The following is a 283525-nucleotide window of genomic DNA, read 5'->3' on the forward strand; positions in this document are numbered from 1 at the left end:
TCGCTTCTCCGTGCCTGAGAGGCGAAGGAGTCCCGAGGAGGACGGCTTTCCCAGTAGGCGGGCCCAGGTAAGCTGTATTCCTCCTGAGACCTCAGCCACCTCCTGGGAAGGAGCCCGAGCCCCTAAGGTTCGCGCCGCTCCCGAGCACGGGGGCCTGGGAACGGCGCACCAGCTGCGCACGGAGCCCGCGAGCCTCCAGGACAGACGGAGCCAGCGCCCAATCGCGGGGCGGGGCCGAGGGGGCCTGCAGGCGGCGGCCAATGAGAGGTGGCGGCGCGGGCGGGGGGCGGAGCCTCCGGGCCGGCGGGCGGCGGCGTCCGGAGCCGGCGCAGCAGACCCGGAGCCCGGGAAGAGTCGGCGGAGCTCGAGGAGGACACGGACGGCGGCGGCGGAGGAGGAGCTGCGCCGCGCGCCCTCCGCGGCCGGCCGCCCGCCCGAGCGCAGGCCGACAGCTCCAGCGTAGCCGGCGGGTCCGGCCGCCTTCGCCCGGAGCCCGGCGCGGGCAGGGTCCGAGCCGATGGGCAGAGCGGGGCGGCGGGCGGCCAGGCTGCGGCCCCGGTAGTCGCCGCGCGCTCGCGGGCTGTAGCCGGTCCCGGCGGACCGCGTCTCCGAGGTGCGTGTGGGGCGAGCAGACGGGCCCCTGCGGGTGGTGTCTGGGGACCCGCTCGGCCGGGATTGTCCCTCGGTGAAGGGGCTGCCCCGGGGGGGGGGGCTGACGGCGGGGCTGCTTGGGGAGTGCGGGGGGCTCAGGCGCCGGGGTCCAGCCCGCTGACGCGCCCGCGCTCCCCAGCCCGGTGGAAGCGGAGCCGCCGCGGTTCGTTCTCTCAAAGTTGTGGATCGGCTGAAAGGTTATTTCCGTCTTGGTGACACGCACACTAATGAGGACCCCCTCTGGGTGTCGGCGACTCCTCTGCGACTGACCTCCGGGAAAAGATGAAAGGTTGCCCGAGGCGGTGAAGTGGCGCGCCGGGCGGGGCTGTTGCGGAACTTGCCGCGGGTGGCTCCCGGGGAGGTGGTGCCCAAGCCCCCGCCGCGCCGGAGCCCCCTTTGTAGGAGGACTCGGAGCGGCCGGCGACCCTCCGGCTCGGAGCGACCTTCCTTCGGAGTTAGATTCTCTGCCGCCGCCCCGGCGCGGAGGTTCGCAGCGTCCTCCGCTCTCGGTCCCGTTCGGTTCCCCGCGCTATCGGAGCTAGTTTGGCCGTGTCCCGGGAGGATCCCCAGGGGCACCTACCAAGAATTTTCTACCGTGCGGCAAACCCGGGGAATCAATTCCGGTTCGTCCTCTCGGAGCGCGAGCCGAGGCTCCTCGGGAAGGAAAACAAGTTGGCATTGCCCCTCTGGGAGGGATTTGTCATCATTAACCTGCTTCGGTTAAATTAATTCAGCCCGAGATGACTCCAGCTTGCGCACGGAAAACGTCAAGTGCACTGGGCACAGGATTGTGGCCACCGAGCAGGACTGGGGTTTAAAATAAAAATGCAGAGATTTTGGATTTTGCTCAGACTGAGACTTGGTTTGGATAAGGGTGGCTTTTTTCTTTCTTTCTTTCTTTCTTTTTTTTTTTTTAAACAAAGAACCTGGGCGATTCTCATAGGTTTGCTCAGTAAGTTCAAAATAGTCACTCAAATAATCTCTTTTTCTTTGCCTCTTTTGTCTGCAGTTTTCACTTCTAAATGTTAACACTAGATGGCTTTCTTATGACAGACATTTAGTGAACTGGGCTTCGCAGTCGCCTATTCTCAACCAGGTCTTAATGTTTTCAGTTTTCCAATTAGTAACGAGAGGGGCAAAAGTCCAGCACTCACTTTCCTTGACACATGTTACTTCCCTATAAATCAGTATTTACTTAGTTATCAAAAGGTGGCCCATTATTTCTGCTCTCCTAAAGATGAATTTTAAGAGACAACTTGGTTACTGTTGCTAGTCACAAATTTAAGATGTCTGTTTCATGTTTTGATTTATTTGAAGAATTCAAAGTTGTCTGGTGAGATTTGCAAGTCTCTTCAGACAGCATTTCCGCCTACCACGTTCATTCACCACTTGATTTTGTAGTTCACGGCATGATTGGCAGGGGTATGCAAGAATTTATTCATGGGAAAATACAATCTTTCTTGAGTTTTGGATGCAAACAGCATTGATTCTGGCTGAAACTTCCATTGATGCACTTGGGGAAGAGGTGTAGTTGAAGTATATACGCCCGATTAATACCAAGGATTATGTTAGGAACATCTTTCTTTTTTCCCCAGCTGGTAGTTGGTGGTTGGCTTTTCATTTTTAAGCACAACCCCTTTTAGGAGAAGCACGGTAGCCTGCAGTTGGCCGTTTCAGCAGCAGCATGTTCCCAGTTGTGTATTTCAAGTGCTTTTTTTTTCTTCAAGCAAGACCATTGCAGCCTGTCCAGATCTTGCCTAGGTAGGCAAACGTATTTATAAGCAGGAGAAATATCTTGAAATTATCTTTATAGCTGTACTTTACTGTGTGTCTCTTGCTCAGCTTAAAGTCCCGAATTTGTGTGTTCTAAATCAGAGCGTATTCATAAATAGCTGAAGAAAAAACTCTCGTAGCAAACATCTGGGAAATAGAAAATCAAATTAGGAACAGCTTTTTTATCAGTACCCACATGCCACCTATAGATGGGGTGCAGTGAACTTGGATAAGAACCAGTGTGAGCCTTCGGGCAGGAAAAGAAAGCAGGAGATACATGGTAGGAATGGAGGTGAAGCCGCTGGTTTCCTCTGGCTGGTCTAAGTGCACAGTTTCCATCAAATGCTTTTGCTTTTCTTGTCTTTAAATTGTAGCCTTTCTCGGAGGGCTTTACGGGTATGGAATGTAATGGGAGAGTTATCAGAGCATCATGATTTGGCCGTTAAAGCAGTGTAATATGGGTTAGTAAGCTCCCCCCTCGCCCCCCCTCCCAGGACTGAAATGGTATTTTGAAGAGTTTTTGATACTTGAGCTTAGTAAAACACCTGTCTACCTTGAGGGATCTTTTTACCTGAGGCAAAAGGGGTAATAGGTTACTCATTTTGAAAATCTATCTGTTCTTGAAAGTGAGGAAATACTAGTGAGCTGCCTGAAAGGGCAATTGTCTGGAAATTGACACTGGTTTAAAAGTGCTGTGTTTGGTCATCAAAAGTAGCTTAAAAGGGATTGCTCACTTACTGCAGGCTTTGCAAAGAACTGTGTGCAGGTGTGGATATAGCTCCCTATCCCCCAGCCGTAATGGTAAATGCAGGGTCGTCTTCTGTTTGCAGATTGTGGAAGACATTGAGTCTTTGAATTTATGGTCTACTCCCGGTGGTAGTTTAGCATTACAACTCCTTTCAAAGACATGTTGACTTTGTAGAAAATTTAGACTGTGAAACTGTTAACTGAAAATCAAAGGTGTTTGTTTGTTTGTTTGTTTTGAACTTGAATGAAATCTGCAGTGCAGTCCTAAACAATATAGGAACCCACATTCCAGATTTTCTACTTCTATTAGGGTAACTAATTGCTTTGCAGACTCATGGAATAGGAGTGCTGGGCAAGAAGGACCAGAAACTCCCCTTTCCCGACCCTACTACCTGTTGCAAATGAGTTTGGACGAAGTGTTTCCATGATCTTCAGCACCAAAACTTTAGGTTTCTTTAAACATTTCAAATAAATGTATTAGAGTAATGACAATGAGCAAATGATGGAGATAATGTACATTTCCTCATGAGTGTGGAAATGTCTTTCTTTGGCTTATAGTCAGCTTGTATGTGAACACTAATGAGAGTTATAGCTTACTTGACTTACCCTGAAACCATTGATTCAGAAATGGCTTTTCTGTTCCCATCACCTTTACCCGTGACTCCTTTTAAGGGAGGGATAAGAATGTGATAGGAATGTAAATGCCCCAGACTTGAGATAAATCATTTGGATCCTGTCCGAACTTGGTTCATAAACTTTGGTTCCAGAGAGTGGTTTTGGGAAGCCAGATCTGATCCGCAGTAGAGGCTCCCTTTCTGGAGAGATTTCATATGTAGCGCAACCCAATCCTTGTTCCTTTTTTTAAACACATGCACAACGTGGTATAGCTAATTCCCATGATAGGACTGATGAAAAGATACAGTTGAGAGAAGTGGAGCCTCGTCATAGCGTCCCTGTACCAGAAAGGGCTTGAGGGTTATCGTTCACGGTGTCCCTCTACTTTTTGTTTTCAGCCTTGAACTTAAAAGCGAAAACAGAAGCAAGTTTTAGTGATGGTCATGTTTGTCAGGCTGTGACGTTGCTACTTGAAAATGAACACAGCAGTCACTTTTAATTTTAGCCTGTCTCAGAGAGCTTTACATTTATGGGATGTAGTAGGACAATTAGCAGCGCGTCATGATTTGGCAGTTAGAGTTGTGTAACATGGGCTTGGAAGTCCTGCCCTGCCACCCCTGCTCCCCAAAGGAAGAAGATTCACGCTGTCGGAGTAAGAGGAAAGTTCTTCCGCTCCAGAGAGGACGTTTGTTAAAGTTACCTGCACGCATGCGCAGGCGCCCCCCCCCCGCCTGTACGCACGTACCCCCTGTACGCACGTGCACGTGTACTCCCCATACACACGTTCGTGTACCCGCCCATACAGAGATGCTTTTGCCTTTTGTTGGGCCAGTGAAAACTGCACTAAGTACCAGGGCGTGGGAGTCACGGACCGGCTCAGCTAACCCTTCTTCGATGCTCGGATCCCTTTATACTCGTACACTGGGCATAGAGGTCTCCCAGCAGCACCTGAACATCGCCAGGAAGGCGAGCCCACCTTCCTGATGCTTTTGACCACACTAAAGTGTCTTGTGTCTACAAAATTGAGTCTAATTCTACCTCCTCATTTGAATCCTGCTCCCTGGTGGTTCACAGAGCAAACCCTTCCATGGAGGTGTTTCAGTTACTCACTGAACGGTGCCTGTCACAGTTGGGCAGGGCACCGAAGTGTCCTCTCACAACCCCTGTCGAGTAGGCAGGCGGTCCTTCCTGCCCAGCGAGTCCCACCTGCACTGCAGTGCAAGTCTGCGTCTGTCTTCCGGTGGCCATGCTGCTCTCACTCGGCGAGTTTGCTCTGCACTGAACCCCGAGGCCTCACTCACGTGCTGCCCCTGAGCCCGGTCTGCCCTTCCTGTGCCAGTCTCCTTGCAGGGCCTGACACGCACCATGCCTCTTGGTGCCGCGTTCTTCCCACGGTGGTTTTTGGAGTTTTGATTCTCTCATGTAGCACCTTTGCCTGCCCTCCCACGGAAATGCTGCCTGCCCATTAGGTCAGACTGCTCTTTATAACTTCACCTTAGTTGGTGATAAATGGTTAAACTGGCTGAACCGTGAATCATGTCTCTGGAAGCTTCCTTCCAGGTTTACAAGGAGTCACATTCCTTTGGTTATAGTACAGTGTTAATGCACTTAGTATTTTATAACTAGTCTGTCTCTCCACCTGTTCCACACGGGTATGCTGCAAGACCACACCACTCCTCCTCCTTTGGTTCTACTGACCGACTTAGTCTAAGAAGGAAATGAGGTCAGATTTCGTGTGTCCCTGGTGACTGGAACCATACTGTGCGTGTGCTTGGTGATTGAGAAATATTTAATGACTGTCTGAATGCCTAGGGTCACCCTGTGATCTGTGACCTCTGGCAAGGTCTTAGACACTGAAATGATTGTGGGGAAAAAAGTCAGAATGTTGGACTCTGTTAAACTTATTTTTGCAGGATCATATGTCTTTTGAGTTGTTTGCAGATACTGGGGAAAGGAACCATAATCTTTCCTAATTTTCCTTGTGTTTTAATTAGTTGATACTCTTCTCTTCCTGATGCACAAATAAACACTTAGCTACAGGGGCCTCCGGCTCTGCCAAGTTGTTTTACTCCATCGTTTTCACTTTGCACGGCTGCTAAGTCTGCCGGAAGGAGCTCCCAGGTAGTTGAGCTGTTTGAGAAACCAAAGTAGTTAGTCCAGAACAGTGTTCAATTGCTCTTAAGTAAAGCAAGCTAGGGAAAGAGCAAGTGTTAAAGATTGTGTCCGTGGGAAGTTAGAACTCTTGGGTGAGTAAAAAATTAGGTATGCCTCAGTAGAATTATTGTGTAGACTTTTAAGATTTCTGACTATCATATGGTGTTGGCCAAAAAGTTTATTTAGTTTTTTTTTTTTCTGTACGATGGCTCTAGTAGTGCTTGCTTAGTTGTCTTTAACTGCATTAGAAACAATTTTGTTAGATTGTATTGTGACAACTGTCATATCAGTATGCATTAAAGAAAAAGCTTATCAATATATTGGTGAATTTTTGTGCAGCCATTTGAATATTGGAGGTGGAAGAAGATATGCAACATTTTTGGCATATTATGTTTTATTATTTCAAGAAAAGTAAAAATGCAACCAAAATGCAAAAAAAAAAGGATTTGTGCAGTGTATGGAGAAGATGCTGTGACTGATTGAATATGTCAAAAGTGATTTGTGAAGTTTCTTGGTACTATCAATATTTTGGCCAAATAATTCTTTGCCGTGGGGCTGTCTTATGCATTGGAAGATGTTTAGCAGCAGCCCTGGCCTCTATCCACTAGAAGCCAATAGTGGAAGATAGCCGACACACTCAAAATATCCAAATCAATAAAGTTAGTGGTAAAAATGAAAAATATGTCTTATGTTTTACAGAAAAAACTAAACGGACTTTCTGGCCAACCCAATGCTTTGGGGCACAGTAGCCTGTGTCATCCATGTAGGGGGGAGGGAGGGGCATCTGTCTGCCCTTTAAGGTTTTTTCGGCTGGTCTGATAGTTAAATATACAGGAGGCACGTTAGATTAACATGAAAAAATAAGCACATGTAATTACCTGTGTACCTACGGGAACCCCGCATACATGAGAGAGTCAGAGACACAAAGGGAAAGGGACGTGTATGTGACACTCAGCACTAAGGCTGAGGTGAGGCACTGGGGGGCTTCGGAGCGGAGGAGGGTCATCCTCAGAACGAGCAGAAGAACGGATTCTCAGTGATTAGAGGCTTGTCCTGCCCTGTAGTTGCCCATAAAAAGTTATTTCTGGTGATAACTCTTATTATGGGCAAGGCCCCTCACTTAAATTCTTTTTTTTTTAAGATTTTATTTATTTATCTTTAGAGAGGGAAGGGAGGGAGGAAGAGAGAGAGAGAAGCATCAATGTGCGGTTGCTGGGCGCTGTGGCCTGCAACCCAGGCATGTACCCTGACTGGGAATCGAACCTGCGACACTTTGGTTCACAGCCCGCGCTCAATCCACTGAGCTACGCCAGCCAGGGCTTGTTTCACGTGTTTAATGCCTTAATCTAAAGAACAATTATTTCCTCGTAGTGGGGCTTCTGAACTTCTTCACTGTGCGTCCCCTCTATCAAAATCACTGGTCTCAATACCTATATATGTATGTCTGTGTGTCTGTTCATAGTTGCACATATGTTTGTGTATAGTTACATGTTATATGTATGTGTATAACTTTCATGCTAAAAGGTGGACATTATGAGACACAAAACTATAAATTTTAAGAAGGGTGATACGAAAAATAAATAGACATTGGAATGTTTTCTTTTGCACCCTGATGGCGCATTTGTTACCCTGTGAAATGCACAGCCCGGGTCTGGAGACTGCTGCTCTTCCACCCTCTCTGGTGAGAGGTCGTGACCTTTTGGAAACAACTTCTAGGGAGCCTGCAGGAGTCTTGTGAGGGGAGCTTCAGACAGGCAGCACCCCGAATGCACCCTATACTTACTGTGGTTGTTTTCCCAAGGGTGTTTCATGTTGTCCTTAATTCCAGAGCTGGTTGTGGGTTGCTTAGTTTGAGGTTTCATATTTGCAGGCCAGGGGATAATATAACGGGGGACACCATTCTGGGAGCGTTTCTGGTGGAACTCAGCTGTTTAAGAAGTACCATCCTCTCACACAGAGCTGTCACTGACCCAGGATCGGGGTCCGAGGACACAACTAACCAATGCCAATTAATAGGGTAGTTCTACTGGTATGTTCCCAGCCGGAACTGGAGCCCACAGCAGCCCCCGGTGTGAGGGAGGCGAGGGGTCCCAGCCTCTCAGGAGAGCCTGTGGCCTGGGAGGGCCGCACCCTGCAGCCAGGGGCTGAGCTAGCACTATGGGCTGGCCCTCCCCTCCCGTGCCATGCTGGCTGTAATCTGCAGCACTTGGCCCGCCTGCCTTTATTCTCTGTTGGTTTTGTGTGTGGCCCTGTTCCCGCACTTCAGCGGAGCAGCAGCGGCCTCTGGGCAGGGACGCGTCAGGCTCTCGGCTGCAGCCCCGCACTCCTGCGTTCCTTGCCACACAGCAGGCTCTTAGCGAACAGATATTTGTTCAAGGGATGATTGAGAGCCGTCGTTTGCACAGGGCCGCACTGTGTGCCTCGGCTGTTGTTGAACTAAGCAGTGTTGCCATAAAGTTCTCTTTCTGTTGTAAACGATCTAACTGGAGGACCTCGTTTTATGTCTTTTCTGGGGTGTTTGAAATGACCCGTGACTCAACTCTGATCCTGAACCGGTCAGAATGGCGTTTCTGAAGACGGTAACCACAGCAGAGACCCCTCTGTTCCAACAGAACCTGTGGAGCCCATGAGAGGGCGTAGTTCCGGGGGACTGGGTGCCCTGGGCAGAAGCGGGGAGCCACCTGGCCTTCACGAGGTGTGCAGTGCATGACGCCTTCCGGGTTTCAAAGCCTGGTCCCAGCCGACCGCTGCACAGCCTTGTGGGAGTCAGATGGCTTCGGTTCCCCTGAAAGCCCTGGTTTGGGCTCCTTAGCAAAGATGGCTGCACACGATTTCTGGATTGTGCAACGTTACCTGCAGTCTTATCTCTCAGCCCACTAGCCATGATAATTTGCACAGGAAACAGTGATTTAAAAAACCCATCGAGTAGTGTATAGTGTACCTGTACTGACTGATCTCTTTTAGTTTAAGGATAGCAAAGGACAGTAGAATATTACTTATTTATGCCTTGGATATAGTAGGTGCTCAGGAACCATAGTTTTAATCTTACAGGTAGAACCTTTTGTCCTTGGTGTGCTGATGTACTAATTCCTACATTACGTGAATTTAGGGGGATACCACACTAGCTCCTCTTTGTTGACATCTGTGTACTGAGGTGAGCTGTGGCAGGGGGCGGGAGGCAAGGCTGAGCGGTTAGCCTGAGTAACATTAAATTCCCCTAACTGATCAAGCTAATGGTTTATCTGACGGTTATTGTCATCATTTCAATGGAATAATTGATCCGTTTCCCTATTTAAAAAGTCTTAAATGATGATAAGAGTGAGGGAGGGAAGCCGATGTTTTTGATTTAGGAGCAGAGTAAAGAACTTGGGAGAGAGTATTACTAAAGATAAATTTAAGAACAGCTATTGTGTTGCGCTTTCATTTACGTTTTTGTAAGAGAGAACCTTCATTGATGCAGAAACCGAGGTTTAATGAGAGAGAACATGTGGTTTTCGGAATCTCAGTTCTTAGGGTTTAAATCCTGTTTCTTTGCTCCAACTTTGGGCCTCTTTCTTCTTCCCCACGGCTGCCTTGTGAGGTATGGCCAGTCTCAGTGAACCACAAAAGGAATGAATGAAAGGAGAGAGGGACGGAGGGAGGGAGGAAAGAAGGTGCATGCATATGGGAATGGTGGAATTATTCAGCCAACTGCCCCTGAAAGGGGGAAACCGTGTCCCAGGGTTGGGCTAATAAGCTTATTGTTCTGGTCTAAAATGCGCCCCGTCTCTCTGCCAGTGGACTGCCCGTTATCCAGGAGAAGTTTTGTAATCGCCAGCCTGCGGGGGAATCGGGCCGTGTAGGCTTCCTTGGGAAGTGGGGGGCTCTCCGTGACCATGCAGAGAACATTTCTTTAGCTCCGGAGCCCTGGCCAGGATGAGAGGAAGTGCTCTCAAGAGGAAAACAGTTTTTGTTTTGCATTTATGCTTTGCTTGGATTTGCATGATCTTTGTTTAAGCCAGTCTGCCTGTGAGTCCCTAAATAAGTTTCAGGCATTTACATATGGGAACGGATTCATCCACGGTCCTTCACTCCCCCAGAGAAGAAGTGCTTACAACAAAGACAACGCTCCCCTGGCAGGTGGAGCCCGTGCAGACTTTGTTCACCTTGTCACTGAATGGGAAAACGGTAACAGCGAGGGAACGTTCATTGAAATGCTGAGCTGGCTCTGTTCCAGAATATTGTTTCCCTGGTCGGGAAAGCGGGCGATTTGTTTAAAGCTGGCAGCCGGCCAGTCGGAAGAGCTCTGACGCAATCGTTGCAGTAACCGCTTTGCTCCCACTGCTAATTTTAGGGCAGTTAAATCTGGGTGATGTCTGATGGCTGCTGTCGCCCTGCGTCTGGTTCTGTGCAGCTTTCTAAATCCATCCTCTGAGCCTGGCACCATCACGCTGAGCTCTCCCCGGAGCGGGCCCGGGGTGGGGGCTGGGCACGTGTGAGGGGCCGGGCCCTGGGGCAGTTCCAGGAGACTCTGCCCGTAACCTCCCAGTGTTCCTGTCATTCCGTCAACAAATGCTGGTCCCCCCTCCACGCTGCGGCACCTGGGAGGTGTCGGGGGGGACAGAGAGGAGTGCGACTCCAGGCTCCCACCTCTGTGGAGCAGCGTAAGGACGGCATTTGCTAGTTTTCTGTGCTGCGTCTGTGAGCTTCAGAGGTTTTCAAACTGAACTTCCACCTTCTCCTTTCCTGGGGAATTAAAACTAAGGAGAGAGATGATAATCTTTCAGAACTAGTTGGAGCATTGTATAGAAGAAGAGCAAAGTCGGATTCCCTTGCTATTGGAGAGGACAGAGGTGGGCTGAGGGCGTGTTGGGTGGGAAGTGATTGTAACCCGATTTAAAAACGAGGATATCTCAACTCTGGCATTCTGGGATTCCCAGGCGAGTAAGTGCGAGGCCCCTGAGGGATGGGGCCTTGTCACTTCATCCCCATCCTGTCCCCCAGCTGAGTGTCTGGCACCGTCAGCAAACTAACCAACTGATAGCATTTCAGGCCCCGGAGGGACCCGCTGGTCATCCCCAAATCAAACGTCCTCGTCCTCGTGCTGCAGATCCTGGAATGTCAGAGGTGTCTGAACAGCCAGGCCCCCTGTGGGGTGGGGCGGGGTGGGCTGCCTTCTTTGGCCATGAACTCACGACTTGCTTACTTACTGTAAGCGGCCGCGGGACGGCCAGGTGTCAGGTGTGTTAGGGAAAGACTCCTGCGTGAACGGGACCCAGGATGATGGGCCCTGATCCCTGCAGATGAGAGACTCCGTGGTCCCCGAGCGATCTGGTGGGTTTGCACAGTCAGGGAAACACCGGACGACAAGGCGGGAGCAGAGCTAGGCCTTGGAGCGCGGTCAGGACGTGAGTTTTTGTTGAGTGGCTCCTGTGCGCACTGACATTCCTGGCCGGGGGGCGGGGGGCACATACAAACCCAACACCCTGCTGTTCCTTCTGTTGGTTTGGTCGTAGTACTGCCTGCATCAGCCAGCGCTGCCCAGAGCCACGCTCACGTTCTTGCCCGGTTCAGGTTTTACAACGCCACACCTGGATTTGATTGATAAAAGCAACATTAAGGAGACACGGTGGACACTATTTTCAAAGTGGTGATGGACTTGCCCATCATCTAAGATCCTCAGTTCGATTCCTTCCCCATTGTAATTTGCTTCAAGTTACAGAATGTGTCATAGGGCTAAAGGAGAAAATGTTTTGTACTCTTCAGAGGTAGAAAGTAAGCAATTTTAAAATCGAGAAACACTTGACATGGCATTATGTTAGTTTCAGGTGTACAGCATAATGATTTGATATTTATTTATAGTGCATATTATCATAGTAAGTCTGGCTAACGTCCGTTACCATACACATAGTTACAGTTTTTTTATCGCGATGAGAACTTTGTAGATCTGTCCTCTCAATAACTTTTAAGTACACAAGAAAGTTTTGTTAACTGCAGTTAATGTTATTTTGTCCAGAGAATGTGCACACACACAGTGCTATATCTGCAATTCAGGGTCACATGTTTTAAGACTTTATATTTAGGAATTTATAGCTTTGGGTGATTGACTGACTAAAAAAGTGACTTATTTTACAATTGCTGTGAGTAATCAAAGCAAGAGTTTCATCACTTTGAGAGAATCAGCAAAGTGAGAGATCTCAACATAATTGTCGTTTCCTTCAACTCTTGATCATGCAAATTTTCAAACACACAGACAAGTTGCAAGAATATGGAGTATAGTGGACACCCATTTGCCCACCACCCAGATTCTACAACGTGTTAACATTTCACGGTGTTTGCATCATACATCTGTCCACCCATCTCTGTCCATCCATCAGTCCATCTTTCTGGGTATATTTCAAAATAAGTCACACATATCAGTCACTACATTTTACCGCCGAACACTTCAGTGTACATATCATAAACGAGTTGAAACGTTTTACATTCTTTTCAGGTGACATTTATAGACTGAAATGCATGTATTTTAAGAGTGCCGTTTTATGAGTTGAGGTGAACGTGCACACCTGTGGAACCCCTGCTTCTGTTCGGGTAAACCCAATAGCCCAGGAAGTTCTCTCAGCCCCTTCCCAGTCAGCCATGACCCCTTTTTCCCCCTCAGTAGTTTTGCCTGCTCTTGAACTTCATGTAAGTGGAACCAGGCAGCATGTGCTCTTGTGCAAGGCCGCCTTCACTCAGCACAATGTCTTTCCACTTGGTCATGCACCTGCAGAGACATTTGAATGCCAAGCTCTGCCTTCACCTGGCTGGGTCAGGTGCCCTTTTCAGAGATCGTATTGTGCAGTGATGCAAGGAGCAGTTAGTTTCTCTTAGGCATTTGTGTACTTTTATAAGTCTCATCTTCCCCTGTCCCAGCAGGGATGTGGTGGTGATACCCGATTTGGCCGCATTCTGACTGACTGGGTCTCTTCCTGCCTCTCACCTGCATATTCTGAAAACCAGGTGCTTCTGGTTAGTTTGCGAGCACGGGCCGCAGGGCTGGCTCCCGCCTGCGCGGCGTCTCCGGCCGGGCGCGCTCGCCCCGGAGAAGCTGGGTTCTGACATGTTACCAATTTACTTGTGTGTGCTGCTTGGAATACTCCAGGTAAAAGAAAATGCAGCAGTGGATTTTGCAAAGCCTTGTAAAAGAAGTTTGAAAGGGAGTAGTTTTGTAAGGCATCGCTGAAGAATAATTCACTGCAGTAAAGTTTCCTGACTTCAATTTTGTGACACTGTGTGCAGGAGATTGGCCAACTGAACCTAACACATTAGGAGATTTCAATAAAATTCTAGTTGACTTACTAAGATTCTGTACTCAGCTAACCACCCCACCTCTGTGCCCACTATTGCTGAAGTTCTGAGTTGCTGAATCATTCCAGCCATGAGTAAAACCGCAGGTTTTCATCAGCAATACTGGTTTCCTGTGTTTTTTCCTCTATTCGGTGTGCTGTTGGCATGTGAAGATCGTTCTTGAAGGCTCCATAGGTTAGGGTAGCTCTGCCCACTCTAAAAGTGACTCCAAAATGCCGTGTGTGGACAAGGGAGAAGTTGGCTTCTTCTTGTGCCCCAGGTCTAGGTAGGTGGCCGCTATCCTCCCCCTGATCCCTGGGACCTAGGCTCCTTCCCTCTTGTTTTTTACCACTGGGCCTTGGCCTTGGCCTTGGCCTCATGGCTCGGCGGAAGCCCACTGGGCATGTCTGCTGTCAGCCTGGCCGAAGAGGGAGGGAGGGAGCCCCTGGGGAGGGGTCTCTAAAGGCCCCACAGGGGCTGCACTGCTCTGCCCCTTCCTCTGGGGAACCTAATAGCCCGCCCACCCGTGCTTCAGGGGTGCGGGGACTGTCAGGTAGGTGGCTGTCCCTGACCTCTGCCCGAGTGCTGTGGAACCGGGGTTGCCTGTTAGATGGTGGGCGCTCATGCGCACACGCCCAGGTGCCCGATGCTGACTGCGTGTTCTTCTGTGCAAGGCCCCACGTGGGGAGGGACTCGGGTTACGGTGGTGAGGGGACCACAGGCACTTTCATTCTGGACATGGAGTGACTCTTCCAATAATACTTTCCTCAGCTTGTTTCTTTTTCATGGGAGGAAGTGCTGTCTTCCTAAAGTGCAGCGTAGGTCTGGGTGAAGGAAGGGAGGGTGGAGTCCGATACCAGTGAGATTGCGGGCAGGTTCTGTGACTGAAAGGACGAGGATGTAGTAAAGGGCCTCGTCAGTCCCCTGTTTAGAGTTCAGACTCATAATAGAAGGTGTGAGAGGCCCTTGGTGGATGGAGAAACGGTGACCCTTGACTCAGCGGCCAAAGCAGCGCCCCAGTTTCTGGGCCGCAGACCTCCCCAGCGGCTGCAGGGCGCTGCGGCTTGCGTGCCATTCGGAAGGCTTTTCCTTTGGAGTTGGGGCCGACTCTGGCTCCGAGAGAGGGGCAGTGACCGGTCGTGGGGCAGATCCTGCTGTGATGTCCACTCCCTTCTGATGAGCCAGCATTCTACTGCTGTCACGGAAAGCCCTTTGAACAGACTTTGCCACCACTCTGGAAGACTCATGAGGTGACAGTGGAGTGGACTGTGGGTCTCTCCGGGGTCAAGGGTCAGGGCAGTGCACTGTGGGTGCCAGCGGCGTGGGGGCGGAGAGGGGCCACGGTGCCTGGGCCCAGCTCTGGGTTCCCTAAGTCACCCTGTGGGTGTGCCGGGGTGTGCAGAGTAACCCCGGTGGCAGCACACGCGAATCTTTCGGGTTCACCTCCTCACATCCTGATGCGCGGTGATCATCGCCCCATTTCCTCCAACATGTTTGAGAGAAGAGACTTCCGCCCTGAGCCGCGGGACTGCCTCCGGCTTCGGGCTTCAGCTCTTTTCCTTGGGGGCTGGAGCGCCCCTGCTCTTGAGTGAAGCTCTGCAAGGGAATGAAACTCAGTGCTCGGCTTGCACATGCTTTCCCCCGACAAGCGCAAAGCCGGGAACAGACTCCTGGTTGCAGTAAATGACCCTGAACATTGTTTTCAAGGACGGAGAGGCTGCCCGGGGTGGTTTGATCCGGTGCGCCACGGCGTTTGGATCATCTGGAAGTTGCCCTCATTTCCTCCCCATTGCTGTTGTCTGCTCAGGATACGTTACAGATGGGTTCTGCTGACTTTGCTAATTTTGCCAATAATTTAAGCATTGAAGGATTCAGGGAACCTCCCGAGCGGTAAGAACACAGCTGCTGAGGAGAGCAGAGAAGGGGAGCGTTTCTGGAGCCTTCGTTCGGTTGGGGAGCGGGAGCTGAGCAGCTGCAGATGGGGCGCTGTCGGCTCGCACTCTGGCGCTGGGGAGTGTTTTACATCTTTTTGTTTGTTGTGAACAAAACAGCAGTGTGGAGCTTAGTCAGCGGGGTCAAGTGCGCATACGTACGTGTTGAGGACGGGGCTCTGTCTCAGCTGGAACGTTGCGCTCGCAGGGAGGAGAACCCGCCTGTGATTTATTGGTGCCTGACTCAGCCCCGCATTCCCATGCCTCCGCCGTCTGTGCGCTTGGACTTACCAGCAATGGGCGAGCACTGGCATTGGCCTTTGCCCTGGTAACGCACTGTCCCATCAGCCAAACCCTTCATCACCTCCTGCTTTCGCAGGAGCTCTCGGGGGGCCCCTGCAGGGAGCGTGGGCCTGTGTTGCACGTGACGCCAGGCCTGTTGGTCGGCGAGTCTGGAGGAGGAAGGGAGTGCTTCCAGAGGAGGGAGGTTTCTCGGGGGCCATGTCTTCATGGGAAGAGGCGGAGGAGATGCTGAAGAATTGGGAATATCCTAGTGACCTTCACGGAAGTGGTTTCACAGCACCCTCCCACCCAGCTTCTCCACTGTTGTTGGACTCAGAACAAAGACCGCGGGGGAGCCCCGGATCCTGCGGGGGAGCCCCGAATCCTGTGGGGGACGTGGACTCGGTCACCCCACACCCCGTTGGCTTCTGGTGGCTCAGGTGCGTGGGGTACGTCCTCCGGGTTAAAAAGCCCACGGCCCCCGAAAGGTCATGTTCGGTGCTCCTGGAGTGGAGGTGAACTGAGTCGACCTACATCCAGCATTGTTTGGCCATTTTATCTTCGTGGTTTCGGAATCGCCACCTGGAGGTTTCTAAAAGGCAGACCTTCCAAGTCTTGTCTTCGCAGTTGTATCTCTCCTGGGTTCAAAGTTTCTAGTTCTTGCTGCATCCTTCTGAATGTTCGGATTCCAGCTCACTTCCGGCCTTGCTGGACGGCAGCTCCGTGTCCGACACCCTTGGAGAACGTGTAGGACCCCTTGACTGCGAAGTGGGGGGCTGCTCGAGACCACCCGTGCTCTGATTTCACTGCGTGTCTGGGGTTTCTGCAGCCTTTCCCGTCAGGACAAGGGGCTCGCAAAATAAGTGTGTGAGGGACTTACAAAAATAGTATCTTCAATAATTTCTCTTCTGGAGTAGAGACATTGTTGAGTTCATCCTTTCAGTATTTTTAAATGTATTTCATTAAAAAAAACTACAAAAATAATCAAGGAGTTTGCTTCCTGGCACTTCTGTAATCCTGAGTTTGCTGTCTTCTTGGGGTGAGTACTTTCAGTGTTAAAGATAACACAAAATAAAAAAGCCCCAACTTTTATTATTAGATTTAGCACCCAAAATTACATTCCTGTGAATATAATGACAAAAAACATAACATAGCCTGGCTGGCGTAGCTCAGTGGATTGAGCTGGGGCTGTGAACCAAAGGGTCACAGGTTCAATCCCCAGTCAGGGCACGTGCCTGGGTTGTGGACCAGGTCCCCCAATGGGGGCCATGTAGAGGCAACCACACACTGATGTTTCTCTCTCTTTCTCCCTCCCTTCCCCTCTCTAAAAAAATAAATAAATAAAAATCTTAAAAAAAACATAACATAGGAAGAAAGAAAGGCATTTAAAGAATTGTGCAGTTCACAGAAATCGTGCGTGTAGATTACTATAATGAGTCACATTTACATGCATGATTTTTTATTGTTCTGCATCGTAACCGAACAAAAGTTAGGCGTGAAAGAGCAGTTCCCCATATTACATGCTAATCACACAGTTTGAACAAGGACTTTGTATGTTAGTAGTTAAAGATTTTAACATGACGAGTGATATTAGTGTACCTAGTCAGGGTCAGGTGGGGGACGTGCTATTTGCAGGGGACAATATGTATCCATTAGTTTCAATGTTTTGTTTTACTAGCTGACGGAAATGGAAGAAGACTTTAAAACACTCTGTGAGTTCAGTGTATTCATTTTAAACCTTTACCCAAAAAGTAACCAGCCGTTGGAATGCAGAGTTTATCTTCTATCTGCCCTTGGTGGCAGGACTAACAGTCTGTTCTGTGAAGTAAAGGAATCTGGGTTTTGTGTACTCTTGTGTCACAGTTGACAACTAACCATAAAACATCACAGTTGCCACACAGCCCTGAAGGGTGTGCTGGGTCCTGTGACTCACCAGACCAGTTCCGCAGCTTCCAAAGGGCTCCTGCGGTTGGACGTGGGTGGTTGTCCTGAGTTGTTAGCTGCCAGAGAAAGGAGATAAAACTTCTGGAATACAGACCATTAGAAAAGTGTTGTTTAGCGGCTGCCTCTTCTTTAAAGGGGGGTCTGGATTAGCAGTAGATGGTGTTTGACCTCAGTAAGACGGGCCTGGGGTGCGGAAGGAGCTGGAAGATGGGGAGTCCCTGGGAGATTTGCTTCTGTGCTGTGAGTTTAAGACAGAGCAGTGGGGCGCCAGGGTCCCTCTGGCCAGGCCGGCCCACCTGGCGCATGGTGGGCAGTGTGGGCACCCTGCCCCTCTCGCCTAGGGTGCGGGTCGGCTGCCTCCTGCACACAAGCCACCTCGTGTTTGTGAAGTGTGGACAGGGGCGTGGATGTGCAGCAGGTCAGGAAAATGTGTATTAAGTCGAGTCACGGAAAACTTCAAAATGTGATAATTTTTTTTTTAAATTTGAGGAGGACGGTACTGGTGGCTGATGCAGGCCCAGAGGGTGGAAGACGAGGTGATGCTGAAAACAAGGCCCTAGCCTGTGGGTTCCGACCCATCTCTTTGTTTCTGTTCTTTCAGAGTCACTTGTCCGTGTTGCAGGCGGCCTGTCCTCTGTGCAGTGGCCTCCCAGGGGACACTTGTGCTCCTGTGGGAAACTGTGCCTGGGGAGGGGGGGGTGGGAGTGGGTGCATGACCAGCTGACCCGACACCTGCAGCTGAAGACCTCAAATAGAGCGGCCATGCGGTGGCCCAGGTCAGAGGCTGAGAGGAGCAGGGGGAGGCTGTGCACCGCCCTCACTGGTCCGTTCTCGCACCCCACACCTTCCAGGCTGAGCTCTGTGTGTGGCAGTGAAGGAGAAGGTTAACAATTGTCCAGGGGTGGGGGCTGTCGGGGTGAGGCACTCACCCCCGTGAAAGAGCCACATTCAACCCATAGATGCATCCGTGAGCGTGCTCACTGCAGTAGTAATTACAACGTGAGAAACTGGAAATAGCGCAGTGAGACGTTAAATTATGATTCTTCATGTGATCAAGTAATTTAAGTCAATTAAATATCTTGTTTTATAAGGCCATTTAATGACATGGGAAAATGTTCACGGAATATTAAATGAAGGAATTTTCTTGCTGAGTAGTGTGTGTGACGATCGCAGTCTCACGGGGACGCTGAGTGTGCACGTGCGTGCACTGGCAGAGAGGGAGACCCCGAAACCTTCCCAGTGGTTACTGCCTGCGGTTGTGTGACGTGTGAAAGACGTTTTCTTGCCTTTGCATTCGTTGTACAGTTTTCCTCGAATGAACACAGTTTTGTAGTAAGAAGAAGCACGGCGTGAAAATATTTGAACTGTGTGACTCAGTTACGCGTGTCCTTTAAAAGCTGGTAGTCTGTTTCAGTGTCGCTTCCTGGCTCAGCGTCGTTCAGATTATATAGTTTATTGTAATCTTCCTTGATTTGTCCTTCTGATTGTATGTATTTAACAGAAGATTTCAAGGCAAGTAATCAGCAAATATTTACTAGGTGCCTATTATGTCTCATAAATATGTTTTTGGTACGTGTTATTTACCATAAAAGCATTTATAATCTAAGTTAGTATCATGTAGTAGAACTCCTTTGAAAATGATTTGCTTATTTTGTGTGTTAGCATCAAAACATTATATATTTTTAACCTTTTGCCTATCATCTTTCATTTAAACTTGTTACATATAAAATACATACATGTATAATTTAATTTCAGGAATTTGTTCTATTATTAATAATATAATGTATTATTAATACATTAATAATATGTAAGGCACCAATAATGTATTATTAATACATTAATAATATGTATGGCATTATTAATAATGTAAGGCACTGAATGACTTCCCTTTTATACACGTTATTTTATTTAACCTTCACAGCTACCAGTCCTTTACAATGGGGGCATCTTTCTCAGTTGGTATGAGTTAAATTATAGACTTCGGCATTTAGTTTAAAAATACCATTAATGCTCTTTTTTCAGTTTGAGAGCAGAGATCCTTTGACTTATTTTTAGCAATATAATTGCTGCACATATTTTTAGCAATATAATTGCTAGCCTTTGATATTATGCTTTTTGACATTTACATTAAAAAATAAAAATTAGCTAATTTGTAAGTTATAAGGTCTCAAAAGGACAGTTCATTCTTCTTCCACACCTGTTAATGGTTCTATTAAAATTCTGAAATGGCTTATTAAATTAAGTGCAGTGTCAAAGGCGGATTGTCTCTCTCTGAGTTAGTCTGCATGACTTATGAGAGCATGACTTAAGAATGAGGTTTGAATAGCAGCCCGAAGTCAGCTTTTAGTATCTGTCAAGTGGTAATGATTGTAGACAAGACGCATTCCGAGAGCAGGCAGGCCACTCTCCTGCTGTTACAAAAGGTGCCTCTGAAGCAGATTACGCGTTGCGTCCTTGAAACTGCTTGTGCACGTTCCCATCGCACGTTCGAGGCCCAGGTGCTCGGCCTGCACGTGCCCGCGCCCTGCGTTCTGCAGGCTGAGTCGGAAAGCGGTGACTGAGTGGCGGTAGCGGGACGGCTGTGCACGTGTGCAGTCCGTGGGAGGCATGTCGTGTGCTGTTGCGCCCCCTACAGGTGCTGGTGCCCTGCGTTTGGCCGGCTGGGTCGCAAAGTGGTGACTGAGTGGCGGCGGGAATGGTCGCGCATGCGTGCAGTCCGTGGGAGGCGTGTGCTCTTGGAGAATCAGAGTCCCGCCTTTTTCTCACAGTTTTTAACATTACGTTTCACCAGCCAGCGTCATTTCAGTGGGACGACTGTGAGTGTCAAAGTCTCTTTCCTGCAGCGTGCCTCTTGAGTGCCCACCGGGGTCAGGTGCCGTGTAACCCAGTGTTTGAATCTGAGCTCGGCGCTCCACTGGGTGCGGTGCACCTGGACATCCACACCCCTAACAGGGACCTCGGACCCGCTGCGGAAGGAGGCCGTGAGATCGCTGGGGATGCTTATCTGGGCACTTTGCCTGCTCCCTGGCACGCTGCTGGGGCTCAGTGACCCTGGTGACTGTTGCTCATGTACGTGACGAGCTCTCCTTGTGCCGACGTGAGGGCGCAGGGAAGGGAGGTGGCTGGAGATGAAATGATACCGCTGCCTGTGAAGCCCGGCAAGTTTTGAATGAACAAAGGTTTTAAACTCAAAACAGTAAGGATATCAAGTGCTTAGTCTGGAGTCACACTCTTCTCATTAATCTAATGAGAGGCAGGAGCAAAGGTGGTCTGAAGACAGTTGGCTGGGGTTCTGGTGGGAGGGCCCCCAGGCCTGAGCACCTGCTGGGGCCTCTGAAGGCTCTTCAGCTGTGACAAGGGCGAGTCCTGAGTCCCCTGCTTGTAGGGAGTCCCGCTGGTGGAATCGGGTCCGTTTGTCTGAAAGGTGCCGTTCGACGGGTTGTGGATTGCATATGTATCATGTCCATTTCTGTCAAACTTCCAGAGCTTAACTTCTGGCTGTCCAAGGTATCATTTTGCTGGATATCCTGTTTCTTGGTAGGCAAAAATAGGTAACTCACATCTTTCCGATAGTTTCTATTAGGGTTCAGAAAAGATTACCTTGTAGTGGTGTAGCTGGGGCAAGGAGGGCCCCAGGTGCATCTGAACACCAGTGGGACCCCACTTGTCACCACATGCGAGGTGAGTGCACCTCGCTGTGGCCTCATGTCCACCAGCCCTCCTCCCCCTCACCGCTGTGGTTCCTGGTTGTTTGGACCCTCTGACCTGCCCTCAGGCCCCGTCCTTCCGACTTCAGCTCCTTTTGACCCTGGTGAACCCCGCCTAGTACACCGCCTCTGTCGCCTCGGCTTCAGGGGCAGCGCTCCCTGCGGTTCTCCACCTGCCCCCGGTCATTCCTTCTCTGCCGTTGCCGGTCTCTTCGGCCCTGAGTCCCTGTGAAATGTTGGGGTGCCTTTGGTCTCTTTTCCTGTCTTCCTATAAGTGGCTCCTTTTGCTGCCTCAGTGACGGTGACCCCAAATCTTTACCTGTTCGACCTTCTCAGCCGCCCCTGGCCATCTTCCTTGGATATTCTGGACACGTTTCAAAGTAAATGGGTGTGTTTTGGGTCCCTTACCTTCCCCCACAAATATCTGTTACACTCTCCGCTGCTATTGCGAATGTGATGTCACCATCAGCCTCGTCTGACAGACAGTGCGTGTGGCCTCCTAACGCAGTCCTGGCACCGCCTCTGTCCCCTTGGTCACCAGCATCTGCTCGGGCTGCCCGAGAAAGGCCTCTCGAGTCTGTCTTTTTCGTGTCCACTATTCCTGCTTTACCTCAGGACACTTTTGCCTCCGAACTTTGAGATAACTCCCTGGCCTGGATCCGCTGTAGTAGCCACTACCCTTGTGTGCTGATTGAAATGTCAGTCAACTAAGATTAGATAAAAATACAAATTTAGCTCCGCAGCCTCACGAGCTGCATTTCAAGTGTTCAGTGGCTGGTTGCTGGTGGCCCTAATGGACAACACAGGTGGGACACCCTTGTCACTGTAGAAGGTCCTGCTGGCCCTCCTGTCCGGCGGAGCCCCCTGCCCCCAGCTCTCACCCCCTCCACCACGTCCTTCCTGTCGCCCACAGTGTTGTCTTCGCAGAAGCAGCGATGAGTTACGGCACCCCCTGCTTAGAAACCTCTGTTGGGTGCTGGGTGCCAGCTGTGCCCCTCAGCAGGGCAGCAGGCCCTCCCTGCCCTGCCCCTGTCCCCCGTCGTCTCCCTGCCCTCCATGCAGGAACTCCGGCCCTTGAGCTCCAGCCCGCAGGTGGGCTGGAGCCTGCGGCTTCTGTCCCTCTGCACAGCCCCTCTCTGCTTGGAACGCCCCCTCCGTCCGCCCTGCAGTCTGCAGGCCTCCCGCACTCCATCTGCCTGTCGTGGCTTCACGGCACGTGTTCGCTCTGCTGGCCTCTGCGATTGAGGGGTCTCCAGGGCGTGGTCTGCTGTGGTTTTGTCTTTGGCCTTCGGGGTCACTTTGTAAAACACCGTGTACTCCTTCCCATGGTGTTTCTTCTTCTTCTTCTTCTTCTCCTTCTCCTCCTTCTCCTTCTTCTTCTTCTTCATCATCATCACAGGTTCACATGATTTATTTTGGTGACTAGGAAGCAGAAAACATTTAAGGTCTTACAAGACGAAAACAAGCTGAGGGTCAGCTTAGTTGGAATAACTCTTTGACAGTGTAATTTGAGAGAATCGTTGAAAATGTGAAGACTTCGGGGAAGTTTCTTATGTGTGGGGTTTCGCTAACATGGCTTGAACGTTTTGGCATTTTTTGGGGGGAAAAAGTCTAGGTTTATTAAGAGAATTCATCATTAACCTGTGTTTCTTCCAGTGTTTTCCTGAATCCAGAACTATCCTCGAATGTGTCACCCCAAACAGAAATCTGGCTAAGACACAGAAAATCGGGAAGGCTTATGAGTTTAAGGGGTTCCAATTATTTTTTCAAGAAGACTTTTCTGATTGTTGGCATTTTGAATTATTCCTTTGTACAGTGCCCTGGCGGTTTTTGACTTGGGTGGAATACATTTTAAACTTGGGAGTGGTGTACCCTGGTAGGATTTCAGTGAGAAGGGGAGGTGGGTAGACCGGGGTGGGGGGGCATCTATTTCCAGGGAGGTGAGGATCTGGAAGCTGTTCCCTGGAACTCCCCTTCTTCACCTGTCCCCTGTCCCCTGAACTGTGCACACAGACGCCTGGGAGCGTCTCGAGGACCCTGAGCCTCGGTTGGAAGGCGGCTGTCTAGACGGGGCTGTCTTCGTCACTGTCTGTCCCAGTGCCTGGCCTGGGCTGGCCTGGTCTGGGGTGGCTGGGTCCCCGTTAACTCCCCATAGCACCCGCTGTGCGCAGCGGTTCCCCTGCTGTCCCTGGAGGTGCAGCTGGGGACTGCTTCTGAACCCTCCCCCTCCCCGTGCGTGTGTCTCTCGGGCACCACTGGTCACAGGAAGCCCGTTGCTTATGCTGTGCCTTGGGGAGGAGTGGAAGTATTTTTGTCCCGAGAAACAATGTGTTCATGGAGGCCGGCATGATTGGATCACGCGTTACGTAACCGGCTTTCTGGGACGGCGCAGAGGATGGCCCCGGCTGCGGGGCTGCGGCCTGGGTGTCCCGAGGCTCTCCTTTCTTCCCCGGCCTCCTGTGGCCGCCCGCTCTGGGACCGGGGTACTCTGCGCAGCGCTCAGGGTCAGCCCTCGGTGGGCTCCGCGGCAGGTCAGCGGTGGGCCGCACCGTGTCGTCCAGCAGGCGTCTCTTTAATTCAGGTTGTCATCTCTTACAGTAAATTACATAAGCGGACACTTTTGGGAAAAAAACCCAAAACCAACCAACCAACCAGCTTCAGACAGCAGGGGTTTGGTTCTCGGCTCCTGTAACCCTTCTGTCTCATGTGGCCACACCCGGCTGCCGGTCCAGGGACCAAACCTTGGCCCAGAGGAGGCAGTCCTGCCCCCTATACGTGCGGGGTCACCAGAATAAGCTGGAAACGCTTGATTGAAAATAACAGGTAGTGCTGCCCTGGCTGGCGTAGCTCAGTGGATTGAGCGCGGGCTGGGAACCAAAGTGTCCCAGGTTCGATTCCCAGCCAGGGTACATGCCTGGGTTGCAGGCCAAAACCCCCAGCAACCACACATTGATGTTCCTCTCTCTCTCTCTCTCTCTATCTCCCTCCCTTCCCTCTCTAAAAAAAAATAATAAAAAAAAATAAAAATAAAAAAAAGAAAACAGGTAGTGCTTATTTTGGCCCTAACTTATTAGGGAAGAGAACTGGGGAAAAAAAAGTTGATTTCATAATTTGGCTTTCAGAATGTGCTTTCTTATTTTGCTTAATACAGCCCAGCACAGATATGCAAAGAAATGATTTTTATTTTTTTCTGGTAACTCTCGTCACCAGCACTGCCCCTTCCTTTGAAAACTCGAAGTGGGGGTTCTACATCCTCCCAGAGCTCAGCATCAGGTCCTCCGTCATCCCTGGCCAGCATCCGCTCACCCGTGGCCTTGTTTTGGGCAGGTTCCTGTCATGGCGCCCCTTGGACAGCGGTAAATGCCGGCACGGATCATTGGCCCCGGTTTCTGGCAAGGGCCCCGCATAGGCTCGAGTTTCCTCCCTAATCGCTGGTGCATCCCTTGTTACAGTTTTTCATCTGATAAGTCTGAGTCACACCCAGGTTCCAGAAGCTGCTTATCTCGGATGGGAGATGCGTAGGTAGATACGGCTTCACCTACGGGCTAGTGAGCGGTTTGTTGAGCGCCTCTGAGCGACACCCATCTGCAGAGCCTTCTCCGATCGTGTCCTGGCCTTCCTCTGGCCGTGCGATGACAGTCGCTTACTGCGGCGCGAGGCTCAGGCCTTGGCCCAGGCTGTGGGACAGTAGGAGGCTCTGCTCAGGGCTGCTGCAGGGGGTCCGGGGGGGCTGGTCTGGGGGCTTGGCTAGGCAGCTCTGCTCCAGGGTCCTCGCCTTTACACACCTCTCGGAAGCCATCACGTGCTTCCTTCCATAAGCCAACTGGGGTGAGCACCTAGGGGCACACACTGTGGATTGTGGCGTTCCTGGGATTGGTAACATGTTTGGATCTGATTGTGTAAGTAGGTGAGACAGCTTCCTGTAACGGTACAACTTTGCCATCGGCCAAAATTCTTATTGGCAGAGCTTTGCCGAGAAGCTGTCAGGGCTCCGCTGTCCTGAGTCCTCCTGCCGAGTGGGGCGTTAGTGGGCTGGCTGCCAGGTGCAGGAAGCTGCCACTGGGCTCTGTCCCCTGTGAGTGAGACTCACGGAGCCGTCACCAGCTTCAGTGTGGGCGGCTTGGCCTCAGTGGCTGTGTTTCAGGGGACCACCAGCAACTCTGTCGTCTGTTTAAATCAGAGTATGGCCCTGGCTGGTGTGGCTCAGTGGATTGAGGGCTGGCCTGCAAACCAAAGGGTCGCCAGTTTGATTCCCAATCAGGGCACATGCCTGGGTTGCTGGCCAGGTCCCAGTGTGGGCCACGTGAGAGGCAACCACACATTGATGTTTCTCTCCCTCTCTTTTTCCCTTCCTTCCCCAATTTCTCTATTAAATAAATAAAATCTTTAAAAAATAAAATAGAATATGTAATCCGAATGCAGGACCGCCAACCCCGTGTTCCGTTCTGGCTTTAAAGCACGTGAGCAGGGCCCCTCACCTGGTGGACACTCACTGTTGCTAAGTGGAATAAGGATCCTCCTGGATCGGATGGGATTCAGGTGGTCGGAAAATTGCTTGGTCAGCAGCTATTGCATTAAATTTAATAAAAAACCCCCAAAGTTTGGAAGTCTTTTATTGGGGGGATGGTGTCACACATACTTGAGATCAGCCGGTGGTCAGAGATTGAACTTGTCTCATGAAGGCGTCTCAGGGCTGCCAACTTCGCCGCACGAGGTCAGCACGTTTCCCGCTTGAGCTGCACCTGAGAACCTTGGTCCATCGCGCAGTCTGGCTGACCAGTCTCAAACCTTCCATCTGCATGACATCTCCGATGCCTGCTGGACGAACCGGAAGACAACGGGTGTCTTTGAATCGGGCACAGCTGTCTTTTAAATGGACTCTGACTGAACAGAGCGAGTTTGCCTTGGAGAAGCAGGTGACGAAATTGAGGCGCTCCTGGCCGGGCCGAAGCTGGGGTTGCTGGAAGAGGCGACGGAAGGCTCTCCCGCAGAGGACAGATACTCAGGAGGAGGAGCTTATTTACACGGCGGAGTGCCTTGTCCAGTGCCTCAGGCTCTGCCTCTCCAAAAGGAATTTGTGTTTGGGTTCTGGTTCCACCTCTGAAGTTCGCAAGTCCCTACCATCACTACACGGCCAAGAGCAGCCTCCCTGCTCGGACCATGACAGCTGTGGCCCGAGCAATTCTGCTCACTCCCAGATCGAATCTTGTCACTTCTTTGCGTGGAAGTCCAGGCCGCTGCCTGTCACCCTAAGGGCTTTGTTCCCAGGCCTGTGCTAAATCTACTGTCCCCACCTTGAGCCTTCCCATCCAGACTCTTTCATCCTGCCTCGCTTCTCCGGGGGGCTGCCTCCCCTGCCTGCACGGTCTCCTTTCCGCCTTGGGCCCTGCTTGGCCAGCTGCATCCCCCGTCCGTTCTCAGTTCAGCCCCAGTGCCGAGAACGCTTTCCAGCCTGTCCTCCTCGGTTCCGGCCTCAGCCCTGTCCTCCCTGAGCATCCCCGCTGGCCCGCCACGGCCGTGCCACCACTCTGTCCGCTTGTGGAGTCACCTCCTTCCCTCCCAGGCCACACGCTTTGGGGGACAGAGACCGAGTGACTGTCTTACTTACCATTTGAGCCTCAGTTTCCAGCACAGTGCCGAGACGTGCTGGGCAGTCAGCACGGTTTTGTGAAATGAGGGAGAGTAGGAGTATTTCTTTCAGGCTGCAAGTGTGTCTAGTGTATTAATAGCCACCTTTCAGACAAACCAATCATGGCGCAAACTCAGGTATCCCGGCAGGTGGGGGCACTGATGGGTGCCGTGGTTTAATTTCAGCTGTATCCACAAACTCAAGAGTAGGAGGTTGTTGTGTCCTTTCGGGAAGTGAAATGGGTACTGTGCCCCCTTCACAGATGTTGGGGGCTCTGGGGTGCTAGGGAGTAGCTTCTTCTTATCCTGCCCACACTCTGGCAGAGTTGGAAACTACATGCAGTGAAAGTAGAGACGAAACCCTCCTCTGCTGATAGAGACTGAGCTGGAAGGCCGCTCGTGGTGGCCGTGCTGAAATGGCCCTGCTGACAGAGTGTCAGGGTTTGGTTACGGGGGCCTGGAGGACCGTGGTCTCCCCAGTTTGGGCCCTCCCCCTTCTGGGAGTGAACGAGCCCTGGGGTTCACTAATCTAGTCCCGCCCAGCGAGAAATGGAGAAGTGCTTCTCAGGAACAGGGGTTCTTTTTTAAATAGTTTTTTTTTAAGATTTTACTTATTTACTTTTTTTAGAGAGGGTAGGGAGGGAGAAAGCGAGAGAGAAACATCAATGTGCGGTTGCTGGGGGTCATGGCCTGCAACCCAGGCATGTACCCTGACTGGGAATCGAACCTGTGACATTTGGTTTGCAGCCCAAGCTCAATCCACTGAGCTACGCCAGCCAGGGCCAGGAACAGGGGTTCTTACAGACTCTTCTTCCCTCTAGTGATGGCTTCACCATCAAAACCAGTACGCTGTTGCCTGTCCAGAGACATAAACCATGGTCTGTGTATGATTCGTTGAACTCCAGTAGTGAAGCACCCTGTGCTTTCTCCATACGAACTTGGGTATTTTAGAATGTATTGGTTGACCCAAAAAAGATTATACAGGAAATGTCTTAACAGTTTTTTTGGGGGGGAGGGGGTTCAATTCTGAATGTTTCATATTAGGGTAAATACATTCAGTGAGCAAAGGATCATGTTAGGGTCCCTCCTTGTTTGTGATTTGGGGCCCAGGGGTACTGATTTGGTTGAGCTCTGACTCTGAGTCACCTTCAGCGACAGAAGGACTGGCGGCAGAGTGAATTGGGAGTCCGTCTTGGGTACAGGAATCACGGGCGGGAGCGGATTTCCCCGTGGCCTCGAGGATGCTGGGGACTCCTTGGTGCCCTGCTCCCTGGTGCAGTGCCGGGCGGGAAGACAGTGGGAGCCAGAGGGAGAGCAGGCAGCTGGGTGTGCGTGCGGTCTTTCCCACGGCTGCCTGGAGGGAGCCCCGGTGCAGCCCGGCAGGACCCGCCCCGGGACCACCCGGCACCTGGGCTGGTTTCGAGGAAGACTTGTCTCCTCTTCTTCCTCCTCTGTCTTTGTGTCTAGCCACCACCCTCACCCCATCGCAGCTTAAAACCCGCCTTCAACTCTCCTTAGTCAGGTGTGTTCTGAGGGCCTCCTCGGTGAAGGGAGCGGCTTTGACACTGACAAGGGAGTTGCGCTTCTCTCCCAGCCGTGACCTTCTGGGGTGACTGCCAGCCATTGTGGAAGACTGCATCGCGCTGGAGCTGACTCAGCGTTTGGCGGGGGCCCATTCGATCCCCTGGACTAGTATTTGAATGGCGATTTCCATTTGTTTATAATCAAACGAGGACTTTTCCTTTGAAATTCTTAAAGGAATAAAACTCACATTTCAGATGTGTCCAGGTCAGGTTTTCCTTTTTAAAAAAGCATGCCGATGGGAAGAAGATGGTCATTCACTGCACGGACTTGAATTCTGAGGGTGCACATGTAAGTGTAAATATGCCGCCCCCCGGAAGTTAACGTACACACTTGTGGAAGTCAGGCTTCTGGACACCCCTGTTGTGCAGGGGGCGCAGCAGATGACTTCCTAGCCTCAGCCCGGTGTGGGCCGGACGGGACGAGATTAGTGTGCCGGCAGAAAGTTTCCAGACCCCCAGCTCCTCTCCTTTGGGAGGAAGGTGACAGCTGAAGAGAGTCAGGGTCGCCCAGTGGCAGACGTGACCGCTGAGCACAGAGAGTAGTGTGCCTCTGACCTTCGCCCGTCCTTGATCCCTGTCCCCCTTCCCTGGGCACGGAGCCCCGTGTGGGGGGAGGAGGGGGATTGCTTCGGGTTGGACTTTTCACTGCATCCTTAGGGACCCTGACCCGTTTGTCTTCTATGGTGTCATGTTTTTAGCCCGTTTATGGCGAGTGAGGCCTTCCTCCCTGCCCTGCGGCTTTGTGCTCTTTGCGCTGGAGATGGAATGGGAGGGGGGGGCGAGGGTTCTCTGTGTGATGAAAGGGAGCAGCGACAGGGAAGACACCGTTGAGACCCAGCTTGACCCCTCCCTCGCTCGCCGTCCACCAGGGGTCCCACCAGCAGGGCGGCTTTATGCTAAGTGGCAGGGCGGTGGGACGGCTGGCGGCAGCGAGGTGATGTGTGGGCAGGACAGGGCCCCCTGGGAACCAGGCATGGCCGACTTCGGAACGTGCGCCTTCCCCGAGGTTCCTTCCGGGTCTTCGCAGACTTGGCTGCACTTTGGAACCATAATCACGGGAGAAGGGGGGTGCATTTGAAAAGCCACAGAGGTGGGGGCCCCACCCCAGAGATTCCGGTTTAGTTGGAATGGGTGCGGCCTGCACGTCCCAAAGCCCTTCAGAGATCCCGACCTGCAGCCTGGGCTGGGGGGGGGGGGGCCCACCGGCCCAGCAGGAGCACCTGCGGGAGCTGAGCTTGCTCTCTGAGCATCTGGGTTATTGTAGTCTCCACAATTCCAGGGGCTTGAGTTTTTTAAAAAGTTCAGTGGCGTTAGTTTCAGGAGAGACTGTGACTAGTTCACAGTCTCTGGTGACTGATTCAAGAAAGAGCCTCTTAAATTTAGGTGACTCAGCCCCTGAGGGCTGTTGGGTCAGGAGCAGCTGCCGTGAGAGCGCACCTTGGGGCCTGCCCGTGATCCTGAAACCTTCCCGGGGGAGTTAGGAGGAGGCTGGGCAGGGAGCCGAACCGGCTCCCTTGGTGCTGGTCCCAGGTGTTTCTCCCAGGAAGAGAGTGGAGACGGAAGTTGCGGGAACAAAAAGTGTGTGGGCACCATCGCTGCAGACAGAGCTCTGGGAACGTGAGGTCAGGAATGGGGCTCGGGGGAGGACCGCTGCCCGGCTGCAGGCCCCTGAGTTCCTTCCTCGGTCAGCAGCGGCTGCTGGTCATATCCACTCACTCTCTCCACACCGCCCCTCCCCCACCCAGCCACTTCCTGGCCCTGGCTACATTCTTTCCCCCCTCCTTTGATTCTGTTTCACGTTCGCCTTTTATGTTATCAGCGAGTGGGAGAACTGGTTGTCACGCTCTGCTGGGATGCAGGGTGCGGTGAGTTCACTGAAAGACTGGAGGGGCCGGGGGCCTGGAGAAGCAGTGGGGGCTGGGCCAGGGAGACAGGAGGTCAGAGACCACCAGAGGATCAGAGGTCCGGCCCTCGGCCCAGCGGCCAGGGAGGCAGCTGAGCAGGGCTGCCAGTGTGGTTAGCACTGACCGACCGGTGAACGAGGCAGTGCCCGCCCCGGCGGGGTCTCTGCCCTGGACGTGTCCACAGAGAGTCAACACCCCTTCAGTCCGACGGTCCCCGTGTTTGCCTGTTCACGTCAGTTGTTCTGAAGATCACCACCCAGCTACGTGAATGTGGCTTCCGTCACGGGCGGATTTTTTAATGGGGTATTTTTGTGTTTGTTTTGGAGGATCTCTATCTTTTCATTTTATTTTCACAACCATTTGGACAAGTCTTGCCGCTCTGCTAACTTTCAAGGTGCCCAGCAGTGTTTTGCAGATGGTTTGGAACATCGCTCATCATTTTAGCGAAACCATAACAAGTCACTTATGAAAAGCGCCTGAGAGGCAGTGCATCCGTTCTAAGAGTTATTTCAAAATTCCTTATTCCACAGAGCTACATTTTTGGTGTAACATGGCCCATAGGTCAGGCCTCTAAGGGAACAGCCCTAGTGACTCTCCGGCTCACGTGTGGGAATATCTCACGAGCAGGTTGGTGTACACACCCAGTCCCGAGGCTGCGTGCATGGAGCCCTTCCCGGCCTGTCTCCCAGCCTTGACCTTGGCCCGGGCCACAGCAGCAGGGACTCACAAACACAGCCCATCCTTAGGCCTCCCATGAAGCAAATGGACGTTTCTTGACTGGAAGTCTGAGTTTGGCCAGAGAACTGAACATTTGAAAAGCCTTTTTGTGGGACAGTGGGGCATTTCACTCAGAACTTCCAGAGAAGACATCTCCATGTTGTTTTGAAAGGGCCGTGTTGTGTTTAAGCGTGTGACCTGAAATGTAGCCACGTATGCGGCCCCTGAGAGACGCCGTGCAGCTGGCGTCCGAGTTTCCTGGGGAAGCTCAGGATGCACTTCACCCGTGTGTGTCCAGCCCGGCGCTCGGGCCACCCTTGAAACCCAGACTCACTTGAGGCTAAGAACTAAAGGAACCGATTTTCAAGCCCTGGTTGGCGTAGCTCAGTGGATTGAGCGTGGGCTGTGAACCAAAGTGTCGCAGGTTCGATTCCCAGTCAGGGCACATGCCTGGGTTGCAGGCCATGGCCCCCAGCAACCACACACTGATGTTTCTCTCTCTCTTTCTCCCTTCCTTCCCTCTCTAAAAATATAAATAAAACCTTAAACAAATACAGGAACCGATTTTCATTTCTTCCAACGAGCTTGGCCCCTCGTCCATTTTTCTAGTGTAGGACCTGAGAAGGGACTTTTCATTCAAGTATTAGCTGAAGTTTGAGACATCAGTTACTCATTTTTATTTTACATTAAGAAACTGGTCTTGTTGCTAGTTTTCTGAGGTTCTTTAAGGAGAGGTTGGAAAGGTTCTGAAAAACAGTTCTTAAAAAAAATCCCAGGAACCTTATCAGTTGACCAAGTTTTGGGGTACCAATGAACATTCCTGCCTTCGATGGCTGAGAATGTGCCTCTTCTTTCTCTGATGGCTGAGACAGTCTCCTAGCGTCCCAGGGCCAGTGGTCTGTCGACAGCATGGTGCATCAGCTCTAGTTTTACTTCCACAGGTACGCCAGGGGTGGTTTTGATTCAAAACCGGCGGTCTTGATTTATCATAGGATATGCCCATTGTTCCTCAGATGCGAACATATTCGGGGCCAGGATCCTGTCCCACCACGAGGAACCTTTGCAAAAAAACAAGTGGCAGGTGGCCCCACTCCACTCCCCCGGGTGGAGATGTGTTTACCTCCGGAGATGGAGCGAAAGTAATTGTATCTGGCAGATAGCGGAGTGGCACAGGCGGGCGGCCCTGCCAGCTTTCGGAGGCTTCTATCTGTGCCGCTTCCCGTTTTAATTCAGACAGTAAGTGTCTGCAAATGTCTGCGCTAAATATTCCTCCCGCTCTCAGACGCGCGCGTGTGTTTCTAAGAACGGACGGTTCCACATTCCGCTCTGCCTCCCCTTTCTCTGGTGGTTTATTTTCAGTAGTAAATGAGTGGAAATAGAGAACTCAGCCATCTTTTTTCTCTGGGGCCTGGGAGCCACTTTTCAGCAGTGATCAGCGGGAAAGCAGAGGCAGGGCCCAGGACGCACCCGTGGGCAGTGGCCCTCAGCGGCGGGGGGGTGCCTGGAGGCCCAGGCTGTTGCCACGTAACTGTTTTTATTTCTTAACGTATTCCTAGTAAATTAAAAATTAAAACACGAGAGATGACTGCAGGCCCTGTCAGGCGAGGATCAGTTGGAACAGCTCTAACCTGTCAACTGTTTGCACAGAAAGAACCTCTGCTCACTGGAAGCCTGGTGGTGGGGGGGTGGGGGGGTGGGGGGGAGGTGTTTGGTGGGGGAGGGGTTGGCACCAGGGCCCCGAGCATTTCCCTCATTTCCATAAGGGACAGCAGCTCCTAGACTTTCTCAGCCTCTGCCCTGTTGCGGCCCCACTGGGGGGACTGGGAAGCGGAAAGAAAGCCACGTCAGGGGGCCGACTGCACCGGGGGCCTGAAAGGAGAGCAGAGCTTCGAGACAAAAGCCGGAGGCCGACGAGCCAGACAGTCACGCAGGTTACTGGTTAAGCCAGCCTCTGCCAGAGGACACAGCCAGGCGCCCCCCGTCCCTGTGCCCCGCTGGGGGCAGCTGGCTGGGGAGGGCTTTCCCGGCAGGTCCCGTGGAGCTCTGAGCCCCCCGCCCCCCGCAACAGTGCCCACCCGGCCCGGCTGCTGCTCTGCACCCGGGACCCACCCAGCCAGGGGCAGCGCGGACGGGCGAGGGGGAGTGGCGGCAGCCCTGTCCCCGTTGGTCCCACGTGACAGGACGGGTTCCAGCCCCCCGCCGACCAGTGTGGAAAATTTCTGGCCTCTTTTTTAAACCCCTTCCCAGAAATATAAACAGTTGGATTATTTTCCAGTTTAGTCAAGGAAGTAGAGAATCATATGGGAAATATTTGTGTAATAGGCAGAGCCACTCATTTTGGGTTGCTGAGTCTTTCCATACACACACACGTGACTGTTTTCTTGTGGTTCCCGTTTGGGCTGACACCTCACACAAAGCCCTCTGCACAGGGTGTTGGAGGGTCAGGCAAGGCAGGGGGGCGATGGCGAGCGCTCTGCCATCCCCCGCCCCCCGAAACCAAACCCATGCCCACACCCGCCGTGTTCTGAGTCTTGTCCTCTGAGCAGCCCTTCAGCTTCATCAGGGTGTGATGCCTTTGTTCCAACCTGTGCTGAGGAAGGTGTCACAGAGCAGTTCTCCCCGTTGGAGTTGTCCGCTCAAGCTGACGGGCTTCCATTCTCCCTCTAAAGGGTTACTTCTCTCCCAGGTTCTTTGGCTGGTGCCTGGTGATGAAGTCACCGTTTGAGGTTGTGACTTTGACCTGCTGTTAGTTGGAAGATCTCACCCTCGTCACTGCAGGGCCACTTCTTCTGTTCCGGGGCCGTGCAGGGACGGGAGGAAGGCGGGGACGTGGGCCACAACTGCTGGGGCAGGACCCAGCGCGGCGTGCGTGTCTAAGCAGGCTCCCCCGCAGGAACTGGGTAGGTCTGGGTCGGAGCGCGCACCTGGCTGCGGGTGCGCCGAGGTCTTCCAGAAGAGAGTGTGCAGGGACTGGCGCGCCTTTCTTCCCCCAGGGATCGTGCTCACATTGCCACTCTCACCGACTTCAGTGCCTCTCTCTCCCCCTCCTCCTCCTTCAGCTTTCCAACTTGGGCTGAATTGGTGTTCTGTGCCCCCCAGACTGCAGCTGGGCACAGAAGCAGCCTGAGCCTCAGTGAATCTTATCGCTCAGTGTGGTGGCGCCGTGTTTCAGAGAAACGGGAGTCATCATCAGGGGTTCTAGATGTGAATTCTTGCTTGGAACAGTCTGCCTGGTAAATACAGAGGTGGGAGCGTGTGGGGACAGGGAGACGAAGACGGTGTGCACCCCTGGTGTCCAGGGTCCTTTTCCTCAGTGGGCAAGGGGCAGGGAGAGGTGGCGGTCCCAGGCAGGGGCTGGCCAGCATCGCCGTTGCAGGGACCTCAGCCGGCCCTCCGAGGGGGCCTGTGCTGGGCAGGGACGGGCTTGGTCTGCCGTGGGGTTTTAGTCCCAGAGACGCTGGAGGTTGAGCCGCTGCGGGGTGTCTGTTTAGCTGGGCGAGCATTGTCTCAGGAGTTAGAAACCTCGCTCCCTTCTCTCAGGCTCCTGTACTTCCCCATGGGCAGTGAGGTTTTTAAAATCGTTCCTGTACCTCAGCAGGCCACGTATGAATGAGGGCGCACATGTGACTGCCCATCGGTGTTTTCTGGGTTCAGGACAGCGGATCTGTGCTGAGATCCGCAGAGTAGCGTTGTGGAATTCACAGAGCACGGAGGGAAGATAAAGCAGAAAGCATCACCGTCCGGGGTCCAGGGGCAAACAGGTCTTTGCCCGTTTGAGTGTCTGACAACTGCTTTGTTTGTAGATCGCTCCTGGGGTATTTTTAGAATTGAGCACCTCGCCTTAGGTTTCCATGCGTTGTGATCCCTCCGCAGACGTTAAAGGGGACAGGGAAGTGAGGCGGAAAAAAAAATTCTGCAGAGCTCAGCCCAGCCGAATCTCACTATGGTAATTAATTGGCAGAAAATCAATAATTCAGCGAGAAGTCTCTCAGCCAATGGTGGCAAAAGACAACACAGTGGAGTTGGGAGCCTGCACAAGTATCTGTGGGCTAATTGGGTACATTTACATACGGTGTTACTGTAGTGTCGCCCTGACACTAGTCACTTGGGAAATTCGTAGATTAACGGAGGCCCGAATGTTTAAACACTTCAGCTGTTTGTCCCGGAAGAGAAACCACCCTTCGTGTGTATTTGGTTTAATGAATTAACGTGGAGCCATTTTTTGCGTTGCCATCTGCCGATGGAGACACCTCAGCTCACACCTGCCGCCTTCGTTCCCTACCCTGGTTTCCTCGTGGGAGTCGCCTTCGGAATGTCCCCTGAAGGTCGTGATTCTCCAACGTTTCTCTCAGGACGTTGGGGCACTCTTAGGAATTGGCGAGGCCTCAAGGGCTTTTGTGCGTGTGGGTTGTACCTGTGGATATTTACCCACAGGAGAAATAAAGCCCAAGAGATTTCTACAAATCATTATTAAATTAAAAATAATATCAACCTACTACATATTAACCTAAGTACTGTCTCTGTGAAAAAGTGCCATTTTTAAAAAACCAGATGGAATCTTACTACAAGTGTGTGTTTTAATGATTACGCTGTCCTTGCTATCTGGCGTAGCAGACAGCCGGGTTCTCCCCTTTGCACCCACGCTCGCTCGGACGTGGCGTGTTGTTCCGGCTGCCGCGTGTGAAGACAGCCAGCCTCGCGCAGCTAACCTCGTGGGTGGGGGCGGGGTTCGTTTCTCTCTCGATAACTGTGCGTCTTCGTCGATACTGCACTAACAAGCAAGTGGGAGTTTCCTCAAGGCTGGTTGGAATGTAGATTCCGAAACCATGTCTAAGAACTTATTTTTTTTTTAATCCTCACCTGAGGACATTTTGTCATTGCTTTTTAGAGAGAGGAGGGGAGACAGAAACATCCATGTGAGAGAGAAGATTCGATTGGTTGCCTCTCACACACGCCTAGATGGGACCGAACTGCAACCCAGGCACGGGCCTTGACCAGGAACCGAACCTGCAGCCTTTCAGTGACGAGCTGACACTCCAGCCAACTGAGCCGCACTGGCCCGGGCCTTATCTCTGAACTTTTAAAACCCTCTTCCGTGTATGACTTTACGTGTCATGCATTGGCCATTTAAAAAAAAAATCTCCCAAATATTGATACGTTTCATTTTGCAGTGTCAAAAAATTCCTATCACCAATTAATTAGAAAAGTCTTTAAATGTAGGTTAAGTTTGGAATTCACAGTGGGTCTGATTATATGAGTTTCACAAAGTCTGATTTTTGCGTAAAGCTTGAATCTTATTTTATCAGGTGTTTTCCTTGGGAAAAAGGCCCATTTTATCCCTGTTTCTGCCCATAAAATATCTACCAAACAGCCATGTCTGCATAACCGTAGTCCGTACTTTCCAGTGGAAGCTGACGTTCCCCAAAGAGGGTGGCTCCTCCCCTCCCCGCTCCATCTCAGGTGCGTCTCCTGGCCTCACCTGCACGGTGCCTGGAGCAGCAGGGCTCCGCTGCGGGCTTCCCGTTCTGTCCCTGGACTGCTGGGGAAAAAATGTGTCCCTCAGGACAGCGACTAGATAAAGTTAATTATCCCTGTTTTTACTTCTCGTCAAAGGCATCGAGCCCATCTTTTCATCTGTTTATTTCATCTGTTTATTATTACTTGGCGGTACAGTTACAGGTAGAGGTGCCACTTCCTGGCTTTGCGGCAAGGCGCCAGGTATGGTTCCTTTTCAGTTGTGGTGAGAGTACTTTGGCCCACGGCCCACGTTTTTGAGACCCATTGCTTAGGGCCTGTGAGAAAGGTGCCGAATGAAGCAGAAGCTCAACTCTACCTGTGCTGACGGAGTAGCCGCGCGAACGGGCTGTGCACAGGGGCCGGTGGGTGGGTGTGGGGCTCGCTGGGGGGGTCGGCTGCTGCTTCCCTATCCTCCCGGTCAGTGCCTGCGCTCATATTGCACATTTAGTAGGCTTTTAAAAAACACATTTGTCAGGTGATGATTTTTCTTGTTTTATAAAAGCAATAAAAGAGGGGGGCATGGGGCGGTACTGCCCCTCCCCCCTCTGCCCCGCCATCCGGCGGTCTTCCTTAGCTACCCTGGTCCTTGTGGTCTGCCTCCCGTTCCATCAGGGTCCCTGCCGCCAGCTGGGTGGAACCTCCCCAACAGCAGTGACCGTCACCTCTGTCCATGGTGGCTCAGAAGGCTGGCCTGGGCTTTCCCCCGTCGGGAGATGTGCCCAGTGTAAGGACGGAACCGGGTTGGTTATGACCTTGGCCTGCCTGTGTGTTCCCAGCTCCTGTCTTCCCAGTGTTTTTGCACCGGGATTAGGTGGTTAGGCAGTTTCTTTGGTCTTCTGTGTGAAGTATCAAAAATGTGTTCTCCTTGCATGCTCCCGGAAGAGGAAGGTGTTCGTGCCTAAAAAAAATACCTTGTCATTTCTATCAGTGAGTTCCTCCATTCTTAAATTTACCTGGGGGCACGGAGGACTACTTGATACTTTAATGGGCTAGAACTGCTGCCTCCTTCTCGTTTGTTTGTTTGTTTGTTTGTTGTAAGTGTAAGTCACTCCGGGTGGCCGGAGCTGACGCTTTGCCCCACTGCGCATTCCCTTCCGTTCTCTGATCTGCGGGCAGCGATGATGAGCCCCCTGGAACCCCCTGGCCGAGTGCTCAGGCCGGGCAGGGTCTTCAGAGCCTTTGAGACCAGGCTGGGTCCCTTCAGCTGCTCTTTTCCTCAGAAATCCCCAGTCGTCAGGGTGTTGCGGAGACGAGGTACTTGTCTAGATAAAATGAAAATGTCTGATGAAATATTAATAAATGCGTTATTGGATGTCTGCTCCTGAAGATGGGCTGAGAGAGACCGAGACATCTATTTCATGAGCGTCTTTTTAATTGACTTCACCATGATAAAAACTCCGAAGGACCTCGGTGAAACCCGGGCCCCGCCCTGTCACCGCGCAGAGCAGATGGGGCTCCAGGAGGGCCAGGCTCTGGGCTTCGCTCTCGTGTGGGTTTCCTGGGTTCGCTGACGCGGCCACACCGAGTAAACGTGACCTTCCTTTCTGCTGGCCTTTGTTTTGAAACATGAATCCGGCCCTGCTCCCTACGTGGTTTTCTTTTACTACTGTTGTTATTTCAGAGGTGCCACCTTCTCCAGGCTTGCTCATCGTGCTTTGCTTGCTCCAAGCCTGTGAGATATTTCATTTAGCCCCAGCGTCTGCAGGCGCTTTCGGGGGCGTGGCCTTCCGCCCCTGCGCCAGGTGCTGGCGATTTGCATGCTCCGAGTCAGGCTCTCCGCACCCTCTGCTCTCTGCTTCCTCCTCCTCGGGCTGGTCAGATTCAGGGAGCCCTGTTAGGGGGGAGGAGTCTCACGGGACTCTCTTCCTCCTCCGTTCTCTGTGTGTTGTTTCATTGTCGCATTTCTTGATCTTCTCTGTGCGCGCAGAGCTTCAGGTGTCAAGTGGTTGGTTCCTTTGGAGTGGAAAGAAGTTTTGAAGGTGAGCGAAACAGGAAGGAATGGGGAGGAGGAGAGAGGATATCAGAGAAGATTATTCTTTGATCAGTTTCCACTCATGCAAAATTCCTAACCCCGGCCTGTTTCTTTCCCCGACTTAGTTAGAAACTGTACCTCTTCCTGTGTGCAGGTGTAACAAGGCCTGCGTTGTTCTTTGGTGATAGGATGACCACCTCCACAGATGAGGTCACCCTCTGGGCAGGGTAGGGGATGAAGGGTCTCAGCTAGGTAGGAAGCATCATCCTCTGGAAAAGTATACTCTGCTGCCCACGTTTGTCAAATTGTCATCTAAATAAAGGTGCGTATTGGTACTGAGGAAACTGATGGACGTTTTCCCCAATGGCAGGTAACGGGGATGGATGGTTACTTATTCTCTCTGATTACATTTCAAATAAAGATCGGCATCTCGGTGGAGGAGGCGCAGGGTCCTCTGGAACCTGAGCAGCACGAAGTGGTGGGGCTGGAGTGAAGGCACAGCCGCACGATTTACTGTGTTAGATGCACATCCGCCGGACGCTGTCCTCTTCCGTCAGAGACAACCGCGCAGTGACTGAGTAACTGCCCCGTCAGATTTATTTCTTCTCTCCTAATTGTAGTCAGGCCTGTAAGTGAGAAATCTCGACCAGTTTATTTTCCCTTTCTCACTTTTCTTCTGTCTGGTTTGCCCGGCTCATCATAGATCTTCATCCGGCGTTTTACATAAGTCATATTTAAGTGTGATTTGGGAAGTTCATCCGGTAACAGGGCCTGTCCATTTCAGTGTCAGAGCACAGACTCGGCATTAGCAGCCAGATTATCAGCTGGGGCGTTTCCACCTCCTGTGGAGACCTGTATGTAGTCCCTCGTTTGAGTTTAGACTTTCTTAGTTTGTCGTGGTTGCTGTGAGTACCTGTCCTAGTGATACCAGGGTCTGCTCAATTTCAAACACACGTTCCTCTTTCTTTACATTGATTTATCCAGTGCATTTCAGGTTTGTAACCAGATTCCCCCCATCTGAAGATGGCATTGTGGTGCCCATACGTCAGAAGACCTGTGCTGAGAGTATAGGGTGCCTGGGCTCCCTGAGAACCTGCCGTTCAATCGTGGGTGTGCCTGGGGTTGGATCTGCGTCTAGTGTAACAGATACACATCACTGAGGAAAGGGATGCGCGTTCTTACTTGTGATCCTTTGCCAGTCGACATGGAAACGGTAAAGCAGACGAGCAAATGACGGGGGGGGGGGGGAGGACATTTGTCAGCTGTGCGTGCTGTCCAGCGTCCTCTTTCTTCCTGGGCGGGCATGCTTCCGGTGACGCGCAGGAACTCACCGCAGACACCTTCCTGCCAATGAAATGGCCCTCCTTCTCACGTTAAAACTGTTTCATTACTCATCGTGTTGTACACGCTGCGCAGGGGAGACGGGTGTTACAGGCAATCCCGCGACTTCTCGCTGCTCCACCCGCTGCCTAAGCGAGTCTGAGAAACCACGCTTGGGTGTGTGAGCACCAGTGGCCGGGCAGGAGCTGGGGCGTGAGGCTGGGGAGGCTGCCGGGGCCGAAAGCTCGGGCTTTGGGGTCCCCGTGGAGCAGTCCCAGCCTTTCAGTTTCGGCGTGGCAGGGGCGTGTGGCTTCCGAGGGGTCTTCCTGATTTGTCTTGCCTGTGGGAGATGCTGAAAGGGCCCAGACCGTTTCCTAAACCACATCAAGGCCACCTCAGCAGTCAGGGCACCTTAGTTATTTGCTCCTAAAAAGTGAACGTAACAGAGAAAATTAATGTGATGGATTTAGGGAAAGGGGTAAAGACTTTGAACTAATCGCGCCATCGTCGTCAGCAAATGTTTTGGAACACGGGAAGCTGGCCTGCTGGTGATTACTCATTTCTCCAACTATTTATTGATTAAGTGTTGTGCCAGAGGCTCTGCTCATTAAGAACTCAGAATTGATGGTAGCAGGCAGCTCCCGATAAATCCCTTGTGAGTGTGAGGCTGACGGAGACACGTGAGAGCAAAAGATGCAAGTCCATCCTCTGGGAGCAGAGGAGGACAGCGGACTGTTTATCTGGGAGGCTTTTCTTAGAATGTTTTCCCCCTGGAAACGCCTGGGAAAGTTCTGTGAGAGCCAAGGCCTTTGGCCGAGGCAGTGAGGGATGGTGGACACTTTGGACGATGGGGACATCTGGAGAAAGGGACAGAGGCAGGAGACTTCAGGGCACATGCACTCGGGAACGGGCATTCGTTGTGTCCTGTGACGCAGGTAAAAGGTGCTCGGAGTCATCCTTTGGACGATCGGGGGGCTGTTTTGAGATTCAGGGTATGTACGGTGCAGTGTTGAGTGGGTGTGTTTGTCTGGAATGGTGGTTACGAGTGACCCACCCAGCATGGATGAACTGCAGCGGGAAAGGGGAGGCAGTGCCCAGGGGCCTGGGCTGTCCCGGAGCAGCACGCTTCGGTCACTGCCGGAGCCAGGGGCTCACACACCCACGGTCCTGGGGGCTCTTCCTGGCTCTGTGTCTTGGCTTTGCCTGTGCTGCGTTGCTGAGTGCGTCACTTCAGCCCATTTCCCGTGCTTCCCTGTGCTTCCCAGCAGCTGTCCCCACCCCCACTGCACTCAGTGCCCTCAGTAGAAGCCAAATTTCTCTCTCCCAGGATCCCAGGTGTGTCCTTGAGAACACGGAAGTGCCTGTTCACGTCCTTGAACTAGTCACTGAGGTGTGCCCACAGCGGCCGTGGTCGGCACCGCACTGAGGGCGGGGCGAGTCCCTCCTCTGAGCCAGAAGGCGGGGTGTGGAAAGGCGTGCTTAGCAGCTGGGGCCCAGGCAGCAGAACAAGGCAAGAGAGGAAGATCGGGGCTGTTGGCCGAGGGCGGAGGGGAGGTTTGGGTGGCAGGTGGGTCACGCACGCGGTGGCAGTTGGCTGGCTGGGCACAGAGATGGGTAAGACTAGCCTAGTACCAAAGCAAGTGATTGACGGCAGAGGTGGGCATGGATAGGTAAGCTCACTGAGGAGGGTTGTCCATTAGGTTGAATCTCATGAAATTCCTGCTTTTTCCAGGTACAAAGTTGCGGAATATGGGTAATTTCATATGGTCCAGCCTCTTCTCTGCAAATTCCCATTTAGAAATGCCTGTGTTCTGTGCTATTCTCAGCGGCCTTAAGACTCTGGAAAGCCAGTCTTCCTTTCCTTTCCTCTTCCCTCCTTTTTCCTTTCCTTCTTTCCCCTTCTCCCCCCACACCCCTTCCCTCCCTTCTTCCTCCTTTCTTCAGAGGGTATTTAGTGGGTGTTTTCTAAGTGCGGGGCACGGTGGGCGGAGCATGGCGGTCAGTCCTGGGCGTGCAGCCCTGAACGGTGCCTGGTCCCTGTCTCCTGGAGTCTCGGGCGCAGACATGAAAGACACAGCCCCCTGTGCTCCCAGACTCTCTGGGTGTGGCTGGCCATTCAAATGTGGCACCGATTCCTTATTCGGTGCTCTATATCCTGAGGAACGTCTTCTGAGGCATGCATGGTGGTACCCTTGGAGTGGCCGAGGTCTGGGGCAGGTTCCAGCTCTGCGGCCCAAGGCCTCACGCCCATGCCTAGGATGTCCCCGGGGCCCACTGTGCTGGCGAAGGAACCGTGGCTGGTTGCTGGCCCAGAGCAGGGGCAGAAGCAGGGATGGCTTGTGCAATTGCCAAGTTCACAGGTGCAGGGGCAGAAGCAGGGATGGCTTGTGCAATTGCCAAGTTCACAGGTGCAAGGGCAGAAATCAGCACTTACGACTTTGCCCCCGAAGAGATCTCAGTATTCTGAAAGGAATTTGTACTTTTAAGATAAAAAAAGAGTGACAAAAAAATGAGCCTCTCTCTGATGCTGGCTTTCCCTGAATACTAGCAAGCGCATCCTGACAGTTGACGGAGAAATGTGCTTTTGAGCTGCATAGAATATTTTATTCTTCTCAGTGGAAAGGAAATACTTGCCTGTACTTTCTCAGGGCCCCGTTGCACCGGGAAGACAGCCGACAAGCCTTCTGGGGAGAACAAGGAGCCAGACCTCTGCCTGCCTGCCTGCCCGTCTGGGTCTCGGGCAGAGCCTAGCTTCCCTTTGCAGTGTGAGGTGGCCCCTGTGAGCGGGGGGCAGGGGGCATCTTCCTCCGCTCCCCCCAATGTCATAGCCCAGGACCCCAAACTTTGCTGCTTAAGACGACTTTGGTCACTAAAAGCTCATGACATTTTTTCTCTGAAGCCAAAACTAGGCAGAAGATAATAGCCCGTTGTCTCCTGTAAACCACCTACCTGCATGGTGGGAAGTGAAGCAAATTTCTGAGGTCCCTGATGCCGCTTGGAGGATCTGTGGTTTCCTTTCCTGGCAGTACACACAGCAGCCCTGGACAAGAGGGGGCGGCTACGGTGTACAGGATGTTTGCCGCGCCGGAGGAAGGAAAAGCGCCAGCTCCCCAGTCCTGCTCATTGTGTGTGGGACTCGGCGTCATGAAAACCACCTGCCGGAGAGGAGACGCGGACCAGGGCCCGTCACGGAGCACAGGCTGTCTGACCAGTGGGCCTTTCAAAGGCTTGCTTTCTTCTGTGTTAAAGTCAGGGGTTTATATTTTATCAGCACAAAAAAGGTAGAAAACCCAAAAGCCCCTTTAGAGGAAAATGTGGGTTCTAAAACTTTGAAAACTGTTGATGCTTTAGAGGACTTGAGTGTTTAAAAAATTGTACAGGTTCATGCTGTGTTTGCCAGAGTTGTGTATCACTCACAGTGCGATGATGTGTCCTCGTGGCCGCCCCCCAGTTGCTTCCCGGTGTATCTGTCACCACGTCTGGGTCCCTGGGGGCTGTGCTCCACGGCAGAGGTGTCTGTCTCCTTCAGGTTGTCAGCTTCAAGAATCTCCAAGCCTGTAAGAATTTTTATGAGTTTATTCCAGCCAAACTGATGACAATCGCCAGGAAGCAAAACCTCAAGGATTGAGAAAATGCCCCAGAGACTGGCAGTTATGCACCTTACTTTATACAGTACAGTCAAAGGAGGGAGCATTAGAAGTTACCTGAAATTTATTGGTGATAGATTAAGGAGATGAGAGAAGGCAAAGCAGGGAAACCTCTGGGACTGGATAAAAAGGAAGAGGAATGGATGTATACTTCTTTTACGTTTGAGAACATAGCATAGTTAACAGTTAACAATTAACACGATAACTATGGCAATGAAAGGGATTACTTTGATCTTCCAAAGGCATGTTATCAGGTATGTTATTGTAGATGCAAAAAAAAAAAAAAAGACAACCTCTAGGTTCAGTTAAGGTGCAGACTGACCTTTCTTAGGGAAAAGCACTGCCCTAGACATGACTACCCACCACGACCGACCTGCTCTTAGGAAGTTCTCATTTCAGACCCTCCTCTGTGGTTCCTTTGCTCTCTGAGTTTGTGAGTCTGCACCGCAGGCCTCCCCTGAGCTCGTCAGGTTAGTATGCGGCCCCTTTTACGTGCACAGGGTCTACCAGCAGCTCCTGCAGGAGCCGATGACTAGCAGGTGGTGGGTGTTCCCTGAGTGGACGGACGCTTGGTTGGATTTAATAAGCGGATGAAAAGGACATCAGAGACCCAGTAATACATTCTTCTCTCATCATTTTGTGTTGGAAAGCCTTTTGGATACATATTTTGGAGTTTCTTATTTTCATTGTGGGAAAACATACGTTACAGATTTTCCCATCTTGACCATTTGCCGCTCGGCCGCCAGCCGGCATCCTCCTGTAGAGCTTTCTCGTCTGTCTCCGTCCAACCCTGACTCCCGCTCCCTCTCCCCGGCTGCCACCAGCCCACTGTCTGTCCCCATGAGCTCGACGGCTCTCGGGCTCCTGTAAGTGGGATCACGCCGTGTTCGCCTTGTGTCCAGCGAATTGCACTCAGCATAATGACTTCTGGGCGCATCCGTGTTGTAGCATGTGATAGAATGTCTTTCCTTTTTAAGCCTGAAAACTATTCAGTTGTTGGATGTACCACAGTTTGTTTACTCATCCAGCTGTTGATGGACACTTGGGTTGGTTACACCGTTTAGCTGTAGTGAACAATGCTGCTCTGCACATGGGCGTGCAAATATCTGTTCAAAACTGGGCTTTCAGTTCTTTTTGGTCTACTCCCCGAAGTGGAATTGCTGGAGCGTAATTCTGTGTCTCATTTTTCAAGAAGCTCGTCACACTATGTGTTACATCTTTGTGTCCAGAACTGGCTCTATTGGATGCACAGGTTATGTTGTTGAGACTCTCTTTCCCTCCCTTACCCCTGCACATAATCGTAGACTCAGATACAGCTGCGGGACCAACCATTGGCATCTTCATCAGTGTTTCGTGTTTCATAAAGATGGAGACAGATGGAAAAGGTGGGCTTTCCAAAGCCAGGCCAAGGACGGCCGCCTTGGCAGGTGACCCTGTGATTTATCCCTGGGACCCCGGGTGTAAACCGGGCTGTTGTGGGGCACCCTCTGTATGGGGTCTGCCTTCGCAGGAGGCAGAGTGCAGGGCTCTGCGAGCATTTGGGGGAGCACGCCGACAGCGTTTCTGATGCGCCGTGCACAGCTTGCGGCGGCGTGCGTGCGTGCGTGCGTCCGTACGACGTCAGGTAGGCGTGGGAGCGCCCTGCACGCCTCACTCCCCACTCCCCAGTCGTTGGCAGACATGCACGTGATTGCCGTCTTAAAAAGCGATGCCGTGGAAAGACCGTGCACTTGCGTTCACACCCACGTTGTATACCTGGCTGGGCCTCTGTGGGCGGCTGACCGGTCCCCTCTTCCAGGAGGCGGGAAGGGCGGTTCTCAGGAGTGTGTGCATTTGGAAATAACACGTGCAGAGTGTGGCTGAGCCCTGGGGTGTGGTCAGCGCTGCGTCCAGCGTGGATGCACGGGCTGCGTGCAGGGCTGCTGCAGTTTCGAAGAGGTTATTGCTGAAATCCACACCACAGTGTGTGCTCTTGGAGTTGTGGTCTTGCACCCCTTGACACTGAAAAATCACTGAGGGTCCCGAAGAGCTGTGGATTACATGGCTCATCTCTGCTGATATTTATGATACTAGAGTCAACATCGAGAAGTTTAAAACTATTCATTTATTTTAAATGGCTACAACCCCTTTACACTTTGTTTTAAAGAACATGCTTTATGAGAATCACCATCTTCCACCCCCCCCCCAAAGATGAATGCAGAGAGTGACATCTTGCATTTGCACAGATCCCTCTTCTCTTTGGTTCAAGAGAGTGCAACTCAGTCCTCACGTCTTTTGTCCTGTGACCTGTCACTCACCCCCTGGAGAGGAGAGGAATGGGTCAGTAATGTCTCGGCTTCCTTGTGGAAGTGGCTTTGCCCCCGTGGACCCCTGGAAGTGTCTCAGGAGCCCCCGGCCCCCTCCTCACACATGCACACGCTTTGAAAACTGCTGCCCACGACCTCTCTGCCGTCTGACCTGTCTCTCTCTTCTCTCGTAGGACCTGCTCCTGGTCGTGAGCGTGGGACCTGCCGTCCTCCCCAAGGTAGGCACCCTCCCCCAAGACAGCACTTGGGCTTTGGAATGTGTCCTGTTAATGGGTTTTTCTTTAAAGGTTGTTTCTGTTCCCCTTGGCTTAAGGTTTGGTTTCTTCATTCCCCATGGCAAACGTGGGTGAGCGGTGCTTTGACTCTGGGATCGCTTGATTCAGGAGCGACAGAGGGCGTTGCTAGCAGGCCCTGTGAGTGTCCCTTCCTCTGCTTAGTGGATGCAGTTTTTAAAAACTGGTTTGGACATTGATACACGAGTGCCCCCTTGATGAGAGGGCAGCGTGCGAGTGCGGTGGCGGGAGAAGGGCTGCCTGAAGCGCCCTCCTGGTGGAGGAGTGTGGCACAGTGGGTGTGCCGGCGCCGGGAGGCCACTGTGAGCGCTGGCAGGAAGACCCTTGCCTCCACCCTTCACCGTGCTTTCAGCTGGCCTAACACTCAAATCCACAGGAGGCGGGTCCACAAGAGAAAACGACCAAATTTAATTACGCATGCGCATCTGGGCGCCCAGCCTGCAGGAGGGGTCGGAGGCAGAAAGGACAAGTGGCCCGTCTGGCATCCAGAGCCCAGGCTGAGGGAGGCACCTGGGGGGCTCGGGGAGGGAGGTCGCGGCAGCGGGAAGAGCAGGTGTTCAGTAATCAGGGGTTTTCTCTGCCCTGTAGATGGGTCACGGATGTTATTTCTGGTGATAGCTCTTACTCTGGGCAAGGCTCCTTGTTTAAACTCTTCTAGGCAGTTATGGGAAGGCAGGCATTTCCCTTGAGCCCACAGGGTCTCGGTTGTCTTTGGCTTAAAAGAACCCAAATGCCACAGAGGGTGGCTCGCTCCGAACCTCACACGAGGAAGGCAGTGGACGGCGCAGGGTGGAGGTGGCCAGGGCTTCCTGGAGGAGGTTCTCCGGGCTCGGGTGGGCCCCGGGCTCACCGTGGACACCTCCCCCGGACACAGCACAACGGCACAGCCGGCTGCTGCGTTTTCTGTGCTCATATTTTAAAAGCCAAAAACAAAACTGGGGTTGTTTAATGCATACTATTTTTCGAGTTGCTTTTTCTCCCACTTGCCTATGTAGTGTAGAGATCCTTCCATCGTCAACATTTAGGTAGTTCGTACTTATTCTTTTTAATGATATATATGTATATATATATATGTTGTAAAGATTTTATTTATTCTAGAGAAAGGGAAAGGGAGGGAGAAAGAGAGGCAGAGAAACATCAATGTGTAGTTGCCTCTCGTGCGCCCCCTACTGGGGACCTGACCTGCAACCCAGGCATTTACCCTTTGGTTCTCAAGCCAGCACTCAATCCACTGAGCCACACCGGCCAGGGCTGAAATACTGTTTTTAATTGTGTGGATGTACTCTGTTCAATCCCCATTGAAGCATTTGGCTCTCATTAACCAAATGCTTGTGTGTAGACTTACATAACTTGTCAACTGAGCTTTGTCTGGAAATGAATGACAAAGATTTAGTGAAGGGTCTTGGGATTTGAAAATTGTAAGCACAAACATGAATGGAGTTTTCCGAGATGGCTGGTACCATTTGCTGCAGTGCTGTGTATTTCAGCCTTCCGGTTTCTGAGAAGAACCTTGGACTCCTTAGACATTTCCTTATTGGAAAGGTGTCTTTTTAAAGGCTGGAAGGTCTCATTTCTCCTGCTCTGCTCTCCACATGACCTTCAACCCTCTACCTTTTTGAAATCAAAATAAGTATTGGCAGGGGTGCTAGGCTTCTTACAATCCTGTCCTTTATCCTTTTTGGCCAATTTCATAAGGCTAATGGAATTCTAGCACTTGAAGGAACCTCTGGCGGGGGGTGGGGGTTGCATAATGGAACTCCATTTACTTAAAACGCTCCCAGACTGATACGTTGCTCATTGTCCTGCCCAAGTCTCTGAAGAAACAGTAGCGTTGCTGGATCTGTCTGCTGGGGCACAGCGCCGGGGTGGCAGTCCTTTGCTCACTCACGGCAGCAGGGGGCCGTCTGTTAAGACCACGTCCGAACCTGTGCTTGACCCCTAACTCGGGAGCGTGGGCACTGGGACACGCACTGGCCTGCACGGAAAACACCGGGGTGGGGGTGGGGGGATCTTGCATCGATTCTCTGAGTGCGTTCTTTTGTTGCTTATCCTCCTGGAGTTTAAAGTGGGTCAATAGAAACATTTTGCAGACCATGCTTGAAACATTTCACTTCATATCCCATTACTAGGAAGATTTAGAAAGGGTAGCTGCCTCAGGCAACTGATCTGAAAACCCGAAGACCTCAGGGGAGGGCGCCTGGGCTCTCCCGTCGGTGCGTCCTGGAGGGCGGTTGAGTTTGGTGTGTCATTACCGAGCCGTTCCGTGTGAGTGGTGCACTCTGTTAAGTGCCCAGGGAAACAGGGTGACTAAAATGTGGCCCTTCCCTGTCAAGAGTGTATGCTCTACCAGGAAGAAAGAGTGTGTACAAACAGTTCCAATAAAGATTCGATCGCCGTCACCATCGGGCATAGGGGATGTCCATGAGCCCAGCGGAGCCGACCCTGGGCCTCTGGGCTGCCAGAATGCACGTCGTAGGCCTCAGCACACACGCTTGAGTGTGCGAAGGGGCACGTGTAGACGTGCACCTTTTGGTGTCTTTTATCGGAGCAAAACTGATACTTAGAAAGGTAATCTGATGGGTTTGCATATGGTCGCAGAGGTAGGAGAATTTGGTGAGGCCTGAGGGCGCAGGGCAGGCTGAGCAAAGCCCGACCCACGAGCCCCCTTTCTCCTCCTCCTGTGCCGCGGGTTCCACGGCCTCCCCCAGCCCGGGAGAGCGCCCCACCTCCGAGGCCGTCACCTGAAGGAAGTGGACTTGGCCTTTGACTGGACAGGTCCTGCACTCTGCTTTTTGGTGGACCGATCTTTGTTGGTCCGACTCAGAAAGTTGGCTTTGCACTTGGAATTATTTTCCTGAATGGACACGGGAAGGCGCCCTTTTCTTGGTGCCTAGCAGCTCCTTCCTGTTCCCTCACTTTATTCCCACTCCTGTTCTTACCACTACGGTTCTGTCTAGTCGCGTAAGTAACACGTGCTCTAGGTTTGTTACATTACCAGTACTTGTTCCCAAACTGGAACTGATCAGCCTCATCACACTTCATGGATTGGTCTCGTTTGCAGTATTTTTGCAACCGTTCTCTCTTCCTCCTAATCATTATCATTGCACACTATGGCAGCGTTATTTGCTTGCGATTTACTATGTGGCACATGTGTTAGTGCTTCACCTGTTCACACTCGCAACAGATCTTGGAAGTAGGTATTGCTAGCCACGTTTTAAAAAGAAGGACACCGAGGCCCGGGGAGATGAAATGATTTGCTCAAGGTTACATATTTATGGAACCTAGAGAGGCGGGGCTTTCACTCACCTGTGCCTCCGGGGCAGGTGACCGCAGGAGAAGACTAGGTCATCCAGGTGGTCTTATCTAACTGAGATTTGGGGATGCGATCTTATTTTCTGCAGGCAGAGATGACAAGAACCAAAAAGAAGAGTTTGCACGATTATATTGATGTCATCATATACCCTACTGATCACTCATAAAGATACACATACTGCTATTGTACAAGACCAGACAGAACCCTAACGAAACTTTCAGAATGTGTGCAAGAATGATGTGAAACAATCCTTGTGTGTTCTGATACTCACACGAATGTTGGATGAACGCCCTCTTCGTGGCCGACGCCTCACTGGAAGCACTGAGCCCCTTGAGCACAGTCAGCCCCGAGTGTCATAGAGTCGGAATGGTTTCCTGATTAGCCAACTCTTCGGCTTAAGCAGATTCTTAGTTTAAATGCTGATGCTGCGTGACCTGGGAAGGGCGGTGAGTGTGACTGACAGGGACTGTGACCGAATGTGAAGTGACACTTCTGAAATGTCATACAAAATGTGTGAGATCCACGGCCCAACTCTGCATGCCTTCCACAGTGTTTTTATGTGAAAGACGTCACAGCAGGCGTCACAAAGATGGGACTCTGGGCATTGCCCGAGTGAGAAGCTGCCGCTAATGCCCGCCAGCTCCTGAGCCTGGAAGCCGGAAGGCTTTCCACAAAGCACATTGTAATTTTGTAACTTAAGTCTCAGCACGCCTTGCGTTCTTCCCTTTGTTTGTTTGTTTTATTAAACATTTCTCTGGAGGGGATATCAGTGGAAGATTGCATAAAGGAAGCATTCAACGAGGAACAATGGGTAGTGTAAAGATGTTGATTCTGAAGTAAAGTAACTGTTTTTCCTCGATAAAAGCACTTGGCTTGGAGGTGGAACCGTCCCATTTTGAAAGTCACTCCCAGCTCCCACAGCCCTTCTGCCATTTCTGCCATCCAGGAGGCTTGGGGATCTTGAGTCACCGGGTCCCCTTCACACCTTGAGGCACAGCAGGAATGAAGGCGTGGCAGTCACCCCTTCCAAACCGTTTATTTAGAGAGAGAAGGGAGAGACCACACGTGCAGTGCGTCGTGCTAAGTTTTACGTGTGATTATCTACGAACCAAGGGGACAGGTGTCCGAGATCAGGTTCTCTGACTCTCCTGTACTCGGTGCCGGATGAGGCTCCCCGGCGGCTGTGAGCACCTTCTGTCCCAAGGCTGTGTGTCGCCCCCGGCAGGTGCTCTGTCCTCCCTGCCCGGCAGGTGCAGGCTGTCCTGGCCGGGGCCACACCTCCGCCTGAGGAAGCCAGTTCCAGCCACATCCAGTGCCCTGCCGGCTCCCATGTATTTGTACAAACCAAACCAAACCAAACCACAACAATAAAACCATCTGGCAAATGGACTCAGTGGCGATAGTATGGTTTAGTGACAGGAACTCGGAAGAACCTTCCTTTTACAATGCTCTCCGGGCTGTGAGATTAGTAACTTGATGCAACCTTGGGCATTGACTCGGTCTTTTGAAGGGTGCCACGGTTTTGATACTGGCAAAGGAGATTTTTATCTGAATTCATCGAAGCGATGCTTATAATAACAGAGCTGGTTGTTGCCTTCTGATTTCGTCTGAAGCACCAACTAAACTCTGTAAGGCCCTGTCGTCGCGTTCCCCAGCTCAGCTCTGTCCTTGACCCCACGATAAAAATCCAAGGTAGAATTCTTTATACATATATGAGAGAAAGAAAGGCAGATGATAACTTAAAATTGGGGATTAAAGAGTATTCCAGTTCAGGTTTTAATTCTTCACGTCCTTATGATCATATCTGCCTTGAGTTGTGTTCTGTCCAGCGGTGGTTTGTAGGAGGGCAGCGCTGGTGGCCCCTTGGTGGCCTGTCCGTGGCAGGCTCCGCCCCTGACGCGCACCCCGGCCCCGCTAATTTTTGCGGCCTGCCTCTCTGCCAGCGCGGTGGACCTGACTTGGCCCGACCGCCTTGGGTGTTGTAAGCAGTGGTTCTCAGTGCCGCTACCCATCTGGGCCTTTCGAGAAGCTGTTAAAAAATAGCCGTGCCTAATACTTAGAAACCGAACTGGAAACTGAATTTCTGACATCTGTATTTTTAAACACTTCCCCAGCTGGGCGTGATAGGCAGTAAAGGCTGAGAGCTCTGCCTCGGTGTAAGGAGAGGCGAGAGGGCCACACTCAGTCATTACCGTGAGATCGTCACCTCCGTCAGTTACAGTGCGATCGTCACCTCCCCTCCGCATCTGGAAAGTGGCAGTGAGCACCGCAGACACTGTGGCTCCAGTCCCCCCCGCCCCTCCCCCCTTTCCTGTGTGGCTGTCAGGTTTGCTGAGCCTTCAGACGAGGTGAGGAAGCAGGATGAGCCCAGGGAGGGAGGTGACCGACCGCGGGGCTTGGGCCCGGCCTGGGCTTTTTGATGTCCCCTCCTATCATTCCCGTGTCTGTTGTTCGGTGACGTAGTACGCAGGAGTTACTCTCGGTGCAACCTGCCTCCCTGCCTCCCGGACTGGGCCGTGCTATTTTTAGGCACTTGCACACACAATAGGTTTATGAAAGGCTAACCTCTGGAAGCTGCTGGCTTTGTCTGAGTTACAAGTAGGCTTTCCAGCCTCACAGTTCAGGCATGGAGGGTTTTTTGTTTCTTCTTTAGAAAGCAGCTGCCCAGCTTGAAAACACAGCGGCTTGGCAGTGTGACAGGTGGTGGTGCCCCCTGTCCCCGTAGCTCTCTGCGGTGCCCGGCTCCCCAGACACGTCGCTTCACAGGTGCCTGTTGGGTTGTTAATTTTTGTTCCGTCTCCTTTTCCTTTTCCAACATGCTAAACTATGCACAGTTAGTAGTGCTGGGGGGAAAAGTGAAGCCGTGAAGCATGTTTTGGTTCTTGAATCTCTGCCCTGTGTCTAAAAAGATCTGTTTCACTTCGCTGAGGGCATCTCCAGCTCTGCTGCACGGAACAGGCCAAGCCAGTACCAATTGTTGTTTTAACTCCGTTAGAGCTTCCCAGGCTCCCGTCCGTTCTGAGAAACGAGCACCCGTCCACGGGGAGGCAGGAACAGGAGGTTCTTGTAGTTGCAACAGAAAAACAATCTCTCATCGTAAAATAACATGATACCTTAACGTGCCCACAGAACAGATTGGATGTTGTTTATGATTCTTTTCTTCCTCTACTCTATCGCCCTGCCTTAGAGTGCAGAAACAGGCAGCGTAATAGAACTACTGCCGGGTAGCTTTGCCTTTTTCCAGTCTGTATCTTCACGGAGATCACTCCCACACGGATTTCAGCTGGACAGTCAGTGAGCAAGGGTTTTCTCCAGCGGCACTCAGGGAGGGGACAGACTCTAGACCCCCCCCAGGATTCCTTTCTCTTGGCATCACAGATTGCTGCTTCTCCTTGGCCTCTGACACGTGCTGCTGGGGGCCTGTCACTCCTGGAAGACAGCCCTAACCTGGCTCGTGGGGGGTGCGTGCATTTTCCCTGTGTCCCATCTCTTCTCCTCGGTGTCTCTCTAGGGCCCCACACCCTTCTCGCCTCTTTGGGGACCTGTGGCTGACCTAGGCAGCTAATGCAGTTCCTGCCATAGTTGTTCTCTCAGAGTCTGTTAGAGAAGCTGAGCCAGAGGGGCCCTCCGGGTGGCGAGTGCCCCCCCCCACCTTTCTCTCCAGCCCTGGAGGGGCTTAGAATTTCCAAAGCTGCACAGCAAGAGCCACTCGCCTGCAGCCTTTGGAGAGGCACCCATTTCCAGGTCCACTTCACGGGCTGCCCTGGGGTCCCTTTTCCTCCTGCCCCTAATAAAGGCAGAGGCTCGTGAATGGGATTATCTTCCAGGTCCTTCTGATGCAGCTGTCTGTGTGGGCCCCTGAAGGTTTGGGAACCAGAGCTTCATGGTGTAGATGAGACTTTGAAAGCTCAGCAGTGATAAGAAACTGGCCCAGGGCCACACTTAAGACCTGTCTGTCAAGATGAAAGATGGTTCCTCCATCCACTCCTGTACTGAGTATGTAGAGGTTACAGAAGTGACCAAAAGGTTCATTGAGCTTTGAATCCTGACGCATGCATGCAGATTGCTGTTTTGTATTTTCCGTTCCTGTTCCTGGAGACTGTGTTTGTGTGCCCGTGACAGGGAGGGGCGTGGGGCGAGGACCAAACGCACAGGTGACAAAGAAGAGGCCCAGTCCACATTCTCAGGTGCGGAAAGGTGGCTGTCGAGTTCTTCCCTGGTCTTGGTCTCACGTCAGTGCCGAGTGGGTGCTCTGGGCACCTCTGCACGCTGATGGGCTCCTTAGCCAGTTTCCTTCACAAAGCAGGAATGGGACAGGGAGCTCTCAGGGCTGGCATGTGCGTACTTGTATCTGATCGATGGTGAGGTGGGGCTGGGAAGAGAGTCTAGGTGGAGGGGGCGGAGGCCCAGGAACCTGTATTAGTTGACTGACTTTATCTTATTGACACGGAGAGTGTGGTCCGTCTTGGAACGGTACGCAGAACCGACTGACCCTTTTTGTACGTGTGCACAAGCGCGGAACAGTCCCAGTATGCTTGGCGCTTGGCAGATGCTTAATATTTGATGAATGAGAGCTTAATGCTCTCAAAGCCCCCTTTTATCTCTATGAAAATACCGGCTCGGGATTCTGATCTGAAGTTGTAGCTGAAAATCACTGCACTGGTTTCCTTTACTTTTTTCCCTCCTCGTAAGTATCTGGGTTCTAGAATTCAGTAGTTTCAGCTGGGTAATTTACATATCTCATTGTCCAGGCTTTCTTTCCATTTTGTTATTTTTCCAGGAATGGTACCACTTACGATGGCTCCCTCTGAGAGGTTGCATCCACTTAGCTGGCTGCGTCGTGGGCCGCTGTCAGGGAGGCCCTGCTGTGGGGGAGGCCGCATCAGCGCGTCTCCTATGGGCTGGAGGCCTCCGGCCAGGGCCTGGGCCTTCCTCGGCCCGGGGCCGCCCCTCCTGCCCACATCTGTCAGCTCGTAGTTAGGGGAGCTCGGGGGGTTTTCCTGCAGACCAGGCTGGCCAATAAGCAGCAGCTCCCTTTCCAGGAAGACCAAGCCATTGCCAGACACCTGCCTGTCTCTCGGGAATTGCACACTTGTTAGGGGATCTGTGAGAACTCGTTGACCTGGTAGGCGGGTAACTGGAAAGAGAAGACTCTGAATTAAATATGATATTCCCAAGGGTTCTCTGAAAGACCAGTGGGACATGTGATTGACAGGGAATAGTGGCTTCTTTCAAAATTATTATTTAGTTAAATAACTTACTGATGACCCAGTTACAGATTTGCTATCAACTGCCTGGTTTGGGATATGGTTTGGGGCAGGAAGTAGTTACAGGGTTCTGTCCCGCTGGTCGGATGGACAGGGAAATGCAATCGCTGGTTACAGTGGTGCCACCATCTTCAGGGGTGGGGGAGCATTTATTTCATTTCCTTTTTCAACTCAAACTCAGTTTCTTTGCTGGGAATACAGAACTGGCCAGGGATAAATGATTCTGCTCTCAGCTAGCTCTTCTGTGGGCCGTGGAAGTCCCGCATTCCGTGTCTCCCGGAGATCCCAGGTGAGGCGGGGGAGAAAAGGTGGGAACGGGCTGGGGGAACCAAGAGGAAGGGAGTCTGTTCCAGGCAGACTTGCTGACGTGGGGATATCACCCGCCCTGGGTCCCAGAGCCGTCCTGCCGTCCCCCGGTGAGCGGACAGAGTCAACTTACATCTGCGTGGAAGTGGCCGCTTGTGGGGACTGCGGAGCTCGCTCTGTGGTAGAGCAGCTTCCTGGTATTGAGTGTGGTCCTGCCCTGGGGAGACTGCGGGGCGGGCGGGTGCTAGGCCGCGCGAGGAAGCGGGTGTCGCGGTGGAGTGAGTCGCCCGAGTTCTCGTTTCCCAGTGTGCGCGGAAGTCATGTTTATACCGTAGGCTGTAGTCTACGAAGTGTGCGGTAGTATTGTGTCCAAAATGTGCGTACCTTAATTAAAAGTCACTGTTGCTAAAAATGTTAACCATCATCTGAGCCTTCAGTGACTCGTAATCCTTTTGGTGGTGGAGCGTCTCAGCTTCGATTTGTAACAAATTGCAATATCTGCAAAGCACAATAAAACAAAGTTTGCTTCTGATATGCATACATCTTCATTTATTGATACATTGGTGGATGTTTATGTTTGTTTTCAAAGGCTTCTTTGTGTAGTGATGGGTATCCCCATTGAAGTATGTACTCCATCCATAGTAACTGGATAGAAAGAAGGAAATAAAATCACCCCAAGTGCCAAAACTCAAAGAAAACACTCAGTAACAGCTTTGGAGAATTTTCTTCATCTTTTTTCTATGAATAGGTGTGTCTGGCTGTGTTGTATAGTTGTGGACATTCTCTATGTATCTTTTAGTGTGCTTTTGTTAAAACCTTCTATTGCACAGATGTTTCGTGGTCCTTGTAAAACAGTGGTTTTGGGCTCGAACGTTGAATGCATTTATCTTACAGATGCCCACCCCAGTTCTCAGGAGCACGGACCTGGCCACAGAGGGGTCGCACTGCTAGCCAGGCCGTTCCAGGCGCGGTGCCCCAAACGCCCTGTGTGTGTTAGATAGAGCTGGAGGTGTCTGGTTGATAGTACTCGCCCATGGTGAGCGTGCCCCTTCTGTATGAAGGTGTGGGAGAAAGCGTTTGTTTAGTGAGATGCCGGTGCCCCTCAGAGAGCTCTGTGCAGGGAGAAGAGTGGACTCAGCCTGGCCGCTGTGCAGCGCTGGCCCGAGGACACTCAGAGGGCCGCTGCCTGGGTTGCTGGGTGAAGTCGGGCTCTCCCCTGCCTCACGTGCTGGAGATGGCCCACCCGCTAGTGGGGTGAGGAGTCTAGAGTGTGACAGGAACACAGCAAGTGAATTTCACATCACGGTAGCCTCAGGCTGGCTTTTGTAAATTAAATTTTGCAGAGATTTGCCTTAGCTGCACCAAGGCGTTATTAATTTAGTACCGGTGAAACTGAACTGTTTTGAGTCTTGCTCAGTAAATTGTTCTCCACTTGGCACAAACTAATGATAGTTTGGCATTCAAAAAAGATTTTTTTTTTCAGTGCACTGAGGTGGATCCATCTCTGAGACCCGTAATCGCATTAACTGAGCTCGCTAACCTGAGTGTGTAACAAGAATGTCTGCCTAGTCATGTACAGAAGTAAATACAGCCAGCATGGGAGCCCGCACGCCGGCCTCTTCTCAGCCCCACGTGCTCTGTCTGGGGGCAGTGGGGTCAGAGGGCTGCTTGTTTGCAGACGGAGCAGGGAGATGAGCGATTGGGACAGTTGCCGGATTCACAGGACGATGTCAGAGAAGACCATCCATTGGCTGAGGGTCCTTCTCCCGGGATGCCAACGTATGCGCCAGGATTCTTTTTTTCCACGTCCCCATTCCCTGACCCAAACTTTCTTCCATCACATGTTGCCATTAATGAGGACACAGTCACCTCTTGCAGACTGGGAGGCTCCTTAAAGTTTCCATCTTATTTCTGAGCTCCCTGGGGAAGACTATTAGATGAACCCTGGGCGGGTGGCCTCCTGGGGCTGGGGGTGGGGGCAGTTGTGTTTGCACAACACTGTCACCTTTTCCATTAAGGCTGCTTCTTTGTTTCGGCTTATTGTCCATACCAACAGTGCTTTGTTGATGTGAATGTAATAATTCATTTAAAAATATTCCGCCTAAATGTTTAAACGCAAGACTTACCTCCCGAGTGGCCGTGCGGCAGCCGCTGTCGGGTCAGCACGGGGTGTGGGGCCCGCTGACACCTCAGCTCCGGGCCGGCTGGCGGTGGCGTTTCACTTGGCCGACGTCACCCTTCCGAACCTTCCCTGTGCCGGGGCCTCGTGAGGCAGGGTGGGAGAAGACAAAACTGAACAGATTGCTCTGGTTTCTGGAGTCTCAGTCTAGGGAGAGAGACGGCCCTGGGCAGAAGTGGTGGTCACGATGTTGGGTGGCGTCCGCCGGAACACCGGAGGGGACAGTGCCATGGCTTCCCCGGGGCGGGAGACGGAGGGAAGATGTTCTGGGGCAGCACCACGAATCCGTAGTTCCTGGGGTTCGGTGGGCAGGGGCTCGGTGGAAGACTGTGGGACGGATGGTTGGAGCCACCCCCTGGTGGGGCCGAGTGTGCTGTGGGCTCGGGGAGTAAGGGGCAGGCGTGCGAGGGAGCACAGGGCACTTCTGTACACCCGTGGCCCCTCACTGCACATTCAACAGTGACACCAATTCCTATGTCCTGGGACGTCTTACATAACACACTGGTTGGCCAAAAAGTTCGTTCAGTTTTCCCATGGAAAAACCCCACAGTTTTTGTTTTCACCAATAACTATTCATTTGGATATTTTGAGTATGTTGCTATTTGAGTATGTTGGATAGTTTGAGTATGTCAGGCTCTCTCCTGAATGGTATAACGTTGATTGTTCTCAATGTCTCAATTTGAACACTATGAACTTCAACTGGTCTACCCTACTGTCCAGCGAGAAATCTCCAGCACAAAACTTAGCAAACCACTTTTGACACATTTGATCAGTCATAGCACCTTCTCCGTACACTGCACAAATCTTTTTTTGCAGTTCAGTTACATTTTTACCTTTCTTGAAATAATAAAGCATAATATGCCAAAAACGTTGCATATTTTCTTCCATCTTCAATATTAAACTGTCTACACAAAAACTCACCAATTTTTATAAGTGTTTTTAAATTTTATTTTTATTTATTTACTTATTTTTAGAGAGGGGGGAAGGGAAGGAGAAAGAGAGGGAGAGAAACATCAGTGTGTGGTTGCCTCTCATGCTCCCCTTCCTGGGAACTTGGCCTGCACCCCAGGCATGTGCCCTGGCTGGGAGTTTGAACCTGTAACCTTTTGGTTAGCAGGCCAGCACTTAATCCCCTGAGCCACACCAGGCAGGGCTATAAGTGCTTGTTGTTTTTTTTAAAGCATGCTGATACGGCAGCTGTCACAGTACAATCTTAACAAAATTGTTTCGAATGAAGTTGAAGACAACTAAGCGCCACTAAAGCCATCTTATGGAAAAACAACGGAGTTTTGGCCAGCCCAGTGGAATGCTTCCCGGGAGCCAGGCCCACGCAAGCATTCAGTATCACACCCTCCTGTCCGCCCTGCACGCCTCCTGTCTGTGTGACAGAAATGAGACCAGTGCAGGAAACAGCAGCAGCGCCATGGACTGGACAGGGACTGCGCCATGCCAGCCTCCCACCTGCTTCTGTGCCGGGGTCTGTGAGCTGCCCCTTTAACACGTGTCCCTCACCTGTGACTGCTGGAGGACAGGTGGGAGTCACCTGTGCTGGTGTGGGGTCTTCGCTCCATGCCTCGCTCCTGTGCCAGGGCTGTCGCCGTGCGGGCTGGGGTCTCGGTCCTTCCGATTTCCTGCATCCTGTACTTACTGGGATTTTGGTGTCTGGGTCTGAGAAACTGAGTGAGACGAAATAAACTTCTTTCAAACGTATATTTTATCTTCTTCTGGGTAAGTTTTCTTACCTGTTATTTTGCAGACTTAGCCTGCAGCCCTCCAGTTCTGATTTTGGACTGCCCGTGGCGGGGGGGGGGAGATGCCTTGTTCTACAAAGCGAAGTTCAGAGATTCTCCAGTGACATGGCAGACAGCTCCCGGTGACACATTTCTTCTGAGCGTGTCTTGTCTCTGTCTCTGTCGTTGGCTTTTCCGGGACCACAGACTTGTGGACTGGGTCTCTCCGAGCCTGAGTGAGGTCTGTGTGCCATCACTACTGCCTCCGAGTTCCAGCCTGTGAGCGTGGCGGTGGCGTTGGGCCACTTTTACAAGGTTCATCTTCACTGCTCTGCTGAACTTGTCACTCGAGGGAGGGAAGGACAGAGAACCACTGGAATTCAGTATTGCTTTTCAAAAATGTAAATGAGGTGAATTATATGGGTATCTTTGTTTAAGCAGCAGCATCTACACCAGCAGCAGCAGCAGCAGAAAACCTGGGGCTCCCACGCACGAAGTGCATGCTGGGGGAATGGGGGGCTGGAGGCTGCCAGCAGGACTCCGAGGCCAGAAGCTCAGTTTAGCTCCGTTTATTCCTGTCACTGTTCAGAACCGGCAGTGGCAGGAGCTTGAGCAGCGGTCAGCCACGTCTTTGGGCAGCCCGGGGGACCCTGAGTTCCTGGGGCAGGTGCCTCGGAGGGAGCAGCGCTCATGCGGCCGGCAGCTCTGATATCACCTCCAAGGAATCCCACGGTGGCCGTTCGGGGGCTGTCACCAAGTGTGGGTGGACTTGGAATGCTGACAGTCTTCGGGGTTAACCTCAGTGTGCCTTTCCTTCAGAATGCTGTTCAAGGGCATGGTCGCAGTGTCCAGGTAGCTAGGGAAGCAGCTTTCTAGCCAGGACCCTGTGAGTTCCCACCCGCTGACGGATGGGTCCCTCCCTCCCCCAGCATGCCTGTTTTTCTGCGATGGAGCATTCACAGAGTGTTTGGTCAGGGGTGCCTTTTGCGGTGTCCAGGACCAAGAAGGTCAACTCCTCTGCCCCCTGCTGTTCTCGCTGTCCTTTTTACCTGCCATTTGCACAGAGCGGAGTGGACAGGTTGGCTCTTTTTTGTTTTCTGGGAGGCCGATGGCCTGGCCCAGACCTTTAGCCTCACTTATGCTGATCATTGGGTTACATTTGGCAGCTGGGGGCTCTGTTGGGGCTGGAAGAGCCGGGTTACGTGCTAGCCTTCTGGTTGCCGGGATCTGGTGGTATCTCACTGAACTGAGCCAGCGTGTGGAGGGGTGGTTTTAGGTTCTGCAGCCGGTGCCGTTGGGTTCGAGTCTGCACCGTCTTTGGGGGTCCTGATGAGAGGTGAGCCTGGCCGTGCTCACCATGACGGGGTGGCAGGTCAGAGTGGGGCCTTGCGGTCCAGTCACCGGATGTTTCTCCAGGGACAGCCACTTTCCCACCCAGGCCTCACTTTGTGTGCAGGGCACATGATGGGTCCGGAGTCTTTCTGTTCAGGTTGGGCCCGGGGGTAGTCGAACCGCAGGGCAGACGTGTTTCGCTAGGTGGCTCCGTTCGTGTGGGTGGCTTGCTCGCCCAGTACTGCCGCCAGAGTGGTGGGACCGCACGCTTCCCGGGTGTTTGTGCTGCGTCCGGTGTCAAAGTAAAAGTCTCTGCCAGGATTGACTAATGACTGTCCGTAAATTTGTGAACGCAGTGTGTGGTTTGACATCGTTCGCTTTTATTCCATAGGGACTTATTGGAAGGAAGAGAAGCCAAAGGCTTCACAGAAAAAACGGGGACGTTTGATTTTGCTAATTACAGACACATCTGTGCGGGGCGAGGACGTGCGCTTGCTCAGGCTCTCCTCGTTGGAAATTATTTCCTGATTGTTATTTTAATAAAAATAGTTGAGCCTTTTTAGCCTGCTAGATGAAATTAAACCGACAGCCTCCGTGAAACGCCTGGGAGCCGCGGCCAGCTCCCCGGCGACAGCTGCGGGCCCGGCGCACAGCAGCCACGCCAGGCGCGGATCGCATTTCTAGGAAGCAGCCTCCCCACGTGTGCCGCCGTGTCGAGATCAGTGGGCCTCGGAAAACAGTGCGGGCCGCTTAAGTAAGAACTGTTTCAGTCCCATCAGAACGGCACACCCCGGGGAAGTCCCAGCGGCCTCCCGGGGAGGGAGAGAGGAAACTATTCTTAGGGCATCCTCGTGGAAAGAGTTTGCCTGTTGAAGGCCGTGGTATTTCAGAGGCTGGATTAAAGTAGGTTCCTTAAAAATAGAACTTCAAATGTAAATATTTATTCCATGACCCTCTCTCGGAGCGCAGCCGCTCGCCCAGACCTCATCCCGTGTGAGCCCCTCGTCGAGGCGGATGGCTGTGTACTGGCACCGAGGCTCAGGCGCGCTGGCCGCTGCCACCGTGCCATTTCTTGTGTCCGAGCGCTGCCCACTTCTCCGCCTTCCCTCCGGGGGCCGCACTCGAGTCATTTTAGGACCGGTTAGCATCCATCTCGAGGAGGCACAAACAGGAGATGAAGATAGGACTTTAAAATAGAATACCTGTCCGGGTCCTTAACAGTCATCCCGTGGGGAAAAAACAGATCTTACCTTAGAGGTGAAGTTGAACCCGACGCCGTGGGAGGGTCTGTGCGTGAACCGTGCCTCCCGGGGCAGACGGCAGATGGCCTGCAGTCGGGGCCCATGCGTGACGCCTTTCATCACGCACCGTGCGTGGCCGTGCCGGTTGGTGAATGTGCGACACAGCGGTTTTCAGCCGGCGTGCCGCAAGAATTTTTAAAACGTGCACCGCCTATTTTGTCAGCCCCCCGATAGTGGGGGAAGAAAAATGACAACAGCCAACGCATTAGCTGTCCGCTGTGAGCGAATCAAAATTATACCTATTTTTTTGTCAGATTGGCAGAAAACAGAACACTTTTTGGCGTACTGCCGAATCTTAGTAATTGGTTTGTGTGTGCCGTGAGACGAGAGAGATCGAAACACCTCTGGCGTAATGGATGCTCGAGTGAACGAGCGAGCACGGTCACGGAAGTTTGACTGTGTCCTCACGCAGACGAGCTTCGTCAGGGAGCCCACGGGTGGTCCCGCCAGCTCCCTGGTGACGGTGCCGCTGCGTGTCCGTCTGGGAGTTCACCCCCTGGGAGCTGAGGCAGGAAGCTTCCCGGAGCAGAGCAGAGGTTGGTTCCTAAAACGAGCTTTATAGTAGAAGAGGGTTTGAACATACACACTTTACAAGAGGAGGGAGACGCTGAGTAGACGCCCAGAGCGGAGAGAGTATAAATGTGGGGGGCTGTGGCACAGCTCCTGTCCGAACCCCGGCTCGGCTCCCCTGGGGCGGCCTGGCCAGTTCCCACACCTAGCTGGCCTGAGGCGGGGCTGGCACCGTGGTGTCTGTACCTGGTGTTACATACGGAAGTGCAGCCCTGACCCACAGGCTCAGCGGGTGGGGCGGCATCCCTGGGAAGCGAAGGGTCGCCGGTTCGATTCCCCGTCAGGGCCCATGCCTGGGCGTTGGGTTCCATCCCTAGCAGGGAGCATGGACAAGAGGCAGCCGATTGATATTTCTCTCCCTCTCTTCCCCTTCTTCTAAAAAAATTAAATAAATGAAAAAATAGGAGTGCATTCTCCCGTTCCTTTTCCCCGCCTCTGGGCTTGCTGTGATAACGCATCCACATATGCACCCTTCACTCAGCAAAGCCTTGCTGGTTGCCTGGTGTGTGTCGGACACCTTTCCCTCTGAGTCGGCGAGAGCACAAGCCCCACGGTGTCAGCTTCATGCCCCAGAGTCGAGCAGAGCATGATGCTCTGCAAATGTACAATAAGCATATCGTTGTCATTAATGTTATTAACGAATGCTCACACCAAAGCACTGCTTTCTCTTTCTTAGGCACTGGGCTTAATACTTCATATGAATTAAACCCCCTCTGACTTAAAAACCTGTTGTTTTCGAGATGTAGTTCCTTGGCCTGGCTTTCGGCTCTCGCCCTTCGGCCTAGATAACCGGTCTTTCCAGCTTCCGCTTTTGCTGTTCGCTTAACTGTGACTCACTGGCTCCAGTCCCACCCACGTGTCCCTCGTCTGCCATCAGGCTGTGCACAGCCTGCGGTGCACCACCCCTTTTCTCCCCATTCTCGGGGGCACCCCTCACATCTCACAGCGCCCCTACCCCGCTCCAGAGCTTCTCTGCTTCCTCTGGGTTCCTGCAGCCCTTGCTGTGAGCGCTGTTTGTCCACCACTGCTGTCCTGCTGCCTTTGTTAACGTTTAGTGCCTGCTCACAGCTCATCCTTAGGCAGTTACCGCCCACCCCTCCCCCCACCCTCTCCCCACAGCTTGGAGAGTCACCGGGCTGTGCCCGTGCCCAGGGCTCCTTCCAGTCTTGGGAGGTTAAATTTGTAAGGAACCTTAGATTAGGGAGTGTTTCAGATCGAGCCTTTTCATCTCAGAGATGGAGAAAGAATTGGTTCGGGTCCTAGTTAAGGGAATGAGAGGAGGAGTTAATGTTGCACTTGTTTTTGGAGTGACCGTTAGACCCCAAACCCCTGCGTGGGGTTATCTCCCTTGACCGTCCCCATCCCACCGCGCCCTTTGTTTTCCTCCAAGGGCGGGCGGGCAGCAGGCCCAGGACGCCCGGTGGTGGGGGCGTCCGCCCAGCCAGGAGGAGGAGAGGACAGGGTTCTCGCTCAGGCTTCTCTCCTCCAAATCCTTGTCCTTTTCACTGTCCCACTGTCCTCGCCCGTCTCCTAGGCTGCCGTTCTGTTTGGTGTTCTCAGCTATGCTTGCTGCGTTGCACAGGTGCCTGGAGAATTGATTTAGCAGCATCTCCTCCACATTGCCCCTTTTTATTCTACTTAAAATATCCTTGACTGTTTTAAATAACATTTTGGAAACAGAGTTCTCATGCTGGTGGAGGGATGGAGGAGAGTTTCCCAGCCCTGGGTCCTGTTGTTGGCCAGGGAGTGTGGGGGCAGGTGGTGGGTGGGGGCTGGGGCTTGGGGAGCGGGGCAGGGCTTCGGCTGCCTTGAGAGGGGCCTGGCGTGGCTGCTGCTGCTGCTGCTGCTGCTGCTGCTGCTCCCGACTTTGGCCCGAGCGTCAGGAACAGCGGCTGCAGTTACTAATGTTCAGAAAGACGTAATCAGCTGTTTTTCCAACTGTTTTCCTGATTTGTGTGATGCTGCTTAACCGCTTTTTGGGCTGAAAGGATGCCACTGTCGGGGCCGTTTGTTGCCTGGGTGCGGGTGTCGCTCAGCCCCTCGTGGTCGGCGGTCCCCTTTGCTTGAGTTAAAGCTACTCCTTCATTGTGATTCCTCCACTGGCTTGAAAATGCGGAAGGTGAAAACACCCCCACAGTGGCCTAGTAATTAAGTCTCACTTGCGGATGGCTGAATAAGAATGTTCATATTTAAAGCACAGAGAAATGTAAATATTTGACTTGATATAATGTGACCATACATTCTTCACTAGATCTCGATTATTAAACCTTCTGCTGAGCTCTTAGACAGATGGTCTTTTGAGTAATGAACACTCCTTTCAGTGCAGCAAGATGCCATTTGGTACAGTGATGAAGTGACATTATTAATCAATTTTTTATGCAACCAGAAAAAAAATCCAAAGCGAGAGAGGGGGTAGGTGCAGATCAGAGAAACCCTGAACTCCATCTTTTGGAGAGCTGGGGGCAGGGCCTGTCAGGCGTCTCAGCAGCCGCCCTCTGTCTCTGCCCAAGAGAGTTGCCGTCACAGGTGCCAGCCAGCGTCCAGGTGCGCTTGCCCTGTGTGTGTCTAGGCGTCGCCAGGACCGAGGGTCCGCCTTCTCCCTGCTGGTCACTGTCACTTAAGGCAGCAGTCCTGTGCTGAGTGAGGGACCTAGAGAAACAAAATGAAAATGACCAAGAAATACTATTGAGCATTGCTTTCGTATGTTTAACCTTGAAATGTATGTCCAATTAGCAGATTTTCAGTTAAAAAAAATAAGGCTTGGCCGTCCCTTTTGTGTTGGTGCCTCCTGCTGTTTCCTTTACGCCCCCGGGGGTTCAGACGCAGAGCAGGACCTCACTGGTTCTCTGTCGTTAGGAATGAAGTTTCCCGCTGGAGGAGTTGCCCGGAGAATGGGACCCCTCGTCAAACACCCTGTCTGCGTAGTCATATTGCGGTTTTTAAATTCTTCCTGAGACGTCTCGTACCAACCTGGCCTCTTTAGCAGTTCTCAGTAACCCCTGCTAAGTGCTTGTACTCGGATGTGGTCAGATTCTATGTTGCAGACTTTTCCCCAACTGTGAGGGTTTTCCTTTCAAATCTCTCCATTTGGGAATAATCGGGAAAAGACACTGGGAAGGGTGAAAGGTAGGTTCAGGGGATGGCAGTGTAGCACCAGAACGGCTTGCAGTGCCTCCTTCGGAGAGAGAAGGGGAGACTGAGGTGAGCTGGGGTGTGGCGTGTGCCAGGCAGCTGGAAACGGGGGTGCGACTGCCGGGGATTTTCCTGGCTGCTCTTGTCACGCCTGGTGGGGTGATCAGCCGTGTGGCTGCAGTGTTTTCCCGCTCAGGGGCTTCGGGCCCGTGGAGGGGAGGGCAGTGGTACAGCGGGCGCAGCGACGTCCAGGCCCCATGCTTCCGTCTGGTTTGCAGGCCCTGGCCAGTGAGAGCAAACGTCTTCTGTCTGTCGCTCATGTTCTTTCCTGAAGAACCCGCTTCGGTCAGTTCATTCGAGGATCTTCAGATTCTGTTCTTTGTTGCTCTGGCCTCCTGCTGGCCTCTTGGGGTCCCCGGAGGTTCCTGCTCCTTGCTGTGGTTCCCTTCTCCTCCTCCGCCTCGGGTGTTCTTCCCCAGGCCCTGCCCGGACCGGCCTGCCCTCCTCCCTGGCCTCGGCCCACGCTGCGTTTGCCTTCCGTCCTGCCCTTTCTTCTCACCGGGCCTGGGCAGCGGGATCGCCCCTCCAGGACGGGGCTGGAAGGCCAGGGGATGTGTCCCCACCGCCCTGGTCCGGGAGCTGGGACCCAGAGGGTCAGGTGCAGGCCCCGCCTCCAGACCGTGGGAGGCTGGCACGGCCATGCCCTCTGGCACTCCTGCGTGCTGCTGCCCGCCCGACGGGAGGTGCACTGGGTTTGCTGACATAATAACATGAATGAAGTATATTTACCGAGCTGAACGTTGTTCGGGGTCATAGAAGACAAACGTTTTGTCCTGGGTGAGTCTTCATAATGTAGGAGTGTAAACGCCAGCAGTGCAGATGTTCTGGGTTTCATGCTGGTTACAAACCAGGGACAGGGCGCGGGGGAGGAGGTGAGTGAGGAGGTGAACGGGGTGGTTTGTAGTCCCTGAGACCGTCCCCTGGGGAGGAGGCTGGCCCTTCCACTGTGTCTGATCCTCATTGTGAACCTTCGCCTGTCAGCTGCTCCTGCGGCTGCCGCGGAGGCCCGGGGCAAACCACCCGCTCCGTGCCCGTGGGACCGCGGGGGCTTCGGTGTGGGCAGGGTGACCGTGGTGGCGTGCGTGCCCACGCTTCCTCTCCTCCTGCACACATCATGCCTGCAGAGAGCAGTTGTGGGTCACACTCGGAGGATGTCATTACTTCTGTAGAAAACCGGCTCCCTGCTTGCTCTCGGGTGAGTGTGTCAGAGGAGTGGGGATCACTCTGGGAGTGCCAGCGTGTGCCAGCCTGGTCGGCCGCTCGGCCTGGCCTTCCCACAGGCAGGCTAAACCAGCCACTGGAGCCAGCTGCCCGGGTCTTTGTCACGGCCGCCACCGCTCCGCAGGTGCGGGTCTCCCAGACTGCACTTAGATTCGGGAGAAAACTGCGTGAAGCCCGAGGAGTTTGGAAGCAAGAAGTGAGTCGTCCCAGTAGCACTGTTGAGGGACTGGGGCGGCCGAGGCTGGTGCCGGGTCCTTCACGCCACGTCGTTCCCCTTTGGGTGTGTGTTTGTCATCACTCCGCTCCACCCTCCCGGCCACAGTAGCCAGAGCCCAGGATTCTGTCCCCAGGGACTTCCTGATTGTCACACCAGACCGCCCGACCCCAAGGGGCTTCCGGTGGCGAGGGCAGTGTTTCCATATCCTGAGGTCACCGAGCCAGGACCTGGGGAGGCCAGCCTCCTGCTCGGTGGCTCCCGATCGGTCCCGGGGACACCGATCTGTTGGTGACTTAGTCCCACTGTGTGTCCTGTATGCAGAAATCGGGTTTCTTTGCAGGGTGGGGAGGGCACGGGTTTGTTTGCGTGTGTGTTTATTTATTTAAAGTGTCCCTTGCCTGAAGAAATGAGTTCACCGTGGTCCAGAAGCACGTTTGGGGACTGTTCCCCCCTGCCCTGTGCCCGCCACCCACCTCCCTGCTCGCAGCCTCTCCTGCTTCTGTGCACCTGCTGGCAGGGTGCGGCGTGAATGCACGCAGGTGCAGACGTTCGGGGTTTGGTCCTGGAACGGGAGCATGAACGCAACACTGAGTGTCTCTAAGTGGACTGGGGAGGTTTCTGACTTCCTGACGTGAAAAGCGAGCAGATTTGGAAAAGGCGTTTGTTGACCGTTCTCCGCCGTGACTGCGCAAGGCCCGGGAGACCGGGAGCTTCTCGCCGGGCGGGTGCGTGCTCCTCCGAGGTGGGCAGTGGCACCCCAAGAAAAAACAACCAGACCCCCTCGAGTTCAGAAAAGCTTTCTCGACTAGCCTGAATTTGTATTCCCTTTTCCTTCCTTTCCTTGGAGACCGATGATCTGAAGGAAAGTTCCAGACCGCGTTTGTCTCCTGCCCCCCTGCTCCTCCCGTCCCGCGTCCTCCTGGGCTGGCTGCTCACTCACCCGGAGGGGCCAGCCTGCCACGGCCTGTTGGCTAAAACTCATCACTTAATTTAATTTAATTTAATTTATTTATTTTTAAAAATATTTTATTTATTTATTTTTTAGAGAGGGAAGGGGGAGAGAGAGAGAGAGAGAGAGAGAGAAACATCAATGTGCAGTTGCTGGGGGTCATGGCCTGCAACCCAGGCATGTGCCCTGACTGGGAATCGAACCTGCGACGCTTTGGTTCACAGCCCGCGCTCAATCCACTGAGCTACGCCAGCCAGGGCTTCATCATTTAACTTTAGATGGTCCTTCGTTGTTACCTGACTCTTTGCAACTAAACTCTCAGTTTGAGGAGAGGCACCCCATCTTCCACTTTTCTGCCCCCCCCCCCCCGAAGGCAGGGTGGTCTTAGGGTACATATCCATCCATCAGCAGGCCGTTTTTGAGGCACTGGTGTTTGAGCTCTGGTCTCGTACCTTCCCTGTCCCGGTGATGGCTCTTCCTGGGTCGCCCTCAGGACCCCCCGAGTCGAACGTCTCCAGTCCCCTCACCGCACTTGGCTTCCTCTTCCTGAATTCTGGGCGTGCCTCCCGCTGCATTCGCCCTTCACTCAGACACACACTCGTTCATTTGTTCGGTGGGCAGTGCAGACCCTTGTGATACTTTTGTGTGTCCACTTGGCCGGGCTGTAACGTGCTGTTACCGACCCAAGCACGCCAGGCTCCGTGTGGCTGAGAGACTGTGCCTCTCCCATCAGTTGACTGGGAGTGAAGCAGGTAATCTGCTGGGGCCTCGGCCAGTCAGTCAAAAGGCTTGACGCGCAGAATGGAAGCTTCTGGAAGCAGGAGTTCTGCCCGTGGATACCAGCCTCTGCTTCCGTCTGACAGTTCCCAGCCCGTCCTGTGGGTTTCAGACTTTCACTTGCCGCAGTTGTGTAAACCCAGGCTCGCCCTCCTCCTCCCTCTCCCTCAGCTCTGCCACTCCTCCCTGCTACCTGCATGTGCACTCTCTGCTGGGTCTGCTTCCCTGGTAGACCCCCGAGTGACATGCTGCCAGAGACAGCATCTCCGGTCTCACCCTTTTCCGGATGGACAGTCTCCGCCAGCCCCCCGTTGCTACCGAGGCACACAGCACCGACGCTTCAGGTCTGGGCACCGGGGCCCTGAAACATGAGGCTGATGGTTATCAGCCTCAGGTTCCCTCTGCCTCTTTGCTTCTGGGGAGAACGCTGGGCCTGCGCTGTGGCCGTCAGCCCCCGGCCCCTCCCTGGAGCCCTCAGGCCCCAGTCGTGTCCGCTGCCCTGCTACCCGTCCTGCCTCCCGCCCTTCCCCCGCCCCCCACCTGGCAAACCTGCTCTTCCTTTGGGGGTCCACGCCGGTGTCCTCCTGAAGAGCCCTCCTCTCCCAGTGATGCTTCCACAGCGCTGTGCAGTTCTGTTTTCATGATACTGACACCGACCCTGTTAACTCTCCGCACGCCTCTGTCCTCTCGTGGACGACACGCTGTTCGGGAACTGGGAGCGTGTCTTCCAGGACGTCCGGTGCCTCCCGTGGTGCCCGAACCTGAGTGGGCCTCAGCACTGTGTCCGTGGGTGCCCTGCTCTGTGCGGGTCCCCAGGGCCGAGCTCCGTTTCCCACACACAGCAGGCGAAAGCACGTCTTCCTCCCACCTGCCCTCTTTTCAGAGCCCCGAGCCGTGTCCCCTGGACCTGGGGGTTTCTGGTCCGTGTCGTTGGCTGCCGGCGGGGCAGCCTTCCCCTTAAGTCTTTTACTAGATGGAGCGGGAGGTCCATAAAGCGTGTTGACTCTTACAAAGAGGAGCGAGTCATAAAAACCCTTTCGTAAAACATATGAAAAATGATAGTCGATGAGGGTGGAAATCTCAGCGTTAACCCCGGGGTTTTAGTTCCTTCTCAGGGCAGTGACAGGGACATCTTTATAAAAGGTTATGATTTGTATCCAGCTGGCTGCCGATAGCCTGGAAATGCCAAAATGCCTTTCTCTAATCTTCAGGTCAGATGCGGTTTATGTATCTAAATCAGTCCAGCTTCCGGCAGGCTCACGGTTGACACGGGGCCCAGCGGCTCCTAGAAGCTGCAAATGGCCTTTTCGGGTTTTCGGTCAGAGCGATGCAAGCGGAGTTCACAGGGTGGCTGCCGGCTGTGCCTGCACCAGGGCAGCCGGGGAGGAAGGGACGAGACACGTCCCAGGCTGGAAGCAGGTGACCTACGGCGCCCAATGTTTGCAGTTAGTTCTTAGAGGAAGTCAGCAAGGGCTGAGGGAAAGGAGTTATACGGATCCTTATTTACCGCCGTGGAAGGAAGTCATTGATACGTTAACTTACAAAGTGGGTTGCAGAACAATATTGTGTGTGTAGTTCAGTATAACATCATATCCATTACTGTTAAATTGTAAACATTTGGATAATTATATGTGCATTAGAAAACTGGAAGGCTATTTATACACACACACACACACACAGAATGCATGCACACACATATTGAACTCTTAATAACAGTCAAGAAAAGTTTTTCCTTTTTCTTGACACTGTGGTTTTAAAAAGTTCTCATGCTTTATCAGAATAAAAGCCATGAATGACTTTTTAGTTTTTTGGTAGGGAAAATAATCCGAGGGCAAGAGGTTAGAAAAAAATAGGCAACTATCACAGCTTCTGTAAGGGTCTGATTATTTATTTTCTGTCTTTCCTCATATGTTTTTAAGATGACTTTTATAATTAAAAACAGGGCCAACCATGGTTCATCTAAGGCACTTAGCTCCCACACAGAGCCAATTTCATATTTGAGTCAATGCTTTAACATCAAATTTTGAATCACATACCGAGTGTAAATTAATGTATGTGAAAAGTGAGAAATCAGATAGTGACCAAATGTGCATGCTTTGGGGACCAAATTGAAGCCCCCCTGCAACATGCTTTTCATCCCTTCCTGTTCCTGGAGGGGGAACTTCGATCCCCGCCCCCCCCCCGTGCCCCTCCCACTCTTCTTGAAAGTTGCTGTCAAGCCTCTCGTAACACTTTTTGCAAATGGGTATACCTTGTCCCGATGTGTGGTTGGCTCCCTGGTGCTTCCGCAACCATGCAACTAACTTGGCTGCTGTCCGAAGGGGAGGTGTGGAAAGGAGTGAACGGCCTGCTCCAGGCCTGTCCTGTTCCCGTCCTGTAACGTGCGGGTGCTGATAACGCCCAGAAAAAAGCATTCCTCCGCGCTGCCGTCCGCCGTGGCTGGAGAAAGGCAGGCTGTTTCAGGGGCTGCCGCGATTGAGATAAGAGCGTATCTGAGGCTCATTCTGGCGCTCCTTCCTCTTTTCCTGTGAGAAGACTCGCACTGTGTCACTGGGCCTTGCACAGCGACCGGGGTGACTGCGGGCGGGGGGGGGGGCGGGGGGGGGAGCGGTTCCCAGCAGACTGGTTTGTTTTTATCTCCTGTGGCCCATCACGTTTCCTAACCACTTTGATCAAAACTGTGCTGTATGTCAGAGTGGAGGTCATTCTGAAGAGGTTTAGTTCATTACTGTCATTTAAGTATTTTTATATTAGAAAGGCTTTACAACCATTAAATCGTTTAAAACATTCCTTGTGCCTCAGGACATCTCAGAACATGGAGTATTTCAATGTCTAGTCAGTGTTCTAAGGGGATAAGCATTTAATTTTTATGGAAGAACAAAGGAAGATTTGGGGGGATTCTTCCATAAATGCACATGTGTGCTTTTCTGTGTACCTCTGTGTATGCCCATAGTTAAGGTGTTTGTTATGGAAATGCTAATGGCAAGGTTAGAAATTCCAGTTTTCTAAAGTATGGATGCTTTATAATAAACACATTTCAGCACTGGCCTGGTGGCTCCGTTGGTTGGGGCGTCATTCCGTACACCAGAAGGTTGCAGGTTCAATCCCTGGCCAAGGCTTATACTTAGGTTGCAGGTTCAATCCCCTGGTTGAGTGTGTAAGGCAGCCGATCAATGTTTCTCTCTCATTTTGATGTTTCTCTCGCACCCTTACTCTCTCTCTAAAATCAATGAAATGTATCTTTGGGTAAGGATTAAAATTTTTTTTAACAATCATTCAGATCATGTTTGTGCAGAGTGTTTCTCCTTCACCAGTTCCGTGGACCGGAGGGAAGCGCAGGGGTGCCGTGTGTCTCCGTTCTCCTCGCTCGGCCGCCTGTGTGACCACGGGCCTGCCCTTGACACTGCGGCCTGCTGGCTCCTGCCAGAGCCGCCACACAGGGGCGGGGCACTGCCAGTACAGAGGAACCTCCTGGAGGAGCGCAGATTTATAAGGTCACTGAAAATTGCTTGAAGACTTCTTGAAAACTCGGCTGTTTTGTTATAGCTGACAGACTTGGTAGGTGGCAAAGCCTGGGTTGTGTCCTGTGCAAACACCAGTGTGTGCACGTCACACAGTCCAGTCACAGCCCCAGGAGATTTGCACACCCTCGCAGAGGAGGATGAATGAGTACAAGTGACGGGTGCTTCCTCTGGGGCTCCGCTGCGTCCCTGGAGACGCGTGGGTGTGCTGGGCCCCCTGCTCCGCCATGCACTGGCCATGTTACCGTAGCTACAGTCTTCTCAGCAGGTGAAGGCCGGTTCCTCGTCGGTCCAAACGACGTTAATTCTCATTGCTCTGGATTGTTGGGGCAATTGAGATAGTAGGGCACGTGCAGACACCTTCCCAGTGCCCTGCCCGCAGCAGGCCTGGGGTAGCTGTATTTTCTTTTTTCATCCGTCTTTGGGGTTCGGCCTGAGTTCTTCTGGCCAAGTTCTTCTGAGCAGTCGCTGGCTGCTGTGACACAGAAGTGGGATGGGTTTGGGGTCAGGGTGTGGAGGCCCCAAGAGCTGGGCTGAGAGATTTGCGTTTTCATTCCGTGGCAGAGGGAAAGGACGGAAGGTTCTGGAGGTTCGGAAGGACGTGATCAGTGTGTGCTGGCCTTCCCCAAGGCCCTCCTGGGCCTGCATTTATACTTTGAGTTGCATGCATTGGAGAACGTGTATAAGAGGACTGTTTCAAAGGTGTCCACTGGTTTCCGTGAATCATCGGACACTCGGACCTGCCGGGCAGGATGCTTCCTGGTCGTTGAAACCCCTCCCTCCCGAGGACAGCGGAGGAGCAGCTCTGCCTGCAGGCCGGGGGGTTGGACCAGACACACACTGCGGCGTCACTGTTCAGATGGGGCATCCCTGCAGTGATCTCGTTGCCGATTACCCAACTCCTGGATGACGTGAGCCTTTTCCGAGCAGTGAGAAAATTCCTGTGGCCCAGAGAGACGGCCCCAAGGCTCCACAGGTGGTGGCAGTCCGGTGCCATTTATATTTTTCTTAATGATAATTCTCAATTGTTACATCTTTAATTACAGATGCTACCTAATCAGAGGATATTTTTGTGTATCAGGTGCAGTATGATAAAAGAAGAAATGAACATATTTTGTGTCTTCTGTTACGGGTTTGGGCAGGTATTTTTAAAAAATAAGACAGAGAGAGAGAGAGTTAGTTGTGTCAGGTTCAGCTACAGACCTGACCTTCTTCCCGCGCCCCACTTGCATTCCGTGAACCTGCAGGGTTGGGGCGCCCTTGCGCAGAGGGCACGGGGTGAACGTTTTCCTGGAGACAACCAAACTGGGCTTCGGGCAGTGTCGGTGTGATTTCACGTCACGGTTTTGTTAAAGTACCGACACGAAGCACCAGACGAGCCGATCAGGTTGATGGGAGATAAAGTTTACATCTGACTGAACACTTCTATTGTGTAAGAGTTATCACACTGTGTTGGCATTGTCTGAACTCCTAGGTGGAGATGCTGGCTAGGAAATAACCTAGGACTTGTTCGGCATCAATAACCTGGAGTTTCAGGGAGAAAAAAAATCCGTTTGATCTTATTTGTGAAAGAAAACCTTACTGGCACTTGGGTCTTGGAATGCAGGAAACCTGGAGAACTTCCTGTTCAGGGTTTTACATCTTCTTTATTTCACATGTACGTTGTTAAGTGTGTCTGGTGGACTCTTGAGCTGCTTTCTTGTTGAAAACGTGAAATTACTAAGTGGCAAACCCAGGAATAAACTTAAGAACTGGCGCTCGCACGAGTTAATGGCAGGTGGCTGGTGAGAGTGGTCCCTGTGGCCAGTACTGCTCTGGTCAGACGAACCTTTTGTCACCATGCACCGCCAGGCGCCTCCCGTCCCTCCTTCCCTGCCCTCTTCTCTCCCCCCCATTTGCCTAAGTTCTTCCTAGTTTCTCTCCGAGGTTTCTTTCCCTTTGCATTTTTGTGTTTCTCCCTCCCTGGCTTGTCCTTCCTTCCTCTTCCTGCGTCTCCTCCAGCACGTGGTAGATGGCCGGAGACACCCCCAGCTGGCTTTGTCCTCACACTTCCTTTCTGAACGCCCTTCAGAACCCGTCTGCCGTGGGTTTCTGTCCTGGGGGGAATCGGGCGCCGGGAAGCAGGCGGTGCCTGGCAAAGCCGCACAGTCCAGGGTGTGGAAAGCGGCTCCAGGGAGTTCCGACCCTCATTGGAAGATGCCATTTCGTTGCCGTAGCTTTCATAATCGGCGCTTTTGATTTGACCTTGTAGCTTGGGGAGGAAAGAGCCTGGCGTGTCCACAGTGACGGTTTGGCCTGGGGGCTGGGCCGCTTCCTCTGACAGTGGGCACCGAGCTGCCCTTGGGGACCAGCCAGTGCACGTCAGACACGGACCTGCTTCCCCTGGGCCTTCCAGTCTGAACAGAAGTGAGACTTGTATTAACGCTTCGTAAAGTAGCTCAGAAGCCGGTAGAATCAAGCTCTCAGGAACCAGTTCTGGGTGGCTAGGTCACTGGGTCCTTCTGACGCAAGAGCTAGGTCCTCAGGCTCTCGGCAGACAGGTGCTGGGCCCCGCGGTTGTCCCTGGGAACACCCAGGCTCCGCTTCCAGGAGGCGGGGGAGGGGTTTGCAGAGGGAGGAAGCTGCTTCCATTCAGTCCGGTTTCAGCAGTGCACCACGCGGAGCCGGGTCCTCCTGCGTGCCGGCAGATCAGAGTCCAGTGCAGCCACGCTGCGCACGGGGTTTCTGAGATTAGTGGTGTCAGACCTGCCCCGGGAACGCAGAGTAGGCCGAGACGCTTCTTCTGAAAGAAGCAGAGAGGGAAATCTCCTCCCAGCTCTTCACCCACCCTGGTAAACGCGGCTCTCACTGCTTGGCCTTTTGCCCCGTAGTTACAATGAGGAAGGTGAACGAAGAAGCGCCTTTGATTATTCTGGCCTGACCTTCTACTCTGGAAACCCTGGGAAGGACGCATTCCTTTGAACCCCTCCTGCCTGGGCTAAGGAGTCAGCTAGTCACCAGGAACCACAGATAAAACTCACAGATAGGACCTGGCCCCAGGTCTTCTGCTGTCCGACTAGCCTGAGGAACTCTGCTTATGAGAGTCAAGTTCACAGACACGCAGTAGGGCTGGGGCTGCAAACTCAAGGTGCACATGCTGGTTTGCCTGACAAGGAGCCGGGAAGGAGGGGCGGGCTCGGCCTGGGGCGCCCTGAAGACCTGTGCAGCGGTGCCTGCCTGGGCTGCGGAACAGTTGTAGGACACCTGGAAAATAAGGGAGATAAGAACTCCCATCCCAGGAATGTTCGTCAGCTGGTCCCAGTAGGTGATGGAAATGGGGAGAGGAACATGATATATTCTGTGTACCTGCAGGTGTAGAGGCCAAGGTCAGGCTTTGTTTTTCTCACTACTGGTGGGTCAGCCCCCCACTGTCGCCTTCTTGGCAGACTAGCGGGTGGTCCTGTGAGTCAGGGGAGAGTCCGAGCGAGCTCTGCACTTGAAATCCAGGCAGCACCCAAGCACCTCCTTATGGCCGGCAAAGTCTGGAAGCAGTTTTTCTCACTGCCTTAGGTTTGTGTGTGTGTGTATGCCTGTTCGAGGGGCGGGGTGGGGAAGGTTATGTTTAGTAACAAAACAAGAGACAGGCGATTTCGAGATTATTCAGAGTAGAAATTAAGGAAATAGAACTCTTAAAGGTGATACCATTAAGATTCTGTATGGATTCCTTGCTTGAAGAGCTCAAAACCTGCACGATTAGATCACTGAGTTTTAGGTTATGCTCTCTGCGTGCCAACAGGAGGGGGTTTTAGTGGGAAGTGGCGGTGGGTTTCCTGGAAAGGGAGCCTCTGCCTCTCGGAGAAGTGCCCTCACGGAGAGGAGAGGCGTTGGAAGAGCCGGGTGTGGTGGCGACCCCAGGCACTCTTTCCTGAGAGTCCGTCCCACGCGTGTCCCTTGAGGCGTGCCTGAGGGTCAGGTACTGCCTGCCGCCCTGGTGGAGAAGGGAAGAGGGTATGTGTAGCCTGCACCCCGGCCCTCCCGCCTGTCCCCCCTCTCCTGCCTGGCTGCCAGTCTGTCTGGCTCATGCCCTGGGCACACAGGTGTGCTGAGCCAGGGGTCGGAGGAGCCCCCATCCCTGCCTGACCTGGGATCCCAGCGCTGGAACAGTGGTGTGTGGGCGCTGTGCGGCTGCCCTTGAGGTCGCTGGGGCTTCCTCACTGTCTGTATCTGACAAACGTCAGTGGGGCTTGGAGCCCGGCATTTGGTCCCCGACAGGAGTGTCACTGGGCCACTCCCCGGATTCCTCTGGCAGACTGTCACGGATAACTTTAACAAGGGTTATACACAGAATGGTTTTGTCATTTCAGGGTGACTTTAGTGGACACGTAGTGGGTACCCTTGAACTACCTGAGGCAGAGGGAGCAGCAGTGCTCCATGGGGGCAGGTGTCAAGGTCACGGGGGCGCAGTGAGGACCGCTGAGCTCACTGCAGAGGGAGGCGCTGATGCCGTTTCCGTCTTACTCAGGAGGAAACGGGGGCCACAGAGCTCGGTTTCTCGCCTCACCCCTCACTCAGTGAGCGTGGAGCTGGGACTCCAGCCTCCGGGCCAACCCCGCGGTCACGCTGTACGCGGCAGCCATCTTTACGCCCCACCTCCTGTCGGACAGGGTGGTGGGCACGAGCTAAGACCTTGGGAAGTCTTAACTTAGGAAAGTTAAAAGGACTCCTACTTGGTGACATGTCACTTGTTGCTTCGTGTCTTGGATCTATGGAGTTTGGTGTGTGCAGATGCTCCTTGGGGTCGCATCCCCTCTCGGGAACGTGAGTGTGTTCTGAGCACTCACGGAGGGTGTTCGAGACCCACCCGTGCTGTTCGGGCGGGCAGGTGCACCACTTGCATTTTCGACTCACCGATCTTGTCATCCTGCCGTGGGGTTGTTGGGACGTCGCCCCCTTGTGAGTCGAGGAGACCTGCGTGTAGTGTGGGAGCTGGAAGGAAACAAACAGGAGGGGGTTTCCATGGAAAGTGGTGGTGGTGGTGGAAGGAAAGGGCCCTTCTGCTCTCCGCAGGGCTCCCCGGTGGTTTGCTGTACTGCCGGCCGAGGCACACACCTGCGCACATGAGACTAGTGCTTAGTTCTATTGATCAGTAGCAGGACTTGTTCCAACAAACGGGACATTGTATGATTGCGAATTGCTTCTGACCACCAAGTTAACACACAGTTAACTAAGTTACATCGCATTCTTTGACATGTAAACATTTTAAGCCATTAGACTGCCCAAATATTTGGACTCCTGAGAATTTGGTTTTTAATATTTCAATCTGTGTCACCTCAACTATTCCTCCTGTCAGTCATCTTTTTTTTTTTTTAGACATGAGAGCTTTTTAGTTGATTCTTTTATAGGAAAACCATTGCAGAAATGTTACAGTTATGAGTGAAGCAGGATCCATCCATCTGCCCAGGTAACTCTTCCCCCAGTCTGCATCCAGGTTTTTAGCGGCGGTGTCGTGGGCCGTCTTTAGTTTGGTTACATGGCTTCTTTATTTCGCAGCCCGATTCCTCTCAGGTCCGACTTGTCTTTAGTCCCTGAGCTTCCATCGCTGGGGTGAAAGTGCGGGAAGCAGAGCGAGAGGAAAGCGTCCTTCACAGGCAGTGATGGGAGAAGCAAGGAGACATTTGTTCTGGTCACTCAGACCCAGAGCATGGCCTTGAGCGTCCGTCAACTCCTGGGTGTTACGTTGGACCCCATTTCCCTTCAAGAGTCTTTTGTATATGAAACAACCCGCAGACGTAAGACATTGGTGGGGGACGTCTCAGGCAGGAGCCGGAAGGACGTGACGATTCCAGGGAACACGGCATCGCTTCCATGCCCGTCCCGCCCCCACCTCTCAGATCGCTGCCCTGTCCGTGCGGGCCGGGCCCTCTCCACCACGTTCCTCTGCGGGCAGGTCCTCCGCAGCTGCTCCAGGCAGAGCCTGTGTGTCCTTGGCCTTGGCTGCTCTCAGATGCTGGGGTGTGAGTGCCAGAGAATTCTCTCCTTCACTGACAGAACGTGTCCCCAAGGTCACTTGAGGCTCCAACATTTATAACTTGGACCGAACATTAAATCTCTTTTATGTGGAGTGTGCCTCCCTTCTTCTGTTTTAATATGCATAAAATTAGTAACCCTGATAAAAATAACTGATAACATTTTTTTATCGTTGCTTTTCAACATTTATGATGCGTACCTCACAGAGTCACCTGCTGAAAGAAATGTCACGGTGGTGTGGTGCAGAATTTCCTCCTGCTGGGTGCATGTTGGTGAGTGTAACGGGTGACATTTAACAGAGTTGGGACAGACTTGTGGTGCTGATCCACATTTGAAAGGCAAAAGTGTTATCTTCAAATGGGTAGCAATTTTTGTGAGTCATATCATAATAAAGTAACCCTAGCAGAGGATTTTATTTTAACAACCTGGGAGAAAATTTGTAACTGAAGAATATTTACAGAATTGAATTTTTTATTTTGCTTAGTAATCTTGGTTTTGCAGTAAAACCGTGTTGCCGACGAAGAGCATTGAAGTCTGGCTTCCGCCTGCGTCGTGTCCCCGACCAAAGACGGGTGAGGGTCCCCCCACGGAAAGGCACAGATGGAGATCTCCAGTGGGAGCGCTGATTCAGTCTGAGCTGCAGCCCAGCACTTACGAGGGGGGTTAGATTAAGCAGGAGATGTTTGCAGAGACTTTAAATGGTGACAGCTAAAAAAACACCCATGTGGAGGGTGTTTCCCAGCTTTGTGGGTGCTCCCTCCGCGGACTGGAGCTGGCTGCGGGATGTTGCAGCCACTTACTAACTTCCTGTCTTTGGACTCGTGGCCCCGAAACTCACTGCTTGGAGCATGGGGAGTGGGGCCTGTGTCTCACACGTTGCTGTGCGGTCACAGCCTGCCCGATGGCAGTGGAAGTCATTCTGCCCTGTCATATTTATGTCGATGAGTATAAATTGCCACTTCCGATTGTAAGGATAAAGCTGTCAGTCGCAACGGATGTATTCCATTTGTCAAAGCCTACAGATACTCTGTGCAACTGATTTATTTTCATGCTCACTTCACATCGAGGAGGGGAGTGCTGGGGTTGTGGAAAACGGGAGCCTCTGGTGTGGAGGGTGTGCACAGTAAGGGGGGGACTCATCGAGTGGCTGGAGGTACATGCTGCAATGGCTCGTCTTCGGCACGACCAGCACCGCGGGACACCCTGCCTTGCCGGGACAGGCAGGACGCGCCCGCGGCACTGACCTCCGAGCCCAGGGCGGGTGGCCCGCTCTGTGGGAACGCCCGTGTGCCGTGACAACCCCCACATCAGATACGCCATCTGCAGACCGGGAGGCAGGGAGGTTTTGGATTCGGTGGAAGCCCAGCTTCACTACCCTTGCTCCTGCTGCCTGCGCTTTGGGCGTCGTACCCCATAAATCACTGCCAAGTCCAGTGGCAGGAAGCTGTTGCCTCACGTTTTCCTCTGTGAGCTTTTCGGGTGTAGTTCTTAATGCTGAGATCTACTTGATCTGTTTTAATTTTTATATGCAGTGAGAGGTAAGGGTCCAACTTCATTCCTCCGCGTGTGAATACCCGGTGGTCCCGGTACCGTGTGTTGACAAGACCGTCCTTGCCCTCTCCGGGAGTCTTGACGCCTTTGTCGGAGGTCATGTGACCACATACGTGAGCGTTTACTTCCGGGCTCTCTAGTCTGACCTGTGGGTCTGTGTGTCTGTCTTTGTACCAGCACCACCGTCTTCTTTACTGTAGCTGCGTGGTCGCTTGTGAAATGTGAAAGGCCTCCCGGTTTGTCCTCTTTTCGAGGTTGTTTGGACTCTTTGAGGTCCCTTGAGACTTCCTGAATTTTAGGACGGATTTTTCTGTTTTCACAAAGGGCGTGCGTCGCTGGGGTTTCGGCTGGGATGGCACTGTATCTGCACATCACTTCAGGCGGAAGCCGTCTGAACAACACGAGGCCTCCCAGGCCACGGACATGGGACGTCTTTCCACCCCTGCGAGGCGAATGCTCTTTAATGTGTGTTTCTACGCGGCAGGAGCGCAGACTCGGGGGCAGCCGGGGGGGCCTGCCGTTGGCTCTCGCCGTGCCCCTCAGCACATGCTCTGCTTTCAGAGGCGTCTCCGAGGTCTCTGCCGCAGCGTCCTCTCCCGGTGCAGGTTGTGTGAGGGTTATGTATTGCGGATCAGGGTCTAGCAGAGTGTGTGACGTCGTCGTTCCCCTCCGTGCTGCCTCGGACACGCGCCTCTACGCCAGCTTTGTTCTGAGTGAGCTGACGTTTTGCCCGTTCCCTCTCCTGGGTTTGGGCTGGACTCTGCCCCCAGGACACCAGCTCCGGCTTAAAACCTGGCCTCTGCTTTCTCTCTCAGTGCCCGCACCTCACTCGCTGACCTGAGCTTCAGGCCAGCGGTCGCCGTGCTCCAGCTGTGTGGTGGCTCTTCATTCCGTGTGCCAGGGCCTGGGCCCCGGCACGTGGAGAGACGTGTCCTTTGGTGGATGTAGTCACAGGGCCGTGGCGGGGGGGGGGGGGGCGCTTTAAAGGGCAACTGCCGGCACTGCTTTGGAGTGAGTGGTGGAATCACACCATGTGCTGTGTAATGCTGTGTGTTTTCCAAAGTGCTCTCCCGCCCCGTGGACCCCAGAGGTGAATCGACACCAGAACCACCTGAGGAACTTGTTAAAAGCAGTCTGGGGGCCCCAGGCCCAACCCTAGGAACCAGAATTCCCAGTGGGGGGTAGCTAAGGAATTTGTGTTTTTAGCACACTCTCCTCGGCCAGTTTTCCAGCAGCAGCGGCCTAGCCCTGGTCCTCGGACAGGCCTCTAGGACCCCTGACGCACGCCCCTGCCGTCTGGCATCTCGTAGTCACAACCCAGCGGGCCAGCCCTGGGTGCACGCAGCTGGTGACAGAGGAGAAGGGCACCTGGGACGCAGGACTTGCCTGGACCCCGGTCTCATCTCCTTGCTTTCTCCCCCAGGGACTTGACCTCCAAAGTCCCTTCAGCAAGGGGACTTTGAGGATGGTCTTGGGAGAATGGAATTAAATTGGGAAGGGCCTTAAATGATGCATTGGTGGGGCGGGTTTGAGAAGTCTTACTTTAAATTGGGGTTAATAGTAATTCCTACCACAGAAGGTGATTGGAGTTAATGCTTGAAAAGTACTTAGAAAGTGCCGGCACATAGAAAATGCTCTCGAAATGTTGCAGTTTAAAGTATATCTTTTATTCTATTTTGTTTAAGATGTATCTTGACAGCACAGCAAACCCTGGCTACTGTCACTAGAATAGACACTTCTAGTGTTTTGGACTCAATTAAATGGCTTCTAGAGCATTCTCAAGTTCAGGCTTCACTTATTTTCTTCAAAACTAAGTAAAAGACACTGTGAGTCAATACATTGCCCGGGATCCACCTCCTAAACGGGTGTAGGAGATACGTCAGTACTTGAGAAAGGGGAGACCGGGATCTTAAATCCCTCGTTTGACTTGACCTTTCACCTGTGGGAACTGGTTTACAGCAGAAGCTCCTCGTCCTGGTTGTGGCTGGGAGTCTCCCGGGGCTCAGCCCAGGCCCTCGGGACCGGAGTCTCGGGGCAGGAATCCAGGTATAAGTATCGTTCAGGGAGTTCTGGAAACTGGGAACCACTGGTCAGCACTACCCCCAGCTTGTTCCTAGGAAGGATGACTCACCTCCCTGCCCCGACTTTGGTCCCTGAGTTGTAAGAAACCTTTTAGCTGTGCTGTGTCTTCGTGGAGGGACTCGTCCGTGCTGAAAGAAAAACCAGGGGCCAGGATATGAAGGGAACTGGAAGCGCAGGTGGAGTAAATGGAGTTTCCTCCCCCGAGGGAGGAAGAGAGTTCTGGTTTGTCAGGAGCGAATACAGGGGAAGCAGGTTGGGTCACCTCCGTGCCAGAGGGTCAGAGGGAGTTCTGCCTGAATCACAGCGGGAGACTCAGACTCGTGGGAAGCCTGGGAGCCGGTCCCCAGTCACGGGGGGGGGGGGGAGGCTTCCTGTTGCCTGTGACACAGGGCCTGCCACAGGCCCGGCCTCTGACGGCTGCTCTTTCTGGCCTTCTGTTGGCCAGAGTCGGCCCCACCTACTGTTGTTCCCATGAGAAAAAAAGGAAAATTTGCAAGCCTTTACGCCTTGCAGATGACAAAAGAGAGGGAATCGTGGTGTCTCACGTGCCCTTTGTAGTAACTTCCCCTTTGACGCTCCAGGTTTGGGGATGTGTGGGCTTTTCATTTGAGAGTGCGGAAGGAAAGGTGCGCAACTTGGAACACTGTTTTAGCTCCCATGGGCCCCGAGCAACAGCAGGAGGTCCTTGGGGGACACCCTTGCGGCCATGTTGCACTCCGGCCCCGCTGAGCCCACGCTCACCCAGTTCGCGTGACCTGGGACTCCGCTGGGTTCCGGCAAGCCAGGGCCCGTCCTTCTGTGCGCAGAAGTGGGGCACTTAGTTAGCAGGTGCCGGTCGTGTGGGCGGATGTGACACAGAGCACGGTACAGTCAAGGAACAGAAAGTACTTTCGAGGTAAAGTTTGCAGGTAAAACCAGAGTGAGGTGGAGGCAGCAGGGGTCAGAGGTGACAGATTTTGTCACTTCAGTGGAAGAGGAAAGGCTGTGTGTAAGCAAACGAGTAGAGTGGGCCTGTGTACAGGGGAGGTCGTACCGGTCTTTTCAGCCATGATGAGATGTGTGTGACCCCGAATCGGTCACTTGCATGAACACCACATTCCAGTAGAAGGGAAAAAGAACAATGACGAACAGTGATCCCTTCGGGACCTCCGTAGGAAATCCATGTTGCTCCTGGCGTCCTGAGACCGTAGGCAGCTCCCCTCACTTCCGGGCTTTATAAAGCCAGGGTGTCAGGACGGATTAATCTGTCTCCTTTCAGATCTGGTGTCATGGTTGAGAGTCCAAGTGGGGGATTAATACTCAGAACACTAGACAGTGTTCTCTGGCACAAGGAAAGAAAAAAATGGTTCTTTGAGACGAAACCAGAGGATCAGTGAAAATGCTGTTGTTAGCGGTGGTGTGGAAGTTTGGACGTTTGCAGCAGTGCTCTGGCTGGGACTGCGTCCAGCTGGCTCTGCTGGCCAGGCTCTCGAGATGCTCTCGGGATGTCTGGGTAACCAGCAGGAGCCAGCGGGGCTGCGAGCACTGGATCTGAGCTCTCCAAACCAAGTATTGGATTGTGAGCCGGGCACGTGAGGAGACCTCTCTGGTCGTGCTGGGCTGGAGGAGCTGCTGCCTTCCGCAAGGCCCGTGCCCAGATTCACTCAGTCTGGTGCTCAGACGGGCAAAGGGACAGCCGTCGCCTGTGAAGGAGGAACCTGAGAGCTCTGCGGCCTTATTCACACCAGGACCCTTAGACTGTCCGCCTCTGGAGGGCAGGGCAGGCCGAAAGTATCCATTTTTCCTTCTTCCCTTCCTTTTATCCTCCTTCCCTCCCCCGCCCCCCAGCTCCTCGCTGCCCCTCCCCCCACTCCGTGCGTGCGTGTGTGTGTGTGTGTGTGTGTGTGTGTGTGCGCGCGCGCGCGCGCGCGCGCCCTCACCTGCATTCCTCCAAAACCGGGCCTTTCCATAGGCCTAAAAACAGCGGAAACAGCTATTTTTCTTCTTGCTCGAAGTTAGCAAATTTGTATTAGGTTGGCTTCTTTTGACGAACAAAGTCAGTAATTTTGTTTCATTTTTATTCCTATTTTGTAAAGGCCACACGTAAATGTGAGAAGCTACCAGTTACAGTGGAAAGCGGGAAGCAGCCTCTGAAGAGTGGAGGGCTCCAGGCCTGTCCCTTGATTCACGGGCATTTGATTGAGGACAAATGACTTAATTGTCCTAAGATTTTTTTTTCACTTTAAATGGGGGAGCAGCCTCTCTGGTCTCTTCAGAGGTTTTCCTGGGATCCAGTGAACGTGAAAACAGTTTTGGAGACGGTAAATCCCTAAGTAAATGTAGTGCACTGCTGTGCATGTTTTGTGATAAAAAGGACACATGGTTAGTCAGACAGGTGCCTCGCGTCTGCTGGTCACTTTTTTGTGGTTGGTTTTCTGTTTATCATAACCGCAGTTTCTGCATCTCTCTCTTTTCGTTAACCTGGAAGTTAATAGCAAGGAATGATTTCCTGTAACTGTAATTTTTATAAGGAAACCAGGTTCTCACTGGTGCTTTTCTTTGCGGGTGGGGGGGCTGTTTTAATAAAACACTGATTGTGTTAGGTGGTCATTCCTTTACTTTTTTCCTTCAGGCAAAGATCTTTGGTGTTAGGAGCTTCAAAAACCAACTGGGCCAAGTTAGTGAGTGTGCATTTGCCGTGGAGAGTGGTTTCACTCCCCTCTCACACGGAGCCTCCAGCTCGCACTCCTGAGATTCCGAAGGGGGTCTGTCTGTTGAGGGAGACTTCGCACCTCGGTGCGCGGCGGCTGCCTTCTCTCCGGCCAGTGAAACAGAATTCCACACCCCTGGACGGGAACGCCTTGTTCGAGAAGCAAGCACATGTGGGCGCCATCCCCGAAGGCAGCGTTCTCCCGGCGTCCTGCACTTGATCTGCAGGACACTCTGTTTCCACAGTGCTCACCCCGGGCTGCCCCCGCGACAGGACTGGTGCCGGTAAAACCAGCCGGTGAGAGGCGCCAGGAAGCCCCTCCCAGTCTGGCTCCCTGGTCCAACTGGCCGGGTGTCTGTGCCCAAGCTCCCTGTTTTCTCCTGGGACGGCCTGTTACCAGATGGCGTGGACTCAGTGGTGGCCCTTAAATCAAGGGTTTATGACCTTTCTCTCCCCCTCAAGGTCATCGCTCTGCTTGTGTCCCTGCCTTCCAGGAAATGGGAAGCTAGGTTGTCTTCTGTCTGCGAAGGTCTCAGGAGGTGGCTGTCCCTCTGACCCCTGTCCGGGTTGGTCGGCCCCTGGAACCAGGTCTGGGAGGGAATGGAGCAGCCTCGGGGCCTGGAAGGGCCTTCACTGTCCTCACTGCAGGGGCCCGGGGCCATGCTCCTGGGGTGGGAGTTGCAGCTGCCGCCTCAGTGGAGGATGTTAATGTCCACTCGTGGCTTCTGTCTCTTAGGTGGCAGAGTGAGGCGCCTGCAGGGCCAGGTGGGACTCGCTGCCCAGCCCACCTTTTAAGAATCAGCCCAACTTCAGGGTTGTCGAGTCAGCACAGGGCAAATTTCAGACACCTGTACGTGATTCCAGAATTGGAAGAACCTTCTAGCAGTGGGTATGGGATCCCTGAGAAACGCACTCACATGAGACACCCTGTCGAGGGTGTTAGACCCCAGCAGTGCCAGGGTCCCAGGTCCCCGTGAGCATGCGGTGCAGGGACAGGCTTGGGGCCGTGTCTGCTTTCTCCTGCAGCTCAGTGGGGCTGTGGACACTTCTCCAAGGGCTTAGAAGTGCAAGGTCAGTCTAACACCCAGCCGCAACATTTTACATAGATAATAGGCAATAATGTCTGTTTTCTCAGAGTTTTGCCCACAACTTGGCCAGTTTTACATCCTGACCCACCTGCTCCCTGGGCTTCTGATTCCCCCAGTTTTCAGTTTGCTGGGGTGGAAAGAACACTAGTGGGGGGCTGCGGAGCCAGAGGGGAGCAAACCACTTAGACCATGTGGGCTTCCTCCTGCTGACTTACGGAGTGGGAGTCTGCTCATCCTTGCACCTGCATGGCGTTGGCATCTCTCGTGTGCGCCTCCTCACGGGCCCACAGCACCTGTTCTGGGGGAGCTGGGCAGACACCACCCCCGTCCTGCAGATGGGATGAGTCCCCCTGAGGAGGGCGTGCATGTCCTCAGAGGTGGACACACGTCTCCTCGTTCTGCAGTGGCGTGCTGTCCAGCACACTGCTGCCCGCAGTGCCCAGGTCACCGGATGTGCGAGGCACATGGCGGTGTGCGCTAGCGTAAAACGTGCCATTCTAGCACAAGTAATTTGCAGTGCGTGGGCATGCAGGCCCATGTTTTTGTGAAAACGTGCTATAAAAAATGTACTTTTACGGTTAACCAACAGCGGGCGTTGCTCATCCACAGTGGCATCGCTTTCGGGGGGACCTGAGCCTCAGAGGCAGGAGACGTGAAGCCAGTGGTCGTCTCAGCTCGTCCAGGTGAGGGCGATTTGCCCTGTGTCATTTACATGTGCATTGGTTTCATGGAGCACTCTTTTCAAAATTCTTTTAAATTTATTGAATGTAAAGTGTGTTTATATGTGTGTGGGTTTACGTGTTCGTCTGTAGGTGTATAATGCGGATTCTTCAGAAAGATACAAAGAAGGAAGCACAGAGCTCATGGAGGGAGGCCTACCTGTGGTGGGCGGCCACTGTTTCAGTGCGGGGGCTTTTCTCTGCCGTGCTTTTGTGCCTGTAGATCTTAGACAAACTTCTGTATTTGGCTCCTTTCACACAGTACCCCAATACTCACGCGCATCCTCCAAAGACACATTGTGTGAATATTCCCTCCTACAGTATCTACCAGACACCCCGTATTTACACCTGGTCCCAGGTTGTTAGACTCTTCCAGGTTCTCCATCCCCGTGGTCCTGGGGTGAGTGTGTTCTACGTCCGTGTCCCCCCACCACTCTTACTTCTCAGGCAGAGTTTTCAGTCACACAAGTAGTGCGTCAGGCGACTTGTGCGGTTGTCCTTATCGGTGTTCACGGGGAAAGTGGCCCCTGCGGCTCCCGGGGGCTCCATTCTGCAGACCCTCCGCGGCACAGAGCGCATGGGAGCGAGGGCACGCGGGTCGTATCCCTTTAACTTCATTTCTGAGCTGCTCGGTATGCCTGTCTCGCCCAGCTAAGCTTTGAGGATTAGGAGGCTCTGCCATTCATCCTCCATGCCCCCCCCCCCCCCCCCCCCCGCCTCCAGTACAGTGTGGAAGGGAACTGAATGCACTTATTTACCAGACCCACAAAAGCGTTTTTGTACCAGATAATAAACCTCATGAAGCTGCTCCACAAAACTCAGTCTTAAACACGAGAACAATGTGAAGATGGCTTTGAGTGTGTGTGATTAGTGAATGGGGTTTGTTATGTATCTGCTGCTAAAATGACTATTTCTGAAAGCTCAAATGCTACACTGTTGTGTAGATTGGCAGGTCTTCTTTGATGCCCTTTGTGCTCGGCGGAAAGGAGGCATCTTCGGGTTTGATGGCTGTGGGTTTACTTGTTGCGTTTTCACAAAGAGCGCGTTGCAGGTAGTTGCTGTGTGCCGCGTTCAGTTCCGTTGATCTCAGCAGCGTTGCCCGGTGCTGGTGTCCCGTGTCCCCTGTGGATTCGGCGCTCCACGGGATGAGTGAGAGGGACCGAGCGGGCTCTTCCCTTTGTGGTGAGCAGCGGGAGGGATCCCCCAGAGTGTGTTTTGCATGCTCCGCCTTATGGGTTGTTATTAAAAAACGCTCAGGTTCCAACCTTCCTTGTCCCCACACCTTTATCTCAATAACAGAACAGGTTATCTTCTGTGATTTTGAAATGAAAATAACACAAGTACCGTCCCAATCGGTTGGCACCGAATAGACATTCTTTTCTTCTTTTGCTGTGTTTTCCTAAGATGCAAACGCCTCAGCTTAAATTATTAATTGAAACGTCTGACTTCCTGCGGTGTCATCTGCAATTCCGGGGCCACACGGCCGAAGAAATGCAGTAACTAATAACCTCCTGAGGGAAAGGGGTGCGGGGCCATCCCTTTTTATCTCTCTCGGATTCAAAAGATGCCCTGGGAACACTCAATACCCACAGCTGTTCTGCCTTCTGGAAAAAAAAAAATTCCATGATCAGAATATTCCACTTAACAAAATAGCTCTTTGTTTATTCTACTTTTGACATTCAAATGGATGAATGGATGGATACCGAAAGCAGCTTACTACCAGGAATTGTTTTCTGCTTTTTATTGACGTGGAAAGTTAAAAATGCTGGAATAATCTCATTATAATACAATGAAGTTCCTAAAATAATTTAAATAGAAGTTGCAGTTGGGAAGGGAGCAGCCGACTGCTGGTGGCTTTGGGCATTTCCTTCACCTTCGGAGAGCTTCTGTCGCCTCCTACGAAATCGGCTTAACTGTTGCCAGTCGGTTATTGTTCTGCGCTCCTATTCTTCTCGGTGCGCGTGAGTCAGTTACAGTTATGAACTAGTTTGTAAACATGGTTGTGCTCCTTAGAGATAGTTATTATGTATCCTACTCATTTTAATTGCTCAATTTTTAAGTCAATTACTTTATTGGTGACTATTTACTCATATGTGAACAAATTTTATAAATTCATAAATCAAAATTTGCAGCTATTTTTTTTAGAACTTTTTATGTAGCAAACAGGGAGATAAACACTTTGCATCGAGGTCTCACTGGATCATTCGAAATAGATACAACGTTGCAATTTTATAGATAGGAGCTGAAGCTCAGAAAGAAGTAACTTTGCCACAGTCTCAGCTGGTCTGTGGCAGATACGTCTTTGCCAGGTGCCCAGGTGAAAGCTGGACGGTGATGGGGAAATAAGCAGGTATCGGACAGTGTGGGGGTTTCGCTTACACCATGTGGTCAGAGGAAAGGGGTGGGATGCTCTGGGGGCCCCAATTAAGATAACTTAGCACCAGCACTAAGGTTTGAGAAGAACCCAGTGTATGAGCTGAGGTATGTCTAGAAACACCTGTTAGCAAGGTAGGAAGGAGGAGGAGTCTTGAAGAGGGTCTGGTCCTCGGGGGCAGTGCGTGCAAGCCCCACGCATAAGAAAATGAAGGGCGGGGTGCACAGACCCCGTGTGTGGTGCTCCAGCAGCCACTTGGGCACCAAATCGTGAGTGACCTGTGTTACCCTGAGGAAAATTGGGGAACACTGAGGGTTTCCTGATCATCTTGGGAAAAACAAGGTAGTGGTTCTGGCTGTGGTGGGGGCAGCTGAGATAGCCAGGTCTGTGTGGATTTGAGAGCCTATAGGAGGTCAAGTGGACAAGCCTGGGATTGGACCTGGAGCGTGAGGCGAAGGCGAGCTCAGCCTGGGTGCTGGGCTTAGGTGGCAGGGGATGGCCATTCTCCTGAGCCGGGGAGGAGGATCGGGTGCAAAGCGGGTGGGCAGAGGGTGGAAGCAGTCCTCGCCTGGCAGCTCTGCATAGGGAGACATCTCTGGGCTCAGGTCAACTGCAGAGCCAGCCACAGAGAGGTGACATGTGAAACGAGTAGAAATACACAAGGAAATGCAGGGAATTAAAGAGCAGTGTAGCCTACAATAAGCCCCGAGGGTGATCAGCATTTACAGAAGACCAGACAAGGAGCCAGCAAGGAAACGAGAGAGAATCAGCAATCACTGTGGCCCTGGCCGGGTAGCTCAGTTAGTTGGAGCATCGTCCTGATATGCCTAGGTTGTGGGCCAGTGGTTGTACAGAGAAGTGGAGCAACGAGTAGATATTTCTCTCTTCCTTCCTCTCTCTCTCCCTCAAATCAATACAAAAAAATTTAGAGAAGGGCCTTGTTCCAGGCCCGTGTCACGATAATGTGTCGACTCAGTGCCCTGGGTCACTTTGGTTCACTTTGGTTTGCCGCCATTTCCGTTTCCATGGCTGCATGAATGCCAGTCAGTCACGAGTAGCAGCTAAGTGCCCTGTGTGGCCGCGGGGGCTTCAGCACGAGCGGTGCCCGGGACGCACCAGGACCTGCTCTCTCACGCCGCTCACACCGATCAGACTTGGGACGTGGGCCTTCTGATCACCTCGGGTTGTGCCTGCCTCACTGTGGAGTGGAGTTGCAATGGGGGTTCCAGTGGGGTCTGCCTCCTCTGGTACTTCCTGCTAGGGTTTCTGCTCTGCTCGGGTGGAAAAACCTTTAACTGCACTCAGGGGACCTGGGAAATTCTTCTAGACAGCAATGTGGAATACTTTAAGAAATTGTCTAACACCAACGTGAGTATTCACCAAGAAGAGATTTTATGTCCCTTCAGAAATGATACCTTACGTTATAAAACCCCCAAGAGGAGAGTTTTTGCTCTTTTTCATATCCTTATGCCCCAAAATATTTATCTTGCATACCATCCCAGTGTTTAATTCAAGACAAATGCCTGAGAACTCATTTTCATGTCTGAATCTACCGAGAGCTTAGAACTCAGCAATATGATTATTATTGAACATCTATATCCATTTGTGGCCACTGTCACTAGTAATAGCCAGTTGATCAACCTGTCGCAGAGCTAGCAGTCTGCTGTGATACGAATGGGAGTTAATGGATCGTTTTACAGTTATGTGGTCATAACCTCACTTAACACCAGGCTGCACGTGTGGGAACGCAGTGACTCTCTGCGAAGGGTGCTGGGGATCAGATGCCAAGAATGCGAGCCCTCAGCGCTGCCGCCCCTTCCTGGCTGGGAGACCGCGCCCGAGGGCGGCTTGCTCCCCTTTCTACCCCACCCCCCGCCCCGCCCAATCATACACACGGGCATCGGAGCTGACGGGATGCGAGGATGAAAAATAAGCATTTTTACAGTAGTTATACTTTATTATAAATCTGCCATATAATTGTAACCATTTTTTTTCCTTGAATGGGGCTCCTAATTGGTGTCTTTTGTGGTTTTCAATCCATTTGCTACAGCTGCAGTTCTGATCACTGGCTCAATTATAACTATAATATTGGTCTTAAAGGCTCGCTAATGTCTCATGGAAAACTTTGAAAACATTCTATTTAAAGACAATTATGCTTAAGTATCACATTTTCTCCATTTCTGTGCTGGCCTTTAAAAATTATTACCAGGACCATTAACACGAGAACAGATTATACTTCCAAGCTCTAAAATTCTGTAATTTTTATGTGACTTCCCGGTTGGTTGCTGGGTACTCTGGCCAGTCCTCACTCAAGGGCGCCCCGCACTACCTGTGAGGTTACAAGTTCACATGCCATTTTTTTTAAAGGTGTCCAGAGAGTGCTGGTGACAATTTTCAATTTTGACTGGGAAGCAAGAGCCATAGAATGTGACGAAATGTAAGAAAAATTAGCAAGTAGGAACTTGAAGGAAGGCAGAAAACTGTAGAAGCCCGCTGGAGATCTGTTTTAATGAGCAATCATTCTCAGATGAAGAACTTGGCATCTCCTCCGTCCGGCAAATGGTCGGTGTCCACGTTTGGGGAATTGCTTGGAGTGGGGGGCGGTGTTTGTGCTCCTGGGTGGGCGTCACTGCACATTAGTCTGTTCTCTTGCTTTTTATTTTTAGAAAGTCTTCCCAGCGAATGGAAGTTTTTGTCTTTTTTATTGCATATAAGTGACATACAACGTTATATTGGTTTTGGGTGTGCAGCCCGGTGATTCCCTGTGTGTGTGTCCTGTGGAGCGGTCCCAGTGCGTCTGATTAGTCTCTAGCACCGCACGTAGCCACACTTTTCTTGTGACGAGAACTTCGAAGGTCTCCCCAGCAACTTTCAAATACTGTGACCCGTAGTCACCCTGCTGCACGTCGCACGCCCAGAGCTGCTTACTTCATAACGGGAAGTTGATACCGTTCGACCGCCTTTGCTCATTTCTCGTCCCCCCCCAAACCTCTGACAATCCCCAGCCTGTTCTTCCTGCGCATGAATTCATTTTTTTACAAAAAGATTCCTCCTATAAGTGAGATTGCACCATATTTGAGTTTCCCTCTCTGACACATAGTGTATCACTTAGCATAATGTGGTCTATTTGCTCTCTTTATAATAAAGTCCTCAGGAAGGAATGAAATGACTCTCCCATTTTCTTTGGTGCTTAGTGTTTTAAACCACAGCGAGTTAGCAGAGAGAGTTAATTTAGCCGTGAAGTTATTAGGCAACTAGAATGTAGCCGGTGGGAGCGAGTGGTAAGGGTGGTGCCTACCTGCACAGGTGGGAGTCTGTTCCGTTATGTTTTCTTAACATCTCGTAGGACAGCGTTTTTGCTGTTTGAGGGAAATTGCCATGGCTTTTTTTTTTTTTTTGAGAAGATTGCATTTGCCAGCCTGAAACTGTCACAGCCGGTGTGTTTAACACCTGGGAGGAGGAGGATGATGAGAGGACACTGGACCGCAGAGAGGAAGAGCGGGGGCTGACCGGGGCCGGCTGTCACAGAGGTGATGTTTGGGGCTCCCGTGGCTGCATCTCCAGCTGTGACCTCAGGGGTGCCTCTCCGCCAGGCACTCTGCTGGTGTGGTTTCCACTTGTGTCCACAGCTCCAGGGAGCTGGCTGGCGCCCCTAAAGAAGAACAGGGTTCTGCAGACAGTCTGCTGCTCTGCTCGACTCCGGGGGCACAGAGACCGAAGGCAGCCGGACTGGCCATTCGGGCCCCCTTACTGCTCTCATCAGGATGGGGAACCAGCCTGACGCCTCCTCCAGGTTCCGGATTCTTCCAGGTTCACCTCTCACTTCTGGTTTTCACCCTCCGTGATCAACCTTTCTGCCATTCCCCCTCGTTAGAGCCCATGCCGTTCCTTGTTAACGCCTGCCTTTTAAAGCTACCGGTTTTGATTCTTCTCCCTGTACTGTGATGTTTTTAAATTGCATATGTTGATGTTCTGACTTATTTTACTTAAAACAAATGTTATGGTTGTTTTCAGGTGCTTTGTTTTTATCACAGTAGTGAAAGCATAAGTATTTTAGTAATATTTCTAAGTGGAAGGTGCTACCCACAGCAGTTGTAGCAATGTTAGTGTGTAGTAATATTAGGAGCACTTTTAAGAGGAAGGTGCCGCACCCCTGCAATGCTGTCATTCGCAAGGTCCCTTTGGGGAGCACTGACAGCTGGGGCACACTGACGGCGGGAGGCGGGGTGAGGCTGCACAAAGCGGTCTGCTGGGCTTCTGCTGAGGTGGCTTTGAATGCTCTGAATTGTTAGCGGCGCGCGTGTAGCAGGTTAAAGGATGTACAGGTGCGGTGTTAGGGCAGGTGTCCTGCCCGGGAGGCGCTGCTTTGGGTCCTGGATTCAGGTGCCGGAACTGTAATTCTCCACTCACTCACTCACTCAGGGGCCTGGCGGTCCGTGCAGCACCGCACAGAGGGGCTGTGCTCATTGGACCCACTGTCTCCAGTCTTCAGTTGAATACGAATGCAGTCTCTGAGCATTACTGGTCCGCACCACTCAGAAATGCACCTCGAACTGAATAAACCCAGAAAAGGTCATGAGCAGGTTCAAGCAACCAAAAAACTCTGTGGGTAGCACTGGTTCCAGGCCCAGTGGGGTCAAGAGCTCAGGATTTCCTTCCCACTCCTGTCTGTGTGTCCCAGCCATTGTCCCCGACCTGGGTCACACCCGCAGGGCGAGCCCCAGCAGCTCCATACTTACGTTCTGTCGCTTGAGCACTTCAAGGGTCATAGCCCCAGCATTGGGGTCACCCTTCCTGGAGGGCTGTCATTGGCCTGACTGGCTCCCGGGCTCACCCCTGGACCAACTGTGGCCAGAGAAGGCCGCACACTCATTGGTCAGACCTGAGTCACATGTTAGGGGTGGCGTTAGCGCTGCACGACGTAAAAACAGTTTTAGCAGTGTGGGTCCCCAGCAGAATTCAGAAGAAAGGGAACTGGATCCCAGACAGGGGACAATAAGTGGCCGTCACTAGAGCTACTGTCCTAGTCACACAGAAAAAAAATTAAAAATCATGAAGAATTCTCCGAAGGTTTCCTTGGGAAAAGATTTTGTGTGTTCTGCATTTGCTATGGCATTTGTGCTTCTTGGCAAGCCTAAAAATAAAATTCAGCATACATTCATCTATTTTTAATGACTTCTCTTATTTGTTTTTTAAAAATCATTCTTAGATAATACATTGGTGTTGTCTATTTCTGTAAGAGATCTGTGGAATAAAGGCTTTGTATTTTTATATTGTCTGTTTGAACAGTGATAAAGTTAGCAATGTCAAGGAAGGTAGAAGCTCAGAGGGTAGCTGTTCAAACAGGGGTATGAGCCCACTGACCCTGGTAACACCATGGTTGGTTTTTCCAGAATTAACTGCTCAGTGTGCATGGCGTCTTTGCCAACCCCAGTTCTATGTTTCTGTGCTTCATCCATCTACTGGCAGTGGCTTAACCCCAGGGCTTCCTGTGGGAAGTCGAGAACAGGCCGGTGCCGTGGGGACATGCTGGGTGGCTCAGCGCTGGCGGTGGAGGGTTGGGCTGCGGTGGCCAGAGTCTTGACTGTGCCCGTGCCTGGGCACCCGCCTGCTTTGCCTGGCCTGTGCTGTGCGACTGGCGGCGCTTGCAGTGGGCTCTGCGGCGCAGGAAAGGCAGGAAGGGGGCTGTGTCCTAAATGGCTTACATAGTAATTGGTCTCTCAGGTAGGAGGACAAAGGACTTTCAAAGTCATGGTTAAGGGAGCTCTCTGCCTTTCGTGTGTGTGTCTATCATTTTTTAGTTAGGTACTGACCACACGTAGTCTTTGCAGCAGTAATGTGTCTGTTTAAAATTTCTGTCCTTGGGTCAGTTGGGGATTTGTGTATTGTAGAAAATCGTTAGTTTCTCTGTGTTTTCACATGCGTTGCCCTGGAGTGGCTTGTGGTATAATTCCTTCAGACTTACACAGGTGGCCCTCGAACAGCCGGGGTGTGTATGTGTGCCCCCCCTGTGTGCAGGCAGTGCCCGGTGCACGCCGGAAGCGGTTTTGGTCTGTGGAGGAGAGTCCATGCACGTGGGGGCCGGCCGTGTGCGTTTCCTGTGCGGGACTCACACATTATGGGCTTGGGTGTCTGTCGGGGCTGGAACCAACTTAAGTTTTGGAGGAGTTAGAAGTTACAGGTGGATTTTCAACTCTTCGTGTTGTTCAAGGAATTATTTTTAAATTATTTTTAGTTAAAATATCTTAATCTCTTCTGTATAAGTGGTCATGCCTGCTTTTTTACATTTAAACTTGAATATTCTTTCTTTATTCTTATTCTTTAATATTCTTATTCTTTTTTTTATTTTCCTTTTTCAGGCTTGGAAAGGGATATATATATACATTTTTAAATGCTTTCTGAAAAAAAACTACCTTTTGGATTTGTCTGTCCTGACTTTCCTCCCCCACTGGTTCCTCCCCATTCCATTCCTTTCAGCTTTCAGCTTTATTCCTTCCTTCTCTCCTGGTTTCTTGTGCAATTTGTTGTTCCTTTCAAATTTCTTCAAGTACTTAGTTCCTGCTTGTATTTCTAGAAACTACACAGTTCAGTAGTTTGGAACTGGGTGTTGGGCAGGGCATGCATGGGTCTTCCGTCTGTAACAGGATACTTACAAATTAATAGTATGCAACTGGAAATGCATATCATGTTACTGCCCCTTGAGAATGCACATAGCTCTCTGCTAACCTGCAGGGCCATCCTTAAGCGTCCAGATGTTCCGGGTGTTCTGTTAGCAGCACCTGCCAGCAGAACTCACGGATCATGTGGGAGTCCGGTGCAGTAAGTCAAACGCCGTTTCAGCAGAGAGACACTAGGTGAGGAGTTGTATTCACATCTCAGTCATCACTTTCTCACTTTCCGGGAAGGGATCTGATAGTGACCCGAACTGCGTGGGACGTCATCACTGTGATGCAGACGCACCTGCGGCCCCTCCCAGCCCCGCCGCTCTGGGTGCAGTAGGTGCCACCTAGTCCTCTCTCCCCTCTCTGAGAGCCAGCGGCAGACTCCGGTCTGTTCTGTGCCCGGGAACTTCTGACCCCGTCCCCGCCCTGTCCGCCACGCCCCAAACTGTCATCCGGTTCCCTCAGTCGCCACGCTGCCCTGGGAACAGCATGTTGTCATCATGCCCGGCCTCGTGTATTTCCAGTGGGGGGAGCAAGCTGCCCCCAGGAGAAACCCCCTGCTCGTCTAGGACACCACCTCACATTCCTCTCAAAGCCTTTGCGGGTCCCCTGGAAAGAGTTCTCACACCGTTCAGCTGGTTGGAATTTTAATATTCTCTAACTGAGCTGCAGTTATTGTTTATGCTTTGATGAAAACTCAGGGAGATCAGCGGTATTACACCCTCATCGTTATTTTCAGAAGGAGCAGAGTTGTTCTTTCATTCTTATGCCAACAAGTAAGATTCCAGGCTCCCATGAGTTGGGGAAATACATAATGGAAAAATATTTTTGTCTCATTAAATATGAACACGTTGAAAGAGTCATTTGCAGTTAAATAGAAGAGTTGACGAGGCCGGGTTTCCACCACCCTCAGAGGCAGACTGTGGTGTCTGAACTCCGCCGTTACTGGGCCCTGCGCACTTGTCGAGGTGGGAGGGGCCCAGCGAGCTGCAGTTGTCCTCGCTCAGACACCACGTTCGCAAGGACCCCTGCTCACTGTGTGGGGACGGACCTCTGTGAGTTTACTGCAGGCGAGCATTCTGGAAACTCGGTTGTTAACACCTGGTATCGACCATTTTGCCGATAGACATTCTGAGTTTAACTGTTCAAGCAATTGCACACCCATTGCATGACTATTGAACTAGTTCAAATGTTGCTTGGCTGCCTCGCTTAAGCCAGGCCACATTAGTAGATAGCGTGACACCGAGATGGAAGGCACATAGTTCCTGGCTCAGTGGAGCGTGGAGTCAGTAGGGGAGGAGACTTCTGGGAAAACCAGAAATTTAGAGTAGGCGTGGACGCAGGGCCGTGGGACACGGGAAGCACGCTGCTCGAGGGCGGGCTGGGGGTGGCAGGCGTGCGTGCTGGGCAGGGCTCTGGGGGGCCACCTGGCCTGTGTGTCGGAACGCCCCCGGCCGAGCACAGCAGTGAGGAGAGTGTTCCTGCAGGAGGAGTGGGGGGAGCAGAGGGAGCAGCAGCGCAGAGACCCAGAACTTCACGATGTTGGGGGAACCAGAAGTGGCAGGAGGAGGGGAGGAGGACAGATCAGAAACCACACATAGAATGCGCTGAACTGGAGCTGTTCCAAATTGTTAACGACTATTTTCTGTTTTGTTTTGTTTTTAAATTCAGGTGAAGGAAGTGCTCACGGCCAGATGTCTTAAGGAATCCTTCTGAAAAGGACAGAGGTGGACAAATCGTTACAACTGAGACGCAAGCAAGCTGGTTTTGGGCGGGCCGCACTCGGAGGATGCTGTTTGCTTTTGGTTAACGAGAGAAAATACAACTCTAGAAGAAGCCTTCATATCCTCACTTAATGTTGTGTTGTGAATAACAATGTAACTGGATTCACATCCGTCTTCCTGCGGAGAGCGGGCTCCTGATAACCTGGGCAGGCATGAGCGACCCGAGGCAGTCGCAGGAGGACAAGCACAAGCTCGGCAGGGCCTCCTCCAAGTTCAAGGACCCTCCCAGAATCATGCAGTCTGACGATTATTTTGCTCGAAAATTCAAAGCCATTAATGGCGGCATGGGACCCGCCACTTCTTTAAATGCCTCCAGTTCCAACGAGGGTGGCGGCCCGGCTAATGGCACCCCAGCCGTGCCCAAGATGGGCGTGAGAGCCAGGGTGTCCGAGTGGCCGCCTAAAAAGGACTGCTCCAAGGAGCTGGCCTGCAAGGGGCTGTGGGAAAGCCGGTCCCAGACCAGCTACGACAGCGTGGCGTCCCTGTTGCAGAACGGCCAGAGCGACGGTCAGCTGGAGGAGCAGCTCGATCTGGACTTCATGGAGGCGAAGTACACGCTGGGAGACCTCTTCGTCCACTCGCCGCAGAGAGGACTTCACCCCATCAGGCAGAGGAGCAACAGCGACGTCACCATCAGCGACATCGACGCCGAAGACGTCCTAGACCAGCACGCGGTGAACCCCAACACCGGGGCTGCCCTGCACCGCGAGTACGGGAGCACGTCCTCCATCGACCGGCAGGGCCTGTCCGGTGAGAACTTCTTCGCGATGCTCAGAGGCTACCGAGTGGAGAGCTACGACCCCAAGGTGATGGCCCCCTTTGGGTTCCCGGAGTTCTTCTCCTGCGACCCCGCCATCTCACCCAGCCTGCACGCAGCGGCGCAGATTTCTCGAGGAGAGTTTGTCCGCATCTCAGGACTGGATTACGTGGACGGCGCCCTCCTCGTGGGCAGAGACCGGGACAAGCCTTTCAAGCGGAGGTTGAAGTCGGAGTCGGTGGAAACGTCCCTTTTCCGCAAGCTGCGGACTGTGAAAAGCGAACACGAGACTTTCAGGTTCACGTCCGATCTGGAAGACGGCCGCCTGGAGCGGGGCGTCCGCCCTTGGAATTGCCAGCGGTGTTTTGCACACTACGACGTCCAGAGCATTTTGTTCAACATCAACGAAGCCATGGCGACGCGGGCTAACGTGGGGAAAAGGAAAAACATGACCACGGGGGCCTCCGCCGCATCCCAGACTCAGATGCCCACGGGCCCGGCGGGCACCTGCGAGTCCCCGCTGGGGAGCAAGGAGGACCTCAACTCCAAAGAGAACCTGGACGCCGACGAGGGCGACGGGAAGAGTAACGACCTCGTCCTGAGCTGCCCTTACTTCAGAAACGAGATAGGCGGGGAAGGGGACAGGAGGATCGCACTGTCCAGGGCCAACTCGTCATCCTTCAGTGCCGGGGAGAGCTGCTCCTTCGAGTCCTCCCTCAGCTCCCACTGCACGAACGCAGGTGTGTCGGTCTTGGAGGTGCCCAGAGAGAACCAGCCGATCCACAGGGAGAAGGTGAAGCGCTACATCATCGAGCACATCGACCTGGGGGCCTACTACTACCGCAAGTTCTTCTACGGGAAAGGTGAGGGGGCCCTGCCTGCGTGCCTGCGTGCCCACGTGCCCATGAGAATTCTCTCGGGCCAGCTGTCAGGGCTGCTTGGTGACGCAGCACCTTCCTCGTCATGTCCAAGGCCAACGTCCTAGGGGCTGGTTCTCTGCGGTGGCCCCTCTGTCACTGGAGACTAACTCTTTCTTTAGAAACCCCCAGTGCCAGCTCCCTGCCTCTGCTGATCTTTCCTTCCTTCCTTCCTTCCTTCCTTCCTTCCTTCCTTCCCTGCCTCCCTCCATTCCTTCCTTCCTTATTTCCCCGGTTTCTGAGTGTCACCCAGTGTCAGCTAATGTGGGTTTACTCTGGTGAACTTGATCCCTCTCTAGTTCCTCTCCCTTACACTGTTTACAGTGGGCAAGTCTGTGGGGTTTTCCCCCTAGTCTTCCTGTACTTCTCCCTATACCGTTGCACTGTCTTTTCAATTGTATATTGAAGCTTGTATATTCAATTGTATGTACGTCTTCACAGCTCCCCCTGCTTTGTTGCACGTGTCAGAGTGTTGAATAAATCTTTGTTGAAAGGGTGTATAGTTAGCTTGACATAGTCTGTTGTCTTCCAGTTCTATTACACGTGTGCTTGAAGAGTAAGGTACAAATAAGTCTTCGGTGTGATCTGAGAATTTTTTTAATCATTTGTAAAATAAATTAGGTTTCGTTTTATTTATATTTTCAGGCTTGAAGGATGCATTTCTCAGAAGTCATGTAGTTACAGCCTCACAATGCAGCTTATGTCCTTTAAATAAGTGTCCTTGGTGACCCCAGGGTCATGGGAACACGCTGTGTTTGAGGGACCTGCAGAGACTGAGGTGCCACCCCTGCCCTCATGTCCGTGCCACTGCGAGACCACAGCACTCAGGGCAGCTTCCGTTGCCTTTGTGGGGGCGCACCTTGCTTCCTTTGCCCCTTCCTCATAGGACAGCATGCTTTTCACTGCTGCATTTTTCTGGTACCAGCCCCCCACCCTGCCCCAGTCAGCCACGGAGCACCTGAGGTGACCGATGTGAACCCCGCCTGTCCAGGGCATCCCTCCTCCTGTGTCTTCACCAGGAAGTTCCCTGGCACGAGAGTGGATACTCGCAAGCTGCCTGTAATTTGAATGTATTTAGTGCTGGTTTCCACCTTCCCACGGCCAGTGTGCAGTCTGTGACTCCAGTGGTGTCTTTTTGGGGGGTGAGTTGGGGTGTCACTCGGACCTCAGGAGGCCACGCCATCCACCTCAGTCCCTGGAGCCCTGTTCATGCCTTTCCCCGTGGACTCTAGGCTTAAAAGCATTTGTTTTCCAGGTAAATGCAGTTATTAAATTAATAGTTTTCCCTCTATTTTGCATCAACCCAGATTTAACCTGTAGTCATAATAAGGTGAAATCCCATAATTCAGTGGGATGACTATGATGCTGCATGGGCGATGTAGCTACATGAGCTGGCACTTGCATCGTGGTTTAGTTGTTTTTCTCTTCTCATACTGATGACCAAATGGCACGGAAGCAATTTTGTCAACAGGTCTCGTTCCCCAGTTGTGCGTCCCCTGCGCCCACCTCCACCCGGGCGCATCAGTGTGGCCATGCGCGTTGCGGGTCCAGCCGGTGCGCTCACAGGAACCGGGCCCTTCCTTCAGCCTGGGCTGCGCGGTAACCCATGGCTCATGGGACCGTGTCCCCCCAGGGGCCGAGTATCATGTCATAAAACACCGCTCCCGCGTGGTCTCCGGGGGAAGTCAGTTGTTTTTGGAAAGGGAGATCGTGGTGAGAATAGGCCTCCTGGTTAAGGATTGTTTTGCTTTTGTTTTTGTTTTAATTGATGAGGCCACGGCTGTCAATGCTAGTAGTAAAACCGCCTCTTGGGGTCATGATGCCCTGAAATCTCAGGCAGGGAGCCCTGCCGGCTGGCCAAGCTTGGTAGTTTGTGATTCACCCTTTAAATCTCAGGACCTAGCATATACATGCCTGTGTGCATGTGTGTGTCTCTTCACACAGATGCTCAGTGCCAGCGTCTCACTCCGCTCTCTCGCGTATGTTCCTGGGTTACGTGTGTGCACGCGGGTGCCCATGGGAGATGGAAAGTGGGGTACCTGCCGCACCCAGGCTCACACCCTGATCCTCGGCGTCCTTAGGGCCTGTCCCGTGAGATGACCTCCGATTGGTTGCGAGATTCTATTAGTTCTCTCCCTGGTTGTTTTAAAGAATTGTCTGTAAGTGGTTTGTTTATTCCCCGTTTTCTGATTTGCTGCTTAGGGTTTTCCAGGGCACAGAAGCCACGTCATCAGATGCGTGCGATTGGAATGTGAAACAGCAGAGAGCTCTGAAGAGGAGCCTGAGAGCAGACCTGCTGTGGGCGAGCTGCACTGCGATGCAGACCTGTGACCCTGCAGGGCGCTGGCTCGCTCTGTGGGCCCGTGCGTGGCTCAGGCAGCTGAACTGTAGGCTTTTCGCCAGGCCTGCACAGTGCGGGGGGGGGTGAGGCAGCGACCCCTAAGGTCACTTTGTCATCCCAGTTCTCTGACTCCTTTCCATGCTCAAGGAGGTGCTGTGGTGCCAGCTGATGGGATTGGGCAGGACGGAGCGGCCGGCAGGAGGCGAGGCTGCCAAGCCCCAGCCCTGCCCCTCTGCTCTCTCCTGCAGCCTGAGCTGTGCCCGCTGCCTCCTATGTTTAGCTCTTCCCTGTGGGCCTGTGTGACAGCGAAATGAAACCAGCTCCGCGGATTGTGGCGTCCGCCCCTGTGCCCGCTGGTGTCTCTGCAGAGCCCTGCGGACTGACGGCAGAGGCGGCCGGCCAGATCCCCGAGGTCAGGCGGCCGGGGCCGGTGGTGTGGGAGTGGAGGTGGCACCCACTTGACTGCAAACACAGCACAAGTTGCAGGAGCATCGTTGGCTTCAGAGCAGAGGCCCTGGGCAGACTGGCGTGGGTGGGACGTTTGTGTAGGTACCTTTTTCTTTCCCTGTTTCTCTTTTCCCTTTATTCCTTCGTTCTCTTTGGAAGGAGGTGTTCAGGGAATCTTCTGGAACTTCCAGAATGCCCTTTGCTTTGTGTGAGGCTCCATTTTCAAGAGTGTCCAATGGCTTCCACTTGCTGGAAAGGTGTATGTGAAGTGCAGAGCTGTGATAACCTGGTTCCCTCTTTACAGGGTAGTTAGCATGAAATGGCTGTTCTTCCTGGGAGGTGTGTTCCAGTGACACATGGGCACCAAAGGGCTTTTTACCAACTTCCGAAGGATGTGCAGGGACGTGGCTCACCACGGAAACCGCGTGGTAGGGTCACTTGCCCAGGCAGGCTCACCGGTAGCCCTCAGTGAAGTGGCCCCCTGGTAGAGGGTGGGGGCCGTGTGGGCACCGTAGGAGCACAGGTCTGCTCCCTCCGGCTGGCCATGACCCTGAGGGAAGTGGCCTCTCTGCCCCGTTGCCGTTTCCCTGATGGAGCTCCAAGTGGACCCGCGCGTCCTTCCCCTCTGAGCTTTCCATCTGGGAGCCAGGCGTGCACAGGGTCTGCCTCAGACAGGCGTTCTGGTGTGTGTGTTTGCACACCCTGTAGTGTCCGCTGTCACGCAGCGGGCCATGCCTTTCTGACCTCCTCAGCACTCAGAGCCACTGTGGGCGGTTGGCAAGCAACGGGCCGTGCCCAGCATGGCAGAGCCAGAACTACATGGGGCAGCTCAGCGATGCGTGGGTCCCGGAGTGGGGATGAAGTCTTGTGCTTTTTAGGGAATAGTGGACCTACAGTGGAGCTCAACACCGCTCTGTGCCTCAGGTCCGGCCCTGCCCACAAGAAGAGCTCTGGGAGGCGAAGTGAATGACTCTGGGTTCAGAGAGGTCAAGCCAGAGGGAGGGATCAAGGTGGGCCTTGTGGGTGGCTCGGGTGAGGTGAGCAGCGGCTCATCCACCTGGGCGTCGGGAGCATGGCTTCCCGAGACCCGTTCTGCCGGGACGGGAGCATGCCTCTCTCTGCACCGGTCAGACGTACTAAGATAGACAATCTACACCTTTTGTGCTTAGAAGTTTTAAATGGCATGTAACTATTATATGATCGTTATAGGAAACGAGGGTAAAGAAGCAAAAAAAGAAAGAAAGAAAGTCCCCCTGACCCCTGAGCTAACCAGCACGAGCAGCTCTGTCTCCATCCTCGTAGACTCTTGCTGGCGCGGACAGACGTACGTGAGCGGAACCGTGTGCCGCTCCTGCTGTGGAACGTGTCTGTCCGTGTGATCATCCTCCACATCCTGTGGGTCGCCGCATTGGTGTGTTGGGAGCCAGCGATGACCAATGGTCACGACGTGCCCGGGGACGTGCCAGGCACTCACCACCCGCGACCCGGGCAGGACAGGCAGGAACCTGCCCCCTTGATAGAAGTGCGGTGCTGGAGGGACACACGTTTCTCACCCCCTTGGATGCAGGCTACCTGAAAAACACCTCTTGTCAAATAGATGAGCGAGTGTTCATTTTAACAAGTGAATCTTTGCTTGGAAAGTAAATTGTAAAAGTATTTTAATTTCAAAGAAAATGTGAGAGATTATGAAAATGGAAGTCACAGCCTCTCCCTGCCTGCTGGAATGCGGGCCGTGCTGAGGGCTGCGCTCCCAAAGGCTGGGGTCCGGAAGGAGGGGCGGCACCCGCACAGGGCAGTCCGACTGGCACTGCCCTGGCCCGGTACTCAAGGCCAGCACCAACAGTTGCTGGGCATGTGGGCAGTTTGTCCTCTTGGTGCGAGGGAAATGGCGTTTTTGCGGTCTTCCTGTGCGAACCCATGACTCCGGTCTGATCAGGGGAGAGCCTCGGACAAACGCCAGCTGAGGGGCATTCTGCAAAGTCCCCTCTCAGCCCTCCGCAGAGCTCTCCAGGCTGTCGAAACAAGGGGGCTGAGACCCTGGCGCCCCACGGAGGCGCCTGAGGAGCTGTGAGGCCCACACGTCCTGTGCTGTCTGGGGGGTCCGGGAGAGAGAGTGGACGTTGGGGGAAGACTAAGGAATCCGAAGACCGTGTGGACTGCAGTCAGTCGACGGTGCTGCGCTGGCACTGGTGTGTCCACTGAACGGATGTGCCCAGGTGACGCAGGATACTGACAACCAGGAGACCAGGTGAGGGTGGGGAGGGACTTGGCTGTTTCTGCAGCTTTTCTGTAAACCAGCACTTTGAAAATAGTTTATTAAGAAAATTTTAATGTTAACATTGTCATGATGTGTTTACAATGACCGTCTTTAAGAAGAAAAATGAATTTATATGCAGTTTTTAAAAGCAGAGAGTAGCAGAGCTAGTTTTGTTTCTTAACAGAGCTGTCAGTGGACCCCCATGACCAGCGCCTGCCGTGTTCGTGTTCGGGGAGTGAAACTGACCCACTGTTGGCCTCTCTCTGCCCTCCCGTGCTCATCCCGAGTGGTGCTCTCACACCTTCCTTAAGGAGCAGGGGATCAGCTAAGCTTTGGCATTTACTTTGTCTCCTTCTCTTTCATGAAAATGCACAGATCCCCTTGGAATTCCCCCCAAAACCTGCAGGCTGAGGCGGGGGCCGGGGGGTGCTGCTTGGGGAGCCCTTGGTTCTCCGATTCCCCAGGGTCCGCGGACCTCTCTGAGGAAGGCCGTGATGCCCGACTCATTTTTCCTTGGGACTTTCTGTCACAGGCCCAAGGACAGAAGTGGGAACCCTTCAGAACCCGTTGCGGAGGAGCCGGACTGGTCTTGAAGGGCCGACTGGGGAGCGTGCTTGAAAAGACAGTCTCGCTCCCCAGCCCCCTGCCCGCCGCCGGCTGCCTGCCGCTTCGGGGGCCTGTGTGCCTGATTCTTCCACGCTCCCGTGATTTCCTTTCTTCTCCTCGGCTTCCTACTAACAGAGTGTGCCAGCGAGAACTTTCATTCCTCCCTCCCATCCTGTTTTCACAAGATTTCTGGGATGCAGGCAGGTTGGGATTCTAACTGATACTTCGGGGGAAGATGCAAACTTTCCAGAGAAGAATCTCTAGCTGTTGTGGGGCGTTGCTGGGTCTCGCACGGAAGCCACAGCCACTCCACGATGTGGGTGCAAGACCGGCCTTTCCACTGTGCACTTCTGTCCCCGGTGCCAGCGGGCGGGCGGGGCCCCTTCCTTTGTCTGTGCTCTGCCCGCGGGCATCTCCGGTACCTCCGGAGAGGGAGCCTCTCTGCGGGAGCCACAGCGCCTCCAGCACTTCTTTCCAGAGCCCCCTTATTTTGTAGAAATCTTCGAGTTTAGTTTTTTTGAAGTATTGTCTTACCCAGTTCCCTATGAACCGCCCTTCTGCCAGTGGTAATCTTTGTTATTAGCACTTTAACTAAAGAGGAATATTTGTGCACACATCCGCCGGGTGGACAAGCACAAAGAAAGGGGTCTTCCGGATTCAGTGCAGCAGCCCACTCGCCTTCCTTGACACCGGCTGGCCGCGCTGTGGCTGGGGACCGCCCTGCTGCCCGCGGGCAGGGGCATCGACCGCCCTGCTGCCCGCGGGCAGGGGCGTCCACCGCCCTCATGGTGTCCGAGGCCTGTGCCTGGCCGGCGAGCGAGGCGGCCTCACTTCAGGTGGCGCGCACAGAAGGCCCTGGCGTCGGCCTCCCGGGTTCACGCCCAGCTCAGTCAGGGCCGAGTCCCGGGACGTCTCCGAGCCCCAGTCAGTCCTCTACACACGGAATCGCGACAGGAACACCTCCTGTGAGGGGCTCGGGACAGCAGTGCCCGTCACAGGGCCTGCGGCCTCCGGGCCTGCGTGTGGTTCTTACGTGAACCTGTAAGACTTCACTCTCTAGAGGCACTCTTCTCCACTCCGCTGGTCCAGCATCCGAAGGGGCGCACTTTGTTCTGATGGTTAAAAGATGAAAAGAGACAGAAACAGAGGGAACCTTGTGGCAGGCGGGCCTGGGGAGAGGTGTCTGGGGAAGGGCGCCCCGTGCCGGACACGCTGCTTCGGTTTCACCGGTGGGACAGCTGGGGGCAGGCAGTGAATCCCGCTGCTGAGCGTGCCTGCCGGCGGCGCTTTCCGTTTCATGCCTGGTGGCTTCCTTTTTCTTTTTTCCTTCTGGTTTCATACCCTCACTGAAGAAAATTAACAGGGCGCTGGACACTGTTAAATTCATTCGGGTGAGCTGAGCACCGCCTGACAATAGCACTATTATTCTAAGACGCGAATTCCTCCCTGAGCGGACACAGTCGCCTCAGTCTCCACCCTCCGCCCGGCTGGTCTTGCTGCCACAGACAGAGCCTCCATTGACGTCCGGGGGGCGCTCGGCGGGCATGACAGCCAGCCCGGCGGGTTTTCGCCGTGTCCGTTCTGTGTGGCCGGTGGTGGCGGGAGACTCTCGGGTGGCTCTCTGGCCCGTCTGCCGTGATGGGAGGGTCGTGATTCCCCGCCCACTGTAGCATTTCAGCATTTCAGGAACCCGTACAGGACCACAGGCTCTGGGACCCAGGCTCTAGGACCCAGGCTCTTCCCCGGGAAGAGGCATTAACGCAGACATCCCAGGGTGGTTGGACGTGGGGGTCAGCTAACTGAGAAAACTCCCTTGCACTTGGCCGCTGGTGAGTGGGTGGGCAGTCAGCTCACTCAGGGCGCCTAGAAGCGTCAGCACCCGCCTCCCGCGTCTTGATGAGAGTCCCATGTTGAGTTCATGTCTGTCCCCCTGAAGCAGTGAGGTGGACGCTGCACGGCCGCCCCCAGCTTTTCTGCTCTGAGCCCTTTCTTGCTCTCCTCGTGTTCCCGCTCTGTCCCGCTCTGAGTCCCGCGGACTCGCTGCTGCAGCCCTGCCCGGCCCTAAGGGCAGTCCCGTCAGCTTAACCTCACCTGCTGGCTGGGGGTGGAGCCCTGAGCCACCTGCCTTTGAGGACCAGTGTCTGTTGGTGGCTCTGGATGAAGTTTGCTCTCTGGCATCCAGTGCTCTTTTCTTTCACTGAGCTCACACTGCTCTCCGTTTTCTGAGTGACGTCTCTTGTTCCTTCAGGAATTACTGTGGCAGAAATGTTCACATAACCCAACGCCTTTGGAATACCTGTGGTTTTCTTCAAGCTTATAAATGTTTGATATATGGTGTTTCTTTTTAACTAAAAACTACGAGTCAGGAAAGATCAGCCAGAACCAGTTAGGTGACATTCAGGAGGGGTAAGGGTGGTTTTGGAGATACAGTGAAAAAAAAAAATGATGTTACAGGCACGCACCTCGGAGAACTGACCTGGCGGTGGGTCGTTAAGAAATGAATGGACACCCCCCTGGGGTGTGCTTCCCGTGTCTCGGGTGGGTGGTGGGTATGACTGACCGCTGCCAACAGTGGGTCAGCTGCGTGGACACCCACGTGGGTCGTTACACCCTCTGTGTGTGGGTCACCCCACACGTCTGAGTGATTCCGTTGGGGTCCTTTCGGACGACAGCACTGAAAAAGTTTGGCCGAGTGAAGCATTTTCCCTTTGTTTAGCGAGTTCCCACCATCCGGAGTGGCTGCTCACAAAGCAGGGAGGTTCCGTCCTCGCCAGTGTCAGACTCGACCCAGAGCTCCAGCAGTGGGGTCCTTCCGGGCGGTGTCCCCGTCCAGAGACACGGGCCTGATGAATGCGCGGACGAGGGACTAGCGACCACGTCGGAGGAGGAGTGTCCTCGGGGAGGCCCGCGTGGACGGCAGGCGGGCCCCACAGGCCTGATGCTGCAGTGTGATCGTGTGACCTCAGTGAAGGTCGCATGAGAGAGAAAGTGGCTGGCAAGATGGGAAACCAGGGGACAGTGTTCTCGCGGATAAGAGTCTGGCCTCAGCAACTCCGTGACCTTTTTGTATTTTCTCTCTGTTTCTAAAATTTTGCTTTCGACTCTTGGGGGTTTTAGTGACACCCTAGTGCAAGAGGGATACTTGCCACCCACTGGTGGCCAAGATTGCTCTGGCGTGTCTGCGTGCTGGTGAGGCTGCCCCCAGTGCCCTCACCCGGTCGCAGAAGGCGACCCCCGGCTGGAGGGCGAGTTCCGTAGTGGTTCCTCGTGCAGCTCGGCTCCTCTCCGCAGTTTCCGAGATGGCAGCCCACCCACCGTTGACCGTGATGCTCTGCACGTGCTCCCCAACTCTCAGCTCCGGGGCGGGCAGTGGGCGGGGGGGGTGTCCCGCTGCTCAAGAGGTGGAGAAAAGCAGAATGAGAGGGAGGAATGGAACGGGACACGTGAAAGCCCATGGTGTGGAAACGGAAGGTGTGATCACACTCATGTGGGGGCGGGGTTTCTTCAGCTGGGATGCACGGCCGAGAGAGGCCCCCCCACCCCCCGCCCCTGTCTTTGACGCACCCCTGCTCTGTCCCCTTGCAGAGCACCAGAACTACTTTGGGATTGACGAGAACCTTGGCCCCGTGGCCGTCAGCATCCGGAGGGAGAAGGTGGAAGACGCCAAGGAGAAGGAAGGGTCGCAGTACAACTACCGGGTGGCCTTCCGGACGAGCGAGGTAACGGCTGCCTGTGGGCACGTCCTGGGCTGAGCCACGGGCGCTCCACCTCAGGCTGTTTTGGAGACGGGTCGCGTCTCTCTTTCAGTGTTCACTGCTGCGGCGCAGCAGGTTATTGAAAGGGCTGCTCCACCTTTTCATTCCAAATAAAAACCCGAAACCTGCCGTGGATGTTCAGTGGCAGAGATTTCTCTGCCCCCTGAACAGATAGAAAGGACTAGGGTGCGGGGTGTTCGGGGCTGAGAGGGTGAGCGTGAGCTCCGCAGCACGTGTCTGGGTTTAAAGACGAGTCTGAAGCCTCGCAGGGAGTGTCAGCGGTCCCGCAGCGGGCGGCAGGCTGCCGGTGTGGTGGCTCCGTCCGCCCCACCTCGCTCCCCGAGGACGCAGGTTGGTTTCTGCTTGTCTAGCGCTGAGCGACGAGTGACATTGTCGTACCAATGGCACGATGGGGACAGCCCTGTGGGTAGAGATGTTGGTTTAGAGGGAGAACTAGATCTGGCTTCACTTGGGGTTTTATTCCCCTGACTCTGTTCAGTCAGAGGGAAGTATGTCTGGCGAGCGTCCCAGAACAACCGACCAGCAGACCGGACAGAGAAGGCAGAGCCCTCTGCTCGTCCCCGGCAGTGCTCACGGGCCTGGGCCCCGCTGTGCGTCCTGCCTGGTCGAGGGCGCTCGGGAGCCCCGGGCTCTGTGCTGGACGAGTCCGAGAGACAGCCCCCGTCCTGAAGTCACATCCTTAAATCACAGACCTGTGCTGCTGTCCAGTTCATGGGCCCCTGGGCACATGTGGCTATTCCAGTTTAAAGTGACTGAGTGAAAGTAAAAACTCAGTTCCTCTGTCCTACTTACTAGTCACAGGTCTAGGGTTCAGTGGCCACACGTGGCCGTGGCCCCATAGGAGCCAGTGCAGGCTGAGAATGTCCCAGCACTGCAGGACAGTGTGTCACAGGGCACACCGCAGACGCCAGCTCCCCTGTCCCCACATCACCACAGCTTCTCGCCGCCCTCCCCGGGGTCAGAGGTGGGACTAGAATAGACAGGGAGGCCTCTGGATTCTCGGGGCTGGGGCTGCCCCTCTCCCATTGTGAGAGAGCTGAGGTGTGAGTCGCGGTGGCGTTCCCTGCTGTTGTGACGTGCTTGGAGAGAAGACATATCCCGCATCGTGAGGCATCTTCGGGGACAGTCCGCTCAGCCCCGAGTCACCTGCTGCGGGTGTCACTGGGTGTCCCCACTCAGCTCCAGGACTAGTCAGCAGAGTCAGGTAGACAGAAGGGGAGGAAGGGGCGGAAGCAGGGAAGACAATGTGGAGAAACGGGGGAAAGAAGAGGGGCGTCTGGGAGGGAAGGGGTGACGGCGAGGCCGGGCCTCACGACCTCCAGCTTCCACTCAGCGTCCTTCTCCTGCCAGTCTGGGAGTCGTGGGAGCCTCTCTGTCTCCTCCTCCTCCTCCAGGCATCGGTCTGGCTCCGCCCACCCCGCCTGGCCGCCCACTCCTGCAAGAGACTCTTCTCCTCCCTCTGTCACTAGTCACTGAACTCTCACGTCTGCCCCTGCAGCTAACCACGCTGAGAGGAGCCATCCTGGAGGACGCCATCCCCTCCACCGCGAGGCACGGCACGGCGCGGGGCCTGCCCCTCAAGGAGGTGCTGGAGTACGTCATCCCCGAGCTGAGCATCCCGTGCCTGCGGCAGGCCGCCAGCTCGCCCAAGGTCCCGGAGCAGCTGCTCAAGCTCGACGAGCAGGGGGTGCGTAGCGTGTGTGCGAGGCCCATGCCTGTGTCTCACGCCCTGTGTCTCCGTGTTCCGGGGCTGCGGTGTTTCCCCACCCGTCTTTCCCTCAGGGTCTTTCGTTCTCAGCGCCTTGAAGCGCTTTCTCTCTAGTTTTCCCCAAACATGCCTTCTTATGGGTTAAGACACGTGATGCCTTCATAGTGTACTACACCTGCTGAGCTGTGCCGGGGGTGGTTTTTCCCCAGGTGTGGCGTGTCCAAGCGAGCAAGAGCACGTCTGACCTGTGACTTGTAGGGGTCAGTGGCATTGTTTTCCCAGGGTTTAAAAAAGTCACGCCGACTGCTGTCCTGAACTAATGTTTGTTCTTGTCTGCTGTGGGCATCCGCTGGCCAGGTGGGAGTGAACAGTGTGCGGCGGGAACCGTGAGGCTGACTCAGACCTAGTCACCAGCCCACGGGGACAGGAGGGCCAAGCGCACAGTGGCCTTTGCAAGGCAGAGTGTGGTGCTGGACCCGGGAGAGCGGGAGATGCAGAGCGTGCTTTGGGAAAGCAGGCCCCTGGCAGGACACACCTCCCGACGCAGGTGACATTGTCGCTGGGCCTTGAGCCTGGGGTAGAGTTCCAGGAGGGAGGTGTGAGTGGTTGGTGGTTTTAGGGGCTGTGACTTGTTTCTGTGCAAGAATGGGCACACAGAGGGAGGTTGAGAGTTTTCAGAACAAAACGAAGTGGGTTGAGCTAGAGCTGGGAGGACCCAGAGTGCTTGGTGCTGGGGCGTGCGTGACTGCGTGGGCCGCGGGGGCGGTGGGGGCTTCCGGGATGGGACTGGCCAGAACTGGACTCAAGGAAGATGCTTCTGGCAAGGGGGAGAGGACAGACGGGCTGGCGAGCACAGATGGGCGGGGGCCTAGAGCTCAGCTGTGTGACTCTCAAGCGTCCAGGAGGGAAGTAGCAATGGGCAGGCTTGGGGTAGTGAGTGGCTCAGAAGAGGGAAAGAGGTCCCTTATGTTTCACATGCCAGAGACTTGTAGGAGGAAGGTGAGAGGTAGGTGTTTGGGTGTATACAGCCCACTTTAAATTAGTGGATTTGTTTCTGCATGCTTTAAAATATAAAGACAGTACTGATGTGTGTTTCCAGAATTTCCCGAGGAAAATTCCTTTTGCAGGTGTGTGAGGGGCTCCTCGGCACCTCTTGGTTGGCCCAGTCGTACTCCCCGTGGTGCCCTGGTGCACCGTCTGGTATGCCCTCGGCTGGAATGCTGTCGTAAAGATGATGAACTGGTCATTGGTCTAACAAGTTAACACTGCATATTGGCCAAAGGAAGTGGCTCTCTAACACTCAGAAACAACATTGCCGAGATTGCTCTATCTTAGGAGTGAGCGCTGACATACTAAAAATATCTGGACCAAACCGAAATTCTAGATAAGAGCATTGACTTCTAGAATCGTGTGACTCACAGAATAGTGTTACCAAGACCGTTGCTGGTGGCGTGTGTGGGACAGAGGAAGCGCCCGAGAAACAGCTGAGGAAACACGTTTTCATGGAGGGAGAGCACACTGGTTCAAGTAGTCAGCACTCACGCGGGTCAATGAGAAGGACACCATTCCTTGTCACACTGGTTGCAGGGGAGTCCGTGAAGACAGCCTGCCACCCACGTGGCAGTTCTGCGTCCCTTTGGGTCTCTGGTACACGCTGGTTCTCCCTTTAAGCCACAGGTGGCAAACACAAGGCCCACAGGCTGAATCTGGCCCTCTACTTTGTTTTATCTGGCCCTGCACCCTGTTTCTACCCCGGCGGCAATGCTGAGCTCTCGTGTAACTGTTAAGGAGTAGTTACATTTATGCAGTCCTCAAATTACATTCGGCCCTTCGAAGGCAGCTGTGAGGCTGATACGGCCCCTGGTGAAATGAGTTTGACGCCCCTGCTTTAAGCCATGCCCCTGTGTACTGGCCCTGGCAAGTGCCTGTGGACGAGGTGGCTGGGCCCCTCGGGCTGCTGTGGAGGAGGAGTCCAGGGGTGGCCCGTTTTCCCCCAGCCCGCCCGCATCCGGAAGTCCTCAAGGCCCCGAGAGACCGCCTCGCAGCCGCAGGTGGTCCTGGGTCTCCTCGCAGAATGGAGCAGGGCTTTGGGAAGTCTGTGTAGCAGAGCAGGACCGGAAGCTATGCCAGGCAATTTTTTGGAAAAAAAGCATTTTAGGCACTTTCAGTGAACACCTATTCCCAATATGACATCAAGGAATTCACTCTTTGAGTGCCGGGTTCTGCTTTTAAGCGAACCAGTCACTGCATCGTGTACGTCTCCTTGTAGTTTGTGTGTTCCTCCTCCAGAGATTGTGCTTGTTCTGCTTTACTTTCTTAACGGCACATGATGGGGCATTTTAACTTTCCGTAACTCTCAGTGGTATCCCGTTCCCACATTACATGAAGAAAGCACTACTTCTGTCCACCTCTAAAAGAATGGGACAGCTCTTTAAACGTCACAGATTCTAAAGGATCCTTAAAAGCCCCCACTCTCCCCTGTTACGGGGGTCGAGGGTTTATCGTGGGTGACAGTGTTTTTATTCACTTTGCTAACAGTGCATCTGTCCAGGGAGCGGTGGGCCAATCTTATGCGACTGTTGCTAATAGTTTATAACACTGATAAAATATTTAAAGGGTTTATCGTCAGTTACAGTCTCTTGGAGTTCGTATCCATTCGGGTTTGAGACAGTCACTGATAGATCCGCTCTGTACGGGACATTTTGGGAGATTTAATAGGGACTGAGATCAGTTATTTCGTTCAAGTTGGCGGGATGTTTTGAGCAGGAAGACTGTATGCTATGGGGAATTACAAGGAAAGTAATTACTTAGCGGGACTTTGAAAATTTGGTTACTTCATGTCAATTCACCTCTCAACTTATAAAACCCCATCTTTAGTGAAGACGATGCTGTTGGCTGCACTCGCTGAGATTCCCCAGGCAGCCGCCTCACTGACTGTCTGGGATTGTGTGTTTTCGTTAGGTAACTAACGCTAGGATGAGACTGCTTTTCTCAGTCTGCCACTCAGGGGAAGCGAGTATCACTGCGCCTTATTTTACTGATGGAGCCGGCTATGAATTTTGATCAGAGCCTCTACTTTACAGCCTGATAATAAAAGCAAACCACGTTACGGACTGATGCGTCGAGGGAATTGCTGATGTCTGATAATCTGTCAGTTTTGGAGGCTCAGATTGCTGCCAGTAAGATTAAGTGCTCTGATTTCACGAGTGCGAAGTGGGTCCTCTCCGGGGAAAGCCGGAGAGCTCTCCAGGCGGATCCGGTTTCCCCCTGCCCTGGGGGAAGGCTGCCCCCGCGGCTTCCAGCGCCACACGGGATGGTCCGAGATAGAGTTACAGCAGGAACTCTTCAATTGCTATTAACATTCTTTATGGGCCATTGTATATTTAGCAGATGTTTTCTTTTCGAGACAGTCAGAGATGTAGAAATGACTTTAATGGTACAGCCAAAGTCAACTTTTATGGAAACAAAACATTATTCTATTTATGTACATATATCACAGTGTTCCATAGGGATTCTTGCCTTACCAGACCTTAATTTGATTTGTTTTTTCATTGCAATGTTTCACATTTCATATTTTTATGAATGTTCAAGTAACAATAAAAAAAAGAACATTAAGAACCAGAGAGTGAAAGCTTTTAAAAGTCTGTGGCCTTTCTTCTTCCTGGCTTGGAAGACGGTGCTCATTACTCTGCGGCGGGGGCAAGATTAAGTTAAATTTCCGCAGTTGCGTTTTTAAATAGATGCGTGACCTTATCTCTTCGTTTAGAAACCTGGCAAATCCCACAGGGCCATGCTGTGCGTATGTTTCTGGGGACTCCTGCCCTTTCTCCTGCGGTGGTTGGGGGTGTCCGGGTTTGTTACGTGTTTGGAGCGTGTGTGCAAGGACAGTCGCTGCTTCTATGGCCTGTCCGCTTGTGGGAACTGTCCCGGGTGCTCTCCTGAGAACCGGATGCTAAGCTTCTCTTGTTTCTGTTTTCCTGGAAGTGAGCTCATCCGGTGCTCTATGACGCGTAACCCCGCTGCTTCCCCGTTTCAGCTGAGCTTCCAGCACAAGATCGGGATCCTGTACTGCAAAGCGGGCCAGAGCACCGAGGAGGAGATGTACAACAACGAGACGGCGGGGCCCGCGTTCGAAGAGTTCCTGGACCTCCTGGGCCAGCGCGTGCGGCTGAAGGGGTTCAGCAAATACCGGGCTCAGCTAGACAACAAAAGTAAGCTTCACATCCGTGTGTGTTCATGCTCCCCGGTTGCGCACGCGCCGAAACCTAATCAGGCGATCACAGCCCTCCTGTGCTTGACCCCAGGAGCTGCTTCGCCAGCTTGTTTGGGATCGAGTTTAGTTTCCTCAGATGAGTCTAGGGAGCTCTTTCCTCAAGAGGCATGTGTTTCACAGGAGCTCAAAGGCCAGTTCTTCCTCCTTTGTAACACCAGCGAGAGACTCCCCAGTGCAGCACGAAGGACCTTTTCATGTTTTCTTCTTTCTCTTCGCCGCGCCTCTTTCATTGCACCCCCGTTCTGGGTTGCTGAGGACGGGCACCGCGATCGCTTCTAAAAGACCGAACGTTAACACGTTCACGCGTGCCATGCTCTGGGGGGTGGGGCTTTGTTCATTCCTGGTCCCACTCTGTGAACTCAGGGGTTGGAGCTGTGATTAAAACACTGGGGCATCAGCTCTTTCAAGGACCTTGGTCAGGACGTCTGAGGTTCCAGACTGACTGGCGGGTTTAAAACCCAGGCCTTCTGCTGACCTAGTGTGCGCACTTGTCTTGCATCTCCGTTTAGATCATCCTGTTCCTCACGGCCCTTGTAAATTCAAAACGCTCTGCCTTTGTTCTCGGGCTGTCCTTCGGTCACTGTCAGCACCTGAGCCACCGGGCAGGGTGATTTTGTGTACTTTGGAAAATCCTGCTTAAGATCAAGCAGTGAATTGCTTGTTCTTTTAATGAGAGGAGCAGAAAGAGCCTGAAGCTGGAGGGTCTGGGAAGCATCCAGCCCGCGCCTAGGGGATGATGCAGTGGGAACATCAGTGCGTGGCCCAGCTGGCGTGGGAAGCAGGGTGCTCAGGCTCCCTGCCCGCAGTGTCCACTCTGCCTGGGACTGTCGTTAGTACTCGCCTACATCGGCGGTGCCAGGTCCTCGCGCCCTTGCCATCAGCGGTGGGTTGCAGAGTTACACTGAGAGGGTAGGTCTCAGGCCCAGAGGCAGTGTTAGCGCACGCGTGGGCCCCGGTGCGCCCTCCACGCTTGCCCGGGTTGGAGCTGGGCTGCATGTTGAACGCTGTTGCTCTGCCTCAGGTGGAGAAAGACACAGAAGTCATTTCTGGCGCCCACTGTGGATAGCCACATATTTTGAAAGTTCAGTGAGACTTTTTCTTATTTTTCTTCTATTTTTTTCTTGGCAAATTCCTCTTACCCACAACTCCCACCCACCCCTTGGAGGTGCCGGCGTGCCGCCCTCTGTGACGTCCTCCCTGGAAAGCTATGTCACTGCGTGCGCCTGTCAGTCGGTCTTCGGTGGGGTGGACTGAGGGCATGCTGGAAGACTGTGTCATCGGCACAGTCGGTCAAACTGCAGCATAGATCACGCAGACATTTATCCATTCATAGAACTGACATCAGCTTTGCATCTTTGTGACTTTGGAGATGTTTTCCACGCTTTAGTTATAATCACCTTAGCTGAAGGGAATTGCGATGTTCGAATGAGATTGCACCATGTTGATTTCCAATAAGGCGTTCTCTGAGATGCAAAGGAGTCTTAAGACATTCCCCTGGTGGAAAGGAGGCATCTGAGAATGATGTTTCATGGAATAGTCAAATGAAACGTGTCTTTCACAGAATGTACAGAAAGTATCTTAAATTCAACAGAGTGGTGCTCTAGTTTTACCGTCTGTCAAACATGGGCCTCCTTTTCTTCATAAGGGAAATTCAGAGTGTCTGGTGTCTGGGATGTCCCCTTGAGCTGTGGCAGGAGCCGGCTCTTCTCTCTGGCACACTGAATGGGGCGGGGCCAGAGCAGGCAGAGCTGCCGAGAGGCCCTGCTCACCTGAGTGCAGGAGGCCCCGAGCGTGGGCAGTGTCTTCCGTCTGGGTGCGGAGGACGGCAGCGTGGACTCCGCTGCCACACCCTGTGTCTCCTTGTGAATGGAAACACAAGGGTGGCCCCTGAGTAAGCTGGCCAGTCACCTCCTCCTTCACCGTGCTGCTGTTTGAGATGGGAACTTCCAGAAAGAAGTTCATCTCTTAGCCCTGCTTGTTACAGACAGATTATTACCACGTTTTTCGACGTGTTTTTTACCTCCCCAAAATGCACCTTTCTTCTTTTACTGTAATTTCCTGCAGCTAACACCCGTTGGCTAGACTGTTTAGTACCTGCCAGGATCCCACTTCCTGAATGGTAAGCATCCTAGCCACAGTGTCATGATGAGAGTCCTTGAGTGCGCTGCGTTGTCACCCTCAGACCTTCAGTGTCGCTCTGGCCAGTTGGCCCCTCACGGAGAGAGATGGCTGTCGTTTTCTCATGCGCATGCCTGCCTCACCACACACCCCGTCAGGGTCCTGAGCCAGCACAGTTACAGTGGAAGTCGCTTCCCAAGAAATTCTATGAAAAACACCATGTGCCTTTAATGAATAGCTAAAAGAAAATCCCTTTATTTTCGGACTGGTTAACATACAGCTTGTCAGATGCGTACTCTCTCTGACCAGCCGCAACGTGACTTGTCAGTATCCACCCACAAACATTTTTAAATGTTCCCTGTATTTCTGAAATTGCCTCTGTGACTGCCTTTCAGAGTGCAAAACTATATATTCCTTCTAGAGCACTTTCACAACTATTTCTGAGTCAGATACAAATGTTGGAAATACAAACTTATTACAGGATTCGGAAAGGCCTCACAAAGTTCAACTTTTTTTAAAGATTTTATTTATTTATTTTTAGAGAGATGGGGAAGGGAGAGAGTGAAACATAAATGTATGGTTGACCCTCTAGCACACCCCATACTGGAGATACGGCCTGCAACTCAGGCATGTGCCCTGACTGGGAATCGAACCTGCGATGCTTTGGCTCACAGGCCTGTGCTCAAACCACTAAGCTACACCAGCCTGGGCCACAAAGGTCAACTTTTAATGTTTTTAGGTGAAAATGCACATTTCTCGATTTTTTTTTAAAAAGGTTAATCCAAGGTGACTACTTAGAGTTTACCCAACAAATACAATGGAATAAAGTGTGTTTGAAATGATACTGAACAGTATTGTCTCTTGTTTTTTAAAAGGTAGAGAAAGAAACCTGTATATGAGTCAAGGATTGAGAAAGGCAGTCCTGAATTCCGTTTACCTCTTACTTTATATTTATCCTTTTGTCTGTATTCATCTGTATGCAAAGTGGTTCAAAACCATCTCCTGAAATCATTACTGAAGTTTTTACGGTTACCATGTTGGTTCGGGCGTCTGACACTCTCCGTCTGCGGTAGTCTGTTGGTAATACAGACGGGTTTTGAATCACAAAGAATCGTTCCGCTTTTCAAAAGCTGACTCATTGAATGATTAACAGGGTTCATATGCTATAATTTTTAACATGTGTCAGTTCATGATTTACAGTAAGAGATCACACTCAGTCTTTGTGGTCTTAATCATGTGACCCAACCATTGCGTTGCCCGCTGAAAACAGAAGAAAATGAGTTACATCACTCAGGGAAGGAGTCTTCAACGATGCTCTCGTTTCCGTGCCGCGTCGGCCCTGTTCCGTTTCTCTGGGCTCCCACTGAGAACTAGCACACGCGCACGAGGCCGGGGCAGGGATAACTGCGGGTTGGCCCCTGCCCTCCAGATAGGTGTACCCAGGGCTGCACCCGCCGCTGCTCCCGCTGCCTCCCTCCTCTGCTGACCTCACTCCCCAGGGCAGAAGCGGCTCACCCCTGAGGGTCACCTCGTGCAGCGGCAGGAGTGTGACCCTCAGCTCAGCCTGAGCTCAGGAGAAGGCGTGTGGGTGAGAGCAGGCGAGTCTGGGTTGGGGAGCGGTAGAAACAGCACGCGGTGAGAGGGCAGGGGGGACCCCGTGTAAACACGGGTTGTTTACAGTCCAGTCAGGTCGTGTGTTTTTCCAGCCGAATTACTCTTTGCAATAAGGACATTCAAAGTGTTCCTTGGCTCGTGTCGCTAACTCCTTTCTGTGGTTGTCTTTGTCGCCAGCTGACTCGACGGGAACGCACTCCCTCTACACCACCTACAAAGATTACGAGCTCATGTTCCACGTGTCCACCATGCTGCCGCACATGCCCAACAACAGACAGCAGGTACGTGCCCCACGCCGCTCTCGCTCCACGGCCCAGAGCACGGCGGGGCCGCCCGTCGGCGGGCCCGACCCCGTCGGGGGACCCGGGCAGGTAGAGTTTGCGGAGAGTCACTGGCCTTTTTCCTCCGAGAAGGGCATTCATAATCTTCGACTCTTTCATTATTAGGAAGCATTTGGGCTTTAAAAAGGGAGTAATATTGCACATCTTTTATTGCACTCTTTCCTCATCGAACTTAGAAGCTCGTTCACACTCGCTGTTATTTCGTGCTAGGCAACATCTGCAGGGAGACCAGTGTCAGCTGTGTCCGTTGTCAGAAGGCCAGCGTGCGGCCTGAGCCTCGGTTTCCACCCGCGGGTAGATGACTTACGTACAGAACACACCGTGAGAAAGGATCTCCCAAGCCACTCATGGCGTGGCTGAATTTTAGGGCTTTGGTTGTATCTGGGTTCAGTCAGGAGCTGAAACAGAGTTGTCTTCATGCTCAGGAAGCTTAGTTCTCTCCTGATGTCCCTTAACCGCACCCTTGGCTCTATGTGGGTTAAATCACCAAGGACTGCGTCAGAGTTGCTAGCTAATTACTTGTTGAATGAATGAAACTGAAGCGTTGCACAGAACTGTTTTGATGCTTATGAAATTTGACAAAGACAGTCAAACTACATGTTTTTCCAAAGAAAGGGCCACTTGCCTTGTCCCCTGTAAGCATTTATTGAATTAATTATCAAACTTTCCTTGATGGTAATTAGAATTAGACGAGTTAATACATGTAAGCACCTAAAGTTGTGCCTGGCACAGAGCATGCTCCGTAAGTTTCAGAAGTCACTGTTATTTTATCACTCACTAGATAGAAAGCATAAGTATTTTAGGTGACTTTATTTGCATTTTATTTTCCTGTTCCCAGTCCCAAAGATCTAGTAAGTAAAACTAGGGCCTGAAGAGTTAAAAAGCAAGGGACTAATTTATCAGTAATTTCATAAAATTACTTCTACTTTGACATTCAGTGTTTGGCTAATCATGAGTTGTCATCAGAATATTCTGCTCATGGATAAATGATGTCACCATCCAGTCTTGAAACGTGTACTTTCCAAATTTTCGAGGGATTCTGCTGACTCTGTCCCTCTCACCCGCCCCCCCCCCCCCGCCCCACACCCACAGGTCATGGTCACGGCAAGTGACTGGCGGGGCTCATGCCTGCATTTGGAGGCCCCGGGACTTAGCACATCTAAGTGGCCTGCACGTGAACTGTGCTTGGAGCTTTGGCCTGATTAGCACCGTGGTTTTTGGGACTATTTAACTGGCCCAGACTCGTCCACATCAGATGTAATTTCTTATGTTTGTTCTTACAATAAATCAAGCCAAAAGCTGATTCCAAGATGTATTAAAAATCTTTAGAGAATTCACCACAGCGAAAGAGTCAATCTTTGGAATCTTTGCCTCTTGCAGCGAGGACCTAGCCAGACCGGGGAGTGATAAGAAGCCCCCTCCCGGAGAGCTTCCCCTCTGCAGCATGTCCCACAGGTCCCGGGGCCCAATCAGCGGTCAGTCCCCTTTCCCCGGGCTGTCTCCCCTGGGTGTTTCCCTTCTGCTTGTCTGATAGACTGAGCGTAGCAAAGCAGTCAGGGTGCCATCTGTGGAAAGAACTCCACAGATGAGCTTCACACTTCACGTGGGCAGAGAAACCTTCCCTTCAGATGAAGGGGGCCTGGTGCCCGGCACTCGGTGACTTCCTTTTTAACACGTGCATAGAGTTAGAGATGCCCTGCCTGGGAGGGCTCCTGAGCCCACGGAGCTCCCTGAGCAGTGAGACCCAGCCTGTGGGTTGCTGAGACTCCATCTGAAGAACCCTGACCCTGCCCAGCGATGGGCTTCACATCTGCAGAGATAATGGGGCAGAGCTTGCTAGGTCTGAGCCCCTTCTCCGCGTGACTCAGACAGCTGGTCGACCCCTGCCTGGCAGGGGTTGCGTCCTGACTCCTCTCAGTCCCTCGCTGGTACAGCTAAGCTGAGGAACCCTTCAGAGAGACAGATATCTCTCTGTCCCGAGGTGCCAACGAGCAGGTCTCGGCTGCGCGTGGGTTCACCTACAACGTGGAATGTTTTGGAAGAATCAAGTGCTTCTTCAACTCCGTGATTTGCTTTATTCCCAGGCCCTAAGTAGGAATGATCAGAAGAATTCAATAGTAAGAATTTTCTTTTAGAGTAACGGCTGGTACTGCTCAGTGTCAGCAGAGAGACATTTGTAGCTTCATAATCCTGTTGTTTTCACTCAGTTATTACATCATCACAATCCGCATCTTGGTTTATTTTTACTTCTCCATTTGCAAAATATCCAGTCTTGCTTTACTGTTAGGTACACTGATTCCTGTCTTGTTAAACTATTTTGTATTTTACATAATATTTAACATTAAATATTTAAAGTAATATTTTATGTTGGTTATGTGAAAATGGCAACTCAGCGATGGGTCCTGGAAGTGGTAGTTAAGTTTGATGGGAGCTTCTGCAGGTCTGAGGTGAGGGGTTGGCCAGCGTTCGGTGTATCCGGGGAGCTGGTGGGCAGGGCTCTCCTTCTCTCCACGTCCACCTTTCCTATGTCCATGGTAACATAGGCAGGCTTCCCCGCCCTCCTTACTACTGAGAATACTGTTCTGTGTTCACTTTCTCCATGTCTTCCCACAGGAGACTAGATATCTCTTAAAAGTCAAAGCAAAATTCTAACCACCAGTGCATAGTCAGGACTAGAGTTTATGAGGGGTGTGTTGGGACTGTTACATGTGCATGGGTAAAATTAGGAAGGTCAGTGTAAAAGGGGAGAAACTTCCCAGGCACAGGGTTCACAGGCGCAGAATGGCTGTGGCAGAACCAAGTTGGCATGTTGGAGGGCGGGCAGCTGTGGAGGGCGGGCGGCGGGCAGTCAGAGAGGCGGGAGGAGCCTTGGGCAGCCCTGTTCCTCCGGACTGGACTTCAGACTCCAACCCAAGGACTAAGATCCACGACTTGGGGTTGTGTTTTTATGGAGATGCATTTAACTTTTTGCTCACTTCTGAGCTCATCTCTTTGAATCTCAGAACTTGCAATCATTAACTGATGCAGTTTCTCTTTGGAATCGTGCTCATGTTCACATATCTGCTTCTTAAGACAAGCAAGTCTCTTGCGTTCTGCCTTCTCTGGTTTCAGACTCAGCCTTCTCCTCTCTGACTCTGACTCTTAGATGCTCCTGAACTACATCCCAGCTGCTTCTTTCGTATTGTGCCGCCCGCTTCGCTCTCCCCTCCAGAGTTTGGCGCAAACTGCTTTTTTCCTTGTATCTTGCTAGGTTTTAAAAATTTAACAAATGAGTCCATTTGCATAGACGCTCTACGTCTGCCTCGTTCACCTTTAAGCCCCTCGGATCCACGTGCAGCTGCCTGAGAGCGTTTGGCTTCCGCTTGGTTTGGATGCTTGCACAGCTTCACAGCTAGTCCCGACCTTTGCGTAGGGAGTGGAGAACGAGGCCTCAATGCTTGCTATTTCTGGGGCGTCTGGATGCTTTTTGCCGTGGAATTGGGTGAAGAATCACATTTTCACTTTCCTTGTCATAACAAGAGCTTATTTCTGTTTCACAGCTTGAATCAAGTGTTGGAAATTTTGTAGAACTCACTATGTAAATCTGTCTAATACAATATTTATTAACTCACTCTTGCAGTTGAAGACAGTTGACTCTCTTGGCTCCAAGCAAGTGTTATGAGCTTCAAGTGTCTAGAAAGGAGAAGTTCACCCTAGTGGGTGTCGTTTCCTAATTCCCAAACAAGTAATGCCTGCTAATCAGGGGCCCCCCTCCTCGGTTTGCGGGGCTGCATCGGCTCCTGGGTTGACACACCTTTCCTGACCATTTCCAGACCCTGATTATACAGAATATCACTGACCAGTTAGACAAAAAGCACCACTAACCATGAAAGAAAACATGGACCTTTTATAAGACATCCAAGAAACTATTTATTTAATGCTTGATAAGATCGTAGGAAACAGTGAATATTGTTTTGGTTAACTTTCCAGATGTTACGTTTCTTTAGTCTCTAGTCAAGTTCAAGCATGCTGTTAATGGACAAGGTGTGAATTTTTCTTATTTTATTCTACAAAGAGTTTCAGATTTTATTCTTCTTGATGACTCTCCTTGCTCCCCCCCCCCCCCCCCACACACACACACACACACTTTATTTTTTCTGCAAATTGCCTTTTGTGGTCATGGTGAAACAGAAATGAGACTTCTAAAAACATTTCGGGCCCACTTGACAAAGCAAAAGAATGTGCTCAGACTGGGACAGAGCGGTTCGACGTTGTCAGCATAACCAGTCTTCCAAGTTTCCTTTAGCCCCTGTGCTTTAAATACACCTGCAGTGCAGTGTGGGAGTGGACCCGCCTTCCCTCAGGAGGAGGAGCAAATGGATGGGAAGAGCTGGCTCGTTTGCCCTTACTGTGGTCACACCAAGGAAGCCAACTAAGGGGGCCATGCCCACCCAAGGGGGCCACGCCCACCCAGCTCCTGTGATTGAGAGGGCCTGTCTCAGGGAGGCCTGGCCTAGAATTGGGAGGTCAGGGGCTGTCATGGCCACCGTGGCTTCCACCTTCTGTTCTGTTTGTTAATCTGAAAATTCTTGTGTTTCGAGGGTATCGAGTCAAGTATAGTGTAAGCTATTGTGTTCCATGTTTGCCAGATATGTTTACACACAATGTTACGTATTTTAGCTGTTTTTTAACTTGTCATTTGTTCCTGAATTTCCCTGGTCCTGTTACAATGCATATGAACCATGTGCTCCCGTCGTTGGGGAAGCGAGAGAAGAGAATCTCAGCCTGGTACAATTTTTAGCTTTTCTGTTGAGGTTTGTTCTAGATGCTTATCTTCGCTGTCATTTTCTTTCCTTTACATGAACTGTTTTTCATGGTTAACATCTGTGCCCACTGTAGTGTGGGTGAAGGGTAACACAGTGAACATGACCGAGTTTGTTATGGAATTTTTACGTGCCTCTGAAATGACACATTTTACTTAAATATCTAGCCAAATTTTAAAAAACACATATGATTCATTGGGTTTGTATTAATACAGATTAATGTATGTTTCAGAACTTCCCTGATGGTAAGATGTCCTTATGTGTTTATAGCTTTCACCATGGGGTTTTAAATGGGAACGTTCACCCTCTGACTCAGCAGTTTAATTGGCACCAGAGGACTGTGGGAGGAGGAGCGCTTGTCCCCACCGCCCCAGGCCCTTTCCTGTGCTCTGTCCCAGGTCAGGGGCCTGACAGCAAAACCCTTTTCATGCCTGCATTGAAAAGGTTTTAAACATGGAACTAGAGCTCTCTACCGTGAGTGATACGTGTTCCGTAGGTGCCAAATAAATTCAAGAGCAAGCGCACTGTCTCTTGTTGCTGGTGGAGAGAGACTCCCCACTGTGAGATCACCCCTCCCTGCTGCGACCTCAGCCCTTCCGGGAGGCTCACTGATCCGCTCGGAACCGAGGAGGAGCCCAGCTGGGAGGGCAGATGTGGCGGCTTTGCTTGCGTCAACTCCCAGAGTGCCCTGTGTGTGGCTGTGACAGTGTATTTCTGTCATTTGTTTACTCATTTAGCAAATGTGTACCGGGAGCCTGCTGTGTCCCGGCAGGCCATTAGAAACTAGGAAACCAAAAGGCTGTGAGACATGTCCCCTGCTGTCACAGAGATCGGAACCAACAGCAGAAGTAAACCGACCATTAGAATATTCTGAGCACAGCCACCAGTGCTGTAGAGTGTGTGGGTGTGTGGGCGCAGCACCAACCTGGGCTTGCTCAGGGCAGTCATGTTAGGTGAGGTGGTATCTAAGCAGAGACCTGAGTTGTCCAGGAGCAGCTTGGGGGAAGGGGCACCCTTGGTAGAAGGAACGTGGAGGTAAAGGTGCTGACTGCTCAGAGGTTACCGCTGCCGTGGGCTCCTTCTCTGCCTCCACATGGTAATTTGCAGGAGTATAGACTACTGCGTTTTCCAGCTGTTAATCTGATGGAATTGTGTGTCTCCGAATTACATTTAAAATACCAAGTTTCAGTTAATGAGTTCGAACGTATTAGCCACCACTGTAGCAGTGGTGTGTATTTTTGTTGCAGAAACGCATGGTAGGTGGGAGCACGAGACACAGGCCCCTCACGCCACAGTGCATGACTTCTCACACATCTGTGCCCCCTTGGACTCTGTCTCCTCCTTTAAGCTAAAGAACAAACTCCTAAAATTCCTTAAAGCATTTTGAGCTCTAATGTGCTGTTATTTTAGGCTCAGAAGTATAAAGTAGAGGAGAGAGTGCAAGTTGGAAGAGGTGAACTTGGGTTTAGGCTTTTCTTTCCGGAGGCCTTGAGGCAGCCCAGTTAGCTCCTCCTGGGCCACGCACAGGAGTGCTGGCTTCCTGAGAAGACTCTGCTTTTCTAAATAACTTTCTGTTGAGAAATGAGCAAATGGCATATGTTTACATACTTCGTTTTTACCGAGAGTCTTGTTGGTGACTCTGTGTCTGTGCTCACTGCCTCGCCCGCAGCTTCTGAGGAAGAGGCACATAGGAAATGACATCGTGACCATTGTCTTCCAAGAGCCTGGAGCACTTCCGTTCACCCCAAAGAGCATCCGGTCCCACTTTCAGCACGTCTTCGTCATAGTCCGCGTGCACAGCCCCTGCACCGAAAACGTGTGTTACAGGTGAGTCCGCCTCCCCAGCTCCTCGTTCCTTCCCTGCGTTTGTTTCAGCAGACCCTCTTCCCAGATGTTGCTGTTGTTCTCCAGTTATTATTTTTTAACCCCGTAATTATCTGTTTTTTTTTTCATAATTATAGTTCCCTCTGTCTTCACTCAGGTACTTTCTGTAATAAATAATTGCCTTCTTGCCATTTTTGAAAAAAACGAAGTGCCTCCCAGTTGATAATCATAAAGTACACACTTCCTCTATTGTCCCCTTAAAAACTTCCCCCAGCCCCTGCCAGAACCCTAACTTAATCGTTCCCAGGCTGGGAGGCAGATGGTGTGGCCATTTCAGCTCTTCCTGAGCCAAAGAAACCATCGCAGTGGCAAAGCTCTGCCGCCCACCCCACCTTCTGGGAACGGTCACCCTGCGGGGCTGCCGGGCCGCGGGGCTCCCTCACGCCTTGGTGACTTCCAGCTGCCACCCCCGTGCCTCAGGCCGCAGCCCCAAAGTCCCAGGGCTGCTTCCGACAAGGCCTGCTTTTCTTCTTTCCCCCCGAGAAAGAGGAAACAGCTGCCACGGGAAGGTCTTCCTTGGGGTTCCGGGAGAAGAGTGGGTCTTTGACCTGAGGCGGGGGTGCTTTGTGTGAACTGTTTTATTTTTCAGAGCCTTTGATTCTTTCTCTTAAGCGTGGGCGTAATAGTACTGACTTCAGTGTGTAGCTGTGAAGAATAAAGAGCAGAAATTATGCAGAACAATGTAGAGGCCCTGGCACTTGTCATAGGATATTTCCTTTAATATCCTAACATGGTCACGGCCAGCCGGCTGCTGGCTGCCGACGGGGCCTGGGTGGGGCACACAGGTGTGGGTGTGAGAGCATGGGGGGAAGGGGGGCTACGAAGACCAAAGAGCGTGGCTTTTTCAAGGCAGAGGAACCAGTCTGTGCATGAGAGGTTGCCAGTTGACATGCCCAGCCCGTGCCCAGCCCCTCTGAAAAGAACACGGCATGTACACCGAGAGTCCTCAGCCCGCCTGTTGCCTCACAGTCAGCTTGTTAAACTCAGCAAGTCGTTGACCCCTCTGTGCGGTGTTCTGATTGATGCTGTAGGCCTGGGCACCTGCGTGTTTTCTCCCGGGGTGATTTTCATGTGTATCCGAGTAAAATGCCACTGGCCAAATGCTCAGGTCCATGCACTAATGCCCAAAAAGAGAAAGAAGAAATACCCCGTGTGAACGCGGTGCTTACACAGACAGGGCTGGTGCCAGCACCAGGAGCTCCGTGCAGGCGCCGCGGCAGGCAGTCCGGCCGGGGAGCACCCGCGGTGCCCCTCAGTGCAGACGCGTGGTTCAGGTGGCTGGCGGGTCGCACTGCCCTCCTCTCAGGAAAACCATGCTGCCCAGCAAGGGTCACGTCTGCTCGTGTGGAAGAGAGGCTCTCACCTCGCACAGGTGGTCTCCGTGGCATCCTCCACGGATGCAGCATCCCCACCAAAGCAAAGCTGAGTCCACTTGACCCAACAGACAGATGAGCAGGCAGCGTCCCCAAAGCTCCACGTGACGTGATTTTAGCCTGAAACTGGAAAAGCAAACACAGCGAATCACCTTTTTTATATAAGATTCTCTTATTAGTTGCAGCCACTGCAGCGCTACCTCTGAGGGATGTATGTATCCATGTACTTTCCAAGATAAACTCACAGCAAAACAGATCCCTTCCCGACCGAATGGGTCAGCCCCTTGCTGCACGGGCTCGGTCGCCGTCGGCTACAGTGAAGGGATGATCTGTGCACAGTGGTGACTGCTACTTTAGACAACTCAGTGTGCGGCCCCTCCTGGCAAAAACGAGATGGTCGTGTTAGCTCGATGATGGCTGGTGACAACAATGATCACAGTAGTTTGGGTCACAGTAGCTTTGCATGCGTGGTTTTGTTCCACCCTCACAGTGGGCTGGTGGGGATGGCACTGTGTCGACCTCCCTTGTACAGATGGGGAAGCCGAAGCACTGACCGGTTAAGTAATTGTCTCGGAGTCTCTCTGAGCGGTGGAGCTGGGGGCACCGGATGCCGAATGAAAACCCCCGACTTTGCACATTAGGGAATGCACATGTCTGCGTTGCTGCTTTTAGGGGAGGGGACTTACATCGAAATCGACAGAGTCATCTAGTTCTTGGGGTTCCGTTAGTTCTGAAAACTATTCTTGTTTCCACCCATTGGGAATTACCTAAATCAAGCAAAAGAATATTACTTTTGCCCTCAACGCTGCTCGGAAGATGTAGGGATTACGTGAATTTTGTAACGGGGGACCTGTAACCGACCCCCACCCCCAGGGTGTGGCGGAAATCAGAGTAGCCGTGCGCAAGTCCCGCCACTTCTCTTGCACAGCCCTGAGCTCAGCTGCTCAGGATTGCCGAGTGTGGAGCAAGCCTGCGACGTCCTGCAGAGGGGATTCCGGGTAGATGTCAGGGTTGGTAGCTGGGAGCAAAAAGGAGCCCTGCCCTGAGAACCATCTGGGAGTGTATTTCACTATAAAATGTTTTCCCGAAGCTTTGGCTTTAAGGGCTTACAAGCCTCGGTCATCGCTGGGGTAGGAGGCCCAGTAGAGGGAGGGCAGGTTCCAGTGCACGGAGAGGCCACTGGGCGCATCGATTGGAGGAGAGGAGAAGCACCAAGGTGAGGATGGACGAATCACAGTCCCGACAGGCAGCTTGGGGTCAGCGCTCTGGGCGTTACTGTGCGAGGACACATTAATCCTGCTCTGTGTAGGACGTTTTCAGGACCTCCCTTTGAGGACACGAGTCAATCCCTCACACCACCCTCTGGCATGGTGCAGGCGCACCATCCTAGATGAGTGTGGTGTGTCTGTCCAATGGGAAACGATCCCGGCCTCCCCTTCCATCCTGACTAAGCAGCCCCCACAGCCAGGCCTCAGTGTCACTGCTCAGTTCCCAGAAAGTGACTCACTCTCTGCGGGGTGTGCAGGCCTTAGCAGACTCAGGAGCTGCCTGCAAACCAGGAGCTTTTCAGAGTCTGACCCGCCACATTCCAGAAAATGAATTCACACCTGGCAGCCAATTTGGACAGAATGTTTTCATGCCTTAATTCATCTCTTTCAGGATTTTCTGCTTGATGAAAGCAGAACCTAGATTGCTTCCTTTGTTTATCCCAGCGTAGAAAATACCGGCCTAGGCAGATGTGGCATTAGTACAAATTCTTCTTTAAAAAAAAAGAGATTTTACTTATTTATTTTTTAGAGAGGGGAAGGGACGGAGAGAGGTAGAGAAACATCAGTGTGTGGTTGCCTCTGAGTGCCCCTCACTGGGGACCCGGCCCACAACCCAGGCATGTGCCCTGACTGGGAATCGAACTGGTGACCCCCCTGGTTCGCAGGCCGGCAGGCCGGTTCGCAGGCCGGCACTCAGTCCACTGAGCTACACCAGCCAGGGTGGATTAGTATAAATTCTTGGTCTGCATTTGGGACATAGATGCTGTGGGCTTCACTTACTCATTCCAATCTTTTATTTGTTAATTTATTAATTAACTCCTTCTAGTTGACTGTGTTCCAACAAGGATTTGAGACAACGGAAATGCCTGTTTGGCGTAGTGCAGCATCATCGGTTTTGATATGTTAAGGTGGTTGGCAGTATCACTACACATTTGCTTTTTTCCAGTCCCTGGAATCTCTTAAAACTACTCCCATAAAAAAATTCATGTAGATTTTCAAAATGTGGTCAAGTGACTATTTCCTTAAAAAAGCAACCCTTCAGAATGCTGGCACTGTAAGTGTGACCCTTGTGTCCCGTGCAGTGACATCACCCCCGTCAGCCTCCGGGGCCAGCCTCACTTCTGTCGGCAGTGTCACTGTCACTCTCAGTGAGGACGAGCCACAGAGCTGGAGACCAGACTGGCGCAGGCAGGAACCACGCATCTCATCCCGCGGTGCACCCGTGCCCACCCCCTGCCCAGCCACCTTACCTGGGGCGGCCGTGACAACCGCCACAGATCTCACCCTCACGGTTCTGGAGTCTGGACTGCCCGGGTCAGGGTATTCGCAGGTCTGGTTGCTCCCAAGGCCTCTCCTTGGCTGGCCGATGGGGCCTTCTCCCTGTGTCCTCACATGGTGTGTCCCTGCTGTCTCTGAGTGTCCCAGTCTTTCATAAGGACACCAGTTAGACTGGATGAAGGCCTACCCTCGTGGATGTGTTGTATCTCTTTAAAGACCCTACCTCTAAACAGAGTCTTGTTCCCAGCCACTGGGGGTTAGGACTTCAATATACAGATTCTGAGGGGTCACAACTCAGCCCATAACATGCCTTGTCTACTAGGTTAGATACAAACCAACAAATAAAAACTTGGTGTCCACAAGTTAGGACAGCCAGTAGCTACGAAGTGTGTGTGCATGTCAGCTTTCTGAAAGCAAGTATTATGGCTGAACAGCTCATCTTGTTTCTTTTTTTCCTCCTCAGTGTTGGAGTTTCTAGGTCAAAAGATGTGCCACCGTTCGGCCCACCGATTCCCAAAGGCGTCACTTTTCCAAAGTCAGCCGTATTTCGGGACTTCCTCTTAGCCAAAGTAATCAATGCAGAAAACGCAGCCCACAAATCGGAGAAGTTCCGAGCGATGGCCACGCGGACGCGGCAAGAGTACTTGAAAGACCTGGCGGAGAACTTTGTCACGACCGCCACCGTGGACACCTCTGTGAAGTTCAGCTTCATCACGCTGGGCGCCAAGAAGAAGGAGAAAGTCAAGCCGAGGAAGGACGCGCACCTGTTCAGCGTTGGGGCGATCATGTGGCACGTGGTGGCGCTGGACTTCGGCCAGTCTGCCAACATCGAGTGCCTGCTGGGGATCTCCAATGAGTTCATCATGCTGATAGAGAAGGACTCCAGGAACGTGGTCTTCAACTGTTCCTGCCGCGACGTCATCGGGTGGACCTCGGGACTCAGGAGCCTCAAGGTCTTCTACGAGAGAGGGGAGTGCATCCTCCTGTCTTCGGTGGACGACTGTGCCGACGACATACGGGAGGTCGTCCAGCGACTGGGAGTACGTACGGGTTTTGTATTCCTGCCGTCCCCAGGGCTGCAGTCCCCACACGTGTCAGCTTCCACGGCGGAAATCCCACCGTGATTGTGCCACCGAGGGAGGGCCTTACTCTTTCTTAGGGATCTGGAGCTTGATTTCCGGCACTGTGTTGTTGCAGAATACACGAGCGGTGGAGAAGCCCCCGTTACCGATTGATTGGCAGGGAGGAGGGAAGCCAGCCTTCAGGAGGGAGTACCAGGGTAGACTTTCACAGTACGTGGAGGGAAGACAGGAACGTTGTCTAGATAGTGTGTCCGCAGAGATGCCCACCCGTGTCATTACCTTCCCAGAGGGGACTCCGGGCACAGGGTTGCTGCTGACCTTACGAACTGGTATGTGCTTTTTGCGTCTGCCACGGTGTGCGTGTTTATGCAGTAGGTGTTGTCATGTAAACTGCCAGGTTAAATACATTACTAATCTTACAGCCCCCATTTCTTAAGGAGGTTTTATAGAATCACACACACACACAAATAAGTCACAAAATATTTTTTTAATGTTTTTGTTTAGTATAAAACCCCTAAATGTGATGCCCATGGGTTTAACAGTTGTATCTCTACTCCTAATTTTAACAAAGGAAGGTACAGATTTTAGTCTGACTATATGCAATAGAGTTATAAGAATAAATCAGATGTAACGTAAGAACAAAACATTTCTTGGCAAAAGGATTAGTTGTGTAAATCATCCCCCAAGGGATGTATATTTCATTAATTAGGAAAGATTCAGTCAATTGCAGATCAGGAAGAAGGAGAAATTGTACCCATTTCTTGCCCCTGTCTTCCCACCAAGTATGAATCACTCCTTTGTTATTCAAAATTGTACACAAGAGACAATACACTCAAGCCAGTGTCTGGTAGCCCTGAAGAAGTAATGTGGTAATTTGCAGACACTGTTTCCAGGAAAAGGCCTTGGTGCGTTCAGCGGTAGTGCCGGCTGTGTGCGTGCCAACCTCGCTGTGCCTTGGAGGTGATAGAGCACGTGATTACTTCATGTGCCTGGAGAGCTGAGCTGTCCCCTGGAGTCTCAGGACTCTCTGCACTTTTGGGACTCTTGCAAGTACTTCTCTTCAGGAGATCCACCATAATCTGTGCTCCCGAAAAGACAGCACAAACAGACGCCTCTTTGCCAGCCACCAACGCACGTCCCCGTAGGCTCTTACACAGCCACTGTGCTGTGTCCCCATCCTACCACTTTCCTAGAAAGTGGCCGTATCAGTAACGTGACTCAGGTGCCCGATGTCTGGGGTATATTCGAGGAGGTACATCCTGTGTCTGGGATGACTTGCAGCGGAAGACGTGGGGAGCAAATCCCCAGGGACCTGTGGGAGCGGCACCTGAGGTTGGTGCGGGGCAGCGGCACCAAAAACGGAAAGGAAGAGGACCTGGAGGTCCTCGTGGCGATGTTGGGAGCCACAGACATGAGCTCGGCGTGCGTTCTGCGTGGTGGGGAGTGCGGTGGGAGGGGTCTGCTCCTCAGGCAAAGGCAGGAGGGGAGCAAGAACTTAGCGCAGAGGGACAGGCAGGCCAGCTCCCTGGGTGCGTGGCCTGCACCACCCAGTGGTGCCAGCACTGAGACCGCTCTCACAAGGGCCCAGGCTTGGTTCCGGCCTCTCTCTTGCTGACTGGATAGTCCGAATAATGTTTGACTCTGGGACCCGGCACTGTGCCCCAGGCCACACAGGTCATGTAGCCAGCCCTGGGTGCATGGATAGGGGGCTGCTGTTTCCGTGTGATGACCGAGTCCTGGTATGGATGTGAAGAACTCCAGCAAAATGGACAATGGGATCCTTCAGCTTTTGTGAATGTTGAGAAGCAAGAAATAGCTGCAGACAGAGGTGGGGAGGTAGTGGGTGCTTGGAGGAAACCAGGAGAGAGACCGAGCAAAATGGGCGGGACTCCAGAGAAGCTTGCCCTGGAGTCTGATAGGTGGGTGTCGAATTTCCCTGGAGTCTCATAGGTGGGTGTCGAATTTCCCTGGGGTCTGATAGGTGGGTGTCAAATTTCCACTGGAAATTGTGTTAATATTGGAAAGGAGACGGGGCACATGTCTTATGTCATCTTCGGTAGGGGAGTTAGTTGAAACAAAGCTGAAAAAAAGAGCGATGGAAAATCTAGTCAGATTGTACCTTTTACAAAGGTGCTTTTTCACCAGTTCTCAATTAGGTCATAACTTTGGAAACTTCAGTCTTTCAAAATGTCACCAGTGACTGAAACCAGTGGTCCCTTCCCCCAGACTAACAGGTGTGTCTGTGAGGTGCTGATGGTGATGTGCGCCCCCAGGGTGGTCGCCATGGAAACCTCAGGCACAGGGTGGGACCCTGAACCCACCCCAGGCCCACAACTCTATCTACAGTCAAAGGTCTTTCAGGAGTCTGGGCACTCAGAGCAGGTTTCCTGGACATGGAGCCTTGTCTTAACTGAGACTTGCTACATTACCTCTGTGCCTCAGGGATATCAGTGTGATACCTCCCAACTTTATCTCCCACAGATAAGTGATGCCGTGCGCCAGTGGTATGTAGTGAGCTTGGGTTTCTTCCTGGGCATGGAGGCTGCTCTCTCTGGAAGCACTCTGAGGGCGGCCTGGACTGGCTCCTGCTGCTGCAGTGCATTGGATGGTGGGGGGGGTACAGGCCCCTTTCTTCCTTCGAGTCCCTTTCTGGGGCCCTGCTTCGTCCTGGGCTCCCGGGAAGTAAGAGCCCGGGAGCCTCTGCCGCTCAGGGTTGCCGTGGCCCCAAGAGATGGCCAGATGGCAGAGCACCACCCTGCACACCGGCCTGGTAGCGGGTGCCAGGGAGCCTGGCCGACTGGCCACAGTGGAGCTGAATTGTCCTCAGGCCAGCAAGAGCAGTCAGTCCCCAGGAGAGGGTCCGAGGGGCCGGCCAGGGTGTCCAAGGGCCGGTGCACGGCGAGCACTTGCGCTTCCCTGGCATTCTGACGTCCACTGCTGCCCATCCCTAACAGTCTCCTGTCCCCTCAGATCGTGACCAGAGGCTGCGAGACCGTGGAGATGACCCTGAGGAGGAACGGACTGGGCCAGCTCGGCTTCCACGTGAATTTCGAAGGCATCGTTGCCGACGTGGAACCTTTCGGCTTTGCCTGGAAGGCTGGCCTGCGCCAGGGGAGCCGCCTCGTGGAGATCTGCACGGTGGCTGTGGCCACGCTGACCCACGAGCAGATGATCGACATGCTGCGGACGTCCGTGACCGTGAAGGTGGTCATCGTCCAGCCCCATGAGGACGGCTCGCCCCGGAGGTAAGGCACGGCAGGGCCTGACTGCTCCCTCCTGCACATCCTCAGAAAATGCGGTCAAGGGCATCCTCCACCGAAGCTGCTGGGATTGCACCCATGGGGTCAACTCAGAAAGAGCTCTGAAAAGTTCTTAGTGTGTAATACGTGGGAAATTGTCATTTCCTAAGTAATTAAATGGGGCGTTGACCACACGAAAGCTGCAATATTGTACACTCAATTGCAGAGCAGCTGCTTGGGTCACCTGGACCAGTGAGACTGTGTCTGAGAGGGACTGTCTTCCCCGTAGCTCAGCCTGTAGCAGATTCAGTACTTTCCTGTGCATGGCAAGAATTCCTTCCGTAACGTGAAGTCATTGATTATTGACAGGGCATTTATGAGAACAAAACCTGAATGTCTGAAGCAATACCGGAACATGAGATCACTCACCGTGGTGACCACTGCATTCCAGCTGAACTGGGGTGGGACGTTCTGATAAGCCATCATGATAAGCACATGAAAGGAAGCGGCTGGACTTGGGAAGTTCAGAGGTGGGTGGGTGAGGGTAGACACAAGGATGGAATGAGAAAGTTGGTACTGTTCCATTGTTAGTACAAGAGGCTTGTGCTCAGCATCAAGAAAACGTTAGGCCAACCAGAGGAAGAAGGCTGACTAATTGGGAACAAGCCATCCCCCTGGCTGTGGCCTGCCCATGCGCTGCACTGCCTGCTGGTGTCTGGAGCACACTCTGTGTCCGTCCCAGAAGTTCCCGCAGGCACCTGCAGAGCACTGGCTGCGGGGAGAGAGCATGCTCAGAACGCCGGCTGCCTCTGTGTGGTCTTGGGTCGTTCATGTGCTCTCTTGGCCTCACGTAATAGCTGTGCGGTGGGATCACACTGTTGCCCACCTCCTACTGTCCTTAGAAGATTCAACAAGATGCAGATTAAATAACACCTTCTAACATCATAGGCACACATTTTAGTTAAAATCACTTTAAGGTAGCCCTGACCTGTGTGGCTCAGTGGGTTGGGCATCACCCCAAAGCAAAGGTCACTGGTTTGATTCCCAGTCAAGGCATGTGCCTGGGTTGTGGGTTCACGCGCTGGTTGGGGCGCCTGTGGGAGGCAGCCGATCAATGTTTCTCTCCCTCTCTTCTCTCTCTAAAGAAATAAATATAAAAATAAGTAAATAAAAATGACTTCAAGGTATTCATTTGAATTTTTTCATGCTGTAAGGGAAATGCTTACCATTCCAAGATAACGTGATACCATTTCTACTTTCTGAACTTCTTTCTGTGGTGACTGAGGACTTTCTTTCTGCACCCCCTGCCCTCTGCCTGTACAACCAGCGCTGCCCCCTAGCACTCTCCTCGACGGTATGTCCCTCCTCTGCACCGTCTGCAGCCGTGGCCACAAGACACACGTGATTGTCGCACCCTGGAAGTGTGGCTAGAGCAACCGAGGAGATGAATTTTCCATTTCTATTAATTACTTAAGATTTAACTACCCATGTTGGGGAGGAACGAACTTTCTTCTGCCCTCAAGGTCTTCTTCCTGGTCTAATGTTCAAACAGAATTCAGATCAGCAACAGGAAATAACGAACGTTAGCACGTACATACATACAGTGACCCCGAGTGCGTGAGGTTCAGAGAGACATGCGGGTTCTTGTCCACACTCTGCCCAGTGAGTCCGTTCGCTCCCCGAGAAGCACACAGAGTGGCTGGAGTACAGAGAAGTCAGAGACAAATGCTACTTGATTTAAAATGAGACTTGGAGATAATGCAAGGCAAACCCTTTAGACCTTTGAAGCTAAAATACAGTACGTGAAAGCCTTTTAAAATAAGTTTTAATCCAGTTACGAGAAGTTGTATCATCCAGTGAGATCCCTCAGTTCCCTTGGCAGCGTTGAAGGTTTGTGCATCTCAAGGTGAAGACGAAGCCCCTTTATCCGCCGTGGCGGCTGGTGACGGCCACAGACCCAGACAGAATGTCCCCACGCTCTCCCCTGGGGCTGGAGCATTCTCCTCCGACGAGAAAACAGTTTTAAAGCTTTCAAGGGATCTGGTTAATAAAAATGTTAGAGTTAACATTACGTTTGGTATTTAAAGCCTGCGATTTTAAAAAGTAGACTTTCCTAAGAAGTACTGAATATTTTTAGCTAGAACAAATAAACAAAAACTACCATTTAAAAGTTTGGGCTGTTATTTTTCTTACCCAAGGACATGTTTAACTGTCTTGGTCTGTGCATAATTCTTTCTTTGTGTCAAATGCAAATTCCCTTACTAAAGCTATTCTAGATATTTAGCGATTTTGCGTTTGTTTCCCAGGAGTCTCATGATGTTCTTCCCCGAAGACACAGGTTTTTCTCCTGGTTACACTGGAATAAGTGTGTTCTGTGCATTAACTTTAGCCAGGACTAGAATGAGCCGTTTGCCTGGTAGCGATCCTTCCCAATTGGCATGCCCACCCACGCACATTTCCGCAAGTCCTGAAGGTTTCTAGCCTAGCACGTATCATTTAAAAGTCTTTCAATCTAGTCTTCCAAAGTTGTACAAATTGGAATTCGTGAATTTTTAAATCCACGTTTCTGTTAGTCGGGGATCCATGCCGCCTGGGCCTGCCTGGGCCTGCCTGGGCGCCCCCTCCACCCTCATGAAGTCCTCGGGCAGCGTCCAACCAGCAGTTGCCCGGCCTACAGAGCTCTGCCCCGGGCCACCCTGCAGGTGCGCAGCGCCACTGTCAACTTCACCCTGGCGGCTCGGACAGCTCGGCCTTCTGCATGTCAGATTTTGTCAGAAGTTGTGGGGGTGGGGGTGGCTTAAAGGCGAAGTGGGTGCGTTTGACTGGTTTTTAAGTTAAATACAAATCTCTTCAATGAAACATTGTTTAGCACCGTCAGTCCTATAGGAAAAGATACAAACATAAGCCTCAAGCTGAAACTGCACCTTTGACTTGTAGTGTGGAAAACCAGCCCATCTCTATTCACAGATCGGCTCTTGGTGCTTGCAGGGAGGGGCGAGAAGAAAACATTTATGTAGACGTGTGTGTGATTTTTAAAAAGTTGCCTTTAATGTAAGAGCCAGGAGGCCTACCAAAGTGGCCCAGTTCATGAACTGCAGGATATTTCCTTCTTCATAAACATTGTGAATAATGGAATGCATCCCTGCGATTCATCCCTGCCATTTATCAGCTTGATGTCTGTCCAACAGGAGATCAGGGAGAGCTGATTGGCCTCAGAGCCCATCTGCTCCCGGGCAGTGGGCGGGGCCTGTCATTTCACAGACGCCCCCCTGGTTGTCTGCGGGTCAGGTGTTCGCTTCTGACTCAGAAGCTGCTGCTTTCAATGGAGTCTTTAGTTGGGGAGGTATTTGCATTGAATCAAACGCTACCCTGCAGTTTGAAGTCTTGTTCTCAAGCGTCAGGTTGATGATCACTCAAGCTGTCCCTCAGCTTGAAAGGAAGGCAGAGTCATTTTTCGATTTCCTTGTGGAGTTCCCCAGAACCCCAAGCCAGAAGGGTCCCCTTTGGGGATGCTTATTAAGTGATTTCGTGCTGCGGTTGGATCTGGAGTGAATTCACGTGGACTGGGGATGAGTGGCAGGAAGCGGTTTGGGAATAGTGCTCTTCCCGTGGAAGCGAGGTTTACAGGGAGGAGGGCATTTCCCCAGCAGACAGTGTCGGGCCGAGATGAAGAACAGTTGCCGTAGCCCCTTAATTAACCTTGGCTTTGGGAGGGCTGGTGTGGCCCAGCCCCCCCAGCCTTCAAAGGTAACTGACATTCTATCAGTGTCATCTTAAAGAAAGCAGAGCAACTTAAAAGGCTGATAAAAGGAAGTAACCACTCATCAGAATTATGTGTGAGTTGTTACGCACTGTGAGTGATTTAGTAAATATGCCCAATAAAAATGGAAATGAAATTCCTTGCTGGGTGCATCTGTTTTGTGTGGTTTTTCATACTCTGTTGACATGACATATTTTTCTGTGTAACGCAGAACGGTGGAAATTATCTCATGTTGCCACGAATGCAAATTGTGGTTCTCTCAACATTCTGTAACATCGAAGCTTTACCTTCTTGACTGCCGTTCTCTGCCTGTCGCCTGACCATTCACCTCTAAACAGGAGGACGTGGGACTTGGAAGAGGAAGGAGAAGTCACTTTTGTTAGATTAGCAGAGTGTGTGTGTGTGTGTGTGTAGATGGGGGTGTGGAAATCTGGGCTGAAGTGAGTTTTTAGATGAGAATTACAATTTATTCGTAAGGATGAAAAAATAGTTATGTCTGGTACTGCCTTATGGGCCCTGAGCAAAATACAGAACTTAGGTTCTCGAAGTAACTGAACCACACTCACTGTCCTGAGCTCCCACAGAATAACGTGCAGATGATTCTTTCACCCCCTGGAGGAAGAACGTTGGGTTAGAGAACGAACGTCAGGTGGGTTAGCTCCCATTCACTCATTCACTCACTGACTCCTTCAGTCATGCCCAGCGTGGGCCGGAAAGCGCACTGGCTGGCGGGGGAGCTGTCACCTGGGCAGGACGGGCCTTCTCTGTGCTCTCAGGGGCTCCTGTGCCTGCCCGGCATTCCAAAATGCGGTCTTTTCCATTTACAGTTCTGCTGTTTAAAAATAGTTTTCTTGGCCCTGGCTGGCGTAGCTCAGTGGATTGAGCACGGACTGGGAACCAAAGTGTCCCAGGTTCGATTCCCAGTCAGGGCACATGCCTGGGTTGCAGGCCACGGCCCCCAGCAACCGCACATTGATGTTTCTCTCTCTCTCTATCTCCCTCCCTTCCCTCTCTAAAAATAAATAAATAAAATCTTTAAAAAAAAATAGTTTTCTCAAAGCATAGCAACAGCTTCCTACGTGATACCGTGTCTCAGAAAGCACAGCAGCCGCTCCAGTGACTACTCTGCATTTTAGAGCCCGTGCCATTTGGAATGTGGTCATGTCACTGCCGCTGTGACAGGAACGCAAGGGTGACGGGAAAGCACGAGCTCTCTGTCACTTCGGGAAAGAGACCTGTGTCATGCTTGACAAGTTACACGCCGTGTGAGTGAGTGGACAGGCAGTGATAGTCTCCTGATGGGAACGTTCTCATCAGAAACCAGGCATCACGTCGCTATTGAGAGTCTTCCATGTTTAACTTGAAGTGTGTGATACAATTTCAGATGCTATTTCTGGTCTCCGGCTTTCTAAGAAACAAAGGGAAGCAGTTGGCTTTGGGAAGAACTTCCCGAGCCATTTAGTCGAGTGCTGTTCTGGGTACGACCCCTGGGTGGACACAGTGGGGAGACACAGTCGGCCCCTGCGCTTGGTGAGGGAGGAAGGAAAGGATTGGAAGCTGATAAATAATCCAGTTCAGGTAGCCTCCCTGCCTATGGCACGTGACACACACCTTTTCAGTTCAAGTCCTTGGTCGGGCAGACTTAGGGTCTGATGTCACTGTCTGTCTGTAGTCTAGCTGTCTGTCTATCTCTGTGAATTTGCAGAAGAGTATTTCAATTAATACCTGTTTCGTGCATGGCACTGCCCTAACCCTCCCCATAAGCCATACTGTCTGGTTATCTCGCTGTTGCAAGCTTTTGATTTTCTATGCAACAAAAAGAGTTTGCGATTCAAGTGAATGAGCTTCAATTACCTCTGTCACCTTGTTGGATGATTTGGAAAGAGTCTTTAGCTCTTAGCAGGCTATTAGCATAACAGACGCTAAAATGATTAAAATATCAGTGATTGCTTTAATCCCTAGGGCTATAAAGGGTTCTTTTGCAAAGTGCATAATATAAAAGAAGCAGGTAGTACTTTTCAGGGGATCTATCTGCCTTTGTTTCCAAAGCTTTTTAGTTTCTAGTGGAAAATACGGTGTTGTGGGCCACACTAACTGTTCTTTGATGGTTTCCGAAGGAGGTGGCCAGGGGTTTTTGGAAAGAGAACTGAGCCAGGAATCAGAGGTTCCAAGTTCCAGTGTGAGCCTGGCTCTGATTAGCTGTCTCACCTCTCCAACCTCTCTGAGTCTTCCCTGAAAATTGGGCACGTCCTTGGGACTCCTCGGACGTCTCTGGGAAATGGCAGTGGCACAGCGCGTGTGGAGAACCGTCCAGTGCCCTACCAGGTGAGTGGCAGAATGGAGGAAAGGAGAGTGCTGGGGTAGGTGGTAAGGCTCTTGCTCAGATTACGGGGTTTAGGCAAAGATTCTGCACGAGGCAGCCAAGTTAAGTAAAACCAGCAGGCCGTTTCGGAGCGCAGCGCATGCAGGTTGTAATTACGTGATTACATGTGGTGTGCGGTCGCGGCTTACCCAGCCCAGCGCCAGCCGATTTGTTCAAGTGCCTTTTTAGAGTATGCCTTGTTAACTTTCTCAGCTCGCTAGGTTTTGGGTTTTATTTTGCTACTCTTCAAAAGAATCGTCACTAGTTGTTGCCCCCGGGACACAGCCCCTTGAAGCAGCAGGAGGTTGAAGTTGTGTGTCCCACCTTCATGTGAGACGGAAAGAAGGCGGGGACAGCATGACAACGTGTTGCGTAGGTGGATGTACGTGGATGGAACGTTCCAGCGTACAGTTGTCTGCGGTTCTGATTGTTGTGCACAGTCAGACTTCCCGGCTCCGTCCTTCCGTGAGTACGTGCGGTCCCCTGATGCACGGCGGTGCTGCTGGCTGCGGACCCAGGAAGTCAGTGAGAGCTGCTGTGAAAGTCCACGTGCCTTTCCCGTTTAGTACTGTGTCCTCCATCTTACAGAAGCGGAGAGTAATTCCTACTTGTCCCTAAGCTCTTTCTTGGGAAGCTGTCGCTTCAGGAAGCTCACATTTCATATAATTTAACCTTGTCACTCGCTGTGCGGTTCCTGCTTCACCCGCAGGAGGAGAAACGTGGGTCCAGCGAGACTGTCCCATTTCTGTGTATCGGCAGGTCTGGGTTTGAGCTCAGCGCCTGAACTCTCGCTTTCGTGGAGAACAGGTGGTTGATGGAATAGAGAAAACTGTGCAGCGTGGTGGGGCCCCCCCACTGCTGCCTGGTGGTCAGGCTGTGGAGGGGAGACCCCGCAGCCTCTCCTTTCAAGCACCCCTCAGCATCGGTGGTAGTAAATGGAAGGCTTTTCCAGGAAACCAGAGATGCCTTTGGGAGGGAGTGGGCCTCGGTGGGTAGATGCCATCTTGCTGGGCGTCTCTGCAGTTAAGGGTGCACGGGTACAGTGATTGGTTCACAGCGAGTGTGGGTGGCTGTCAGCTGGGAACCACAGTGGACACCACTGCCGTGCTGGCCTTGCCCAGAAGCACCAGCAGCAGCGGGCCAGGAACCAGCTGTGGGGAAACCCCGCCTGAGGCAGCAGCAGGGCACCGCTGCTTGTGGAGAGTGTCCCTTCACAGGAGCAAGCCATCCCGGGAAGCCCCCAGAGCCCAGTGCAGAGGACGCGCAGTGGGGCGCTTCAGAGTAAAGCAGTCAAACGGGAGAGCCTCTGAGGGCCCTGGCTAATGGAGCTTGTCATCCGTACAGTTTTGTCGTGTTGCATTTTAATCAGCACGTTTTCTCTGACCTTGTTGGTCAACAAGATGCTTTGCCTTCCAGGTTACACTACTAAGAGAGATTAGACTCAGAAAAGTTTCTGGCGAGACGAACCGCATTAAAAATTGTATTTATTTTTAACTCTGCAGTTGAGCTTTTTTTGATCTCTGCGTAGCATTCATGCTAATTAGAGGCATAAGTAGATGACACATTCTTTTGTTACTGGGCGGAGAGGAGCCGGGTAGGCTCCGTGTAAGTGATCCTGCAGCCTTATCTGATGTCTCACGTGTCTCCTTCTGGCAAGCAGACGGCGAAAACCGTGCCCAGAGCTAGAAATGCAGCTCCATCCGTTGCCTCGCTTGGCGAGTCGAAAGGAAGCCGAGGGCGTTTATCGTGAGACCTGATTCTTGCAATGCAGGAAGGCTAAAGGCTCCGGTCTTTAAAAATGTCTCCTTGACACACGAGACACTTTTTCCAATGTGTCTCTTGTGCTGTGTCTCTTTGCATTTATTTGGTCAGTTTGGGTTTCCATTGGCCTTGACCTATTGGTGAGGAAGTGTTTCCGGGTGAGCTGGGATGGTGCCACCCGGTATCCCGTGCCGGGGCCGCCCAGGAGGAGAGAGGCGTGTGCAAGGGCAGGTGCAGGTGCATGGCTGGTGCGCCCTGTGGCACAAGGGCCTGTGCAGGCGGATGTGTCATTCCAGTTTCACACCTTTCCCGTGTCCCTAAAACTTTGTTGAATCTTCTATTCGCATTTTGCAAGGAATGTCTCATTTGTATGGAGCAAAACTAAGGTTGCCTGGACCTGGTATGTTACAATGAGTCGTATTTCTATGGCATCTTAGTCACAGAAATGAAAAAGGAAATACTCAGTTTATGAGCGTAGTTACTATAAAAGTGTCACATTATAACAACATTAATTTTGGTTTAATAATAAAGTACCTTTTTTTTTTTTTTAGAATAGCTGATTTTTATTAGGGCTGAGGAATGCCAGTTCTTAGAATTAAAAGATCATTTACACACGACTTCGTGCAGGAAACCGGACACAGAGCGATCCCACCCTGGTGGGCACTTCACAACATAAGTGCCTTTTTGTTTTGTTGGGCACTCTGACTTTCTTATTCTGGTGTTACATATCACCGAGTTCTGGAAATTGTCTTGCATTGTTGCTTAATAGTTTCCCCCCACCACCACCACCTTTTCGGTTCTCCTGTCATTCTGGTACCACTGTTAGATGGGTGTTAGACTTTTGGAGATTGAACTTTAGTTTTCTTACGTTTGCTCTCCTGTAGCATTTTGGGAGAGTCCCTCAGTATACCTTCCAAGTCTTACTGGTGAGTGTGTTTACTTTTAAGTTTTAAACGTTTCTTACTCTCTGAGGACACTGTTGGTTGGTGCACCTCACCGTAGAGTGAGTGGGTAGCCTGCAGCTGCCTGTGCTTTTTCCAGAGGAAGACCCTCCTCTGTCTTTGTGGGGTGCTGAGGACGTCGAGGACTCTGAGGACGCCAAAGCTGGGTCTGGAGAAGTGAGGCCTGGGTCCCGTTCACGAGGGAGAATGTATTAACCTCTGCTTTCAGTTGAGCGTCCCTCTGTGCCTCCTGGTGGGGGACCCCAGTCCGCTGCTCCTGCCACCAGACGGTGGGCACTGCCAGGTGGGGCCAGCTCCCATGGACCCCAGGGGCAGACTTCTTTCTTTGTTTTTTTCTGAATGACTCCACCCTTGAGCCTCATCTTCCACCTTCTCCTTCTGCGGGGCCTGGTGCTTCCTGCCCGCATACGTGTCCAGGGAGCAGTCTTGCTGCTCCTGGTCTTCCTCTGCCCCCGAACACCCTCGGGGTGCCTTCCTCTGTGCTCTGCCAGCCCCTCACCATTCTTCCGCTTGCCTTTCATCACTGTAGGCCGGGCTTTAGGGTTTCCGGGGTCTCCAGATCTTAATGGTCCAGTTTGTTCCTGTTTATTGTTCCCCTGTGCTCTTTTGCTGTGACTCTGAGATGACACTGAAAAGCTTTACCATCTTGACTGGGAGTCTGCTGTTTGGAGAGCGGTACCGTGCACCCGGGGGTGTCTCAGCTGCTGGAGCGGTTCTGGTGCTGCCTCTGGAGTGTCCAGGGAGCGGCACTGGCTGTGGGTGCCGACCGCCTGTCGGGGCAGGGAATTGGGGTGACGTGCCCTGACCCTCGTATTCAGAGCCTCCCCAGTTACCCCTCATCCCTGCCAGACTGGACCAGTCAGTGTCACCAGCTGACTCTGGTCGAGTGAACAGCCCTGACTGCTCCGTGTCACCAGTGGGAGACCCAAGGGAGTCTAACGGGAACCCTGCTTCCAGGCTGGGGTTCCCGGCCGGCCGCTGCAGCACGTGGCAGAGCACGCCGGGGGTGGCCTGTGGGGGCTGCAGCGCCAGCTTGGAGACGGACGGTGGTGACTTTGGCAGGAGGGACACCCGGGTTTCCCCGTGATTGTGACAGCTTTCCCTGATTCTGTTTCTCACTTTGTTCAGACTCAGTAGAAAATGTGACATGTGACTCTGGCTCCTGGTGGTGCAAATGCAGTTGGAAATACCTGTTCAGATTATGCATGAGACAGTTTTCAACTGTTAAAGTTTTTTTTTTTATACTCACCCAAAGACATTTTTCATTGGTTTTAGAGAGGGTGGGGGAATGGCATCAATGTGAGAGACGGACATCAATTGGTTGCCTTCCCATATGCATCCCATCTGGGGATTGAACCTGCAACCTGGGTACATGCTCTGACTGGGATTCGAACCCATGACCCTTCAGCCCACAGGATGATGCCCCAACCAACTGAGCCACACTGGCCAGGGCTGAACTATTAAAACTTTGCATTGCCCGTGTTCACTGTGCGTGATTCCTTGTATACCGATGGGTTAAAGGTAAATCCAGGTCTGTCCAGGAAGTTTGCAGACCAGCTGGATAGAGACCGTGTGCACACGAGAGGCCCAGTGGCGATCACTGGCCCTCAGCCAGGGCCACAGCACGAGCCTACGTCCCACCGGGCCGGAGATAGACCGGGTCACCGCAAGCCAGGGAACGGCTGCCTCGGGCACGTGCTGGTTGGCGTCCCGAAGGCACGATGAGAAATCACTGAGATCCAGCCCCCCCATCCTACCCTCAGCCTGTGTCCCCCCGCAGGACACCATGCTGACCACACATGGCTTGCCGCTGGCCTTCGTGCTGCTCAGCAGAGTCTGCTAACCTTGGGGAGAAGTGGGGTGTGCGCTGAGTCTTGGGCCAGATCGGGAGACATGGTTGCCAGGTGGGGGAACACGGGGCCGGACAGTCGGGGGGAGGCAGGGTGTGCGGGGACTGTGGGTGGGCCAGCCCGCTGGCTTTTCCAGCAGCCATGTTAAAAACGTTTTATTTAACACGGGAAATTATTTCTAATCCTATATTTTGTTTAACTTAATGTCCCAAATATTATTTCAACAGCCAATAAATATTAAAAATTATTAGTGAGATTATTAGCTCATGTTACTTTTTTCATTAGGTCTTTGAAATCCAGGGTGTGTTTTACACCTACAGTCAGTCTAGATGGGAAATTTTCATCCCAAATACTTGCTGTGTTTAGGTCTCATGAAACTTTCAGCTGTGACAGTAGGTCCGCGTATGCACGCCATCTCAGCCGTACTGACACAGGAAGGGCCCGAGTCGGTGTCCGGTCTGGAGGTGACCTGTGATCTGGTCGCTGCGCTCCTCTGTCGCTCTGCCCCGTTTCAAGGCCCTGCCGCCTCACCTCACGGGGGCTGCCCTGTGGGCCACGCAGCTCTAGAGGGAGCTTGAGGCGTGTGGATGTTTCCAGAAGAGGACTCTCTGGGGTTACTTGTAAACAGGTGGGGGCGACAGACAGAGAAACTGAGTAGCCACAACCTGCCAGCCCCGTCCATGCAGGCCGTCAGCTGTGGCCCAGCTCTCGGGTCGCTGCGTGGGCTGGCCTCCCGGAAGGCCACCTTTAACCAAAGGCATCTATGAGCAGCGGCTGCAGGGTGGGAGGGAGCCTCCATCTGCTGCAGGGAGCTCTTTCTCACACCTGCACTGAGCGTCGATGCCCAGTAGGCCGCTCAGGTGCAGTGCACGCGGCTGAGTTGTGTCGCGTGTGGCATGGCCACCACAAGCAAGGTGGCCGGCATTTCCACCCTCCCTAGGAGGGACTCAGGGAGGTTGGAGCGGGTTACCTCCAGGGTCCTTGGGTGGGAACGAGGTGATGGGAGTGCAGCCAGGCTCTGCCCGGTCACTCTGCGCAGGGCGTTCCGGGTCCCTGGGCTGCCGGGCCGACTGCTCCCGTTGCTCCCCACGATGGAGCTGTGGTCTGCAGAGTGTGCTTACCTCATTTGACAGCCTGCGGGTCCTGGGGGCCTCGCTGGTGCCAGGTGGAACCCTTTGAGTTCCTCAGTGGGGGGCCGGGGCAGGAGCTCCGTGCCCCCTTATTTCACTGTTTGAGCCTTCAGCATGGTGAGGCGGAGCAGCCAGGCTGGGAGCGCAGAGCGCCGTTAATCCCCAGACGCGGCGGTTGGAGGCAGCGGAGGACCCGGATAGTCGGGGCGTGCTCTCCACCACAGGTGGAGCGCTGCTCCCTGGACGGAGCGGCCGCCTCGTGGCCTGTGGGCCCTGACAAGCGCACACGGCTGCACGGAGCCGAGCCCACAGCGCCGAGCCTCCCGTCTCACCGTCTCCCCTTGCCCCACAGAGGCTGTTCCGAGCTCTGCCGGATCCCCATGGTGGAGTACAAGCTGGACAGCGAGGGCACCCCCTGCGAGTACAAAACCCCCTTTCGGAGGAACACCACGTGGCACCGGGTGCCCACCCCGGCCCTGCAGCCGCTGCCCAGAGCCTCACCCGCGCCCGGAGCGCTCGACCGGCTGCAGGGCCAGCAGCTGCGGCAGCAGGCCCCAGCCGCCATCCCACGCAGCACCTCCTTCGACCGCAAGCTGCCTGACGGCACCAGGTACGGCCGGCCGGCACCGTGACTCCGGATGGTGGGAGGTGCTGGCTTTCGTTCGGCCTCGTGGCCTCTGAGTCAGCTCCTCCTGAGCATGGTGGCAGACAGGGCAGGGCTGGGGCAGCAGGCGCAGGGGCTTCTGGGACCGTCCTGCCCCTGGCCCAGCGATGCCCAGTCACCTTTGTGCACCTGCACCAATGTAATGCGGGGTGTCGACTCAGCTGGAAAATGAAGTTAAAGAAAGCGAGGGTCCTAACCGAGGATTCCGCCCACCATCCGTGACCCACCTGGCCCACTCACTCTCCACCCCATCCTGGGAAAGGCCCCAAGAAACCCTTGGGCACGGCCCTCCAGATACGTGTCAATGGTTTTGAGCATAAACAGAACTGCCCAGTCGATGATTAAATGCCATCACCCTAATGTGGGCAGTGTTTCAAGAGGTCCGCAATCACTAGCATTTTTTTTTTACTTTTCTCCCACTTTCAGCAGAGCAAGTTAAGTTTAAATTAATTTTTCAGTGAGAATGCACTCACTTTAAAGTTAAAGCCAACGGCATCAGACGCTGGTGAGCATTTTTTGATGCGGGATTTGCACAGGTTGTCCCAAGCGAACAAACAGCAACCTTGTCTCGGCATCGTTACTTCCCACCCCTGGTTTCAGCTGTCACGCAGCCCGCGGCCGTGGGGACGCCAGCGTGCCCTCACAGCGGCTCACGGGGCTCTGGGCTGGCAGAGCAGGCAGAGCATTGTGAGCGCAGGTGCCGGCCTGCACCCTGGCCGCGTGGTGACCCAGGGCTGCCACCTGGCCTCGTCCAGCCTCCAGTCTCTGCTCTTCCGAGGAGTAGACTCGCTAGTAACAGAGGCCTCTCTGGGGCTTTATGAGGCTCGAATCCGTCACCATGTGTAAAGTGCTTAGAGCCGTTGCTGGCCCGCAGGAGGCCTGGGCAAGTTTTCATGATGACTAGTTGATGAATAAAAAACCATGCAGTCCTCCTCTGCTTCCTCCCATCATCCTTTCTGGAGTGAGTGCAGGAAGGGGGTTGCTTTAACCTGAAGTGAAGTCAGCTCGGCTCTGGGTCCCCTCACGCAAGCGTCTGCTGAGCTTACACACGCCCCACGTTCCGAGAAGTGCACACAGGCAGCCCAGGTGAGAAGGTGATGCTGGTAGGGCAGGGCTCTGCAGGGCCTCCCCTCGTGAAGTGGAAGTTAGCAAATTATAGGGCAAAACCGGGAGGGTCCCTGCAGCCCATGGCAAGCATGTCTTCCCCAAGCGAGTTCTTGTGAGCCCTTCTCATCTGTGTGTCTGAGAGAGGCAGGAACAAACGAGACTGCGTTTGCCGGATTCAGGGCTTTCTCTCTGCACAGATTGTGCACAGAGAGTAGAAATGCACCTTGTGGTGAGAGTCACACACAAGTAGCCGTGATGTTTGCGGAATTGTGTGTTCCTGGGGGTCACAGGGCTGGTTCCCCACGCTTCCCCGGGTCGCGGTCTGCGCGGCAACCCTTCAGACGTGAAGGCTTGTTCCTGCCACGTCTTTCCTGTGACAGAGTGCCAGCCGTCAGCCACCCGAGGTCTCACAGCGTCATTAACTTTCCATCTACGTGTCCACGATTTATTCTGTTCCGCCTGGCGGTGGGTCTTCAACATGCGTTTCTCCTCGGGAGACGGAATCCGCTTGTAGAACAAGCAGGTCAGGGTGTGGGCGCCGCACGGGGAGCGCGGCGGCGCCCTGGCACTGACTCTGGTCCCCGTTGCAGAAGCTCGCCCAGCAACCAGTCATCCTCCAGCGACCCCGGACCCGGCGGCAGCGGGCCCTGGCGACCGCAAGTGGCCTACGACGGGTACGCTCACCCCCACCCTCAGGGCCCCACCCTCGGGCCGCACCAGCTGTGAGAGGCCGACTCGGCGGGGGGAAGGGGGGTGTTGGGATGGGGTGTGCAGAGTGTCAGGCGGGCTTCCCACCAGTCTGTGCAGACGGCCAGAAGGCTCGCTGTCTCCATCTAGGTAGCCAATGCTTGTTTGCCTGCACTTCCAGGTGTGTCTGCTTCTTCTCTTGGATGTGCAAAGCATGTGAAAATTAACGGTTTGGGGGCTCTCTGGGCAGTGCCCCTGGGAGAGTCCCCTCCTTGAATTGCTGACGAGGAATAAATTCAGGCTCTCCTGAATGTGCTTTTTCTCTGAAGCAGAGCCCGGCGTCAGGGAAGGCTGGTTCAGCCTTCGACGCCTCTTTCCTGCCTCCTGGCAGAGGAGGGTGGGGGGGGCCGGCCCGGGCGGTGTCCGTTCACCTGGTGTCTGGGTGCCAGCAGGTCAGGTGGAGCCCGGGGCACCTGGGAACATGGAGACGTGGAGCTGGCTGATGCTCTCACTAGGGGAAGCAGTTCCACACCTGGGGGAGGACAAACAAAGGGGGAGGCGAGGCCGTGGGCTGCCCACGTGATGGCGGCTGCTCCTCCGGCAGTGTGCCCCGGCTGCTCCGAGGTGGAGCCGAGCCTCTGCTTTGGAAGGAGCCGGTTGGGTGCGGGGATTTAGAGGCGAGAATGGCAGGTCAGATGGGGACGGCTCGGTTCCCAGAGGGAAGCGTCTTCCGAGAGCCCTCTCCCCCACCCGTCTGGGCTCGGGAGCAGGCACGTTCAGTCTGAGGTGCAGTCCCCTTTCCTTAAACAATAGATGGGATTCCTAAAAGCTGTACAGAAGGACAGTTTTCCCAGTGGAGTTGCATATTGAAAGCAGAAGGGAGTTTTCTTGTATCGATGGAGAAACCATTCCTGGCTTTTTATGCAAACCAGGATCTGTGGCCGGGATTCTGGAAATGAGAACCACTTTATAATCAAGTTTTCTGAGATTTATTTCTTTTGTAATTTTGTATTGCCCTATTTTGCATAAAATGCAGTCCACATGGAGGTAGTCCACAGCCAGTCCGTCTTATTTCCCTTCCTTACCAAGTGTCACTCACAGAAGCGTCAGTGGCATGTGTTCTGGGCACAAGAAGAACGGAAGCAGTGGTCTCCCTTCTGGCTTGCTGGGGGCGAGAGCCCTTTCACCGGCTGGTGTCAGCGGCCCTTCTCCATCTGTAAAGGACTGTCGTCCAGGTGCCCCCACTGGCCGCGTGGAGGAACTGGAGCCCAGTGCCAGACGCTCGAACCCTCTCTGACGGGGCCGGGTGGACGGGCCCTGCGCGCCTGCCACAGATCGCGTCTCGTTAGGGGTCTCCTCCCTTGGGGCGCCCGTGTAGGAGCCAGCTCCCCGGGCCACGGCGGTGGGACGGCAGCGGTGGCCGCGGTCAGCTCTGTCTTCTTCCCAGGTGCCAGTCTCCCCTGCTGCTGGAGCACCAGGGCCCGGGCCCCCTGGAGTGCGAAGGGGCCAGGGAGCGGGAGGACGCCGCCGACGGGAGCAGACACCCAGGTACCTCGGGGCCCACGGGCAGCCCCCACCCCCGCCCGCAGCCAGCCCTGCCCTCCTGCCCCCTCCCGGTCCCATCACGCATTCACGCAGTGCACGGTTGGGGCGTGCCACTGTGCCACCGAGGACGTGGGCACGCTGCTGGTGGGCCTGTGGAAACGGACCACTGTTACCTTTGGGGGGCGGGGTCCTGCCCACTCCTGCGCAGACCCACTGGTCAGACCAGAAAGTCTTGGGACCACGACCCTCTTTATTTCCACCAGAGGGCCTGTTCGCCCCCCGTGTCCCTTTGCCCTTTTGCTGCCTCTAGAGATCAGATACTCAGCTCTCCCCTCTGTGTGCGGCAGAAACCAAGTGGCACGGCCCGCCCTCCAAAGTCCTGAGTTCCTACAAGGAGAGAGGCCTGCAGAAGGACGGAGCGTGCAAAGACTCCCCCAATAAGCTTTCTCACGTAAGTCCCGTCGTCCTGAGCGGGTCGCCGTGCAGCCGTTCCGATGCCTCGTTAGCCGCATTGTCAGGGCGTGCCCTTGAACCTGGCAGGTCGCTGAGAGCTGAGGCGAAACAGTGAACAAATAGAAAGTCAAGAACTTTTCTCTCCTCGATTTATGAAGAACCTCAAAGAAAGGTCTCAGAGTAAATTACTGTAAAGCCACGAGGGCACCCTCAGCCCTTTGACCCTGAACCCAGCCCTGACAGTTACTAACCCGTGTTCCTGTTTCGGTCTGCTAAGCATCTGGTCGGAGACACTCTGCCCGGGGCAGGCCGGTTAGTGTCTCACACACACAGGTGAGTGTGCACACAGGTGAGTGTGCACACACAGCCACCAACGGGCCACGGCAGCAGCGCAGGTGACTCGCGGGTGGGCTGTGTGTGTGCTCCTCGCCACAGCCCCGAGGGTGAGTCTTGCAGGTGACCAGCTCAGGGAAACCAAAGATGCTGTTAAACGTGAAAACGTGGACTGTCAGTCGTTGCCCAGTAAGGCCAACCTTTGAAGTAGCTTATTTTTGTAAACGTGCAGGGGAGGAGATGTTGTCAGCGCCCGGGCGGAGTGCGCCTTGCCTCTCGGTGCACACGCGTGACACTGCCCACTCCGTGGCCCCGCTGGGGTCAGCTTCACAGCGTCTGCCGGATTCCATCGGCGCCGCTCTCCCAGGGCCGCGGGCTTGAGAACAGAACGCTGGGGTGTGACGAAGAGGCCGGGGGTCTGCTTCGGGACCCGACAGCTCTCTCTGGATGAGAGAAGGCTCGGGCCGGCTTGGTTCCCCGGCCTTTGCTGAGGCTCCAGGGCTCGATCGTGTCCCCAGGCTGTGGCCAGGGCCCGTGTGAGCACTGCGGTCAGGCGGGGACACGTACTCTGCCCTCCGCAGACTTTGTCTCCCAGGGACCCCGAAGCCCCCGTGCGTCCTCTGCAGAGAGCCCACCTCGGTAGCACGGGGCCGCGAGCGCCTGCTTGTGCCTCCTCGGGCGGGGGGGGGGGGGGGTCCATAGTCGGTCACGTGAGCTCCACATCCCCCTCCACCCTCGCCGAGAGGGGCTCAGGGCGACAGCACCCTCTCCCTGTGGCTCAGCCCGGCTCTCCCGCCTGACCGCGGCTGGCACTGGGATTTGTCATCGAAGCATTTTCCTGAGAAAAGGCTGCTCCCCTCCTTTTATTAATTTTCCCTGTGCGGTCCCAGTTCATTAGCCCAAGTCGGTTGTCTTCTGGTCCCTGACACCGTGGCGGTGCTCCCGGGCCTCGTGCATGGATGGCGAACAAAGGCTTGAAAAGATTCCCGTGTAACGTGAGGTGAACTGAGGGAGGAGTGGGGATCAGAGCCCAGGCTGTTTTCCTTTCTGTCCTTCGACCGTTGCCTCGCTTTGAAGCGCGAGCAGAAAGGGCTGCGGCGAGCTCGTCTGGTCTGTAGCTTTGTGAGTCTGGCGAGCACGGTCGCAGTCCTAACGGAGCAGCGCGCAGGCTCACCTCGGACACGGGGCGGCTTCGGTTCCCCTCACGGGGGTAAAGTGGGTGTCCGCACAGCGAGTCACAGGATCTGTGGTTTCCCAGGGCGTGTCGGAGTGCTGTTTGCACTGCACCGCGGTCTGGTGAGTGTGCCACCGGCATTATATCCAAAAAGAAGAAGGAAAACAAGTGTGCCCGCCCTCTTTAAATACGCTTCGTTGCCACGGACTGCTGCCCACCTCCCAGGCCCGCGGGAGGGACCGCGCTGACAGATGAGCGGGCTGGGCTCAGGTCACAGGGCCCTGCGCCTGCAGAGAACGCAGCAGCGGCCGGCTGTGCAGGGGAGCAAGGCGCGTGTGCACGGCCTGGACTGAGCCCTGCTGTCTCTCTCCCCCAGATCGGGGACAAGAGCTGCTCCAGCCACTCCAGCAGCAACACGCTGTCCAGCAACACCTCCAGCAACAGCGACGACAAGCACTTCGGGTCGGGGGACCTGATGGACCCGGAGCTGCTGGGGCTGACCTACCTGAAAGGGGCGTCCACCGACAGCGGCATCGACACAGCCCCCTGCATGCCCGCCGCGGGCCTGGGCCCCGTGCACCTGGCGGGCAGCAGATCCCTGGTCCACAGCCGTGCGGAGCAGTGGGCCGACTCCGCCGACATCTCGGGGCCCGAGGACGAGCAGGCGAAGATTTACGCGGTCCACGGCTACGCCCCCACCGGCTGCGCCAGCGGCCCTGCCGGCGGCAGCCTGGGCGACCTCAGCGAGATCTCCTCTCACTCCAGGTGAGTGCCTGCAGCTCTCACCTGCTGAGTCGCCAGGGCCCCCTGGGTTTAGTCGCCTGCGGGGTGGGGGCAGGGGCCTGAGAGAGGAACAGCGTGTGGCTGAGATACAACGTCACCTGTTTGCTCAACGGTCTGCCTGCTTGTTTGTGGTTTATTTCCCTTTCTCAAAATCTGAGAGAAAATGAAACGGAGATGTTACTTGCTCTGGTCAGGCTTCTTACCTGTCTCCCCCAATTCAACCTGTTGTCCCTAATTGTTAGGAGTCGCGGCCAGCTAAACAGAACTCAGGGTGCAGTGGGCAGTCACTGGGGAGAAGGCGGGGGTGGCCTCTGCGTGGTCTGCGCGTCGTCCCCACGAGAAAGGCCCGTGCCGGCTGGTTCTCCGCTCCCGAGGCCCCTTATGGGAGGGAAGCCTGCGGTGTTCTGTGTGATGGTGCGCGTCTGTGCGCACCCACGGTCCGACTTCTAGAAAGCAAAGACCAGCTACACGCAGAGGAATGATGCTCTGACCGCAGGTGTGTGACATGTAGTGAAGAGCAGGGTTGGACTGTTGGACAGGTGCTTGCACAGTGGTTTTAGACCTCGTCCTTGGGGATCCCAGCCTTGGAAGGCGAGGCGAAGCAGGACGGCCTCAGGCTCGGCTGTGGGCCGACCGTAGCTGCCGCCCGCCGGCCAGCACGGCGGCGCTTGCCTTCCCACCCTCGGTCTGGCCCGGTGCAGCCCCTGGCTCCTCCCCAATTCCCCAGGATGCGTCTCAGCGCTGGAGGACGGGCAGCTGGGCCGACCTGGGGGTGTCCCGCGCATCCTCCGGCCGGTGGCTGGAGCTTTTCTCCCACAGTGGACGGCGCTGCAGCAGAGTCACACACAGGCCTGTGCTCCCCAGCTCTCCCTTCCACACGGCGTCTCAGGATCGTGTGGGTCATTCAGGGGCGTTTACGTGACAAGGTGAAGAAAGCTCCACCCTGCTTGGGTCCCACAACAGAAGTAGTGTTTGGGCTCGCGTGACTGATCGGGGTCCAGCACCGTCAAGGTTCTGCTTGACCCAGAAGCCCAGACAGTGTCACCCAAAGCCGGGCCCCTCTATCCACAGGTTACCTGGGACAGCCCCTGAAATCTTGGTGCCCCCCTCTTGGTTGGAAACGGCTCTGTCACCTGCAGGCCTCCCGTGTTCGTGCGCCTCTGTCACAGGCAGACAACGTGGTTCTTCCCTAGTCTCTGCAGAACTCCCCCCCCCCACCCCCTGCCCCCAGCATCTCCTCACACATCCCTGGCTGCGCGCACTGTGGTTTGGGGCACCACCGGTTTACGGCTGGCGGGGCTCTCTGCTGTGGCCGAGGGTCAGTCCTGCCAGACCGCGCTGCTGAAGAAAGCCACTGCCCCAGAGGACAGCACGGTGGGGTTTCCCGGGGAAGGGGGCGTGGAGGCAGGGGGAGCCTAGGAGATCGAGACCGTTCTCCAAATAGACACCCCAACTCCTTCTCAGTTCTCTTTCACTATATACAATTTAACATATAACGAAGATAATACATGAGTCTTAATACTGACTCTGGCTACCCAATCTGTTTCTATCTTAATTCCAGGGACAGTAGAGTGTTGGCCATATCACAGAAACCCTCTTGGGATTTTATGACTTTCTGATGCCTTGCTCAGAGTTGAGAGGACTTACAAAGCTGCTGATTTCGTGAGACCTCGTTAAACAAATGTGATTGGGTATTAATTACCATGAAGGAAAATTTCTGTGGAGACTGCTCTCAGAGCACGTTTGTGTATAAATAGAGGCGGGGATCCTTAAAGTAGGTTCCTTTAATACCTTAACCAGTCACGCACTCCAGAGTTCAGACTGTTAGAAAGGATATAAAAGTGCTAGATAGAATGTCTGATTGATCCTGCCTCTTCCACCACTTTACGTGGACTCTCCGCACAGCCGCCGTGGGCGTGGCACGTGCCTAGTGGGTGGGTCGTCCCCCCCACCCGCCTGTATGTTCCCTGCCGTTCGTGGTTGCTGGTGATTCTGCAGCCACACTCCCACTTGCGTGCAAGGCTTCTGTATGAAATTGAATCTTTTGAATGTTTCCTTCTCTCTGTCCCCTACCTGTGCAAGAGGACTTGAGAATTTCAGATACACTTGAAACATGTAAATGTTTCTAAGTGTCAAACACATTAACATTTTCCATTTAACATCTGTGTGTTGAGAGGAAAGGGACCTGGCTCCTTGGAGAACCAGGGACCACCCTGTCAAAGGTGAGCTGAGGTTCTGAGAATTCTGAGTGCCAGGGCCGGGCTGGGGGACGTGTGTGTCCCCGAGGGTGGCCGTCGTCTGTCCCTTGTTTCCTCCGGCGTCTCCGTCCAGACTGGCGCGCGGTCCCCTCGCAGTGGAGGCCCACCCACTGCTCCGGGCCTGGGCTGTGCCTGGCGAGGTCCAGCAGCAGAAGGACAGATTCACCTCTTCCGGGGTGGACGTCAGCGCGGACACCTGCCTCGGGCGACCTCAGCCCCGAGCACCCTGTATTCCCGGCCCAGGCTTTGGTCTCCTCTCAGCACGCACGCAGCCCACCTGCAATCGTGTGAGCTTCAGGTGCTGCTGCTGCGTGGCGCGCAGCGAGTGTCCCGAGAAAGAACGGAGGAGGGAACTAGGAGAGGAGCGCCAGCGAGCTCGCGCCTGGACTGCCCAGGGCGGTGGGAGGCCGTGGGAGCAGCTGCTCCGGGTGCACAGGGTCCGGGCCCAGAGCGATGCGCTGCAGCTTCTCAGTCTTCTAACCCTGCCCCCCTCCACCTCCCCCCTCCAGCCCAGCAGCACCCACGCTCACTCCCCGCCCACTCCCTGCCTCCCCTCTCCAGCCCAGCAGCACCCATGCCCACTCCCCACCTCCCCTCTCCAGCCCAGCAGCGCCCACGCTCACTCCCCACCTCCCCCCTCCAGCCCAGCAGCACCCATGCCCACTCCCCGCCTCCCCCCTCCAGCCCAGCAGCACCCACGCCCATTCCCCACCTCCCCCCTCCAGCCCAGCAGCACCCATGCCCACTTCCCGCCTCCCCCCTCCAGCCCAGCAGCACCCATGCCCACTCCCCACCTCCCCTCTCCAGCCCAGCAGCACCCATGCCCACTCCCCACCTCCCCTCTCCAGCCCAGCAGTGCCCACGCTCACTCCCAACAGCCGTCCGGGAAGGAACAGGTCAGACGCTGTGTGTGGTGTGACCCCAGGACGGCACGGAGGAGGGGGAGGGGGACTTCAAGCCCTTCGGGACGATTTCGGGGTGGGGGTGCGGGACTCATCCATTCGGTAGGACAAGCGTGTGCCTGGCCTACTTTCTCCTACCGTTCGGTCCTTTTAATTCAGAAAATCCATTTTTTTCTTGCTGCGAGGCCAGGACACGTAGATAAGAGCTCGGGACACAAAGCAGCATTCACGTGAGCCTCACCAAGGTTTGGCAAAGCAAAATGAATCCACTGCAGGAAAAGAGAGGAAAGAAATCGTGTTCTAGGGTCTTCTGCAGATGGCCCGTGACGGTCTCCGTTTTGTCACTGTGCCTGTCATCATGCCCTTTCCCAGGTACAAATGACAGGGACTTGGCATTGAAACTCCAAAGTAAGATCTCGAGAAGGAAGAGATTCGCGGAAAGCTAGTTGCCGACATCTAGAATGTTTGCCAGCTTCAGAGACAACTTTTAGAATGAGGCTACTGCTGCTAAACAGGGATTTCTGCCCTATCACCCATCAGATAGAGTCAGTTTGTTCTCACAGTGTCACTTTAAAGTGTCACTTTTACTATCGGGGGTAAAGATTTTTAATCAGCTCCGAGTCACAACAGCATCGTCTATGAAGAACAAATGGAAAACCACGTAGGGTCAGTGACCGTGCCTTCATCACTCACAGCACGTTCTCAGCAAAGGCTGGATCCGGTCACTCCGGTGGGGACATGGGAGTAGCTTATGCAGCGTATTAACCAGACCGGACCCTGGGCCCCCCGGGCGTGCCGTGACCGTGGACCATCTCGGGGATAACAAAGCCTTTGAAAGGCGCGTGCCCGTGGTGGGTAAGGGCAGCACATGGCTCTTCGCTGGTCCAGATGGCGGGGCCAAAGCCACAAGCATTACGGGGACAGCTGAGGAGTTAGATCATGGGCCGTGTGTTAGCGACACGGCCCTGACGCCCCGTTCCTGAGGGTGCTGGTCACGCTGTCCCTGTGTGGGGGAGTGTCCTCACCAGCAGACGGGCACTGAAGCCTCGGGGCGTGATGTCATCGGGTGTGCAGCGAATCCCCACACGGTTCGCAGGGGCACGCGTAGGGACGGGGTAGTGCCGGGCAGCAAGGCAGTGGCACGGAGTGAGTCTGGAGAAAGGGAGCAGGGGTGTTACTGTGCTGTTTTGATACCTTTTCTGTAGATCTGAAGTTTTTATTCAGTAAGAAGCTCAGGGAAGAACACGTGTGCCTTCAGAGCCCACGGCCTAGACACGGAGTTCTCATGCTAGCAGTTCACCAGCGGACCACTCCGGGGCCACCCCGGAGGACCTGTTAAGATCGGTGCTCCTGTCAGCAGCGTTACCTGGCCCCAGGAGCACATGCACAGGAGTCTGTGCAGGGTGGACACTGAGGAGGGTGCTGGGTCAGGTGCTGTGCGGACGTACGCCTTCACAGGTCACGCCCAGACTGCCTTGCGACTGTCACACACTCTCCCCTCCGCCGGCGGCGGGAGGGGACCCACTGCTCCAAGCCGTGGCCGACTCCGGGCATCCTTCGTCAGACGTTCCCGTGTTTGCCCGTCTGGTGAATGCGCCGAGATCTTCTCGGCCTGCACTGGCATTTCCCCGGCGACAGCCGCGGTCCAGCACCTTCCCTTACGTTGATTCACCACGGGACTTTCTCGCTTTGGAAGCATTGTCTGAGGACCTTGCCCATTTCTCTGTTCCCTGCCCCGTGCTGCGTGTCTAACATGCTCCTGCCCCAGACACACATCTTGCCCTTGAGTGTCCTTAGCCCGTGGAGACTGAGGCGCTCGGACAGGGCGCATGTGGAGCGACCGCGTCTCCGCCTCCCGCAGCCCAGCCCTTCTCACGGGGACAGGAGCAGAGCGTGTGGCTGTGAGCGTGGTGACAGGCCAGTACCGCTGAGCTCCAGTGACGCTGCAGCCTTGTCTGTTCTCTCCGCAGCGGCTCGCACCACTCGGGAAGCCCCTCGGCCCACTGTTCCAAAGCCACCGGCTCTCTGGACACGTCCAAAGTCTACATCGTGTCCCACGGCAGCGGCCCGCCGGCCCCGGGGCCCATGGGCAAGCCCTACCACAGGCAGGGCGCCGTGAGCAAGTACGTCATCGGCTGGAAGAAGTCGGAGGGCAGCCCGCCGCCCGAGGAGCCCGAAGTGACCGAGTGCCAGGGGTAAGGTGGCTAGCATGCCCCCGGGTCCTCTCTGGGCGGCCTGGTACCTCTGGGGGACCGGATAAGCAACTGTGCCCCCACCCCGCCATCAGAATATGTTTTCTAAAGAAGAATGATTTAGAAACCTCTTTGTAAAACTCTTTAGATGTTGGCATTTATCTTTCTCTTTAAAAGTCTTCCCTGCCCTTGTTTTTGCACATAAAATTAAAGGAGACCCTGTTCTTTGTACTCACGACGGGCCTGGGAGAGAGAGAAAAATCGTGGCAGGGTCCTGCTGACGGCGTCGGCATCGAGCCTGAGAATAAACAAGTTCAAGGACGATCTGAGCTCCCACAGAGTCCGTGTGCCTTTCTTAAAGCCGATGTTTAAGCAACACCCGGAAACAGAAAGTGTCTCATCCAGCTTCACCGTGACCGATTTCCCCTTCAGTGGTGGTTAGGGTCAGTGGGGGCAGGTAGGGAGGGGTGTTTTCATCCATTTGAAAACAGAGAAGACCAAAAATACTGACAACTTAGTCATTACGTTGTGAAAACCACACTGACAACACGTATTTCAGGTTGCACAGCAAGGCTGGCGGGTCTCAGCCAGCCACTGGTTTGCGTGTTTGTGCAAGGACGGCATTGAGACGAAGCCCGTGTGCCCCAAAGGACTCGGTCCACGTGCCCTGGAGGATGCGGGCTGGGTGCCCTGCAGGGCGCGGTCCTGGGCACCCCAAAGGGTGCGGGCCGGGTGCACTGGGGCCGCCCATGCCGACGGCATGAGGGCCGGGCTGCCTGGACCTCAGAGAGCTCGTCTGGGTCTGGCGCTCGGCGAATGAACTGGCCTCCCTTTGTTTTCCCCTTTAAAAGTGGTCTACTTCACAAAATACGGCCAGCATCAATACTGCCTTTTACATTAAGAGTCATTTTAGTGGTAAAATGGAACTCGGAATCTTTTAGTAAAAAAAAAAAAAATCCATCAGGTCAATAATTGCAAATAAGTTTTTTAAGAAAGTAGTTTTCTAGTAGTAAGTACATTGTTTAAGACATAAATGCAGATGCTCTGATAATCCCGGTATTTCTGCCTGACACAGTCTTCTGCGTGCTTCCTGGACACTCACCCCAAGCCTTTGCGCTCTAGGAAGCATCTGTGAAAGCATGTCGCAGGTCCGCGTCAGCCCCGGGCTGCCCCCACCCCGCAGTCAGGCATTTCCCCTCGAGCCCCGCAGGGCGTGCGTCTGAGCCCCTGCGTTGATGACCTGGCTCCCGGTGAGAGAGGCGGCGTCAGGAAGGCCGTGAGAAGGGGGCTGCATCGCTAGGTAGCAGAGCACTAATTTCCCGGCCTCACGTGAGAGTCGTGTTGGGATTTGAACCCAGGCCTCCCAGCCTCAGGCCAGGCCCCTTCACTGCGCTGGGCTCGGCCTGGTGCCCCAGGCCTCATGCAGCCAAGGAAAGTGCCTCTAAAAGGAGAAGACACAAGAGGCGCCTGTGTAAGCCCTGCAGTCACACAGGACTGCACTGACTAGGTCTGCAATTCTGTCACAGCCCTGTTCACCGAGCCACTGGAGCAGATGCTCAGAGAAAGGTCATCCGAGTGCAGTGCGTCTGCACCTGGTGAGTGGCCGGTGGAACGCTACGGTCTCGGTGAACACGGAACAGGAAACCATTGTGCCTCCAGAAGTGTCTGTCACTCTGAAATAGCCAGTTATTTTTAAAATCATTGAGCTTTTTTTTTTTTTTTTTTAGTAATGTAACCTCCTAGTTTAAAATGCAGCTAACAAGAGCTGCACCCTGATTCAAGTAGCCCTGAGGTGTGCCTTGGCACTGTGGGGGTGTCCGCTCTTCTCCCCGTGGTTCTCCCCCCACCCCCAAAGCCCTTCAGGTCACTGAGGCAGAAACAGAGGGTTCCCAGGCGTGTCCCTGCTACAAGATCAGCGTGAGCAGCACGGGTTGGACTGCACAGACCTGTGTGTGTGTGCGTTTTTCCAGTGTATTTTCTCTTCCTCGTGTTTTTTTTAAGAGTGTTTTCTTTTTTCTAGGTTATTTTATTATAAGAATACCATATATAAAACATAACACGCAGCATATTTGATACTGGACTGCTTAAGTCAACAGCAGACTGTTAGTCAAGTTTCGGGGGTGTTCCCGGGTCGCCTGCGTAGGCAGTAGATTTTATCCGGGCAGTTACTGCGGGGACCTGGGTTTCAAACTTGGTCTCTGCCAAAGCTCGTGATGGGGGCCGCTCGTGAGCACCCCCAGCTCCACGTCTGCTCGGAAGCCCCCTGCAGCTCGCCTCCACACGGCTCCCCCCCTCTGTGGCTTTGCACACAGCTGCCGGGCCACCCGCAGGCCGGCCACGTTGTCGGTCACGTTCTGAACGTTTTCAGAAGCTGCGCCTCACAGCTGCTGTCCCTTCACGCTGGCAGTGAGCTGGTGCTGCCGCCAGGTCTCAGACGCGCAGGGAACCCCACCTGCCTCGGGAACCGAGCAGAAGCCACGGACACGTCCAGATAAATCACCGTGCGTCCTGAGCGTGTCTCTGAGTATCTCACTCCGCTGAGTTCCCAGGGAGCTGTCACTCTCGGGTCAGGGTGGCCTTGCTTCTGAACCAGCGTCCTCTCGGTGACACACAGCCGCGTCACCCAGGTCACCCTGCTGCCGGCCGCCCGGGGCCTGGATTCCCGCAGCCTGCGTCTCGGGTCGTGTGGCCGACACGCGCCTCCCCGGCCCTGTTCAGCCATGGTGTCCGCAAGCGCATTGGGCAGCTCAGACCGTGTTTGCAGAGCGCCCCTTTGAAAAGCAACTCCCCAGTTTTCTCCCTGGAAAAGAGCTGAAAACAGAAAGTCAGCTAGGCTGCCCTTTGTTGTCCATAAATACATTTTTATATGCTCATAATTAAGGGAGACAGCTGCTTTATTTATCTAAACAGCTTTGTGAAATTGCCGATAATAAAACATGCTTGGCACATGCCCGAATCGATTACTCCTAAATTCCAGGCTCCCTGGGGGGCCTTTCTGCCTGCCCTGAGATGCAGGGTGTGGCTGTCTCACGCTTCTGGGAAGCACAGGGGCTCCCTCCAGGGAGCAGGATACTGCTCCTCTGAACCTATGTTTTCTGACACAGGTTAGGAAAAGGGAAGCACAGCCTCACGTTAAAAACTGGCTGTATTTTTTCTCACCCGGGGCTCTTGAGGGGATCTGATTTGTTTCCGAATGACTCAGAAATCTAACTTTGCAGTTGGGCCCATTTCACAGACAGCCGTGGGGATGTGGAGCGAATGCCGCAGAAGAGGACGGGCTCAGCAGCCGAGAGTCGCGCAGCACCGCGTGTAGTCGAGGGGACTGGGGCGGGATGCTGGTTCTGAACGCCACGGGCACTGTCCGAGTGGGCCAGCCACTCCTCCTCACCGCCCCTCCGCTTTGCTCCCGCAGGCTGTACGGCGAGATGGAGCTCCTGTCCCCAGGGACTCAGCATCAGGCGGTGGTGGGGGGTGCGGTCTCCGAAGCTCAGCATGTGCTGTCCAAAGAAGACTTTGTGAAGTTAATGCTTCCCGACAGCCCCTTGGCGGGGGAGGGCAGGAGGAAGGTGAGTGGCTTCTGTGGGGCTTTGACGTTTCTCTGAACACTAAAGGAAACTCTGCATTAGAGACTGGAGGGTGCCCAGAGCACCTCGGCACGTGTTACCGGTCCCTGGAGATCCTACCAACAGCTGCGGGCACAGTGGGCCCTTTGTGGTGCTAGCCTGTCAGCGAGCCTGGGAGGTTGGGAAGGGCAGCTGTCTAGCGTGGACAGGAGAGGCTGGCGTCCGAGAGGCCTGGCCTCGCGTCCCAGCTCCAACACCGATCAGCCGTGGGCCTCTGCATCAGGGCCTGGGCCTCTCTCCTGGGGTCCTCCTCTATACAAAGGAGGGGGTCATCGGGGCACTGCAGAGCTGTAGGAAAGGTCAGAAATGACGTGGGCAGACCTCACCTGGTACCTGGACATAACAGGTTATCAGAAATAGTCGCTGTGAAAATTCACACCACCTGACTTTTGCTCCAAGAGCTCCTCCCTCTGCTCCAGGCTCTTAGATATAATCCTGTTCCAGGAGGGGCGGGAGTTCGATGTCTCTCCTGCCAAGCATCCTACATCAGATGGAACTCGGACCCGACCACGTCTGATAAAGTCACACGGCAGTGCCAGGGAAGGTGCGCGTGAGTCTAGTAAGCCAGCCCGTGTCCCAGGCACGCCTTCGTTCACAAGGCCACAGTCTCTGGCTGGCATTTGTTTTAGTTTCATTATCACCACAGTCTCTGCAACCGCTCTGTTAAATACTACAGCATTTTAAAAGGGACTTACAGGTCTTACAGTCCAGTCTCCTCTTTCTGCAAGTAACTGAGGCCCTGAATGGTGAAAGGCGAATTCACATAAAAGGTTTGGTGGAACCCACATCTTCTCCCTTCTCATCCAGTGTTCTCTCTTGTGCAAAGAAAAAAGAAGAAAAAATCCAGCATTACCACATCAACTGGGATTGGGGTGAACACCAAGTCCTGGGTTTCTGCCTCCCCTGTAATAAAATAATACTGCAATTAACCTAATTGTGTTTCAGAGTTACACTCTAATTAGACACCGCCTCAAAGCCGCTTTAATCTGCCAGGCCTGTAATCTTGTTCTGAGGCACCTGCTGGTCCTGTGAAGTGGGGGTCCCCCAAGAACTCAGTCCCACCCAACGAGTCTTTTCTTTTTAACTTGTACCAACTCGTGTATAAGGTCCTGGAAGTGGGGACCAGCCTCCTGTACCCGGAGTAAAAGTGGCTTTTCTTTTAATAGGAATGAACTTCTGCTTGACACGTGTGGGGTTTTTCCTTCTAAGACAAATCACCCCCTTTTCATGGCTCACGTTTAACTGTGCAGCCCGCGCACACACCAGCCCCCATCCGTCAGCGGGACAGACTCGACAGAAGGGAGGGGACACGAACAGTAGGGATCTCTGTAGCTGTCTTGCTGCCTGCACAGCTGTAAACAGCGATTTCTGTATTCGTTTGACTCGAACATGCTGGCTCTCACCGCCACCTGCGTGAAAGGAGTAGGGTCAGTGTGCGGGAGCAGTTGGAAGTTCAGACTTCATTTCATTCTTCCTGAGTTGTCGACTACTTGCTTCTTCAGTAAGAATTTCCCTCCTTACTCTACATGTGTTTTAAATGCACCATCATTTCAATGGTTCCTTTAAATCTGGTTATGATCCGTTACTATAAGTTTTTAACAATTGTAACAGACTTTTGTGAGTGATGCTTAGATAGTATATGGGGTTGGCCAAAAAGTTCTTTTGTTTTTTTTTCCCCCTAAGATGGCTCTAGTAGCACTTAGTTGTCTTTAACTTCATTGGGAACAATTTTATTAGATTGTATTGTGACAGCTGTCATATCAGCGTGCATTAAAAAAATTGGTGAATTTTTGTGTGGCCATTTTCATATGGAACATGGAAGAAAATACACATTTTCAGCATACTATGCTTTATTACTTCAAGAAAGTAAAAAAGATTTGTGCAGTGTGTGGAGAAGGTGCCGTGACTGATGGAATGTGTCAAAAGTGGTTTGCAAAGTTGCATGCTGGAGATTCCTCACTGGACGGTGCTGCTCCGTGGTCAGTAGACCTGTTGAAGTTGATAGCAACCAAATGGGGACATTAATTGAGAACATTCAGCCTTATACCGCAGGAGATAGCTGTCATGTTCAAAATAGCCAAGCAATAAAGTTATTGGTAAAAATAAAAAATAATGTCTTTTATTTTACCAAAAAAAAAACTAAATGAACTTTTTGGCCAACCCAATATTACTTCACCGATTCCATTTTTTTTTAACCTGTTTGTGTGGTCTAGGAAGCTACAGTCTTCAAAACGATTTTTATCACTATTTAGATTGGATTGTACCTCCCATGCAGTGGGCTGGCACAGACATTGCGTAATATTGAAATGGAGTCATTTCAAATTACAGTCAAGCCAGCGCTCTGCGTGGGTTTGAGGAAGGGCCGCCTGAGATGACAGCCTCCTCGCCTTCCGGGAGCTGCCAGCGCTCTGAGGTGACGGAGGTTCATTTCACATTTCAGAATTAATAGAGCCGTGTGCGCCTCATCCGTGGTGATATTTCCCAGACGGTCGCACAAGGAAACCATCCCGATCCAATAAGTGCACCGAAGGCCTTGTGCCTTCGCCTGGGTGACCCGTGCTCACAGGTCACTGTGCCGCGTGAACCCACGGGTTCAGCCACGTCAGTGCCACGCTTTCTGCTCGGTGACGTCTGCTTTCTCCCCACCCCCATGTTTCAACCCCTAGTTTTCGTTCTACGGGAACCTGTCCCCTCGACGCTCGCTGTACCGCACCCTGTCCGACGAGAGCGTCTGCAGCCACCGGAGGGGCTCCTCCTTCGGCAGCTCCCGCAGCTCGGCTCTGGACCAGGCGCTGCCCAACGACATCCTCTTCAGCAGCACCCCGCCCTACCGCAGCACCCTGCCCCCCCGGACGCAGCCCGCGCCCAGCATGGCCAGCCTGCGCAGTGAGTGTGGGCCCTCGGGCTGGCTCCTGTGTGGGTTTGGGGAGGGGGAGTTTTTGAAACTACATATACCACTTGCTGGTGTGTGTTCTTCCTTTCTTTAAAAAGGCATGATAAAAGCCCCAGAGTAGACATTTTTTTAAAAAGTTAAGCACTACCACTAATTTTGGAGAAAATTAGAAAACAGGTGTTAAACCTTTTTACCAAGTAAAACAGTGACCTTTGTGCTGTATCTCAGCTATTACCTAGAGAGTAAAATATCTAAAGCCTGACTTTATAAGGAAAAAATCAGTGGTGCTGGGGGGGCAGATTTTCTGTAGGCAGCGAGCTAGGAGGGAAGTGTGGTTTTCCCTCCCTCTGTTTCTGTCTCCTGGGCCTTCAGTGCCTGGCGGTATGGGGGGGGGGTGGCGTGGCTGGAGACCTGGGGCATGGATGTGGCTCTGCAGGCCAGCGGGGGTCTGGCCTTGTGCTCCTCACTCAGCTTCTGCATCTGCTTTACTGGGGGTCACAGGCTGACTGGATGCTTTCTGGATGATAGTCCTTAAAACCCTGAAACCTTTGATTTTTACATAATGTCAGTTACTTATTAACATGTCATTGTTGAATGGTTTTTATTACATCAACTTTATTTTCTTTTTTTCATAGTTAATTTCTATTGTACTGAAAGAATGGGGAATTCACCAGGAATGCATTCATTGTCAGGTTTTTTTTTTTAACATTTCATCATAGAAAGTATTATCTTTAAAATGAACTTGAACTTCACAGTACACATAGAGGTCTCGGGTAAATGAAATAAAAGTTCTAATAATGTTTCTGATGTTTAACATAATTGGAAATGAACCTTCTCATAAAATTCTTAATCTATTTCTTTAAGTGACTTAATATCCTGCCTATTTTAAAGGGTCCATTTGCCTAAATTAAAGAAACCTTTAATCTTCTTTTTGATAACCAGGTCAGACATGCATATTCTAATGCCCTAATATAAACGCTTTTCCTTTTCAGTAAATAGGTAACTTTAATGTCCTCTTCAAAGCCTTTGCAAAACCAGTAACACTCTATTTTCCTACAAATGTTACTGTTTTTACTTCAAATGCTTGACGTGTGATGTGAAATTTGTGGCATTTGTATTGTGTAGCTCTTGCATTCTGCCCTTCACTTGCTCGTGTGAAGGATACATATCTTTTTCAGCTTCACTTTTGTTTAATAAACTTTTCTAGAGTAGTGTCAGGGTCACAGCCAAGCTGAGCAGAAAACACAGAGTCCCCATGTACCCCGGGCACACGGGCCCAGCCTCCCCGTCCTCCACGTCCCCCACCAGAGCGGGACGTATGTCAGGATCCACACACCGACCTGAGCCGTCGTGGCTGCCCACGAGGCGCCCACGGTCCACAGCAGGGCTCCTTCTTGGTGTTCACACTCCGCGGGTCTGGGTACATGTGTAATGACCTGCGTCCGCCACTATGGCATCGCGCAGGCTGTTTCCACCGCCCTAAAACTCCTCATGTTTCCCCTCTTCACCCCTCCCTCCTCCGGGACCCCTGGCAGCCACTGATCTTTTTCGTCTCCCTAGTTTCGCTCTTTCCAGAACGTCGTATAGTTTGAGTCATGCAGCATGTAGCTCTTTCTGGTCGGCAGCTTCCTCTTAGCACTGCTCAGTCCAGGCTCCTCCTGCCGTCTCAGGGTCGACGGCTCCCTTCTCTTCAGCACGGGGCAGGGTTCCACTGTCTAGGTGGACTGGACCATGGCTGGTCAACCCAGTTACCTGCGGGAGGGCCTCGGTCTCCCTTCGTGTGTTCGCAGGGTGGAGGCGCGGCTGGGAAACCGGCAGGACACGCCGTCTGCCCTCCCCTGCCCGAGTCGAGACTGCCCACTCCCCTCCACTGTCCGCTTCTCTAGGAAACACAGTCAGCGTGGCCCTGCCCTTCGCTCTCCTCTAAAGAAACCTTCTGGTCTGGCAGCGGGACTCCCTCTGATTCCTACGTGACTTGTACTGACGACTCCGAATTCTCGCGGTTTGATGGGTCAGAGGACACAATGTCAGCCAGGGAGCCGGGGGTCGTTCCCGTGGATGTGGCTCCCCCAGGCTGCCCAGGAGCGGCTCAGCCTCAGGGGCCTGTCTGTCTGGCTGCCCTCGGGGGACCTCACCTCCCACCCACACCTGTGTGTGTGCCCGTGACTTAGCACCGGCCTCAGTCCCGCTTCGCCTCCTGTGGTTCCTGGTCATTCAGCAGCGGCCCTGCGAGAACACGTCACTCTGAGAGCCGTTGACAGCCTGAAACCGGGGCCTAGAAAGGTCCGGTGTGTGTGCCAATGCCCGGCAGGTGTCTGTGCATGAGAACGAGGGGCATCCGAGGGTGCCTAGTGGTTTCTCTCAGTCCCTCCGAGACCTGGCTGGACCTTCTAACTTCGCGCGCAGGTCAGCATCTGTTTGCACTGCGTGGTTCAGGAGCTACGCAGCTGAGCCAGGCCAAACGCTCAGAGGCACACGTATTCTTCTTTTCAACTTTGACACTCGCCCGCTCCTAAGAAGCGTCTGACCTTCGAAGAGAGGACCCTGCACCAGTACAGGCTCGCTCCGGTCTCGTTCCCAGCTCGGAGCGAGGGGAGCGCGGAGGAGAGGGGAGGGGGAGGGTCCGCCTGTCTCGGTGGGACGGGAGACCTGTCACTGCGCCTCTTCCACGGGTGACGACGGTCCCAGGTGTCTGGGTCGGGTGTTTTTAGATTTTACCTGTCCCAGATTAAATGAACCTGTCTCAGAATCTTTGTTCTCCGGAGATCGAGATCGTAATCTGACCTTGGGAGACAGATCTTAACCCACACATTCTGGCTGGGCCTCGGGTCCTGGTTTGTGCGTGTTTTCTGTGGAGTCGCGGCAACGGGCCGCGTCCTTGTGTCTTCACCTTGGAGGGGCAGGAACACGGCCTGGATGCGCGAGTGAACGCAGTTCTGATGGTCCTGCCGGGCCCTCAGGCCTTTGCCTCCGTTGGTGGTCCATTTCAGAGCAACATTTCTCCAGGGGCCCAGACAGAAAAAGAAATGGGGAGGGGCCCTTTGGACACAGGTTCACAGGCCAGATAACCAGTGACACTGAGAAGCAGTCCAAGTCCTTCCTTCCCTGACCCCTGACCCCTGGGCACCAGCTTCCTTCGGTCCCAAGTATCAGCAGGTTCCGTTCACGACCTATCCAGAGAATTCCTGACTTTTTCATGGAGTAGGGATCAGAGCTCCCTCAGAAATTGTGGGACTCTTCCTGTGAGGGTAGGCTAATGAGAGTTAAGTTTCAAAGAACAAAAACAGAGTATGAGCTTATGCACGGTCCCAAAGCTGGGGCTTAGGCCTTGGCACCTCACAGAGGAGGTCCCTTGAGGTCAAAGGCAGGTGGAGTTTTACAATAAGTAGAAGAAATTAGTGTTTTTTGTGTAACTACCGCTCACACGAGGTGCTGCAGACCCGAGTGCAGGTGCGAGAGGAGCCGCTGACCAACAGGAGTGGCCGTCGCTGTGGAAGGCCCGCGGTCTGAATGACAGCAGGAATGTGGGACTCAGTGATGCTGGTCACTGCGATGTCAGGTTTCGGATACACAGACAGGAAGCCACGGGATCGGTGTCCTGGGCCCAGGCAGTGGGGCCGGACGTTAGCCAGCTCTGAGAGCCACAAGTCACTTTCTTCTCCGAATTGGCCAGAAGCGCAGTGTGGTCTCCTGGGTGCCACCGACCCCCACCTGGGAGAGCTGGGGTTGCGGCTTCCACGGCTAAGAGCTGTGGTGCCTTCTCCTCCCACCTGTAAACTCAGGAGACAGACCATGGATGGCCGCCACGGTGAGCACCACGTGTAGGGGTGGCTCCCTGCACAGACCCGGCCCAGACACCAGCATACCCGCACCAGCAGGGCATCCTGCGTGTTGACCAGCTCCCCGAGGGCAGACCTTGTGTCCAGGGTCATTCTGTCCCTGGTGCGAGCAGCCTCCCTGGCGGTCCCTGGAAGATGGCAGGTGCTCAGTGAACATAATGCAGTGATGCCAAGGACACCGTTAGGGTTAGTTACCTAGTGTCAGTAAAAGGGATTTTCGATGGTTTGAGGTCTCAGATCAAAAAAATATAAACAAATAAAATCAGCCCTGGCTGGTGTGGCTCAGTGGATTGAGCACCAGCCTGTAAACCAAAGGGTTGCAGGTTCAATTCCCAGTCAGGCACATCCCTGGGTTGCAGACCAGGTCCCCAGTAGGGGGTACATGACAGGCAACCGCACACTGATGTTTCTCTCCCTCTTTCTCCTCCTCTTCCCTTCCCTCTAAAAATAAATAATAAAATCTTTTTTTAAAAAAGCTACACGTTTAAAAAAAACTAAAGGGAGAGAGATGGTAATTCTTTTTTTTCTAATTAAATGATTGTCCAAGCAGTTGGGGTGGGGAGGGGACATAGGTGCTGTCCATTGCGATCATTCAGAGAGGAATCCAGGCAGCTCTTCCTTCGGTCCAGGTGACTGTCACTGCTTCTGGGGGGACAGCAGGTTGAGATCTAACTCCGGGTTCTGTCGGAGCATTTCTGTGGGACTGCGCCTTTCCCCAGACAGCTCCCCGGCACTCCCGTCTCGGCGACCGTCAGCACCGGGACAGGCCTGCCCCACACCCCACGGCCCCGTCAGCCCCGTGGGCCCCGTCTGTTCTGTCTGCCGCGTCGGCCCCGTCGGCCCCGTCAGCCCGGTCTGCTTTCTTCCGGACACTCGGCCCTGTCTGTGCGTTCTTGCTCCTGTGCCGTCCTCCCTTTTCCTGGTACTGGCAGCATAAGCTCCAGGAGGGGACGGGCCTTGTCTGCGTACCCACCGCAGCCCCATCCAGCACTGGGCATACAGCAGTGGTTTAATAAATGCGTCATAGATAGATGGTGAGTGGGTGGCGCGCTCCAGAGAAACAAGAGGAAAGGCGCCACCTTGTCACCGTCACCAGTCCCGTAGCATCAAATGAACATGAAAGTCATGGTCACAGTGGCGGGGGGTGGGGGGGTGGGGAGTAAGAGTGTGTAAGGAAAAAGAAAACCCACAGACTGCAGCCCCTCCTTGTCCTCCATTAAAGCTGGAGAAGGTTAGAAGAATGCCCGGAGCTCATGAAACTTGGGCCCTGAGACCTCCGCAGGTCCCCCGGCCCTGGGGGCCACCTGGCATGTGGTCTCTGCGTGGCCTGTGTGGAGGCTGTGGGTGGGGACCCATGGAGCGGGCTGACCGGCCCTGCGGTGTGGACAGCTGGGGGTACCCGCCCAACCACTCACTCGGGGCATCAGCTTCCTGGCCCCCATCACGGGACTTCGGGATGCTCGGGAAGAGCCAGAGCCTGAAGCTGTAGCCCAGGATCGTCGTGTCCCCGCCTCCAGCGCTCCGTTGGCTGTGGGGAAGGCAGCTCCTTCAGCGCGGTGGCAGGGAGGACAAGAGGAGGGGGCAGGGGTCCAAGGGACATTGGCCTAGCACCCCGTCCTTGGAGTCAGCACAGGCCACCGAGTAGGTTGGTCCATCCCCTTCATTCTCTCTGGCCCGCTTGTCCTCTATTATCTCCCTCTAGGCCTGCCTTCCCCCTCCCACCGGGGCCCCTGGGGCACCCTGTCTGGCGCTGCGAGCGGGAAGCCAGAAGGCACGCAGAGCTCACCTCAGGATTGACTCTGAGCTTTGAGATGCCCCGAGCTCAGGCGAAGGATCGTTGCCTTTCAAAGGCAAAGAAAGCCGTCAACTTGGCGTTTTTTAGCAAAACCTGATAACAGAGTGCACTTTCTGTAGAAACATTTATTCACCTGGGTGATTTTCTCTCTCTCTCGTTTTCCTCTCCAGTGATGGCAGGAGAGGGGGCAGGCGAGGAGCGTGCACCCAGGGTTGCCCTGCCCGGTCCCTGCCCCTTCCCGGAGCTGCCACACTCTGACCCCCTCCCTGAAGAACTCTGTCGTCACAGGGGAGGGACTCAGTGGCATGAGTACTTGCCACCTCGTTATGTGATTTCTCTGGACTTAGTGCAGAGCACCTGCCGTAAGCAAAGCAGCCAGTGAGTGCGTTAGAGACGTGAAGGTCTCGGTCCTCCTTCCCTCTCTGCCTGGGGCCGAGCCTGACACTCCGGGTTAACAGCCGAGGCCTGGCGGGGGCAGGGGGCAGGCAGTCAGCGCAGCCTCTGCCCAGCACATGCCTCCCGGGGTTTCGGAGATGGAGCTACCTGCTCCCTGTCCCAGCTCCCCTCGAGCTTTGCCACGTCCATGTGCCCCTCAGCCACCCCTTGGCCACCCTTCAGCCACCCCTCGGCCAGGATGGAGCCCGCCCTGCACGGAACAGGCGGCAATGGTGGTTACTTCCAAGAAGAACTCAGCACGTGGAGGGAGTGGCAGGAGTGGTGCCGACAAAATGCCCATGACCAGTGACCGGTTCCCTGCAAAGTGGACGTTGGGACCAGGTTGGGGGGCTGTCCCCACCTTAAACGTGCAGCGTTAGCAACAGAGCGTTGGGTCGAGCTGCAGCTGCTGGAGGTGGCTCGGAGCTGCGTGTGCCAAGTGGGCTCTCAGTGCCCTTCAAGGCCAGTGCCAAGCGCGCGCTCTCAGTCCAGATGCCAGCGTTTCACAGCGACCCGAGAGGGTGTGGGACAGAAATCACAGGTGCATTTAGTTAATTATGTCCCTTACTTAATTGCGGGCTCCGGCAGCCAGGTAGTCATTATTTTGATTGTTCTAATTAGTCAGACGTGTTCCCATGCAGCTGCACGAACCTCCCCGGGCAGGCTGAGAAAAGGCGCGTTAGAGAAAGCCCAGTGAGAGCCTTTAGAAGACGCGTCCCCCGATGCACGTGCTCTCAACCAGTCCTAACACTCGAGGTGCTGCGATGAGAGCTGAGAGAGAAAGAAGCACCCTCGGCCCATTGTGCAGATACAGGAGGGCCGTGGGTCAGCGCAGGGCGGGAGGGGTGTGTGGTGCAGCCCGGGCCAGAGCCACCTCCACACGCCGCAGCAGGCAGAGTGTCCCCTCTCCCTCACCCGTTCCCAGTGGAGGCGAAGTCAGTCCTCCCGTGTGCTCACTATAAACTGACATTCCAGGCGTCTCGATTTGGGCCGATCAGCTTAGGCCCCTGTTCTTCAGGATGCCCTTCAAACTTCCTGGTTAAAGGGACATGGCATCAAACCCTCTGTACATTAAAAGCGTGCATGGCTCTTTAAAGCTGGGCAGTCAGGCTGAGGCAGTTGGGCACTGGTCCTGGCCAGTGAGATGCAGGTGGAGGTCCTTCTATGAGGTCCCCTTTCCCTCACTCCCTTGGCTGACTCTGAGTGAGTCTGCCGGTCACGACTTTGTGCAAACCCCTGATTTCCCGGCTGTCTCCTCTGGGTAACTGCAGTGTAATCTCCTCCTGGGATACGGGGGGTGGGGGGCAGAGACCTTTTGCAGGACGGTCCCCAGGCCCCTGAAGGGGCCAGCCAGCACCCCGTGCTGCACCCGACTGACTCTGGCTTTGTTTCATGCAGATGAGTTCTGGTTCTCCGACGGGTCCTTATCAGACAAGCCCAAGTGCGCAGACCCTGGCCTGATGCCCCTCCCGGACACGGGTACGGGGCTCGACTGGTCCCACCTCGTGGATGCCGCCCGGGCATTTGAAGGTAAAGACGCATGGCCTCTGGGCGGGGGCAGCAGCTTGGGGACACGTCTGCTCTCGGGTCACCCCGGTTAACGCGCTGGGTGCTCTCACCCCCGTGAGGATGGAAACGGGCAGGAAAGGCTTGAGCCGTGATGAGGACACTCCCCAGGGAGACCTGGCCACTTAGTGAGACGGGCAGCAGACCTGAACCTGCATTCCAGCTCAGGGACCCGCTGCGGCGGGGGCAGGTTCCTCTTCCTCTCTGACCCCCCCTTTTCCTACCTCGAAGGTAGTGGTGAATGTTTAGGGTGCAGATTACATCTCTCCTCCCGGTGAAGTGAGGGGACAGAGGAGGGGACGCCCTTCAGAGGTCGAAGCTCCTGCTGCAGGCGGCTGAGCAGGCGGGGGCTGGTGGCTTCATGCAGACACGGCTTCCGGCCTCTGCTGGACCCAAGCAGCCTCCGTGTCTGGGCCTCAGCCTCTGACCGAGGTCGGGAGGGTGGCTGTGCCAGCCGATCTCTAAGTCCCTTCCCACCGCCACCCTTGGCACTGTTGCCGCTGGGAGGTTAAAAGGTTGAAGCGGCTCCTTTTCCCAGCTCACAGATGCAGGCAGACGGACAGGGGGCTACTCGCTTCCTGTGTGGCCCGGGCCTCACAGGTGGGTGGAGGGGCAGCCCGGGGCCTGGGATGATGCCCTTGCCACTTGCTGCTGAATTCTCCCACGGCCACATCTTCTGCTCCTCCCGGGATGACCAGAAGGGACGGAGGAGGTGAGGGTCTCAGCAGGGGCCTGAGGGAGAGTCTGCGGTGCATCTGGGAGCCGCAGTCCCCACAGTTCGACTCCCCTTCTTCCTCTCGGGTAGCCAGCCCCCATCACAGGTGACAGCAGGGCTTCGGGAAGCGAAGTCAGATTCTTTCCCAGGACAGGCAGGTGCGCTTGGACCTCAGGCTGCCGTGGAAGGTGAAGGTTTGCAGCGTTACCTGCCCCTCGCCCTGACAAGCTTACCCCGCTGGTGCCCTGCAGTGGGTTTGCACTAAGCACCCTTGGTGCTGCTGGTATCAGCCTGGGGCACGGGGTGGGGCAGCGAAAGCTACTCTCCAGCCAACTCTTTAGATGCTGGGTACCTTCCGCTCTGCTGACAGGTACGGGGAGCTCTGTGAGGAGGACATTTCTGCAGGACGACGTGTCCTCAGGGGAAGAGGCGAGACCACTCTACAGAGCGCTTCTTTCTCCCTGTGCAGACCCAGCGGCACCCCGCCTGCCGTGGACCCGGCCTGCCTCTCTGTGTCCCAATGTCGGGCATGGACGGTACATGCCCCGGGCCCAGGGCCCCCTCCCCTGTTGCTCCAGCACTGGCTTGGGAGTGACGCAGCCCCAGTGGGCAGGGACACTGTGTCTCCCTCGGTCCAAGGAGGCCCAGGCAGGGGGTGACGGCATTTTCCCTGGCAGGTTCCTTACACACTGTGCTCCCTTACTGTCCCCAGGAGCACATGGGACATCTGTTCCATCCTGTGCAGTGCTCCCCCCCCCCATAAGGGCTTGCCACGCCAAATTCTGCTTTATCCACACGCCTGCCTCTTCCTACTAGGTGGTGAGTTCTCGAGGGAAGGCTGCGTGTTTCATTATCTTCTCGTTACTCACCAGCGCGTGGCAGGACAGCAACGAGCAGATGACAAGGCATCCACCCCGGGCGCCCGCAGCCTTGAGCGGCCCCGGCTCAGCGTCGGTTTCGACCTCTGAGGTCCTTTTGCGTCTTGCGTTCGTTTTTCAGATTTAAACAGTATTTATCAGCCGCCTGGGGATGCCCCCTCGTTGGTGGCTATGCCTGGTTCCTTCCCCTTCAGAGTAAAACCTCGGCTCTGCAGCGGGTCTTTGCAGGGAGCTGGGGGCGGGGGGATGAGTGAGAGGCTGAGGAAGCAGAACGGCCAGCGCCCCAGAGACTGAGTGATCAGCCCCGGGATTCTGACGGCCGTGGCTGCTTTCCTGCCAGATGTGGGCTTCGGACAAGTCAGGGAGTCCAGCGCCCTGACGTGCACCCTCGTGCCAGCACTGACCGTTCGGTAAGTCATCTCCCGAGGAAGCCGCTTCCTTGCGCTGGGCTTCAGCCTCCTGGTCTGTGCAGTGAAGACCTTTGCCCACAGCTCTGCAGGGCTTCCTCCCATGCTAACCCTCCAGTCCTGTTCATTGGAGTGGAGCGCACTCCTGAGCTGGGTCGGCGCCCTCCGAGAGAGGAGCAGCAAGCGCAAGGACGTGGCGCCCCCATGGCCGGTGGTGGGAGAGCTGGCCAGAGGGGCCTTGGGTCCTGTGCGCCGTGGCTCTGCCTGCCTGCCTGCCACTCCTGACATTCCCAGATGGTGTTTGTAGAAACTACAGAACGAGTTTACATCATATTTTAAAATTTCAGTAATTTTCAATGCTGTAGGGCAGCATGCCGCCTCGAGACAGGAGTCAGCTCCAGAACGTTCCGTGGAGAATCGGCAGCTGCAGACCCACAGCTCATTGGACCCTCCTGCGTCAGTGCGGCGGTGACTGGGTGTGAGCGGCCGCCTGAGCACTGTCCAGGGCAACGTCCTCCCCTCGGCGACCCCGTCGCCCTCTCGTGATGACCTGACTTTCTGTGCCAGTTCCCACAGCCGTTCCTGAGCTGGACCGCAGACCCTGCAGGACAAGGACAAGGTGGTCCGGATGGGCACCAGCCTTACGGGGAAGACCACTTTGTGAGGTGTACGAACGTCGCATTGCCACGTTGTGCACCTGAAAGTAATGTGACACTGTGTGTCAGCTGCAATTGAAAAATTTTAAAAAGGGAAAGTCCCAAACCCCCCATGAGCTCGTTAAGTTCCGACGGACTGAAAAACTCAGGAGAAGACGCCTGTTGAACCGGGACCGCCGGAAGAACGCCCTGCCCGTTCTGCGACACCACTAGTCAGCACGTCTGAAAGCGGGCTTCGCAGCCTGGACCGCGCCCGCCCGTGGACTGGCGGTGACGGCCCCGGAGTCCAGCCGTGGGATGCGGTGCATCCCCAGCAGATGTGCCTCCCCCGCCGATCGGCCTCACGTGGGCAACTCTCTTCGGCCTGTGATGTACTCGCCTTTGAGAGCTGAAAGGGACTCTGGGCCGTGAGTTTGAGCATGCGGGGCTCACTGCCCCACTGAAGCATGGAGCGAGCACCTGGTGCACACCTGCCCCCATGACGGTTGCTCAAACATGCGCCCTGTCAGTGCCGGGAGCGGGACATCTGTGGTGCTCCTGGGGGCAGGTGGCACTCCCAGGCTGCCCGTGCGCAAGCATGCCCCACAGCCCCTCGGAGTGGAGGGGCATCTCCATGCCATGCAGGGCAGTGGAAATAGGATTAAACAGGAAATACAGAATTTGGAAAACATGAGCTATGACTGTAACAATAATTGTGCCAGGAAGAATGAAGGACCGTAAGACCAATGTCTGGGTGAGTGATGATGGAAGAGACACCACCTGTGAACACCTGGGCACGGCGGCCAGGGAGCAGCCCTTACACCAGGGCTGGGCTGCCGTTTCCGAAACACGTCCCGAGGTTACCCCAACTGCACTTCAAAAAGACGGCGCAAACGCCGTGCATGAAAACAACAGAGAAACCAGTTTTTTTAAGACTGGCAAATGAAATCTTAGTGTGATTTGTAAATTAAAAAATCAGTGACCAGTTTTCTTTGTTAATAAACCAGTGTAAATCTGGTCCAAAAATGGCAAGTACAAGGGAACAGTATGAGACATGAGAAAGTAACTTAGTATGCAGTCATACATAAGAAAGATTAAAAATGAAGGAATGTCAAGCATCTTTTTAGGAATAAATCTGATCATTGGATCCTTCTGGCAAGGAAGGCGGGGTGAGCCTCGAAAAAGTCAGAGGCCAGGTGCGCGGGGCATCGAACAGGTCGCCCGAGATCATCCCTGAGTCCCCAGTACCACCTGCAACTACATCTGCAGCTCATCATTTTCAAAGTTTCAGAGGATAATGAACCCCTTGTACAAATTTTTCTTCAAATTCAGAAACAATCTTATTATAGAGTAGGATTCTTTCCTGATAACATACACACAAAAAATTGTGAGACAGTCTTCGTCGTTAATATTGATGTCAGGAAGCTTGAATGAAATTCTGCGGTACATTAAAAAGATTATTCATTGTTATTGGCAAGAGTTTAGCTCATTTAATAAAAGGAAAACTTAATTATGTTACAGTAGACGAAGTAATTAAAAGTTATCTCAGTTTCATAAGAAGACTGTATCTAATATAATTAGAACCTATTTCTAATAAAAATGAAGGTTTGAGAGATACCTTCTTTAAAGCTTAACAAAGGAAATCCACTCCATACCGAACAGTTGTATGATAATTAGTAGGAAAATGCTTGTAAGCATATCCCTAAACCCAGAAGCCAGACGGGGGTGTCATTTGAGACCACGTCTGTTCATTGTGTGCTGGAGTCCTTCTTGTTTAAGCAAGCAATGCAGAGAGAGAAGGAATACACTTCGGAGGTAAATAAACGTTATGGATATGCTTCTATAGCTAGAAAACAGGAAAGATCAAAACGAAACGATATTAGCAAACTATATTTTTCTAGTTTCTAGACACAGCAGTGGTGTCGTAAGTCCCATGGCTGGGATCAGGCAGGCTCCCCTGGAGGCTCTGCTGTGCCCTGTGCTGGCGGCCTTGCGCCCTGTGCGGGCAGCTGGGCTCACTCGTGCAGCTGCATACAGCTGGCGCTCCGCTGGGGCGAAGCCTTAAGGCACCTTCCCTCTTATACGTCAGCGTCTGGCCAGCTGGGGCCTGGCTGGACCCCCGTCTCCAGCAGGTGGTCGCACTTCTTCACATGCGGCCGTGGGGCTCAGGGGTGCAAAGGCAGAAGCTGCAGCATTTCTCCAGGTGTGACTTGAATATCGTACCCACTGCGTTTTATTGGACAAAGCAGGTCACAAGGCCAGCGGATTGCAGGGATGGCACGTGCCCACCACCGTCTCTGTGCATGGCCTCTGCCACAACAGCAACGGATCAGCAAGGTCAGAGGATGCGGACTTCGGGAAATAAGCCATCAACGGAACAAGAAAATTCCAAGGACACTGCCGCAACTGGAAAGCTTTAACGTATACAGAGATGGGAAGGGCCAGAAAGCCTGTAGCGAGGGGGGCAGCCCCTCCTGCATTCACTCATGCGTTTGCGCAGTTTCGGTTCGGATATCCTTCAATGGCATCTGCTTGGAAGGCGGACGAACAGTGTTCACAAACGAGTCTATTATAGATACATCAGTAGTTAAAGCAGCATGATAATGATTCAGAATTATCAGTGAGTCTTTAAAGAAAGATGAGGAGCCCGGACCGAAGTCTGAATGTACCTCAGAGGTCACGGGGAATGCGGGTTGTGTCCTTTCTCTGGATCTAGGAATTAGAAAAGAGAAAAAGTAAAGAAAGGAAGATGACCATGTTGGAAGCATGATGGTGCTTTAATCACGGAATAATGAGAAAACACAAAATGTTTTATGGCCAAATGTGGGGAATGTGGGGAAAGATTTGTGATAAAGGTGACGGATGAAACCAGGATATCTCGAGCCAGTAAAGGACCTTCACCAGCACGGAGCACCAAACCCCAGCAGACAAATGGCCAGGGTGTGTGGGTGCACCGTCCACAAAAGAGGAATCAACTATGAGTAAGTCCCTGAAAAACATTCACCGGCACACGTCAAGTTTAACGATAATGAGCTACCAACTCACACCTTTTGAATATGAAAAATGATTCAGCAGCTCTGGGAAGGTGGTATCATTATAAAGGTTATAAAATGATTCATCCTTTCGTTCAAGCAATATGATAATATGCAGCTAGAGCCAAAAAAATGTGCCCGCCCTCTGACCAGAAATCTGATTCCTGAAAACTTGCTTCCTGGAAATTATGCAGAAGAAGAGAAAAAAAGAGCTTCCAATAGAGAAATACTGTACAGCATTATTAAAATGTAATTAATAAGTGAACAGCTATATAACCAAACTCTACCCAGAAAACCAATGTCAGGAGGTTGAGAGCGCCTTCCAGGTCTGTGAGGGAGGGGGGAGCGAAGCGCGTGGTGCCCTCCCGCCTGGGCCGAGCCCCCTGCTCCGGGGCAGTGAGCAGGGACACCCGGTGGGCTCAGGGTCCGGGCCGCTTCAGCGCGTGCAGTCCTCTGGGTCAGCGGAGGTGAGAGGTGGCCCTTTGCAGATTGGAACTCCTAAATAAAACTGACGATCTGTGCAGGACAGTGCAGCCATCACACTGTCACCTGCGCGGAGCCCATCATTATTATTTTTATTAGGTAGACTGATGAGAGGTGTGGGTGTTCTGAGTAACACGCGTACGAGGTCCCACCCTGGAGTGCGGTGGAGGGAGCACGCGCAGCCAGAAGCACGGGCTCCGGGGCCCACCGGGATGCAGGGCAGGGGAGCGGCGCCACTTGGAGAGTTTCTGGGCTTGCCCGTAGTGTTCTGACTTAGCGATCTACTGGAAGCGGGCAGCTGGCTTGTTCTCGAGCACTCATGGAGTGGGCGGTGCTCTTCCGAGGGAACACAGGCCCCCGAGGCGAAATCACAGATGGGTGACTGGAGTTCAGGGGTCGCAGGGAGCCTGCCCTGCCCTCTGGGGCCGGCTCTTCGTCCCGGTTGTGCTGGTGCCACCTTCCGTGGGAGTGGGCGAGCGTGAACCCTCGTCAGGCACCACGACAGGACCGACACCGCCCACGTAGGCGTGTTTCCTGGAAACACGGGAGTTTGCACTTTTAACTCGCCACGTTCTACATGCCCTGGGCTCCTCAGAGTGTAGTGAGAGCATGCCTGCGTTGTGCGCACACGCACAAACACGGGGCATCGTGTGTCACTCCCGAGGGAAAATGATGAGTAGATGATGAGAAGAGAGAGAAATGGGACAGCTCCTTAGCTGAAGAATGCAGTTAATTTAATACACTGAGCTGACTTAAATTACCTCAAAAGCAGGGCGGTTGTTTCAAGCCAGGAGCAGGGGTTGGATGTTAAATGAAGAGCAAGTCCACAGCTCGTGTGCTTTCTTGCTCAGAGGCAGGTTCCAGACCGTTCCGTCTCTGTTCATCCACCGGCTGCGAGAGGCCTGCACCCAGGCGTTTCACGTCTGAAGTGCAGTGTAGCCTTTGTCTTTCTTCCCTGGTGGTCACTTCAGGCAGCTTGCCACAGTCAGAACCAGAACCTCTGGTTTCCTGAAGGCGGTTAAGGCCCCAGCGTCCCTGTAATTCGCGGGTGCGGCAGAGACCTACCAGGGCAGCTGTGTTTGTGGGCATGCGTTCAGGTTAAGGGAGCCTCGGGCTGGCCCGGTGTCCACGGCTCACGGGCCGCCCTGGGGGGACGTGACCAGTGGCCGTGGACTCTCCGCCCGCACCCCGAGGCCTGGCCGGGGTCCTGGGGATGCCTGGCAGGCTGCTGCTTTGCCATCGTGGCTCTAGATTGATACGGAATCACCTGTTGACGGTTCTCCCTCTTTTCGGTGCTCAGTGCACTCGAATGAGAAACTGATGGTAAACCAGGCCTCACAGAAACGCTGTTCGAGGGGACGGACTGTTTCCGGCCTGAGCCGTGCCTCCCGTCCTGCCCCCGCACCCCCCACACAGCCAGACGGACTCCACGGGAAGGAGTGGGGACGTGCACCTGCTCCAAGGGCGGGCGGCTGTCACCTCGCCTCGCTGTTTACATGTAGCCCGCCCACCCACGCCTCTCCCTCCTTGCCGTTTTGTCGGCGCCATTTGGTCCCCTGTCAGTAATTACCGAGTCACTGAATATTTATCACCACGGAAATCCACCGCGGGGGAATAAAGCTTCCCCAGGAAGCTGTCGGCGAGATTGGCCACTCGACAGAGCCGTTGGGTGCGTGGTCCTAATCAAACCCCATTCTGGGTGCGTCTCCACCTCCCAGGCTTTCCAGGCCCCCGAGTGGGACCCTCCCCGTGGAAACACGCTGCTGACAGGACCCCCTCTCTGGCTTCCTTGCTCCCGACCCTGGGCCTTCGGGGTTGCTCCCCGAGGGATGTTGGAGTGACGGCCGGTAGCAAGTTCCGTTCACGTCAGATGTGGGGCAGTCTGTGGAATGAGGTGGAAGCGGGTGGAGGAAGCAAGGACATTTCCACCCAGGTGTTAGTGCTGGGCCATCACACATCTCAGAGACAGGAGGAGCTCGGCGAGTCGTCACCAGGTCTCGTAAAGTGGGGACGAGGCCCTGGGACTCTGTTCACACGTGAGAAAACCATCTTGTTTTGGCATTTTCCCCCCAGTCGTTTAACTCACCGTGGAATAAAAATACAGCTGCTGCTGCTGTTGTTTTGTTTTGTTTTTTAAGCCTGAGGTGCTCCTTATTTGAAGCCATGACAGAGCAGAGGGCGACCTTGGGCGCGGTGGCAGCCCAGGCCCCGCTCAGCCCTCCCTGGAGCTGCTCGCCCCCCACCAGGACGCCCGCCTGTCATTCCTGCCCCGCTGCGCCGTCACAGCCAGTCCTGGGGGCGAGTAGGCAGCGGCCAAAGTTTGCCATTAGTCTTACTCCAGTTACAGATCATTTTGTCGTGTGCAGAACCAAACTGGGGACAGATTGTCTCGGGGCGTCTGGTTGTAGAACGTTTGTCACCTAGGAGAAGACGGGAGGTGCGGAGGGCGTCCTGAGAGCTTCACGGAAGTGTTGGCGGAAGGACAGCCGCGCACCTGTGGCAGGTGTGACGTAGGAACGCGGGGTGCGAGGCGGGAGGACGTGCTCTGCGAGCCCTAGCCCCGTGCGTGCTCCGAGCAGCTCCCGGGGGCCCGGCCCCTGCTGGGCGCTCCAGCCCCGTGCCCATGCCAGCCTCGTGCCCCCCCTGCACTCCTGCCGGCCTCCGCCACCGACGTCCTTCCCAATTAACGGGACGTGCCTGACCCTCCATAAACAGCCAGGCAGGTAGCCTCATTAGAAGGCAGATCTGACAGCCAGTGGGAGACCGTGGGATAAATTAAGAACAGAGCCCCACCCCGACGGGGACCCCTTGGAGCTTCTCAGCCATTGATCAAATCGTATGAAAAAGGTGCTGCCGTGTAAATGCACCTGCTCTGCCCCTCGGAGTCCCACTGTGGACGCAGACGCCTGCTCAGGCGCAGGGCACAGAGACACCGGGAAGTGGGGGGCGGGGGTGTGGATCACTAACTCGTCCTCGCTCTCACCTCCACTTTGTTCAGATGCAGGACGTGGTTCTGCGTGCCAGGCAGCGTCTCTGGAGGGGGTTCGGGTCCAGAGCTGGGCCGACCCCGTGCCCGTTCAGGAGAATAGTTTGTCCCCTTTCCTGCCTCGGGCCTGCGTCACTGACCGGAGTCACTGGTGCCGGGAGTAGAAGTGGCCCTGGGCTCAGACGAGACCGGTGGTCCCACTGATCACAGTCACTGCTGGGCCCCTGGGGCGCCCTCTTCGGCTTCCAGCGACATCACGGAGCTGATCTCCTGCCACCGCTGCCTGCGTTCCCGGCGTGGGTTATTTAAGCAAACCCTCAGTGGTCACGCCGTCTTCCTGTTGGATTGGCAAGCGCGTAGCACACCCCTTGTGTCTGTGTAGCCGACAGCCTTGCATCCAGCCGGGGCCACTACATGTGAAATGCACGGTCTAACCACGCTGCTTGCCATGGCACACCAATGGCTCTCTGCTACTCCTGATGTGGGAGAACACATACATGTGCAGATGTGTACACACGTGCACACACACCCATACAAGTGCACACGAGCTGGACCCACGGGACCCCATTACCTAAGCCTTACGGGGGCCTCAGGGGCTCCCAGGGGCCCAGGGACACGCCGTTCACAGGAGAATTCTAAATCTTATTCCAGGTCTTGACTCAGACGAAGAACTCGGTCTGCTCTATCAGCACATGCCCTATCTAGGTGACTGTCTGGGCTGGCCGCGGGCTTGCGGTGGTCTGTGCCCTTCTCTCTGTGTCGTGTGTCTGCACGTCTGCATGGTCACTGGTGCTCGGAGGGCTGGGTGCGCCCAGGGGAGACGTGTCCCGGCTGCTGTGTCTCTAGGGTGCTCCCCGGGTTGGGCAGCTGGCGGAGAGGTCATCTCCTGGGGCCTGTGGATCAGCCACGCCATCATCCAGCACTGTTAGTTCGGGTGCCACCGGCGCTTTGGCGTGTGTCGGGGCGCGGAGAGGAGAACACGCGGTGGCTGCAGCCCGCCCAGTGTCTGCTGATGGGCCGAGGCTGCGACGTGCATGTGCCATGCAGCCCCGGGGGCCGGCCGGTGACTGCTTCCTGACTGCCAGCAGCTTGCCTGCGTCTGTTTCTCTTTGTCTTGTGGATTGGTTTGGGGGTAAGGGGAGGTTTTACGTGACTGCCGCACTCGTTCCCGCAAAGCGCCGTTCTGTGGCCTTGGAGCCGTTCCCAACCCCCCCTTCTGTGTGTCTCCCCGCCCAGACCAGAGAGTGGCGTCCTTCTGCACCCTGACAGACATGCAGCACGCACCAGTCCTGGAGGGCGCCCAGGAGCTGCCTCTGTGTGTCGACCCAGGCAGCGACAAGGACTTCCTGGACGCAGCCGGGTACGTGAGCCCTGTGGGCCCCCTGCCTCCCGCTGCCCCGAGCCCCCGGGAGTGACAGGGATCAGCTAGCTGCAGACAGCCAGGAGACCACAATCACGGGGGCATCCCTGGTCCCTCAGAACCCAGAGAAGGGTCAGGGCGGGACTGACCCGCTCCTGCCTTGCTGGGGTGGACAGGGTGTAGCAGCACAGCCGCTCTGTCCCGTGGGCGGGTCCTGCCCACCAGGATGCACAGGCCATGCCACGGTGTGCGGCGTCCCTGCCAAGAGGGAGGGTGTGGGCCAGGGTCCGCCCCTGCCACCTAATTACCGTGACAGCACCGGACAGGGGCACCTCACCGATGAGCCTTCCGCCCGACGGGCGATCTGCCAAGGACATGTGTCCACCCTGCTCCTCGACCCAGCCTCGCACGTTCCACTGAGCGTGTCCTGTATCATTCGTTCCTGATTCCAGCCTCTGTGTGAACTTGAGTGACCGCCGACTTGCACGCTCACCTTGACGATGACAAAGGAAGGCAGATTAGGGGAACCGGGTCTATAGTGCTGGTTCCCAGCACTGCATTCGGGTCTGTGCAGTCCCCACTGCACTGAGTGAGGTGGCCCTTCTGTTGTTTCCTTACCAGCGTGTGTGCCTCAGTAGCGCTCGGGCAGGGAGGGGGTGGTTCCAGCACAGCAGCGGTGCGCCCGCTCTCCTGCCCGCTGTGGTGTTATCTATTTCCTTGCTGGGCTCCAAGCACACACAGTGACTTGAGAGTAAAACCTAATGAGCAGAAATACTGACGGAAACGTTTTGACTTCAGTGCTCTGGAATCTCTCGAATTCTGTCCCGATTTGCAGGGAGCGGTCCCCATCCACGCTGACGGGCAAAGTCAATCAGCTGGAGCTGATTCTCCGGCAGCTGCAGACCGACCTGCGGAAGGTAAGGCCATCATCCACCTGTTAGAAGCCGTAACCAGAACTCTCTCTTACACAGCCAGCGCCTCACACCTACCAGAGCTAAACACCAAGGTAGCCACCCGTCCGCCCCCAACAGTAAACAGACATGGGGACTCCTAGGTCTCTGTCCGTAGTCTGGCCTGCAGCTAGTCTGCACCATCGTGGTGGGGGGAGGCAGGAGGACTAACCGAGGGGCGCCCTCTGGGTGGCCAGACCCCCGAGCGAGGCGCGCACAAGGTGGGCTGATCGGTGCGGGCTCAGCGAGTGGCCGGTCGCACCCTCTAGAGTGAGCAGACCCCAGGGGCGTTACTTGTGGCCAGAAAGCCCAGCCTTCCGGAGCTGCCGAGTCCCACTGAGGCCCCTCACCACTTCCGCAGCCGTGCTCCGCCCCTCAGCCTGCCCATGTGTCAGCCTGCCCCTGTGTCAGCCTGCCCGTGCTGGGCCGTGGAAGCGAGAGGACCCCCACCTGTCTGCTGAGCCCGGTCTGGTGCTGCGGGTGGAGTGGCAGCTGGAGGGAGTGGCAGCTGGAGGACATGGCAGGCGGGGCGCTGTCCCAGGAAGGGGTTCTCACTGTGGTCCTGCTGTCTGTTAGGGGAAGTCACAGCGGGCATAAGTGTCAATGGCGAAGGCCTAGTGGGGAAGGAAGTCACAGCGAGGATGCAGCGAGAGGGGAGGCCTGGTCCAGGGTGAAGAGCACAGGGAGGGAGCTGGCCTGGGGTCCGAGTAGGGACAGCTCCTACGTGGTCACCCGAGCAGAGCCTGTGCATGTGTACATGTGTGTATGCATGTGTATGTGTGAACCCATGCATACACCCCCCTTAAACATGCAGTCCAGACCCAGACAGGTTGACAGGGTTCCCTGGTCATTGCTTTCTCCGTCCTAAGCTCAGTGGTGGGAAGAATGTTTCAGGATGGAGGATAAGCTGCTGACAGAGGCCAAGTGGATGGGGCGTAGTTGGCAGGTTTGCCAAGCAAAGCCAGGGGTGCATTTGAACTTGCAGCCTACGCTAATGACATCTCCTGACAGTACCGTTTTTCTCCAGGCTGGACGGACAATGGTCTCGGTTTGCCTGGAAGGAAGGGGAGGTTTCTGAGGACACAGAACTTTCAGAGCTGGTAGTGGAGCAGTCCCAGCCACCCCGTCTCCAGCTGTAGGCTACACTGGCTGGGAGTGGAAGTTAGCCAGTTTTAGCGTTCAGACAGGAAACTACAATGAGGAGCGAGAGACAAGGACCCTGGGGGAGGAGTACAGGATGTGATACAACGAGGGACCCAGGGTCAGAGCGGGAGGCATGGAGGGGGAGGAGGAACTCACGGCAGGGGTGTTGATGGGCAGTGAAAGTTAGGGCGGGTTGGCAGGTTTGAGGAGGAGGGGTTTTGGAGGAGTGAGGGGGCGGGGCTTGAAGCTAAGCAGTGGTCTGGACAGCAGGGTGCAGGTATGGCCACCGGAGAGGGGATTCCACGCAGCAGGAAGGAGGTGATGCAGAGACTGAGCTGGGTTTTGAAATCACCAGCAGACATAACACGGGGCGGGGGAGGCGGGGGGCGGGGAGGTGTTCCAGAATCTGCCATTAATGACGGGAGCACAGATGGTTGCGGTGAGTGGGTGTCACGGGTCTTACAACCTGATGTCACGCTTCTGGGAGAAGCGGGGAGTCTCGGGAGGAGCAGCCACCTGTGTGGGGCAGCCAGGGCCACGTGGTGTCCCCGTTGGACCTCCAGGCCTGGGCGCTCCGGGGCAGCCACAGGGCGGGGACTGTCCTCGGAGAACCAGGCTCGTTTACAGTGTGAAGACTCCGGGATGTTACAGGAAAGAGGCCGAGAGTTCAGAAGGTTTCAGGGACAGCGTGGGAGTCCCAGGGGTCACAGCGAAGGGGCGGGCGTCTCGGAGAGGGGGTGGGCAGCTGAGTCACGGCAGGCACGCAGGGGCGTCCTGACTCTGCTGGGAAGGGGAGGCCCCGAGATGGGGAGCAAGGGCGCGTGACCCTCTCTCTGGCAGGGACTGAGAGCGAGGGCGCGGGTGGACTGAGGTTGGTCCCCGGGGGCGGGGGGAGTCGGCTCTAAGGGAAACCTCCCCTCCTGGCGGGGGTCTTCTAGTGCAGTGGTGGGGCAGGTGGTCGTCAGCTGGGGGGGGGGGGAAGGCAGGAAACGGAGGCGAGGGCAGTGCTGGACAGCCAAGGGCGCAGAGAGTGTCCCGAAGAGGCCACTGCCGCCGGCTCCCCCACACCCCTGCCCACACGCAGGCTGCAGTGGCGCCTGCTGACGGAGCGGTCAGGTCAGATCCCCCCCAAAAGCAGCGGTTACGACCGACAGTGCCCTTCTCTCGGGCGCAAGACGTCCCTTGGAGCTTTTGGGAACTAAAGCTATCGTTGTGCATGTTTTGTCACTGTGTATTGGAAACTCCAGGTGCAATTCTTCTGAAAAATCTTGATTACTCCTAAATACTTTTCAATGGCCGCCTCTGGAGGTCATCGCTGGGAGCGCACCGGGGTGGGCAGCTCTGAGGTGTGCTGGGCGGCCCGAGTGCTCGTTCCATTACGGACACGCCCGGGACCAGCAGCTGCATCCGCACCGGTTTGGGGCGGTTAGGGAGTTCGGCCAGAGCTGTGCCTTCAGTCCAAGGACATTGCTTGTAAACTGTCATCAGCCCCCAGTTCCGGATGGAGGGCAATCTAAACCGTGATCGGAACCTTTCTACGTCACAGCCACCCTGACTCCCATCGGGAGCCACGTGGGCTGAGCTGCAGGGTTGTGCCGACTGGTTTACCCACCGCTCGGTGCGGGGGGGCGCAGACGCAGGGAGTAAGGGGGAGGACTCAGGCCGCATCCACGTGCCCAGTGACGCGCCTGTTTCTGCCCTCGCAGGAGAAGCAGGACAAGGCGGTCCTGCAGGCCGAGGTGCAGCACCTGCGACAGGACAACCGGCGGCTGCAGGAGGAGTCCCAGACGGCCGCCGCCCAGCTGCGCAAGTTCACCGAGTGGTTCTTCAACACCATCGACAAAAAGTCCTAGCCGGGCCGCCCGCCTCGAGGGGCTGTCCCCACGGAGGGGCCGCATGGGGGAAGCGGCTGGTGCTGGTGCGTGGGCGCGGCTAGTCCCGAGGTCTTGGCTGCCCCGCCCCGTCAGCACCGGCGCCCCCAGCAGGCGGGGACCGCGCGCTTTCTCGGGGGCGCCAAGTGAGCGGAGGGAGCGCCAGCGTGAAGATGAATGTAACTCCCGTGTCGAGATGAATGTAACCCCGGTGTCCGTGTAGACCTTTCCCGTAGACGCTACTAAGCAGTGCTCCAGCACGAAGGGTTTTACTTCCTGGGTATCAGGTGACCTGGTAGAGACGTTCAAGCAGCTCACCGTAGTCTGGGCTTTAGCGTTGTAAAATAAACCCGAAACCCAATAATCAGACATATACTGTAATGTAAAGGTGCTCTATTTTTCTGGATGTACAGTAGTTTTATCTCCACAGCCACATTATCCTAGCAATAAGAATGGGGCGTGGCCCAGCGTCAGAGACGCCGCGTCGCGGACCGCAGGGCACTGACGTGCTTAACTCTAGTGCGAATGCAGTTACTGTAGAGGCTTATTTATTTGCAGAAGCAAACGGTGCCTGAATATTAACAGTGTTCTCATTAAAAAAAAAAAGATACTTATGCCTTGTACATGGCTCACTCGGTAGTCACTTCAGTCTTAGCTCACGTTCGTGTGGTCAGCGCTCCTCCGGAGAGAAGGCTGCTCCCCTGCCGGGACCCTCCTGCGCGCCGGTGGCCAGCCCGCGGGTCACGTGCACCACGCCAAATGACCTTTGTACAGAGGCTCGGAGGAAGTGTCCTGTATTTAACACCCTTATTTAAGCTTATTTAACCCTAAATCGTTAACTTTATAAACGTGCTGTGACCTGCGCCACGACAGAGAGGCGTGGGAAGCCGCAAGCTGGGAGGGGCGGGGCTGGGCCGGCCGGCCCGGTGAGCCGGAGGCGCAGGGCGGGAATGCTGTCGTAACACCCAGATGCTGCTAGAGACGAGGTCTTCGTGTTGCTTTACCATTTTTAACTGTTCTTTTTGAACCGAACGTACATTTTGCTTTTTTAATAAATGTTTAAAAGAGTCCACGTAAGTAACGGTGTGGCCAAGTGAGTGTGGATTTTTGTGGTCTGACGTGTCAGCAGCCCCGGGGTGTGTGGATTCACTTCGCGTCACTTAGGGTCGTTACTGAGTGCTGCTCGGCCGCCTTGCACAGCCTCGGGCTGACTTTGAAAAGCAGCCCGTACTTACCGGCAGCTCCGACGTGCCCGACGTCACGCCCTGACCTTCCCATCCGTCTCACCTCGCCCTGGCAACATCCTCACAGAGGAGTGGTGGGCGTGCCCATTGCACAGCTCGGAAAACTGAGGCCCAGGGGAAGTGACACACTAAAAACGCCTTTTGTCATTTTAAAAATTAGAATTTTGTAAGTAGTACCCAATACAATAAAGTTGTAGGAGTTTGAAAAACCCCCAGGAAGGGGCAAGCCGCACCTTTGAATCAGATGTACGGCAGAAAGAAGACTTGGAACGCGGCCACGGGGTGGGGAGCCACACTCCGGTGCGAGGTCCTCACCCTCCTGAGGACCGGAACCCTGTCAAGAACCCTAAGGAGGCAAAGTGATTCCCGAGTTTACCCCGAGAGCGGTTCCTCCCCGGGGGGGGTTGCACAAGAGGGGGCTGACTGAAAGATACCCAGACTGTCCCCCAGGGGTCTTGGTGCAAGGCTGTGTAAGGCTGCTTCTCAGAAAGATGTAGGCGATCCCCCCCCTCAAAATGCACTCAGCAGCGGGGTCCCCAGGGAGTCGGAGACTGGGCCCGGTGGCCCTCGCCTTCCCCTGCCTTCCCTTCCTGTCCCTGCACGCCAGGCCCAGCACTCGGAGCAGAAGAGCCAACGGTGACAAAGACCAGCTGGGCCCACAGTTCCAGGTGGCGACAGAGACAGGAAGACATTGCAATATGTGACAGGCCTGAGAGGGGCTCCTTTGACTAGTGGCGTCTCCGTGACATTGCGTGGTCACTGTGGGCAGGGGCTGGTCTGAGGCTGCTGCTGTCCCAGCAGCCCAATGGGACGGTGCCTGCACTCAGTCCCCCTGTGGATGAGCAACTGCCATGGAGACGGTGCACTCGGACACCTCTGGGCATCGGAGGCCTGGCGTGGAGGAGGGGTGGGCCCCGGGGCTGGGGGAGAAGTTTCCCGGGACCAGTGCCTGGGGGTGGAGGCTGTGGAAGGACACCTGCCTGGCGATGGGGAGAGAGTTGGGAGAGATGGGTCGGGGCCAGCTCACGGGCGGCCTGCAGGTCGCGGGGCCGTCTGCGCGTCATTGTAAGGGGGAGGCAGCTGCTGGAGCGGGAGATCAGTGTGTTAGGACCTGTGTTTTAGGGGACTGTTCTAACTCTAAAGGAGAAGGTCAGTGAGGACGCGTCTGCAAGCTGCCCGGCAGACGGCACAGGGAATATTTTGGGAGTCGCACACTGTCTCTGCTGCATGTTTTTAAATTCCAAGTTTCTGCCTTTAAAGCTGGAAGAGCCATTCTTGGCTTGCAGGCCTCCCACCAGCCTCGTGGGGCAACCTCTGGGATAAAAGTGGGAAAGGAAGACCATCCAGGCTAGAGACAGCAGATGACCGTGTGGTGAAGAAGATCGGGGGAAGGGGGGTGGGTCGCCTAAACTGTTACTTGTCTCCCTGGCCGCTGTGGCCTGGTCTGGGCATCGCCCTGTATACTGAAAGGCTGCAGGTTTGATTCCTGGTCAGAGCATGTACCTAGGTTGCTGATCCAGTCCCTGCTCGGGGTCTGTACCAGAGGCAACCCATCGATGTTTCTCCATCTCTCTCTCCCTCTCTCCCCCTCCCTCCCTCTTTCCCTGAAATCAGTAAGAACATGCCCTCAGGTGAGGCTTTTTAAAAAACTTCTCTGTAGGTAGAGCCCGCAGAACCGCTGTTGGCTGAGTCACGGGTGAGCCCCGAACTCGGGGGCCATGGCCGAGCTGACTGGTCATCAGGCAGGTTTCTGGGAGCCTGTCTGGCCTTCAGTGGGAGCCTGACCACTGGCCACTCACCTCCCTGGCGAGGCTTGGGGAGCAGCTCTCGTCGGTCCGAGGCGGAGACATTTGCTTCCGGGGCAACTGAGCAGGTAGTTGGGGGTGTTGCTCAGAGAAAAGAAGGAATCCGACCACCATCTGGCTGAATGGAGAGCCCTCCGCCTTCTTCATGCAGACAGACCTGCGGATAAGACCAGGGAGTATTTTTTTCTTGAAGAAATACTTCTCCGTCTGCACAAGCCAAACCATAAATCATCTCCCCAGGCAGTCTCCAAAGGGCCATGCCAAAGAACACAGCCGGACGATTCTGGCCCGGTCAGCTTGTTCTCAGCCGGATGTTTCCGGTCACCACCAAGCCGGAGAAAAGCCCTGGCAGGCTCCCACACTGTATGTGGCGGAGCTACCTGCCGTCCCGCCGAGCCCTTGGTCACAGATGCCCTCGTCACAATGCAAGTCGCCGACTCTGTGAGGACATGGTGCCTGCAAACCAAATACTGGAATGTATCCAGTGAAAATCATTGTTTTTATTTTAGAGGGAAGCCAGGCAGCTTTGTTCTAACCATGTAGTGATCTGACAAAGTTAATTCACACACTAGAGGCTTTTATCTTGCTATTCTCTGTGTCAGAGGACACGCTTATCTCTAAAAGAAGGAGTTACGTGTAGGGGAAGGTGTGCAATCCGACCCTGCCTCCACTCATGCCACAGCTTACCTTCCGGAATGCCTGGGTCCCACTGTGCAGCCGTGTCGTTCAAAGGCACGACCTGATGCCACAGGGTGTGGCAGAAGGCAGGCCTGCTTGAGCACAGTTGGTAGGATAATAATGAGAGTGTGATAATTTAGTTTTAATTTGATCATTTCACCTAAAATGTCATAGAGTGTGCTTGAGTGTGATAATGTTATGGTACAGAATTACATGCTTACGATTTTGTAATAAAAGGTTTTATAGTAAAAAGGGGTGTTATTAGTGTCGACCCTGTATATCATTCACGAGGAGTCATCGTCAGACCTGGGAGGCTGTAAACCGTAGCTTCTCGTCTGTAGAACTGAAGATCAAAGGGATACCTGTAAAAAGACAGATTAATGCTCTTGGTGGATCCTTCACAAAGAACTAGCGCTGTGGTCGGTAATGGATTGCTTGAATGTTAAAACCACTTGCTTTTTATGTAAAATATCCACCTGAGAGACCTGGAAGTCCAGTTTAAAGAGGAAACTGACATGAAATTTAAACTGACCAACCCATGAATTCTCTCATCACCAAGAAGAAAGGTATGTATGTCGCCAACGACAAGCCACCGCCTGTGGCAAAGCCATCCCCTGCCGTCTCCGTCACCGTGGAATGTGTCTGCGCAAACCTCTCTAAGGGACAAAGGCCACCACCACTGTTGGTCCCCACTCCCAGAGGCTGCTCAGCCATCTCAGACACTCCCAAATCAAGCCAGCATTCTTCGGAATTTCCTAGTTGGAGTGGGAGGTGGTGATGGTTTTTATAGGCGCTTTGCTTTGGTTAGTAAGAAACAGGAAGTTCCAGTCATGGATTTTGTATGTACACATAAAACCATTCCCCTATGGGTCACGGTACACAGTTCGGGCTCACGACATACCAGCGGGAAAGAGAGTAGGGTTGACCGGGTTCGCTTCAGCACAAGGTTGGACGCAGGCAGGAGGCCAGGGTGCATGCATTGCCCCACCAGAGGAAGATGGAAAGGATCCTGCCGAGACCCGAGGAATGCATTAAGTTTCTGACCGGTGACCTCTGAATTAACCCAAAGACCAAGCTTCTTGACTTCGGATAATAGGGATTAGGCACAAAGAAAGTCTCCATGCATTTCATAAAAGGTTTAAATGAGCATCAACTACAAAGATGACATTCTTACATTTTCACATAGAAGATTTGGGGACTTCCAAGTTTCTATTTAAAAAGTCTTTTATACGCCCTCCCCTAATATCAGAAAATGCATCACCCCCCTAAATCCTTACAAAGCTTCGGTACCACTATTAGCATCTGCAGACTGAAAACGACTGACCTCTCTTCCCTCCCTGACACCAGACCCACCAAAGATGTGCAGAGCAGCTTGGTTTTGCGAAAGAGCAAGTGAGAAATAACCAGCCCCTTTTGACATGCAAATGTCCTCTGGGGCTGGACTAGCTGGTTATCAGAGGACACGGTTAAGGGCTGGATGGCTGTGTCCTGGCCACCCAGACCCGTCCATCAGATCAGCCCGTGGGCACTGGTGTCAGCGTGTCCGTCGCTTTAAAATGCGCTGCCCCGCCAGCCTCCTGAGGAAGGAAGGCCATGCGCAGAGGGGGCATCAGTGGGGGCATCTCAGTGAATTACCCAGTGGACTCACCCAGCCCCGGAGTCTCCTGTCTCTGTGTGCAGCATAAACTGGGCCTGGGCAGCAGGGTCCTGCCCCCTTCCCCAGGACCGTGACCACTGACAGCAAACAGAGCAGAATGCAGCTGAACACGCCTCGCATTGGAATAATTAACCATGGAGTCGCATGCCCTCCTAGGATCTGATTAAACACCTTGTAGATAGAAGTCATCACAGAGCCCCATCTGGGCTGGGGGCTTGCCAAACAGGCTAAGACCCCCAACCCCACTTCCCTGAGTACAGACCGCAGACGGCATTGCGAACACCGGCAGGCCTGCCCCGCGTCGGAGAGGTGCGTCCTGGGCACCGAAGGCGGCCCGACTCCCACCGGGCCGTTTGGTTGTTACTCTTGCACTATCCGAAGGCCCTCGTTCCGCCAACAGCACCCTCTCATGTCTGAGTGGGCGAGGGGAGCACGTGGAGGGAGGCTGGGCGGGGGCCCATTCACGGAGACTGCCGTCTGCTGGCCACCCAACTCCTTCTGGCCCCGTTGTAGAGGTGAGCTCTGAAATGGGGTGTTTCTCCCCAGAACAGATGGTTATGCACTGTCCTTTCAGAGCAAGAGCCACTCAAGTGACTGGCTCTGATTCCTAACATTGAACTGAACTTGGCTTCCCCGATTCACCCCTGGGTCACCGTTTGTGTGGTGATGACTCCCGCCAGTGACACTGATTTCCTACGGGGACATCTGTCCAAAAGTCGTCTCAGAACGCTGCCGTATATGGAAGGGTGTCTGCAAGGGTCCTGCCTTCTCTTGTCCTGTGGAACCAACTTGGCCGCAGGAACTGGGTTCCACCGCAGAAATACACTATCAGTGGGTGTGAGCTGAACGTACAGGTGCACTTTTTACTTACAAAGTATTTGCCAATGTATAGGGCTGTGTTCACTATTCTTGCTTGAACGCTTTTTCTTATCCAGCTCTCCTGCCACAAACAACTCTCGGCTCATCCCTGAGGTTGAGGTTTCACAGAAACCTCACCCCTGTAGCCTCCTCCGAGAGGTCGTCACGCTGGCCTGGTTCCCTCCTTGGCTATGCCTCGTGATGAACTGTGTCATACATTAAGAGGCATCCCCTGGCCAGTGTGGCTCAGTGGGTTGGGGGGTCATCCCGCAAAGTGAAAGGTCACTGGTTCGATTCCCAGTCAGGGCACATGCCTGGCTTGTGGATTCGGTCCCAGTCAAGATGCGTACAAGAAGCAACTAACTCATTGATGTTTCTCTCCCTCTTTCTCCCTTCCCCTCTCTCTAAAAATAAATAAACGAAATCTTTAAAAGAAAAAAAAATTGAGGAGGGACAGGTGTCGGTGAGAACACATAGAAATTGGACTCTTCTGCGCCATCGATGGGGATGTTAGGTGGAGCAGCCACTGTGGAAAACAGCATGGCGGCCCCTAAAAAATGAAATGTAGCGCTACATACGACCCCGCAGCTCCATTCCTGGTCGTTACCCCAAATGAATTGAAATCAGAGACTCAGATACTTGAGCAGCAGCGTTATCCAGAGTAGCCAAAAGCCAGGAGCAGCCCCGGTGTCCAAGGATGGATGGATAGAAGGATGGATGGATGGATGGATGGATGGGTGGGTGGATGGGTGGATGGGTGGGTGGATGGATGGATGGATGGATGGAAGGATGGATGGATGGATGGGTGGATGGATGGATGGATGGATGGGTGGGTGGATGGATGGGTGAAAGGAAGGATGGATGGAAGGATGAGTGGATGGATGGAAGGAAGGATGGATGGATGGGTGAGTGGGTGGATGGATGGGTGGATGGATGGATGGATGGATGGAAGGAAGGAAGGATGGATGGAAGGATGGATGGGTGGATGGGTGGAAGGAAGGATGGATGGAAGGATGGGTAGATGGAAGGATGGGTGGATGGATGGAAGGAAGGATGGTGGATGGATGGGTGGAAGGAAGGATGGATGGAAGGATGGGTGGATGGGTGGGTGGATGGATGGATGGAAGGATGGATGGATGGATGGGTGGGTGGGTGGATGGATGGGTGGGTGGATGGGTGGATGGGTGGGTGGATGGGTGGGTGGATGGATGGATGGAAGGAAGGATGGATGGATGGGTGGGTGGATGGGTGGATGGATGAGTGGGTAGATGGGTGGGTGGATGGGTGGATGGATGGGTGGGTGGATGGGTGGATGGATGGATGGCTAAATGGAATGGGGCCATCATATAATGGAACTTTACCCAGTCTGCAAAAGGAGGGAGGCTGGGACACGATCTACAGCGTGGATGAAACCGAAAGACGTTATGCTGAGTGAAAGCCAGTCACAAAAGGACAGCTGCTGTGTGGTTCCGTGCATACGTGGGCCCTGGAGTAGTCAGGTTCACAGAGACGGGACCGGTGGTCGCCAAGGGCCAGGGGCAGGGGATGGGCGAGGAGCGGTGGGTTAACGGGAGCGGAATTTTGGTTTGGGGAGAGGAGACAGTTCTGGGGATGGACGAGGGGCACAGGGGGCAGGGGGGATGGTCACACACGGACATTGCAGATGGACTTCATGCCACAACTGTACACGTACACATGGTTAAGATACTTTATATGTATTTCACCACAGTTGAAAATAAGTAACTCCTTTGAAAAGGACAGGGATGGGGACCTGAATGGGCTAGTGTGTGGGGACTGGAGATGGACAAGCTCAGAGAAACCAGGAAGTTTAATGTCCCCCCAAAGAGACACTGGTCGAAACGAGCACAGGAAGGTCCCAAACGCCACGGCAGGGCCCTCTGGGTCACACAGCAGCCAGCCTTGGGCCAGTCGCCGCCAATGCAGCGAGAAGGGACATCGATCACTCCGAGGGGCTTTGCTCGGAAGGCCCGCAGGAGGAGCGGTGGGGGAAGGACGCCTCTCTGGAGAGTGACTGATTAGGTAATGAATACATAGATGAGGGGGGAAGAGGGATTCTGAAATGCTCACTTCAGGCCCCAAATTTCATCAGCTGCGGCATCTGGTAGGATTGAGAGGTCGGATGAGCTGAGCAGATCAGGGGCCAGGGCAGCGGGGGAAAGGGTAAGAGACACACACCTTCTGGCGGCTGGAGGGTCAGAAGCCTGGAAAACCACGGGGCAAGGAATTGCTTCTGGAGAGAACAGGGTCATGATGAGAAGGCCCTGTGCTGACCGGGGTGGGGAGGGAGCGGGGAGAGGAACCCCCGAGTGGGGACCAGCCGACCCCTCCACCTCGCAGAAGAGAAGGCTGCATCTTTGGGGGACAGGGGCTGGGAAACTCAGGCGGACTGTTCTCAACGTGGCCGTCTCAACAGGAACTGGTGTGCTTGTGAATTCAGGGCGCTATTTGTGCTTCAGGCAAGGATATCTTAATTTACTCAGAGATTTGGTGAATCTCGGTCAAGTCAGGGCAGTCAAGGCTGAGAAGCAAAAATAAGAAAGCATTCGATCCTTTTGGGATGAGGAATTATTGGGGAAACACAAATTTTTATGTGTTCTGAAATCGTCAACTCAACCCGATTGGTCCTGCTCACACCTGGCTCCCACCGTCGTTTCCACCCGGCCTCCCAACACCTGAGCACCAGGAAGGCACAGGGGTAGGATGGGCCGGATTCGGGGCTCTCTGTCCCTCCCCCCACTGCATCAGCACATCACAGGTGCCTGCAGCACCGCCCAGTGCCCTGTGGCGTCAGTGCCTTGGGTCAGGTCCGCACTGGCCCGCAGAGCCTCCCCTGGGAATTGACATTGACTCACCACGGGTGAGGACCTTTACCTGGGAAGGTCGTGGTTAACCGGTGCCATTAGCAGTTCTCTAAAGGCTAATGAAGACATCTGCTAGCATGTTCACAGAACTCCTGTGTGGCCACACTTGCTTGCAGGAGCTGGGAACCTCCCTCTGTGTCCTTGGGCTGCAGGGGCAGAGGGCGGAGTTCAGCCTCCTGCTCCTCCAACGGCCCCTTCCTGCCCGAGGCCCAGCCTGGGCAGGGAGCGCCAGGGGATCGTGAATTCCCGTGATCTTGGCTGGTGCCCCTGCCTGGGGCGTGGCTCTCGTCTGGTGGTAAGAGGTCAATTACCTTAAACAGTTGCCGGGACAGGGTGTAAAACCTCCCCACCGCCACCAACCCCCATCCCTGCCGGGCTTCACCGCAGGCCTGTGCGTGTCGCGGTCAGGAGGGGCAGAGCCTGCCTGAGGAGGCGGGAGACGGAGAAGCCCGGCCCAGTTTCCCCCTGGGTGGCAGCTGGGCAGAGCCCAGTGGCCACAGCCTGCTCTTCCTAAGGGGGACACTGGGGCCTAGAACTACTTTCCAGGATCAGAAAACTCCAGAAGGAAAGGAATCTCGTTTCAGGGTGTTTTTCTCAGCAGAATCCAGGACACAGATAATCAACAGAGAATAGTCACAAGTACAGCTTCGTGCTCTGTCCCCAGACTGACGCGAATTGCTCCTATCCCACAGTGACATGACTCCTGACCTCCCTACTGATAACACCCGCTTCCTTCCCACCCCGTCTTCATCCCCTCCCCATTCTCAGCCCCCCACCCGGCTCCTTCCCCCCGGGACACTGTTTCAAATGCCTGTCAAGCAACAGACACCATGCAGGGTGCTGGGAATATAGCCTGGGTCAGTCTCTAAGGAGCTGGTGTTCCGTGGGCGAGACACTCTCATCAGCAGAGGACACGCGACTCAAAAGGATACACCAGGAGGAGGTGACAGCAGATACCCGGTCCTCACTCTACCATCATGGAGTTTCAGCTTCCGCCTTGTTGCTTAGAGAAGAGCAGAGACAAGACCCGCTGTCCTAGAGCGCCAGGAGAAAGATGAGAGAGCAACTGTGAGAGTGAAGAGAGTATCACTGCACTCTGCCAGTGCGGGAAGCAGACCGACAGTGCGGGTGGTCGTGTGGTGACAACTTCCGCTCTGTGCACCGAGAGGATGCGCTGACATGTCTCCCTTCCAACCACAGGTGCCTCGGCAGGGACGGGGCCTTCAAGTTGCACGGACAGCACCCGTGGGAACCACACTCCGGGGCAGACAGTTCTGAGTCAGCCCGCCCGTTGCCCCCTGGGGCTTGATGGGCATCAGCGGCAGAAACCCGAGGGCACAGGGCACCTTGTTATGTGGGAACCCCAGGCAGTAGAATGGCACAGCATCACTGCTCCTGGCCCCCACCCCTGTCACCGAGCACCCCACTGACCCCACCCTGCCTGGGCCACTCGGAGCTGGGGGGGACGAGGGGAGGCTGGGCCTGGGAGGGGGCACAGGGAGACTCTGGGCGGTGGGTGCTCCCTCCCTGTCCTCCTAGAATATCCAGTGCTTCAGTGGGGACGCAGACACAGGTGCCCTGCGAACCTCAGGGGCAGAGCGGCCTGCAGCGTCCCCGGAGCCGTGAACCTGGGCGCCGAGGAGCCCAGCATGCACTTGCCCAGCCAGGGACCAGCTCACGCTAAGGGTGCCAGCAGCCTCCCTGCCAAAGTAAACGCCTGCAGCGAGAACATTCGCTCCCCTCTCCGAGTGTGGAGTGTTGAAACCCAGCAAAACAAGAGCGATCCAGGGCCTGGGCCTGGCTCCTCCGGCAGGTGTCCAGAACCGGTTTCCAGCCGTGTCCCTCCGGAGCCCAGGGAGCCACCAGCAGGCTGCTTCCTGCTTCTGCTGCTTCAGGGACGGCCCCTCAGTGACATCCACACTGGGGGGGGGGGGGCTCGGGCTGCGGGACAGCCGGTACCCCGATGCCCCGAGCATGGCCCAGCCAGCTCCTCTGCAGGAACTTCCCGAGCTTCTCGTCTGGAGCTGCTTCTGCTGCTGGAGCCCCGAGTGGCCCTGCCTGCTCAGGTGCGCAGGGAGGGATGTCTGCAGGTTGGGAGAACCTGAGACGGAGGGTCCTCCCGGGCCAGCTCCTGGTTCTCCCTTCTCCAGGCCGGATCTCACATGCTGGCCCGGCGGCTGCTGACCACCCTTGGCTGTGGGGTGGACTCTCCAGGCTCTGGGAGGAGAGAGCGGGGCAGAGGATGGAGCCTTGCCCAACCCGGCTACCTCACAGCCTTGCAGCCAACAGCGCCACCTTCCCGAGAATGTGCTGCATGACCAGGCAAACGCCACCTGTGCGTGAGTGTGTGTGGTTCGAGGGACCTGGGTGAGCTCAGCTCTGTCAGACGGCAACCATCAGACCTCGGAGAACCCCTCATGGTGTGTCTCCTCCCCACACACACCCGAGTCTGTGGACCAGGGACTCGAGAGACAGAGCGTCGTCACGCACCTGGGACCCCGAGCCTCCCAAATGCAGCTGTCCCTCCGAGGAGTCTCTCTAATTCCCCAAACTAAGTACAGAAAGGTGGTTGGTGATGTCCTCTGTGGTCCCCTTTCCACGCGCTCATTTCCCAACTGAAAAGGCGATCGAGCCTGTTTTTCCTGCCTGTGTGAGGGGCGGGAAGGCGGGAAGGTGGGAAGAGGAGTGAGGGCCAGAGGGCAAAGGAGGCATGTGTGGGCCTTCACCTGTCTCCCCGAGGCCCACCCCCACCCACCGCAGCGGCCCAGGGCTCACCAGAGATGCGTCCCCACCCACATGGTCTCTGCTGCTCTTTGCGCCCTCTTCCTCTTCCTGCCCCCCAACCACACCCCTTTCGTCCTGCCCCTGTGCTGCTGGACATGGAGACAGGAGCTGAGTTTCACAGCCCAGAGCCCTGTGCGCTGGTCGGTGGCAGGCTCGCCCAGCTGCACCCAAGGCTGCCCCGGGCTTTCCTCTCCCCCCCAGGGTGGTTTCTGCTCAAGGTCTGGTTCATTCGCCCAAAGACAGAAAAGCACGTAGGCAGCCTCTGGGGCAGGTGCATGTGGTCACGTCTGAGTAACCGAACAACAGTTTAAAAGCAGGGCTCACAAGGGCCATTTCCTGACTCGCTGGCCCTGCGGGGTGTCAGCGGTCCCTGAGAGCCTGCTACAGTGCAGAGGCAGGCGGAGATGCTGGGAGAGGGGCCACGGGGTTCAGACAGTCCCCACGCTCCTGGACAAGCACGGTCTGCCACCAGCCCCCTCCCTGGGTGCTCAGGCCCGGGCGGCGGGCTAACGGCCAGCGGTCAGGGTCTTCCCAGAGCCCAGGGGTCATGAGAACGACACCCAGCATGCAGGGGCCGGGGACGGGCGGTGAAGCCCCATGTGGCCGACCTCTTAGCAACCAAGCCCCTAGCTCCCTCCAGCACTTGACAACGGCTGGCAGCTCCTTCCAGGACGACTGTCTGAGCTAAGACCTGGGCTCAGACGTCCTTCTCCGCCGCTGGCCCCACCGCACCAACGAGACCTGTAGCTATTTGTTCTGCGTACCGACTCCCTGGGTAAAGTTTGCAGTAATGGGAAGTGTCTGACAGAACAGCTAGGCAAACACTGTCACCCCCGGCCAGGCCCGGCCTGGAGCCCCTGGGAACAGGGCGTCTCCCAGGAGGGCTGCCCTCCAGGGAGACGACCCGCGGGGACTCTGGAGGGTTCCCACGGGGCTCTGCCCAGCCACCGAAGGCCGGTCCTCCCCCACGGCCTGGAGCCCAGCAGACGAGCCAAAGGCAGCCTGGCTGTTCCTTTGAGAAGCAAGAAGGAATCTTTTTGACCTGAGCCGCTTGGACGGTACAGCTCCCAGGCCTTGAAGGTCATACTTGACTCAGGTGCACAGGAGCAGCAGGTGCCGGCTGCGGCCTCGGGCTCCCGGGATGCCCCCTACCCGCCTCTTTGCCGGCTGCCTGTGTCCTGGGGCAGGAGGAGGGAGCTCAGGCATGTCTTCCCCCCACTCCCCCCCGCCCCCGAGCCAGCCAGCTCTGAGCAGAGCCAGCCGCCCAGACAGCTCTCCAGGGCAACCGTGCACACAGCCGAGCAGGCCCCAGCGCTGCAGCCCGAGCTCTGTCCGCACCCCCAGCCTGTGAACACGGCTCGGAGCCCTGCCGCAGGAGTGGGGACCGCCTCCCCGACGTGGGCAGGGCCGTGGGAAGTCCGCTTGCTTTTGATCGCAGAACGTGGACCCTTAGTGAAAGGGGACCTCCCCTCACCCCCGCCCCCCTGGGAGACTGTGTGTTTGATGACCCCTTCCCCAGCCTCGTAAGTTACATTGTTTCCACTCAGAGATCTTCCTTTGCTGGAATCCATGAGCGAGCTTCATTTACACGCAGGAATCAAATCTTATTAATTATTGAACCCACATCGTTAGCATATATATGCTAGACGCTCGATAAAAGTTTTGATGTGAACCGGACTAACAATGCTTCAGTTCAAAGAGGAAAAGAGGAGAGATATATGGAGTTTGCTCTGAGAACTCTGAGTCCCAGATTCTGCTGTGTGTCCCAGACGCACCAGCTGGCCTCTCTGAGCTGCGGTTTCTCCCTGGGAGAGTGCGTGGAACAGCACAAAGCCTAGGCGTGTGGTGAGGACCCGACGGCGCAAGGTCCGGCCAGCAGCAGCGTTTCCCAGCAGGCTCGTGGGTGTTTCTAGCGTCTCTCATTGCCATGGCGTTGGCCTGGCCAGGTGGGAGGGGCGTGGACGGAGCCCCTTTCCACTCGGCCACGAGGATCAGTGCAGGCCCAGAAAAGCCGGCGCCACAGAGCAGAGCTGGGGGACACTCGGCACTCGTAGCGTTACTCCTGTTGGGCACCCTGGCTGGGCTGGACCAAGGGGAGGACCCAGAGGTGAACCGGTCCCCGGACCTGCTGGGGAGGCCGGGCTCACGCGTGAGTAACTAGAGCACTGAGCGCAAAGCACAGGAAAGGGCGGGAGTCTGGCAGAGGGGGCGCTCGGGGGAGGGCCTGAGTGCTGAGAGGGGCCGCTCAAGAGGGGGCACTGGGAGAGGGGCTTCCTGCCCGACACATGTCCCGTGAGTCCCCTCCTTGCACTGGGGTTTCTGATTCGTGCCTCTGGGGAGATCCTCCGTGTGTCTGTCTGTCTGTGTGTCCATCGGGCAGGGACTGGGTAGCAGAGGTGCGGCCTTGGAGAAGGTTGACTCACACCAGTTCGCAAGGCAGCTGCTGGCTCTGAGGACTTCGTATGAATCAGGAAAGGCGCCCCTTCTAGGTGGACCATTTAGCAAAGGTCCCCCTTTCCGGCCCAGGCCCACGGCTAAGCATGAGGCCCGGGAACTTCAACTAAACCAATGAACAGGGTGAGGGGGGAGAGCGGGGATGGGGTAGGGGGGCAGGGGAGAGTCTGACAGCTCATCCAAACCTTGGCAGCCTGTCAACACCAGCATCAGCAGGAAAAACAGACAGAAGCTCGGAGAATTCTCTGTGTCAGAGCATGTTAGTCATTGTACACGCTAATTCCCGGAACCACCCCCCCCACCCCCCAAGGTGGGGATCGGCTCCTCGAGCCAGTTCCTCGGGACTCTAGGTCGCCCTGCCCTCCCTGGGGGGCTCGGAGGGAATGAGAAGAGGTGCATCAGTAAAGGTGCACGGTCTAGAACTGGGGGCTCCGAGTCCTGTCCCCTCTGTCCCCACTCTGTGTCCCCTCTGCTCCAACTCCGAAGGCCAGCTCCACCCACAGGCCTGCGGCTTCCAAGACGCCACAACTCTGAGCAGATGGCTCTTGATCAACTATTTTCAGAGATGTCACTATTAATTATCAGAGCAGCGCTCACAGGCATTATAAGTCCCAGGCTGGGTCCTAATTATAAACCCGTCCCCGTGAGGCCGCCACAGAACAGTCACCGAGTGCTGGCTCCCGGGGACAGATTACCAGGAGCACAGAGGTGAGCTCGAGTGGCCGTGCAACAGAACTGCGGCGGTGTGGTCGTGCGAGGGCTGAGCTGTGAAACACCCCCGTTTCAGAAAATGCCACAGACAAACGTGTTTGTCCTAGATGCATTGTTCGCCGACGATCGTTTGCATTGGGACTGCCGTGACGCCGTGGTCACAGGGGAGGGAGGGAGGGCACTGTCTGTCTGGGGGTCTCGGTAGGACGAAGTTAGCCTGAAAGCGGCCAGGTGAAGGCTGCCCACAAATTCCAGGGACAGGGGCCCTTGACTCAGGCGGAGGCCCCCTCTGCACGCCCCGGCACTCCTGACGTCTCTGTGTGGGCGTCTCCCAGCTCCGGCCCCACCCCGCGTCCCACACTGAGCCTGTGGCCCTGCTCACCCTGACCGTTCCCTGTCTCAGGACCGTGACGTCCCTCCTTCCCCTTCCACACAACCTTCCACGAGGTCTTCCACCTCCGCCTTCAAAGCAGATTTCAACTCCACTGACTTCTTCGACTCTTCTCCAACCCCCGACTCCAGCCCCACACTCCCAGTCCAACGGCCACCGTCTCTGTTTGGGAGTCTCCCCGGGACCTTCGCCCTGCCGCCCTCTCTTCCTTCTTTCCGGTTTACCCTTCCCAGAGCTGGGGGTGGGGGGGGTGATGTATTTTAAAAATAAAATTGTGTTCATTTCAGCTGCCCTCTGGAAGTCTGTGACTGTGTGTCCCCTGTTTTCCCTCCACCCCCAAGTGCTTTAGCCCCAGGCCCCTCCCCGCTCCTGTCACTCAGCAGCCCAGCCCGCCCACTGCCTCTGGGTCCCTGCGAGTCTGGGCCCCGCATGGGTCTGGGCTCTGCACATGCACCCTCCCCCCCACCTTGAGGTGGCCTCCCTTTCCAGTTTGACTGATTCCTGCCACTGGCCTCCAGCATCAGCCTCACTCCTAAGAACAGGTGTCCCTGGGCCCCCAGACAGGGCTGCTCCCTCCTACGCCCTCCTGGCTTCCTGTGTCAGCTTTGACGATGCTTCCGTCACAGGGAGACGCTCCTCTCCAGCCACTTCCCCATCGACCCACAGGCCCCACAAGGCCGAGATGGGACTCCTGGCCACACCATGTGCCTGGTGCCTGGTGTAGGAGAGGAGACACATCCTAAACACCTGCTGACGGAGGGATCGGTCAGTCACAGAGGAGACACATCCTAAACACCTGCTGACCGAGGGATCGGTCAGTCACAGAGGAGACACATCCTAAACACCTGCTGACCGAGGGATCCGTGAATGAGCGTGTGAGTGAATGAACCCGGCCCAGCCACTGGAGCAGCAGCCCACCAGTGGCTCGTGCAGGCGGCCCCAGAGGCAGAAGGGTTCCCTGGACAGAGGGGGGTGCTCCCTCGCTGACTTTACACCAGTTTGTGGACATACAAATCCGACAGCATGTGCCTGGGGAGTCTCCCAGGAGTGGCAGTCTCGGGTGACTCGAACAGGGAGGCTAGCCAGAGGGACTGGTGGAGGCTGAGGCCGGGTTCAGACTCAGAACCGCGAAGGGCCAGCCGGCCGTGGTCCGGTCAGAGGTGTTCGGACCACAACCGGCCACGGCAAGGACCCCTCTCCCAGCACACACCTGAGCTGGTCGTGTAGGTGAAAAGTTGCTGTTTATGTTCATGCCCACGAGTACATTTTCCAGTGTTTATTGGCCATAAGAAATACTGTATCAGTTAATTACCTGCTCGTATCTTTTCCAAAATTGTTGATTTTTTTAAAAAAGGTATTAACATATAAAAACTTCTACATGCTGTTCATTAAACATTTGTCTGTGATAGTATTTTTATGGTCTTGCTTATTTTTACATTTTATAGTCATTCATTACAAGTGGTTTTGATTTGCAGGTAATCGGAATTGCCTGCCTTTTTCTTTGGAATATTTACATGTTATTTCTTGTTTAGGAAGGTCACCTACATGCAATCATCGTTTGCTTCTTTAAAAAACATTTGTATATGATTTTGCCCATTTACATCTTAGCCCATTTGGAATTTGTGTTCATATATATTATAAGTGCAATGTGTAACTATATTATTTTCTTACAGATACGTAGTTAACTTTTGTCATAATTTATTAACTAATTCCTGAAATTTCAACCCTGATTTGGAATGACCATGTCATCACATATTGAATCAATATTATGTTTCTGGTCTCTTTTTTTTTTATTCATTGATTCATCATTTTACTTATCTAGTTTAGACGACTTATAGTCTAGGTTTTTCCAGGTTATTTCTTTTTCTTATATAATTGAAGTATAGTTCACATATTGTATAATTTACCCAATTACAGCGGGCGATCCAATAGTTGTTAGCATACTCGTGAGTGTGTGCAGTTGTTAGCACAGTCGGTTTTAGAGCATTTCCGTCACCCCCGAGAACCCCCCACCCAGTGGCTGTCACTCTTCTCCCGCAGCTCCCCGGTCCTGGGCAACAACAACTATTTTTCATCTGTACGGGTTTGCCTACTTGGGGCCTTTTGTGTGAATAGAATCACACACGGTGTGGTCTTCTAAGTCTGGCTTCTTTCACTTAGCATGGTATTTTCAAAGTTGATCCAGGCTGTGGCATGTGTAAGTGCTTTCTTTCTTTTTTTTTTTTTACTTCTTTTTTTGTCATGTAAGATCACATTGTATGCACACACCACATTTTATGTATCTGCTCATCAGCTGAAGGACTTCTGGGATTCTTTCCGGGTTTAGCCATCATGAATAATGCTGCTGTAAACACTCGTGTACAAACGGATGTGTGTTTTCCTTTCTCTCAAGTGTGTCGCTGAGAGTGCAGTTGCTGGGTCACGTGGTCACTCCACGTTGAGCCTGTCCGAGGTTTCTTGGGGCTGTGTGCCGCCTCACCACCTCCCCGCTGTGTGTGGGGGTTCCGATCTCCCTGTAGCCCAGCCAACGTGTGCTGCTGTCGTTGTGCTGTTGTAGCCACTCTGGGGTTTGCAAAGGGTGTTTCACTGCGGGTGGAAGGGGTTTTGACTTGAGCGTCTGTCTTGTCACATGCCGACGGAGTGAGACCGCATCTCTGGGTGAGAGAGCACTGCGTCTTGGATGTGGAGACAGGCAGCTCAGAAGCGTGGTTTCCCTGACGGCTTCGTGCCTGCCTGCCAGCAGTGACATTGGTGTGTCCTTGAAAAATAGTGGTGTCTATTCACAAGGCAAGACCAATTTTCAGCCTTCAAGATCACAATATATTTGTGGGCCTTTTGCAAATACCCTGTGCCCTAAGTACTTAAAAATACTGGCTTAAATCGTTTGATTCATTTTTACTTACAACTGCCCCCCTCTCAATCGATAGAAAAACACTAGGGTCTTAGTTTTGCTGGGGTGACGTGCCCATAGTTTTGGATTATCCAGGAGGAAGGACATCGCCAATGTTAGAATTTTTCTTTGTTGTCTGTGTAACATTTTTACACTTTAATGTCTTTTGGTCCCACATACGCCCATAACATCATTAAATTTGTCCCGTTCAGCAGCCTTGAGGGGGGTAGTTTCAGAGGTACGGAGCTACCTCTTTCAGATAAACACTGAAAATAGCTTAATAAGGGGAGTGGAATTTTCTAAAACTGTGTTTCAGGTATGCGCAGAAATGATGCATTTACTTTGTTAACTCTTACTCATCTGTGGCTTTTGTTTCTTTTCTGATAAAACACTGTCACAGCTATCTGAGGATGGTTGTTTCCCCCACATCTTTTAAAAAATATTTTATTTACTTATTTTTAGAGAGGGAGGGGAGGGAGAGATAGAGATAAACATCAATGTGTGGTTGCTGGGGACCGTGGCCTGCAACCCAGGCATGTGCCCTGACTGGGATCAAACCTTCGATGCTTGGTCCGCAGCCCGCACTCAATCCACTGAGCTACGCCAGCCAGGTCCCCCATATCTCTTACAAGTTCTATACCCGGGGCCAGAAACTTGGGCCGAGTTCCGAAAGAGCAGAGTGTTGGGGGCTGGGTGAGCACCCCCGCAGTTCTCACCCCAGGACTTCCACGAAGGGTATTTCTTCCTCGGCTGAAGGACAGTCCCCACCCTATGCGGCACCGAGGCACCTCGCAAGCACAGTGATGGATTTCTGCTGCTGCAAACTGCTGAGTTTGGCAAATCCCTTCGGCAGAGCAGAAAGTGCCTAAGCATCTCGCCCAGCTGTGGCCATGTTTTGCTCTTGGAGCTACACAGCGGGGCATTACTCATCCCTTAGAGAAAGGTGATTAAAATGTCCCACAAGACAGTAAATGGCATGAAGCAGGTGTCTGCGAGAGAGGCTGGGCTTTCCAAAGCCAAACAGGATGATCTAGTGCTCACCCCCGTGTCCTGGAGGCCCCGTTTATGTCTCGACTCGCGGTTACGGAAGACGTGAGGCAAAAATCACGTCTCAGTAGCTGTTCATGTTCCAAGGCAAAGGATCTTAGTCTGATTTTATCTGCTAGGAGTGTGGTTGGGACAATTTTTATTAATTAACCATCCAATTCTTTTCGAAGCCTTGACTATAGTATAGTGTTTTCACCACTGTACCTCCACGATTTGGCGTCATGGAGGCTTAGAAAGGCTAGGAGGAATTCTGAAGACAAGGAGGATGGTTTACTAACTCTGTCTGGTTGAGCCTGAAATGTTCCCTGCCTCTGTTTATCATGTTTATCTTCCAGACGGGATGATTTTAACCGAGAGGCCTGTCTGCCCTCGGCGGCCCTGGCAGACACGGCTAATTCATCACTGACTCCTCCTGCCCTAGAATTCTTCCCTCCATTCAATCACAGACAGCCACGAGAGACTGGTCAAGGTGTCACGCTAATATGCCTTTGGGGCTTACGTTTGGGCTATTTGAAACTAATATCCTTTCTGGACATGCATTTCATTAATGAAAGGGTTCTGTGTCTTTAAAAAAATGACAACCACTAATCCACTAAAGTTCCCTCATTTTAGAGATAAAAACAGAAGCTCAGCCAGAGCCAAGGTCATGCCGCAAGGCCGTGGCAGACCGAACTCCGAATTTGTCTCTGGTCGCCCAGGAGCATGGGCTCTCTGACCCCTCCTCTCGTCTCTCGCCTTGCGCCATCTTCACAACTGTCTCCTTTGGACGGTCTGACCCACGCACGAGCGCTGTCGCCTCCACACCCGCGGGCCACCCTGCGGAGCGGTGACAGGGCTGAGTCTGCTCCCGTAGCTCAGGACAGCCCTGGGCAGCACAGACCTGCACCCAGCTGGCGGGGGAGGGGGGGGGGGGCGGGGGTGGAGGAGGAAAGGGAGCAGCCTCGCTGGGCGGGCTAAGCCCCGTGCTCTACGTGTGGCGTCTCGTCGAAGTCTGACCTGAGTCCGACAGGAGCTCTGAATCAGCTCCCGAGGGAGAGCAGGGACCCAGTATGATGAGGCCGGAGGGGGCAGGCCGGAGACGTAAAGAAAGGCCTGCAGTTCCCATAACGAGTAAGAGCCTCGTCTAGATTTGCACTGAACATGGTGTTATTCCAAAGCTGGCGCTTTTGCAAATTTAAGGAATAGACAGATTTATTTTTGAGGAAAAGTAATATGAATAACTTAATAATGTAGTAAGTCTATCATTCTTGAATATACACCCATCAGTCTGTCTTCTGTGGGGTCCCATTTGAGAAGCGCCACCAGGCAGAGGGGCGGAGCAGCGAAGCGGTGAGGAGCTCCCAGCCCCGCAGCCAGACGGCCCTCTGGTCCGGCCCGGCCTCCAGCTGTGCAGAACGGGGCAGCTCACTGAACATCTCCGTGCCCACTCCCTCTGCAAGATGCAGACGACAACAGAACCCGTCTTGCAGCGCTGCCATGCAGATAAGGTGAGCGCATGCATTTGAAAACCCACAGAACGGCAGCTAGGTACCTGTACAGAGAAGGGAACACCTGTGCGGCCAGCTCCCGACTGTGGGCCAGGTGCGACCCGGAAACCAGGCCGTGTCTTCTGAGGACCCCAGAACACATGTATGTTGACTTGTTTATAGTAGAAGCAAAACGGCAACACAAATTATAAAACCAACACATTCTTAAGCATTGTGATGTCAGAAAATATGGCCTCCAGCCTAGTCTGAGAAATACCGCAAAGAACTGTAGAACATGGGGTGAACCGTGGCTCCTACTACGGGTGAAGTGAGGCCTGTGCAGTCAGCATCGTCTAGTTCACGATTGTGAAAGAATCCCAAGGGGACCCGGTCCGGCCAGGGAAACAAGCCTCAGTCTCACCCACAGCCAGCAGAAGGGCAGCGCTCTGACCGTGCACTCCTTGTGACTGGTTGCTATTTGCAGGCAGGAGCTCAAGCCCAGCATGGACATAATCCACAGCCGGAGGCGAGAGCCTGCATCCTGAGCCACTCGTACCAGCAGTGGAGCTGGGCACAGAGCTCCTCGCTCTCCTGGCCGTTCTGGGTCCCGGGTCCTCCCTAGGCAACGTCTCAAGCTTTGTCACCGAAGAGATGCGGGACATTTTCAGTCATTCCAGCTGTGCAGCCAGATCCGAAGCAGAAAGACTTTGACCCCCTTAGAACAATGAACGCTGATTCATCAAAGGAAATGATGCAAAGGGCAGGGAAACAGATGCTGAGTTATCCAGCAAACAGCACAACTTGCCTCTTCTCCACTGCTCCGGTCTTCTCTTCCTAGTTCTTGTGTCCAAGCGCGTTTGCATCCCAGAAGCGACTGGAGAGCTTTGGGCATTTTCTCAGGACCCAGCAGCTGGTTGGTGAAAGGGGTCAAGGGCGGAGAGAGTGCTAGGCAGACGCAGACGGCTGAAACTGCCGTGGTGGAATAAAGCGTCCCCATCATTGCAATCCGATCCGTCTAACCACTGAGCTAGAAGCTCCTGAAGTAGAAAGGCCTTCTGGAAACCTCACAGGCTGGTTACTCTACGATAAGAAGACGGGATCCAGAAAACTAGTGTCTCTCCCCAGGGCGAGGGCCAAACCCCTAGTTTTAACAGCTGGGGTGGAAGGACTCGGCTTTCCGCGTCTACGTTCCCAAGCCCGTGTGGTTATTCACCTTCTGTCTCTGCCCTCCAAGCACTCTTGTTAGAAATTCAGGAACGATGCCAGCTACCAAGGTAGACGGATCTGGAGGATATGACAAATAAAGTAATCTAGCACTATTATTAACAGCAGGCATGTCGCTCCTAGGCTATTTTATGGCTCCTTTTCAATGCACCATTTTTATCCAAAAAAAAGGGGGGGGGGGAATGGATTCTGATGTCTAGGGCCGTTACAGCGGCCCGAGATGAAGGGGGCGCCTCGGACAAAGCAATTGACTTTCCCGTGGTTGGCAGGTGAGTAAATTGGGTTTTGCTAGGAGTTATTAAATATGGTTTTGGGCAGATTTACTACCTGCTGGGTTTCCATGGCAGTGGCATCTATAAATACAGCAGGCCAATGGCATGAATCTTTTGTCCTTCATTCACGGCCGTCTCCGATGTGCAGACAGACGGGGATCATGCACGGGGACGACGCGGGCAGGCAGCGTGCCAGCGCTGCTCCTCTAACTTCTGTCCAGCATCGGGGTGGCAGGTGACGCCCAGCCCCTGGGGCTGCACTCCAGCCCATCCTGTCCTTCTGCGTGAGCGGCGAGTGTGGTCTGGTGCTCCTGGGCACAGCTCTTCTGGCTGGTTGTGGTACTCACCCAGATTGTCCCCACTCTTGGCCTTTGCCGCCCTGCCCCTTGAGGTGTCTCTGCTAACCCTGGAACTCAGGGTGTCCTGATAAGAACCCCCCATCCCTGCATCCAGGAGGTTTACTCTATTGACCCTGCTGCTGGGGAAGCTGCCGTACCCCCTTGCTCTCTGGACTGTCCCCCATCTCCCATTTCCCTCCCTGAGCCCTGCAGAAAGACCATGGTACATGGCACCGCTGATTCGGACCCCAGATGACCTCACTCTGGAGGCCAAGTTCACCATCATAACACTGTCAGGCCTTCCCAGTGTTACTGGGTCACAAATGTAATACACCGTGGACTTTCACAGAGGGGACCCCTGGCAGCTTCTTGTCCATGGTGGCCTCATTTGTGTCACTTCTCTCTTTTCCATGGAATGAGACTTCCTGCCAACAGGGACTTTGCTGGAGGTTTGCCGACTGTGAGACTAAGTCCTCCAGGTCCTCCCTCCCTCCCTAGCCACCACGATGCGGTGTGACACTTGCAAAGAGAGGTTCTCCCTGACCCTGGGCTACCAGGAGCCCAGCCCAGGGCACTGTGGAACACCAGCCTGGCCCGCTGTGCTGGTGTGCTCCCCAGGTGTGCTCCCCCAGGTGTGCTCCCCTCTGGGTATGTCCTCCAGAGTGGTCCCCCACGTGTGCTCCCCTAAGTGTGCCCCCTTGTGCCCTCCACCCTGGGCCTCAGAGCACCAGCAGCTGGTGGGGTCTCCTACTCCAGGCCTCTGTGAGTAGCTTGTGGGCCCATCCGGTCCTTCTGCCTGGTCACTGGTTGGAGTGGTCACCTTTGACCCACGCCCTTCGCACCTGGTCCCCACTCACAGCCAGTCCGGGAACAGACGACTCCCACCTGCACACCAGTCGGTCAGCCCAGCACAGCCTTCCTCTCCCAGACCCCGCCCCCTGGGCTGACACTGGCCCCACGGTCCCCACCGCTCAGGTCTGTGTGCCCGGGAAGCCCAGACGCTCTCCCGCTGGGGGTCTCAGCCTTGGCCGTGAATGCCTTCCCATTTGGGGCCTGAGATGTTACCATTGTCGTTATAACAACTTCCCCATATTGTTAATATTATTGAAGCTAATTCCGATAATCACGTTACATAAAGCATTTCAAATAATTTTCTCCATTACCTGGTGAGACAGCTCTACTCTCAATCCAGGTCAAGTAAATGGCCCCAGGTCACCCGAATGGCACGTAGCAGCCATACGATTCAAACCCAGACAGCGTGGCTCCAATACCACCACCCTAGTTAATATGCCTTTAATTAGGTGCTAGACGGAGGGTCCCCCAGCAGGGAAGGGTGAGTCACCCCGCTTCCCTGAGGGGTTCTCCAGAAGACTGGCCCAGCACCCGCACAAACTCTGTCTGTGCTTGTGGTTTAGCGTGGGGGCTCCCTAACCTGCCATGGGTCTGAGGCAGGGGGGGTGACAGCCTGTGTCCCCCACCACTGGAGGGGGGGGCTCTGTGGCCCCGGGCCAGCTGGGGTCCCACCTTCATTTCCTCTATAGCACCAGATGCGAGGTAGGTGCTGGATGCAGAAATGTCGTTGAGTGGGTCGTCAGCATCTTCGAGAGCGTGCCATGGGAGAGAAAGCTATTTATTATAAAACGCACTTTGGAAAGGCAGAAGACCGACCAAGTGCTGAGAGTGGGGAGAAGCGTTTGAGAGAAGTGAGGGAGAGCTGAAACAACGCTGCAAGAAGGGAGCGGGCACAAAGCAGCCCCATAAATCACACCAGCGGTGTCCGTCCCGACACGGCCCCTCCCCACGCTGTGTCCCCGGCACTCGGCCATTCATCACTCCTGCTTCGTGCAAGTGCTACAAAAATAGCGTCTGGCCCAAAATGTGAATGGGAGGCAGTTTAGAAACAATAGCGAAATGTTGACCCATCTGAGTTCCTGAATTCTCTGTGGTGTTTCCAGCTCTTCCCCAGCCTCGAGTGCCATCCCCACGGACGGACGGAACAAGAAGACAGAACAAGACGGAACAAGAGGACGGAACAAGAGTGACAGAACTGGAGGGAGCGGCGCCTTTTCCTGGTTTCCGGTGGGAAGCCCAAGGTCAGCCTCCCCCTCTGTTGTATGTGTTGGGGGTGGGGGGGAACAGCTGCTTGGGGGCAGCCTGGAGATGAGCTATAGCGTCTGCAAACTAGCACGGGCGGGGGTGGGGGTGGGGCAGTGTAGAGGAGACATGGAGACAAAGTACTTTCAGAAGAAAGTGTTTGCAGGCAGTGAACGCAGAGCACCCCTCCCTCCCACCCACGTCCTTTCTGTCCTTTCTGTCCTTTCCGGAGCTCTCTGAGTGACAGGAGTCAGCTCTGCAGTAGGAAAGAGATACCTGGAAGCTGTTCTCCAAGGAGATACTTTAAACTCTGCCTCTGGCCTCAGAACATTGTTTACACCATTAATCTGTGTTCGTTAAGGGGCTGGTTTCCCCTTTGGAAGGTAGACTTCTGGATCAGTGGTTACGGCCAGTGCACCCCTAGGGGACAAGACTCGGGCCTCCCACTGACACACTCCTGTGCTTGTGGCCACCCAGCAAGGGCTCAGCCGTGGACCCGGCCCTGTCCTCACCCCATCCTCCGTGTGGTCCTACCCATCACCAACTGTCCCATATTTATTTTTATAAATATTTTATTTGTTATTCATTTTTTTAGGGAGAGGGGAAAGGAGGGAGAAAGAGAGAGATACATCAGTGTGTGGTTGCCTCTTGTGCAACCCTGGCAGAGGACCTGGCCCACAACCCAGCCATGTGCTCTGACTGGGAATCGAACCTGCGACCCTTTGGTTTGCAGGCCGGCACTCAATCCACTGAGCCACACCAGCCAGGGCCAAGGGTCCCATATTTAACACGCCCCAGAGTTTGGGCGAAGAGACTCGCACACAGCATCCCTCTCAGAGCTCACAGCAGCCCCACGTTAGCTCCTGTTTTTCCCCTTTTCAAGGATGAGAACATTGAGGCCAGCGACTGGGCAGGAAGTCAGACTCAGGCTGATTGGACGCTGAGGTCAAGCCATCAGCAGCTGAGCCTGGGTGGAAGGCCGCGCCGATAGGATGGAAGACAGCGGGGCATCGGGCACGGCCCGCGGGCTCGGAGCACTCCGGGCGGCTCCTCCTGGCCCTGGAGCTGGTGCTAACCCTGTGCCAGCCCTTCAGCGTGTCTTCCTTGGGCCAGCGGGGCAGCTGCCACCACAGGGTGGGCTCTGACTCCCAGAGGAAGGACCGGGCGGGCCTCCTCTGAGCCCTGCCACCCCAGACCCTGCAAATGCATTTCCTGGGACACGGGAGGTCAGGCTCAAGCTTGCAGGGGCACCGCCTCCCCAGCCCCCACCCTCTACACCAGAGGGGAGAGACCGATACCTCAGAGAGGTTACCGTTTTCATCTCTTCCCGCCCAAGTGCTCTGCTCAGAAGGAAAGGTCTGCGATTTGCAGCTCCCGGGTTTTTATCTGTGAGGGATCTTGCTTCTCTCACGAAGTCCCTCGCCATGTGCTTGGCTCTGTCCCCTGCATATGAGGACAGTAGAGACTTTTCTGGAGAACGGCTGCCCAACTCGCTCCAGATTTTTGAGATCCAGCGCCCATTCTCCTTGCTGGCATGGTATTAACAAATGTGTTACCACCCCTTCACCCGTGCACCGCTGGTTGGGCAGGGAGCTCGCCTGACACGTTCCAGAGGGACTCCCGAGGGCCCTTGGTCAGTTGTGTCCCTTGCACAGGGCAGCTGTCTGTGGGGCCGAGAGGACGGCCTACCTGGACGCTCAGCACACTCCAGGTGCCCGAGTTCCGGAAGTCCCTGCTCAAAGGTCCCTGAGCCCGCTCTGGAGCCTACCAGAACTCTAGGTCGGAGAGGTGGCCGAGGGGTGGCTGCTTTGGGGGGTACGGACAGAGCTTTCAGGGGTAGGACACGTGGGTGGGGGGGATATTCCCACGGGTGCATGTGAGGAAGCCGGAGATGCAGGAGGAGCCCAGAGCGGGAAGAGAATGAGGAATTCAGGACTGGGGGTGGGGGGTCCCGGGTTACAAATTCTAAAGTAGAACACAGACTTCCAGGTCATATTTTAAATTGAGACTTAATTCACACACAGGGCAACTCACCCTTTCAAAGTGTACAAGTCAGCAGTTGTCAGTGTGTTCACAAGGTTGCACAGCCATCATCGCCACTGCCTCATTTTGGGACATTTTGGGACCCCCAAAGGAAACCCAACACACATCAGTAGCCGCCCTGCTGGTACCACCTGTCACTTTGTGTCTGAACTTCCCAGTTCTGGACACTTCACATGAGCAGAATCAAATGGTCTGTGGTCTTCTGTGACAGGCTTCTTTCACTCAGCTTAATGTTTCCACGGTTCATCCGTGTTGCAGCTCGTGCCGATACTTCCGTCTGGGCTGATACCATTGCATTGTTTTGTGCATCTGTGCGTTCACTGACGGGCGTCTGAGTTATTTCCACTTTTTAGCTAGCATGAATAATGACACAAGAACCATTATTAGTTTGTCTGTGGACATGTGTTTTAAATTCTCTCGGGTGCTTACTGAGGAGTGGAATTGCTGAGTCACAAGTTTATTTTTTAAGAATTTCCGGACTGTTTTCCCAAGTGGCCGCACCATGTCCCATTCCCGCCAGCAATGCATCGTGAGGGTTCCGATGTCTCTGCGTCCTCACCAGCGTTTGTTAGTGTCTCTCTTTTTTAACAGAACCATCCTTGTGGATACAAAGTGATTATCTCACTGTGATTTTGCTTGCATTTCCTTAACGACCACTGATGTCGAGCATCTCCTACTGTGCTGTTCCGGCCATGTGTGTGTGTTCCCTGCAGGAATATCTGTCCAGCCCTCTGCCTCTCCCTTCCTGGTGCTCCGGCGGCTCCTCAACTTCCCAGCTTTGCTTCAAGCCCCAAACTGTCTCTTCTTTTAGCCGACCCAGGGCTGCTGCTTCCTCCACGGTGTGGCTGGCTGCCCCCTCTCCCAGCTTCCCCGTTATGCACATGCCCACGTCTCTCGTATTTTCCAGGGATCCCATAAAGTCCAAGAGAGCCCCGCCTCCTGTGGACAGCTAGGTGCCCAGACGGGTGGGGCCGGAGTCCGCACAGGTGCCTGAAACTCTCGGGGCCTGCTCAGTCCGCTTCCTCCTCGCCAGCCGTCGATGCCAGCGCCCTGCCCCCCGGTGCTGATCCTGTCTCCTGTCCTCCGGAGGTGGAAAGACAGGCATCAGAAACTGGCAGAGCAGTGACAGATGTTTGGAGAAGTCCACTTCTGTCTCAGTCCTGCACGGGCTGCCTCACCAGAACTGAGGCATCGAAACCCGGGCGCTCCCCCTCCGCCAGGGTCCCCAGAAGGCACACCATCTGTGCGGGGGCTTTTCCACGTAAATACGTGCCCTGGATCCGCACAAACGGGATGTGGTTCGGCCGCCCTGGCCTTTGGGAGCAACACCTCCACTGCAGTGTCCAGGACCCCACCAGACGCCGGTGAAGACAGGGTCAGCGTCTTAAGAATTCCCCGCCGTCCCACATTCTTCAATTAGGAAGGATTTTTTACTGCTGGGAAATGCCGAGCACAGTCCAGAGGAGACAGAGGTAAAAGCACAGGCGGCCAGGTTAGTGCCCGAGATGCTGGGGTCCAGGGGCTGCCCACGCACTGGCCCGAAGCTCAGAGAAAGTCCATCCCCACCAGGTGAGAGTTAAAGGGGGGCCGAGGCGAAACCCCCTTGGCTGTGGAAGGAGTGGCCCCCCCTCCCTGAAACCTTAATTAAAGTTAGAAGACGTCCTTCCCCCGCCCTCCCACCCCTGCAGGAGGTGGCCGGCACCTTTCTTCTCCATTCATTCCACTGCAGACTAAGCTCCTGGGCATGGGGGTGGGGGCCGGGGGGCGGCAGGACCGGACCCCAAACCACCGCAGCGATGTTTCCGGGCATCCGTAATCCGACTGGGGACTCCCGTGAGCCACCCCAGCCCAGGTGGCGTCACTTCATTCATCTTCCCTTCGAGCACAAGCCTCTAGTCTTTGCTGCCTGCCGCCCAGCTCCATGTGTCGGTCCAAACATTCACTGGCCTTCCGAGTGGAGATTCCTTGCTTGTTCTTTCCTCCGGGTATTAGTAACAAACAGGTGCCGAACCGCAGCTCAGGAAGCACCACACTGCTGCTCCACGGCAGGGGTTCAAATGCACAGGAAGTGGGTTTCTTTCTGAGGAGCGAGGGATGGAGATCGGCAGGGCTGCCGGGGGGCACACGAGCTTCTCGGGGCTTCTCAGTCTGGGGGTGCCTGTCTGCGCAGCCCTGCCCCGAATTCCCATGAAGTGCCTGCCCTTCCTCACTCACAAAACCCCGGCTGCACATCTACGAACCTCGGACATCGACTAACTCTCTTCACCTGCTAACAGAAATCTATGATCTGCCCACCCACCGCCATCTGCTACCACAGTCCATCTCTGGGGGCAAGTACCCCGGAAGGGAACTCCTCCGGGACCACACCACGTGGGCCGTCTGAGAGTGTCCCCTGGCCACAGTCGATTGGGTAATAGTTGGTCACCTGACCAGTGACGGGCCAGTCAGAGACCTGCTCTGCAATTTTGGGGAGAAAAGTCAGTCCTCTGCACTGGAGAAACTGGAGAAGTCGGGAGCTGTCATCGGCTTTGGTTTCTGACACGTGAGGGAGTCCGTTTCCAGAGAAAGAGGTGAAACTTCCACGCAGAGAGGGAAGAATTAAAGAAAAAGAAAGTTCCAGCAGCATGTAGGCTCCCGGTCCTGGGAGCTCCTTCCTTCAGTTAGCTTATCTGAGATCTTTCAGCGGCCTGATGCGGAACCCCCCCTTTTCCCTGGAAGTGGGAGTCCAGGTTTTTTGAACCCCAAATAGCTCCGGTTGTTTCACACGCTTTAGCTCCTCTTCGTCTCGCAGCAGCCCTTTGGGAAGGGGTTATTGCCCGGTTTTGGAAATAATAAAAACGAGGCATAGAGAGGGTAAGTGGAGCTGACTTCAGGACTCAGTCCCACTGGCGACCTTTCAGGCCAGGGTGTCTTCCCGCTTGCTTCTCTGGGAGGGCGCCTCGACTCCCGGGTGGTGCCCTGTCCTCGGTTCCCGGCCCTGCAGGCGAGGACTGGAGTTGAGAGGCGCAGTGACGGTGGGAAGCCGGCTTGCTTCGTGCCCCGGGCGTGCAGCCCCATAGCCCTGGCCGCTACGTGATTCGCTGCTGCCGCTGAGACACCCCTTTGTCAGCTCGGCTGCAGATAGTGTCAGCCGTGGGACCTCGCAGGGGAGGCGCTTACCACCAGCCTTCCCACCTGCTCCAGCGGACTGCCTTGGGATGGGTGACACACTGTGGACCCAGTTCCGCCTCCCTGAGCCAGACCCTTCTCCAGACGCCCAGGGCCCAGCCCTTCCAGAGTCCACGATGCCGATGCCTGACCTGCAGCTTTGAACTCAGCCAGGGGTGTCTGTGTTGTCTCCTGTTCCAAAGACGCCCCGGGGTTTGCTCCAGGAGAGCCAAGGCCACAGCGGCACTCACCTGCATCACCTCCCACTTGCCCCTGCTCCTCCACACCCTCGGGGAGCAGCCAGGACGTCAGCAGCCACAGAGCATCCCAGCCCCGCAGGAACTGGACAGAAGCACCTGGGATGGGAACATGGAGACAAAGAGTCTGAATCGGCAGGCAACAGGCCGTTAGGAAGAGCCTGGGCTGGCTTTGTTCCGTCCTTCCCTTCCCTTCCCTTCCCTTCCCTTCCCTTCCCTTCCCTTCCCTTCCCTTCCCTTCCCTTCCCTTCCCTTCCCTTCCCTTCCCTTCCTTTCCCTTCCCTTCCCTTCCTTTCCCTCCCCCTCCCTTCCTGCTGGGAGCCTGGCCCCAGATGCAGGCAGGGGCTCGCCAGCCCAGTGCCTTCTGGCCCTTCCTAGTTGGCACGAGACAGGGCGGGCATGGCTCGGCTCAGGAAAATGAAAATGAGAATTTTATATGGATCTTTTTTCTTTTTTCTTTTCTTTTTCTCACTGACCTTCCGAGTAGAGATTCCTTCCTTTTTCTTTTCTTTTTCCTCCCTCCCTCCCCCCCTTCCTTCCTTCCCTCCTTCCTTCCTTCCCTCTTTCCTTCCTCCCTTCCTTCCATCCTTCCTCTTTCTTTCTTTCCTGGTGTCTATGTGGGGAAAACAAAGGCTAACCATAAACATTCAAGTAAAAGAGGATGATTTTGTGGAAAAGAAAATCCCCGCCTGTGCACAAGCTGGTGCCCAGTGTGAACTGCTCCCGCTGGTGAGCTGGTTCTCGTATGAACATCTGCTCACCGGCTGTCGATGTGGGAGCAGGGCTGGTCTTACCAATGCGCTCCGCTCTCCTGCGGCACAAACCAGCACGGCAGGGAAGGGGTAGAGGCCGGTCCTGGTGGCCACGCCCACCATGCCCACCACACCCACGGCCAGGCCAAGCGAACTCGAGCTACACAGGGAGCTCGGACCCCTGGGGGCCCTGCGCTGCAGGCTCAAAGCGAGGACATACACGCAGGCTGCGGTAAACGAGGCTTCTCCCTGTGGCGTGGGCCTGAACAAGAAGAAACCCCAGAGATACATCTGTCGTATACATTCCCAGGCCGACAACACAGGTAGCCATCACATGATAGAACTTGACGAGGCTTCTCCATAACTGTTTTTGGACTTGTTTTCTATCAAAATAAATTTGTGTCTTACATCTTTCCAAAGAGGGCTTGAGACAAGCATTTCTAGACAGAGGGTCTTAAGATGCCTCATGATAAAATATACGTCTGACTTCCACGTGACGCAGGTGAGGAGTGCCCCGCCCCTGCAGACTCTCAGACTCCGAGGCGCCGTCACTCATATTCTCCAGTGGCCTGGACGTCTGCAAACCCCTCTCAGGCTGTTAACACCTACCTGCTGGCCTCACTCACCAACAGGTTCCCCAGCTCCTTTGGGTGCCGGCTGCGGCTGTGGCTGAGGGGACACAGCGATGGCTGGGCAGGAGCCTGCCCACGGTCAGAGAGAGACAGGTGGGTCAGACAGCCCAGCTCAGTGCACGTCACAGGACCGGAGGGCCGCCGTGGGGACAGTGAGCTTGCAGGTGCAGCGCACGCATTCCAGACCCCTCCCTGCACCTGCTCCTCACACCTGCAAAAGGGGTTCGCAACCATCCTTTCCGGTGTGGTTGCTCCTGTGAGGGTTCAACGAGGTGATTCCTGGAACTGGTCTCCGAGTGTGCACTAAGCCCTCCGCCCACGAGTGTTTGGGCCAGCTGGCACGGAGGACCCAGGGCTCCATGGACAGGCAGGGCATCGGGGCTGTACAGGAAGTCCTCACCTGCTGTAGCCGAAAGGTGCTTGGAAACTACAAACTTAAGTGAAATGACATATAAGGAAACCAATGTCACCAGAAGGCAATGGATAAAAACAGAGTTAAGTTCCACGGCGTATTTCTGGTCACAAAAAGAGCGCCCAACTTCTAAGGATCCTATTATATGCTGAAATAAATGTGAACTACACACCCAATTAAGAAAGATGAGTGAAAACACGTGAGGGCATTCTTTTCCAGCTGGTTTATTCCAGTTCGGGGTCACTGGTGGGTAGAGCCGCTCCTGGCAGCTCAGGTGGCACCCAGTGTGGACAGCACACTTCCATCAGAGGGCCACACACACTCCAGGTCGCCTCGCGTGCCCAGCTTTGGGGCCTAGGAGGAAGCCCACGCGGGTGTGGGCAAACTCCACACAGACAGCGGCCCGGCCGGGAATCGGTCGTTTTACTTTCTCATCAAAACTACAAGGAGTCGACCTTGAACAAATGAGCGCATTCGAAGGCCTGCTACCGGGTCTACGTCCATGACTCTGCAGCTTTTCCCAGCTGCTGCAACCCTGCTGAACGCCGTGAATTTCACTTTCATGGAACCCCAAAACCCTTCCAACAGTTGTCCCCCAGCTGCTAAGACCAGGGTCGGTGGGGGGGAGGACGGAGGAGGAAAGGCACTTGCTCTGCTCCGTGGACCTCACTTCCTCTTTTCTGTCGCACAACATGCACGGCCTTTGTTTGCCATCACACCACCACCACCACCGCCACCAACGACAACCAAGTCCATTACAAAAATGCTTGTGAAGGGTAGACTGTGCTGAAGGTCTGGGGGGCCGGAGAGGGGTCATCTCCCAAAGTGCTCAGCTCCCGGTCACCGTGCTGGCATACTCTCTGTCTCTCCCCACTACCTCCCCCGCCATGGCGTCCCTGCAGCTCCACCTTCTTGCTGTATTACACAGCTTTTTCCTCAGAGGAATTTTGCTATTCCTCTCCCCAACCAAACAGAAGGCCCTGAAGGAAAAGAGGTGGCTTTTACGTTCCTGCTGCACAGTCCCTGGCCCCCTGCCGAGTGTGCTGAACTCACAGTGGGTGCTCAGTATCCCTCTGGTGAAACAAAGGGTCCCCTTTTATGCCACCCATGCACGAAAAGAACTTCAGCCCCATGCCTACCCTTTTAGGCCTTTACAATCTAGTGCAACACCTCTAATTAGTTCTAGAATGGTCTCGTTGTTGCTACTGACCCAAATGCCTTGTTAAATATTATTGGCAAATAGCAGAGTACAAATTGCTTTCCCCTGCTCATCTGGGAACAGCATAGGGTCAACTCAACCCCACTGGGTCAGAGTGAGGGGACCTGGAGAGGCTGTGTGCCCTGTGGAACTGAGGACGTCACAGAGGTGGTCTCTATGCACTCTGCCGCCCTCCGCTCTGGTGCAGAGTCCAGCCCTGGAAGAGCAGGGGCCCCTAGTGGATGGAGGTGTCCATCACCGCCACCCCTGGGCCTGCTGGGAGAAGGGTCCTCCCACAGCATCTGCTGGACAACTGGTCAACCGGCACAGCCAGTGGGCCCTCCCTGCTTCCATCGCGGGTTTGGCCAGGACTCTGCTCCACACTGGTGGCCAGAATGCTGCCTGGTGACAGGCAGAGGCAACCTCCTGGAAACGTGAATAAAGAACACCAGGCGAAGGAGAAGAGGGGGCCTGGCAACCGCGGAAGCAGAGCTGAGCTGTGCGGAATGAAGAGAAGCTGGGAGGGCCCGGGCGGGGCTGTGTGTGGGCATCCCTGGGGCTCCATTCAGACCAGTGCAGGAGCCCAGAGAGCCCGGCAGGGCTCAGAGGAGGAGGGAGCCCACAGGGCAGTGGGGACCTGACTCAGGAGGAAAAGGGGGCAAGATGGCCCCTAGGGGCCACTATGCGGACATATGTTCCCCCCCAGGCCCTTTGACCGTAGGTCAACAGAAACTAGTCCTCCGAGGAGTCCCCAGAAAGCAGGAGTTCAAAGGTGGTTGGGGACAGGCAGCCTGTCCACACTTTACAGGCTGGTTCCCTCACCAGACAACACCTGTGGGGGAGCGTTGTAACCCCGCCTAGCAAGGGGAGGCTGGTCCGCAGCCTGATCTCAGAACCGGAGCCAGGCCTGGGCATTCACGGCCCCTGTGGGTCCCCCGGCCCGTTCTCTACTCACTGTGGCCTCAGGCCCGGCCTCTCTCCGCCCAGAGACACAGCCCAGGACTGAGACACGCTCTCAGCGATTTTGTCAGGCCAGAGGCTGCCAGACAAGAGCAGACCTGCCTTTCCTTCCCCATCCAGGACAGGTGGGCAAAGCAGGGCAGGGTTTCGGCGGCCCTTTGTCAGGCAACCAGGGCATGTTAGTGGTGAAGGGCTTCTGCCCGGAGACGCTGGGCACCGAGTCAAGCGGAAACAAACACTCATCCTGCTGCCGCTCAGCCTCGGAGGCCTGGGGCCCTGGTTCGTGGCTTATCTTTCCCAGGCAGGCAGGCAGGTGGGCGGGCTGCAGCAAAGGCAGCAAGGAGCCGGGCAAATGTGCTCGGGGCTCCAGAGGGGAAGCTCAGGCTGCAGGCAGGGGGTGAGCCCTGCAGACAGAGGGGTGGATGGTGGACCCATGCAGAGCCAGGAAGAGGGGGAGGGGAAAGGAGGGAGAGGGGAGAGAAAAGGAAGAGAAGGGTGCTGGAGGTAGCCGAGGAAAGTCAAGGCTGGATGGAGCAGGTGTGTGACAGAGGTGCTGGACTTTGGGGACAGGCGATGGTGGTGGTGACACTGCTTGGGAACAAATGTGGAACCCCCCAGCTTCTGTCCTGCGTTGCTCCTCAATCTCTTCATCACTTTTACTTCTGTTGGAAGGGAAGACACTCTAGGAGGAGGAGACTGGGTCACACAGACCCTCCAAGGGAAGGGGGGGCACCACCCCCCGCCCACCTCAGCTTGGCCTGTGGGCGGGACACAGGCTGTGGCTGCTGTCGCCCTGCCCCGGTCAGTCGGGGGCTTTGCTCAGAGTGCCCATCCCACGGTGATTCGGTTTTTTAAAGTGTGTCGTTCTCCTGGCTGGCATAGCTCAGTGGATTGAGTGCGGGCTGTGAACCAAAGTGTTGTAGGTTCGATTCCCAGTCAGGGCACATGCCTGGGTTGCAGGCCACGGCCCCCAGCAACTGCACATTGATGTTTCTCTCTCTCTCTTTCTCCTTCCCTTCCCTCTCTAAAAATAAATAAATTAAATCTTTTTAAAAAACTCCAGATTCTTGGGTTCCACTATTGTGCACTCTCAGTGCTTTGACCACTAGGTTTCAAAGCCACACCAAGTTTAAAAAACGAAGTGTGTCGTTCTCCCTCTCACCCCCACCAACCAGATGCGGAAACCCCGCGCCTCCCATCCCCCGCTCTCCTTCCTCACCAGCGCAGGAGGGCTGGTTCTTCCCAGGACCGCTCAGGGCCGCCCCAGCCCTGTGCAGTCACACGTGTGCTGCTTCCTCTGTCATTTGCATCTTAATGTCCCAAACCAACAATCACGGGGCCTTGTGTGAAAAAATAAAGAAGGATTCAGAGGCATGTGCGCTAATTCTAAACCCTGATGATTTAGACCTAACTGTAGAAGCTTCGTGATGAGGCTTTAAAAAAAAAATAAGTGAAATCAATTTACCGCCAAGAAAGGTGCCAGATGGGAATGGAACCAAATACCGACATTTTCTGTAGCCACGGTTTAAAAACGAGAGGGAAAAGAAGGCTGCCTCACACCGGAACCTGCGTTCCAGCGCCGGCTGCGGTTGGGTTTTTGTGCTTGGGGCATGGATACCACTGCAGTCTCACATTCTTCCACCGCTTTGAGCTCCCACTGTGTGCACAAAGTCCAGTCCGGCCAGGTGTTAAGTCCGCTCTCCGGGTCTTCCCCACTGCCGGCACCCCCCCTGTCTGACGTGTCCCTCCCTCCGTGAGAACTGGCCCTTTTCGCCCTTCCAAGCTCATGATGTCTGGCTTCCTCTCCTCTTCAAATGAGCTATTTCGCCTGTAGGTGGACAAAGAACAGGCCTGTCCCTCTGCTCACTAGTTCAGTAAGTTCAAGGTTTGCCTGATGACAAGAGCTTCTCGGAAATCCCCTGCCCCTTCCCCCAACTATAGGGGCGGTGGGCTGTTCTGAGAGGCATGGCAGGCTCCTTAGCCAAGAGGTACCTACGATCAGTCAGTACGTTGGGATCGCCGTGCGTTCATCTACCCTCCCTCCAAAAACGGGTGTCTCTGGGCTTACGCCTCCTGTGTAATGGCTGATTTGTTTTGAACGGCCTTGAAAACAAATCCCGGACAGGTCTACGCCCATGGCCACCTGCCATGCTCTGTTCCATTGCTCCGATGAACGAATGGAAGCACAGCAGGGCGGAGGGACGTGTGAGCAGCAGCCACCGTGGCCGGGGGCGGGCTCCGGGCAGGGCGGCTCCCGCATGCTCACTGCAGGCTGTCTCCACGCACAGCTGCCAGATCTAGCAAGGAGAAAAACAACCAGGATGCCCAGGGAAACTCGGATTTCAGAGCAACAACAAATACTTCCAGCGCAAGCGTGTCCCGAATGCTGCCTGGGACACACCGACACTCACATGGAAAACGTTATTTGTTGTTTACCTTTAATTTGAATGTAACTGGGCATCCTGGATGTTGTCTGGTGAAAGTCCTGCCACGGGCAAGCCTGAGTCTGCCCGCACTCAATGAGGCCGCAGTCTTCCGTGGAGTCTTACTTCTATTGGTTACAAAGCCAGTGAAATTCAGGGAAATGATGTTGACCTTTAACACGGAAGAAAGAGAAGCCACAGTTTTTACACTGACATCCTAGGCTTCCCCTTCGACATTTTTTTAAGCCCCTGAGTGTATATTTTGACCCATCTTCCACCCCCATCTCTCCTGGGCTTAGCAGCAGAGCCAGCGCCCAGCGGGAAACTTGCTGCTTCCCCACCCAGAGGGATTGAAGAAGTGAAACGTGAACTTCGGCAAGAACGAAGCTTCACCGCCTGAGGTGCATATACCCGGCTCTGCTGAAGTGTGTCCACGGGTTCCCCGTGCTGTGTCAGTTCCGTCCAGCACCGGAAGCTTGGGCCGGGGGCACGTGGAACTGCTATCCTCCGGTCTCACTTCCCTGGAGCCGGATTTGCCGGTGCGCGTCTGCCAAGGACTGCAACCAGTCTCTTGGGACTAGAGACGAGATCGATCTAGGGGAGGCCACATCGGGCCGAACCGTCGATCATGCCCCATTATGGGATGCAAAGGCTGAGCAAGGGCCCATCCCTCCTGTACATGAGCTCGCCGGCCCGAGGGGCGCCGGCTGTTTACCTGGAAACAGGAGCCACAGAGGGAGACAGCCAGCCCGAGTATCCGTCCCCACGCCCTGTGTTCACTCCCCGGCTCGGGCACGAGCCGCCCAGGGCAGGCCTGGGGACAGGACAGAGGGAGGGCTGTCTCTGCAGCTTCATGTGTCGGTGAAGGAGTGGTGTCTGGAGGGCCACCAGATAGCCAGGCCACTGGAGTCACTCTGCCTGCCCTGTCTCACCTGGGATCCCTGAGGGAGTGGCCCTCTCTCCTGGGTGTGTGGAGCAGTCCTGGCTGAGGTCAGTTCCTGGGAAAACGGAGCAGTTTGCAGGAGGAGCTAGCTTCCCTGCCGGAACCCCTGGAAGGCCGGGAATGGCCGAGGGAGGCACGAGGCCGCGCCCTGACGCTCCGCTCTTGCCCGTTCCCACACGGCGTCTATGGTGGCCCTGAGCTCCCGGGAAAGTGGCAGGTGACTGACATCTGACAAATTCCTCAACACCCAGCAGAGGCAGTTAATCCAACACAGAGACTCCTTCTGGGCTATTCTTCAACTTGACTTACACCACGTGCTTGCTTCCTCTTTTAGCATCTACTAAGTGGGCCAGTATCCTCTTTTAGGGCTTTCTGGAATGGCCGCGGCCTTGGCCACAGAAGGCTACAGACGGAGCCCTTTGAGCCTGCCGTCCTGGGATTTTCCGTCTGGCCGACGACGCGGAGCCTTGGCGCTGTGCTGCGGCTTGGGGCATCTGTCCCAAGCCAGGCGGTCTCCGACCTAATAATGTCATACATAGCCTCATGTCTGTCTGTGGCCACAGGGAGGGCGAGAAGGTCATGTCCCCAGCCTGGGGGTGGCGTCTGTGAGAAGCCTGCTAATCCAGGCGCCGCTGTGTTCCACACAGTCTGGGGGTGTTTTCTGCATTTGACGGACTCGCTGACCTTTGCATGCCAAAAAGTGACCTTCCACCATATCTCTCTGGGCATCTGATGACTCAGAAAAACCTGCCTAGAAGCCCCACTGTGTACTTTCAGGAGTGAGTGTAATGAAGAAACCGGAGAAAACGCCTTGACATTTGCCCCGCTTGCTGGGATGTGGGTTCGGGCAGCTCCCCTCCTGTTACCTGTGGGAGGTCTTTGACGTGGCGACATTTAGGCGGGGTGGGGGTGGAAGTTACTAACTGAACCATTTCTGCAAGCGGCCCCTAGAGACACGGCTCACCGCCGAGGAGCACACGTCCCACAGGAGGACCCCGTGGGCCGGCCCTGGGCCGGCCGGGCGAGCCTGTGGGCAGAGCAGGCAGCTCCTGTCACTCACAGCCCCCGAGGGTGTCTCTCGGCGTGCCCGGTGACACGTACTTGCTACATGCTCCCATACTGTGCAACAAGCAGAGAGGCAGGGAGGGGACCTGGTGAGAGGTCCCTGGGGCACACTTTTGTAGGTCACTGCGCTTCCACTGCGCCCCGAATGTGGATTGGCCCCTGAAGGACTCAGGGCAACATGTGAAGATCCAGAGAGCGACTGGTGTGATTGGAGCCGCCACTCACGAGCATTCCATTTCTGCTGTTGTTGTTTCAGGGTGTTTATTTATTATTTTATTTTTTCATCACCATTCATCCTCCTGTACCCTCTTCCACCTCCACCACCCCCACCCAGAATCACCACAACAAACATTCCTGATTTTGTATATTTTTTGCAGTGTGTATTACTGGGGTTCTGGAGACTTCTCCCATAGGCGGTGAGTCTGGGCACTTGGCGTGGCTCGCTCGTGAGCGTGAGAACTGTCGCTGAGCAGACGTCGGGGCACAATGCAGGGGCACAAGGTGGGTGGGGGAAGCGCACATGATTTCCATTTATTTTCTCTCTTCATGATAAATGTGTGCTTTTGTATAGTCAAAAAAACCAAGGGCAAATAGACCTCTGCTCTACTGGTCACGGTTCACAGCACTGAGTCCCTGTACTGGGAGGGGTTCTGTCATTTGTCTGGTAGTTCAAATGTCCTGTCCTTGGAAATTTGGGAGGGCAGGTGCCCCTTCCCTGGTGACATTTGCCTAGCAATACCTGGACTCCCCCAGCATAATCGGGTGGGGAGGCCACACGTCTCCCTGAGCTTGGGTTGATGGGTGGGGCGGGGCCTTTTGTGCCCTGCCAGACCGTGTGGCTCCAGAGCTGGGGAGACCACCCCTCCCCCCAAAGGTTTCCTGCAGTATTTAGTGAATGCAGCCCCCCTTCCAGCATCACTAACGCCTTCCTGCGTGCCCACCGTCGTCTCCTGTGCGGGCATCCTCTCTCACACGCACGTACTTCCGAGAGGCAGGATCCGCATGTGCATTTGGGGTGAACGGTTCTGTCCGAATCACCGTCTTCAGATCCTTCTTCCTTAGGGGCAGCTGGAGAATAAAACTGGAAGACGGTGACCGTCCCCGGAATTCCTTAAGCTCGCGGCAGTTGTTGGAGTTGGGCGGGTCATCATCACCCGTGGCCCTGGTTCCCTGTGCTGCACAGCGGCACCCGGGCACCCCCGCACTCCCAAACACCTGCTCCGGAGAAGCCGTCCCAGTGCACCCTCATTCTGTGTGTGCACACGACCCGGGGTGAAAACAGAACGTCAGGGGCCCCAGCCCGGACTCCTCCGCGCCCATTCTACGGTGACGTCGAGGATGACTTCTGCTTTGGGTTGAGCTGTGTCTCCTAAAAAAGACCTGTTGAATTCCTAACCCAGCTCATTTGGAAATAGGATTGTCAAAGCTATAATTAGTGAACATGAACTCGTGCTGGGCCAGGGTGGGCCCCTAATCTCGTGACTGGTGTCTGAAGGAGTGATAAAAGTGACTGGTGTTTATCATGGCTGATGCAGAAGGAGAAATCTGGACACAGAGGCGCCCACAGTGCAAATGCCATGGGCTCGTGGAGCTGGCCACGGGTGAGCCGAGGAGAGAGGCCTTGGCAGCAGGAAGCCACGCTGCCAACACCTTGCCTCTGGACTTCTGGCCTCTGGAGCTGTGAGACCATACATGTTGGTCATTCGAGCCACCGGTCTGTGATCTTGGTTACAACTGCCCCAGCAAATGACCACAATGCTAATCCTTCGTCATGGCGTGGGATCTGTGGCCCCTGTCTTTCTCTGAAAACCGAGAGCTGTGGAACGCGGCCGAAGACTGTCAGGAGGAGCGCCGCCAGGACAGCAGAGAAGGAGGGAAACAGCGGATCCAGAGCGCAGACTGTCTGGAGTGAAGGAGACGGGCCCTGATGCAGAAGACTCAGGGTTGAGACTCCCTTCTGTCCCTCACTGCTGAGGTGACTTTGAGAGAGGGACTTGGGGCTTCTAAACTTTGATTTTGTTTTATTTTGTAAAGCAGAGCTAAGATAGCCCAAAATCCAGACGTGTGTAACTTCAACGTTTTATAAATGGCCAAATGCTAACTAAGTATGCGTAAAGAGTTACTCTCCCCACCTGACTGTAACCAGCGGCGGGTGCTCAGCTTGATGGCTTGGGCGGGTCATGTCCCTTCCCTGTGAGTTGTCAGAGGGATCGTCTGAGTAAGAGGGTCAGCCACCCACTAACTTCAGTTAGTGTCCCACCGCCCACCGCCGGGCAAGACTGCAGGCCTCCGGGTTCTCAGTTCCTTCCCAGACCACCCACCATCTTTCCCATCGCTGGTGCGAGGCTGTTCCCTGCAGTCCCCAGGTGGGACGACAATACTCAGATTCTCTACACTGTTGTCACCCGGGCCCCCTCTGCTCCTTCCGAGTCCCCAGGTCACCATCTTATTTGCCTTCAGTTTATTCACTCAAGCTCAGTCTTCTCACACCAGTGGACCGTGAGTTTGAGTGGGCCTCGCAGTCCCGTGGAGGCTTGCTAAAACCCCAGGAAGCTGGCCCATCCTCAGAGTTTCTGACTCAGAGCATGTTGGCGATCGCCCAAGAGTTCGCATTTCTAACAGGTTCCCGGAAGACACTAATGCTGCCGGTCTCGGCACCGGAGTCTGACAACCCCTCACATATGTCACTTGCATTTTGGGGAAAGTCCTTCTGAGAATTAGTTTCCCGGCAATCCTACTATTACTTATTGTTAGCTTCTCCGGAGTCTACCTGCTGGGGCGGCTATTAAATGTCAGCATGCAGTTCAGCTTCCTAACCCATTGTCCCTGCCTCACCGTCGGGCCGGTCCTCAGCGTGGACGTGCCATTATCTCTGGCAGCCCAGCACAGCCCTGCTTTGTCCTGCTGCAAAGGTCCAGCTTCCTGGGGGAGCCGCTGGTGGGTTCCGGCTCCCGGGACGGCTCGGGCTGTCTTCAAGGAAGAGCAGATTAATTTCATCTCTGGCTCAGTAGGCGTCCGCTTGTGAAGGTCTCATCTTTCTCCAAACGTTATCTGCTACGCTGACTCCAGAGGCATTGTTTGGTAAAAGTATAATGATTTCGAGGTTCCACCTCAACGTTCTGTAAACAGGGAGTCAAGTAAAGTGCATCCAATAGGAAGAGGCGGTTTCTCTTGAGGAAGGTGGTGGGCTGAGCGGGCTGCTGCCAGCTCTCTGCCGCGGTCTTTACCCCCAGGGATGGCAGTGGGCGCTCACATGCCTGGGAGCAGCTAGGGGGGGGAAGATGCATTTAAGTTGTAACAGAAAGAATGATCGCACTGGGTGAGTACATCCAAGGAGAGCTGGGCCAATGGGGCTTGACAAATGTACTCTTCTGAGACGCTGTTCGCCTTACTGGATTTCACTGTATCTAACTCCAGTTAAATGTGTCCCTCTGGCCCTGGACGGGTGGCTCAGTTGGTTGGAGCATCATTCCTGTGCACCAAGAGGTTGCAGGCTCGATTCCAGGTCAGAGCACGTACCCAGGTTGTGGGTTCCATCCCCCGTCAGGGTACCTGCGGGAGGCAACTGGTCAATGTTTCTCTCTTTCTCTTCCTATTCCTCTCTCTCTACAATCAATAAACATGCATAAAAAATATGTCCTCCCGATGTCTGGCTAGTTCTGTCCCTGTGTCCCTCACCCAACTGACAAAGTCCACCTGGCAAAGTGGCCGGACTTCCAGGACAGGGAGAGGAATATGGCTCGCACAGACTCAGAAGCGGTCTCTCTTACCTTCAGGCACAGAGTTGTGGGGTCTTCGGGCTTCCAGAGACCTGAAAGAGCCCCCTCTTTCCATTCTTAGTAGAAACAAAAATGCCATCCACACCTTCCCCTGCCCACAGTTTCCGTGTCTCTCCTTAAAGACTCCTGCGTGTGATGTACTTACTGCTCAACGACTTTTGTTCAGTGTTCAGGCGTTTTTGTTGTCGTTAGCAGGCTGCATTTATATACGAGAAATCTGTGCCTAGTTTCTCCCTTCAGAGGCTATAAAGAAAAGAACAATCCCAGCTCACCCTGAGGGCTCGTCATGGATTGGAACGTGGCCTTCGTGTCCTGTCCCGTCTCCCCCAGGAGGAACTTCTCTGCTCCTTCCGATCCTTCTTTCTGCGCCGGCCTCGGGAGCATTTCCCACCTCTCAGCACTATTTTCTGCTCAGACATTCACAGCACGCGAACCTGGTGGCTGCCCCATGAGCCCAGCGGGGCCTCTCTTCCAGCCCTAAGTGCTCTGTGTCAGGACTTCCTAGGTGAGACAGAGAGGCCGGGGCGGGGTGTGCGGCATGCACCCCGACTCTGCCAGGTCTGGCTGCCCACGGACGGGAAGGCTATCTGTCCTGCCCCTGGTGTGCAAAAAGGCCTGGCTTCCCTGGGCTGGGAGCCTCTGCAGCACGTTGGTCACCAAATTGCTTTGGAGCTCATGGGTATAGGGTTGGCATGAGAAGCCAGAGGCCGCACTAGAACAATGGGGAAAGTTCCTGCTTATTCCAGGCAAGAAGCAGACCCTGCCAGTGGCCATCCAGACAAGTATAGAAGAAAAGGAACGTAGGGTTCTCAAGGGTAGTGGAGGTGGAGATTCGGTGTCTGGAATTAATTTCCCTTTACATACACCGTGTCGGATGCTCAGCATCATTAGGAAGCCTGAACTATTTCACTGTACTTTTCCAGGTGTCTTCTTGCTCTTGCTCCTTGCCCTTACCCTACCCCAGTTCAGCAAAGATCAGTTCAATAAAGATCTTTTATAAAGATAAACTTGCTGACTTCCGGCCCAGATGGAGGCTTAGGTAGACACACTGTGCCTCCTTGCACAACCAAAAGAAGGACAACAACGCATTAAAAAAAAAAAAAAAACAACTAGAACTGCCAGAAAATCGAACTATATGGATGTCTGACCACCAAGGAGTTAAAGAAGAAATATTCATCCAGATCGGTAGGAGGGGCGGAGACAGGCAGCCAGGTGGAGAGGACTGGCGGCAAGGTGGCGGTTGGCAGGCCCAGTGGCCCCACATTTGCATGCGAATAAACGGGGAAGATAAACTGGGAAGCCAGACAGACCTTGCAACCCGGGGTTTCAGCGCGGTGAAATAAAGCCTCAAGACCTCTGACTGAAAACATCTGTGGGAGTTGGGGAGGCAGGAGAAACAGCCTCACAGGGGAGTTCGCTGGAGGGACCCACAGGGGCCTAGAGTGTACACAAACCTACCCACTCGGGAATCAGCACCAGGAGGGCCCGATTTGCTTGTGGGTGGTGGGGGGAGTGGCTGAAAGCCAGCAGAGCAATTGCTTCAAAAAATTTTTTTCCTATTTTCCTCCTCTAAAACCTAGGTGCATCTATTTTTCAGACCATAGATACACTTAGATTTTAGAGGAGGAAAATAGGAAAAAAATTTGAAGCAAAAAATGTGGTAACAACGTGTGTCTTATAGTCTGAAAATACTGTCTATGAAATGTTAAAGAGACTTGCTTAAGAAAAAGAAAGAGATAAAAAATATGAACCGTAAAATGACAACAAACTCACAACTCTCAGCAACCGAACCTAAAGAAACCAAAACAAACTAAGCAGGAGCAGAATCACAGAGAAGGAGATCACGTGGAGGGTTATCAGCAGGGAGAGGAAGGAGGAAGAATGGGGGAAAAGGTACAGGGAGTAAGTAGCATAAATGGTAGGTACAAAATAGACAGGGGGAGGTTAAGAATAGTATGGGAAATGGAGAAACCAAAGAACTTCTATGTACAACCCAAGGACATGAACAAAGGGGGAAGAATGTGGGCAGGGGTGGGGGTGTACAAGATGAAGGGGAATAAATGGGAGAAAAAGTGGGACAACTGTAATAGCATAATCAATAAAATATAATTTTTTTCAATAAAATATATTTTAAAAAAGAAAGACGAACTTGCTTATCTGTATCCTTTGGGTGAAAATGCAACTCAACAACTAATCTCAACCAGTTGTGTAATTAATTAATTAGTTCACTTTGTACAAATCATTTCATTTTTAGTAGGCCAGTTTACTCATTCATAAGGTAAAATAGTTAAACTAAATCATTTCTTAGCTTCCTTAAAGCTCTTACATTCTATGACTCGTGGTTTGAATTTTTGAATATTTTTTTATTTTTTAATTACAGTTGACATACAACGTATGAGTTTTAGGGGTACAGCACAGTGATTAGACATCTACACAGCCTGCAGAGTGATCACCCCAATAAGTCTAGTACCCACGTGACACCACACATAGTTATTTCAATATTATTGACTGTATTCCCTATGCTGTACTTTACATCCCTACGACTGTTTTTATGACTGGTAATTTGATCTTAATCCCTTCCCCTTTTTCATTCAATCGCCCAGTCCCCCTCCCATCTGGCAACCATCCTAATGTTCTCTGTGTCTATGAGCTTGTTTCTGTTTTATTTGTTCATTTATTTTATGTTTAGGTTCCATATACAAATGAAATCATATGTTATTGGTTTTTCTCTGCCTGACATATTTCAGTTACCATAATACCCTCGAGGTCCATCCGTGTTGTTGCAGATGGTAAGATTTCATTCTTTATTATGGCTGAGTCATAGTCCATTGTGTATATATATATATGCACACTTCTTTATCCGTTCATCTATTGATGGACACGTAGCTGGTTTCCATATTTTGGCTATTGTACGTAATGCTGTAATGAACATATAGATACATTTGTCTTTTCAATTTAGTGTTTTTGGTTTCTCCAGATAAATATCCGAGTGGAGTTTTCGGGTCTTTCTTTGTCTCTTGGTATAGCCTTTGTTTTAGAGTATGTTTTGTCTGATATGAGTATTGCTTCCCTGACTTTGTTTTTTTTATTTTCATTTGCCTGAAATAGCTTTTTCCATCCCTTCTTTAGATCTGAAATGGGTCTCTTGTAGGCAGCCTATGTGTGGTTCCTGTATTCTTATCCATTCCCCATCCTTTATCTTGATTGGAGCATGTAATTCACTTACATTTAGGGTAATTGTTGATAGGTATGTTGGTATTGCCACTTTATTATTAATATTTTTAATCTTTTTTTCTTCTAAAGAAGTCCCTTTAACATTTCTCTTAATCCTGGACTTCTATGTCTATTTCCTTTGCCACATCAGCGGAGGTTTCCACCATTATTTCATCAAACAGGTTTTCAATCCCTTGCTCTCTCTCTTCTCCTTCTGGTACCCCTATGTTATTGCACATAAGGTTATACCAGAAAGCCCTTCAACTATTCTAGTTTTTTAATTCTTTTTTCTTTCTGTTGTTCCGATTGGGTGTTTTCTGCTACCTTGTCTTCCAAATTGCTGATTCGATCCTCTGATTCACCTAATCTGCTCTTGTGCTTCAAAAGTATTCTTTATTTCAGTTATTATATTCTTCACTTCTGACTGATTCTTTCTTATGGTTTCTATGTCCTTTCTTATGCTTATTATCACTTTGGTGAAGTTTTCACTAAGTTTATCTACCCCTCCCTAAGTTCATTGAGTATCCTCATAACCAGTGTATTGAACCTCGTATTTGATAGATTGCTTGCCTCCATTTTGTTTATTTTTTTTTTCTGGAGTTTTGTTGTGTTCTTTCATTTGAGAGATGTTTCCTTCTCTCCTCATTTTGGCGGCTCCCCTCTGTTTGTTTCTATGCATTAGGTGGAGGTTCTATGTCTCTTGGTCTTGGGACAGACTCCCAAGTGGTGCAGCCTCCCTGGTCACCTTAGCTGAGTGCTCCAGGTGTGTCTATTGTGTGGGTTGTGTGTGCCCTCCTATTGTCGTTGAGCCTTGCTTGCTGTTGGCGTGTCCGTGGGAGGGACCAATACTCGGGCTGATTGTGAGGACTTGCCAAGACTACAAGTGGAGGAACTTCCGTGTAGGTCCGACCCTGCAAAACAGGATTCACTGTAGTGAGGCTCTGGTGCCTGCTGGGTCTGCCCTGTGGGTGTGTCATTTATGAGGGTGGTTGGGTAGTGCTCTGGGTGGTCTGAACTGGCACTGGTTGTGTTGGTTCTGGGGCCTCTTGGAAGGAACTCTGGTATAGGTCAAGGTCAGTTGCTGCTGGTGCCCCTGCCAGGGTCACCTGAAGGGAGCTACAAAGTGATCTGCAGGTGGTTTCCACTTGTACTGGGCTTGGGGGTGCCTGGGAGGGGCTAAGCTGAGAACTGAGGCTGGCGTCCACTAGTGCCAGGCCTGGGGCCATGTAGCAAGAGGCATGAGGCATGCTAAGGCCAGATGCTGCTTGTGTGGGGTTGGTGAAGCTTTTAGAGATTTTAGGAAAGTTGGAGGCAGGAGCCAAGATAGCCAGTTTCTATGGAAAAGCCACCGGAAGTGACCTGGGTAGGTCCAAAAGGAGGGTGGGGCGGGATCTCAGGGAATCACCAGGGCAAGGTGAACAGTGTTAGCCAGACTGATGGAGACTCATGAGGAGGGCTCAAAAAGGAACAATGGCTTCTGTTAGCACTTCTGTCTGGGAGAAAGCTGCCCCTCCAGCCCTCACCCCAAAGCCAGACAATCCAGTCCCTCCCACTGTGTCCCTGGTGCTTTCTCAGCTATTGCCCCAGTGCTGGAGCTCCGAGGGAGTGAGTCCACCTAAGTCTGTGCACTGGCCCTTTAAGAGAAACACTGGGATTCTAGAAGCCTCCCACCCACAATGCCCTTTTCACAGCCAGAATTTACGGGGACTTACCTTCTTGGCCCTGGAACCCTGGGCTATGGGGCCTGGTGTGGGGCTGGGACCCCTTGCTCCTCAGACAGGACCACCACACTGAGTTACCCCTCCTGGTTTCTAACTGCCACGCGTGGGTGTGGGGCCTGTTTGTTCTGCATCTCTGCATTCCTACCAGCCTTGACATGGCTTCCTCTAGAAATCCTTAGTTCTAGGACTCCTGTTCAGCCAGACTTCAGTGGGTTGTCAGGGATGGTTGATCTGTAGTTTAGTTGTAATCCCACTAGTTCAGCCAAGGGGAGAACAGCGTTTATTTACCCCATCATCTTGGCCAGAGGTCCTGGTTTGTGTTTCTGAGGAGCGAACTCACAAAAACTTCAAAAGCCTCTCTCCCGTGGAACCCTCGTCGATGTGGGGAGGACGCTGTCCTCCCTGTCACCAGCCAGAATGATCTCAAGTGGGGGCATTGATGACACCACCACCTGCATGTCCTCAGCATCGAGGTGCTATCTTCTGGTGACAGTGGCCTGCGGAGGGGACCGGAAATGAACGTCTGCCTTACACAGTCACTGCTGCTGCTCCTTCCGTGGTCACAGACCCTGAAACAGACAGGAGGAGCGGAAATGGGCATGTTTTCTCCTCCGACTGGCTGTGGCCAGGGTGTTCCCGGCGGAGCCTGAGGTTCCAACACGGCTTCTTCGTGTTTGTTTTCAGATGAGCGCAGACTTTTAGCACAGTGTTTGCCACAGAGGGACTCTGCCAAAGAGTGACGGAATGCAACTCCCACTCATTTGCAGAACATTAAGTGAGCAGTGAACCAACTCGATCAAACACTGGCTTCCTCTGTTTCTGCATGGCCCGCCAGTCCTGCTCATAGCGTTTGTCTAGGTCAACGAAGATTCTGCAAACATTCATTCTGTAATGCACCCGCCTGGTTGCTCCAGTCATTTCTTTAAGAGCCAACGGCTGTCTGTAAGCGAGGGCGGGGTGGGGGGGGGGACAAGGCTGTGGGGCAGGTGCGCTGAGTGGCCTCGTGGGCTGAGCGGCGAGCCCCGCAGCTGGCCCAGTGGCTGGCACTGCACTGGGCTCATCCCTGGGGACTTCCGCCTGCCTCCCTCGGGGCCTTCCGTGTGACGGCCCACAGAAAGCAGGCACTGGGCATTTCGTACTGTGGAAATCACAAAGCTGTTGGCATTTTATTTTATTTTATTTTATTTCATTTCATTTCATTTCATTTCATTTTATTTTATATTATTTCAGGAGAAGCAGGACGGAACAGCATGCTCAAAGGGCTGACCTGAAAGCCATTTTAAATTATGCTTCTATTAGGTTTTCTGCCATGGATCCACATTTAAAACATTATAATTCTGTGAAAATGAGTTTACTGCATATGGTAAGCTATTCAGTAAAATAGTGTCCCTCAGACCACCTACATCGGAGTCTCCTGGGGTGTTTGTAAAACAGCAGGTTTCGGCACCCAGTCCCAGACCTGTGGGATCTGAATGTGAAGGTCGGCAGAGCAATCTGCATGGGGGAGCTCCCCGGTGGTTCTTACACCAGGCGGCCTTTGAGAATCATTAGAGAAGTGTTCTGACCCCATCTCCCGACCTTTCTACATAATAAAAGGGTTTAGTGTGCCTCGCATGCAATGAGCTTATCAAATTAAAAGAGCTTTTATACAGAAAAACAAGAAAAACTGTCTTCAAGGAATCCCCAGATGGAGAATAACAGGCCTAGTGAAAACATTTAGTACATGGACTTCTTTTTTTTTTTCCTTTGGTGAGGGAATCAAGAGATTCCATTCTTTTTTTTTTTTTAAGATCTTATTTATTTATTTTTAGAGAGGGAAGGGAGGGAGAAAGAGAGAGAGAGGGAGAAACATCAATGTGCGGTTGCTGGGGGCCGTGGCCTGCAACCCAGGCGTGTGCCCTGACTGGGAATCGAACTTGCGATGCTTTGGTTCGCAGCCCATTGCTCAATCCACTGAGCTACGCCAGCCAGGACTTAGTACATGGATTTCTTTAAAACTAATTACTGGTTGAGAAGGACTTCATCCATCCTTCTCCTTATGTCCCCAGAGCCAGTCCAACCCACATCCTACAGCTGAAGTCTGCAGCAGCTTGGGGTCTCGGGTGCAGGTGGGGGTGAGGGGTCTGCGGTTGGGAAGTGGGGTGGGTGCGCACGTGTGTAAAAAGGCAGCTGGCCGCTCGCTAGCCCAGAGCGAGAGGGCTGCAGAGGGGGAGTCCTCGTCTAGAAGCTGAAGCTACTCCCCCCGCCCCCCCGCCCGGAGAGACTGAGGCGGCCGACGCGGTGGGGAAGGGGGCCGGTCAGCCTGGGAGCCGGGGGTCGCTCCACGGCTACTGCTCATTTGCTGAGCAGCCAGATGCCGGAGTTGGCCAGGTCAGCGATCTGACAGGAACTTGAGCTTTATGAAGTCAGAGATTATTTCTATCAGATGGCTCTCTCAAGGGGAAACAAAAACCCCCAAGAACAACGGCTTAATCTTGCGTGTCATTGGTTTGACCACTCAGTCACAATGGAATATGACGTTTGTCGAAGGATTTTATCTTCTTACAGTTGATAGACAGCGGCTCCGGCCAAGGCCCCAGGCACGTGATGGTAATTCAACAACCCATTAAATTTATTATGGGACTGGGAGGTGACAAATTTCCCTCTAGGGCCAAAGTCTGCGAAGAAGACCAGGGCTGAGTTTCAGGTCTGAAGCCTGCAGTGGCAGCCGGCTGACAGAGGCCAGAGGTGAGGAGGTGGCTGGGAAATCGGACCTGCTGGGTAAATCAGCCTGTCCCTGCCTTTCTCTCTTCTGAGCCGGGTTCCGAACCGTTCCCGTGGGTGGGTCAGGATTATAAAGGGGTCAGACTGTGCTCTGTGTGTGTGTGTATTTGTTCCTGTGTGCGCATGTGGGTATGCGTATGTCTGTGTGAGTGTGCACTTGTGTGTATCTGTGGGTGTGTGGGTGTGTATGTGTGCTTCCGGTATGTGCCTTTGAGTGTATGTGTGTGTGGTTGTGTTTTGTGTATGCACGTGTGTGTTGTGTGTCCATGCAGGCACATGTGTGTGTGCATGCCAATGCATGTGTGTGTGCATGCTGGCATGGTGCATATATGTGTGGGGGTGCAGGTGTGAGTTCACGTGTGTGCATGCCGGTTTCTGTCTCTGCCCCTCCCAGCACCTCCGTTCAGCACCCACTGTCCTTGGAGGGAAAGAGTGGGGAGTGGGGCACTGTCCGCGGCTGTGCCCAGAGAGGCCTTCGGAATAGGAGGGAGACGTCAGAAAAGCTGGGAAAAGAATGTTGGGTTTAACCGGTTTGGGGGCCAAGTCTAGTCCCCAAACCCCTCGGTGTCTAAGCCAGTGTGTCCCCGGGGTCTGAGCCATAGCCACACCTCTCTCCCATCATGCGTCATTTTCCAGAGACAGGTGTAGGAGGGTGGGAGCGGAGGGAGCTTTCCCTGTGCAGGACAGGCCCCTCCGCAGGGCCGAATGAGGTCCTCAGCGGTACGAAGAAGGCCTTTCTCCCCCACCCGCCCCGGAGTCCCGGGACCGAGAAGCTCAGCAAGCAGGGCGGCCACGCGACTGGTGGGTAGGAGCTGAGCAAGGGAAGAAAGCCTTCTTTCAGACGGGAATTAACGTCATCTCTCTCCATCCTGGGACACAAAGCAGGAAGAAAGAAGCACACTTGCACAATCCAAGATCCATTCTTAAAGAGCGACCCCCGATTTCCGCCGTCCTCCACTCTCCGTGTGCCAGAACCGCACCAGGAGCGGGGGCCTCCCGTGTCCCAGAACCTTAACCTGTGGAAGGTGACGGGGGGCTGCCAGCGGGTCCCACTGCCTCCTGCCCCTCGTTGATGTCTTCCTGGAGCATAGGCCCCCACCATCCCCTTGCATTACCTGCTGTCTGTCACCTGTCATCCAGTGAGTCTGGCCACTGTCAATCTCCACAGGCTCAAAGACAATGTGAGGGGAACCTCACCTGGCTGTAGCCTACCAGGAATCTGATGCACAGGGAGCGAAGATTCGCTGTGTGTGGACTGCTGTTTCGCGGGTACGGGGTTGCTGCCTTGGCAGAGGGCGTGCCCAGAGAGGAGAGCACTGCTCCCCAGTACCACGGGGGCTGTGACTAGAAGTAGGACCTTTGCTTGATAATAATGCAGAGCACATGGTGTGGACAATTGAAGTGGCAGTATCGCCCGGGGGTCGAATGTCAGGCTTGGAGTTGGGAAAGTTTGTGCCTCTTTCTTTGCACAAGAATCCCGAATTCATTCCCTCATCCCTTGTCCTTCCACGAATCTAGGAAAGGTTCCATGAGAGAATGGCCCCTGGGCTAACGTGTGCTGGGACCCAGGATAGCATGCCCTGTCCCTAAGGGAGTCCCATGAGCCTGGTCATCACTGTCTAGTAAATTACTCGTACAAATAATCTACCAAGTACAAACGAGAAGTCTGTGTTGCCCGATTCATCTCAAATCCGTAGCCCAAAGAACCAGAACAGACTCCTGTTCCTTCCCCATCAGGTCACGTGGCGTGAAGCCACATGATGGCTAGGATGTGGGTGATGGATTCTCTCTGCACGCAGATGTCAAGGGCTTTGCCCGTGAGACAGCAAAGCCCCACAAAGCCCTTGGAAGTCGATGGATAAGATACTATTCTGCACGTCACCCATCTAAGGTGCCAAGTTGCACCCAAACCTGCTTAGCAGTTGTGTCCACGACCTCGCTCTCACTCAGCTCACAACGGACAAGCACCGGGTCTCTCAGCCTCTCAGAATCTCCTTTCCTACTGGGCTGCTGCATCCTTGAACTTCTCTTGACTTCCACCCAGCCATGAATCCACTCTGCTTGCTTCCAGCCGGCTCTCAAACTGTGTACATCTTGAGCCCGGCCCCACCGTGGGGCATCTTCTGAGCCAGTTTCGTTCTGGACGGTCCTGGGGCTGAGCTGCTGGAGAGAGATGATGTGGCACACGAATGGCTGTGAACGCCACCTCTCCGTGATGTCCTCAACCCATTCGCCACAGGTCCCTCCCAGCCAGCCCCATCAGAGCTGCTCCCCAGGCTCTCTGTGTCCCCCGGGCGCATCGCCGTCCGCTGCTAGAAACAACGGTCTCCCAGGCATTCTCCCTCCAGCCTCCGACGAATCTCTTTTCCTTTTCCTTTGAGTCTCGAAGTCTCAGAAGTGCTCCCCTCTTACTGAGGCAGTGGATAGATGCAAAGGTTTTCCAATAAATGGAACCCTTTTCTCCTTTTTAAGCAGGATTTCACACAACGTGCCATTTGTGAACGGGATGAAAGGAGCTCTTCCCGGCTGGGCCCCTCCGCACCTCTGACCCTCAGGGGCCTTCCCGTCCTGGAGGGCCTCACCGCTGGTTAGATGGCACCCCAGTCGGGGGACGCCTGCCCAAACCTTCCCCACTTCTACACCGTCTGCTTTCCACAAGGGTCGCCTCTTTTCCCCTCGGCTCTCGTACATGGCATGGATTATTTTCCAGTATTTTTCACCCTTTTTTCCTAAATAAGAAAAAAAAACCCACTTACATTTGGCCCTACTGACCATGTAGCTTCTCTCCTTCCTTTCCATACATTTCTCATGAGCTGGATGGCCTGAGGGTGGGAGGGAGCAGAGCCTCCCTACCCCCAGCTCTGCATAAAGGCCTCTTTGCAGTGTGTCTTTGTTGTTTTTCCCTCCATCAGGACATGAAGGTCTTTTCCACACCCTTAAATCTAGGCTTGTCCACGGGGCTTGCTCTGGCCGACGGGCCCGGAGCGAATGGGATGATGTGACTCAAACAGAGGCTGGGAAGTGCCTGCGCACTGGGCTCTCTCCTCTTCCTGCTGGAAACCCTCTCCCTGCCTGTAACGGAGGCCAGGAACCTGAAGCATCATGGGAGGCCAGGAACCTGAAGGATCATGAGAGATGAGCAGCCTAGTCGCCCCGAGGTCTCCGCTGGCGCCATGGGCAGCCAGCACCAACGGCCAGACATCTGAGCACACGGCCTCAGAAAACGAGCAGCCAGCCCAACGGCTGACCGCAGAACTGCTCGGCGCAGCCACCGACTCCGGAGTCAGGATAGAAAATGAAGTCGTTGCACTGGGGGGTGGGGTTGTGACACAGCAATAACTAATCAATCCATAATCCAGTGGGTATCCATCTAGGGGGCTATATCAGACTTGTGTGCCTCAGTGTCTCTGTCCCACGGGAAGTCACCTGTTTTACTGAAAGTCTTCAAAACGGATGCACGCAGGGTGCTCAGGCATGGTGTCGCTCCGTGCAAGAGTTACGTGGAGTCTCTCCTCGGGCATCTTAACTTACCCATGCACCTCCAGGGGTGTGGTGACAGAGGCACAGTGACTGCAATTCGGGAAGACAGCCTGAGAACGAGATTTCTGTGCCTCCCCTTCAGTTTGTCTGTCCACACCTTAATATCAGCAGTGGCCCCGTGGTGTACATGAGCCCAGCCAACCCATGGCCAGTGATGGTGATATAGACCCTACCTAGTTGTATTAGAGTTGTCCGTGTGTCTGTACAGAAAGGGAGAGGTTTCTTGTTTTTAGTTATTTGTTTTAAGGGAATGGTTCACACAATTGTGGGGGCGGGTGTGTCTAAAATCTGCAGGGCTGGGGTACCGGCTGGAAGACCGAGGGAGAGGCTGATCTTGCAGCAAGTTCATGTCCAAAGGCCGTCTGCTGGCAGAAGTCCCTCTTCTTCAGGGGGACCTCAGTCTTTTTTCTACCAAGACCCTCAGCTGATTGGATGAGGCCCACCCACACTAGGGAGGGCAACCTGCTTTACTCCAAGTCTACTGATTTAAATATTAATTTCATCTGAAAAATACCTTCACGGAAACATACGCAGTCCTGCCTGACCAACCATCCGGGTCGTGTGGCCCCGCCAAGCTGACGCACGAGATGAGCCGCCACACTACCCTTCCTGCTGACCGGAGCTTGGCCAAGGCCCTTATCCCTAAGAAAGCCGTTGCTGCCCTGGACAAAGTGACTGGATGCAGCAGATTTCCCCATGGTTATGATCTGCGTGGGTGTGCATGGTTGGTGATGCGCGGGCCCCGCCAAACACTCCGGGCATGTGCTTCCCCGCTGATCCATCCTGGACCGTCCTGGACAGTGGAGGGAGGCTCAGCTATCAGAGAAGCCATCGAAATCAAGAGCAGTGCAGGGAAATCGAAAGAAACATGATTCCATTTTGATAGTTAGTGACAGAGATTGCGGGCATCACGATTCCAGCTTCTTTTATCAGATATGCTTGGCATTAGAAGGATGCCACAGAGGAGGGGTTAACTATGTCAGAGGTAGAAAGTGTGATTCCACACTCCTTTGTCTACCGGCTGGAAAAGTCTTTGTCAGTTACGCGCAAAGCTTCTCACAGTGGAAGGATTAAAGACGTGGGTTATGAAGCAAAGCAAACAGATGTGGTTAATAACAGATATGTGGGCTCTGAAGGATATTAACATAAATAAAAATTCATCACCAGAAATAATTACATTCCCCACGACGGCCCACCCTCTAATCCTCTTGGGCACTGAAAAATAATGGGAAGGTTAACACATTTCTCACATTTCTAAGCATGTTATTATTTCTTGCTTACACAAAAATTACATAAAAGCAATCATTTGGAATCTGGGAATGGACGACAAAGACTGGCCTCAGATAAAAGCCCAACCGAAAACAGAAAAGCAATCTGCCATCGCTGACAACACTGTCACAGAAATGTTACATTTTACGGAGGGGACTTCTCGGAATTCAATAACAACACGTTCAGCTGCTAAATTGAGTCATTTGCATACGACGGCAAAGTGAAAATACAAGCATCTTGGTTTTGCTGCCTGCTAGGATTTCCTCGAGCCGGATTGCTGAAGGCATACTCATCTCCTCGCTTTCTGCCCCAAACTCCACTCCATCCCTGCTTTTTTTCTCCACCAGCCCTTATTCGGCCTTTCTGCTCTACCTTTATTTTCATTTTTCTTCCGCATCTCACATTCCCTGTGTTTTGCCCTTTGCTGTCAGTTTCTTACCCGCTGACAAGTGACTCCAGCTGACAGCAATTAGCTCATTCCTGAGCAGAGAAAAGAAACCATCACTTCTCATCCTTGTTTTATTGGACCTTCTTTGCCCGCCAAGTCTGGTATTATTATTAGAGGCACTATTATTGTTATTCACCTCCTTCTAGACAGGCCGAGAGAATCGGCACAGATGAAATCCCACCCAATCTGGAAAACGAGGACGGTATGCTTACTGAAGTTGAGTGCACACGCACACGCGTGTGTTCTGGTCATTCCCTCTTGTTCTGCCCCAGGTATTTGGACAATCACGTGAAACCGTCAGGGCCAGGATGGCATAATGGGTAAGACAGACGGCTCTGACATTAACTGGCCTGGGTTCGAATTCATCCTCCACCACTTACTCGTTTGAGACCATGCAAACGTACTCAATTCTCTCTGTTCTTCAGGTTCTTCCTTATCTACGGGATAATAATAAAAACGGATCCTAACTCTGGTGCTGCAGGGAGGAGCAACGTATTGCTTTGCACAAGTGCTCATGCACGTGTGAACCTCAGTCCAGAAACCCAGGCGTCTGAGAAACATCACATTCCTTTGTTTGCTCACCCGTTAGCCCCCTCTCATGGGTACAGAATTTCACCTCGCACATTTGGGGCTCCCCCATCAGGTCTTCTTAAGGGGCCGGGGTCACACGATGAGCCAAGGCGCTGATGGTGGCCCCTGGTCGTTACCATCAGCTCACCCAAGTTCCTGCTGGGGTGTCCAGCATCCCTCCCATCGTGAGCTCAGGTCACGTGCCTCTTTGGGCCTGGCATTTGGGTGAGGCTGGGGATCACGGTCCCGGTGAGCTCGTTTTTTGCCATGTCTTTCTGCGAGGTTGTCACGTCCCCGAGGGCCACCGGGCTCTCTCTCACCCACACGTCTCCCTCCCCCTCCCCAAGGCTTAGGAAACGTCTTCCTCTTTCTTTACGTCAGGGGGCCTTTGCCTGCTGCTTCTTCCGCGCCCCCCAGCTTCTTTCGGATGAGCTGGGATCTCTTCTGCTGCCCCTGCTGACCTTCTTTCTCCTCAAAGCGCAGCCTATTGGAACAACCTCGGGACGTGGAGCGGGCCCCGAGAGTCACCACCTGCCACCTTGCCCCCGATGCCAAGAAGCCCAGCGCTTTCTCTCCATTTGAACGGCCAGGGCAAGGAGTGGGGTTACAGCAGGGAGAACAAGAGAAAACTTAGGAAAAACTGATCGATGAATTTCAAAATGTGAGCCAGCCGCATCCACGTTCAGGCAACACTGGAGTTTTTTGTCTGCCCTGCTGAAACTGCCCTCGCCCTCACCGCTCCTCAGCACCGTCTCCCGGCAGCACGCTAGTTACGTGCCTCCTTCTGGAAACGCAATTGTCTCGGCCGTCTCCCAGCTCTCTCCTGCCGCCCTGGGTGCGATTGAGGTACGTTTCGTGGGCTCCGTGGGTACCATCTGTGTCCCCCGGGGCTCCGGGTTCTGCTCGTGGCTCCCTTCTCTCCTCCTTGTCCCTGGCGCCCTGAGGACCGGTGCCCACCCCTGCTGGTCAGTTATCACCCATGAGTCAGTGACTCCTGTTTCCCCTCCTCGGCTCTTCGGTGGGCTGCAACCCCAACCGGAGATATGTATTTGTCCTTTCACTGGGAGGCGGAGTTGACTTTTCCCCCTGTGAACCTGGCTGCCGTGGGACTTGCACTGGAGAACACAGCACCAGGGAGGGATGCTGAGGTTGGACCTCGAGGGGTTTCATGCCCTTGGGCTCCTTCTCTTAGACCCACTCCCTCTGCTGCCCCGGGAACAAGTCTGGGCTAACCTGCTGATGGAACCAGCCCCCCCCCCCCCCGCCCCCGCTAGCCTTGCTGCAGTCCGAGAAGAACGAGGCCCCTGCAAACCGCCCGGGCCCCTTGGCCCCATCGGCTGACCGGCAGGTGCACAAGCAAGCTCCGCTTATTGGTGAGCCTGGCCCAGACGAGCAGGATGCTCAGCCCACTTGATGTTAGGAGCGATAATAAATGGTCGCTGTGTTCAGCCACTAGGTTCAGCCACTAGGCTCACCATCTTCCATAAAGGCTATGACCTTCAGCTGGACCAAAGGACCTTGACTTGCATCCATGTGCAGTCAGGAGCTACTGAAGACCTTTCAGAAGAAATGTGACGGCCAGGGTTCTGCTTTAAGAGAAGTGATCTTGGGGTCACCTTCAGCGTAGCTCACAGGGAAAAGCTTGCACAGGCCCAGGGAGAAGGGGTGGGTCTCAAACTGGACTGTTCAGGCTTGGGTTCTGATCATCAAGGGAGGGAAGGAAAAATAAAACCTGCCTGTGACCTCCAACCCAGCTAATGCAATATCGGTACAGCCATTATTGAAGAGCAAAATAAGGAGGTGTGTGGAGCAAGGAAATGGTTAGAGGGAACAATGGCACATGGGGCTGGAAAGGCAGCTTGAGGTCCGTGGTGCCCGAACGCCCCCTCACCTCAGCCCCTCCGAGCCCACAGCTGCTGCCACAGGCACGTCCCTGAACTCACCGCCTCTGCTGGATTTCTTCTACACAGTTTCCTGATCTCCCTGTTAAAATCCCACTTCTCTTTCAAGACTTTCCTCACTTGTCTTAGTCCGTTTGTGCTGCCAGAACAGAATTCTGTAGCCTCGGGGGCTTACAAACAGTAGGAATTTATTTCTCACAGCTCTGGAGGCCGAAAAACCCAAGGTCAAGGTGCCTGCGGACCCCTGTCTGTTGAGAACCCATTGCGAACCCATTCCTGGTTCGTACCTGGCTCACTTCTCGCTGTGTCCTCCTGTGGCAGAGAGCAGAGAGGAAGAGCAGCTCTGGGTCTCTTCTCCTAGGGCACTGACCCCATTCACGGGGGCTCCACCCTCATGACATAACCACCTTCCAAAGACCCCGCCTCCTGACACCATTGCAGGGGTAGGATTTAGCACGTGAACCTTGAAGGGACCAAACTTTCAGTCCTATAGTATCACTCGTTTTCTCTTTGGGCTACTTTTTAGTGTAGTAAAAGTCCATGGAGTGGTTAGTGGTTGCGGTACGTCCGCACTGGGTCCACATGGAAACACAGAGCTGTCCCCACGACCTCCTGGATGACCCCGCTCCGCATCACGTGTCCCAGACTGCCCTGTGTTATAGGCGGTTCTGCAGCCGGAAGGCCACAGGGGAGAACCCAAGGTCAGCCTGCTCTCCCAGCACCCTACAGCTTTAGCCCCCTCTGTACTTCCCAGGGCGCACAGAGGTGTACAAAGAAGATTTCATGAATTAGTGAACAGTAATAATAATGCTAGAAAACATCCAAATAGACTTCTAGTGATACAATTTTATTAAAATGATTACAAAAACCACTGTTAAGACTTAGGGATGATATGGAATTCAAGATCTCTGAGGTTAATTAGCAAGCTGACCAGTCTGACTTTCCTTCGATGACAGGAAGGAGACCAGTGTGGATGACCTTGCCCAAATGTCCCTCCTGACACCTCACTGGTGCTGGTTTGGTGGCGGTGTGTTTGGTGGGGGGTTCACCCTCCCGCCCCACTACTTACCCACGGACCTCACCCTCTCCGTCTAAGGCTTAGACCTGTGCCAGTGACAATGCGCAGGGGGGCGGGGACACGGGGTAAGAATGAGGGCCTAAGAGTGGGCTTCGGAGGGGTAAGACTGAGAAGAGAATAGTCCAGGTTGCTCTTAAACACTGCTTGCTTGCTTTGGGGACTGAAGTGATTTTTTTCTTAGCCAGCGGAGAAGTTTGGGGGAGAGATGGTTTGCAAAGAAGCCATTCTAACAGAATCAAACTGGATTTAAAAATGCTTGTTTTCCAGCCCTGGCTGGCGTAGCTCAGTGGATTGAGCGCGGGCTGCGAACCAAAGTATCGCAGCTTCGATTCCCAGTCAGGGCACATGCCTCGGTTGCAGGCCATGACCCCCAGCAACTGCACATTGATGTCTCTCCCTCTCTCTCTCTCTTTCTCCCTCCCTTCCCTCTCTAAAAAAATAAATAAAATCTTTAAAAAAATGCTTGTTTTCCAATCTGTGTATGTGGATATTCTAAAAAATCCGATGCCATCCCCAAAATGCCATCCCACAACAGCTGGCCTTTTGCTGGCCTAATAGGTACGTGCCCATTCTGCATTCCCTCCGAAAGAGGACTCTCCTGCAGAAGCCTTCCTGGCCTCTTCTGGATCACAGTGCTTTTGGCCTAGCGTTCCTCTGGCGTTCACGGATAAGGGAGCAATGAAGAGAAAAGGGACTGGCTTGCCGGCCAGCCCCCCTTCCTGTGACTCCTTTGCTCCTGTTTTCTGTTCCATTTGTTCCTGATAGAGTGCAGTTCCCCGCCCCACCCTCGGTGTGTCTGGGACTTGATCAGGAAGAGCCTCTGAGTGTGAGTGGAGGGATCAGGGGAACGGAAGGACCACAGGGACAAGGGGAAGCTGCCAGCCAAACTGGGGGACAGGCGGGGGTGTCTCCGAGGCCAGCACACTGTGCAGGAGAGCGGTGCTGTTTGCAAGGTTGCAACTGTCACGGCATAGCTGGGTGGGGCAGGAGGCGGGAATGAGTCACGTTCCTGGGAACCCTCCCTGTGTGAGCTTTTTCGTTCAGCAGAGGGGTCTGGCAACTTGCCTTCCCTTATGAGAACTGGAAATAACTTTCTTTTTTGCCTCAAAGTGGGTAGTGGAGAAAAAGGAGCAGAGGCATTAGACAGACAGACCCAAACCTCAGGTGTCTACGAGTTTTCAGAGATGCCCGCTGCCTGCCCACGCTGCTTGCTGTCTTCCAGACAAATGGTGCACTACGGCAGCCCGGAGGGCCATGGCGCCGAGGTGCCACACTCACCCTGGGCCAGGCCTTGCGACAGAAGTCGGCGTGGTCCCAGGACCACTGTTGCCTGGGTTATGCATCTCTCCAGGGGCCGCTGGGTCTGGCCTGGAAGCCACCTCCTATCTCTCCCCAGGACCCATCAGAGCCACGCCTCCCCCAGCTCCTTCCTTGTGACCCAACTCTGTTCTCTCTCTAGGCAGCAACCCGCCTCCAACGTTCTCACCAGTACCTGGAGACTTCCTTCCTCGGGCTGACCCCCCAGTGGCCTGCTGGAGCCGCCCGGGGCCAAGTGGGAGCAAACACAGGATGTTCATTTTGTCCTCAGAAGACCAAGTTCACACACCACGGCCAAGAGCGTGTGAGGCGAGGGAAGGACTTCCTCCCTGGGCATCAAATGTTTGCCCATTTTCCTGGTGGGAGGAAATGGGTGGGACTGGGGCCTCAGGGTCCTATCGAGTGCTCTCAAGGAGAAAACGCAGCCCTCGGGCGTCTGTGAGACCTCAGCTGAGTGCGTGTCTGGGTCACAGGGAAATGCTAAAGGTCCACAGCTCAGCTGGCCTCAAGCTGAGCCCTGCAGTGTGAGGTGGGCAGTTCCCAGCTGCCCCAAGTGTAGCTCATCCACGACAGCATGAGAACACACGCCCATAAATGCAGTTCTCATTGGCAGCCAGCTCTGGTAGATACAAAACTCACTTGGGAACGGCTTTTCAAGGCAGATGCTAGAACAGAAGGTCAAAGGAAGCTTCCAAATCAGTGGGTTGGCTACAGGGGAGAGTTAGACTGGGGCTACCTAGCCTCAAGTCCTGTTGAAGATTCTGTGTCTAGGATTTCCTTGGACCCTGTTTGACTTCTACTGGGGGCAGGAAGCCAGTTGGAAAGGCACTGGGTATGGGGCACGGGCTGCCTGCGCTCTTCCGCTGTGGGATTCTGGGAATGCCGGTTTCTTCTCTCATTCATCAAGTGCATAGTGAGCACCTGCCCCTGGATGCCGGCTCACCGAGGGAATCAAAAGGTGGACAGGTCTAGGAACCTCCCCATGGGGCCTACGTTGTGGGGAGGGGGCAGTAAATAGGTAAACAGAAGACAAGGCACTTCTAGAGAGCAAGAAGTGTCAGGAAGGGCTCGGAGACGTGGGACAGAGCCAACCTGCAGAGGTGGCCGTGGAGCACGCACACAGGAGATGAGGAGCCAGCCACGCAGGGATCGGAGGGAAGGACATGCAGGAAAAGGAAGGACTGGTTCAGGGGCCCCAGGCAGGAACTAAGGAGTCCACAGCCCAAGCCTCCCTCTCCTCGCCTGCACAGTGGCGTCAGCGAGGACGAAATGCCACCAGCTCTCAAGTCCCTGCCATGGCCAACAGCACAGCCCACACGGGCCCCAGAGCTCCATGGTGTGGGCTGCCATCACATCTGGTCCTGGGTGGGGCCACTTCTAGGCGGGCCTTCCTGCTCCCTCTTTGTGCCACCTCCTTAGCTCAAGAGACCCTCCCCAGTGCCTGGCCACCGCTCAGGGGTCCCACCATGTTCTCTCAAAGCTCCTGAACGCAGAGAGTGAAGGGAAGGGGGAGTGTGTGTGCGCACGCACCATAAAAACTCACTTCTTGTAACTGAACAGTTTAAAGCAACAATTAGCCCTTTGCATTAGAGCCCCTTGCAACCCAGGCCCTGTATATTAAGCAACTTATGAAAAGGAGGAAAGTGTCAATACTAGAGATTTAAGTATAAAGGCAAAAAACTCCAGGATAAAGATAAAGCCACCATTGATGGACTATCTCTTCGGGGCCAAGGACTTTATCTATACTCTCTCACTGAATACTCGTAATGCCCCTGCAAGGTGGACGTCGCCATCCTCATTCTAAAGATAAGAAAATCGAGGTTCCAATTGATTAAGTAGCGTGCCATGTTGAAGGGCTGTCGTGCCCGCTCTGGAGTGTCTGCCTCCAAAACTCTTGACCTTCACACATATTGACTCTAAATGTCACTTCAGATGGAAATGCATGGACCAAGTCCCGTTTTCGTCATCGCAGACCAAATGTCACATACTTAGGCGATGAAGACTTGCTAATCACGCATTAACCTTTTAAGCCGGGCACAGAAAGAAAGAAACTATCAAATGAAAGGGACACGAGTAACCACGTGTCTCCACCTCTGCCCCCCATTGAGTGTTCAGATACAAGGTGTCAGGGAACCCAGGATGCTGGGCATGTTACCCTGGCATGTGCACTGTGGCCACGCCACAGACCTGACCTGAAGCCTGGTCTTGACATTGGAACTGCGTAACATGGGTAAGTCCTGTCGCTTCACTGATCTCTGATCGCCTCTTGGATAAAACTGATGTAATACTAACATTACACCACACTATTAAGTATGTCATGCTATTGCATAACAATAATATATAACGACACTTTCCTTGACTGCCTCATACATTATCATGAAGACCAGGTGAAGTCATGTGTTGTTAAAAACATAAGCTCTAAACAAAGGTGAGAGGTGTGACCATGAGGATGGTGGCAGCTGTGTTTGGAGACCCGTCACGCCCAGCACACTGCTCTGGAGTCTGAACGAGGCAGCTCTCCCTGGAGCCCCATCCGGGCCCCACAGCAGCTCTCAGAGAGAGCGGGGCTCCAACAGGCCTGGGGTTGCCCAGCACGGAGTCATTCCCAGTCGGCGCCTTTGGAATGAGTACAGAGGGGCCTCGTGTCGGATACATGCTGCGTGGGTCCTGCGGATGGTTTTGAATCCGCCCTCAGTCAAAATCAAATGCTGATATAATAATTTGTTCCACTTGTGGTTTGGCCTTCCTTGTGTTTTCACGGCTCCTCCTTCCTCCCTCCCCCGCACCCCCCCTCCGCGTGTTGGTTCACCTGTTCTAGCGGGTGTGCCCGGCAGTCAGGGGCTTGTTTACTGCAGCTCCTGGTGTCTGCATCTGAAGCCACGAGAGAGCATGGAAACGGCCAGGCCCAGAATACACGGCAGCGACGCTGTCACCCATGCACTTACCTCGTGTGTACGAAGTTGTGCTTTGCAGGGGGCCCAGATGGGCACAGCTGGGTGCTGGACATGCGCACTCCTGCTACAGGCAGTGTCCAGAGAGACCTGGTGACAGCCCAACTGCCACAGGCTAGTTTTGTGGTTCAGCAACATGACTTCCTTCTCTCTGGGTGATGCAACCCGGCTCTTCTGATGAGCAAGGTCGAGTCACACACAGACCCCGGGCAAAGGGCCTGGTGGCAGCTGGCGCTCAAGGGACAGTTCCCCCTCTAAACCCACTGAATGGCATTCGGCGGCCTTGCCCTTGGGCAATGCATCTTCACCGTTTTACTTTCTTCCCGCTGTGCCTGGCATCGGGCATGTGCTGTAGAAGGCTTGCTATTATTGTGACTTTTATTTTTGTTCTTCTGAGCAGATGGATCATACATTGTCCCCATTCAGGCTCTCCACGTAGCTGCGCGCAGCAGGGACGGAGCGGGGCCTCTGCAGAGACTTGCGCGGCGGGCGTTGCTTCTGAGGCAGATCTGAGTGGTTTTCCCAGCCGCCCCGCAAGCTTCCTCTCTGACTCACGTGAAGCCACACCCTGCCAGTGGGGGCTTGGCAGACAGACTCGGAAAGGCGCCTCTCGGAGGGCGTGCGCGTCCCGCGGGAACCAGAGTGGCCAGAGCGTGAGCCGTCCCGTGGGCGGGCGGTGGAACAGACGAGCGAGAACGGGCAGGTCGCCAGCCTCCAGGGCTCCGCAGGAGGCGTGAATCAAGCTGTCTTCACCGGTCTGCGTTTGATCTAGGCTTACCGATGTTGTAACACAAGAGGGCTAGGTGGGGAGTTCTAGTCTCATTTTTTTTATTTCATATTTTTAAGGAGAGCACTCTGGTTTTAACTGTCTTAAGCCCTCCAGCCCCAGGGGGTAGCAAATCTAAACACTGCCCACTCTGGATGGGGGGTGAGGAGGCGCCTCCCCTGTCTGACCCTTTGAGTTGGAATGACAGCGGGGCACCCCAGTGCGGCCTCACTTCATTTTAATTCCTGGTAGTGTCTTGCCCGGGGGTGCCTCCTGGGAACCAAACACCTGTGTTCAGGGCCCCGCCTCCGTGAGCAGGTGGGTGGTCTGCGGGGGCCATGTTTTCTTTCCGAGGGCCAGGCCCAGCCAGGCCGTGTGAGACTCGGAGAGTGCTCCGGGCTGCTGGCCGCCCTGCGTGACATCCGGCGATGTGGCAACCAGCTGTGCCGGCAGGACACGGCCTTGCCCGGGGCGGCAGAAGGAGAGCGCTCTAATGAAGGAGCAGTAACCACCCCATCTCTTTTCTCTAATGTGGCCATCTTTCCTCATTACCCAGACCGCCGAACGATCCTTTCTGCTAAATGAAACGAAGTGTGTTTCACGGACTCCGACACAGATCTACCTAAGGGACTAATGAGGAAGAGGCAAACAATATTTTGTAGTCTCTAAACTTCGGTGAAAGGCACAGAATTAAGCTCCTTAAAGCTTGCTTGTCTAAGTGTTTTAAAAATCATTAGTTTGGTGGGGGCAAGTTCCTTTAGGGAACCTAATTTGGGGGGAAGTATATAACACAGTGACTGAAGATACAGAACTCGGGGCCACCCTCTTTGGATTAGATGCCGGTTGTCAGTTACTCCGCAGACACATCACTCAACCTCACTCTGCGTCAGTCTCCCGAGTGAAATGGGATACCACTAGGAGTGCCTGCTGCACAGGGCTATTGTGGAGATCCTATGCAAAATGCTCTCAACCGTGCCTGGCATATAGTATGTGCTCTGTAAGGTTTGCTATTATTGTGATTGTTCTTTTTACGGAAAATAATGGGAGAGAAAAGACTTCAGTAAAAAATGTCTCTGAAGCTGCATCTGGAAGGAACTTTATAACATACCACTGAGAAAGAACCAGGAGGCATTTGGCTGTTACTGCCCACACGTTGCAGATTAGGGGCAAGACAAGAGGCAAGGAGACTGCTTTGTGTGACCACGTTGAGGTCTTTCCCAGCTACACAGAGATGAGGACACTCAGGAGCCCAGGGCTCCACAGCCCAGAGGATCATAGGTAATGAATGGCAGTGGCCACGGCTGTGATTTTAGGGCAGGGCCCACGGAACATTAAAACCAATATAGGGATTAAAGACAGGCATGAAGCGTGGACAGTGAACGCACAGGCCCTTGACTTGATAAAGCCGATAAACAAGGAGTGTGCAAACCGGAGTGAGAGTTTCCCCGCCCACCTGTGTGAGTCTCCCATTGTTCCAATCTTCCACAGCATCCTTGTTTTCTGTGTCTTGTCAGATCACTTACTGAGAGAGGGGGGTTAACGTTTTCAACTACAATTTTGAATTTGTCCATTTATCCTGGCAAATCGTCTGAGTTTTTGCTTCACATAGGATATACTTGCATATTTTGAAGCTGAGTTATTAGGTGCATACATTTTTAGGATTGTGATGTTATTTTGACGAATTTTTCCCATTTATCTTATGAAATGGCCTCTTTATCCCTGATGTTATTCCTTACTCTGTAATCCACCTTGTCTGACATTCATGAATATAAGATTTCTTTTGATTAGTTGATAACATGGTACACATTTCCCCATCCTTTTACTTTGAATGTATCTGTGTCCCTATACGCATTAATCAGGTACTCGCTCCATCTAAAGCACCATCCTTGGGCTGGAAAATGACAGGAAGTGGGAAGGACGCGGCCAAACCTTTTTCCTTTAGAATGATCGTTTTAGCAGCAAAGCAGAGAGTAGAATGAATAGGGATGAAAGCAGTGACGTCTAAACCCATCAGAGACGGTTGCGGGAATTCAGTCTAGAAATCCCGGTGGCTGGAACTAGAGCACTCATGGTGCGGAAGAAGAAACGTGTGGACGGGAGATATATTTAGGAGGTGGGACCATCGCATTTCTGAAAGGCATGGGAGGAAAGGATTGTGCGGAAGTCAAAGCATTGGAGTCAAGGATAATAATGCCGTTTCCGAGATAGAAAACATTCGAGAGAGAGAGCAGCTCCATGCGGGAATCTGCTGAGTTTGAACATCCTGTGAGACACCTCTAGTAAAGATGTGGAGTACGTGGTTGGTGAGTAGTCTTGAAAGCGCCAGAGAAGCATGGGCCAGAGCTTGGGGAGACCCTCTCACGCAGACAGTGAGTGAGTGACTGGCGGTGGTTAGCACCCCCCCAGAGAGAAGGAGCAGTCTATGAGCTAAGAGAAGAGTGAGGGGAGGGGAAGACTTAGGCCAGAGATAGAAGTAATGTGAAGAAATGACTATTTACAGAGATAAAGCAAAAAAAATGGAAAGAAATTTAGAATCTAGGTTAGTTAACGCCAATGGAAAGTATGGTGTGTAAACACACTTTCTCCAAAACCAGCTTCATGATTATATCTTGTATTTATAGATTGGTATCAATCATTAAAGTTTTGTTTATGTTGTGTGGGTATTTTAACAGGGAAGTCATCTGTTGCTAGGTGGATCGATGGTTTATACCTCAGATGCGCTCTCTCTAAGCCCTCACCGGCTCTGCTGGCCTTGAACTCACTGGCAGCTACAGGTAGCCCAGCAAGAGTTTAGAGGGGCTTAGAAAACGTGTCTCAGAAAGTCTGCCCTATCTCAGTGAGTTCTCCTCTTTCCTCCCCTCCTCTCTCTCTCTATAACCACTCCTGACTCTCTGGACCTTTCAATGACGGCCTTCCACGGACAGCACGTGACACATACATGTGTGCTCAGAGAGCTTGCTCGTGATCAGGCTTCCCAGACACAGGGTGTGTGTGGGAAAGTGACCACGTGAGAATGGAAATGATGGCTGGGGCTGAGAGAGGCGTGGCTTACACTTGTGTGTGGAAAGATCCCGCGGGTAGTAGAGTGAAGGAGGAATTGGTGGGGAGTGAGAAGGAGGGAGGAAGCATGCTCAGAAAGGTTTTTAACAAGCCATGTGAGATAATAGGATTCGGGAATGTAGATTCCAGATGCATTTTGGAGGCAGAATGACAGAACTGATGTCTGATTGACCTGGGTGACAGGGTAACAGAGGGGTGGAAGCCGACTCCATCGTTTCCTGCTCAGGCCACTCATTGACTATCAGTGCCCTCACCTGAAAGAGGATGGAATAATAACTGTAATTTCTAATATTCTTACAGCAAGTCTGACACCTCTGAAAGGGCAGTAAGAACGATGCACACCTTGGAGTCACTCAAGAGAAGAAGGAAAAGGAACTTACCTGTCTGTCTCTTCCTCATCCCCCATTTTCCGCTGGTCAGTGGTCATCCCTCCAGGTGTCTAAATCCTGCCCTATTCTGAGTTACAGCATCTGGTCCCCAGAGGCCAACTGGGAACCAGATCCTACACCCTACAGGGCAGTCATTTATCTAAATTCGTTAGAGAGGACAGCTCAGTGGGGACAGAGCACCAGCCAAGAGAGAGGACAAGGGAGGGGAGACTGTGAGGGGTATGCTAGTTGCTGTCCAGTGCTGCCGGAACCTCATATGAGATTCGCATCCCATAACACTGAGAACACAAGGAACCATGCAGTTAGGACAAAGATAAACCAACATTTCCCCACCTGTCTGCCCCCATCTCCCAGAGACTGAGGTTCCAAAAAGGAAGGGAGGGAGGGCCCTGAGAAGCCGTACTACAAGTAGTTTTTCTCATGTACTTGCAACCCAATACCATATTTGTTATCTCCAAGCCCTCAAGCTAAGAATTTAATTTAAAGTGTTTTTAGACTAATGAAACCATTGTCAAAACAAATGCAAACTTCCATCAAGAAGGCAACTTTGTCCTAACTCTACAAAGATTTCAAACATAATTTTCCTTAAAACTGAGCAACACGCAATAATGAATAACTATGCACCATGAGTGAGAACCAGCAGAAACAGACACAGGAGACTCCATATATTAGAATTGCATGCAAATTAGATAAACTCTAAAACAGCTGCATTTAACCTAATGGGAGATAAGCTTTAAAATATGTGTAGAAAACAGGAAAAAAATTTTAAAAACTTAGCTGGTCTAAAAATATAGAACTTTTAGAAAAATTTCAATAATTGAAATCTAAAATGCAATGGATGTGTATAACTATTAAACCCAGATAAAGAGAGAATTGGTAAAGAGAAAGACAAAATGAATTAGTCAGAACATAGCACAAAAAAAACACATGAGAATTAAAAAATGGGAAGCAAAGTGATATGGAAGACAGAGAAAGATGTAACACACATCAACCAGACTTCCAGGAGGAGGGAGGTGAGACAGAGGGGCAGAACTCAATATTTATGAGAACAATGTCTGCGGGTTTTCCCGAACTGATTAAAGACACCCGCCCACAGATTCAAGTAACTCAGTCACTTCTTACACTTCCAATAACAAGTCAAAAGAAAGCCAATCTTAGACACGTTTCCAAAAATCAATAAACATATCCTTGGGTAAGGACTTTTTTTAAATGAAGACAGACTAACAAAACTGGCTGTCTGCCACCTGTAGACATCAAAGAAATTCTAAAAGATGCATTCCAGAGAGAAGGTTTGAAATATAAGAAAAATGATGGATAAATAGTGGAAAATACATGGGTAACCAGGAAAGGCTGGGGAGGGGGAGGAGGGAAGGAAATAGTCATGGGAGCCCATAGTGGCTCTTAGAGCAGGAAGATGGCAGCGTCTCTTACTGGGTTACAGGTTGTGGGGGAAGGGTTTACAGATCATGGGGAAGGGGTTTATAGGTCATGGAGGAGGGGTTTACAGGTCATGGAGGAGGGGTTTACAGGTCATGGAGGAGGGGGTTACAGATCCTGGAGCAGGGGTTTACGGGTGATAACTACTAAACTGACCTAAGCAAACCCCAAGAAAGATAACCAAGGATAACCAATCAACTGAAAAGAGAAAGCCACCTTTCAAGTGAGGATTTAAAAAAAATTTTTTTTCAGGTAAATCTCTAGCTTTTTGTGTGTGCAGATAATTCTGCCACACTTGAAAGAGTTTCTCTAGCCATCCTGCTTCAGAGAAGCTGGGCCAGAGTGCTCAGTGTGGAATGTGGGAGGAGAAGTTGGCAGGAGTAGCTACAAAATTGGCTTGGTTTCCTGCTTCCTGTTCCGAGTAAAAATCACGTCCCTTGTCAGATTGTTCTGTCGGGTGCCACGGCCGCCCTGGAGGACCAGAGGGAGCGCATGACCAGGCTTGCGTTGCTCGCGGGGCAGGAGGAGAATGTGGCAACGCCCGTTGTTGGCTTTGTCCCAGCACGGTACCCACGAGTCACTTGGCTCATCCTCGGGAGGCCAGTGAAGAGCAAGAGGAGGCAAAACTGTGCATCTGCTGAACAAACCTTCTGCCTCCAGTGACGTCTCTCCTAGGGAGGTCGAAGCATCAGAAAGCACCCAGGTGTTGGTCGGTGGGTCCCCGAGGGACCAGCAGCAGCACTGAGAGAGGGTGGCTCTGTCCTAGACTCGGTGGCGCTTCGGTTTTGAGTGATGTGGTTTCCATCTGATGGATCTCTTAAACCTGACAGGGTGGATAATGAGCCGGAGAAGGGAGGAGCTGGGCAGTGAACACAGGAAAACACAGGTGAGCCAGCGCTCAGGAGAAACTCAGAGTAAATTAATCGGGAAAGCTGGAGGGGACCGCTCGACGGTGGAGGGAGTGACTCTGTCTGAGAAGGGAGAACAGAAAAGCTCAGCAAGCTTGGTCAAGTCCAAGGCTTAGCACCTCCTGATCTGGGTATTTGCCAAGAATATTAACCCTACAGCCGGAGAGAGGCAACTTGGGGTGGTGGTGGGCGGTGGTGGCCACATGGGCAAAGGGGGCCCAAAGCTATACACTTCCAATTACAAAATAAAAACATTCTGGGATGTACTGCACAGCACGGTGACTAGAGTTAGCGATAACTGTCTTGTATAGTTGAAAGTTACTAGAAGAGTAGCTCTTAAAAGTTCTCATCACAAGAGAAAGATTGTAGCTACGTCCAGGGACCGATGTTAAATAGACTCATTGTGGTGACCCTTTCACGACATATACAGACCTGAAATCATTATGTCTCACACCGGAAACCAGTCTACTACTATACGTCCATTATACCTCAACAAAAAAGAAAACAAAAAAGGAGGGTAGTTTTTTTTCAAATTAATATGCAAGGGCAAAACTAATCAGAATAACTTTCTCTATAAGCATTTTGCCACCGACGGGATTATCTGTTACCATACACGCACACACGGAGACACAGAAACACATTTATCACATCATCTGCATACTAAGCTACGATGGGAAATTTGTATGTAAACTGAGATGATGCTCCATTTAGAGGAGAAGGAGCATTATCCCTAAAGTGAGTAAAGAAAGTACAGCAGCGATTCAGCACAATTTCACGAAACGTACCATTTATTAATTAAATGATCACGAATCAAGGGGCTCAACAAAGATGCAAATGAAAACCACAATTCTTTGTGTACATAAACTGCATCTGTAACCAGACAAAAAAGGCAACTCGCCACTTCCCCCTTGGAAGGAAGAATGCTCTGCTTACTGGCAGCTGCACTTGCTCGGTTCACCCAGCCTCTCTGCCTCCTCTCCGCAGCTGCCTGGGCACGAGTGTCCCAGCCACCCCGAGGCTTCAGGAAGCTCTCGCGGCGCTGCGATCCCGACTGTGGAATACACTCATCCGTTCGAATTTGTTCACAGACCCTTTCTTAAAGCCTCCCGAGGAAGAGTGTCTTATATAAGATGTCTTAGGCAAAGAGACAGATTAAACTTTGCAATTGAAGCTTTGTTTATTGGCTGAGAAGGATTTATTTCATCTAGGAGCAAAAGCATTTGGGTGCACCGAAGGAAAAGGGGGGCTGGGCATTTCTGTGGATTTGAATTTACCGTAAAACCGAATTTCTCCAAATTTCGAAGGCTACCCGTGAGCTCGGCTGTTAGGGCCATCACACAAGTTAGAGGAAAATGAGCCCACATTTCTCTGGCTTTCCTCCAGAAAAGCTCTGATCGGTCTGAAGGGAAAGGGTGTGGGAGAGAAGGGAGATGGCTGCGTTGGCGGGACACCTGGCGGCGGGGGGGGGGGGGCGGACGAGGTCAGGAGGGGATGAGACAGAAAGAAGAGCTGCAGGGGCCACGGGCTGCGTTTTCACCGGAGAGCAAACCCTTTCCCGACTCGCTTTTCTTGGGTCCCAGGTAGATATTTTCGTGCCTGCACAACCTGTGGGTAGGTCAAGTATTAGTGAAAACCAGTAAGTTTTGTTGAAATCTACGAACATTTTGACTTCACAGTAGTTTTTCCTCTTGCTGACACCGTGGCCGAAGACGTCCACGGTCAGCGAAGGCGGCACTGGGCGGCGTGCCAGCGTGTCGCACTTTGCTGCCATCCCCACCCAGATGGCACAGCCTCCCTCTCCGGCACAGCCACGGCCTGGTCTGGCTCAGGCGGGACATTTTAACATTAACTCTTTCAGTCCACAGACACAGGATAGCTTCTCATTCATTTGTGTCTTCTGTTTCTTTCATCAGTATTTGGTGGGTTTCCATGCAGGGATCTTTCACCTCCTTCATTAAGTTTATTCCTAAACCTTTTATTGTTCTGATGCTGTTGTGAATCGGGTTATCTTCTTTATTTTTTATGCCTTTCAGATAATTTGTCACTTGTGTATAGAAATGCTACTGATTTTTTGTGTGTTAATTTTGTATCCTGCAACTCTACTGAATTTGTTGGTTATTTATGGATGGAGTCTTTAGGGTTTTCTGTATATAAAATCATGTCATCTGCACATAAAGATAATTTTGCTTCCTCCTTTTTGATTCCTGATTTATTTTATTTTGTGTGTGTGTCTTCTAATTCTTTTTCTTGCCTGATTGCTCTGGCTAGGACTTCTAATATGATGTCAAATAAAAGTGATGGTCGTGGGCGTCCCTGACTTGTTCATGATCTTAAAGGAAAAGTTTCATCTTTTCACCATTGAGCATGATGACAGCTAGGGGCTCGTCATATATGGCCTTTATTATGGGGAGGCACATGCCCTCTATCCCTAATTAGTTGGGAGTTTTTATCATGAATGAATGTTGCATTTTATCAAATGCTTTTCTACATCTATTGAGACGATCATATGATATTTTGTTTTACTCTATTAATGTGATGGATCCCAATGATTGATTTGCTTATGTCAAACCATCCTTGCATCCCAGGGATAAATCCCACCCAATCATGGTGTATAATCCTTTCAAGGTGCTGCTCTATGTTACCGGGAATTTTTGCATCCATACTCATCAGGGATACTGGCCCGTAGTTTTCCGTTCTTGCAATGTCCTTATGTGGCTTTGTGTCGGGATGGTGAGCTGGGGAGTGTTTCCTGAGCCACCCTGAAGCCCGTGAAGGAGTTAGGAGTGAGTTTTGAGTCCACAGGTCTCAGGTCTCTCAGCCTAAGGGCCGTGGTGGCGCACGATTCCCGCTCGGAGGTGTGAACTCCCGCGGACTCCCAGCCCCGGTCCGCCTGCCCTCTTCTCAGCTCTCAGAAGGCCCAGAGCCCACAGCTGCCCCGGGCACCACGAGGAGGCCGATGGCCAGTGACCAGGGACAACTCTGCTGTTTTCCTCGGCAGGCGATGGGTGCCCAGACTTCGTTTCACCCCAGCTTGGTTTTGGCTGTTTTCTACTTTGCCAGTGGCCAATGAATTGCCATTGACAAACAAATGAAACTGGACAAACCCCTATGGCCTAATTATTTCATCGGATAGGAAATAGAATTAATATTTCAAGTCGTATCCATTTTGTAATTTACAAATGTTTGCTTTTCCTACTCTGTGCTGGGCCCTATATTGGGCACTAAACCTATTATCTGGTCCATTGTTTATTTATAATTCAATTGATATTTATTAAATACTACTATGTGCTAGATATTATTCTAGACCCTGGAGGTATAGAGAGGAAAATAAACCTCAGGCCCGGACGGGTAGCTCAGCTGGCTGCAGCATTGTCCCAATTCGTCAAGGTTGCAGGTTCAATCCCCGGTCAGGGCATGTACAAGAATCAACTGATGAATAAATAAGTGAAACAACAAATTGATATTTCTCTCTCTTATCAATATTTTTTTTTAAATTTTAAAAACAACTCACCCTGGCTAGTGTGGCACAGTGGACTGAGCGCCAGCCTGCAAAACAAAAGGTCACTGGTTTGATTCCCAGTCAGGGCACATGCCTGGGTTGCTGGCCAGGACCCCAGGTGGGGGGGTGGGGGGTGAGAGGCAACCAACAATGTTTCTCACCCTCTCTTTCTCACCCCCTTCCCCTCTCTCTAAAAAAGTAAACAAGTAAAATCTTTAAAAAACAACTCAATAGGCTGTCTCTGTCCTCAAGGAACTTATATTTGAGACAAACCCTTAACAAATGGATACATAATAGGTCAGGTGGAAGTGAATGGAATAAAGACAAATACGGGAGAAAGCACAGTGAAACCTCCTGGGAGGCCTCAGTGAGGGAGCGAGTTCGAGGAAGGGTGGCTGAGCCGAGACTGGAGGGAGGTGAGGGACTCGAGACACAGGTGTTTGTGGGAGGAGTTTCTAGGCAGGGCGATGGGAAGTGGGGGGGCCGTGGGGCCCTGCCTGCCCTGTTGGGTGATGACCAGGGCAGTGGGCACCCCTGGAGCACAGGGAGAAGGGACCTCCAGCAGCCCTCGGGAGTTCCTGCTGGGCCCGCTGTGCACACCAGGTCAGAAGGGCTGTGCCATGCTCAGTGCTGGCCCAGCCCCCGTGTCTGCTGACCTGGGGCGGAGCCCGGGTGGCGTTGCTGGGAGCAGGAGCCTGTTGGAGGGCTGTTCCACAGGGTTGGTGTGCTCAGCGCTGTGCTGGGAGCCTCGGGGTTAAAAGCAGCAGCACAAGGCAGGACGCCTGAGTCCGCCTTCTGCTTCCTCCTGCTGACGCACCCCAGAGCCTGTGCTTCTCTGGACCTCGGTTTCCACCGGGAGACAGAACAAGCCAGCGGTCGGGAGCTCAGGCCTCGGGGCCCAACAGAGGCGACTCATTCTAGCTGCAACGCTCCGCAGCTAAGTGAGCGGGCACAGCTGTGCATCACTAAGTCTCCACCTTCCCTCCCGTTCACTGGGCGTCGTCACAGGAGGCCCATCGCCAAGCTGTTGAAAAGGAGCACACGCAGTCACCCGGGAGAGCGCCGGCCCACGGAGTTGAGAACGACGGAAAGGAGCAGACGGACGCGGCGCCTGCACGCAGGCATCGTGGAAGGTCAGTGTGCGTGCTGCAGAAGCTGCACAGGCGTGCGCGGAATCTGACTGACAGTCTGTGCAAGAGCGGTGCGGGGGTTTACTCTGAAGAGGGGACTCGGAAGCAGCCTTGGCGCATGTCATGGGGTCAGGCCCCCCACGGCATTGTCCTTCTCAACTAGACAACCGGCAGGGGCCACTCACATGGTGTGAAGGTTGACCTCGACCTGTAACAGATGGACTTGGCCTTGCCCAGAGCTCGGGTGGGGCCAGTGTCTGTGCATCCCCTCGACCCGTTGGAAGGAGAAGGTCTGTCTCCCCAACAGATGATGCATCGCCCGTGGATGCACCCCACTCGCGTCTGTGCCTTCCCACCCTGCTGGGCCAGCATCGTACCGATGCGCTGCCACAGGCCACGGCCTCGAAGGGGTGCGTCTCAGCGTTTCCAGGGCTGTGGCGCGGGGGACGTTCTCTCTCGCCCCGGCATCCACTCCGTGGAGAGGCCCAGCGAGACGATTATGTAACTGCTCTCGGAGACGAAATGAGCTCGGGGGCTCCTCGGCCGCTCGCCCAGCGTAGCCTGTTCTCATTGTCATCACTTTGAGGTCCCCAGTCACTCTCAGCAACTTCAGTGAGCGTCAAAATGTCATTCTAAGGAGAACAGCTCAGAAAGTTTTATTACTTTGGATGAATTCTTCCTTCCCTTTTTTTCTTCTTGGTTGTTCAAAATGTGTTGCACATTCTCTGTCCTGATTTAGTCTGCCCTTTTCCCCCTGGGCCATAGCAGAGAGCAGCTTGCAATGCATGCATACTTTGTTTGGAAAACCTAGTTTCCACCTCTGAGCTCTAGGAAGGGACAGCAGATGTCTGAGGTCCAAGGACACTGCAGCTGGCTTATCAGCCAGCCGGACAAGTCACCTTGGTCTCCCGGCCTCAGTTCCCTGGTCTGTAAAATGGAACCAGGGTGGTATTCTCCGGCTTCACTCCTACAGAGAGTGTAAAACATAATTAAGAAAATCATCTTTCCTAACGTGTCGGGATGCCTTGGAGGTCGGGCCTGCGGGCACACCGTCGACTGTCACTGTTTCCCCTGAGGACCCGAGACAGACGGGAGACAGCTGAGTCATCCTCACCAAGGGTCTGCAAGACGTACACACACCGGCTTGAGTTCTACTTGAAATATAGGGGGGTGCTCACAGGGGGGCTGCCGCAGTGTCCTCGAGTGCCCCCCAAACTGGAGGAAGGCCAGGTAGAAATGTCACCGAACTGACGCAGGACCGAGCCCAGTCATTTTTCTGTGACCGGTTACCCCTGGGGCTCAGGTTCCCTTCAGATTCCTGGTGGCTCTCTGCTCACTCCGAGGACCGACTCCTCCAGTCTCTCCTGGGATGCCCTGCTCCCAGCTCCAACTCTCCCGGCCTTCCCTCCGCTGAAGGTGTCTGACAGGCAGTGCAACTGTCCCCTGTGTGAGGAGAAAGGGACAGCGAGTGTGGTGCAAACCTCTGAGATGGATTCGTGGACTCCTAGAGCTGGAGAGGCCGGCAGAGCAGCAAGTTAAGCCTCTGGGGCACACGAGTAGCTCATGGTAAAGCTCAGGCCTCGGTCTTTGGTGTCCAGCTTGCTGCTCTGGCTGCTACTTCAGGCTGCCGCCTGTACTGGCCAGAAGTGGCCCCGGGGTTTTGACTGTGTTGTGCCAGATCAGATACCCTGAGGCTGAGCCGGGGCGGGGTTGCTCAGTGGGGGGGGGGGGGTAGATTGGACCAAGTGACAGGAGAAAAGCGGGGCACATATCGGTGAGCAAAGGGGCAGCAGAGTGAGCCCTGAACCAGACCAGGCTGTGCCTGTGCCCACAGGGAGGCCACACCATGCTGGCTGTCCCGGGAGGGGGGGCAGGACAGTTGGCACTGGGCGTGCCCCACCCCGAGCAGAGTGCCAACCCCTTAGGGAGCTGCCAGGGGCAACGCCCACCTGTGTGAGCGAGAGGAGACCGGGGCAAAGTGGGAGACAGATGGCGCGCACCCTCCCTCCCGTCCTTCCCCTCCGAGCCCCCCACCACTCGTGTCACCACAAGCGCACCCCGACTCACTCGGCTCCGTCCCCCGGGTGCAGCACTGCCCCGTGGCCCTGATGCAGTGACTCGGCCTGCCCTCTGCACTTGGACTTGCACCTGCTCTCTCTTTTCCTATGTCGAGCACTTCTCCCATGCACATTCCCGTTACAGAGCTTGTCCCGGCGGGCTGGCAGCACCGTCCCCAGTGCCCGAGTCCCTGCTGCTGTGGGCGGTGAGCTCGCCGAAAGCAGACGCGCTGGAACGCGCAGGTTGGGGGTCGGTCTGAACCGCCAGGGCTCGGCCGCTCTCTCCCCGCGAGAGCTGAGACTTCCCCTCTGGTCCAGTTTCCTCATCTACAGTGTGCAGAAGAACGCCTACGGGGAAGCCCTGGCTGGGTGGCTCAGTTGGTTGGAGTGTCGTCCTGTACACGGGAAGCTGGCGGGTTTGATTCCTGCTCAGGGCACATGCCTGGGTTGCTAGTTCGATCCCTGATTGGAGGTTGCGTGGGAGGCAACCCGTTGATGTTTGTCTTTCAAATAGATGTCTCCCTCTCTCTCAGACTCTCACTTTCTCTCTCCCTGAGCATACCCTGGTTGAGGATTTAAAAAAAATGCCTACAGTGAAGAATGTTGTGAGGATTAAGCAAGACGACTCATATCAGGAGTTTAGCACGTGCTTGGCACACGAGGCTGGCGGCTCATGTGGCTCACCTGCTTCCCTACAGCCCCGCCCAGGCCTGCACACAGTGGGTGCCCAGTGACGCTGTCTCAGTGCGTGGGAGCGTCCCCAGGACTGCACCCATGCCCCGAGGGCAGCACAGGGATGGTGGGGCCCCGTGCCTTGGAGGTGTCAGAGCCCCGCATCTGGGATAACAAGGTGCAGCTGCCTCCTGACCATGAGTCAGGAGTCCCTGGAGCCACTTACATGCCACCAGGTAGCCGTGGGCCATCCAGGGGACCAGTTCCCAGGCGCCAGCCGAGGGAGCCAGACTTCCTCCCTCACAATCACATGACAGGAGGGGCCGTTGCGCTGTGACAAGGTATGTGGCCCACGGACAACAGGACCGCCCTCCAGGGCCTCCCGGTAGAGAGAAGCCTGGAAAGGATGTGGTAGCCACGTTGGTCCAAGGCCAAGGGTGGGGTTCGGTCTGGCAGTGACTGTGAGCAAAGACCCGGCCAAAGCCTGCGGCAGGACGTCACGCCCCAGCGTAAAAACCAGCGTCAGACGACAGAGACGGCCGGCCAGCAGCCCAGCCACCCGGGTCCCTTCAGCTCAGCCGTCTGAAGTCCGAGCACAGATGCAACGTGTCCTCACCGTTGTCACCACGCTTCCCTCAGGCTCCTGAGAACGTCCCGTTGCGTCCCCGTCCCGGCTGAGCCGCGGTGGGGAAAGAGCTGGGGTGTCTGGGAGGATGGTCTACGGTGGGAAAGACCAAAACGGAAAGCCTGCAGAGCGGGAGATTTATATAAAAATAATTGAAGTGATCTGCTTACGTTCGGAATGCAGGTTCTATAGCATTCTCGGGGAACATGAAGGTCCCAGCCACGCTTAAGCCAGATACCCATCTCACTCATCTCCTGATGAACATAAACTTTCCGGAGGCTTCCAGTGATCCCCTGACGTCTGGGCCAGTGTTTGGCTCTGAGTGTTTACACGAGCGTGACAGTGATAAAGGCAGGATGTCCATTACCCCGGCGTTCCCACGAAGCCGAGCGTGGGACTGGGGGCGTGCCAGCTGCTGGCGGAGGGAGCTGTGCCGGGCCTTCCCTTGGCCCGGGGATGGCGGCTGGACTTCCAGTGGCCTGAGGTGACACGGATGCAAGGCTGGCCTGCAGGGGCTGTGGCAGAGATGGGCAGCAGAGGGGAGCCGTGAGCAGCTGGGAGGAGGGTCAGAAACCTGCAGGGTCACTGAGGCCTTCGCGTCTGGTCCTAGGTGCATGCGTGTGTCAAGGTCACACAGACCCGGAACTCGAACCAACCAAGTCAGGACGAGGTTGATGCAAAAGGAAAACAGGTCAAAACCCAGGTGGCACATAAAATGGCTGCGTGATGTTTTTCCTTGAATCCTGCTCCAAAGCCGTTGGCAGCCCCTGGATGCCCCTGCAGTGGGGACGGGCCACCTGTGGGGCCACATGGGGCCTTCAGCCACATGTCCGTCTGGGGACCCAGAAGTCACACATGCCAAGGCCATGGTACCACGTCTGCCCCCGCACAAAAATCAAAGCCTGGTTCTTCATCGTTATTCCCTCTCAGGAAAATGTTTAGGCTCAAGATTTCCTCTTATGCATTATTTCTCATTATCACAACAGAGGAGCGGTCTTCAGGACAATGGAATTGAATTTATTTCGCTCCCCCTTTCCCACTCGAGTCCCCCATCACTCCCAGGCCTTCGGGGTCTCCACTGTCTGCTGCTGCCCAGGCAGGCCTTGCTTCATTTTCCAGTTTTCAAAATGACCTTCCCAAGGAGGCTGCTTTTGTTTCCTTCCCCCGATGGGAATCGGGGGAACCCTGGAGGGTCGCTGGTGTGTGGGCACGGCCCCTCCATGCTCGGTGACTGCCATGTCCCTCCCAGCCCCGCTTTCTGCAGGAGGCCCGTCTTGTACCAGCAGCTCATGAATAATGGAGGTGGGAGCCGCCCGCCTCCGTCCCATTAGCATGCACCTTGCCCGAAACCTGGCAGCTGCAGGCTCCGCCGTCCCAGGTGCTCCGCGGGCCCTTTGATGTCCCTGCATTCCTCCTCCCGACTGCCGCTGTCCTTGTCACCTCCCATTGTAGCCGCCTGCCAGCGCCCCTCATTCCGCTGTCATTCCTTCTGGGGAGGTTTTCCTTTGGTCTAGGGTTTTTGTTTTGTTTTGTTTTTTTCTCTTTCTCTTATTTCTCATTATTATCCTTCAAGGTATTTTAATCAGCCCTGCTGTTGCAGGACGCCTTTGTTCTTCCAGAAGAAGTCGAGTGACTCAAATCCCTAAGACTTTTTTTTTTTGCTGTCATCTTTTTTGTTTGGTGGTTTTAGTTGTTTCTCATTCTTTTTTCTTTCCTTTCAAACTCTCTCTGCCGGGGTTCTGGAGATACACAGAGTCATCTTCCCGTTCACAGCGGCCTTTTTTTAGTTAGTCACACGGCTTCTGCTCCACCATCAGACTCACGCCTGTGAAGACCTGGAAAGAAATGCCCTCCTTGGAGCACACGGCGTAGCTGAGACGGGTCCTGGACGCCATCACGGACCTCCGGTGTCCGGGAGGACCGGGTCCTCCTCCCAGCTACACATCCCATCCGCTTTGTGAGATTTCCCCAGGTGAGAATCGACACACTGTCCAGGCCTCAGCTTCCTTATCTGCAGAATGACAGGAGCTGGATACAACAGTTGCCCAGCTCCTTTCCTTCCTATGTCCAACTGCTAAGAGCCTCATTTCCCTTCTTGCTGTAAAAAAACAGCCGCGTCTTTTCCAGATAACCCTTTCCCTGTTGTCGCATGCGTTACTGCATCCGCTTCTCAGGTGGCTCGGCGGCTCAGCCCGCGGCGAGGCCCCTTTGTGAGACCTCTGCGCGGGGACCCACTCTTTCTTCCACCACGAACACATCGCACGGTGTCCGCGCTGACTTGGCCTTGGACGAGGAAGGCACGCCCAGGCAGAACCCACTGAAAGGAATTTTATGGGACGTGCCGGCTTGGAGGAGCTGCGGAGGTGCCTTCAAAAGTCAAGGCGAGGCCACAAAGTTTGGGCTAGGTCAGAATTTGTTTATGCAACTCTGCTCCAGTCCAAGAGGGAAGTATTCGCAGCCCTCTCAGCGCCGTGTCAGACGGTGTTGGTCGGCAGTCCCAACGCGCATGCGAAGCCAGAATAACTGAATGAACCACTCGAGCCACCAGCCTGATGGATGACTCCCACATCAGCTTCACAGCATGGACACGGGGACTTCAGCCAGTGCTTTCCCGAGTTTCCTTGGGCTTAGTCACCATGGTGCTCGTGGGGGGTAGTCTTTGCAGATTCGATTATCTCCACTCACAGAGGGAGACGCCAGGGCTCAGAGAGGCTGGGACCCTGCATGGTAGGCCCTCCCTAAGTGGGAAGAAGATTCTAGATCTCCTAGGTAACGCTGAGCTGAGATGAATTGTTGTTTGCCCTGCTGAGTAAGTCAGTGCAGAGTCTGCTGACCACTCGGCGGGAAAACGCTGGGCATGGCTCTGGGTGGGGCAAAGTGTCCCCACGGGGTGGGCTTCGGCACAGCAGGACGCGGTGCGGAAAATCCAGCGCCGGTGTGGCCAGGTGGGGCAGGGACGCTGGTCTTGCAGGGACCTGGGGGGAAGCACAGAGTGCAGGAGACTCAGAGTTTTTAAGCTGAATGAGAAGCCAGATCAAGAGGAAACTGTTGACAGGACACAAAGAAAAGGGCTCCGGCAGGGCTGGGCAGCCAGCAGCCCGGGTGGACTTCCTGGGAGGGAGTGGGTGTGGCTAGTCTGGGGGCGGGGCACGCCTGAGCACCTGCCCTGGCCTCCGGGGGGGGGGGGGGCGAGGAAAGGCCCTCCCTTCATGAACCTTACAAGCTGGTTGTAGGGAGAAGACGAATAAGATGGGATATAAATCAACTCAAGAGAGGGATAAAGTCATAAAGGGATATATGGGACTAATGGCCAAGTGATGGCTACAGAACACGAAGGTGGGAATGGAGTCAGCCCAGCCGGGAAGCACGGGCTGGGCAGTCTGCAGGGGGTGGACGGGCACATAAACCAGGACGCAAGCAAGCCGCCCTTCCGTCACCGGTGGGGGCCTGCAGACCCAGCCGCCAGGAGGACTCAGCCCTCCCCCGAAGAGCTAGGCCTTCTTCCGTTTTACTTAAACCCCAGCTTTTCGGCCAGTCTTCTGGTTCCTCACTTCTGATGCTGACACGGATCCTCAGAAACACCTTCCCTACCAAGAAAAACACCAGTGGGTGGTGGATGGCAAAGGTCAGCCGGCGTTCCTTCTTGGTGGCCAGGAGACCACAGGGAGGGACAGGTGCGGGGGCAACGAGGGCACCCCCAGCCTGAGGAGCAGCCCCTGGGGAACATCCGCTGGTTTGGACAGTGGTGTCCTATCTTCCCACTTTTCAAAAGAGGCCCGAAACCCAGATTCTATGTGAAATCTCTGGTTTTTAAACGCAGGCCGCCATTCTTGTTTTAACCTTGCAAGCCGAAGAGAAGATTTGATTGGCTGCCCGTCTGACCTGTATTTGAGACAGTCCATCTAACTCGAGCCAGGAGGGGGACATCCCTGTTCCAGCTGCAGTGTTTGTGTGCACAGGTGGCCGTGCAATGTGAGCGGACGCCTGCCAGCCGCCCTGCCCCTTGGAGTCCAGGTGCTCAAGGGCAAACTGCAGTTCTGCGTCCAGAGGAGCCCCAGCACCCCTCGGAGACGCGTGCTTGTTGTTAGAGCAGGTAGGAGCAGAGGTCCTCTCCATGTGGCCAACCTCGTTCTAACGGATGACGTCTGAAGGACCCTACTTCTCAACAAGGTCACACCTGAGGCTCTGCATGGATGTGCACTTCGCGCAGGGGGTTCAAGCCGGCAAGGTGGGTCTCTGCCTGCTGGACTGCATCTGCTATTAACAACAAAGGTGAATTCAGAAGACTCTGGAAGCTGTATGTTAGTGAGAAACTCCTGTCTTAGGACTGGTTTTTCTAAATAGCGTTCAACAGCCCAAGTCTACTGACTCCAGACATTAAATCAGACTTATCTTCTTAGGGCCCGGCTTTGGCTTGAACTATGAACTCTAAACATTGACGTCTGGATGAGGAAAGAACTATTTCTTACTCAGCCACACGGAGACAAGGTTATTCACCTCAATATTAGACCCAAATTTTACCAGGAGTTCTGGAAGGCTGGAAGACAGCCCTCTGTCTTTCTCCTAGCAAAACCCACAACACGTTTGGGTACATTTAATTTTTATTATAAAGACAGAGGCAATGAAACAATGTATGCTAACCACAAGCTGCTAACTACATAGTCAATAAAATGATTTTATTCTATTAGCGTTCTGTTCCACAGACATACATTATAACAAAGTGATCTTGAGAAGAATGTTTACAAATAAGCACTCACTAAACTTCCTTCCTCGGGATCTGGAAACTGAGACCATTATTTCAATGTGCAGACGGAGAGACTAGACTTCAGCACCTGTAACTCTTAGGGGCTCCCACCCACAGGCCCTTCCTGGCCCTCTGTCGGTGGCTCTGCTTTTCCTCATCTCTCTCCCCCCTCCCAGGAAGCCCCCTTCCATCCCTACCTTTGTGGGGGTTTAAGAGATCACTGCAGACAGATCTTCTGTGCCTCTTCTAAGAACTCCTAACTGGATATTGGCTTCCAGATGTTGGACTGGGCACAGGCTGTAACTTCTCTCTTCCCCCAACACATGTGAAAAACGTTTTTGAGTGTATTTAGAAGCACACATCCATGCACGGAAACAAGGAACGGAAATCCCTGCAGACAGGAAACGGAGCAGTCTCCCTGAACGACATTGGCAGGAGGAAGCCCACCACTCACCGTAAGTGCGGGCAGCCCCGTGTTCCAGCGGTGGGCCAGGGCGAAAGTCAGGCCAAGCCCGTCGAGTAGGGTGGGCCTCCAACCAGGGGGCGTCAGGAGGCCGGGGCTCAGGACGAAGCTGCCCACCCAGGGCTGTGGCTTGGCCGCAAACCGCCACATGTGGCCGAGGCTGGAGCGTTGTGGCTTCCACATGTTGTGGGAACCCCGAGTCCTGTCCCTGCCAGGGCCCGGGCTGAAGTCACGATGAGATCTCGTCAGCAGGAATCCTCACACCCCGCATGAGTAAGGCAGGGCCCCCCGCCCCAGAGCAGCGGCAGCCGGAAGGACAGAAGCCAGCGCCAGCCAGCGGGGACCAGTGGACAACTGAGAGAGGCGTCCCATGCCCTCGAGGAAGCGAAGGGGAAGCAGCTGCGGCAAACACAAGTGCATGGTTGTAGGAAAAACACGCCAGCAAGCCTGGCAACGAGAACGGAGTTATGAGGCAGAGACTCAAGAGGGGAGCTGAGTCTCAGGGCAGAGCAAGAGGGAATCCGTACAGGATGAAGAAGCTCATACTGAAGGAATATTCCAGAAGGGATCACAAAGAAGCAAAGAAAAAGAAACTATGAAAGAAAACTGAAGGGACGTGGAGAACTGATCTAGACGTTCCAATATTTACCCAGTGAATTCTAGAGATGGAAAGTAGAGAAGGTTCCTGAGAAACAAGGCTTACAAAGTAACGCCTAAGAATTTTCCAGAAGAGAAAAGCCCAAGGCCTCAGAAAAAAAAAAAAACATCTCACAAAAGGCCAAACAGAATAAACAGTTTTAAAAATCCGCACTTGGATACATTTTTGTGAAATTTGGACCCTAGGAGAGACAAGCACAGGCAGGCGCACGCACACACACACACACACACACACACACTCACTCACACACACACTCACACACACTCACTCTCACACACACACACTCACACACACACACACACACACACACACTCACACACTCAGGTGCAGGCTTCAGAACATTTCCTCCAGACCTGCAAGTTTAAAGGCAAACAACCCCTTTGTCTCCAAGTTGGCTCTTTCAGGGAAACACTTTGCAGCTTTCACTGCTTCTGGGTCTCTCCGGAGCAAGAGGTCAGCAGCCGCTTCTCATACTTCCTGCCTCTGTGAATCACCTGCTTGACGGACGTGCGAACTCCTGCCTCCCTTTCCCCAGAAACACCGGCTGGGGGCCACCACACCGGCTCTCTGGGGGCTCTGTGCCGAAGGACAGAGGAGACAGAGCAAACAAACAAGTCCATACTTTCTGGATGGCACTCTCACTAAGAATAGCGTTTCCCCCTCAGACACTCCAAAGCCGGGGTCTGCCCTTGTCTGCCTTACCAGAGGTCCTTTCTTCAGAATACAGTTCTGGGGAAAACTTCCTCCCAAACAATACTTGGGAAAGTTTTCCTCTTATTTTTTTCCTTGCTGTTTTCTCAAGAGGACAGTGTGGCATGGATTCTATAAGCAAGTCAAGTAAAGTTAAATTCAAGCAAATTGAAGCAAAGATTCAAAATGTCACTCTTCTTCTTTGATTCTACAACCTTTTGTCCTAACCGTTACATCTAAAATGACCTATAATTAGTGACACAGAGAGAGTTTTCAAAGAGGGAAAGAGGCCTAACATTTTAACTGCCATACTGAGGGGCTGAAGAAAATGTCAAGGAAACTTGATCTGGGACCTGAACATACTTGTTTCACCTTCTGATGATGCGGGAAGCAATGGAAGGCTCAGGAATGCTGTGTTGAAGCAAGTCAGCAAAAGCAATGACTTCGTCAGTTGAGTTGTCTGCAGAATCCCGTCCTTACCTATACTGCCCCTCTTGGGATCCAGTAGGTGACATCGAGGATGAGTGACAGTGACCTCGGGGAGGTCACTCTGGGAGGAACCAGAGTCAGGTGCCCTCCTCAGTCTCCTCCCAGCCTCCTATCAGGAGTCCGGGGGTGTGGTGCTCGCCTCAGCGTGGCCAGCAGACCTGCCGGGCGGCCCTGCAGAGGTTGCCTGGTGACTAAAGGGACTCTTCATGCCCTGAGGACTCACGCAGTGGGAAGAGAGCATCCGGACACAAACGGGAGAAGGTGACAGTCCTCCATTGTCAGAATAAACAGGTCATGTTAGGTATAGCCCCATGCCTACATTAGGTGCCTAACCAATGTTTGTGCAATGGGGTTTAATTAGTACACTTGGGCGAGTGCCAGGGAGGGGGACACCGCAGGTCAAACTGACAGATGTATTTGTGCAACGGTCTCCGAGTCACTGGAGGGGTGCAACAGGCGTGGCAAAGCGATGCTGGAGTGGGGTAGAGAGTCTCCGACTTTACCCGAGGTTCCCGCCAGCTGCCACACTGGGGGTGCCGGCGGGCAGTCGGGCCCAGGAAAGGAGACGCAGTGGGGCGTGCTGTCAGCAGTGGGACCCGGAGGCCTCCAGCTGCCGACAGCAGTGGAAAGTGCAGGGCGTCTCCCCGGGCATCCGACGTCCTGGCGGTAGAGGTCACCACAAAAAGCTGAAGCCAAAGAAGTTTTGGCAGCTGTGGCCCCTGCGGCCCCTGTGACTCGGGAGCTGGGCTCGGTGTGACTCCAGACAGACCTGACATAAAGTACAGGTGAGCAGGGACTCCCGTATCTGGCTGATACCGGGAGAAGGAGGTGTGGATTGGTCAGGTTTCAGGTGCATGAAACTGAAAATATCCCAGATGTTTTCAACAAAAAGGGTCCATACCAGAGGTGAGGAGTTTACAGGATCCTTGGGAGGTCAGGAAGAGCAGGACGAATCCCAGAACACCACCGGATTGGCCCATCCGAGGGAACCATGACCTCTGCTAAGGAAGCAGGGATCCAGAGGCCCGCCCCGGGGGGTACAGTGCAAGGTCACGCCACCAGGCTGCTGCAGCAGGGGAACCACGGCTGCTTCCCGACATCACCGAAGCTCCTGGCTGGACCCTCGATGGTGGGTCAGGCAGCCCAGTGTCACCGGGAGTGGCCGGTGAGGTCAGCCCCCTCCTTCCACACCACGGATGATCTTCATAATGAACCACCCTGAACCAACCTGCGCAAGATTCTGCAAGACACATCGCCTATCTCCCCAGCCCTTGTCACTCAGGACACACAGAGAGTGAGGCGGAAAGGAGCGTGGATGCCAATTCCCAACGGTCCCCTGCAGCTGGGGTGCCGGGTGCACAGACAGATCTCAGGTCCGGGAGCCGAGGTCCTGAAGTCATAGCTGGTGGTGACCCCAGGAAAATCTTAGCTGTTCTCACTCATGTGCCTGCTTTATTCTTTTAACCTCCAGATCGTGAGGGCCAAGGAAACACGGAGATGGCACCTTCTTCGCAAGACTATGGGAGTGATTCATGAAGGTAGATTTATTAAGATAAAATGAGGGAAAAGTGCACCTGTGGCAAGGATAGTAAGTTTAGGTGGGAAAACCCAAACCAAGACATGTTTCTCTCATAGTCAGAAATAAATCCTTGTGGACAAACCCTGAACAGCACCTTCTTCGAGAAAGACGAGGGAAGTAGCGGTTAGCACCCGGCGTGTAGACGATACACACCCCTCTGACTCTGACTCGCCGGGAAATGGGAGGCCATTCCTGCAGCTGCCACCGTCCCACGGAGATTTAATTAACCTTTAGCAGCATCTCCGGTCCAATCTGCTCTTTCCCTGGGAGCTGGCACTGTCCCCTGCCAGAACTTGGAGAAACATACCACGTGTCCACCGATCACACCCAGTGGGAGAGGGCGCTCGCGGCCACCCACGTGGTTTGACATCCATCCTCCCTCTAAACCCACCCCCATGCTGGTCGCTCTCACGTGGCGGGGGGTGGGGGGACGGGGGCAGCACGGCAGGTGTGCCTAGTACCCTTGGCCAGACCAGCCTCTAGGGGTTGGCTTAGCTCCACAATTTCCACAGACAAAAGTGCTGAATGATATTAACTCACTAATATGATGGGCTATTCCAATCGTAGGAAAGCTATTATAACAGATCTAAAAGCTGGCTTCAGAATTAGTCTTTAACAGGACGTTCATATATTAGCCTATGTGGTGGAAGGAAGGGAAGAAGGAAGGAAGGGGGGAGGGTAGAAGGGAGGGAGGAAGGGAGGGAGGGAAAAGGGGAAAAGAGTTCCATGCAAATCTTGCGCTTTTTATTGAAAGAAATATCGGCCCAGACTGGCGAAACAAGAGCAGGCCTGTTGGGGCAGATTGAGTCTAGACTTGCCACAGGGAGCTCAGCCCGACACAGCTGGACTTAAAGCCACGGCCTGGCCAGCAGGCACAGCTCAGGGTCACCTCAGCTGTCCCCACGAACAGCCAGAGTCGAACTGGGAGGACACCTCGCTGCTCTGACCACCCAGTACCAGTGGGAACAGCAAACAGTGAAGACAGATGCCCATCCGAGCCCCGTTTCTGCTCCTGCTCCGGGCCCTGGGGACCCCTTTGTGTCTGCAGTGTGGTCACTCCAGGTCTCTTTTCTCAGATGCTCCAGGGGGTTCCCACAAAGATCTGGGGTCAGAGGCACACGGATCAGAGGCACGTGCCAGCTGCGAAGCCCACCTCCCTGCTGCAAGACCTCGGACAAGTCCTGTCACCTCCCTGAGCCCCGGCTCCCTCCTCTGGAAAGTGGGAAAGACAGAAATGCCAGGCACGCTGGGTTTAACGAAGTGGGATAATGCACAGGGAATGTCTTAAACACAAAAGCCATATAAATAGTTCTTATCGCTAAACCGAAAAAAGAGTGAAACTCGCCCAAGCAAATATTTCGGCGACTATAAAAATCCAACACGAGCTCATTAAACCTCCCCTTTGATGATCCCAGCGAACGTTAAAGACGGCAAAGATAACATCGGGGCATTAAAGCGAGTGTGTTTCAGATTCAAATGATAGGCACTCTCCCCAATTCAACTTCCCTGTTTAGCTCAGTAGACATTGCCAGCAGCTTCCTGTTCTGTGAGATGGCCCCAGGTGTCACAAAGGTTTCCCGGGCAACGACATGCACTTTGTGCTGGTTATTGTAAAGGAAGACGGACAGGAAGTGTCGTTTGGGAAGCTCTGCTCCCCTGTGTTTTGACACCTAAGCCCCCGAATTTAATGTCCCTGGTGTTTTTCCTCCTCAGGCCGACCACTGTGGCCAGTGGCTTCCAGGTGAGGTTGTCATGTCGATGGTTGCATGTTCCGGGATCAGTGCCACCCCTGTTACCTTGATAAGAGCACCCAAGGGCCCTGCCTCTACAGGCTGCAAACTCAATGCCTGGTTTTGCCAACTTTGCAATCATGCCAACTTCCTGATCCACGATCTTCGGAGATTCTTCTAGGTCTTTGCAGCTTCTCTCCCAGCAGAGCAAAGGCATGTCAATAAGAAGCAGGGCAGACAGACCTCTGACGGACGGGTGTTGGATGGCGGTGGAGAACCAGTGCTCACGTGCCCGCCGCCCTGCCCACTGGCCCACCCACCACTGAGCACAGCTCTCCGGAGGCTGTGAGTATGATGAGCATTGCCCAGGGAACGAACTCACCACGGGGCCAGGCCAGCGAATTGGATTTTTATTATGTGCCTCAGGTCTGACGGCAACTTTTCTGCTTTCTCTTCTTTTTTTTTTTCTGGAGAAAAAAAAACCAAAAACAAAACAGGAAATGAAACTCAAAAATGCACGAGTTGTTCAGACGAATAAAGGATCCAATTTCACCATCCCTGCTGCTAAATCCTTTCTCTGGTTCCTACAGTCAGATCAAACGCCAGGGACCAGCGTGATTCCTGTGGGATGGAATCTGCCTCCCGGGCCTCCTGATCTGTGCTGGGGCTAGAACTGGGGGACTCTGCCTCCTCCTTCTCCGTAAAATGCTCACCTGTCCCCAGCAGGTCCTCGCTGGGTATGCCTCTGGCCTCCACATCACAGCCGGAGGAGGTGGGGGCTATGAAATGGCACTGCGCCCCCTACAGGATGCCTGGCTGAGGGATCTGGAGGCCACAGAGAGTTTGTGTGAGCTGGGCCACACCCGGCTTTAAAAATCCGAGAATCCTTGACTTTCAGAAGATTCTCCGTCAGAAGGTGCCGTCTCCACCACCTCTGGAATGCCCGCTCTGCTCGAAGTCCTGCAGGGTGGGGGCCAGGAAGACGAATAGGGCCCTTCAGGGCTTTCCTATCCGGTTAAAGACCCAGCTGGCTCACTGCCATCAAATCCTCCCCATACCCTCTTGTGTTAGTCGGGGTTGCAAGAACGGAAGCATTCTAGGATGGGTAAGCAGAAAAGGAACTTATGGACAGATATTAGGAGCTCAGGGGGTCCCCAGGGGGGTGAGCTTGCAGTTTGTCCGGCCTGGATGGACACATGGCACTTTCCCAGCCAACCACCACTCCAGCTGAGACCCAGTGGGGCCTCCTGCGGACAGACTGTGGTCACGCCATGAGCCCACCAGATCCTCTGCCTTGTGGCCTCTGGAATCGCGGGATCACTCTGCTACACTCTCCTCCTTGCCAGAAAATGGTGTCTCCTTAGCTTTTAAATGGGTGTAAGTCACATGGTTGGACCTCCAGTGCCAAGAAGACTGGGAAAGACTTCACTTTCATTAAAGTTGCAGCTCCTGCAAAGGGAAGGCAGGTTCATTCTAATGTCCCCAAATCCGGGAAACGTAAGCATCCTGGCATCCACCAGGGGTAACTATTCCAAGTCCACGTCCATCGTGCTAGCTGACGCCCTCCTGTGTCAAGTCTAGTTTCACTTGCCAGCCTCACCACCGTTCCTCCCCCTTCCCGCCCCTTCTTCCCCTTCCCTCACTCTACCCAAGTCCTAGACCCATTTCCTAAAATTGTCTCCAGCCCTGCGATGACTCCCTGCTAGGCACGGAGCAATTGACACGAGTTTGCACGTGTGACCGGTCTGAGAGCAGACACCACCCCAGGAGAACGGAGGAGGCAGACAAAGGCCCGGGGGAAGCAGGAGCCCCCGAAGGCCCAGGGCAGTGAGTGGAGAGAGGAGTTGCCACAGAGCAAGCAGGTATTTATCACTGTGCACGTCCTTGGCCCTGAGATGGGCTCTGAGGACACAGGAGAAGGAGACACAATCTAGGCTGAGAACGAGACCCCAGAGGGGTCGACCCAAGTGCAGGACAAGCGTCAGGCCCTGAGCGATTGCCCCTAGAACTTAGCCATGAGCTTGTGCCCTTGCTCCCCGGGCCCCACACAAAGCTACACTTGATCAACCCTGGGCCGTTCCCAGTGTAGCGTAGCCCAGGAGGAGAACGGGGTTCATCTGGAGGGGGGTGGGGCACACACTGTTACCCAGATAGTTTAATTTTGAACCATTCAGGTCACACATTTTCTCAGAGGTGGAGGGAAAATGCACATAGAAACTCGGCACCAGCCATCCCTGAGCAAGGAGGGTCCTGCTTTCCTTTACAGACCAGTTAGGGTTGGGGTATGACTTGAGTAATTCTTCAATTGACTTCCTCATGTTTTAGTCTGATATCCGCCAGGACTGAAGCTGTAGCCAGTAATCGCGCAGCCTCCGTGTGGCTGGCTTTCTCGTCTGACAACGAGACCCGAGTATGTTTTCACTCTCCACTCACTTTCTCAGCCCCAAAAGCTCCGATGTCTGAGCGCAGGGTATCTCAGGCTCACACGCCCATTTGTGCTGTGTCGCTTACACACGTGGAGAGGCAGAGCCGGACACCACTCCAGCCCCGGGTGGGCCAGCCATGGCCCTGCTTGACGGCTCCTTAGCAGGGTCCCAGTGGGACGAGAAAGGTTTTGCACAGCTTGTCCTCTTCATTTGGACATTCATTCATTCGTTTGTTCACTCGTTCATTCAGCAAAGCTATCGTCACCGGACACGCCCGTCTCCCAGGCACTCCTGTAAATACGGGCGATGCGAAAGTGCTCACGATCGTGGAAGAAGGAGAGGAGATATCGGTGGGGATTAAAGCACACGGTTATCCCAGGCTTCCAAGTTTAAAAAAATCCTCAAATGGAAAGCTCTTTTCTTCCCCCAAGCAACTCTAATCGTTCTCCCCCTTCCACTCTCCCCAGAGCACCCTCTCACAGGAAGTTGCCGTGCCTCCTGCTCGCCGCTGGGCTCAGGGTCTGACAGCGGCAAGAACAGGGGGAGGGGACGGGAGGAAGAAGAACAGAAGGGAAGAGAAGACTGGGAAAGAGATGAGAAGGGAGGAGAGAGAGGAGCAGGGAGAGAAGGGGGAGAAGGGCACGCCCTGGCATGGGGTAGGACTCAGAATCAGGAGGGGACACACCAGTGCACACTCTTCTAACTCCCCTTCCACACCCAGAAGTTGCTCCGAACTGGGACAGAGCCACTAGCGTTCAGGCTTCACCTTGGGCTGCGTGAGTCTCTGTCACCCACCCCCCCACCCAAGGCTGCCGGCAGGTGGGCCTGATGGGCCCCCTGCTGCCCTAAAGTTGGAGCTTCCTTGAGTGCAGTGATGGGCACAAAAGACTCATGTATTTCACGGACGGTCCTTGCCCCTTCGCAACCTCACGTCTGGGATCACGCCAGCACAGCCTGAGACATATCGGGAGAAGAAGCCGGGAAAGAACAGGAACAGGAGATGCTGTAGTCACCCAGGAATGCTCTCCAGTGTCCCCCGAACTGTCCTCCATTCAGAGCACATGAGTCAGGGAGAGCTTCTAACCCAGCTCTACCCCATAGCCTAGAACCCATGCTGGGGCTCCAGAGAGAAGCTGCACAAGCCCCCCCCCCCCACCTGCCTGATTCCCAAGGGTGCTGACCTGGCCCCAAGGGAGACACCAGGCAGCATCCCCATCTCCTGCTTCTATGCCTTGCCCATCCTTGGCTCCTTTCCTGTCAAGAAATGAGGCTTTCTTAGCTCCTCCTGGCCTCAAGGAGTCCAACTGGAATCATCATCTGCTGGGTCCATTTCCTCAGACCTCAGTCTCTGCGGGGGAAGCTGGTGGGCCCTCTCGCTCTCCGCCCTAAGCCCCCAGGAGCTGGACATCCCGGGGCAGGCCAGGATCCAGTGATGGGGGTAGACAAGAAGTACGGTTTTGGGGGGTAGACAGGAGTACTGTAACCCACCCCACCATTCTTCCAACATCGTTTCTGTAAACCGGTTAACTAATAAGTGACCGCATGGAGACAACCTGTTTGCTTCAGAATTCTAGGAGCTAACTTCAGTAGAAGCCGACTCCAACCTTTGCACAGTCCGGCTCCGGGAGATTTGCTGACCTCCAACCACTTAGTTGAGCACACTGTGTTTTCTTACACGTGGTCCCCTCAACAAAGAATTCTCAACCCCCTCCTTCCAATTCTTTGTTCTGTCTTTTTTTCTTCCTCTTCCCTCCTTACAAGAACCCCCGCCTGCATCCAATTATTAGGATGGTCTTTGTGACGTGAGTCTGTCATCTCCTCAAGCTGTTGCCTCCTGAATAAATGTACTGTCCTTCCACCAGCCCCGGTCCCTTGATTACTGGCTTTCAAGCGGCAGGCGGACAAACCTGGGTTTGGTATCAGTACTGGTTATTTGGGGTAGACAGGAAGTAGTGGTTATTTGGGGTGGACAGGAAGTATAGTTTTTGAGGGTAGATAGAAAGTAAGGGGCGCTCGGCATAGACATGGAGTACAGTTATTTGGGGCAGGGATGGAGCAGGCAAGGGGTAGCTCTGCATGAAGCACCTCATGCAGATAGAAGGGGCTACTGCTCTCATCCGAGAAGGACACCCCTTGCCTTATTATGGTCCAGGGGGAAATTGCAGCAAAACAATGGAAACCCTCCATGTGCTCAGTTCTCCTTTTCCCCTCCACACCTCCCGTGGACACAGTTTATCTGCAATTCCTTCTCTGTGGTTTCAAGGATTTAAAGGGCCCTATTTTCCATACAAGTCACACATCCCAATTACACACAGCTTTCATCCCGTATTTTCCCTCCAAGACTTCAAGTAAGTGTTCATAGCACTAATTTCTGTATCATGTAGAAAAAAGTCTTTCTCATAAAAGCAATATTAGGCTATCATTAAAAAAATAAACATATCTCTCCCTCCCTCTCTCCCAAATTAAAACACATTTTTTAAAGCACTTAAATGTTTGAGATATTTTCAGCTTTCCTTCGTTGTCTTAAACATCTGTTTGGTTGTCTCCCTGCAGACATCCGCTAAATAATGTGGTTTATTTTGGGTAACTGATTATAGGAAAATCGTTTCATATATCCACCAAATGACATTTTTAATCACATCTTTTCAACTTTAAAGAACCAAACGATTTCCTTATCTTGACATGATTTATCATTTGGGCAGCAGCCAGGGACCCGGGAGGATGTTATCTGTGCCTCCCCCACGTGAAGGGCTCTTATCAAGCAAGCAAAGTTTGCAGCCACAGCCGGAGAACAGAAGAGAAACAAATGGTGTGGTCAATGATTCTCCATGTACGATTTTTCCCAACGATCTCACCTCGTGACCCTCTCCCCCAAAGGCTCACAGACGACGTGACTTCCCATCAAGGGCGGAGACAGGGCAGCTGATGTGGGCGATGTGTTGAATGCTTTCTCTTCTCCCTGGCTGTCAGCTAAGGCTCCATTTGGTTTCTTTTTGGACATGAGTCGGATTTTTTTCTTCCATGAGCCTTGGTTGCTACAGATTTTCTGCCAGGACTGATTGTTTTATTCAGAAACTGAAAAACTGCAACAAGAAGTCACCTCTCTGCCTTCTTTCCTGCTCTGCTGAAAGTTGGTGACAAGCATGGCTCAGCCCTGGGTACGTGCGTCCCAGTGCCCTGGCCCAGGCAGCTGTTTCCGTCCTCACGTCACTTCCAAACTCCCAGCACCTCCTTCTCCGGCCAGCTGGTGTTATCTCCTACCTCTCCTAGGATGACAAACAGTCCTGGTGTGCCCAGGGGTGAGGGTTTCTGGGGACACAGGACTTTCATTGCTGGGTACGTCCCAGGTAAACCAAGAAGGGGAGCCACTCACTCTGAAATTCCATTCTTTCTCACCCATCCAAGGACGTAACTCCAGCAGAACTCTTCCCTCTGCCCCAATTCATCCATCACAGCCGCATTTTTAGCATATAGCTTCTATTTCTCCCACTCAAAACAATAATAAAATAAACAAAACTCAGCTCTCTGATCAGCCACACCCGATGCCTCTCCTGTCCTTAGCAGCAGGACACCGGGACAGAGTGGGCTCTTCTCAGTGTCTCTAGTTCTTCCGGCTACTGTCTTGGACCCACTCCAATCGGCTCTCACCCCGCCCTGTCTCCAGAACCACCATCCGGGTCGCCAAACACCACATGCAGATATACCCGTGTTCTCACGCTTCCTCCTCCTTGGCCATCAGCAGCTTTGGTCCCGTTGACCCCTCTCTCTTCCTTGGTACGCCTTCCTCGGTTGGCTTTCAAGACACCACACTCTTGTTCCTTATCTTCCTTGGCCACCCCTTGGTCACCCCTTCTCATCACCTTGAAGTAATGGGAAGGCCTCAGGGTTCCACCCTGGTTCTTCACCAACATTATCAACATGCTGGCCCAAGCCACGTCTTGTCTGAATTACAGTAACGATGGTCCTAACCCAATCCTAACCCTGCTTTACCCTCCCCCTGCCTGCATAGCTGGTACTTGGGCCAGGTCACTTCCTGTTTCTTCATGGCTCAGTATAGTCTAGGTGAGACACCTGAGAATGGAAACAGTCACAGCCTTGATTGAAGTGAGCACACAGTTTAGATGAGAAGTGTAGATGCTTTTACGAGGAGAGTAAATAATAATGCAGTGTCTACCTCTGTCCCATATGGAATGTCTACAAGTCACTCTAAAATGATAAAGGATAACTCATGGAAAGGCTGAGGCTGAATGACAGGGCATTTCCCAAGGAATGTCATCGAATTGCTTTCACCGTATAAATTCTGACACTGCAGAGAGCTAAGCGGTGGGCTCCGGCAAGAAACACGCCTTCTCTGCAGCCGACAGAGGTCACGATAAATCACTCCAAGTGGGTGCACTTAACTCAGCTCGAGCAGGGTGGGCTTGGAGTACGCCGTGGTGACATATCTGTGAGTTCTCGGGTGGCAAGGGAAAGAAAAAGCGAAGCCTTCTTTCCTGCCGCTTCCTGAGCTTCTCCTCCAAGTGCGTGTGTTATCACCGGAGACACATAGTGTACGTGTTAACACGTAAGCACCGGTGTTCACCCAGCTGGTTCTCAGCCGTTTCCCCACGATGGTTCTACCCACGGAAGTACTTCAAATAACAGTTTCCTTTTTCTTTCATTCTTTTCCTCATTCGAGAAACGTTTGCTACGCACATTATTTGGTCTAGAAACCAGTCAAGGTACCAGATACACGGTGAGGAACAAAGCAGACATGTCTTTTCCCCAGGGAGCCCGACATAAAGGCTCTTTCAATGGGGACGTGGTTTACCCCAGGGGCGGGGCCAGCCGAGCACCATGCGCAGACTGTAGCTGGATGTCCTTTGTGTTGAAAAGTATATTCAACGTCTTCTATTTATGGCTTCACCGCCAACAAACTCAGGGACAGATTTATATTTAGTTGCATTCTAAGAGTTAAAAACTTTTACTAAATTTTTAATTGAAGTACAACGTCTGAGAAAAGTGGGGAAAACCCTATAAATTCACAGTTCGATGAACTTATAAGTTGTGTTGTTACAAAGTAAAGACACCCGTGTCGGCACCTCGCCATTCAACAAACCGAATGTTAATGAACCCAGAAGGTCTCTTGCTCCCCTTCCCAAAATTACCTTACCCTCTTACCACTGTCCTCATCTCTAACACAATAGATTGTTTTTGAACTTGATGTAAATGGAATTGTGTGGTATGCGTTTTCTTGCGTCTGACTTCTTTTGCTCAATGCATTTGCAAGTTTTATCCAAACTGTTGCATGAAACGGTTTGATGGTTTTAACTGCTATATAATTTTCCATGCTTTTACCATACCAAGTTTATCCACTCTAACACTGATAAGTACTTGGGTTGTTTGCAGTTGCTGGTGATCCTGAATAGTGCTGCCAGGAGTGTATTTGTACATGTGCACATACTGCTCGCAGGTGTATATTTAGGAGTAAAATTGTTAGACCGACAATGAAATGTGTATCACATCAAAGTGTACCTAAGCAGTGGTACCAACACACACCAATACTTAGTAATCCACTCCCAGGGTTATATGGGAGAAAATATTACTCCACACCTATGCCAATTCTTAACATTTTCAGACTTTGGCCTTCCAATAAGTGTGATGGTTACTCGCTAATTGGATATTTTTCTCCCATGAGGCTTTGTTGCTAAAGATTAAACTCCCCTCATTACTGATAAGGTCAAGTACATTTTCACATGTTTTGTGGCCATTTGGGCATTATTTTTGGAAGTGCCTGTTCGAATGTCTTGCCCACTTTACTGTTGGGTCTCTGAGAGTTTCCCCCATTCTTTGTATACTCTGGGATATGCCTCTTTGCAGATACGTGCTTCATATATATCTATTCTCCCACTTACGGCTTGACTTTTAATTGTCTCAATGGTATCATTTGGTGAATAGTTTTAAATGTTCATATAGTCTAATTTATCAAATAGCTATTAAAGTAACAATTATTACTAGAGATAAATAAGAATATTTTATAACAAAAAAGTTTCAAAAACAAGTGTGACATATTTCTCAATTTCTTGCAGCTAATAATGCAGGGTGGGGCAAAAGTAGGTTTACAGTTGTTCATATAGAAAATAATACAATAATTAATAAATAATAATACAAGAATACACTCTGGGTTTTATGTACTCACAACTGTAATATTACTTTTGCCCACTCCTGTATATTTAAAATATAAAAAGCAAAAATATACAGAATTAAAGGAAGATACAGAAAAATCTACGATCTTTTAGCTGTAACCAGCTGGATTCAAACATGAGAACTTACCCTGTGCTGCTTGTCAGAGTCATAGTTTAAATATATTGGAAGTTAAAAAAATAAGATAAAAGGTATATGATTTAAACATTAACCCAAAAAAAGCTGGGGTTCCAATGTTGAACTATTCAGGTCATCTGGAAATAAAATCCAATTTGTCATGGCGCTTGGCTTTTTATCATTTGATACATCCATTTGCTCAAATCTATGTTTATGAGGAATATCTGTCTCTAGTTTTCTTGTAATTATTTGTTAGGTTTTTAGATAGAAATTGTTTCTTTCTCTTTAATTTTCTAGAACAGTCTGTATTAAATTTGTATTATTTCTTCCTTAACTATTTGGTAGAATTCCCCAACGATGCCATTCGGGCCTGGAGTTTTCTTTGTAATCAATAATTCAATCTATTTAATAAATAAACAGCTATTTGGGTTGCCCATTTCTCCTTGAATAAGCTTTGGTGGTTTGTGTGTTTTATAAAATTTGTCTATGTTACCAACATTTTTATTGACAAAATTTTAAAGAATATTTGTTTATTATTAGAATCTGCAGTGATATTATTCTTTTCTTTCTGAAACTGGTAATTTGTGTCTTCTATCTCTCTCTTCCTTATCAGTCTGTCTAGAAATCTATCACTTTTATTTATTTTTTTAAAGAACCAAATTTTTTTCTATATTAATTGTTTCTCTATTTGCTACTAATTTTATTGCTTTCTGCTTTTGTTCAATATGTGACAGGAGATCAAGAATTCTGTTACTTTGCTATTTGTTCAGTACAGGAAACTTTTGATCTCCTGTAAGTCATGGGAGACATAACGTTTAGTGGGAAGTCCCAACACATCGGGTGGGAAGGAAGGCAATGAGTGACACTTCACTGTAAATTATATCTTACTCACTTGCTCTGCCCTTGTGACACTTCATCAATTTAGCAATATTAGGTCTAGTCAATTTAAAGTATACATATCACTTTTTAAACTCCCAAATAACCTTACAAATTAATGTCATTTTTTTCATTCCATGAATGAGAAAGCAAAAAACCAGAGAGAGGTTTCTAATGAGACCATGATCGACGCCATATTAGGAAATAGCAGACTGACGTGTGTGAGAGCAGTTCTCTTAAATGCTGTAATTTACCTCTCCTACACCAAATCCCTTGGGGCCTTGGGTAATCCGCAAACATGGGCTCCATCCTCCTTTCCACGCTGTGGCGCAGGATGGATGCAATTTGTTCTCTTTCTCTTTGATTACCGGACATCGTAATTCCCATCTTGACTTATCATATTGCTTTT

At 53.5% G+C, this 283525-nt stretch overlaps 1 protein-coding gene across 6 annotated transcripts; it reads left to right on the plus strand.

Annotated features, from left to right (window-relative positions):
* The first annotated feature begins 346 nt into the window (after positions 1–346).
* SIPA1L2 (signal induced proliferation associated 1 like 2) lies at positions 347–186518 on the plus strand. 6 transcript variants are annotated; one of them, XM_045859564.1, is made up of 23 exons: positions 347–613; positions 45877–45921; positions 96714–98446; positions 107737–107870; positions 109426–109614; positions 113672–113846; positions 117818–117921; positions 124453–124610; positions 129050–129626; positions 132639–132913; positions 145085–145342; positions 147094–147177; positions 148638–148738; positions 149083–149186; positions 151072–151460; positions 156609–156833; positions 160243–160396; positions 163120–163339; positions 170814–170945; positions 180769–180822; positions 181354–181477; positions 182313–182394; positions 185277–186518. In XM_045859564.1, exons 3-23 carry the CDS (start codon positions 96979–96981, stop codon positions 185421–185423), a joined length of 5154 nt encoding a protein of 1717 aa, XP_045715520.1. In that variant the 5' UTR covers positions 347–613; positions 45877–45921; positions 96714–96978; the 3' UTR covers positions 185424–186518. The 6 variants fall into 6 exon arrangements, with proteins under 6 accessions (XP_045715520.1, XP_045715550.1, XP_045715539.1 ...); XM_045859583.1 differs by lacking the exon at positions 347–613 and adding an exon at positions 33821–33841; XM_045859571.1 differs by lacking the exon at positions 347–613 and adding an exon at positions 38367–38437.
* The last annotated feature ends 97007 nt before the right edge of the window (positions 186519–283525 follow it).

This window comes from Phyllostomus hastatus, unplaced genomic scaffold (assembly GCF_019186645.2).
Source record: "Phyllostomus hastatus isolate PE091 unplaced genomic scaffold, TTU_PhHast_1.1 phas_contig_148, whole genome shotgun sequence".
Taxonomy (NCBI): domain Eukaryota; kingdom Metazoa; phylum Chordata; class Mammalia; order Chiroptera; family Phyllostomidae; genus Phyllostomus; species Phyllostomus hastatus.

Bases quoted from the DNA above. Each gene is read 5' to 3' on its own strand.
- SIPA1L2 (XM_045859564.1), top strand. From the start codon at position 96,979: ATGAGCGACCCGAGGCAGTCGCAGGAGGACAAGCACAAGCTCGGCAGG. The intron at 129,627-132,638 runs GTACGTACGGGT...CTGTCCCCTCAG, and splicing joins AGGTCGTCCAGCGACTGGGA to ATCGTGACCAGAGGCTGCGA. The intron at 151,461-156,608 runs GTGAGTGCCTGC...TTCTCTCCGCAG, and splicing joins GAGATCTCCTCTCACTCCAG to CGGCTCGCACCACTCGGGAA.